Here is a 288,358-nt window from a genome sequence, read left to right as displayed (position 1 = left end):
AAAAAGTTCTTATGACAGAATCAGTAGTTTTCAGGTCTACTCGCTAGAGAGAGCTCTAATAGGTGTCCCTCGATATCTCGCTCAGTGTCGCGTATTGTCTCTACTGTATTTGCTAAAAGCCATACGCCATTTCATTTGCCGCGCAGTTACAGTCCTGTACCGAAACACCCCACCTCAAGCTCCTAATGTTCCGGAACAACTGACTGTTCCAGTCTGCACAACCCTACCTCAAACGGATCACGCCTTATATGTCAGCAAACATGTGTGATCACGATGTTCAGCGTTGAGCTTAACGCCTGAACACAGACATCACAAACCAATACTTTAAACAAACAACCGAGCGAGTGGCTGCGGTGTTTGAGTCACGTAGCTGCATTCGAGAAATAGTGGATTCGAATCCCACTGACGGCAGCCCTAAATATGATTTTCCATGGTTTCTCATTTTCCTATCCCATCGACAGCATAAGACCTACCTGTGTCGGGGCTACGTAAAGGACATTGTAAAATTTAGCCAGCCGTGCTGAGTGGCTCAGACGGTTGAGGCGCTAGCCTTCTGACCCAACATGACAGGTTCGATCCTGGCGCAGTCCGTGGTATTTGAAGGTTCTCAAATGCATCAGCCTCGTGTCGGTAGATTTACTGGCACGTAAATGAACTCCTGCGGGACAAAATTCCGGCACCTCGGTGTCTCTGAAAACCGTCAAAGAGTTGTAAGTGGGACATAAAAACATTATTATTATTATTATTATTATTATTATTATTATTATTATTAAAATGTAGCTACAAAATGAAAAATTACAAAATTCTCATGTTCTCAGATGAGGATACTGTTTAACAGCTGCAGAATATAGCCTAAGTTATACATCGGTACACGCACTAACAAACATCCTACCAGTATATTAGATGACAGTACATTGTTTTCCTATATTTATATATTTAGCTTGTGCGCGTCAATGTTATATTCATACGTCTTTTCCAAATTTACCTGAGAATAAATAACTAGTGTATTGTCCCACGGCCCCACCTGAATCTACTTTCTTAAGCCTCAATCATCTCCGTAAACTATTATTTTTTCCACCAGCATCCAACTATTTTTCGAGTAATACGATTTTCTGAACATTATATATCTCATTAAAAATTGATGCCCAAGCATAAGCTTATGGCATAATGGAAAGTCGGCGTTTGTTCGATTTTTTGTATTCTGAGAGTTGTTATTCCTACTGAGATCACGTGATGTTGGTAATAGCAGTAAATGGTACTCCACATAAAAGTGCACTCTAGTTATGGAATTTCTCCTTTATATTTCTCAGACAAGGATATTCGTTGTGAAAGCTTGTTAGCCTGCTTCTCTTCCCAGCTTGTATTCGGGGAGCGTGAATACAAAATGATATCGTAAATGTCTATCGCATTCTTTCTTTTCCCTCTAAGCCTCTAGATTTTTAAGTATCAGCCAATTTAACTTATATAAAAGCAATGTGAACATTCTTATCAAGTAACGAAGGAGAGCTTAACGACCCTGTCAGATCATATAACTATCCATCTAAGCGCTTATAATAAAGATTTCGCCGCACGTAAAAATTGCAGTGAGTTTTAAGAAAAAATAAGTGGTAAATATATCTCATATTACCAGTGGAATTGGCCGTGTTGCACAATAAGGAACTGCTGAACCACATCCATAGTATTTTCACCTTAAGCGCCAACATACATTTAGTAATATCTTTGTACACATTATATCTTCCCTACAGATTTATCTAACATTCTTATTGATACTCCGACTCATTGGCTGAATGGTCAGCGTACTGGCCTTCGATTCAGAGGGTCCCGGGTTCGATTCCCGGCCGGGTCTGGGATTTTAACCTTCATTGGTTAATTCCAGTGGCTCGGGGCTGGGTGTTTGTGCTGTCCCCAACATCCCTGCAACTCACACACCACACACCACACATAACACTATCCTCCACCACAATATCACGCAGTTACCTACACATGGCAGATGCCGCCCACCCTCATCGGAGGTTCTGCCTTACAAGGGCTGCAATCGGCTAGAAATAGCCACACTTTTTTTTAATTCATACAGTGTCACTTCACATGTCTCGTTCTCAAACACATAGTTCCAACGTACCTTGTACCATGTACCTAATTTATTTTAATTAATACTGCCATTTATTGATCCAGATAACACTTTCCAGTACAAACTATTTCCAGTCGTGGGGAAAAGTCCTCCTTTATGAAAAATTACTACCGTTTGCATCTTGAACATAGGATTGTAGTGTCTCAGATTGTCCCATACAGATGGTACATGATTTTACACTCACTGCATGTACTGTGACCGTTCATGACCTCGTCATACGTATATGGAGACATCCTGTAGAGAGAATATGCCGTTTTCCGCGCGATTCTACGTTAAATAGCCGCCGAACGGGGATAATCTTGACGGTTCCGGGATGCGAGCCGCCCCCCGTAGAGTCACGCGCCTCTCCTCTCATTGCGCGTAGTTGAGAAAACAGGGAGTACAGGCGCCCGTAAGTGGAATTCTTTCTCTCTCTGAGCGAGAGAGCTGGGGCAAGCGAGATGTCACATGACTGAGAGGTGAGGTCACGAAACAGCCTCAAAGAAGTCGTCCCAACATTCGAGACGATATCACCCCATGTATTCCCCTAAATATCTGATGGCACCAATGTATAGCTTTCAACTGTTTCGAGGCTATCAACATTAATAACTCGGAAATGCTTGATAGATAATTTCGAGTTACAGCTTCAATAAATGAGGGGATTTTATGTGGATTTATCATGTAGAGAACCATTCTACATAATAAGAATAATGGGAAGTGCGCAGGTAGCGAATATCTTGAAGTGAGAAAGACCAGATGCCCGGCCCTGACAGGACCAGGAAAACTAAAAAATCCCCGGAGTCAAGCTCCACCTACTTTAAATTGGTACTGACGCTTTGATAATTACAGGCGAGCCCGTGAAGGATTCGCAATGAAAATTGATCAACGGAAAGTGGAAGGTACAGGCTTTAATTTGATACTAAATTCAACGTGTAAATGTATCTGCTAGCGGATCGATGTATGACAAGAGGGCGTGGACTGATTCCCCCTCCAGAAATAATTCTTTCCACCATATAGGCGAGAGGCAAGAGACCAGTGTATCCCAGTATATTCTATGCCTTCGGGCTAATCAACAGGCCTATTCGTGAGTGAACAGTTAGTATGAATATTCAGTGTTTTACATTGTGGAAATTCCTCATCGAACAGTGATATAAAATAGTAAATGACAACATATAGTGAGTGACATAGCTATCATGTGTTTCAAAGTGTACTCGATAATTTCAACGACCCTCAATTAACATGATACGAATAAATTGAGCGATACAACTCGTGCCGTAAGAAGATATGCCCTTGTAAATAACATAGTGTAAAATGCTTAATATAATAAGATTTTCGTGTGTTAGATAATTCAAAGGGGACGCCCTTTTCAGTGTGTTTAATGATTTGAAGGTTATAAAATGACAAATGCCGGTCTGAGAAAAAGACAGAAAAGGACATTCAAGCTCAGACCTGATTATGAATTAGTGTAGTGTATTAATAAATATCTCGGCATATCTGTATGTAATGAAATTTCAAGTGTTTTCCTTACTTAATTAAAAGTGTTTGTACAAATGACGGCGTTCCTTCTCATTAGTAATGTGTTCGTATTCCTTTGATGTCCGAGACTCTTTCCCTCTACTTAGAATTGAATAGTTTAAGCCCCTTTCCGGACAGACCACGTACCCAAGCTCTGAGCAAGCCGAGGAAAAACTCAAGTAGGGGTGATGGGCTTCGATTCCATGGGTCCGTCCGAGGGTCTCGTCAAATAAATACTTACAGCCACTTCACAAGCCGATGAATGTAAATTGTTATGCACTGGAGCCCTGGACAGGTGCAGTACTGTAGTCCTAATTGAATCCTCTCACGGCAAGTCTTTTGCGTTTTACAATAAATAAAAATGCTAATAAGTATGACAAACTCGGGAGAGTGTCAGTCATCGCTAAACACCAAGGCTCAGATTTTGATGACCGAATAAATACAAAATATACAGCCTTTAGCATTTCAAACAGTTCTTAAAAACGATCTGTATGCTGTATTTATGACCGAAAATTATGTGCATCAGATATGAATATTTACTTCATTATACAATTGAATACGAGACGGTGATCATACGCACATTCTCAAATTCAAAATAATGTAGATAGTCTGTCAAAACTTTCTTATTCATTGAAACGTTCCCATCTGAGTACAGAAACTTCTGTTCTGATGCTCGATATCCACGTTTATTATGAGTTCCGACGATATTCAGGTAAGTTAATTATTTAAATCAAACGGTTGAGCATGACTATACAATAACGCGTAGCAGTGAAAATTGCTTATAAATAAAAAAAGAACCCCGTTTTCCTTTGCGAAAATCGAGTGATCATAAATATGTATCGCTGTCATGGCTATGCATTAAGGGTTGGTAATTACGGATGGCGACCAACCATAAGACATAGTCTGCATGATTGCTATGTAACATTATCCGACCATCCACCCATCACTACCTGCACGGTTGCTATGGTTACACTTCCCTCACACATTTCGTCGCGTCACGTTACAGAAATTTTCGGATGAACGACAGCCATAAGACATATTTATGTCAAAAATAACTAACTGAATAGCTGAAAGTTTTAAAATTATTACGCTAAATTGAAAATATGACCTAAAAATAAAAGCAACGAAATAACAGAAAACAGAGAGAGCCTTCTTTAGTTCACCTTAGATTTTTTGGGTCGCGGTGACCCTGCAGGTTTCCGCTGGAACTCGGGTTCGAAGTGATGACACCGTGTTTCGTCTGCAGCAACCACTCGTGAAAGGAACTCATCCCCTTCCTCGGCACAGCGCAGCAGATGTTCAAGAGAGAGATCTCTTCGGCATGCTTCATGTACTGGTTGAATACTGTAAGGCACCCATTAGGCGCACTTTTAGCGAAATTTCAATCTGTCCTTAATGATGACGTGGACACTTCCGACGCTCACTCCGGCCTCTGCGGCAATGGCTGCTACCGTAACTCGCCGGTCTTGCATAATGAGTGCATCACCTACTGGACAATGGCATTCACGGCCATCCAGACCGTGCATCATCGGGCAACGACATCCGTCCTTCCCTGAATCGCTTGTGCCACGCCTTGACACTTGCGACGGACATGCAGTGTCCTTCTGTGAGGAAACGCTCTACACCCCCTTTTTTCTTCTTTCGAAGCCTTCATTTCAATGTTGTCAGCAAGTTTGGGTGCAGTGTACGATCAACGGGTGCGCGTGCTCGTTCTGTCGTCACCCATGTGTCCCTCCTGCGACGAGTTTAGGACTTCAGCGCTATTATAGGGACCGTACCTTCTTCCGCAGACAATTGCATTACGATCCTTTCAGCGGTTTTCATTTTGTAGCCTCCAGCTTATTTCTTTTTGAACGGCCCTCACATATATTGCGTTTACGACGTAGTTTCTAATGTTTTATAACCAATACATCACTGGGATTATAAGATTGACGAAACTTGTTTCTTTTAAAATGACATTTCTTTAAGCATAACACAGGAAACATGGTCCCTAAGGAACGACATGGACATGATTGATATATTCGTATGCTTCTATTACATATTGTACTCGTACGATGACCTCTGGCATATGGTAAATACATTAATATATTTAAATTATTTCTGTATATATATGCAATGTAGTATCTTACGTAAGTACGACTAGAAAAGTCTCGAGAGCTCGCACTTCCGCAACAAGTACGCGTGAGCTCATCACTTTCGCTGCCAGTACCGCCGTGACCATCTCGGAGCGGAGATCTGCCGCGATCCTCTGAGGCATGGCGGAGACAATACATCTTCGTTGTAGTAAATAAGTTGCTACTGTAGCGACGAGCGTATACAGAGCTCTGTGTCTTTGATCAGTCGGGCAGAGAATTGTAGGGAATTAGACCTACTGAGAAAGTATTCACTATATGAATCAAATGTAGAATCATTACGAGCTTCGTAAAATTAAACGGATTGACAAAAGTTTTATTGTATACTTCTGCATATTTATGCATAGAAAGGTTAAGCTCCTTTGTAACTCATTCGGACCAAGCCTGGCTCACTTGATCCATGAATGGATATTAATTTGTTTTGGAGCACCCTTGTTCTCCTTGTGTAGTACGACTATTAGTGCTAGTTGGTATCAGAGATTTTATTGGATTTTAACGTCCCATTAACGCATGGAAGGCTCTCGGCGACTCATGGATGGGAAACGGCTAATACTTGGAAGGTAGCAGTTGTGACCTTAGTTAAGTTACAGTACAGCATTTTCCTGGTATGAAAATAAGAAACTACAGAAAACCACCTTCAAACCTGCCAACGGTGGGGTATGAACCCACGTACTGTGAATACAAGATCACTTTTAGGTGATCCGAACAGCGCGGCTGAATCACCCTTCTATTACTGTTTAAATTACGTTCCACCTTCATCATCTCCATCATCCGATTCACTGGCTGAATGGTCAGCGTACGGTACTGGCCTTCGGTTCAGAGGGTCCCGGGTTCGATTCCCGGCCGGGTCGGGGATTTTAACCTTCATTGGTTAATTCCAATGACCCGGGGACTATCCTCCACCACAATTACACGCAGTTACCTACACATGGCAGATGCCGCCCACCCTCATCGAAGGGTCTGCCTCACAAGGGCTGCACTCGGCTAGAAATAGCCACACGAAATGAAATTTGAATCAAATGTTGAATCTTTACGAGGTTCGTAAAATTAAACGGATCGATAAAAGTTTTATTGCATACTTCCGCATATTTATGCATAGAAAGATTAAGCTCCTTTGTAACTTATTCGGACCAAGCTTGGCTCGCTGAATCCATGAATGAATATTAATTTGTTTTGGACCATCCTTGCTCTCCTTGTGTAGTACGACTATCAGTGTTAGTTGGTATCAGTGTTTCTATAGGAGTGTTAACGTCCCATTAACGCATGGAAGGTTTTCGGCGACGAATGGATGGGAAACATCTGATACTTGGTAGCAGTAGCAGTAGTGGCCTTAGTTAAGTTACAGTACAGCATTTTTCTGGTATGAAAATGGGAAACTACAGAAAACCACCTTCAAACCTGCCAACGGTGGGTTTGAACCCACGTACTTTGAATACAAGATCACAGTTACGTGATCCGAACAGCTGGGCTGAATCACCTTTCTATTACTGTTTAAATTACGCTTCACCTTCATCACCATCATCACCTTCAGTCTACACTTTCCACTTAATTTTTAACATTATTTAGATTATCAAAACAACTCATATCATGCTCCTTTATAACCTGTTCAGACTAAGTTAGGTGTGTTGGATCCATGGATAAATAATAATATGTTTTGAAATACTGTATACTTGCTCCTCTTTAATACCACTAGCACCATTATGTTTACCGAGAGAGTGGCTGCGCGTATTGGATCACAAAGCTGTCAACTTGCATTCGGGAGATCGTGGGTTCGAGCCCCAATGTCTGCACCCCAAAGATGGTTTTCCGTGGTTTTCTATTTCACAATTAAGGTCACGGACGCTTCCTTCCCACTCCTAGCCCTTTCCTATTCCATCGTAGCCAGACGACGTATCCGTGTTCGTAATACTTAAAGCAAATTATTTTAAAAATGTAAAACTATTTTGATTACATTCTAAGTAACAAGTTAGATTTTCATTCGTTCATTCATCACTGATCTGCACTTAAGGCTGTCACCCAGGGAGCAGATATCAAGTGTTTACCTCGGTTTTTCCTTGAATGGTTTCAAGAAATTGGAAATTTATCGAACATCTCACTTGGTAAATTATTCCAATCCATCTTCTTTATAGCTGTCACCACCTACAGTTTGGTACTTTTACGAACTGCATTACTTACCCCCATAAACTAAAAATTACTCTACCTGAAAAATAGGATAACAGATAAGTGTCACATCATGTCAGTCAAAATACTTACAAGAAACCCATCGAACTTCGAGATCGGGTAGCAAAATTTTGAAAGCGCCCCAGAACTTACAGTACGAATCCACCATAGTAACTGCCATTGGAAAACTTTTACACTGGTCACCGTCATAACCCAGGTGAAATTTTCATTTGCATTGTGAGGAGCGAATAACACTAATCAAAAAAGTTTACTTCACCTAAAAGAACGTCGATATAGTAAATCATTCAGGCCGATTGTATTTTTGTATCGTGGTGATTGAATGTACGTTCTTCAAGAATAGTTACAGGCACGAGATGAACATCAGTTCTCCAATAAAATCAGTCAGCCTGTAGGAGGCTCACAGCCAATCCTCTAAGGCCCGGTTTCATCAACACATGTTAGTATTTAACAAGGTGTTAAATCATTTTAATATACGATTTAAGAAAATCTGCGTTTCATCAACAACTGTTAACGTTAAAAAATGTTAAACTGCGGATTAAAGTTAACATCAGCCATTTCCCATGTTAAATGGTTAACATTAGCATTTAGCAACCTGTTCCAAAATGGCTGCTGTGAATCTCCCTTTAGATGCGGAATTGCTCTATTTAGATTTTTTACACAATAATCCTGATTGAAGAAGAGTTCAGCGACGTAATGACTTTGAAAATTTGACGGATGCAGAATATATTTATAGATACAGGTTATCGAAAATAGTCGTTGCTAAGGTTGTTGACGAAATTCGAGTGAGGTTGAAATATCCTACGAAGAGAAACTTACCTCTTTCTCCAATGTTGCAGGTACTGGTGATATTACGATTTTTTGCTACTGGTTCTTTCCACAAAATCGTCGGAGACAATGCTGGAATTTCTCAAGCCACTGTTTGTAGAGTTGTTTGTCGAGTGGCTGCAGCAATAGCATCCATGAAAAGGAGGTATATAACATTCCCTTCAGTAGAAGAGCGTCAGCAAATTATCCGCGAATTCTATGAAATAAGCCGTTTTCCTTGTGTTTGTCCTAGGTGCAATAGATTGCACACATGTAAGAATCCAATCACCTGGAGGCAATTGGACCGAAAGATATCGTAATCGGAGGGGATATTTATCTGTTAATGTTCAGGTGATTAGTGATCCTAACCTCCAAATCAGGGATATAGTTGCTAGGTGGTATGGTTCTGCACACGACAATACAATATTTATAACTCCCATATCGGAGCACAGTTTGAAGTGGGGACAATTAACGAAGTGATTTCGTTAGGTGACAGTGGATACCCGCTAAGGAAGTATCTGTTAACCCCATTGAAACCCTCGCGGACTTCCTCCCACGCCTCGTCCTTTTCTTTTATCGTCAAGCCATCTGTGCGCTTGCACTCAATAACTTATATATATTTACTAATTCACTTAACAACTCTTTTTCGAAGGAGGAAAAATCAGAACTACGATTCCGTTTCACTTCACGCGCCATATTTTACAGCTGTACTCAAACAAAAGCGCATCGGAGCGCGCTGTAAAACAGCGTGTTCGTACCACTGCCTCCTTGATTCGCACCAGTTCGCAACATTGGGAGAGTTAACAGTCGATTAGTTAACATTTCACAAGAAAAGTTTGATGAAACGCAAGAAACGCAAGAAATTAGTAACTCCGTATTAACTAACTACTTGTTAGTATATATTTAACATGTGTTGATGAAACTGGGCCTAAAACTAGGATAGCTGCACACGAGGAACACATTCTCTTCTTCGAGGCATCGCACTTGCTTGTGCAATAATAATAATAATAATAATAATAATAATAATAATAATAATAATAATAATAATAATAATAATAATAATAATACAGTCCGTCTCCGTGGTATAGGTGTTAGTGTGATTAGCTGCCAACCCCTGAAGGTCCAGGTTCGATTCCCGGCTCTGCCACGAAATTTGAAAAGTGGTACGAAGGCTGGAAGGGGGCCCACTAGGCCTCGAGAGGTCGACCAAGTAGGGGGGGGGGGTCCATTCCCATCTCAGCCATCCCCGAAGTAGATTTCCGTGGTTTCCTACTCCTTCACCAGCTAAATCCCGGGATGGTACCTACGTTAGGCCACAGCCGCTTTCTTCACTCTTCCTTGTCTATCCATTCCAATCTTCCCATCACCCCACGAGGCCCCTGATCAGCATAGCAGATGAGACTGCCTGGGCGAGGTACTGATCATCCTCCCCAGTTGTATCCCAGACCCAAAGTCTCGCGCTCCAGGACACTGCATCTTGAGAGGGTAGAGGTGGAAACCCTCCCTATGTTCGAGGGAAAACCAAAACCGGAGGGTAAACAGATGAAGGAAGAATGAAAGGAAAAAGAAATAATAATAATAATAATAATAATAATAATAATAATAATAATAATAATAATCTACATATTTTTCGAAATACATCAGTTTACAATTTAGGCGATGACAACCGAAAATATTATTATTATTATTATTATTATTATTATTATTATTATTATTATTATTATTATTATTATTATTATTATTATTATTATTATTACGGAAATATCGTGGAACAGAGAGGCATAAGAAGCTGCCGGGGTGAATTGACGGACAAGGAAACGACCAGAGGATAAGTTAAAGCACTAAATTGTGAAATGTTATTCCTTTCCTTTTTTCAAATATTGATAGAAGATTTTGAACAAATAACAATAAAATGACAATTGAGTACGTCAGCTCTGATAAGAACAGCGGACTGTAAGTCCAAAAACCAGGTACAATAACTAGAGAGAATTATCAACAGGATAATATAAAATGGATGAGCATAATCGCATGTTTTCTCCACTCGCCTACAATCGTCTAGGAGTTTGAGCTCCAAAAGTTAACATAATCCAGCCTCTCAGAGAAACAAGTTTCTTACAGAATTATGTCTGACACTTCAAATAATAATGTTTACCGCTATTTCAGCTCAACAGTCTGTTACACACTCGTCTATAAACGATTATCAAACAAACAGGGGCAATGGTTGCCCGTTCTAAATGGCCGTAATGTAAAAATAAAAGGTTCGACACGATCGACTATTAAGAAAAGGCTAGGAGGCGAGACACTTGCACTACTTTTAGGAAAAACTCTTAAAACTACAAATGGGCTTACGGCCCGAAGTTGTAGAGGCTAAGCCTATACTACAGACGGGTGACTAAACCAGAAATATTAAATCCCGAAAGAGTGTTAAGAATTGAGAGGTTTAGGAAATTTTAGTCACCACATACCAAATTCAATGGGAATCAACAGAGGGTGATCACTCTTTGTTCCCTTAATTTACATGTTTCCCAGCAGAGCTATGAACAGAGTCCTCAGATTTGCCGAAAATCTGCATTTAAATCATGAAATTAGAACTTTATACGAATAAAAGTAATTTGAAATCTTCCCCTTAAGCTATCTGCCGGAGCTATCACATGTTTTGCCATTACCTTGATTTGCTGGGCCTTCCGAACGCCATCCCTAGCACCCTTAGGGGTGGGAGATAAGGGGGTTACTAAACGAAAATAGTGTCGAATACATAGTTTTCCGATTCGCTGAGATGAATAGTAACACTCCAGATTTTTTAAGTCCCAGTTAAGCCCCCTTCGGGATGGAAAGCGAGGGGGAGTAACATTTAAAATAATCGAAAATAGTGTCGAATCGATAGATTTCGGGTTGCTGAGATGAATAGTGACACTCCGGAATTTTTTTAAGTCCAACTTCAGCCCCCTTTGGGGTGGGGGCCGAGGGGTGAGTGATATATACAAATAATCGAAAATAGTGTCGAATCCATACTTTTCGGGGTTGCTGAGATATTTTTGAAGTAAAGGTTTGGTCCCCTTTGATGTGTGGGGGGTACAAATATTACCTACTATCTGAAAAAAATATTGTGGGGGCAAGAAGCCCCTAGAATCCCTAGGGAAGGGGGTGAAATATAATCTATATTAATAAATGAAAGTCAATTTTGAACTATCTATATATACTGTAAGTAGTATAATTGGACAGTTCTGCGGCACCTCCGCCGCCGCACGCCTCCGCCCGCCTCCTCCTCCGCCGCCGCCTCCGCCTCCGCCGCCGCCGCCCGCGGGAAATTTGAATTTTGGCGGGAAATTTGAATTTTGGCGCGAGATTTGAATTTGTAAACAAAGCCACGTGCTTTTTGACAGCTGTCATCGACAACAACGCATCGCTAACCTCACTGCTGCCATCTTGACGGGCCTAAACCTCACTAGTGCCAACTTAACCTAACTAGCGCGAGGTAAACAAAGCCACGTGTTTTTTGACAGCCACGTGCTTTTTGACAGACAACAACGCATCGCTAACCTCAGTACTGCCATCTTGACGGGCCTAAACCTCAGTAGTGCCAACTTAACCTAACTAGCGCGAGGTAAACAAAGCCACGTGCTTTTTGACAGCCACGTGCTTTTTGACAGATTTGTAAACAAAGCCACGTGCTTTTTGACAGACAACAACGCATCGCTAACCTCAGTACTGCCATCTTGACGGGCCTAAACCTTAGTGGTACCAACTTAACCTAACTAGCGCGTGGTAAACAAAGCCACGTGTTTTTTGACAGCCACGTGCTTTTTTGACAGCTGTCATCCGCCATCTTTGAGCACTGTGCTGCCCTCTATATCGCAGTAGCTGCAAAATTCGTCACCTGTCATCGGCAGTGCTGCCATCTTGACGGGTCTAAACCTTAGTGCTACCAACTTAACCTAACTAGCGCGAGGTAAACAAAGCCACGTGTTTTTTGACAGCTGCCATCCGCCATCTTTAATCTATTGAGCACAGTGCTGCCCTCTTTAGCTACTTACCTTTGAAATGTGGTGGCGGATAATTTGAAAAATGCTTTTTTGACAGCAGCCATCTTGCATCGCAAACCTCAGTGCTGCCCTCTTTAGCTAGATACCTGTGGTGGCAGACAATTCCACGTGACAGCAGCCATCTTTAATCAAGAGAGCACCGTGTTGCCCTCTATGTGGTGGCGGTAAATTGAAAAATTCCACGTGCTCTTGTTTGGAAACAAACTCACGTGCTTTTTTGACAGCTGTCATCTGCCATCTTTAATCAACAGAGCACAGTGCTACACTCTATGTGGTGGCGGCAATTTGAAAAATTCTATGTGCTCTTGTTGGGAAACAAAGCCACGTGCTTTTTTGACAGCTGTCATCCGCCATCTTTAACCAACAGAGCACTATGCTGCGGGCAATTTCGTCAGCTGTCATCCGCCATCTTTAATCCAGAGAGAACAGTGCTGCACTCTATGTGGTGGCGGTAAATTCTACGTGCTTTACAAACCTATGCGCTTTTCTGTCATCCACCATCTTTAATCCAGAGAGAACAGTGCCGCACTCTATGTGGTGGTGGCAAATTCTACGTGGAAACAAATTCTACTCGCTCTTCAGCTGTCATCCACCATCTTTAATCAAAAGAGCACCGTGCTGCCCTCTTTGTGGTGGCGGATAATTTGAAAAAAATACAGCAGCCATCTTTAATCCAGAGAGAACAGTGCTGCCCTCTTTAGCTACTTACCTTTGAGGCGGTTAATTTGAAAAATTCTTTTCGACAAGCAGCCATCTTTAATCCAGAGAGAACAGTGCTGCCCTCTTTAGCTACTTGCCTTTGAGGCGGTTAATTTGAAAAAAATTCAGCAGCCATCTTTAATCCAGAGAGAACAGTGCTGCCCTCTTTAGCTACTTACCTTCGAGGCGGTTAATTTGAAAAATTCTAGCTGCCATCTTTAATGAAAAGAGCATCGTGGTGCTATCTTGCGAGTAATATTTTACGTCACAGCTGTCATCCACCATCTTGCATTGCTAACCTTAGTGCTGCCCTCTTTAGCTACTTACCTTTGACAAGCTGTCACCCGCCATCTTGCATCGCAAACCTCAGTGCTGCACTCTATGTGGTGGCGGATAATTTAAAAAAATCTTTTTGACAAGCAGCCATCTTTAATCAACAGAGCACCGTGCTGCCATCTTTAGCTACTGCCATCTTACATCGCTTACCTCGCTGCTGCACTCTATGTGGTGGCGGCTAATTCGAACAAGTTTAATCACGCATCGGGCAAGCTAGAGTAAGCACGTGCTGTTGTGATGACGTCATTGTGCATGTTTAAACCAGTTCGTTGACTAAAAGCTTTAGTCTTCGAGAAACAGTGATAGAGTGTAGAGTGCAAACATGACGAAAACATTAATAGTTGATGTGCAAGGCTTTAAAGTAAACGGAAACAAATTTGTGTTTAAAGAGGTGGCTGTGTTAGATTGCAGTGTGTTGTGGGCTCCAAAACTTGTTAGTTTAGTATTTAGTCCACCGTTCCCTTACTGTTTGCAAACAGATGAAGATAAAAAGCAGACTCAGTGGATTGAAAACAATTTAGGTTTGAAGTGGGAAGAAAAAGGAATACCTTATCGTTTTCTACCTTTAATGATGAATACACATTTGTCAAGAGCAGATCTTGTTCTTTTAAAGGGTTGTGAAAAGAAAGAATGGTTGCGTGATTTTCTACCATCATCATGTGAAGTTATCGACATGCATGAATTGGGGTGCCCATCATTTAAAACTCTTCCGAAAGAGCATAGCAGAGAAACAAGTAAACAGTCTTTACAACATGTAGGTATGCTCTTTGATTGGTTGTGTCGCAGTGCATGCCGGGAAGTGAACAACATATGTAAAGTGCAGTGTCGAAATAACCTTAGTGTAAAAGAAACATTTGTAGAGTAAAGACATCATGTCATTTCTAACAGATACTAAGTGTAACGCAGTTGAAAAGGCGATCGTAAAGTTTTATGCATGCAAAAAGAAACTAAACACTTTTACTGAAGAAGAGTTAAATGCATTACCAAAGGCATTTTTGGTTAATGTAGCTGCAAATGCTGTAAAGAAGATTTGGGAAAATGTGCCCCGTGAGTGGACTCAAGATCCTGTTTTGTCAGAGCTTCAAACGTGTAGTTTACATCATAAACACGTGAGTTTAGCTAGAAGACCTTCTGTGAGACAGTGCCGTACATGTCAACTAATTAAACTGTATCACGGACCTAAAACTAACGAGTTGTCTTCGCTTATAAACACTTATCATGGCTGTGGAGAGAGTAAACAAGGAAAAGGTGAAGAAACGTGCTGGGAGAAAGATGAGGAAGCATGTTGGGCGTGGACTCATCAATAGAGTGATTGATCTTCTTTTCTTCGTGCTTCATCTCCCCTGCGGCCCTAGAACACATTCGCCTGATACGTAGTTACATGCTGCCTGCATAGAGTGTAGCTGTTAAAATCTGCTTCGTAAAGTTATGATGTGTGTGTGTGTGTGTTATTACCTAGTGCTTTAGCTGCTCAGAAGAATATAGCAGCACTTGTCGTTGTTGGTGCAATAAAACGAAAACTGAGTGTCAAAGACCGTAACATAAACAAAGGATAAAAATGTATGTATATATATTCTAAAATAAATATGAATTGTCAAAACATATTACAGGTGTTGTTTAATCCTACAGCATGTCCTAGTGACTTAGAAGAAAGGAAACGTAGAGGATTAAAAGAAAACACACATAAGATTTAAAGTACATCCTCTTTATTAATCCATGAATTAAAGCTGTTATTAAAACCAAGCCATTTAACATACAGTTTATTACCACGACGTCGAATAACACGTTCAACTAAATAGTGATCAGGATATTTTGTTTTCTGCAGTTCTTCGATGTAGAATCCTCCTTCAATAGGCTGTCCTCTGAGATCGCGAAGTAAATACGTAACTGGATTAGTAAGCTTAACACTTCTGATTTGAAAAATTTCAGTGCTCCAGTTAGGTGTGTATCCTTTTGCAAAGATAGACTTGTGTTTGCTGATGCGAACGAAATCACCTTCTTTAAAGCGATAGCGACGTGGATCAGCTGTTTTGATTACAAGATGAATAGCATCTAGACGAGGTGTATTCTTTGTAACAAGACGTGGCTTTGTTCCGATAGTGCGATGAGGTGTATCGTTGTAGGTAGATAAAAGTCTAGGTAGCAGATCAATCCAACGATATGAACCTTGCGCTGTAAATTCTCGCCACATCATTGTTTTGAGTGTACGATTAAAGCGTTCTACAACACTTGCCTTGAGATTACTGAACGTAGAGTAGTGTTGAATGCCAAGTAACTTGAGGTAAGAAGAAAAATCCTTGTTGTAAAACTCTTTACCTTGATCAGTTTGAAGAAGCCTTGGGCAGCGTTTCGATTCTTCAACAATATGTTTAAATGCTTCTTTAACTTGAGCTGCTGTTTTAGAACGCAGAGCGATATGAGGATCACTTAGCAGAGGTACATCAAATATCTACTCGCCCTCAGGTAGTAGTAGGGAAAAAGCGTGCAGCTACTGATGTAGCTGTAGAAAGTACTAGTAGTAAAAAACCTAGAAAAAATCATGAACAGATGCCCCCCTGCTGCGAGGAATGTAACGTAACGTTTGCAAGGCGTGATAACTTCATGCGCCATATGAAATCAAAACACCCTAGCATAACATCTGCTTTATGTAAAGTTTGTAGTGTGTATTTCGCTAACGTAGAGCGATATGAGGATCACTTAGCAGAGGTACATCAAATATCTACTTGCCCTCAGGTAGTAGTAGGGGAAAAGCGTGCAGCTACTGATGTAGCTATAGAAAGTACTAGTAGTAAAAAACCTAGAAAAAATCATGAACTTCAAACTATTCACTGCGAGCACTGTAACACTGATGTACCATCTTCGCATTTTCAGGGGCACTTACGGAGTAATGCGCATAAAAATAATGCGTGTAGAAGTGGTAGTAACGCAAACATCGAGGAAATTAATACAGCATTTAAAAGTAGGATTGCTAGTTACCGAATTCGCACCAGTCAAAAGTTTCAGAGCACTTCAAACTTTTTAAATTGCGTTCAACCGGATGTACAACAGCTTCTTGCTAAATCTTTGTCCAATCATAGTTTATTTAAAGTTAATTTTGAACTTTTCGCCTTGTACATTAAAAGCACGGATGAATCCTAAATAACGGACATTAAATCATTTAATACGAAGAATTTTGTCATAAGTCAGTCGACTAATTTTGGTGATGTACTTAGGGATGTCTCTAACATTATTTCAACTAAGAGCGAGGAATTTCAGGAAAAGGAATCAAGGTGGGCTTTAGTTGAGATAATGTATCTAGAAGTTAACATCAATAAGTACAATCCTATGCGTGGATCTTCGCACATTGAGCTGCCGACATGGATTCAGCGAAGAAAAGCTGTTGTAAACATCCGAAACAATGACGAAGCATGTTTTGCATGGGCGGTGATGTCGGCTTTAAATCCTGCGAAATCAGACGTAGCTAAGAGAACATCATCGTATCCACACTATTCAACGCAGCTAAATTTCGATAGTATAGAATTTCCCGTACAGTTAAAAGATATTAAGCGCTTTGAGGAACTAAATAACATTAGTATTAATGTATATGGTGTAGAGAAAAAGTCTGTAGTAGGTCCTCTGTATTATACATGTCATAAGAAGAGTACTCACGTTAATTTACTCTATATTGAAAACAGTGAGAATAGCCACTTTTGCTGGATTAAAAATCTGAGTAGACTTGTTGGCAGTCAGTTGTCAAAACGTAATGGTAAAAAGTGGCTATGTGATGGATGCTTGCAGTATTTTAAAACTTAAGATCAGTTAACGAAGCACTCCAAGAATGACTGCAATCATGTACGTACAGAGATACCTACTACAGGCAATAATGTTTTAAAATTTACAAATTTTCACAAGCAGATGTGGGTACCGTTCGTGATTTATGCAGACTTTGAAGCCATCCTCACGCCATGCAACACATGCTCACCTAATCCTGACAACTCTTTCACTAATACTACGCACATGCATGTCCCGTATAGCTTCGCGTATTACATCAAGTGTAGTTACGATAGTACGCTTAACAAGTTAGAGCTGTATCGAGGACATGATGCTGCTAAAGTATTTTTAGAAAGACTTGAAAGTGATGCAGTTCGTCTCGGTCGTATTCTGAATAGTAATATTCCTATGAAGCCACTCACCGACATTCAGTTAAATGATCATGAACGTGCTACAAAGTGTAGCATTTGTGATGGGGAATTTTCCGAAAATGACCCTAAAGTTTTTGATCATGATCATTTAACTGGTTTCTACAGATGTGCCGCTCATTATAGCTGTAATCTTAAGTATAGAGTTCCTAAATTCATCCCTGTAATTTTTCATAACTTATCTGGTTACGACTCTCATTTCATCATTTCACAATTTGGAGCTTCAGATGAAAAAGTAGATATAATCCCTCAGAATAAAGAGCGGTACATTGCGTTTGCAAAGTCTGTAAAAGTAGATGCTGAGCATTCTATAAAACTGAGATTCCTTGACTCGTTTCGCTTTATGGCGAGTAGCCTCGATAAACTTTCTAGTCATTTACAGCCTGACCAATTTACGGAAATTCGACGCGTTTTCCCCGAAGAAGCGCAGTTTAGTTTACTTCGGCGTAAGGGTGTTTTTGTTACGAATATCTCGACTGCTTAGACCGCCTCGAAGAACGTGCCTTACCATCGAAACAATCCTTTTACAGCTCGCTGAATTCAGCAGATATTAGTGATGATGACTATTTACATGCACAACATATCTGGGAGCAGTTCCACATTCAAACGCTGGGTGAATACTCCGATTTATATTTAAAGACAGATGTACTTTTGTTAACTGATGTTTTTGAAAATTTTCGCTGTGTTTGCATGAACACCTACAGCCTTGACCCATGTCAGTATTTTACTGCACCTGGGTTAAGTTGGGACGCGATGTTAAAATACACGCATGTGAATTTGGAACTGCTAACCGATATCGATATGGTGCACTTTATAAAAGCATCCATTCGAGGCGGTCTGAGTCAGTGCAGCGGACGATATTCGAGGGCTAATAATAAGTACATGCCGAGTTTCGATTCTAGTCAGGAATCTCAGTATATCGTTTATCTGGATGCTAATAATCAGTATGGGTGGGCGATGAGTCAGCATCTACCGGTGAGTGGTTTCCGCTGGCTGACGCAGTGCGAAATTGATGCTTTACAGCTACACGCCCTAGGCGATGAAGCTGATAAAGGTTATTTCCTCGAAGTTGACTTACAGTATCCTAAAGAGTTACACACTTCTCATAATGACCTACCGTTCTGCCCTGAAAATATGAAGTCCCCGTACATTGCATCAACGACGAAAATGCTCATTGCTAATTTATGCGATAAATCTAAGTATATCATTCATTACCGAAATTTAAAACAGTGTTTGCAGCATGGTTTGAAGTTATCCAAAATTCATCGTGTACTAGAATTTAATCAGTCACCGTGGCTAAAGCCATATATCGATCTGAACAATAATTTAAGAACGAATGCGGTTAACGAGTTTGAAAAAGATTTCTACAAGCTCATGAATAACAGTGTGTTTGGTAAGACTATGGAGAATGTTGACAAACGCGTTGATGTAAAATTGATTACAAACTGGGATAATATTAAGAAAAGGTATGGTGCTAACTATTTAATAAGTAAACCAAATTTCCACAGCTGCACCATCATACATGAGAATTTAGTTATTATACAGATGAATCGTGTCAAGGTTAAGTATGACAAACCTACCTACGTCGGCTTTGCAGTACTTGAATTGGCTAAAACACTCATGTATGAATTCCATTACGATTATATGATGAAGAAGTACGCGCATAATGCGCAATTGCTCTACACAGATACCGATTCGTTTATTTATCAAATCAAAACTGATGACTATTACAATGATATAAAGCCTGACTTGGGTAGGTTTGATACGAGTAACTATCCTGCAGATAATCAATATCATCTACCGCTAGTGAACAAAAAGGTTCTAGGTAAAATGAAAGATGAATGTGCTGGGAATATTATCGATTCATTTGTAGGTACTAAATCCAAGTCATATTGCATAAAACTCTTAAATGAATTACAAATAAAGAGATTGAAGGGGGTTAAAAAGAATGTCGTTCAGGATCAGCTAAGTTTTGAAAACTATAACAATTGCATTAAAAGTAATCCACCTGTTTTGCATAAGCAAATGTCTGTCATTAGAAGCAAGAAGCACCAGTTGTACACACATTTAATTAGTAAGGTAGCCCTTAATAGCGATGATTGTAAGCGGTTTGTCATTCCAAATTCTACCAACACGCTAGCCTGGGGGCATAGTAGTATTGATAAGTACTACTTTACATAAACATTATGCTAGAGGTGTGTGTGTACTTACGTTACGCTGTCTTACATCACAAAGAGGTACGCTGAGAGTGTAGTACGGCAAGTCTAAACTTGTACATTCAAGAATTGCATCGAGAAGTACGCAAAACATCACTAGGGTAAAATGATTCGAGATAAAACTTGTACATACAAGATGTAAATAAATAATGTAGAATTGGCATATTCTTTTATTTTAGGTTAGGTATTACCTTCCTCCCACTCCTTATTTGCAAGATAGAGTTTTTGTTTATTACTCATAGAAGAAGAAAGAAGGTGATGAGCAGTTTCGTAAGTATAGTATCGTCTTGTTCGGTAAGTATCTCGAGAGCAGAATTTTTTTTGTCAAAAAAGCACATAGCTTTGTAAAGCACGTGGAATTTGCCGCCACCGGGGCAGCACTGTTCTCTCTGGATTAAAAGCTATGTTTACCAAACAAGAGCACGTAGAATTTGCCGTCACCCGGCAGCACGGTGATTAAAGATGGCGGGTGACAGCTGTCAAAAAAGCACATGGCTTTGTTTCCAAACAAGAGCACGTGGAATTTGCCGTCACCCGGCAGCACGGTGATTAAAGATGGCGGATGACAGCTGTCAGAAAAGCACATAGGTTTGTAAAGCACTTGGAATTTGCCACCGCTACATAGAGGGCAGCACTGTTCTCAAAGATGGCGGATGACAGCTGTCAGAAAAGCGCATAGGTTTGTAAAGCACGTGGAATTTACCACCACCACATAGAGTGCAGCACTGTTCTCTCTGGATTAAAGATGGCGGATGACAGCTGACGAAATTGCCCGCAGCACAGTGCTCTGTTGGTTAAAGATGGCGGATGACAGCTGTCAAAAAAGCACGTGGCTTTGTTTCCCAACAAGAGCACATAGAATTTTTCAAATTGCCGCCACCACATAGAGTGCAGCACTGTGCTCTGTTGATTAAAGATGGCAGATGACAGCTGTCAAAAAAGCACGTGAGTTTGTTTCCAAACAAGAGCACGTGGAATTTTTCAATTTACCGCCACCACATAGAGGGCAGCACGGTGCTCTCTTGATTAAAGATGGCTGCTGTCACGTGGAATTGTCTGCCACCACAGGTATCTAGCTAAAGAGGGCAGCACTGAGGTTTGCGATGCAAGATGGCTGCTGTCAAAAAAGCATTTTTCAAATTATCCGCCACCACATTTCAAAGGTAAGTAGCTAAAGAGGGCAGCACTGTGCTCAATAGATTAAAGATGGCGGATGGCAGCTGTCAAAAAACACGTGGCTTTGTTTACCTCGCGCTAGTTAGGTTAAGTTGGTAGCACTAAGGTTTAGACCCGTCAAGATGGCAGCACTGCCGATGACAGGTGACGAATTTTGCAGCTACTGCGATATAGAGGGCAGCACAGTGCTCAAAGATGGCGGATGACAGCTGTCAAAAAAGCACGTGGCTGTCAAAAAACACGTGGCTTTGTTTACCACGCGCTAGTTAGGTTAAGTTGGTACCACTAAGGTTTAGGCCCGTCAAGATGGCAGTACTGAGGTTAGCGATGCGTTGTTGTCTGTCAAAAAGCACGTGGCTTTGTTTACAAATCTGTCAAAAAGCACGTGGCTGTCAAAAAGCACGTGGCTTTGTTTACCTCGCGCTAGTTAGGTTAAGTTGGCACTACTGAGGTTTAGGCCCGTCAAGATGGCAGTACTGAGGTTAACGATGCGTTGTTGTCTGTCAAAAAGCACGTGGCTGTCAAAAAACACGTGGCTTTGTTTACCTCACGCTAGTTAGGTTAAGTTGGCACTAGTGAGGTTTAGGCCCGTCAAGATGGCAGCAGCGAGCTTAGCGTTGCGTTGTTGTCGATGACAGCTGTCAAAAAGCACGTGGCTTTGTTTACAAATTCAAATCTCGCGCCAAAATTCAAATTTCCCGCCAAAATTCAAATTTCCCGCGGGCGGCGGCGGAGGAGGAAGCGTGCGGCGGCGGAGGTGCCGCAGAACTCTCCCATTATACTACTACTGTACATTATATATATATATATATAAATTACGGTATAAAAATGAAAATAGACGTGAATTAATGAGGGACTTCCAGACATCTTAAGTATCTTAAAACGTGGTACCAGAGACTTCAGGATCCCTAGAAAAACTGAAAATTCTCAAAATAGCCTGAGGGGTTCTGGCTTAGAGTCGCAAATTTGTAGCTCATCATAAGAACGCAGTCGGATATATTTATCCCAAACGATATAACTATAGGTTTCATGGGCTTAAAAAGTTTCCTGAAAGTCCTCATTATAACCCCCTCCTCCAAATCAAGAAGGCGGCACAATCTGCCAGACGAGCAAGAAAACTGAAATGTGGAAAAATTATAGCTTTTAGCCTGTAACCGACGGAAAAATTACGAGATATTTAGATTTTTCATTTTTACCTCCGAAAAATATCGACATATGGAGGCAATTTTAATGACGGTTCAGACCTTCCTTTCGAGGTATTTGGTCGCAAAACGGTAAGTCGTATCACAAAACGGATGGCACAATCTTAGTTCAATTTGTAGTGATCTACAACTTTAGTTCTGTTACTTTTTTTTCGTATCTATATTCCTTGCATGTTGTATGTTGGGTATTCAGCCGGAAGGCTGGTTTGATCCTCCACAGTTCCACCAAAGGCTATCATAGACAGCCTAGGCATCACTGAAGAGGCATACTAGGGAAATGAGGAGTGAGGTAGTTTCCCGTTGCATTCCTCACCGAGCCAGATGTTGCTATTGCATATCAGTCCGCCAAGCCCACTGAAATGCATGCACCAACCGACCCTATGGGCGACATTTTCACACCAATCATAACACGGACTGGCTGCATAAGGAATGGTATTACTAGCATCGCTCGTATCTCGGTCACTTTCATATTGTCAAATCCAAGGATGAGACTGAGACAGGTAAATGAAAGTAACAAATTGCTCTAGCCCACATCAGAAGACATAGCGCACTGTAAACACTACATCTCGCCAGCAAGGGCTCCTATATTCCTTATGCGCTAAATTAGACTCTATTCTGGATTGTACGTAAAATTTGCACCTTTTACACGTATAATGTATAGTTTGAATCACTTACAGGAGAGATAGGATCATCAAATTCTAGACGAATATTGGCCCATCCAGTAGCTATATGTGAGGCATATACTATCTTTGTAGCTGTCACATAAGTAACCAAAAAGAATGCGCTCTGAAAAAACCTACCCATATATCGCCCTAATCAAAGATTCTAACTCACTATTACCCATAAATACATGACATACGAGTAAATATCACAGGACAAGCCATTTAGACCGCTAAATGTGGTGTTTTATCCTACAATCCGGTTGTCGATATGATGTACCGTTTAGCAGCAGTTGAATTTTAAATGGAGGTAAACATGCATATACCAGGTGGCTCTCGAACGCCGTACTTTCTACTTATGAATCCCCGCATGCACAAATGATGAATGGGATGTCTACCAACTGATTTTCACAGGGGAACTACTGCCAACGGACAGGTTACGTCAGAATTTTTTTTTTTTTTTTTTTTTTTTTTTTTTGCTACTTGCTTTACGTCGCACCGACACAGACAGGTCTTATGGCGGCGATGGGATGGGAAAGGCCTAAGAGTTGGAAGGAAGCGGCCGTGGCCTTAATTAAGGTACAGCCCCAGCATTTGCCTGGTGTGAAAATAGGAAACCACGGAAAAGCGTCTTCAGGGCTACCGAAAGTGGGGCTCGAACCCACGATCTCCCGGATGTAAGCTCACAGCCGCGCGCCTCTACACGCACGGCCAACTCGCCCGGTGCGTCAGAATATGAAGAGATATGAAACAGAGTGTCGCTCGCAGCATCTTACTCAGCGCTACCGGTATAATGCGCCCCTTGCGTTAGTAAACATCGTTTTCGACCGCATAGTTCTCGACTGGTGTATGGTATAGCAGCACTATATTTGCTGTCTGCATATCAGCAATGGCTAGTGTGATCAGCAGCGACGAATACACAGACATTATTTTAATCTGGACAATCTGGTCGGAATGCAACAGAAGCTCAAAACAGACGTATGCCTTCTGCACACGTACTTCACCGAACAGTATTATTTTTGTTTCATAGAAGCAACTCTTCCATCGAGCGGAATGTCTACACGTGTATAAATTAATAAGTTATCAGATTTACTTTTCTGCATCTTTGGCGTGTCTACAAACAGTAGCGGCGATTAGGGGGTGGTTCGAGGAGGGACAGTCACTCCCCCTCCCCCCCACCCCACTTTGTGGAGTATTCATTACATTTTATTCCACTTTAGCCAGCTGGAACTAGGAATTATTTTTAAAAAGCTGTTTGTACAAACCTTGTTGTCTTACCTGCTAATTCCTTCGTTTATTTTCTTTAATTATTAACATAATTATTGACGGAAATACGCGCAAAATGCTGTTCGTCGCGGCTAACCAATTTGTATAGCACTACGGCAAGTAGTGGAGACTTTGCATGTGCTGTGAGGAAGAGTAGTAGGGGTACATATTTTTATGCCAAAGTCGTGGCCTCTGAGTTATAATTCACCCACTTGCCGCGCGCATTCATCAGTCTGGCAATCTCTTTAGTGTCTGTGAGTTTCTTAGTGAGTATTCAAATACAAAATTATTTTAATTGCATAATCATGCCGTACTTCTATTTAATTATACCGGGCGAGGTGGCCGCGGGGTTACGGGCGCGCAGCTCTGAGCCTGCACTCGGGAGATAGTAGTTTCGAATCCCACTGTCAGCAGCCCTGAATATGTTTTTCCGTGGTTTCCCATTTTCACACCAGGCAAGTGCTGGGGCTGTACCTTATTTAAGGCCACGGTCGCTTCCTTTCCACGCGTATCCCTTTCCTGCCCCAAGGTCGCCATAAATCCTATATATGTCGATGCGACGTAAAGCCAATTGTAGACAGAAAAAAAGCAGGTGTAATCGTATTTCAGCGGGAGCTAATACCAACGTTCCTAAATAATTTCTTTGTGTTATGTTATTTATTAAGTAAATGCCCCGTAGTATGTTTGTGAGACCTGGTGAAAAATTTATTATACAGCATTGAATCAAAAATCTCAAAACAAATATTATTACTAATAATCCACGGGACAGACAAATTACATTTACATATAAAATAACATAATACAAACGAAATAATTTAGTCCGGTGAATGTAAAGTTGGTGTCCGCCTCTGTGGTGTAGTGGTTAGTGTGATTAGCTGCCACCCCCGGAGGCCCGGGTTCGATTCCCGGCTCTGCCACGAAATTTCTGAGTAGAGGTGGGTTCGATTCCCACCTCAGTCATCCTGGAAGTGGTCTTCCGTGGTTTCCCACTTCTCCTCCAGGCAAATGCCGGGATGGTACCTAACTTAAGGCCACGGCCGCTTCCTTCCCTCTTCCTTGTCTATCCCTTCCAATCTCCCCATCCCCCACCAAGGCCCCTGTTCAGCATAGCACGTGATTCCGCCTGGGCGAAGCACTGGTCATTCTCCCCAGTTGTACCCCCGACCCAATGTCTCACACTCTAGGACACTGCCTTTGAGGTGGTAGAGGTGGGTCACTCGCTGAGTCCGAGCAAAAGTCAATCCTGAAGGGTAAACAGATTAAGGAAGAAGAAGAAGAAAGTAAAGTTGGTATTCTCTCGCGTTGAAATTAAAATTACAATTAAATATATCTTGTTTTATAATTGACTTTACGTCGCACCGACACAGATAGAACTTAAGGGAAGGAAGCGGCCGTGGCCTTAATTAAGGTACAGCCTCAGCATTTGCCTAGTATGAAAATGGGAAACCACGGAAAACCATCTTCAGTGCTTTCGACAGTGCGATTCGAAACCACAGTCTCCCGAGTGCAAGCTCACAGCTGCGCGCCTGTAACCCCACGGCCAGCTCGCCCGGTAAAATTACATAGATGTACAGCATGATTATGCAATTAAAAATCATTTAGTATTAGAACACATACTAAGAAACTAACAGACAATAAAGAGACTGCCAGATTGACGAATGCGCGCGGCAAGCGGGTGAATTATAACTCAGTATCCTCGACCTCGACCAAAAAATATGTACCAAAACTACCCTTCCTCACAGCACATGCAAAGTCTCCACTACTTGCCGTAGCGCTATACAATAAAGGGAAGATTTAGCAAATAAGACAACCAGGCTTGTACAAATAGCTTTTTTAAAATAATTCCAATTTCCAGCTGCCTTAAGTGGAATAAAATGTAATATTTACTCTACAAAGTGGGGGTGGGAGCGACTGTCCCTCCTCACCCCACCTCCTAACCGCCGCTACTGTTTGTAGACACGCCAAAGATGCAGTAAATGAAATCTAATAGCTTATTAATTTATACACGTGTAGACATTCAACTCGATAAAAGAGTTGATTGTATGGAACAAAAACTAAGACTGTTCGGCGAAATATGTGCGTGTAGAAGGCGTACGTCTGTTTGGAGCTTCTGTTGCACTCCGACCAGGTTGTCCAGCTTAAAATAATGTCTGTGTATTCTTCGCTGCTGATCACACTAGCCATTACAGATATGCAGACAGCAAATAAGTGTGGCTGTACCATACACCAGCCTAGAACTATGCGGTCAGAAACGATGTTTACTAATGCAATGGGTGCATTACACCAGAGGCACTGATTAACATGCTGCGAGCGATACTGCTTTTCTTATCTCTTCATATTGTGACGTAACCTGTCCGGTAGCAGTAGTTCCCATGTGAAAATCAGTTGGTAGATATCCCATTCATCATTTGTGCATACGGGGCATTTATAAGTAGAAAGTACGGCGTTCGAGAGCAACCTGGTACTTTCTTATGTCGATCTATATTTATTAATTGAATTCGATTTGTAGCGATCTAGAATGTGTGTGTATGCCATTGTAATTAATAATTTACAAATCGATAATGACTGTCGGTAGGAGGGCATCTGCTATTGTAACCAGTACTCGACACTGCTGTGTACCATTGTAATGAATAATTTCCTTCTCTATTTGACTTTCAGAATGTTAGGGACCATGGAATGTTTTTCAAAATTCTTTTATCCTAATATGTTTGGCAGTAGACAAGGATGCCCGCCATTCTAAACAATTTACCCATCTAAAATGTGAATGACGTTAGGCATACTGGCCTGCTATTATAATAGAAGCTCACCAACTCGGTGTGACTAGCATTAAGTTGACTGGAATTAGGAAATGGAGCCTTTGATTATAACGATAACAGCACAACGCAATTTTGACTGGCAGTAGGGAAGGTGCCTGCTATTATAATAAAAATTCCTCAACTGTTATTTTTCTGGAAGTAGAAAATGGGGCCTGCCATTGCAATGAAAACTTCCCAAATCGATTGTGAGCGCCCAGTAGGCAATGGGGCCTGCTATTATAATGAAAATATCCAATTCGATTGTGAATGGCAGTAGGCAAGTGGACCTGCCTTTACCACCACAACTCCACAACTCGCAATTTACATTGGAAACAACGTATGTGGACCTCCCTATGCTGTTTCTCGGATAACGCTAAGAGACATTGAATTTTTAAAAATCTTATTCGCTGCATGTACAGTAATTTGCTTTGATATACGTATATAATGTAGAATACCGTAGTGAAGCACGGGTACATTTCCCAGTTTTTTATACGAGAGTCGAGTCATAAGTCATGGCAACTTTTTTTTTCCCCGCGAACAGTATCATAGTCACATGGGCTGAGATCAGGCGAATAAGGCGGGTGTGGAAGAACCTCCCATCCCCACCGTTGTAAGCGACACTGAACGATGGCTGCTGTGTGAGCTGTCGCGTTATCGCGTAGTATTATGGCGTTGTCCGAAAGATTTGGACGTTTGGTTCGCATTGCACTATAGGGCATGGCATGCACACCTAATGCTCCCGCAGCTCTGCATGGCATTGGCGTGCATTTCTGCAGCGGAGAACTGCTATTTTAATATACGATCGTTGCTCCTGCTTGTTGACTTCCATTTTGTGACGCTCTCACTCAGACACTGAACTTGGGGTCATGCGTAGGCCCGCACTGTAGTTTACATACACCATATAGTGGCATCATACGCAAGTACATACCATACGTTTCCAAATGCATATCTTAGATTTTCCGTGTTGTCTCCAGTTCGCGAGAAAGAAAAATAGTTGCCATGACTTATGACTCGACCTACGCATATGAGTAGTAAGATTTACATTATTATTATTATTATTACTATTATTATTGTGCCTTTGCTGGCGGGACCTAGTGTTTACAGTGCACTATGTCTTCTGGTATTGGCTAGAGCAATTTTTTTACTTTCAATGACCTGTCTCAGCTTTATCCTTGGCTTTGACAAAATGAAAGTGAGTGAGGTATGAGTGATATTAGTAATGCCATTCCTTCTGGAGCCAGTCCCTGCAATGAATGGTGTGAAAATATTGCTCATAGGGTCGGTTGGTGCATGCATTTCAGTGGGCTTGGCCGACTGATACGTAATAGCAACTTCTGGACCGGTGAGGAAAGCAACGGGAAACTACCTCACTCCTCATTTCCCTAGTACGCCTCTTCAGTGATGCCTAGGCCATCTATGACAGCTGATGGCAGAGCTGTTGAGGATCCCACCAGCGGAATCGCTGACGGGCTGAACATACATACATACATACATACATACATACATACATACATACATACATACATACATACATACATACATACATATTATTATTATTATTATTATTATTATTATTATTATTATTATTATTATTATTATTATTATTATTACTATTATTATTATTATTATTATTATTATTATTATTATTATTAGTATTATTATTATTCCGTATGGCTACTGTTAGCCTGGTGTAGCTCTTGTAAGGCAGACCTTCCTACGAGTGTGGGCATCTGCCGAGCATGGGAAAATGCATGTTATTGTAGTGGAGGGTAGTATTGTGTGTGCTGTGCGAGTTTCAGAGATGTTGGGGGCAGAACGACTACACAGTGCCCGAGCGAGGGGAATTAACCATTCAAGCTTAAAATCTCCGACCCGGCCTGGAATCGAACCCGGGGCCCTTTGACGAAGGCGACTACGCTGACCATTCAGCCAACGAGCCGGATATTGATATTATTATTATTATTATTATTATTATTATTATTATTATTATTATTATTATTATTATTATTATTATTATTATTATTATTATTCATACGGAGTTATCCGTGGTAGTTAGAGGTGAAAGAAGGTGCGGGCAGGAATAGGTCTCAACTTACGAAATTAAAGTTAATTTAAAACTTTAACAAAGGTTATATTTTCTTTTCAAAATCAACAGATAACAACAACAGAGTAACAGGTACCAAGTAGCAGGAAAACAATTTAAGAAATTACAATTGTTGCAAGATTTGGGCTTCGAGCCCCAAGATTAATTTCTGAGCTCTCAGCTCACCACCACAATAGCTACAGGGCAGAAAACCCCTAAGTACAAGGAGCACTTGCTCCTAATTACAATGTTAAGAGGGAAAGAGCAGACCCGCTCTCAATTTTACAAGCCTATCAAAGGCTACAACAAACTTCTTTCCTAACTGCCCTTAAGGCACACATACAGTGAAACAGGGGTATCTTGTACCCAACCTACAGGGCCTTCACATGAAGAAAACAAACTCTGGGTTAATTAAATGGCCCAAAAAAACCAAATTGACTGGAGACGTAGCTTGCACTCCTACATGAAACTTCTTAAAACCTAGGTGGCACTGGGCCAGTTATACAGGGGCTAATCCCATACTAGGGAGGTGACTGGTTGGCAAATAAGTTTAAGACTTTAAGAAGGAAGAGAAAAACGGTCACGAAAACATAGTCACCTCAAATTCAAAATGAAGGGGAGTTCGAGAGGGTTAAGCACTCTCTATCCCAAATTGCGGCTAATTTACATGAATACAGTAAGGTTTACATTAAAAAGGATTCGAACCTTCCCCCGCGGGTTAAAACTGCTGAGCTAGCAAGAAATGAAGATGTTAACAGGCCATTACCTTGTAGATGAACTGCTGCTTTGAGAAAGAGGCGCTTCCCGCCCCCTGCTATATATGTTCACACACTGCGAAAGATGTTACTGAAGTGGCCCCGAGACCAGAAAATCAGCAGTTTTTATACCCTCGTGGAAAATTCGAGACCTTTCAAGAATGAAAAAGACACACCCCTTCAACTTTATTGGTAGACTAGGAATTACACATGGAAACCTGAGGAAGAAAGCTATGATTGGAGGAAAATTAATTACAGAAATTACTGATTGGTTAAATTCAAAACTGGCGGAAAGAGAAGGGTTATACTGCCAACCCAAAAAAAATGACTAAAAGAAACTTAACAAAGAACAAACTTATGAATACCTAATTTCTTCAAAAAACAGTTCCTTCACTTCGCACTAGGGTGCACAATTATAGTTCTTAAGTAGTGCCATCTAGAAGAGAGTGTCCACACTTCTTGCTACAGAGAAAACAAATACAAATCGAAATAGACATAATTCAGAACACTTCAAAATTTACAGTAGAGACATCTTCCGAGAAACCTTTGATTTAATACAGATTTTAAAGTTCAGAGTTTCTCCTGTAGAGAGGTTTCAACTGGCACAATATTTGAATTCGCGGCGTGGAGGTGTACCGCCCGGTACAGACCTCCCCCCCCCCCCCAAAGTCCTTCCAAGGGGTTACACAGGAGAAAACAAAAAATTAAAAAAAGTCCAAGTTTTTTTGCAGATTGGATGAAGAAAAATTTAGCAGAGAAAATACCAATTTTTTCAGTAGTCAGAGATCTCTTAATAGGTTTGATATTGGTGGGTGCGACTATATTAAGTCCAGTTTTTAAACTTTCTAGTAGATTTTGATGAAAAGGTCTCTATGGTTGTAGTAATTGAATTCCAAAGGAAAACTTTAATTCTTGGAAGAAGAAAAAAATTATTTCGAAGTCTACCAGATGTTGATGTTGAATCCAAAAACGCCATAATTGTGGATATGGACTGCCCATGTAGCTGAATAAGTACATAAGTTGTTGATTAAGTTTGACGGCCAGCCCAGCCGCCGTTGCTTGTGTTCAGAGGAGGCCGCTCGGACCCCTCAAGTACCCTGAGATACACCTCTCCCGCTAGTATGAGAGGGGTAGTGGTGGTGAAGCACGCCGCACACGCGACGATTGTTTACAGTCCGCAGGCAGTTAACAGGTGGTGCGCCGCACATCAGCCTTGGCCGGAAGGAGGACTCCGACTCGCCGTACACTGGTTGACCTCACTGGAGTAGAGCGGGCCCGTACTCCACCACAGTGGCGGTACGGCGCCGCACGGCTGCGGGGGCACTGAAACATTAAGATTTCGGCGGCAGAATTTTGTTGGACCATAATGATTTTAGGGTACAGTCTTTGTGGTGAGGCTGAGGGGACAGCGGCGTGGAAGTTTTTATTTCATTTTAATTAGCCACTGGTGTGTTTGAGCAGGAGACGGGAGCTTGGTAATGGCCTAGGTGGACAGGACAGCAGTTTAACTGACGGGCGAGGTTGTACAATGAATATTTAAATACAAAGAACATGATTCAAAGGGCAAAAGGCCTCAACATGAAACCCAAAATATAACCTTCAGATTTCTTTCAAAAGGTAAAAAAATAAAAACCAACTAAGTTAGCGCGGAAATTACACAGGTTTCACCTGCGACAGGTGAACCCTAAAGATCCTCTCGGTGGCTGGATTGCTTAATAATAAAGTAAAGGGTGTGAGGAAATCGAGAATAATACACGGCCCATGAAGTCCGGGGGCAAGCTCGCCCGCGGGAACAAATTTCTTGACCATTACTTGGTCGCCTACCTTCAAATTGGTGGGTCTCCGTCCACGATCATATCTTTCCCTAATCTTTTCATGAGACACTTTAAGATTGGCCTTAGCATTCTTCCAAAGATCTTTAATCTTCTCCGGGTCTATTGTCTCAGGTAGAATATCACTAAGAGACCAAAGGTTAGAGAGCGGCGTGTTGGGAACAAACTTGAACATCAAGGAAGCTGGAGTAAACTTATGAGATTCATGAACCGCCGAATTCAAAAAAAGCTAACCAATGCAGGGACGTGTCCCACCTAGAATGATCTTCATGATGATATGCAATCAGCGCCGACCTCAGATTACGATTGACCCGTTCGGCCAGAGATGGTTGAGGATAGTAAGCAGAAGTTGTTACATGTGAGATAGCTAGATCGAAACAAAATTTACGAAAGAGATTGGATGTGAAAGCTTTCGCATTATCGGGCACAATATATTGACACGGACCAAAAGAAGCAAAGATAGAATTTAAACAGGAAATGGTGGACTGAGCGGTAGCCAGCTTAGTCGGAAACAACCATGAGAATCTAGTGAAGCCATCTACACACACAAGGATGAACTTGTTGGCATTCCCCTTTGACTGGGGGAAGGGTCCGACGTAGTCAATATACAGACGTTCCATAGGGCGCGATGCTTGATGAGAAGACAATAGGCCTACCTTGGTGGACATGGTGGGTTTATTAAGCAAGCAAGATTTACAAGCTTTAACTAGTTCACGAATTTCACCGTCCATACCTTTCCAAATAAACAACTCCCGGATCTTTTCACGGGTTTTGAAGATCCCTAAATGCCCCCCTAATGGGGTCTCATGATAGTACATGAATATCATGGGCACAAGAACGGCTGGAACCACCACCTTCATCTTCTTATCATGCCTCGACGGACAACATAAAACACCATTCCTCAGCACATAAGGGACAACATGTTCTCCAGAAGAAAGGGTTTCCATTATAGGGGCCAGCGTCGGATATTCACGTTGATATTTCTCAAGAACCCTAAACAACATGGAAGCATCAGTTAAAATGGCATTAACCTCAGGTCGTATGGACTCGGGAGGTGAAGAACTATCGACCAGTTCATGGGTCTATACATCATTGGAAAACATACGGCTGAGTCCGTCTGCCACAACATTTTCTGTACCTCTGATATGCCTAACGTCAAATTGGAAGGCAGAAATTCGGATGGCCCACCGGACTATACGACCAGTACGACGCGGCCTACGTAAGACCCCGCTTAAGGCTTGGTTATCAGTCTCCAAGTCGAACTTGACATGTTCCAGATAAAGGCGGAACTTTTCTAGCGCAAAAAAGACAGCCAAACCCTCAAGTTCATAGATGGAATACTTGGCTTCTTGAGCCGAAAGTGTCCTAGATGCGTAGGCGATGGGTCGCCTCCCTAGTTCACACTCTTGAAGAAGGACTGCTGCCACCGCCGACGACGACGCGTCGGTTGGACGATGAATTTCTTAGAGAAATCGGTCATAGCGAGAACAGGGGCATTACAGAGAGCTAATTTGAGGTCTTCGAAAGGGCTTGTTGAGAAGGTCCCCACTCAAATTTGACGCCTTTCCTACGTAGTAAGTTCAAGGGGGCCGCTCTATTGGCGAAATTTGGAATAAATTTCCTGAAGAAATTCAACCATACCAATGAACCTAGCAATACCCTTGATGGGAGGCTTGAAATCACGGATGGTCTGTGTTCTAGAGTGATCAACTGCAACACCATCGGGCGACACAATATGCCCTAGGAATGACATGGAAAGCTTACCGAAGGCGACGTTGGACAACTTCACAGTTAACCCAGCCTTACGAAGGCGATTGAGAACTTCTCTCAGATGATCTAGGTGTTCTTCGAAGGTTTCCGAAAATACGACGACATCATCAAGATAGTAGTACAAGTACTCAAACTTGATGTCGGAGAAGACCCTGTCTAGCAGTCTAGTGAGTACAGCTGCTCCCGTGGGGAGCCCAAAAGGCACGCGGTTGTATTCGTACAAGTTCCAATCCGTGGCAAAAGCTGTCAGATGTTTGGATTCCTCTGCTAGCGGTATCTGGTTATAAGCCTGATTGAGGTCTAATATGGTGAAGAACTTAGCTTTACGAAACCATGAAAAACAAGAATGAAGGTCGGGAAGGGGCACAGATTGTAACACCACCTTCCGATTGAGAGCCCTATAATCAATCACAGGCCTGAAGCCACCTTGCGGTTTCGGAACAAGGAAAATACGCGATGAATACGCCGACTTAGAGGGCCGAATAATGCCATCCTTCAACATCTGATCAATGATCTCCTTCAGAGCCTTCATTTTAGGCGGAGATAGTCTATAAGGTGGAAACCTGACGGGGATGGAATCCGTAACCTCAATCTTGTATTCAATAAGGTCAGTAACACCAAGAGTATCCGAGAAAACCTCTGGAAACGACTGACACAGCTTACGAATACTATCAGCCTGCTCCTAAGGTAGATGTCTAAGATCTAACAACATCTCATCCTGGGTAGGCGAAACAGATGAACATGACACAGAACTACATTTAAGTAAAGGGATTTTACAATTAGAAGCAAATTTGAATGTGCACGACTTGCTTTGAAGATCGAGCACTAGACCAGTATGGGACACGAAGTCGGCTCCCAATATAATGGGGCAAGACAAGTGCTTTGCCACAAACAATTTAACTTTCCAAGTAAATTTAGAAATACGAATTTTGGCCTTTAAGGAACCTAAAATTTCTAATGGAGAAGAATTAGCCGAAACATATTGAACCGAAGACGAGCAAAGATCAGGAAGTTTACAAATAGATTTTAATTTGGAATACCACTCAGCCGAAATAATTGAACAAACACCGCCTGAATCTAAAAGAGCAGTTACGGGTTCATTATTCAATTCAATTTTGAGAAAAGGAACAGGTGCGGGGGTATCCGCTGCAATCCTAAGACATTCTTAAGGACCTTCAAAAGATAAATTTGAAGACAGAGTTTTCCCTGAAATTTCGACATGTTTACTTGGGGCTGAGCCTCGAGAAGAAGGGTTCGCCGACTCAGCCGAAGCCACTAGTCACTTATTATTATTGGCCTTGGTGGAAGTTGCACCAGAAGTTGAGCAGGAGGGGGTGCTGCTAGCATTAGGGCAGTTCTTGGCAATATGTGAAAACGCGCCGCATTTAAAGCAGCCTTGGGATGAACCTACTCCATTATTTGTCCTACTAGATTTGATCAATGGACATTTATTGCGAAGATGGTCAGGCGACCCGCAAGCGTAACATTTACGGGGTGTGATGGATCGACGAGGTGGAGGCCGAAAACTACTAGAGGATGGAGGGGGTTCTTTCGCGACACGCAAGGTATCGGCGTATCTAACTCCTTCGGCTGAGACAGCCATAGCCTCTAACTCAGCGAAAGTCTGCGGACGAGACGCAAAACACAAGTATGATCTGTAAGGTGGTGAAATTCCTTCCACAATAGCCTGTACAATTTGATCTTCAGGGAAATGTAGAGCAAATACCCTAGTGTAAAACTTAATGTCTTGGATGAAGTCTGCCAAATTTTCATCCAACCGTTGTACTCGGTAGTAGTACTTTTGAATGAGCGATGACCTAGCTCGAGCGGGGATAAAATTTGCCAACAGATGGGCATGGAAGTCTTCTATGGATGACTGTTCAGCAATTACCCTAACTATCTTGTCGGAGAGAACACCAATTGCATAGGGATAAATGGTCTGCAAAATTTGACACGGAGAAAAAGAAAAAACAAGGGCATGATCCTGAAACTCAACTAAAAACCTTAAGAATGAAATTACGTCACTAGTAGAGTTAACAGAAAACTTAGAAATACCTCTGAGCAACATTGCTAAAGGATGGGGCAAACTGCTGAAACCCGGGGACGTAGTAGGAAGGGGCCTAAGTGGCGGAGAAGCAGATTCAGAAAGAGGATTATTTAACACGAAGGGTGGAATGGACGTGCGACGATCGGACACAGTTTCTAATGGGGCAGATGTTCGTTGGGTAGCCTCCGCAGTACTACCTCCTTCCTCTTTAGAGGAATCCTCCCCACTTACGATATTTACTACCATAGGCTGGTCGGTTTTTGGAATAGCAGATCCAGATAACATATAGCTAACTTTACTAGACATTTTAGATAGGTTTTCAGCAACAGCAATAGCTTCCTTACCCTGAAGGTCATTTAACTTCAAGGACAATAGATCACATACCCTATTATAAAAGTGGTACAATCTGGCCTGTACTCTTTTGAGTTGATTAGGAGATGGATCACTTACTTAAAAAAAACTAACTACAGATGCTAGCTCAGTAGCATTATCAGTGATCGTGGAGAGAGCGTCATCGATCTCTTTTTCTCCCAAAGTCGGGATGGTAATAGGCAAATCAAGGGAATCTTTTAACTTATTGGTGTCTATCGCAACCGCGCCTCCAGATTGAACATTCCTGATCGTTAATTCATAGATCAATTCCTCTTGCGCAAATAGCCGGGATGGAGGACGTCGCGAAAGCCGGACATGATGACAGAAAACTTTCAGAAAAATAAAAAAAATTCCAGCAACTGAGAAAATTATTAGAGTTCGAAACGAAAACAATGTTTAGCCATCAAAAGGGGCCAAATTGGGACCCATTCAACCACGCTCTGCTACCACTTGATACGGAGTTATCCGTGGTAGTTAGAGGTGAAAGAAGGTGCGGGTGGGAATAGGTCTCAACTTACGAAATTAAAGTTAATTTAAAACTTTAACAAAGGTTATATTTTCTTTTCAAAATCAACAGATAACAACAACAGAGTAACAGGTACCAAGTAGCAGGAAAACAATTTAAGAAATTACAATTGTTGCAAGATTTGGGCTTCGAGCCCCAAGATTAATTTCCGAGCTCTCAGCTCACCACCACAATAGCTACAGGGCAGAAAACCCCTAAGTACAAGGAGCACTTGCTCCTAATTACAATGTTAAGAGGGAAAGAGCAGACCCGCTCTCAATTTTACAAGCCTATCAAAGGCTACAACAAACGTCTTTCCTAACTGCCCTTAAGGCACACATACAGTGAAACAGGGGTATCTTGTACCCAACCTACAGGGCCTTCACATGAAGAAAACAAACTCTGGGTTAATTAAATGGCCCAAAAAACCAAATTGACTGGAGGCGTAGCTTGCACTCCTACATGAAACTTCTTAAAACCTAGGTGGCACTGGGCCAGTTATACAGGGGCTAATCCCATACTAGGGAGGTGACTGGTTGGCAAATAAGTTCAAGACTTTAAGAAGGAAGAGAAAAACGGTTACGAAAACATAGTCACCTCAAATTCAAAATGAAGGGGAGTTCGAGAGGGTTAAGCACTCTCTATCCCAAATTGCGGCTAATTTACATGAATACAGTAAGGTTTACATTAAAAAGGATTCGAACCTTCCCCCGCGGGTTAAAACTGCTGAGCTAGCAAGAAATGAAGATGTTAACAGGCCATTACCTTGTAGATGAACTGCTGCTTTGAGAAAGAGGTGCTTCCCGACCCCTGCTATATATGTTCACACACTGCGAAAGATGTTACTGAAGTGGCCCCGAGACCAGAAAATCAGCAGTTTTTATACCCTCGTGGAAAATTCGAGACCTTTCAAGAATGAAAAAGACACACCCCTTCAACGTTATTGGTAGACTAGGAATCACACATGGAAACCTGAGGAAGAAAGCTATGATTGGAGGAAAATTAATTACAGAAATTACTGATTGGTTAAATTCAAAACTGGCGGAAAGAGAAGGGTTATACTGCCAACCCAAAAAATGACTAAAAGAAATTTAACAAAGAACAAACTTATGAATACCTAATTTCTTCAAAAAAACAGTTCCTTCACTTCGCACTAGGGTGCACAATTATAGTTCTTAAGTAGTGCCATCTAGAAGAGAGTGTCCACACTTCTTGCTACAGAGCAAACAAATACAAATCGAAATAGACATAATTCAGAACACTTCAAAATTTACAGTAGAGACATCTTCCGAGAAACCTTTGATTTAATACAGATTTTAAAGTTCAGAGTTTCTCCTGTAGAGAGGTTTCAACTGGCACAGAATTTGAATTCGCGGCGTGGAGGTGTACTGCCCGATACAATTATTATTATTATTATTATTATCATCATCATCATCGAGGTACAATAGTTGGGTACGCGGTTTGGGCCACGTAATTGTGAGTTTGCATTCGGGAAATTCTGTATTTGAACCCCACAGTTGGCAGCCCTGAAGATGTTTTTAACTGGTTTCTCATTGTCACTTTAATTAAGGTCACCGTCGCTTTCTCTTCATTCCTAGGCCGGTTCTATACCATGGTCACCACAAGACTTGTCTCGATGGGAGTGACACAAAAAATAGCAAAAGAAAATTATCATCAGTTTTGTTCAACAAGTAATTCTGAACTTGAAGAGAGGAGATAATAGGACTGTGAAGCTCAAGCGATCGTAGAATTGTTGAATGGAATTGATTTCAGATTGAGGGTAATTGATGCAAACAATATCGTTGGTTTTACGATAAGCAACAAGTTTATCAGCCAGAATAGGCTTGCGAATTTCAATGGAGTATGCAAATCAAAATAAATGTCACTTTAAACAGTCTAGGTGGAGCGACAGGTTAGCTACACCTTGCTTTATATTCACTTATTTAAATAGATGCTAATGAGTGTAATTGGAGCCAGGCCATCTACTGTCAGCTACCACAAATCCACTGACATTTTAATACCGATAGTGTGTAGGCAGTCCGGAGCGCTCGTTCATTGAAATTGGGTGTTGGCCCGGTTTATACATGGCTTAAATGCCATCAGCTTGCTAACTGAAATGGAATGTTCTTTGTGGTTCGACAAGGCCTTCTGATTAGTTCCGTTGCGCCAACCATCCATTGGGTAGGCCGTACGCTAGACGCGCATGAACCCTCAACAACATATACTGCACGGCGCTAACAATAACAACAACCGCAGACGTTCTCAAGTAAGTACTATTTGGGCGACCTGCGTGTCAATTCCGACATTTCGAATTCAGTGCCGTCTAGCAGTCAAAGTGGAGCTCTAAGGCTGAACAGTTCAATGTTTTCGGTCGTTACACTCCGTAGATCACTGGTGAAGTCTAATAATAATAATAATAATAATAATAATAATAATAATAATAATAATAATAATAATAATAATAATAATAATAATAATTTCGTGTGGCTAATTCTAACAGATGAGGGTGGGCGGCATCTGCCATGTGTAGGCAACTGCATGTTATTGTGGTGGAGGATAGTGTTATGTGTGGTGTGTGAGTTGCAGGAACGTTGGGGACAGTACAAATACCCAGCCCCCGGGGCATTGGAATTAACCAATGAAGATTAAAATCCGCGACCCGTCCGGGAATCGAAACCGGGACCCTCTGAACCGAAGGTCAGTACGCTGACCATTCAGCCAACAAGTCGGACACTGGTGAAGTGACAGCCTTTGAATCCAAAGACCATGGGTTCAAACCTGGCATAGCTCATCGGAATTTTGAAGGAAGGAAAAACGTCTATTCAGCCCTCCGTGTCGTGTGTTGCTGGCATATGTTACCGTACAAAAGTAATTAAATGCTTAGCCTTAAATGGCAAAACAGAGTACCGTTTTCTCTGTCATCTGGTGGAGCAAACTGGAAAGTCGAAATTGACACGCAGGCAGCCTAAATCGCGTAACATCAAAATATCAGGGGCATTATTATTATTATTATTATTATTATTATTATTATTATTATTATTATTATTTGCGTCATCAGCCCAAGGACTGGTTTGTTACAGCTGTCCATGCCACCCTACCTTGTGGTAATTACTACATCGTACAGCTACTCTATTATACTCATGCCTTGGTCTATCTCTATCGTTCTTACCGCCCATAATTCTCCATAATTATGCACATGAGTGTAAGAACTGCACTGAGTGAGCTGGCTACGCAGTCTGAGTCACGCAGATGTAAGCTTGCATACGGGAGAGAGCGAGTTCGAATCCCATTGTCAGCCGTCATGAAGATGGTTTCCCGTGGCATTCCTTTTCACACCAGTTAGATGCTGGGATTGTGCCTTAATTTAGGCGACAGTCACCTCCTTTCCAGTTCTAGCCCTGCTCTACCCCGTCGTCATCGTAAGACATTTCTGTGTCGGTACGACACAAAGCCTTCCAAAGAATGAAGAAATGAAAACTTCTTAGTTGCATGCTACCCAAATCATCTCTTCCTTAACTTTTTTCTCAGATCGATCAAGTAGTTCGGTTCTGTTCACAGGGAAATTAAATTGAGAAAAGTAAACTTCATTAAGGGTCCGTTCAGAAAATAAAAAGAGTTCACTAAGGCAAGTTGTATAGGAAAGATGAACGTGAGGAGCCCTGCACAAGCAGGTCCGTGAATTTTGAACTTCTAGTTTTTGTCAAAACAGTCCTGAAGCTAACACTTGACGGACTAACTGTCCTTAAATGGGTCTTTGACAACCATGGCCTCAGTGCCAAGTAATATGCTTATAATGTCATAGTGACACAAGCATTTGCCTATGGACGCGAAACACCTATAATGTCGGATAATATCAGGACAGTCGGGCAAACATCAGTATCTTGAAGACTGACGATTAATTATTATCAAACAATAACATCATTGGGCAGGCCACATCGCCAGCATACCCAACACGTGCTTTCCAGAGCATGTACAGTATTCTCAATAGAAGAATGGACGACGTGATTAGAGAGGAAAGCAAACAGCATGTAGCGACGTTTTATAAAAATGTTAAATAAATTGACATCGGCAACAGGACCTGTTGTTCACTAGGATCTACAAATATCTAAGCAACCAGGACAAAGAGATCATAGAGAGGATAAATAAAAACAAGCCAGGTTCTAAAACAACAATATGCTTTGGTAAATCTCATGATTCTGCATTGCGGCAGAGCTTGTGGTTCTACAACTGGTCTCTTCAACTACAATATGTAAGAACCCAGAATCGGCGACATTGATTTACTCGGAAGACATCATTATTCGCACCAGCGGAGAAATATCCATCGAGTACTGAACCCTTGAGCTTACCATTTCATCGTTGGTCGTCTGCCTTGGCAGCTTCAGTAGAGCAATATCGTACTCTTGGATCTTGGGGTCGTTACGAGGCTTTTTCTGTCATTACATCGACCAAACGATAGGGTTCAGAGGAGAGCATAACTACTTGAAATGAGGAGCAAAAATGTGATTACTCAAATATTTATTCAATTTAAATCACGATAATGCATTAATTAGATTGATAAGAAAAGTCCCTTAAAATTTTTACAACATATTTTAATGCAGTCACGTTGCATAACGTGAGTGGTAAAGTTTTATTGGAATTGTTCATTACTGTCTTTCAAAGAATGAAAACGTAGTGTAAAATTCGTGAACAGCAAAAACCAGAAAAAGAAAATAAAACCTGAAAATCGGGCACCATTGATCCAAACGATAACTAAGAGTTAATCTATACTAGTTGTGGAAAATCTGACCTTCAACAAGTAGAACTCCAGATTTACATTTATTTAAGGTTGTCCACCAGCCTACTATCCTATCGGATATTGGAACATCCCCCGAATCGAACATTATCGACTATCAGTTGTATTGGATAGGTTGCGTTACTAGAAAGCATGGTTTCCATTACAAGTTAACATCAATTGTCACTATCGAAAATAAAATTCCACTATGTATTGTCATCTCGTGACACCCTTAAGTTACATAGGAGTCCCGATGCTGAAACATGCATCACCCCAAAACGGATGTTCGGAAGGAACCAATAAACTTGATCCGAGGGGATCTTACGTTACGTCGTCCTGAAGGAAGAAAACTGCAAAATACAGGAAAACATTAATTCATTTTTGAAAACGTTTTTACTAAACTAACTTCCAGGTTATAAAACAATTATGTCGTTAAGTTTGTTAAATTAGAAGTCCACAGTTTAACACAAATAAATGGAAATCTTTCCAGATTTCTATAACTACGACTACCATTACAAATCTGTCTGCCTACACTTGTCCCATTAAACTAAACTACAAGTGATCGGTAAAGCAACATCTCACATAAATGATGTGAATAACGAAAAACGAAAATAAAATATATTAACAGCTGACGAATCGAAACCGAATTCGTAGTGTAAATCAATAAAAAAATTAACTAAGTATCAACACACGGCACTATCATAATATATCGGACACCCGAACAACAAATCTTAAAGTAAAGTAAATAGAAAACGAAAGTTCATCGAACTTGAACACACGCGGCTAAGCAGTAATGATTAGTCTCCATTAGCCCGGTTGCCACGTGAGACAACCCTTACATTCATGCCGCTACTGATGCAACGCAATAATGGGAGCACGTTCTGGCTAGTAAGAATTATGCCGAAACATGGCCTGAATGGTACCTGCTAATATCTTTCAAATTCGTATCCGCTACTGCAGACACTAACATCGTTCAAGTCGATTCGCAAAAATGGCTAACCTATGACTTGGCTATGTACAGACGACGCCCTAATCCTGTCGTTGAGCCTACGCTATTGTGTCTACTGATCCTAAATTTATATAACGCACGCGGAATCCTAAATCTAAAGCCAACGTTACACAATGTCCGGATATTTAAATCTGATCCTCGTTGAAACTTTAACACATGGAGTGAAATTCGCTGCAGGAATGAACTCCATCCTGGAAATATTACTGTCTATTTCCTACAACAAAGCATGAAATAGAAATTAAACATGTCCAAAACAAAACAATCTCGCTATATTTTTTTTGCTAGTTGCTTTACGTCGCACCAACACAGATAGGTCTTATGGCGACGATGGGACAGGAAAGACGTAGGAGTTGGAAGGAAACGGCCGTGGCCTTAAGGTACCGGTACATCCCCAGTATTTACCTGGCGTGAAAATGGGAAACCACGGAAAACCATCTTCAGAGCTGCCGACAGTGGGATTCGAACCCACTATCTCCCGGATGCAAGCTCACAGCCGCGCGCTCCTAACCGCACGGCCAACTCGGTAATCTCGCTAAATAAACTCTACTCTCGTTTGATATTACGTGATATCATTGAAAACAGCAATCACTACCATCTCAATATTCATGGCATAACTCTAGTGTAGGCTCCAACTGGCCTTCCATGTTAACATTCCAAATATGTATCACAATGAACTGTACAATGAAGTAACTTTGCATCAATCTATTCAAGCTAAACTATCATTCTAATAAAATTCATTTTTCACACCCGCAATGTTTCTAGTCAACTATAATTTCGTCTCGTAAAGACACAGATAGAATTCAATTTTCAATCATTATTATCTTGACCTGCGTTAGAATGTATTTTGTTCGTGAGGTTGGCTATCACAAAATGCACTTCGCTGGTGTCAAATAGAACCGTCACTTAGACTTAATTGACGTTACCTACGGTCTTATATAAAATAGTAATCATGGGAGAAACATCAACTTGTACTTAAAATAGGCGTTAAAACGCGCTTACTTAGATTTGACAACCTTTAAATTCATCAACCGTTCTGGATTGCTACAAGACATCGTTCATCTGATACAGCCTGTCTCAGAAATATTACAGCTCAACTTATACACCATGTCACAAAAATTCCTCTCCGTCGAAATACAGGACCTCTTATTCTCGGCGTCCTCCTCATGCTACATCACTCATAAAATACAGGCTCACTGTGCCTTGAACATCTTCCTAACTGTTCTCACTATATTTCATTTCCATTACAATCCACTTCCTCCTTGTTTGAAACTTTTAAATACAAGCGATCCCATGACCAACAAACTTTATAATTTTCTCACAATTTGCTTCTCTAAATTTTTCCTGACCATAGGAGCAAAATAGCATACCGTGATTTTCTGTATCACAAATATACGGTGTCATAAAATATAAGTTTTCCAAAAATGCTAACTTTATCATACTTCACTGGATTTTGACATAAACCGCAAATCCCGCTTGTAACTGCTGAACGCATAATTATCATCATCTCAATCTTATTCTGACGTGAATATTTTTATTATTAATTTTAGTATTATTCATTTTTGGATACATCGTTATTTGATTTTAACGCACTCATAACGGTTATTTTATCGTTCATTGTTGTAACTTTTACCGGTCCGAGCATTATTTCACTGATTTTTATTGCAATGTTAACCTCAATTTTACAGTTTTTTGAAGAAATTTAAACACATTTTAAAGTCTTGCGCGCTGACGTAAATAATAGACAATTCACCTCCACAGTAGAATAACGACAAAACACTTCCTCGTCATCGCAATATACTTGATTCACCCACCACATATATAACGCGATGTTATGATTTATTAATTAATTAATTTAAAGGGACAAGCACTTACATCCCTAACTACGAAACATAATATTTAAATTAGACAGACCTGTTTTATTGTAGTCGTTTGGCATGGCATTATCTCGGCTTCATCTTGTGCCAGCAACCTCCAATTTAGCCCTTCATAATTTTAGGATATATTCTTCGCTTAAATACAGATTTTACACCTGGCTTGGGGCAACACACGTTATTCTATACACATATAACAGTTAAACCTCCTCGCTTCATATCGAGAACTCAACTAATGCAGTTAGTGGAATCTTCCCAACTCCTTTATGACCAGATGTTCACAGGTGTGATTGACCGTGAGACACAAAGCTTATCTCCGCCAGACTATCGTCTTCCCTTACCGATTATTTAAAAAAATACATTGTCCGCAGTAATTCACAAAAACTATCTATGAATCTATGGTCTCCCTATGAGAAATTCAGGAATCCTACAATTATTAAACTTTTAATTCTCTTCCCCGATCGTGATAGGTGTCGTAACTACAATTTTTCAATAGCTAGTTTTGTCTTCGTTCACCATTTACCACGTGGTCAAATATTCATCCCTCAAACCGACTGGCTTTAGATATTCTACAAGTCTATTTTGCCGACATTAAGTCTTCTTCCTTAATGTTGCCTGACGTAGGGTCACACTCTTGAAACATAAAATTACGACTGACGCTCCTGCCTGAGGAGGGAGTATTTAAGCATTTTCTAGGGACGCTAGGCTTAGCGTTATGTACTGCGGTGCTATCATTCCGATTGAAGACCACTGGACCGATTTCTTTGAAACTCACTCGGATGATTCCACCTAATCTTCCAGTCATGATGGTGTTGTTCTCTGATTTTTTCTGTTACTTTTACGGGCGTAATTAATTAATTTCGTGCATTAGGGTTGCCGCGCATTTTTACTGTATGTCCTTGACACGTGTTTCCCTCCAGGCCTAATTAAATACACTTCCACCCTGTGGACATAAGCTTCATCAAATATTTCCTGAAAATTATTAAATACTTGTTTCTTTGTTAATGACAGTGCCTAAATCTCTCGCAGTGAGGGTTATTATCCAGAATTTCGTTATTAATTACCCGAAGTCTGGTGAAATGTTCCGACCTCGTTCGAATTTTTGGTGGCTCGTTCCCTATTGTGAGTTTCCTCGCCACAGAACGCGAGATTAGCTTGCAACAAAAAATATGGTTGCACTCCACCTTGTAGTTGCAAATTTTTTAGCAAGGTAGAATTATGGGTTCAGTACGTGGAAGTAATGTTAGTCTCAAAGTCACCAACTCAGGCTCTGAGGTTGAGTGCATCTGGGAGGTCATCCCCCTTAGTCACCTGTTGTCTAACAAGCAGGTGAAACCGCGGAAGTATTTTATCCCTCACGGCCAGTGGTTAAATACTTCTAAAATCTCTCGCTGCATGTCACCTAACCCACGTCTTTGTGACACAGGTACTAACTTTCTTCCTCACATCAAGCGAATGTTCCGTCCTCTTCACGGAGATTTTGAGTTTTCCACTTCAACTCGCGATGGTGACAGCAGCTTGCTCCGAATTCTTCTTCTCCTTATACGTTTCCTTCCTGTTCTCATTCTCGTCTTTAACTTGTAGGCTACTTTATCCTAATATTGTTTCCTTCAGTCTGCCCTTCTACACGAATATTTCATTTTGGACTGAAAAGCTATCACATGCAAACCATTCTATTCGATGGTTATGATAAAGAAAAGTATCATTTTAACTTTTGGACAGTAACTAAAGGAAGAGGTACTGGGAAATGTAGAGGAAAAGTAATCTAAGTGGAAGTGGGGTCAAAGTGAGTGCACAGGACAGACACTGCAACAGAGTTTGGTAACGACTATGACAGAAACAGAACTTGAAAGGAAGAATTACATAGGTCGACCAAACAAAGAATTATACGAAGTAGATCATTGAGGAATTAGAGTATCACTTTTATTATTAAAAGGCTGCCTTAGAATAAAAACCCTGGTTGCATGGCTCAGGCAATAGATCACTGGCTTTCTCAGTCCAAGATGGCATATTCAATTCGAGCTCATTCTGGTGTAATGTGAACGTGCTTAAATGGACCTGCCTCATGTCAGAAAATTTACCGACACGTAACAGAGCTATTGCGGGATACAACTTCGGTTCATTGGCGTAACAGGAAGTAGTTAATGGAACATAAAAACATTATTGTTATTATTATTATTATTATTATTATTATTATTATTATTATTATTATTATTTGAAATACACCATCGCAGTTTGTATTCAGCTATAGCAGAGCTGTAGAAAGAAGGAGAACCTGAAACGATTATCTGTTAGTACTTTGAAGTCACTTAAGAACAGACTAGGTAAAGAACTGATAGGGAATCTGCCACCTGGACGACAGCCCTAAACACAGATCAAAGGTGATTGATTGATTGATTGATTGATTGATTGATTGATTGATTGATTGATTGATTGATTGATTGATTGATTGATTGATTGATTGATTGATTGATTGATTGATTGATTGATTGATTGATTGATTGATTGATTGATTGATTGATTGATTGATTGATTGATTGATTGATTGATTGATTGATTGATTGATTGATTGATTGATTGATTGATTGATTGATTGATTGATTGATTGATTGATTGATTGATTGATTGATTGATTGATTGATTGATTGATTGATTGATTGATTGATTGATTGATTGATTGATTGATTGATTGATTGATTGATTGATTGATTGATTGATTGATTGATTGATTGATTGATTGATTGATTGATTGATTGATTGGCAGAGCAGTACAAGCAGTGCCAAAAAAGGAAGGGGACAATGGTTCAAACAATTAAAAATATTTCGTCTACTTCCCTATCTCCGGAATACTTCACTCTTTATAAAATTACCCGATCGTTAAACATGTACAGTATACCGTATTTTCTGTTTAATTAAAAGCTTAACAACTTCACCGTGATTTTCATATTAATTCCAGGAATTAATGAGTTTCGCAAAAGTGACTTCCAGAATTTTACTCTTGGAAGAATTAAAATAAGATTACGATCTTTAGGAAGAATGGTGATTCAGAGAAATGGATTCGGAAAAAGGTACAGCAACAGGGTTATGCAACCCCTCTTCTAAATTAAGCCCCCTAGGAATCGCTTTGCGGCATATCACATGGTAAGCACGCCTCATAGTTTCCTTTTCGCGTTGAACGGTAGATAATGGTCCTTCACCGAGCTAGTTGACTGAGAGATAAGAGCCATGTAACAGTAATCTTGCATTCGGAAGATGGTGGGTTCGAGCCCAACCATTGGTAGCCCTGAATATAGTATTTCATGGTTTTCCATTTTCACACCAGACAAATACTGAGGCGATTCATCAATTGAGGCCTTGGCCATGTCCTTCCCAGCACCATCCATTTCCTATTCCATCGTGGCAGAAAATTCCATCTGAGTTAACGAAACAAAGCCATCTCCGTACAGGCCATATACGCCTTTCGAGGACTAGATGGTAAAGGATTCCACTATCAGTAACCTCGGCACTAAATGGAATAGAGTGGTCAGCAATATGCCCGGCCACCTTTACCCCCAGGAATTACCCCCTGTGAGTGGGGGCAGTATAATAACACCCACGGTATCCCCTGCCTGTTGTAAGAGGCGCCTGAAAGGGGTGCCGGGGTCTCTGAACTTGGGAGCGTGGGTTGACAACCATAGGGCAATTATCTGAGTTCTGACATTACTTCCACTAACTTGTGCCAGGCTCCTCACTTTCATCTAATCTATCCGACCTCCCTTGGTCAACTCTTCTTCTTTTCCGACCCCGCCAGTATTAAGTATCGAGGCCTAAGGAGTCTTTCATTTTCACGCCCTTCGAGGCCCTTGTCTTTCTTTGGCTGATACCTTCATTTCCTGAAGTGTCGGATACCTTCCATTATTCTCTCTGATTAGTACCCCCTGCTTGGAGGTGGTAGAACAACCCCCACGGTATCCCCTGCCCGTCGTAAGAGTCGACTAAAAGAGGCCCAGGGGGCTTTCCACTTGGCAGCGTGGACTGGTGACCACGGGACCCTTAGCTGAGTCTTGACATTACTTCCACTAACTTGTGCCAGGCTCCTCACTTTCATCTAATCTATCCGACCTCCCTTGGTCAACTCTTCTTCTTTTCCGACCCCGCCAGTATTAAGTATCGAGGCCTAGGGAATCTTTCACTTTCACGCCCTTCGCGGCTCTTGTCTTCCTTTGGCCGATGTCTAAATTTTTCAAAGTGTCGGAACCCTTCAATTAGTGATTAATGTAAATAGAGGATGGTTGCCCAGTTGTATTTCCTCTTTAAACAGTAATCACCACCACCACCCCCAGGAATTAACTCATTTTGTGTCTAGGATGAGTGAACCTCGGGGCCATATTCCTCCCCAGAAATGGAAATCTAATTTCTTAAATTTTTCAACTTCCTGACAGGGAATCGAACCCACTTTCTTCACGTCTTTACCACCGTGGCTAGGCAACCCCTCAATCTGAGTTAGTGCGACGTTTAAATCACTAGCAAAAACGGTCCCTACGTCCTGTGACTGTTCTAGCTTGTGTGTTAGCCCCGGATGTAGGAAGTTAGTATTGAAAGTATAAATATTGCCCCTATCAATGCTGCCCCGTTTAATGAATGTGTAACTGAATTACCCGCTAAACTGATATGTGCGCGGCTCACCGAGCGCAATGAGCTTAACGTGAATTATAGATTGAAATGGACTGGAAGAGTTGGCAATTTCAATTTTAATCCATCATTTATTAAAACTGTGATTTCATGAAAACACAACGCGAGTAGATATCGGTACGCGGGGCGCAGCATGCCTTGACCAATCTGTTCCATAGATCATTGTCAAAAGATATATGGCAGAAATGAGACGAAGTCTACACTTGCCGACATTGTAACACGTAATGGAATTTCTGCGTTTAAACTATTCCAAATTGTGCCTCTCAGGATCCACCTTACGGAATGTTAAATTCACGTGTGCGGGTTGTCAGTGACTGATGCATTCATCCAACGGCTGTAGCTGTCGATGCAATTATATCCGCTTTCATATAAGTACTTTGCGGAAAGGGGCACTGTTCAGTGTAATGTACAAATGTTCTGAGTTAAACCTAAGAGTATAAAAGTACGGAGATCGTTTCATAAGCCTCAGCAACTGTGTTACATCTTCCGAACATGTAGCAGCACTGGAAGTCCAGTGTACTACGTAGGCCTACGTTTGGAAACCTGTGATACACACTACTGAATGTTGCTGACTGATAGTTGTCCGGGTGCACTGTTGATTAGTTAGCAGTTCACGAAAGGTTAGTAAGCCCTATGCTACGTACTCAGGGGCGTGACACATATCATTCGGGCCCGCCTACCAAATTAAAAATTCGGCCCCCGTCATATAAAATGTGCCGGCCCCGTGGTGTAGGGGTAGCGTGCCTGCCTCTTACCCGGAGGCCCCGGGTTCGATTCCCGGCCAGGTCAGGGATTTTTACCTGGACCTGAGGGCTGGTTCGAGGTTCACTCAGCCTACGTGATTGGAATTGAGGAGCTATCTGACAGTGAGATAGCGGCCCCGGTCTAGAAAGCCAAGAATAACGGCCGAGAGGATTCGTCGTGCTGATCACACGACACCTCGTAATCTGCAGGCCTTCGGGCTGAGCAGCGGTCGCTTGGTAGGCCAAGGCCCTTCAAGGGCTGTAGTGCCATGGGGTTTGGTTTGGTTTTTCATATAAAATGTAAAAACCATAAATAAGTAATGTGCATTTAATTACAGCAGATAGAAGTAATGCAATATGTTATCAAGTTATACAAGTTATTGTCAATCTTAACCACCCAATGTTTCGCCCTCACGGCCTCGAATCTTGGGCTTATACCACTTTCATTGGATTCATTTTTCAGTAAGTACGGAGCTGTACTCTGTAGCCGATACGGAAGTCTCAGTAATTATAGTTTATTCGATTACAACACCAAAATATATACGAACAACATTAAATCAAGAACGTTTCAAATACAGTTTGAAAAATATCAAACCGCACAACTATTATTAACTTCGTGCAGAGAGATCTCGTTTGCAAATGACTTGAGTGATTGCTACTACACCAACTTCTTATCGAAATTATACATTGTTGAAAATTGTGTGACAAAAGTTTAAGAAAATGTGTGCATAATAAGATCTTTGGTGCGCTACACATCAAGAAAGCATCATTTTAGAACAAAAATGTGTTATTTTAGTATGAGTTTTAATTACTATAATTATTTTAAATGATTTGGTGCAGATCTTTTGTGAGGAGCGTATCACGGTTTTGCGAGCTGTCCCGTTATTTTACGATCAACACAATTACAACGGCTGCTGCTAGATGCAACCAAAAGACAATTCCTCTGGGAACAAATTGTAAAAAAAAAATTCGACTGATTTTACAAAACCGTGCTGCAGAGTGACATTAGACAAGATATATGTTAGTTTGCTGCGGGGTCTGGTACAACTTATGACCGTTTTCTTTCAAAATATTTTATTTATTTATTTTATGCTTCTATCCTTAGGGAAAATTTTGGTGAAAAACATATTATGCGCCATAGTTTTTGAGTTATGATTTAAAAGGCAAAGCGCTGCACCCAATGCTCGCCTTGACATTGTGGAGTGCCACACTGCCACGCCCCCGCGTCCTCTTTCCATTTCATTTAATACACATAAGAGTACCTTACCACCTGCAGTAATGGAGGCAATCAAGCCTGTATTTAAAAGATTAGTTGCAACGAACTGCTGCCAAGATGTGTGGGATCAAACAATAAAAATGCAAATGAGTCCTTGAACCCAAAAATATGGAAAATTTGCCCTAAAACTAGTTTTTGTGGGAAGAAAATAGTGAAAATTGCTACAACTATCACATTCAATGATGGCATGAAGAGTAGGCTGCTTTTTCTGAAAGCGTTAGGGGTAGAACCTGGAACAATTTGTGAACTTGCTCTACGTGATGAAGATGAAACAAGAGTAGCGACGGCAGAGAAAAGGAAACGTCAAGCCACAAAAGAGGCAAGAAAAAGCAAGAAGAGGCTCAGATTGAAATAAACTGTACAGAAATCAGAAGTAGAAGGCACAACGGCACACCTTATGCTGCAGGGGCATTTTAACCTCAGTACCAAGGTTAGTGGTATGTAAGATATATGCACAAATTTTTATCGCTCATTTTCTAAGAGTTGTGTTTTTATAACCGTTTTAATGATAACTCAAAAAGTAATTGACATTCACTAATGAAATTTTTTGTGTGTATTTCTGCTTACTATATCTACAAAATGATATAAATTCATGCCTCTCTCTAAGATAGTTTCCTTTTTTAAATAAAATGTAGCAAACATATTGTAAAATTTTGACATTTTCTTGTCAATACAAAAGTAAAAATATTATTTCTTAAGATATGTTTCTGAAATTACTTACATTTCTAGAGGGATAGTTTTGCAAAAATATTAAATTAACAGAACTTAAAATGTTGAATTACAGAGTTATCACTAAAACGCTGCAACCTTTTATGATGAACAAACACCATTTTGAATTTTGAAAAATAAGCAAATTATTTTTTAACACGATGGTTAATGCTGTTTTGCATATAAAATAATGCCAATGTTTCATGTGTACAAAATTTCATTGCTGTAACTGTTGTGGTTTTGAAGAAAAAAATCTTTTTTTAAAATTTTACCATGGTAACCTGTACCAGACCCCTTAGAAAGCCCGGGCCCGCCTGCATTGCAGGCCCTGACGTTACGCCCCTGGTGCTACTGGTCGTGCTCCAACACGGATGTAAGGAAAGTTGAACAGTGATGATACGTGAAAATTGTAGCTCTCCGTGACAGAAATGTATGTCCGTGTCGTGCGGAGCTAAGACACAGCTCTGCCATATCTAACTGTTAACGTCTTCAAACGTAGACGTCTAGCAACTGATGACCTGTCGCAGAGTTTACATCCCATAGAGCTGACAATGAGCGTTATTGAAAAGTGCTTCATGCATTGGACTAGGCTGAAATTATCCACACACCCGGGTATTCGTGTCGATTGAGTTCTTTATCTTTCGATTGCTTCTGGCCATTAGCTCATTACCTCCTGTACTCGAACCCAATTTGGTGCTGGCAATGAGAAGTACATCCAGTGGCCTTCAAATACATATAGTGGATTTCCATTCTGGCAGCATTATCCGAAGATACAATGTACTGTATTTACCATGACTTATGAAACAAACATCGAAAAATATGGTAAAAACTATCGGAAATCGATAACATTTAAATGAAAGAAAAAATAAAATCAAGGAAAAAAGTCATACAAATCCAAACAAATTATGGACGTCCATGGAGAAGCGGAAGGTAAAAAGGAATGAAAAACTGTAACTTTGGCACTAATTATGGAGCGATCAACCATAAGTTATCTTCTTCTGTTTCTTCTTATTATTCTTCCGGGATGAGTGGTTCAGACGATTGAGGTGCTGGCCTTCTGACTCCAACTTGGCAGGTTCGATCTTAGCTCAGTCCGGTGGTATTTTAAGGTGGTGAAATATGTCAGCCTCGTGTCGGTAGATCTACTGGCACGAAAAAGAACACATGCGGGACTAAATTCCGGTACCTTGACGTCTTCTCAAACCGTAAAAGTAGTTATTGGGACATAAAGCAAATAAATTATTATTATTATTATTATTATTATTATTATTATTATTATTATTATTATTACGTTTTCTTCGCGTTTACTCATATGTATTGGATCCCACTTTCTGATCGCCATTGTATACGATCACATTCAACCTGAGTGGCCTTCATTTCTCTGACTGTCTTGCCACGGTTGTCTTGGTCTCCCACGAGGGAGCTTACCATTGACGGTAAAGTTGCAGGCATCATAAGTGACGATACCGGTTACTGCTCTTAGGACATGATCATACCACCTCAGGTACACCTCCCATATTTTCCTCCATCCGTCCTCTGCCGGATTGTGTTGTTGGCCAGGAGATATTACAGCACTTATAACTTTCCTCTCGACAAATCTCTCCATATATTTGCTACAGGTATAGATAGATTAGCTTGCCGGTCGTGCCTGGCAGAGCAAATCACTCCTAATGTGGAGAACATACTTCTTTCGTAACCATCCACACTGAATCAGATTCTATCGTTAGATGAAACTGATATCTGTCTCTGACGTAACACAGATTGTCTACATTTTACTTTTATTAATCCCAAGCGCTGGATTCTCTCTTCCGATACCTACGTTGCACCTAGCTTACAACAGGTAAAACCTGAAATCGATCATCTCTATGCTCAGGAATTAAATTAACATCCATTTCTGTGTAGTGATGGTAGTGGTGGGAATACTATGGGATGTACATCTTGTACAAGGGGAAGTGGCTCGGTACTTCGAAAGTACGAGCAAAGAAAAAGGGGAGGTCCATGGCAGACGTGCCCATCGGAGCATCTTAATCTCCAAGGCATGGAGGACCTGTTCGTGTCCCCTGGAGATCTGACGATATTGTGTCCCATAAGGTCCACCAGATGCACTAAGGTGTTATAAATCTTTGCACTGAAGTGGTAGTCAACCCTTCATCATAGATGACACCGGTGACTTGTCTCCACTTACCATGCTTCGGTGATTTTCATCCAGGTATGAGAGGTAGTGTCAACCATTCACCCAAAGTAATTTAAATGCTTGATCCTCAGCAGTACTGGACTATCCACGGTGATGATTCCGTTGATTTGGTGGTGATATTCGAGGTACTCAGTCTTCATAAGATTGAGGTGAATTCCGTTTTCAACCAGCTAGTTCGTCCAGATTTGTTTAAACTCTCCCTGGCTTCGATTTCCTCATAGTTTCTGTTGCCCACAGCATCATTCAAGATTTCTTCCACTGATTGATTTGGCTTCATTGTGAAGTTAGCCAGTATTATCAGATCACTCCTGTAGTCACTCCTCCACCCAGCTGATCCAGTTCGGTTTCAATTTTTTATGTTTTAGGCTGGATATTCATGCTTATTCAGATGTTCAGAACAAGCAGATGATGTTGCGGGGAAACTATCAAATTTTTCCTTAAGTTACACCGACACAGAGAGGTCTTATAGCGACGATGGGATAGGAAAGGGCTAGGAGTGGGAAGGTGTGAAAATGGTGTGAAAATGGAAAAAAAACGGAAAACGAAATTCAGAGCTTCCGACAGCGGGGTTCGAACCCATTGTCTTCCGAATGCAAGCTCACAGCTACGCGACGTTAACTTGGAGACTCTGTCGTACGGGATGACTTTACTGATAGTCACCATCTTTAGACCCAGACATCGAATCATCCAATAGTTAGGGCCTAATCTCTTCCAAAATACTTTAAAAAATTGTTTTCATAATATCTTGAAAAAGGGCTCCAAAGCCTCACTTCGTCTTTCAATCAGTGGATGTCCGGCTCCATGACTGAATGGTTAGCATGCTGGTCTTTGGTCCAAAAGTTCCCGAGTTCGATTTTCGGCTAAGTCGGGGATTTTAACTTTAACTAGTAAAATTCCTCTGGCTCGGGGCTTGGGTGTGTGCATCGTCTTCATTCATTAGAATTCACCTTCTGAAAAATTCTGAAAAGCATACATCGCATACAGGGCGTTAACTCGAAGGACCAGCACCAGGCCTCTACGGAGGCCAAACGCCATTATTAATCAATGGATGAATCCACACTCCCGAGCACGATACAATTTCCTCCTTCTATGAAAAAACATAGTGCTATTATACTACTACGATCCGTAGCTGACGATCCGTCAAGGACTGCTGAAGGCAGCATGGAATATACCGTCATACGCTCTACTTTCTAACGAGAAAAAACTTACAGCGGAAGCTAGTAGACTTCTTATCATTTTTACGAGCGGATTATATTTTTTAAACGCTCCCCAGTGATGACTTGCCAAAAGCACAGGCTCTTATAAATGATCACTGACAAGAGGCACCGGTACTGAAGATTACTTCGCTGTTTAATTTATTTAATTAGATGACTCGTCTAACAAACTGCAACACTCAAAATAATAATCAACTTGGGAAAAGAAAGATCAAACCAACAACCAGAAGACAAGTAGACATATGTGTAACAGAGTGTTCATAGATAGCGGGTTGAGGGATTGAGGAAGTTCATAAGGTCCTAAAAATGCCTTTCTGGTTGTGGAGCTCTATATTTCCAACGTTTAGATACTACGTACATCTTCTCCCTACACTACCATGTCGCGAAACTCAGCAGATGGAGTGAATCGTTGAGTGATGGAAGATAATCAGTAATCCCCACTATCTTCCTCACATAACATTGTTTATAACATTTTTGAAATTGAGGAAATTATAGAATTGATTTAACGGCCTGAAGGAAGTTGTGATCAAACTTTTACAAGAAACGATAATTAACTCCCTAAACCCAGGTGCGCAGGGGAACTCATACATATCATATTTATGCCAAATCGGTACGAATATTGGTGGATAAACAAACTAATTAACAGGTGCCTAAATTACTGGAGATTATTTAGGAGATATTATTAGAGGATTGGTGCTTAGCCATTTCATATTTCAATCACCCATTGCAATAATTAAATTTTTAATCTTTAGTGTATTTGCTTTATTAGCACAGACTGTATATAATGCACATCAATTATTCAATATTTAGCAGAATAGTAATGAGTGCCTTTAATTCGAAGTAATAATATGCTTAACACATAACAGAGTTCTCTCTATGTATGGAGGTAGTCTGCCAGTCGCAATAAGCAAAAGGGATAACCTCCATGGATTCCCTACTTTGTAGCGCAGAGTGATAACCACGAGAACTGAGCACGGTGTGCTTTGACTTACTTGTATCAGTCTTCCCACTTTCTTCCCTCCTATTTCATTTCTTCAACTCTTGATTTTTCCGCCCCGGTGGTATTCGTTTGCCAATACCTTCATTCTTCGAAGCGTCACCTTCTCTTTTCTCTTCTGATTAAAGAGGGGATAGTTATTTCGTATTAGTTGCCATTAAAACAATAATCACCGAGCTCGATAGCTGCAGTCGCTTAAGTGCGGCCAGTATCCAGTATTCGGGAGATAGTGGGTTCTAACCGCACTGTCGGCAGTCCTGAAGATGGTTTTCAGTGGTTTCCCATTTTCACACCAAGCAAATGCTGGGGCTATACCGTAATTAAGGCCACGGACGCTTCCTTCCCACTCCTAGCCCTTTCCTGCCCCATCGTCGCCGTAAGACCTATCTGTGTGGGTGCGACGTAAAGCAACTTGTAACAAAAAAATTGAAATAACCACTCATGACATCATAAGCCATCTTCTTCATTCCCATTTCTCCCGCCATGGTAACCCTGACTGAATTGTAGTTTACTTGATTTTTGAAGTGATTGTGAAAATCAGTTTATGACTCAAGACCAGTAGCGGTGAATGGGAATTAGAAGAGGCAAACTTTTTTGTTGATAACAAAACGTATCGGGGTTCAGGGAGATATAGTGGGGGATAGACAACAAAGTTGAGAGGAATAGCTACGGTATGGTAAGTTTTTGATGCTCTCTGAGCGAATTTCGACAGAGAAGTAAAGGTTGACAGTTTAACTTACCTGCAGTAATAATAGTTCTTTGAGATGTTGATTCAATACTATATAATAGCACAGATCATGCATACCTTACCATTTCCAGTCACAAGTCCTCAGCATATGGCATTTCCTTCACAGTTAGACGGATTATCAGTGTCCAAGAAATTTAAAAGTGCATGCGCAAAATATCTGATGGAAAGATACAAATAGCAAGGCAGCAGGATATAACCACTTCCTACTTCTTCGCCTCTTTGAAATCCTCTTCCTCCCGTCTTCTTTATCCTTCCCCTGTACCTTTCTCAACTTAGGTGGAAACTCGCAGGACAAGAGTGATATTTCACAGATAATTCTATTTTGTTTAGTGATTCTCATTTTGCTTTTATAACTTTATTTTTTATCTATATCTTAAAATATGTACTCTTTTTTCTGTATTATTGTTGTCTTCCCCCTTGACATTTGTAATTGTTATGTACAATGTAGTTACTGTTAGCTATAGTTCAATAGTTCTACATAGGTAGTTTAAGTTTATGACAGGTTACTTTTTAATAATATATAATTAGTTAGTTATCAACCTTATTTTTGATAGGCTTAAATGTAAGACAGGGACAGCCGTCTCTAACGTTGCCAGCATAAATAAATTATCTATCTATCTATCTATCTATCTATCTATCTATCTATCTATCTATCTATCTATCTATCTATCTATCTATCTATCTACCTATCTATCTACCTAGTTGTCTGTCTGTCTGTCTGTCTGTCTGTCTGTCTGTCTGTCTGTCTGTCTGTCTGTCTGTCTGTCTGTCTGTCTGTCTGTCTGTCTGTCTGTCTGTCTGTCTGTCTGTCTGTCTGTCTGTCTGTCTGTCTGTCTGTCTGTCTGTCTGTCTGTCTGTCTGTCTAATAAACTTTCACCAAAGGAACTATTAAACATAATATAAGTACTGTGTGATTATACAATAAAAATCCTTGTATTATTTGATTATACACTAACAGACACTAGATAGAACTGCTGAGACACATTAACTAACTGAGACTGCCAGACTGTCGAATGAGCGCTGCAAGTGAGTGAATCATATCTCATTGCCCATGACCTTCGCAAAAGTATACCCCCAGCGCTGAAGATGGTTTTCCGTGGTTTCCCATTTTCACACCAGGCAAATGCTGGGGCTGTACCTTAATTTTACGGCCGCTTCCTTCCCAGACCTAGCCCTTTCCTGTCCTATCGTCGCCATAAGACCTATCTGTGTCGGTGCGACGTAAAGCCAATAGCAAATATATCAGTCGAACCTCCCTTCTGCGGACACCGTCGGTTCCGAGGAAAATTGTCTGTTACGAGAGGTGTCCGCTAAAACAAGTTTGTAGAAATAATCGAACCTGAAATATAAGCATACATATCTTTAGTTTTATTATTCTAAGTCATTTCTGTGTTAGTATTTCATAGAGAGTTATTATAAGTGATTTTACATCATTTACAAACATTACAGCTTCGTGAAGTAATCCCTTGTTACTCATGCTTAACAGACAACTGAAATTTTACGTTATTTCTGTCTCACTAATTAGCGCCTGTACTGTCATTTCCTTCTCAAGTTGACTACCTGAGCTCGACTTTATCAGCGACAATCCGAGTTATGAACAGAATGATGCAAGAAGGGAAGAAAATCCCCAGGTAACTTGTGAGTCAACAGTCCCTGGCAGCAATTCTGGGCAATTAGAATTCTCGGTATAGGCCCATACACCACTAGGTAGAACTGCATTCCGATGTACCTTCTCTCCCCTTGTACTCGAAATAGTACAAACATTCAAAAGGGATTTCCTTACGTTTGAAGAATGGTTTTAAAAGAAAGGACGAAATGTGGTCCGGCGTAATAAGTTGTCCTGCAACGTGTAAAGTGTCCGCTTAAGTCAAGTGGACGGGAAAAATGGCGATGTCCGCTGTCCGGCGTTCGAGGTGTCCGCTTATATGAGGCCAATTTAACACTTGTCTTGTGTAAAATAAAATCGGTTCCGAGAAAAATTGTCCGTATAGGGAGGTGTCCGCGGAATAAGGGTGTACGTTAGGGCAGGTTCGACTGTATATACCCCTGCTTTCCTTCCTCACAGCAGATGCTAGAAGTGCGATTACTATCTGATGGTACAAACCTGCATGAAGCCTCGAGGTTGGAGGGGAAAGTAGGGGAAGGAAGGTTGTGGAGGGAGTAACTACTGCTGGGCTATTGGGAGTGAAATGAAGTCTTTGCAGCACATGTATAAAACTCATTTAGTGTGCCATTGTAATCGCGCTTCTACACGCTGCTGCGCGAGTCTCCACTACTTTCTGTGGCACTGTACGAATAGGTTTTCTTTTTTGTTTTTTGTTTTTTAGAATCTGCTTTACGTCGCACCAACACAGATAGGTTTTTGGCGACAATGAGATAGGAAAGGGCTAAGGAGTGGAAAGGAAGCGGCTGTGTCCCCAATTAAAGCCTGATGTGAAAATGGAAAACCACAGAAAAACCATTTTCAGGGCTGCGGACAGTGGGGTTCGAACCCATTATCTCCCGGATGCAATCTCACAGCTGCGCGCCCCTAACCGCACGGCCAACTTGCCTTGTTTGCGCCGAATGACATTTTGTGCGTATTTTCGCTAAGTATTTTATTAATATTCAAAAAATAAGAAATAATTACGTGATAAGACAACAGAGTTTGTATATTGCTCTTTTTATAATTCCTAGTTTTAGATGGCTAAAATGGAAAAAAATAATTTTTCTCCAAAAAGTAGGGGGCGACTTATCCTCCCCCCCTCCCCCTCCCCCCCCCCCGCACCTAATCACCGTTACTGCTCAAGATAAACAAATTTTACGAAGTACAGTATATCGTGCAGGACTTTTTACACAAATTTAAGTTACATATAAAAGCAGCGCGTTTGCTCGGTTCACTTAAAGTTAACAGGAAGTGTTAAGCAATCGTTTTTGAGACATTTCTTTACAACAATGCTCGGACTTTCATATAAAAGGACAAAAATTTATATCATTAGTTAGGTATTTCGGGAAAGATCAAAGGACCTTGAAGGACTACAACACCAGCGTTCCTATGATTTGAAGCAATTATTTTATAAGTTACTGTGATACAAAATTTTACATTACTTATTTCCGCAGAGCAGAGAGGGGAAAGAAGGACAAGGACTAATCAGAATTTAAGTATAGCTAACAAAATCACATTCGAAGTTTTTTTTCACTATTTTGAGCAAAATTAACAATAATTGCAGTTGGGAAGGTGTCTTCAGCCAGCCTGAGGGTGTCACTCACTCTAGAATTTACATAAATTAATCCGGAAAATTTACACATCAGAAGTTCGAAGGTTCAAAATATTTACAGTAGTACAATGCATCAAATGCAACTCGCTTTGAATAGTACAGTTAAAATGTTTGACCCGCAGGTCCTAAGATACTAGCAAGAAGGAGGTAATCTCTTTTGAAATGTATACAGTCAAAGGAAGGCGAAGCCTTAGCTTCCATAATATTTACAATGTAAGAGAGCATTTTACATTAAGCCCCTTTTGGGCTATGAATTTACACCCCTGACTACTACAGTGTAGTGGTAAGAAGCAAAATAATATGGCAAAGATGTAGAAGTATAGATGCATTCAGATCGAAGAGAAGAACACGGAGTACGTTGACACAGACCACTGCGCCCAAAGGTGGTAGGGTGATTATTGTTGTCTTAAGGAGAATTACAACAAAATAACCATCCTCCCCCTTATTATAAATAATTTCGTGCGGTCATTGCTAGTCTGGTGAGGCCGACGAAGGTGGGCTGCGTCTGTCGTGTTTAGGAAATTGTGTATTAGTGTGCTGCAGAATAGTTTTGTGTGAGTTGTGAATTACAGGGATTTTTGGAACAGTGTAAACACCCCGTTAAAGCCAATTGAATTAACCACTAAAGAATGAAATCCCCCGATCTTTCCTGGAATTGAACCAAGGGCTCCGAGGACCGAAAACCAGGATGCTTACCACTCCACAATGGAACCAGACTAAAGTAAATTCGAGTTCTTGTAGTCCTGGAGGTAATACATCTCTTAACAGGTACACCCCAAAGGAAATGAGCTGTATGTATATTTTAATCATATACCAGACTTCCTGCTAAACTTATATCTCTCGCAGTATCGGGAATCGAACCCGTGCCTCCGAGGGTGTCAGCTAATAGTGCCGACTGCTACGGTGCGGATGTAGGTACCTCTTAACTGCAATCACAAGAGAGAAAGGTACAAGCCTTCACCTTCGAAAAAAGCAGGCGTCTGTAAATGGAAGGGGAAGGTCACAAAGGGGGAGGAGGGCGGGAAGCTAGCTAGGACTCGCAAACCTGGAACTATTCGAGGTCGGAAGAGAAGTAGAGATGGCCAGGGAGAGGTCGGATACGAAATATGAAATTAAGGAGCTTGGTAAAAATAAATAGAAGCAATGCGAGATTCAGCTATGGACGGCGCGGTGTTGAGACCTTGCTCCCAAGTTGAGAGCCCCTTTTAGAACCCCCTTTCAGCCCCCTACTTCTATTACCAGAGTATACCGCGAATATATTCCATGCCCTCACCAACACGAAGAGGAAGAGATTCATCGAGCTAGCCTCGTGGTGATAATGATTATTGTTTTAAGAGGAAGAGATGCATCGAGCCAGGCTGTTGGCGGTAATGACGATTATTGTTTTAAGAGGCAGAGATGCAACGAGCCAGGCTGTTGGCGGTAATGATGATTATTGTTTTAAGAGGAAGAGATGCAAAGAATGGGGAAAAGAAAATAGCCCATGATGAGTAAGTACAAACAATATCAGACTCGTCTAGGTGCCCCGTGATATTCAAACCACGCTATTAAAACGAGAAACCCAATTACATCTTTTTAGTCGCCTCTTATAACGGACAGGGCGTACCGTGGTGGGGAACAGTCTATGAACTAACGACCTCAGCAACAACAGGTGATCTGAGTTGCTATAGCGCCTCTCAAAAGAATGAATATTTTAATACAAACTCGCTAACATTTCCATCGCATTAAATATTACTAAGATGAGATGCTTCATCTTCCCCTGTGCGCTATATCGCTACCCATTACTTGTACGGGAATCCTTTCACAAGATGCAAATTACCGTAGCTGTATCCTTCCATCTATTACTTAAACCACAAGTGAAAGAAAAGGAAAGTTCCTGAAATGTAAAAATTTAATTCCCAAGACACAACACAAGCTTTGAAAGTCTGCGTTAGTCGTAACGATACAAACAAGGGTCTAAAGTATTTTTATATTTGCCATAAAATTAGAGGTCATGATCTCATTGTTCGTCAAAGTGATCGTCTTCAGTGCTATTGTCCTCCGTCATTAGCCAAGCGACCGCTACTTTCACCTGACAACAAAGTACGCTACTTCAGGTTTATTTGCTTCATCTAATTGCACATCACTTTCCAAAGTCAATGTTATATTCCTGTGTGGTAACTGACCTTCACTTCTTTGGCATTAAAATCAAACTGTATTGTAACTGCTTCCGAGTGAATATGTTGTCGTGTCGTGTATGACAATCGACGATAGATATAGAGGTAGATAGGTATTGTTATTGATTTTACGGTTTTGGAGACTGCAAGGCGCCAGAATTTTACCTGAAAGAGGCTCTTTTATTTGGCAGTAAATCTACAGACACGAGGCTGGCGTATTTGAACACCTATAAATACCGCCGGACTGAGTGAGGATCGAACCCACCATCTTGGGCAGAGAAAGCCTGAACTCTACCGTCTAAGTCACTCAGATTGATAGAAAATGGATATAATTTTTAATTGATGTTTGCTCTGCGTCGCACCGATTCAGAGAGACCCTGTGGTGACGATGGGATAGGACAGGTCCTTCATTAAAGTACAACAGTGGCAAATACCAGATATGGAAAGGAGAAACTATGGAAAACCAACTTCAGGGTCTTAAGGGCTACCGACTGTCAGATTCGAAATCACCATTTCCTTTACAGCTGAACTGCGAACTCGGTAGTTAAATAGACAGACGATTTATTACATACATACATACATACTGAACCCTTTATTGGTAAGGTTATGGGTTCAATACATACAAACAGACATATAGACATCATTGTAGACTATTATACCTTTCAACGTTCGCTTGCGAGCCTCATTCAGTGAATCAAATGCCCCCATAATTCCCTATTTTCCAACTAGTGCTAAAGTGCACTTCACACTTTGAACCCTTAAATACCCACTTTTTGCATGGTCCTCTTAGATTCCTTACTTTTTTCATATTATCCATGGCCTAGTTTATTATTTTCCTAGCTAACATATATTTCTGCATTCGCACCTCTCAACTTTGCCACGAAAGTCGCTTCATACAATCACCTTCTTCCAGTGTGTTTATTCTGAGCTCAGCATTAAACTGTAATGGCTGAGATACCTACTTAGTGGACTTGAGAACCAGAATACCTGTTACTGTGAAGCAGGATCGGACATACTCTAATTTCTTGCTTCTGCATGATCCAATTGCCGATGATTCTGAATCTTATCAAGTAAGGTCAGACTTTAATTATTTTATACAAGTGACAGAGGGTGGATATGAATCTTGAACAGGCCAAGATAATGTTAATAGTATTTAATTATCTTAACTGGCTGGAAAATTACAGTAATTATAGAGAGGAGAAAACTGATAGCTAAGTGCCAAAATGGAAATAAAATTTGGTTCTGTCTGTCTGAGCAAGCTATGTGCCAAGAACAGTAGCCGGCTATTGAATCTATGTGCTTTCGACGTTCCAAATAGTTTGTATGGTCAGTAAAAATAGCGTTGGATGTACGTATCACTCCCTCTTGCAAAGCTAATGGAGCTATATGTCAGTTCCATTTTTGTTGCATCACTCTGTATCTCGGCCTACGTAAAATATTGACTGTATAGGTAAGAAATGGAAAATCTCGTCTCTTTACAAACTAAATTACCATGTCTTGGAAGATGTAAAGATGGTAATAACAACAGCGAACCTTCAAAGCCATTCAGTGTCTTGGATGTGGGTAGAAAGTTCCTTTATTTCAAAAATACAGCGAAAAGAATACCACAAACACTTCTAAGTTGAAGCATCAAGGCTGAGGGTAGCAAAATTCAATCTCCGTGTCATTATGATTAAACAAAACTTCAGTGAATTTGCCAAGAGAGAAACTTGTTTTTCAACAGTGGTATTACAATGAAATTTACTATATCAGCGGAATTAGAAGCCTATAAGATACCATTCTCCTTTCAGAGGTTAGAAAAAGACCTGTGGTCTATGGTTGACGATGAAAGTACTTTCATTGCAGAATTAGTGCTGACCCAAGTAAATGTAGTCAGCTCAATTAATAAGTTAGGGCATGTAGGTCCTTTTTCATATTTTACAATGTATGGTTATTCTCTCCTTAAACGTATTAAGATAACATATCGGACACGTACAGACAATCCCACTGCATGCACTAAAATTACAATGTATTTATTTTAAAATTAAACCGTTTGTGTCGAATATCTCCAAATTAACTTTTAAGCACCTAGTACCTTTAGTTTTTCTGCTCTACAGTTATTCTTTAGGTGGGTGAAATTTAATTAAATCAAACATAAAAATAATCTCTACACATGTTGAAAGTTATCAAACACTCCAAGTAGGCTTTTCCCAAAGTAATTCCTCGCGTTATTCTTACCACTTTATTGTTCCCATGACTTAACTTCTCAGTCGTTGCTTTAACTGCTATCATCACGGCAACAGGAATAGTGTTTGCGAAAGTGGTCCACGGTGTTTTGTCCCTCCCTTTACATACATTGCAGTACAATATGTTAATTGTTGACGATCCCAATAGTAGTGATGGGTAATGGAAGTTGGCACAGTTTTTATAGGAGGCCCGGATATCAAACAGAGTCGAAGGACTTTTCGACATTCAGGCACACCAAGGCATTGGTTATTTTGGGACGAAGGTAAGAGAAAAAGGAGGCTTAAATATGGAAGAATTGGTCTTGGGTGGCGTGATAGGTGCGGAAACCCATTTGAGATAAGTGTAGGAGTCCTGGGGATTTGAGGTAGGAGGACATTTTCCTACTCAAAATTCCTTCTAGGATTTTGAATAGAACACATAGAAGACTAATTGGCGATATTATCAAATGACAGAGGGTAGTTTGTTAGGTTATAGAATGAGAAAGATATAGGCCTTACCCCAAGGCTCGGGTTAAGCGCCAATGTATGGCGTAGAGGTATACATGATGTTGAGAATATCGAAAAAGATTGAGAAAGCTTCTGTTATCTATCGACATGGTATACGTTCGGAGCATTGAGATGTTTACTCTGTGTTTCAGGAACTGGAGAATTTCATGGGGTGTTATGGGTCAGTTTAGAGGATGGAGAAGTGGAGGAAGGAGGAATGGAGTCATGGAAGTTCGGGTGGGCGTAGTAATTGAGAATTGGTTCATTTGGGTGGAAGAAGTGAGGAGCAAGGGATGGTTAAAAGAAACTTTTTATAATGGTCGGCAAAAACACCTGTTTTTCTGTTATCATTTAAAGGAATGTTAGGAGGGTGGGTGTAGCATGGGGTAGGGAGTGGCTTGCTAGTTGTCGAGAGTCTGTAGGAAATCGTCCACAAACGTTTCCGTGTAACGGCTTTGATGTATGATCGTACGTGACATAATGTGCGTCAGTGGTTTTGTAAGGTGTTTGAATCGTTGGTTCTGGTATACGTATGGTAGTAGTCATGGGCTAGTTGGAGTAAACGTGAGGCTTAGAGGGGCATGGGTGGCTTTGGAGGGTGGTAAAAAAAGACGTGGAATGTGAAGGTTATTTGTTGCTATAATTGCCTGTTCAATTTTGATTATTAGGATGTAGAGATTAGGTATGGACGTGGGAGTGAGTAAGTCCTTAAGTAGTTCTGTTATCGTGCGTCTGTAGTTGTTTCAATTAATCTGTGGAAAACATCTAGTAGGTGAAGTTCGTGGGGGTGATTGATCATGGGTTGAGAGGATTCCTGGAATAGCTATAAGGGCGGGTGCGTGATCACTGTCTACCCGAAGTAGTTTTTGGATAGAGGGAAAGGAAGCTAGGAAAGATGATAAGAAGAGAATATCTGATGTAGTGTTGGATAGGGGGAGGTGTGGAAAGGGAAGGGAAAGCATTCGCCCCGAAGATAAGTACATAAAATATTAAATTCTGTATTTTGTGTTTAATTATAATGATTGGCATTAACATTCGCGAGAAGAACGTAGTTATAGTGAATTTATTATCAATTAATTTTATAAAGTCAGATGGGACTGGATTTCTTGAAGGGAGGTAAAAATTTGCTATTATTACTGGTTTTTGCGGTGTAAAAATTTATTTAAGTTAAATATTGCGGAAAATGGTTAACAAATTAATTTGCGTGTTGTTTAATTGTTAGATCCTTTCTGACACCCATAGCGACACCCACCCGAGCCTTATTGTGGCGGTCACCACGATATAGATTGAAGTAGTTAGGAATTTGCTTTAATGTCAGAATTGTTTCCTTTAGGACAAAAATATCCACGACATAACGGACAAGGGAAGTTTCAAATGGCCGCCTCTTTGATGTTAGAGATCTGATGTAGAATATCATATCAACGAATAAATGGAATAATACTCAGAGGAAAAATGCAAAATGCATCTTGTTCCCTGAGTACGCAATGTCTACATGGGTATTAAGTACCATTCCTGCCACTAATTGAATCTGGGGCAGGATGTGGGGGCGGTGGAAATGAAAGGCGTTGAGTAACAACATTGTCATAAATCGAATGATATTCTCAGAACTCTGGAATAAGAAGGGAGGATAAGGAAGCGGGAGTTGGGAGGTCCTGTGATGTTACAGGGATGGCATTCCCGGCTTAGTGGATTCGGTATTGGGTTTGAATTAACACGTGTGGCTACATGCCTGGTACGGGAGGTTACAATCAATGCATTTAAGCGGAATCTTATTTTGACATTGATTACTTGAATATTCCTGACTTGAGCAGATTGCACATACCTCAGTTTGCAAGCAGGCCTTACCACTCACAGTGGATCTGCTGAAGGGGTGGTGAGCGAGACGGTTCCACCCTGTGGCGCTTGACGTAGGTCATGGTGCCGTCCGTCAGCAGCGCGTCCAAAGTAGCTATGTCCGCGACAGGATCCTGACCAGGGAATTGGGCCCCTGGGCACTCCTGATTCGGACCAACCTGTAGAATTGGTGGTCTTTCATTTGGAGTTGGGCGACCACGTCATCATCGGCGTAGTCTCGGTCGACTGTAGTCTTTCAAGCAGCGTTTTCGGTTTTGTGATCCTACAGGTCTATTTTACGGGTATACCTTTTAAATCAGCTGCTGATAAAACAGATATACTGTACTACAACATTTCAAGAGTTATTTAATAACGGCATAATGCGTTTAACACTGGACACTGATATATTATATTATTTTCGCGGCACAGAACAAACCACGAGAGTGTGTTGAGTACTTAAATATTGGATTAGACCTATAGAATAGAAGTTATATATTACATCGAAAATAAGGGGAACGAACTCGCCAGAGTGTGTGCTAACATGAACGGTAAAAGTGCTGCTTCTGCAGATGTTTCCTCAGTTCACTGGCATGTAAAAGTGAGGAAATGTAGCTTTGCAGGCTACAGCGGGTCAATTGCATCACGGAAGACAGGGATCGGTAAGGATATTGTCAATGAACTCGCAGTGCAATGAAGGTTCACGATATTTTCTCAGATGATTTGAACCTTGAAGATGAAGAGATAGCTGTAGGTCGGGTGTATGTTCCAAGATTTTTAACAAACGCTTGAAGGCAATTGAGAATGCGATCATATTACTGATTTTGTGTCCCACAATCTTGTTCCGCAGGAGCTCTCTTACATGGCGGTATATCCACCAACTCGATGGTATGAGCACTTTCAAATACCACTGGACTAAGCCGGAATCGTGTCGGCCATTTTGGGTTATATAAACCAGAGTCTACGTTGGTATTGTGGAGATGAAAAACTCAACAAATGCATGAACACGAACTTGGTGGACATGGATCATGTATGACAACTTCAGACGGTCGCAACAGTGGCTTGATGTCAAAGAATTGCCTCGAGAGATGCCTAAACCTCCCTTACAACTAAAGAAGACCATGGTAACTGTCTAGTGAACTGTATGAAGTTACGTGGTTCAATCACAGTAGAATCGTACTGACGCGAAATTGATAACATGCACAAGATATTTACTAAACAGCGGTCATCATTACTGAACATAAAGGGGCCCATTCTGCTGCACGATAATGCCTGTCCATATGTAGCAAGGACGAGGCTTGCAAAGCTGAACCAAAATGAATACGAGGTTCTTCCTTATCCTCCCTATATATCAGACCTCAATTCAACAGGTTACCACTTTTACCGGATGCTGTCAACCTGGGAAGTATTTCGTCAATCAATACTATCAGGATTTTGCATGTTTCTTATCTTCCTCATGCATGGACACCATTCCTGAGGGAATTCTATAACTTCGTACTGTCACCTACGAGATTTTAAAGGCCGGAAAATAGAGCACACTAGACTCAGCCTCGAGAGACATCCGACTACCGTCACTCACGAGGGAACACATACATGCGTTACACTCGGATTCGGTTGAAATTTGGTAGGAATATTCGTGGGAGGCAGTAGAATGCTAAGGTGAAAACTGCATGTGCCCACCGTAAGTTTAAACGCCAAAATTGAACAAATAAATAGTCGTAAAATTGGAAGTGCCACGGGAGTATCGGGGTGTGGCGGAGAGGTAGGGAGGAGCGAAGCTGCGGATGTGAAGCAACCAGGCAGTAACGAGCTGCGGCAGCAGCCAGGCAGCGTATAGTTAGCACGTTCCCCTTAACTTCCCGATCAGATGTGCTAAACATAAGTATGAAAACAGCACATGAAACAAGTATACAAAGGACGATGTTTGAACAACGATGCCAATAAGGTTTGAAAAATTCACGCCCGAGTTCTAGTTACTCGTAATTTTTCAAACCTTATTGGCATTGTAGTTCAAACATCGTCCTTTGTACACTTGTTTCATGTGCTGTTTTATATTCACGTTTTGCACGTCTGATCTGGAAGTTAAGGGGAACGCGCTAACTATACGCTGCCTGGCTGCTGGCGCAGCTCGACGCAACCCGGTTGGTTCACGTCCGCTGCTTCGCTCCTCCCTACCTCTCCGCCACACCCCGATACTCCCGTGGCACTTCTAATTTTATGACTATTTATTTGTTCCATTTTGGCGTTTAAACTTGCGCTGGGCACATGCAGTTTTCACCTTAGCATTCTACTGCCTCCCACAAATATTCCTACCAAATTTCAACCGAATCCGAGTGTAACACATGTATGTGTTCCCTCGTCAGTTGTCTCGCCCGTCCATTGCAACACATTCGAATATGAAAAACTATAATAATGTATTAAAACTAGTAATTTCAGAAGGCACCAAAACAGATATGAGATAAAAGACAGACCAAGAGGAATTTTTTGACTTACTTTCTACAACGCATTTCTTACACTATGCTTAAACAGAAATAAGCAATTCACGAAAGAAGCAGAAACGTCTATTAGCAAGTTTGTTACTTCTCACTGATTCCTCTAATTGTGCCACAGAGTATCCGATAAATGGATCGAGATTGCGGTTATAAATAACTTTGGATTTTATTGCCATCTGATCAATTATCAGCGATCCTATCTTTTCCTCCACACATCTGATGTTATGGCATTCGTATTGAAGCCGCTGTTTTATGAGAGATGTTATGCCCGTTTCGCCATTATAAAATCTTATGTAATTTTTCAGCGTTTTCTGATGTGGTAGAGTGAGGCAGTACAAGAATCTCAGAAATCTGTAACCGGTAGGTGCTTTCCTTTGCCAGAGGACGCAATTTTTGGCGTCGTTTCACCGTATTTCACTTTTTTTCGTAAGATTCAATTTGTTCTAACAGGAATAACGCTCCTAAATGACCAGTTCTACCATTCTTTTCAATTTGGTTTACTTTTTGGTCAAGTTAGATACCTTGAAACGTTTTTCTGATTTCATTACCCGTATCCTACTTCTCAATTTAAAGATTGCTTTCCGTAATCTGGTATTTGATTTTCTCACCCATATGTACTTAGACATAGAAACGAGACTTGTACTCCTTTTTCGTTTGTGGCTGACGCAGAAGAGTTATTTGCTGAATATATGGTATGTTCATCGTTATCTGAAACGGAACTTTTTTACTAAATTTTTGATGGTGATACATCATTTCTGGGAGCTGGACTTTACTTGCGGTTGAGACTTTTCTGTTGGTGAAGAGGATTCACACTGAAAACAGAAGGAACTTCGATGGATGTGCTTACACTGAAATCTGATGTATGAAACTGCAAGCGACACACACTTGGGAAGAATTGCTCGGTACCCAAAGAGATCCTACTCTATCACCTTGCCTCGAAATAGCTTGCGTCCACTTCTCTCTTAAACCGCACTCGGAGGGGAAACTATGGAACGTCACATTGTCTTGCTATCTTAAGTGTTATCCGAAATACTTAGACGTAAAAAAACAGTGCACCATCTTCTCAACCTCACAGACACTCACCGACAGAAACATTACTCACAGTAAATTGCACAAAATCAACACAGCACCACAATTACTCTGCACAACACAATATTAAAAATCCGCCAAGAACAGAACAGAAACCTGACATCTAGCGACCAAACCATGAACACGGTCGGGCCGTCTTTTCAGCGACAAATTAGTAGCTATGTCCTGGCCTTGTTCGTACTCATTGAAAAAATAAAGGCATTAGTGCGCGTGGCGAATATTTGGATTAAAATATTTATGTGCTACTGTAGTGTCACCTTTTCACTTCAGAAGTACAAATTTGACTTTTCATATTACACAAACTACTACAATACTTTTCTCCGAATGACACACAGAATGCCAAACATCGGTCCTTTCACAGACTCTAAAATAAATTATAATTACCTTCTTCCTAAATAATGTGGAAGTAAGCAGAGGTCTGACCAAAATTGATTCGTGTAGAAACACGATTTATTTCTGAAAGTTGTTAGAGTAATTTGCACTGAGTTATGGCATTTGTGAAATGATGTGCGAATACTCTTCAAAAGTTTACATAAGGGGACTCCAGCCACGTTTTAACAGAACGTCATTTCTCTTATCAAAATGATGAAATGGACTGCATTGTATGTGACCATTTTCCACTCTTTAAGAATAGCGAAAGTTCTAAATGCTTTCCAGGTGATTCATCCACGCTTTCTTCGGTATTTTTATCATTATGTGTTGAAGCATTTCTCTCTAAAAAATTCAGATGGCGGAAAGGTCGGCAAAAGTAGCAAAAAATTTGAGCATGTAACGACAATAGGTCCAAACTAATACGTCATGTCCAATACTGCGTTTCCTATTGATTTAAGGTGAAGTAAAAATAGGCAACCATCCTCACTTAACGCCATTCAGAGGAACTTTACCACTCGATAAAACTAAATTCATTCAGCCATAGTATCCGTTCCAGTAGAATTCTGCCTTCGCTGCTAGATAGCAAGATAGCAACACAATCGTAATATTGACATTGGTAGGCAGGCTGCCTAGATGGCACCACTAAAGAAAGTATGCACCACGGTAACTTAGGGCATGCTATTATTATTATTATTGTTATTATTATTATTATTATTATTATTATTATTATTATCATTATTATTATTATTATTATTATTAAATGCGAAAAAGACCAGAAAACTGATCACGCAAAGCGCACTTAGAAGTTGTGCATTTCCTTCTTTGCCAGGCAGCCTTCAGTTTTTCTCTCATCGTGGTTCTTCGTTCTTCTGTCCACTTAGTTCCTGTCTTCTTGTGGTTTCTCTCTGACTCTACTTATTATTATTATTATTATTATTATTATTATTATTATTATTATTATTATTATATGTTTGTAATTTATTGTACTTCGAGTGCCGTCGTTATCTCCTGTGGGAATGAGAATGCTGCCTTTCCACAACACTTTATCGCGACATGAGCTATATGTACGACATTTCACACTATTATATACTGCATCTTCTTTGTCTGCTTTATAGTGAAGCTGTTTCACATTGCAGTATCCATATTTCACAGACTCCACGTCATGAGAACAAACCAAATTCAAAGTGTATCTGTTCATCCTGTTATGACATGAAAATTACGGGGCATATTTAAGACATCCTTCATTTGTAGCATTTGTAGAATTTAAGTAAATATATAATTTTTACTATCTATATAATTTCGCTTATTCTTCAAATTACGAAGAAAAATTACTATTTTCTACGGGTTTCATGTTCTGCGTCGAGTGACGGACATCCTCCCAGACTCCACGTCATGAGAACAAACCGCATTCAAAGTGAAACAACCGAAGAGCATTGCATGGTATGCTTTTTCTCTAGCCCTTACAGAACATACAGTGGGGGCAAATACATCCTCGGTATTCCCTGCCAGTCGTAGGTGGCAACTGAAAGAGCAACCCCGAAGGGTTCTTGTCTTAGGCTGCGGTTACGAAGCAACTAGCAGCTACTCAGTGCAAGCTAGCGCCAACTAGTACTACATTATTTTAACATTGCACAATGCTGAAGCGTTTGAAATTCTCATTTTATGAAGAGCGAGCTGGCGCTATCTAGCGCCAGTAAAACAAGTGAAACGGTCCGCTGTCGGTTTCTCGCGCCACTTGAAGCTTGTCAGCAGAGTGGTAATGATGGATTGCGAAAAATTAACAAACAAACACAATTTAATTGCATTCTATTCCACTCAGATTTTAACATTTTAAAAGAATTTGGTATAATATGAAAGAAAATAAGATATTATTCCAAAATATTTTAATTTCATCAATACCCTTATTTCAGTGTTACTGCAAGTTCCTCTTCTGCTGAAATGGATTTTTTTTTTCTGTGCCTTACAATACGGTCCTTTATATTATCTAATAAATAGTAAAATGTAATTGGTCTCATTCGATAATACTCAAGACATTTCTGTTCGTCGTCTTTGAGCACACCGTGCAAATAATGGAATTTACGTCGATTTTCTGTGTTAATATCTAAATTTCAGAAAACTATGTTCATATACAAATAACTCTTCACCTACAGAGAACTTCATCACTTTTAAAAAAAATCACTCTCAGACTGGCATCCAGTCAACCATCGAGAACAACCGCGAAAGCGTCCACGAGTTACAAGCATGTTAAAGCGATATGTTCCGTAACCGCAGTCTTAAGAGCACGAGTTGATGACCGTGGACACTTACTTGTGCAAGCCTCCTCGCTTTCATCCTTCCTATCCGACCTCTCTTCTTGTCTCCCCACCTCGATGGTATTATGTCTGCGAGGTGTCCGGCTCCATGGCTAAATGATTAGCATGCTGGCCTGTGGTCACAGGGGTCCCGGGTTCGATTCCTGGCAGGGTCACGAATTTTAACCATAACTGGTTAATTTCTCTGGCACGGAGCTGGGTGTATGTGTCGTCTTCATCATCATTCCATCCTCATCACGACGCGCAGGTCGCCTACGGGTGTGAAATCAAAAGACCTGCATCTGGCGAGCCGAACTTGTCCTCGGACATTCCCGGCACTAAAAGCCATACGCCATTTCATTTCATTTATGTCTGCGAGGTCTAAGGATTCTTTCATTTTGAATTCGCTTCATGACTTTTAATCAAAGTCCGCCCCAGCCCTGAGATCCGGACTAAAATCCTTCCACTGACTTCCGGCATGATACTTCTCTGAACCATGGCGCTGGCTATTCTACCTCCCATATCACTACATGAATCCTGTATGGTACAAGCAGACCGAACCCGGTTCAACTGGGAAGAAAATACTGTAACCTCTAAACCACGGAGATGGGCCTCTTAAGTGGCCAAGCTACCTCCTATGTAACTTTCCATATTTTCATGAGAGTGTAGAAAACTTTCCCTCAACAACTTTCTCACAAACACACACTAATACTCACGAATGATATTCGCTTTGTCTGCCGACAATGTCACTGCCAGACTAGCCCGTCCCCAAAATACTGACCTTGCTTAGCTAACGAAGTGTTATTGTCAGACAAGAACAAAGGAGGACTTTTCAGGCACATGTTCCAGTCAGTGAGCGGAACGAGGTAGTTAAATACTCCATTTCGACGAAGCTACAGAAATTTCTTTAGAATATCATAACAAATATATATCACGAGGATGGCATTGGCCTTAGTATATGAAAAAAGAAGAAGAAAACAACACGCGCCTGCAGTTTTACGTCACTGTTGATATGGTGATCATTCCAACGGGACATAGAATTCCAGCCACAGTGACTTGACTTTAAATTTCAATAATCCCACAAGTTATGAAATTCTTAAGGCCGTGCCTAATGTGTATGGCATGAAAATTACGGGGAAAATTTAGGCATCCTTCATTTGTAGCATTTGTAGAATTTAAGTAATAGGTTTCAGAGAGCCGGATGGCCACCACGATGGTTAAGGCGTCAAGTCTATATTGTCTGACACCGTGGATAGTCGGTTCGAGTCCCGTTGGTCGAAAAATTGTTTACTATCAGAATGTTGGCCGGTAGGATAGGAAAGGTGGTGACATACATTTCTAATCGCTAGATTGCGTGCCAAAAGCCTGGATTCAATTCCAAACCTCTCCGCAGTGTCCATATGGAATGAGAAAATATGACACATCTTAATGGTGATTCGCCCGCCGGTTGGGTACGAGTATGTTAAGCCTTGAGCAGAAGGTCGGTAGATGCAGAGTGGGTTCCGTCCCTTAAGTGGCCACGACTGGTTCGTGGTCCAACAACTCTGTACTCTGACCGGCCAACCGAGCAGAGGAGAGGTGGCCACGGCTCTACCGTGACTCTCCGCCTCTGCATTCGGGAGACGGAACAGGGCTGGACCTCGCGGCTGGCCCCAACCATCGACTGTCCTGAGAATGGTCTTCCGTGGTTTTCCATTTTCTTGCGCTAAGGCGAATGCCAAGACAGTTCGTAGTATAGGCCACAGCGCTCACCCCCTCACCTTCTCCGAACATCACCTTCACCGTAACAAATCTCCCGGCCTGAGAGACAGCGTAACCGTCTAAGAGGCCCGCCTCCCCCTTCAGGGGAGGAATGAAAGTGTTTATTAGCAGTAGTTGGGCAAAACCCTTGGTGTTATTCGACAGGAAATGTGCCGGCACCGAGTTTCGCCTTAACCCTTCCTACTGTCATGTATCACGTCACTAATTTCATCTCTAACTCCTCTGAATATGTTTACTTCACGTAGGGCATTCGGTCGTAAAAGTTCGCTACGAAGATTCACTTCACTTCATACCCGAGCCCGTAGACAAACAAGAGAAGAGTTCGACAAAGTATGGAGATTTGGTTGGCGCAATAGCTGTGTGTGTGGAGGGGCAGGTGCGTGTGTTTTCTTTCACAGAGAAGTGCCAATCGCCGCACCATTACAATAAACATATCCAAACATTGTGTTAATTCCGCCATAGGATCTCAGTTCTTAAGGATAACTCCGTCACATACCAATAACCAAGGTCTAGGACTGACAACGAAATCTCTTCCTTCCATCACAGCTATTGAAATATTTTCTTATTCACTGACATCTACAAAACTCAGAGCTGCCCTGTGGGAATAATTAGCATAAAATCTTGCGCATTGCAGGGTGGGCACAATTATATGACAGTAAAAAGTATCCCGGTATGATTTTATTCCCAGCCCTTTATCTGGAACGAAAATAACAAACAAAAGTAAAATGTCATAACACATGTTTAAGACTGAAACATTTAAGAATAATTCACCATTATTTTCTACATATCTATATAAATTAAAATTTAGGGGGTCCTCTGTCTGTAATTTCGTTTATTTTGTCAATTTTTTAGATATGTATCCGTTTTAGGTCAACTCAAAACCGTATCAGTAGTTTTCACCCTTCGTGTCTATTTGTCTGTGTGTTTGTTTGTCTGTTCCACCAACACGACTAAATGGCTGGATAGAACTCGACCAAACTTCATATTTAGAGTATACTCATCCAAAAGCAGGTTTTGATATGCGTACTATTTAAAAATAACGGAATAGACTGGGGGTTTATAGGGAGATCAAACGAGTTATTTGACATTTTCTCATATACTACTGATATGTTTGTAAAATCTGTAGAGTATATGTGAAATATCCCTTTATTTTTAGTAATTTTTGCTATCTATATCATTTCGCTAACTCTTTAAATTACGAAGAAAATTTATTTTCTATGGGTTTCATGCTCTGCGTCGAGTGACGGACATCCTTACAGACCGACTACGAGCCTACCGGTTACCATGGTAACGTCTCTGGCTGCTTGTAGCCTAATTACATTTTCGTCATCATTCCCGTAAACTCGTGGTTGTTCCTTGGGTAGAAGGCGAGAGAGACGTCGATGTTTGAAAATTCAGCTTTAAGTAAATACAAGTTACGGTTGAGTTAAGGTAAATTCTTGTAATTTATCTAGCCTATACCATTGAACTTCCAGCAAATCTTTTTCAAAGTCTGATTCATGAAAGTGATTAATTTATTTTTCTTTCGGAGATTTAACGTCACAGTAACACATGCAAACTTTCAATGGCAGGGGCACGACATGGAGCAGACATGACTTTAAGTTGCAGCTGCAGCATGCGTCCGATGTAGAGATGGACAACTGCAGAAAACCACATTCAAGCCAGCCGACGATGGGGCTTCAGCCCTTCATCTACTAACGCAGATAAGACCCGTACTTCGAAACCAATTCACATAATAGCGTGTTAGTGTATCAATAATTTATGATATAATAGATTTTTCGCACGGCTTTGCATACGTGGATTTTTTATTTTATTTTTTCTTTCTTTTTTTCTTTTTGCTTTACGTCGCACCGACACAGACAAGTCTTGTGGCGACGATGGGGCAGGAAATGGCGAGGAGTGCGAAGGATGCGGCCGTGACCTTAATTAAGGTACAGTCCCAGTATTTGCCTGGTGTGAAAATGAGAAACCACGGAAAACCATTTTCAGGGCTGCCGACAGTGGCGTTGCGTGGAAATTAATTTTGTGGTCATTTATAGAAATGATGAAAACTGGAAACTATCAAAATTCCTTCAATATATTTTACTAATGTTGCAACATGTTGGTTTCTGTTTTGGTTTTTGTTTAATATTTTCAGAAAGAAGAGCGTACGGATGTAAAGAAATCATCAACCCTTAGAAAATCGCTTAAAATGGACATATAACAACGCAGCCATCATGAAATACTAGTGCTGGCGCCTCCAAGGGACATATCACTAAAACGGAAGTCTCAAGACAAAATGCGTGGTGCTAGAATAGTGTACTTTGGATGGATTTCGATACCACGCAGCGAGTAAAAGTCCAGAAATTATCCAACACAACCGCTATTGTTGGCAAGAATCCAACAGCGGAACCGGGCGTGTTAACAGTAGCCCGTGAGGGAAGTTGCTGACTCAGTGTATGAATGGTGGTATTCTCCAAGTTAAAAATGGCATTCCTAAGCTACAATCAACGGATTTAAATAAAACCAAGTACGGGGAAATTCTGCATGTCTCTAATACAGACTAGTTTCATGAAAACTGCTTTATTCCTTGTGTTTATTCAATCCAAACTGAATGACGGACACACAAACAAAACTTCCAAAAAGTATGGGCATCGTTTCCGTATCGTGTATACAATCAACCTTCTCAAAAATGTGGAAAAACCGAGCCGGTTCTGCGGTGCAGGTGAACTGGGGAAATGCTTGCTTTGTTCCCGAGTGTCGTGGGTAGAGTGCGCGGTCAGCGAGCGTGGTTAGCGGGAAGAGTACGGAGTGAATGTTTAGTTTAATAATGGAGTTTTTATTGTGCGCACGTTATTAGCATAATTAGTGTTGTCTCTACTACTTCCGACTCATTGGCTGAATGGTCAGCGTTGAGGCCCTTGGTTCAGAGTGCCTCGGGTTCGATTCCCAGCCGGGTCGCCTCCGATTAATTCTTCTGACCCGGGGACTGGGTGTCTGTGTTTATCCCAAAACTTTCCTCTTCATATTCACACAGCATACTACACTACCAACCACCACAGAAACACGCAACACTGATTACATCCCTTCATGCAGGGTTGGCGTCAGGAAGGGCATCCGGCCATAAAACAGGGCCAAATCCCCCGTACTACGTGTGTGTGTGTGTGTGTGTGTGTGTATGTGTGTGTGTGTGTGTGTGTGTGTGTGTGTGTGTGTGCGATACAGTTCACACGCGCGACCCCACAGGTGTGGGAAAAGCGATAGAAAAAGAAGAAGAGTGTTGTCTCTACTACACTACTTGTTGATTGTTGAACGTTATTTGCGTCTGCTATCAGTATGGTGAGTATAATATATGTTCGATGGTCGAATAATTAGCCGTGGATTTGGCCCACCTCGTTTTCCCGTTTGAATTGTCTGTGATTTTTATTTATGCAGAACTTTAAAAGAGAAATTGAGCAAGAACAATCCACGTGCTCTTGAAGCCCTGGAAAATGAAATCAGATGACTGATACGTGAACTTCAAAGACGAAGATGAAATGAAATGGCGTATGGCTTTTAGCGCCGGGAGTGTCCGAGGACATGTTCGGCTCTCCAGGTGCAGGTCTTTCGAATTGACTCCCGTAGGCGACCTACGCGTCGAGATGAGGATGAAATGATGAAGACAACACATACACCCAGCTACGGTGCCAGCGAAATTAACCAATGATGGTTAAAATTCCCGACTCTGCCGGGAGTCGAACCCGGGACCCCTGTGGCCAAAGACTAGTACGCTAACCATTTAGCCATGGAGCCGAACAAAGACGAAGATGTACAGAGTATTTGTGATTTTTTTTTACACCGAAGCAACTTTTGTATAAAGAACGATGGACATCATTATCGACAGCTGTTTTGATGAAAAGTAAGATCTACATTAGTCTTCAACATTAATATTTAACTCTTTTCTAATAATATAGGCCTATTGTAATGACTCTGAACGCCCGCACGCGCTGTACAGTTTACCGGTGAGTCTAACAATGGATTGCGGGAAATCCGTTTCCCGACGTTCCCTGCATAGTGCGGCAACTTTTCGCTGACTCTCCCTGCATTAGTAAGATTAACAGGTAAAAAAAAAAATCTCCTAATTGTGATATTTCATCCAAAACATGTCTTTAACTTTGCGATCGTTTAAAATGTCATAAGTCATATAATCAGGGGTTATTGTTTTCGATTTGTTATAAGGATTAGGAATAAGTATCTTCATCAGCCCCTTGAACTTATGTCCATAAATGATAACGTTTGTGTAAATTATTGTTGTTGTATAGATGTAAATGTTATATCTTTGAAGCTGATGGTCTCTGCTTTCCTTGTGTTCTAAGAAACTATCCCAAGATGTTTCGATGTAAAAATACTGTATAGACTCGGTATCTTGCTGTCAATGCTAGAATTTTAACCTCAGATCTCTGACTACAGACTTCAGATTCAGCTCATTAGGCACATTATAAACTACTTAACAGCTGCCTAGCCGTGGTCGCTGAAGCGCGCTTGATGGACGGGTTCGATTCACTGTTAAAAAGTTCAGAAATTAGCAATGAGGACTCTACATATAAGTTACGGTTAGCTCAGTGAACATCAGAACTTAGCTCGAGGTTAGTTTGTAGTATAATACTAGCAAATGTGACCCACCAATTTCATTCATATTTGTGGCAGATGGCCCGGATGTTAGGTCTCTTAAAACAACAACCGTCATATCATCAGATTCAAACGTAGCGGGTATATTACAGCACTCTTTTTTAATTATGTCATTAAAGTACTTTACGCCACAATTCCCCGCATTCAGAGCACGCAGGAGGTACGGTAACATCTTGTTATTTATTGTATATCCTTTGTAACTTATGTTCCGAGTCGCACTGAAGATGTCCTGTTTTAAGTTTAGCAGTCTTTTCTAATTTATTTTGTTTATGTATTATTTTTGTTGCTTAATTTCCATTTACTTTATACTTGTTTGTATTATTTCGTTCAATTTAAACCAGTTTGTCCTAAACTGGACAGTTCATTATGAGGTATTTTCCACATTGCTGTACGTAGAGCTTATATTTGCATGATGATGACGATGGAGTCCATGTACTGTTAGTCTTCACTTGACGGGTCTTAAAGCATAATATGAAATTGTGTTCTATCTCTGCTGTTTGCTGATACCTCTTTCGTGTGACCCAGCGGAGATGGCCGGCGTTCTTTTGTGGTTGTGCTTAGTTATCATATGAGATCTCTGATGAGTTAGTCGGTTTTCACCAAGTGGTACACCAGGCGAGATGGTGTGATACAGATTTCTTTTCAGGAAAGTAGTTTTTAGACTCTTCAAATGTCTCAGGTGTGCGATAATAAATGTTTCCAAATATTCCTTAGAAACGTATGCAATTTCATAATACCACACACCTCCATGCGTGGTATAGACCCCTGTAGGCCTAACTTCTATTGTTCTATCTTGTACAGTTTTGAATTTGTAGAGATGTAAATGTTACATCTTTGTATGTATGAATCTATCCTAATCAGTTTTTCTTTTTTCTTTCTAAAGAGATTGAAATACCTCTTTCCTCTTGGGATCATATAGACTTTCTGGTGCTATTATTTTCTTGAAAGTAGCTGTAGAGCTGTGACAATTGAAAGTTTATGTATGGCAACGGGGCTTGATAGCCGAGTGGTATAATTAGTCAAAATACAGAAATACAGCAACCCATTCAGTCACCATTTTGTCAAGTCCAATTACACTCATTTTTGCCAGTAGCTTCCCATGATCCACCCTATCAAATGCCTTAGACAGGTCAATCGCGATACAGTCCATTTGACCTCCTGATCCATGATATCTGCTATATCTTGCTGGAATCCTACAAGTTGAGCTTCAATGGAATAACCTTTCCTAAACCCGAATTGCCTTCTATCGAACCAGTTATACACTGACTGACATTGCAAATGCAACACCAAGAAGGAGTGGTTCGAAAGGGATGAAAGTTGGGGAAAAAACAGAGACGGCACGGACGAATAATTGATGTTTATTTCAAACCGATATGCAGGTTACACAATGCGCACGGCATCGACTCAGTAGGATGTAGGACCACCGCGAGCGGCGATACACGCAGAAACACGTCGAGGTACAGAGTCAATAAGAGTGCGGATGGTGTCCTGAGGGATGGTTCTCCATTCTCTGTCAACCATTTGCCACAGTTGGTCGTCCGTACGAGGCTGGGGCAGAGTTTGCAAACGGCGTCCAATGAGATCCCACACGTGTTCGATTGGTGAGAGATCCGGAGAGTACGCTGGCCACGGAAGCATCTGTACACCTCGTAGAGCCTGTTGGGAGATGCGAGCAGTGTGTGGGCGGGCATTATCCTGCTGAAACAGAGCATTGGGCAGCCCCTGAAGGTACGGGAGTGCCACCGGCCGCAGCACATGCTGCACGTAGCGGTGGGCATTTAACGTGCCTTGAATACGCACTAGAGGTGACGTGGAATCATACGCAATAGCGCCCCAAACCATGATGCCGCGTTGTCTAGCGGTAGGGCGCTCCACAGTTACTGCCGGATTTGACCTTTCTCCACGCCGACGCCACACTCGTCTGCGGTGACTATCACTGACAGAACAGAAGCGTGACTCATCGGAGAACACGACGTTCCGCCATTCCCTCATCCAAGTCGCTCTAGCCATGCCAGGCGTGCACGTCTATGCTGTGGAGTCAATGGTAGTCTTCTGAGCGGACGCCGGGAGTGCAGGCCTCCTTCAGCCAATCGACGGGAAATTGTTCTGGTCGATATTGGAACAGCCAGGGTGTCTTGCACATGCTGAAGAATGGCGGTTGACGTGGCGTGCGGGGCTGCCACCGCTTGGCGGCGGATGCGCCGATCCTCGCGTGCTGACGTCACTCGGGCTGCGCCTGGACCCCTCGCACGTGCCACATGTCCCTGCGCCAACCATCTTCGCCACAGGCGCTGCACCGTGGACACATCCCTATGGGTATCGGCTGCGATTTGACGAAGCGACCAACCTGCCCTTCTCAGCTCGATCACCATGCCCCTCGTAAAGTCGTCTGTCTGCTGGAAATGCCTCCGTTGACGGCGGCCTGGCATTCTTAGCTATACACGTGTCCTGTGGCACACGACAACACGTTCTACAATGACTGTCGGCTGAGAAATCACGGTACGAAGTGGGCCATTCGCCAACGCCGTGTCCCATTTATCGTTCGCTACGTGCGCAGCACAGCGGCGCATTTCACATCATGAGCATACCTCAGTGACGTCAGTCTACCCTGCAATTGGCATAAAGTTCTGACCACTCCTTCTTGGTGTTGCATTTGCTCTGTCAGTCACTGTACATTTTGCAAACATGCCTAATATAATTAGAAAGATTGCTTTCCCAACGCTTACATGCAATTCATGTCAAACTGACTGGCCTGTAATTTTCAGCTTTATGTCTAAAACCCTTTCGTTTGTACACAGTGTCTACTATAGCAACTCCCCATTCATTTGGCATAGCTCCTTCATGCAAACAATAATCAAATAATTACTTTTTTTGCTATTTGCTTTACGTCGCACTGTCACAGATAGGTCTTATGGCGACGATGGGACAAGAAAGGCCTAGGAATTGGAAGGAAGCGGCCGTGGCCTTAATTAAGGTACAGCCCCGGCATTTGCCTGGTGTGAAAATGAGAAACCACGGAAAACCATCTTCAGGGCTGCCGACAGTGGGGCTCGAACCCACTATCTCCCGATTACTGGATACTGGCCGCACTTAAGCGACTGCAGCTATCGAGCTCGGTCAAATAATTACTTCAGATATGGTACTATACCCAACGTAATTTCTTTCGTATATCCCCAGAAATCTTGTCAATTCCAGCCGCTTTTCTAGTTTTCAAATTTACCGAGCTCGATAGCTGGAGTCACTTAATTGCAGTCAGTGTCCAGTATTTTGGAGATAGTGGGTTTGGACCCCACTGTCGGCAGTCGTGAAAATGGTTTTCCGTGGGTTCCCATTTTCACACCAGGCAAAGGCTGGGGCTGTACCTTAATTAAGGCCACGGCCGCTTCCTTCCCACTCCTAGCTCCTTCCTGCCCCATCATCACCATAAGACCTGTGTGTGTCGGTGCGACGTAAAGCAACTTACAAAAAATATCAAATTTTTTATCTTATTGTAAATGTCGTTATCATAGGTAAATTTTAATACTTATTTAACATTAGTCACCTCCTCTTTCTGGAGATTATCCCGGTAACCTCCAATCTTTACATACTGATGACTTCTGCGTTTTGAAGATCCTCACATACACACTCCCCTTGTTAATAAATGATTCCTGGAATGTCCTTCTTGCAACCTGTTTCTGCCTTAACCCTTTCGCACTCAGCGCGCCGATCTATCGGCGCGAGAGGTTATGGCGAGAAAGCTCACGGCGCCGATACATCGGCTCTGTCCTATTTAGGGATTTTGATCATTTGCGTGGCTGTTAAATCGTAACAGTTAATCGTGACGGTATCTTAAAACGTTGAATTTGCGTTTTACTTTACAGATATATCCACCAGCCATACAAAATATTTTTATTTTCGACAAATGAAATCTGTTGACCGTGAATGTCCATGTTGTGGTCATTTGAAGTTGTTATTGCGTGGATCTGTTAAGGTTGGCTTATGAATACAACAATTTGATCTTGATATGCTAGTTGTTTTACGTCGCACCGACACAGATAGGTCTTACGGCGACGATGGGACAGGAAAGGGCTATTAGTGGGAAGGAAGCGGCCGTGGCCTTAATTAAGGTACAGCCCCAGCATTTGCCTGGTGTGAAAATGGGAAACCACGGAAAACCATTTTCAGGGCTGCCGACAGTGGGGTTCGAACCTACTATCTCCCGAATACTGGATACTGGCCGCACTTAAGCGACTACAGCTATCGAGCTCGGTGATCTTGATATGAGTTTAGGTTAGAGTATATTTCGTTTCTTTGATATATCGTGTGTTCGCTGCACTTCGCAAACTATAATTTTACTCCTTTTCATAACTCCGTTGTTGCACGTGCTTGCGTCATCCTTTTATCGTAATTGCTATGCCATATTCAAGGCCGAATGAGGCCGATATCTTTGAATTTTCAGATGATTTAGACAGTAATAATGACCTTCTTTTGCCGAAAGTGATTCGCATTATGTGGGAAATGACACAGTCACAGCTGCTCACCGGGCATCGGACCGCAAGGACCTGACATCGATGACCGTTACATGTGCACTGAATAACTTTTTTCCCATGCTTCATGAGTGAATTGCAGCATACACATAATACTGATATCAAATTATACAGAATTAAATGTTCTTTCACGTCTAAGAGTAAAGAAAGAAGACGCAATAATGTCTGATTTTTCAGTCATTGAAAACCAAAAGTTATATTCTTAATTTATTTTCAAAATTGAATATTTTGTTTGGGTTTACCAATAACAATACGTCCTAGGTATATTAATTTCTGAAATGCTCATAGTTTCCTGTATTAGTGTGATTTATTTTATTTTAATGTGTGTTAAACTGTTTGCGTGTTGATATTTGTAATTTGGTTCGGAAAATGGCAGAAATTAGTCTGAGCGTCTTCGAGCAAACCCCTGCATATAGGCTGTGTGCCAAAGGGTTGCCTTAAAGTACCTATACATACCCTTCCATTTTTCACCAAAATTTGTTTGACTGCCAATTATGCTTGTCATCATTTTTTTTTGCTAGTGGCTTTACGTCGCACCGACACAGATAGGTCTTATGGCAACAATGGGATAGGAAAGGCCTCGGAGTTGGAAGAAAGGGGCCGTGGCCTTAATTAAGGTACAATCCCAGCATTTGCCTGGTGTGAAAATGGGAAAACACGGAAAACCATATTCAGGGCTGCCGACAGTGGGATTCGAACCCACTATCTCCCGGATCCAAGCTCACAGCCGCGCGCTGCTAACCGCACGGCCAACTCGCCCGGTCATGTTATTCTTAGCTGTCTTCTTTTTTATATTCAATTTCCCAGTAAGTTCCTTCAATTTCTCCTTATTTCCACCGTAATTTCTAACTCGATTTCTTTCCAGTCTGCACCTCCTTCTTAGACTCTTTATTTCTCTATTATAATAAAGTGGGTCTGTACCATTCCTTACCACCTTTAAAGGTACAAACCTGTTTTCACATTCCTCAACAATTGCTTTAAACTCATCCCAGAGTCTGTTTACATTTTTATTTATCGTTTTCCACCGATCATAGTTACTTTTTGAAAACTCCCTCATGGCTGCTTAAAAGCTACGTGGTACTGTCTTATAGTCCAACTTTTAGACCCTCTTTTCTATTTTATTTTTAACTACGACAAAAACAGTTTTGTCATCATTAATACCATCTATAACTTCGGTTTCTCTATAGAGTTCATCTGGTTTTACCAGCACCACGTCCAGTATATTCTACCCTCTAGTTTGTTCCATCACTTTCTGAATCAGCTGTCCTTCCCATATTAACTTATCTGTCATTTGTTGGCCATGATTCCTGTCGCTCGCATTATTGTGTAAATTGAGATCTCCCGCTACAATCACATTCCTTTTCATGTCTTATCAAATAATTCTGAATCACCGTCAGGGCTACCCTTTCCCAGTCTGTACACTCCAAAGAAATGAATTTTCACCTAGAATTTCATATTTGTCAACTTTAACTTTTTCGTAGCTTACAAATTCTTATTTCACCAGAATGAGTACTCTCCCTCCTACCATTCCTGTCCTATCTTTACGATACATACTCCAGTTCCGTGAGAAAGTTTCTGCATCCATTATATCATCTCTTAGCCATGATTCAACTCGTATTACAATATCTGGTAAGTATATATCTATTAAATTACTCAAATCTGTTCCTTTATTCCTATTTATATTAGTTAAATGCGAAAGATAGAAGGAAAACCTCCGGTACAACTGAAACCACGAGTAATAAAGGATTTGAATTTATAGATCAGCACATTGTCGACTTCGGTCACGCGGGCTAGACTGCATTTTTTTTCTTACTTTGCAGAACACATCATTCACGCGTCGCATGAAATTGGTTCTCACTGGGATACAATAGCACTCTAGACAGTAATAGTTTGACATAATTAGAAAGGATAATAGTATGCTGAATATCTGTAACGTTTCAATCGAGATTCTGGATGAGATATCCTGACAAAAAATTCGTAAGCAATCAAACCCGGATTCACCATCTAACCATAGTACTATTACCAACATATTAGGCGATAGTTGTCAGTCGTATTTCGCTGTAAAAAATTAATCGTCATCACCCCAGAACACTTCAAACTCACAATTCCCCCTAAACTACCCCACAGTCCAAAAGTACATAAAGCTGGGGATAAAATACTATGCATATTTCTGAGCTCAACACTGCGATTATATCTGAAAGCGTAGAATGATGTAAAACGCCTTTTAGTGCTTCAGCATCCATTGGAACTGACATGCTACTCAAGCATAGCCATTACGAAATACTCCATATTACAAAATCATAACTACGCGTTTATTGTACTCTACTATCCTGGTACTGCTTGAATTTCTTCTTCTCAACCTTAAGAAGCCATACTGTGTCTTGGAGAAATCATATTTACTACATAATAAAGTAAGTTCATTTCCGAGCGGCAGTAAGTGACGCGCGACGAAGTAGTCATAATAAGTATTGTCTGATTCATCTGTCACTGCTTTCACGCTACACTGAGTGGAGAACCGTTGTTTATCACCGCTACATTGAGTTCACTGCCCTGGGGGCTACAGATGTCAATCCAAGATGAAGAGTGAAGAAGATTCCACTGTTATCTCCCATTATCGACTCCATCTACGAGTACTTTCACAATCCTCTTACTATTCGTTAATTACGTCTCTTGCCACGGGCGGAATTCACTGAATGGCGTCTGTGTTCTGCAAGTCAGCACGTTCTCAGCCCTGACCGCAGTGCGGTCCTCACTTTGGGTCACTCTTGTGCTTTCGGAGGAGAGCAATTATCCTTACCACCACACACCAAGCCAAAAAATAAGAAAGTGCGGGCCCTAACCTGTATCCTACGCTACATCATCCATGCCTCCAGAACTCTCTCAATTAGGCTATGAACTGGGATACAGCGTACTTGCCTAAGCCTCGGCAAAGAAAATAGAAGGTCTTGACAGAACGAAGGAACCGTTACGAAAAATGAGAGAAGATTAAGAATTAGCAACAACATGAGAATCGGTTATTCCACTTGATGATGTAGTCGTTGGCTCGAACTACGGCCCAAGATATCTTTGGTCATCAGTCCAATGTACTTGTATGGTAAGCCGTGTGTTATTGTAGAATATGAGGCAATATAGCTGTAGGTATTTAGATGGGCGAAGGAAGTGAATAGGTTTCGTGGAATTTGTTATAGAGCACTATTCCACCATTTGACAGCAATTAGAAATGATCATTTCGAGAATGGCCGATGTTCGGTTAAAACCCACTTGCCTTTCTTAATCGATTCCTCGAGGTTCCCATCCCAAGATATAAGGCATTGAAAAGTATAATTAGGTTTCGTTGCATTTTTGTCTCTCTTTCGTATGTTTATCTATTACAACATTACGAGTAAATAATCTGAACAGAATTTTACGAAGCCCAGCATCTCATTCGAGGAAATAGGGATTGTTACCATGAGCTATAAAATACAGTACAGGGTGTCAGTGTAGAGTAAGGTCTAAATATGGATTGACTGAGCGAGTTGGCTACGTGGTTCGAGTCACGTAGCTGTGAGTTTTCCTTTGGGAGATGCTGAGTTTGAATCCCACTGTCCGTAGCCCTGAGGATGGTTTTCTGTGCTTTCCTATTTTTACAGCACGCACATACTAGGGCTGCACCTTAATAATTGGGGCCATGGTCGCTTCCTTCCCAGTTCTAACCCTACCCTGTGTGATCGTCGTCATAAGAGCTGTTTGAGTCAGTGCAACTTAAAACTAAGAGTAAAAAATATGGATTCTCAAATGTATTCGTTAATATTACTCCAATAGAAAATTTCTGAATAACAAAAGCAAACGAAAAGTAAATATTCAATTTGTTAAATCTTATTCCATTTTTTCGTACAATGAATCATAGTGGATGCATCTACGATTATAAACATTTTCTTTGCTAATGGTTAACGTTACAGTAACACTGAAAAACACCGAGCTCGATAGCTGCAGTCGCTAAAGTACGCCAGTATCCAGTATTCGGGAGATAGTGGATTCGAACCTAACTGACGACAGCCCTGAAGATGGCTTTCCGTGGTTTCCCATTTTCACACCAGGCAAATGCTAAGACTGTGCCTTAATTAAGGCCTCGGCTACTTTCTTCTCACCACTAACCCTTTTCTGTCCCATCGTCGCCATAATACCCATCTGTGTCGGTGCGACGTAAAATAACTTATAAAAAAATTAACTGAAACGTTTACGTGTTAATGGGATGGAGAAAGACTAGGACTGGGAAGAAGGCGGCTGTGGTCCTATCTACACCACAGCATTTGGTGTGAAAATGGGAAATATTGCAGGCCATGTGCCTAGAGAGCAGTCATCTTGAAAGGCTTAAGGGTCTCACACATTGTCTAGTTTTTCTTTTAACGCCCCTTCAATATATTTAGATTTTAAGAGACGATTGAGTGCTGGTACACCCACGGTATCCCCTGCCTGTCGTAAGATGTGACTACAACGGGCCCAGGATCTCTGAACTTTGGGGCGTGGGTTGGCGACCAAGAGGCCCTTAACTGAGGCCTGGCATTGCTTGCACTTGTGCCAGGTTCCTCACTTTCATCTATCCTATCCGACCTCTCTTGAACAACTCTTGTTCTTTTCCGACCCCGATGGTATTAGGTTCCCGAGGCCTAGGGAGTCTTTCATTTTCACGCCCTTCGTGGCCCTTGTCTTTCTTTGGCCGATACCTTCATTTTTCGAAGTGTCGGATCCCTTCCCTTTTTTCTCTCTGATTAGTTTTATATAGAGGATGGTTGCCTAGTTGTACTTCCTCTTATAAACAATAATAAACCCCACTGTCGGCACCCCTGAAGATGGTTTTCCGTGGTTTCCCATTTTTACATCAGGCAAATGCTAGGGCTGTGCCTTAAGGCCACGGCCGCTTCCTTCCCACTCCTAGACCCTTCCTGCCTCATCGTCGCCATAAGACCTATCTGTGTCGGTGCGACGTAAAGCAAATAACAAAAAATAAAAAAACAATCATCACCACCGCCAATAAGTGCTGGTATTTTGTCTTAAAATAGGGTTCCTTAATGCGCCATAATTTTACTAACACAAGCACTCTTAAATGCCAACGAAGTGCACTGAGTTTCGACCCCGTGACCTTATAAAAAGCGAATGCCTAAGAGACTACCCTATACAGCCGTACAGCAATACTGAGAAAATTCTTCCTAGTATTTTCTCACTTTCTTTGGATCAACACCACACATGGATTTGGTCCACTTTTACGGCCGGATGCCCCTGCTGACGCTAACGCTATATGAGAGATCTATTCACTATTGCGTGTCTCTGTCCGAAGTTTGGTGTTTTGTGTGTATGTGAAGAAGTTCGTATTAAGAGAAACATAAACACCCAGTCCCTGAGACAGAGGAAATAACCAGTCACGCATAAAAACCCAGCCTGGCCACGAATCGAACCCATAACTCTCTGAAATAAAGGCTTCTATGTTGAGCATTGAATCTTGCTCTGAACACAGCGGGTAATCATGTGATCTATTTGGAGTTATATAACTGTTAGTAGTGTCCTCCAAATCATCCACACCAGGTGTACGGCGCTAAACGTTGCACAAGAGACGTGCAGTCATTAAAAGAGCAGAACCGTGGTCACACTGCTTGGAGCAGAGGGAGAGAAAGTGCACCACTGTAGAGGGGGGCCTTCATGTGGAGGAGGCGGGCTTTATGCTGCTTTCAGTTTTCGTTTTCATTATCCAAGATAAGCTCCGTACGCAGTGCAGTGTTGTGTCAGTGTCCGTGAGGAGTATCCACCGTCAGCGGAGTGGTGTGTACTTGTGAGCAGTATCCACATTCAGCGGAGTGGTGTGTACTTGTGTATTTCAATGTTAGCAAATTATCTACCATCGAAGTGTAAATGGGGTTAATTTAGTGTTGCATGGATCTAATTTTCTAGCTTCCCACACTGAAATTATGCACTACGAGAGTTTGTTTTTTGCCCGTCGTATCTTTTCTAACTGTGAGAGGGTCAATTCAAATAATTTAGATAAGTAGAGTAAAAACGTCGCCGCCATCCGTCAAGGGCAAAGGATTGAAGATGAAATGTTACTTCCAGTCACCATGTGGCTATTTCAATCCCTGATTGGAAGAATAACACGGGTTTTCGGATAGTTTCTGTACATAATTTCGTGTAAATCCTAAATGTTATTAAAATTAACTTTAAAATTAACTCTTAGAGAAGAAGTGTTTTTTTTTTTTTCACTGCTCAACATTGGGCAAACAGCGGTAGGTTTTGGGGATCGCTAGAGTAGAATAAGCGGTCGATAGATGCAGAGAGGGTCTCGGCCCATAAGTGGCCACGACTCTACCGTATCTCTACGCCTCTGTATTCGGGAGACGGGATAGGGCTCGACCTCATGGCTGGCTCCAACCGTGGGCTGTCCTGAGAATGGTTTTCCGTGGTTTTTCACTCTCCTGCACTAAGGCAAATTCCGGGACAGTTCCTAGTAAAGGCCACGGCCGCCTTCCCCCTCACAGGGGAGGAATGAAAATATTTCAGTAGTATAGTCGTAGAATAGGTCTGGAACTAGGAAAAGAGCGGGCATGGCTTTGATTAAGGTCCAGCCTCGGGATTTACCTAGTGTGAAATATCAGTAACAACCATAAATAATATTTAAGGCTGTTATTCGTGAGGTTGAAATCTATCATCTTCCAAATGTAGGCTTACGGCTTTATGATCGCTTGTACCATGCAGTCAGTTCGCTCCTTTGGGTCCAGTTTGAAATCATTCAACGTAAAGTATCTGTGCTCTTAGTAGTTCGGGTATATATCAGTTGTGCTCGGATCATTTCGTTGTAAACATATCAGCTGCGCTCGGAGCATTTCGTTGTAAACATATCAGCTGCGCTCGGAGCATTTCGTTGTAAACATATCAGCTGCGCTCAGAGCATTTCGTTGTAAACATATCAGCTGCGCTCAGAGCATTTCGTTGTAAACATATCAGCTGCACTCAGAGCATTTCGTTGTAAACATATCAGCTGCGCTCGGAGCATTTCGTTGTAAACATATCAGCTGCGCTCGGAGCATTTCGTTGTAAACATATCAGCTGCGCTCAGAGCATTTCGTTGTAAACATATCAGCTGCGCTCGGAGCATTTCGTTGTAAACATATCAGCTGCGCTCGGAGCATTTCGTTGTAAACATATCAGCTGCGCTCGGATCATTTCGTTGTAAACATATCAGCTGCGCTCGGAGCATTTCGTTGTAAACATATCAGCTGCGCTCGGACCATTTCGTTGTAAACATATCAGCTGCGCTCGGAGCATTTCGTTGTAAACATATCAGCTGCGCTCGGAGCATTTCGTTGTAAACATATCAGCTGCGCTCAGAGCATTTCGTTGTAAACATATCAGCTGCGCTCGGAGCATTTCGTTGTAAATACATCAGCAGCGAACGGACCTTATTCCTCCCCACTAACTGACAACACTAATTACTGATAATGTTTACTACTGTGGTAGTATATAGTGCGCTTGTTACTTGTCACTTGTCGCTATCCATTGAGAATGTTTACTATGCTGCCAGTATATAGCGTGCCTCTTGTCAATGAAGCTTTTGACTATTGCTTTTGTACAGATCTTTTACTATATGTTCCATTAACATTCTTCCCCTTCTCGAAAAATCAATGAATACAATAATAATAATAATACGATATTCGCTTTACGTCCCACTGACGTAGTGTCGGAATTTTGTCCTGCAGGAGTTCTTTTACGTGCCAGTAAATGTACCGACATGAGGCTGACGTACTTGACATCTTCAAATACCACCGAACCGAACCAGGATCGAACCTGCCAAGTTGGGGTCAGAAGACCAGCGCCTCAACCGTCTGAGCCATTGATGCTCTGTGAAGTGGTCGGAATATTTTTGAGGGTATAATTCAAAATTAGCCTTCCTTTTTCGTGGGCTTTCTCCCAACTAACTGGGAACGACACTAATATGGATTTGGGCCAAGTTTCACGACCATATGCCCTTGCTAGTGCCAACACTATTCCGAGGGATTTAATTACTATTGCTTACTTCTGTGATAGCTTGTAGTGTGATGTGTTGTGTGTAAAAGGAGATGTGTATTACGACGAACATAAACACCCAGTTCCCGAGCTAGAGGAATTAACCATTCGCCGTTAAAATCCCCGATCTGGCCTGAAATTGAACTTGGAGCCCACTGAGCCAAAGGCTAGTGTGTTAACCATTCAGCCAAGGAGCCGGACGAATTTCAAAATTCAACCGAAATATGTTTCAACACATTTCGAAATAGCCATGAAATGAAATGGCGTATGGCTTTTAGTGCCGGGAAATCTCAGGACGGGTTCGGCTCGCTAGGTGCAGGTCTTTTGATTTGACGCCCGTAGGCGACCGGCTCGTCGTGATGAGGATGAAATGATGATGAAGACAGCACATTCACCCAGCCCCCGTGCCAGGGAAATTAACCAGTGTTGGTTAAAATTCCCGACCCTGCCGGGAATCGAACCCGCGACCCCTGTGACCAAAGGCCAGCACGCTAACTATTTAGCCACGGAGCCGTTCGAAATAGCCATATAGCCTAGGTACAAAGCTGTGAATAACGTGTGGCGTTCGTCATCAGTCGTAGAGTGTAGATTTCCTTTAACTCAGGAGAAAGTTTAAATCTCTGGATCTTTCTTTTGAATATAAGGAGCAGGCCTAAACCGAAATAGGAAAGTGGTCACAGTGGACGTTAGGAGTGAAAATTTTCGATTCTGAAGAAGTTGGGGGTGTTTATGATGAACGGATTAGCACCCAAGCAAACTTATCCACAGAGATTCTTAATCCTCTATAAAATTGGAAGGGAAATGTTGTCGCACGGAAATAGAACACTGGGCGCAACTGATGTGCACTCAAATCTAACCATCGAACACAACTGATACCTTCCAATTAGGGAAAAATTTATCCAGAGAGGTCCTAATGTTACTGCTTGTATTCCTCGTGCAAATAGTTCTAATTAAGAACTACATTGCTAAGAAGGAGGAGGAGAAGAGGAAGAAGACTGAAATTGCGTATGGCTTTCAGTGCCGGCAATGCCCGAGAACAAGTTCGGCACGCCAGATCCAGGTCTTTTACTTTGACGCCCGTAGGCGAAATGCGCGTCGTGATGACGATGAAATACTGATGAAGACGACACATACACCCAGCTCCCGTGACAGCGGAATTAACCAATTATGGTTGAAAATCCCGAACCTGCCGGAAATCGAACCCGGGGTCCCTGTGACCAAACGCCAGCACGCTAACCATTTAGCCATGGAGACGGACATAATAATAATAATAATAATAATAATAATAATAATAATAATAATAATAATAATAATTTCGTGTGACATTTTTATTTTTACAATTTTCCTTACGACCCACCGACACAGATAAGTCTTATTGCAACGATGGGGTAGGGAAGAGCTAGGAGTGGGAAGGAGGCGATAGTATCCTGGTGTGAAAATGGGAAACAACGGAAAACCATCTCCAGGGCTGCCGACATTTGGGCTCGAACCCCGTGTGGCTATTGCCAGCCTCGCACAGCCCTTGTGAGGCAAACCAGCCGACGAGGGTGGGTGGCATCTGCCATGTATAGGAAACTGCATGTTATTGGAGTGGAGGATAATGTTGTGTATGATGTGCGAGTTGCAGGGATATTGGAAACATTACAAATACCCAGTCCCCGAGCCAGGGGAATTAACCATTCAAGCTTAAAATCTCTGAGTCAGCCGGAAATCAAATCCAGGGCCCTCTGGACCGAAGACGACTACGCTGACCATTCAGCCAAGGATCCGAGCACTAACTTGCTGATGAATTGTCGCTAGAACACATCTTCCTCTGAAATTGCTGCTAGTTATACAAATAGAACAAATCCAAGGCATATAGAGCTCACTAATGCCCTTGGGCCTCCAAGACAACTGTTGTATTGCGGAGCTGGGTAGCTCAGGCGGTATAATACTGCGCTCATGTCGGTGGATTCGATTTCAGATCAGCCGTTGGTGTGCTCAAATTCGATAACCTCGTAACGGTAGATTTACCGACAGGTAAAATAACTCTTGCGGGACAACATTCCAACGCCTCGGCTTCCCTAGTAACCAGACATAAAAACAGTTGCTGAGATGAAAATCCAATAACATTATTATGAGCCTATCGAGCCAGATGGTCTGCAGATATTGGAGTGCACCTCGACAACGTGACGACATCCTTAGTCTAATGTTTTGTTTCATGATGGGGCTACTGCAAAACAGAGTATGAAAATACGAGCACAACTAAACGTCAGAGTATTATAGAAGATTAGGTATGACTTGCGCAACTTACACTGTACCTTCCATAAAAACAATTCTCCAATAATATTATGTCCTGAGATAGTTGCCAAGCGCATTCCACCAACTTAGCAATATCGTCATCTCTACGTATCATCTAAATATTGTGCGGTTCCGAGTTGGCCGTGCGTGTAGAGGCGCGCGGCTGTGAGCTTGCATCCGGGAGATAGTAGGTTCGAATCCCACTATCGGCAGCCCTGAAAATGGTTTTCCGTGGTTTCCCATTTTCACACCAGGCAAATGCTGGGGCTGTACCTTAATTAAGGCCACGGCCGCTTCCTTCCAACTCCTAGGCCTTTTCTATCCCATCGTCGCCATAAGACCTATCTGTGTCGGTGCGACGTAAAGCCCCTAGCAAAAAAAAATTGTCCGGTTCCTGGTTGAATGCTCAGCGTAGTGGCCTTCGGTTCAAAGAGTCCCGGATTCGATTCCCGGTCAGGGACTGGGTGGTTGCACTGTCCCCAATATCCCTGCAACTTACACATCACACAGTACTATCTTCCACTACAATAATACGCAGTTTCTCGCCCACCCTCGTCGGAGGGCCTGACTTACAAGGGGCTGCACCAGGCTATAAATAGCCGCACGAAATTTTTATGATTATTATTATTATTATTATTGTTATTATTATTATCCATATACTGTATGCTGCTATTGGCTTTACTGTATGCTGGCCCCGTGATGTAGGGGTAGCGTGCCTGCCTCTTACCTGGAGGCCCCGAGTTCGATTCCTGGCCAGGTGAGAGATTTTTACCTGGATCTGGGGGCTGTTTCGAGGTCCATTCAGCCTATATGATTACAATTGCGTAGCTATCTGACGGTGAGATGGCGGCCCTGATCTAGAAAGCCAAGAATAACGACCGAGAGGATTCGTCGTCCTGACCACACGACACCTCACAATATGCAGGTCTTCTGGCTGAGCAGCGGTCGCTTGGTAGGCCAAATCCTTTCGGAGCTGTTGCGCTATGGTGTTTGGTTTTATATGTTGTATATATCACAGTTTCTCCCTTTAATTTGTGAATCAATTAACATTTGGCGTTTTTACTGTTTGAAGGCCGATGAGCAAAAGGTTTATTTTTGTCTCTGTGTGTGTGTGTGTGTGTGTGTGTGTGTGTGTGTGTGTGTGTGTGTTTGAACGCTTATAATTGTCAAAATTACTGGAGGTATTTCAAACATTCATTATACTGTATACTGAATGTAAAAACTCAAGGACACATTTAAGGTAAAGCATATTTTCAAAATTAAAGATACTGTGGTATGCAGGAATCTAGCTATTTGCTTTACGCCGCACCGACACAGATAGGTCTTATGGCGACGATAGGATAGGAAAGGCCTAGGAATTGGAAGGAAGCGGCCGTGGCCTTAATTAAGATACAACCCCGGCATTTGCCTGGTGTGAAAATGGAAAACCACGGAAAACCATCTTCAGGGCTGCCGACAGTGGGGCTCGAACCCACTATCTCCCGATTACTGGATACTGGCCGCACTTAAGCGACTGAAGCTATCGAGCTCGGTAAATATGCGGGAATCATGAGAAAAACAAATCCAAATATCTCCGTTGATAGGAAATGTTAAAGAATAAAAATGGTTTGAACGTGATTTAAACCAATTTTCGTTCAGGTAAAACTTTTGGTAGGAATGAAATTTTTGTATTTTTAATCACCCCGGAAGCACCAAGTCTATCTCTGTAACTCTTGTTGTATATTATAAGCAACCAGTCCAATGGTCTAGTGGTAGGAAGCCCCTTCTCATCCAGGTTCGATTATCGTTCAAGTCATGGATTTCACCGGGCTGGTCCGAGGTCCATTCAGCCTACGTTAGAACAATGGAGGAGCTACCTGACAGCGAGATAGCGGCCATGGTCTAGAAGGCCAAGAATAACGGCCGAGAAGGTTCGTCACACTGACCACGCGCCATCTCGTAATCTGCAGGCCTTCGGAGTCAGCAGCGCTCGCTTGGTAGCCCAAAGCTCTTCAGCTATGTAATGGCATCGGGGACGGGGGTAGGTACATTGTAAACTTGAAATAATCCAGCATTGGCTTATTTTTAGTCCCTCGTGAATGACCTCTCCCTGTTATGGAAGACCTTTAAACAAAACTGCCGAGCACTGACTCGAGATTAAGCTCGTCAAGTGCTGAGATGTAAGTCAGTGCAGTGATATCGTCCCTTCAATGATGAGCACATCCTACTAGTTAAATACACTGACTGACAGAGCAAATGCAACACCAAGAAGGAGTGGTCAGAACTTTATGCCAATTGCAGGGTAGACTGACGTCACTGAGGTATGCTCATGATGTGAAATGCGCCGCTGTGCTGCGCACGTAGCGAACGATAAATGGGACACGGCGTTGGCGAATGGCCCACTTCGTACCGTGATTTCTCAGCCGACAGTCATTGTAGAACGTGTTGTCGTGTGCCACAGGACACGTGTATAGCTAAGAATGCCAGGCCGCCGTCAACGGAGGCATTTTCAGCAGACAGACGACTTTACGAGGGGTATGGTGATCGGGCTGAGAAGGGCAGGTTGGTCACTTCGTCAAATCGCAGCCGATATCCATAGGGATGTGTCCACGGTGCAGCGCCTGTGGCGAAGATGGTTGGCGCAGGGACATTTGGCACGTGCGAGGGGTCCAGGCGCAGCCCGAGTGACGTCAGCACGCGAGGATCGGCGCATCCGCCGCCAAGCGGTGGCAGCCCCGCACGCCACGTCAACCGCCATTCTTCAGCATGTGCAAGACACCCTGGCTGTTCCAATATCGACCAGAACAATTTCCCGTCGATTGGTTGAAGGAGGCCTGCACTCCCGGCGTCCGCTCAGAAGACTACCATTGACTCCACAGCATAGACGTGCACGCCTGGCATGGTGCCGGGCTAGAGCGACTTGAATGAGGGAATGGCGGAACGTCGTGTTCTCCGATGAGTCACGCTTCTGTTCTGTCAGTGATAGTCACCGCAGACGAGTGTGGCGTCGGCGTGGAGAAAGGTCAAATCCGGCAGTAACTGTGGAGCGCCCTACCGCTAGACAACGCGGCATCATGGTTTGGGGCGCTATTGCGTATGATTCCACGTCACCTCTAGTGCGTATTCAAGGCACGTTAAATGCCCACCGCTACGTGCAGCATGTGCTGCGGCCGGTGGCACTCCCGTACCTTCAGGGGCTGCCCAATGCTCTGTTTCAGCAGGATAATGCCCGCTCACACACTGCTCGCATCTCCCAACAGGCTCTACGAGGTGTACAGATGCTTCCGTGGCCAGCGTACTCTCCGGATCTCTCACCAATCGAACACGTGTGGGATCTCATTGGACGCCGTTTGCAAACTCTGCCCCAGCCTCGTACGGACGACCAACTGTGGTAAATGGTTGACAGAGAATGGAGAACCATCCCTTAGGACACCATCCGCACTCTTATTGACTCTGTACCTCGACGTGTTTCTGCGTGCATCGCCGCTCGCGGTGGTCCTACATCCTACTGAGTCGATGCCGTGCGCATTGTGTAACCTGCATATCGGTTTGAAATAAACATCAATTATTCGTCCGTGCCGTCTCTGTTTTTTCCCCATCTTTCATCCCTTTCGAACCACTCCTTCTTGCTGTTGCATTTGCTCTGTCAGTCAGTGTATAACAATAATGAAAGACAGGATACACATGTGCACGTCAGCATAAACAAAACAGAAATATTGTAATGACTTCATGTTTGTAAGATAATTTGAATAATTGACCAGCTATGACGTGCAGACATTAAGATCCGACACCATTTGGACTGTTTGCATGTCAGTTGTGATATTCCGATTTATTCTATCAGATGGTGTAGAAACCGGAGCCTTATTGAGCGACGTATTAAAACTCCATTTCTTCACAGGCCAGGAAGACCTTTGAAGACCATGAAGGCTTCCCTATCGGTAACCTCGGCACTAAGCAGATAGTGGTTAGCTCCATGGCCTTTGCCCTCCGGAATTAACGTGGTACTCATTTTGTTATACAGGCTGAGTGAATCGCATGACCACGTACCTCTCCAGAAGTGTAAATATCGTTTGTAAATGTTCACCTTTCTTACAGGGAATCGAACCCATGTCTTTCTGGGTTAATAAAGAACGACTTTACCACCTCACCTAAGCAGCCCCTAGGTGACCTGTTGTTGAGATATAATTAGTTTTGTCGAGTGACTACAGATTAAGTCACCAGAGGTCCTTTCAATGCCGACATCGTAAAACGTGAAGGGCGAATGAACTTGTATCTAGCCGGGTAGAGTAGCTCAGGCGCACAGCGCTGGCCTTCTGCAAGTTAGGTCCCGGTTTAGTTCGGTGGCATTTGAACGTGATAAATACGTCAGCCTCGTGTCGGTAGATTTACTGGAACGTCATAAATTTGGTTTTTCTACAGAAATTCTTAGACCTGCTCTGTTGGCTGTTTCTTCCAAGCATTTGTCAGGTTTCCTGAAAGTATGGCGAAATCATCTGCAAAAGCTAGACAGTTTATTTTAACATCTCTGTTCTTTCTTCCCAGTGTTATTGGTGGTAGATTATTATTATTATTATTATTATTATTATTATTAGTATTATTATTATTACCTGTGTTTTTGTGGATCACAGAGGTGAAAGAAGGTGCGGGCATGAATGGGTCATGAAAGGGCAATTAGAAGATTGATTTATGACTTTAAAGTTATGGTTATATTCCATTCTAAGGTCTCTTTTTCTTAACTAAGACTTTAAAAAATTCAGGTACACAAGATCATGAGATTGGATAACAATTTTAGAAAGTCGAATAACAATTAATTAAACAATTGATTAACAACCTTGAGCTTGACGCTCTCTACTCATACATTTTCCATGAGTGCTGCGACTCCTTTCAAAGAACAGTCAAGAAGACGAACCTCCCAATTTCTTTTACAGTGTTTCAAGAGCACCTGTTGCTCCATACAACTATCTAGGAGTCTAGGACAGGGCCTCTCAGGGTGCATGCGCGTGGTGCATGCACTGTGCACGGTGCAAAAGACGACTTGGCTTGGTTGACCAGAGTGCAGACTCCCCACTCCTCGATTTGGAGCAATAGCGCTAACTCTCTCTTTCCTTACGCCTCTCTCGCTCGCTCCGCCTGTCTCCCTCCCGTATCTTCAATGTCTTTAACCTTCACCGTTTCGCAAATGACAGGAACTGCACCCAACTAAAGCAGTCCTTAACATCTATCTTCCTGGAGGAGTACGCAAGGGGCTGAGATCAGGTATTCTTGTGTCCAATAATAAGAAATATGTATATTTCTAAGAAAATTGTTTCTGTTTTTTATATTCCTGAGATTCTTGTAGCCTAAAATATTAAAAAATCGAATGATATGCTTTTCTACTTATATGATTTATGTTTTAACTTTATTGGAATTGGTATCTGTATTTTAATTTTAAGTTTAATTTTAAGTTTAATGTTTAATTTGATATTTTAATATTCTAAAATGTAGTTAGTATATTCATAAACTTGTATTGTGTTATAAGTAGACGCTACATAAAGGGGCTTTTCAGCCTCAGTGGCACGTATATCATCATTATCAATAAATTCAATTCAATTCAATTCTCCCCCACTTGCGCCGTAGCGCTCCAAATCCGGGCTGAGTTGAGCCGAGTAGAGCCGAGTATAGCCGAGTAGCCCAGAGACGAAGCGTTGATCCGAGCCATACCGAGCGGCACCGAGCGGCACCGATGCACAGTGCACGGAGCCCTTGCGCCTCGCTCTGCACGCGTGAGATTTTGGGCGTTTGAGTGGCCCTGGTCTAGGAGACTATTCTCCGAACATTCCACCGTTACAGCCTTCCAAAGGCATCCTTCAATGTTTACTTTAACACCCATCTTCGCTCTATAAGATTTACAATTTCAACACAATGTCCGGGCCTATGAAAGGCACAACTTACATTTTACGATTCTAACAATATTTACTGTCTTAGACACTCAAAAGTCTGTCCTCTTAACATACAAGGATGAAATTGAGTTTCATAGGGGTATCGAATACCCATTCTACCGAGCTTTTGTGGGAAACATAAACACAGGTTAAAGTTACTGGCCCAAAATCAAAATGATGTAGAGACGGACACTTGCACTCCTTGAAATTGGCACTAAAAGATTAAAACCCTATTTGGGCTTCAGGCCCGAAATTACTTCTAAGGTGACTAGATGGAGGAAATTTAAGTTACAGACAGAAAACGGTTACAAAGTCATAGTCACTTCAAATTCAAGTTGATTGGTAACTCGAGAGGGTGTCACACCCTTTATTCCCGAAATACAGCTGAGTTTCTTAGGCTAGTTTTGAAATGTACATTAGAAAATGAATTTTACATTATTGAAGATAGGAAATTTAAGGTTACATTATTAAATACAGGAAACCTTCCCCTCCAGCTAGCTTTCAGACTCTATCACATAGTTATTAAATGGCTGTCATTACCTTAATCTGCTGGAAACTTGATGAAGGGCGAGACACCCCCGCCTCCTCTATTAGCACACACTCAGTAAACTGGACAATAAATAAGACAAGGTGGCTCGAAAAAGTGCCAGCTTTTATACCCGAGAGGAAGGTTCTAGAGAGCTCTGGGAAGCCCAACACACCCCCAATTTTATTGGATAATTAAATAGGTAGAAGATGAATATCATTAGTGGAAAAATACATCTACAAATGTCCTATTGGTCAATTTTGAAGTTGGTGGAAAGTGATCGAAGTATTGACCACATTAACACACCAAAAAACAAAAACAAAAAAAATCAACTCAGTGTAGTAAACCTTAAAATAAAAATTTTCTTTAGGATGTTAACAGTTAATAGCATATGTTTTATTTTGCTAAAGACATCTGTGAGGAAAAGTCCAAATTTCTTTCACTAGTTGTTACAAATTTTATATGGAAGATGGAATTATTTCAGGCGCTTCATTTTAATGAAAGGGGCTGGTGTACTTCGCGGTATTATTATTATTATTATTATTATTATTATTATTATTATTATTATTATTATTATTATTATTATTATTATTCCGCATCCTGGTGGTGTCACAGGTCCGAACTGTGTAGCTCAGGTAGACTTATGCGGAGGGAAGTAGGCTGTTTTCTGCTCTGTTGAGTGGTTCTGTGGTGGTTGGCAGCGTGGCGTTTTTTTGTATATAACATAGAGTATTCTGGGACAACTACCTAGTCATCGAGTCAAAAGAATTAACAAGACGTGGTTAAAAATATCCAAACCATCCGGAAATCGAAGCCAGGGCCGTTTGAACCGAGGCTACGACGCTGATCGTTCAGCCAAGAAGCCAGACATGATTTTCAGACTATCTTCCAATATGGACGACGTGGATCTATCGTTTATCGATGTACTTACATCGTGGTAATGAAATATGTACTCTAATAACGTGACGTGAAATCTGTACAATACTATGTGTTACTAGGTTGTCTGCATTCTATGAAAGTATTCGAATGTATTTAAAGTTTGTAGATGAAGAATACAGAGTCGGATTTTAAGATCATCATCATTAGAACCTGATCAGTCCTCTTTCGGAGCAAACCCTCTCTGATATCCGTCCAGGTTCCTCTCTCTTTGGCAGTTCTCGTCCACAACAGCCCCACAGTTTGCCTCACTATATCTGACCACCTAGAAAAATGACGTCGTCCTTTTCGTTATCCATCTCTCGGAAACTACTCCGTTACTGTTTTTATACATTTTTGGGGATCAAATATTTCTGCATGCCTAGTCTAGCTCCACTTCTTGGAACATACCTCCATTTGTACGTCCTTTTGTCCAGTGTTATGCCTTGTGATAATGTTACGGAGACGATCCTTCAGAGAAACATCAAGTTAGCTTATTTTCATCCCTCGTTAACAGGCTAGTAGTTGGTTCCTTAGTTGGGTATCATGTCTCAACACCCTGTGTGAGAACATTGAAAACAAAAGTATCCATGTATGTATGTATGTATGTATGTATGTATGTATGTATGTATGTATGTATGTATGTATGTATGTATGTATGTATAAATGTATGTATGTATGTATGTATGCATTGAACCCATAACCTTACCGATAAAAGGTTCAGTATGTATGTATGTACGTTTAATGGGTTCGAACTCCACTGTGGGCTTTCTATGAATGGTTCTCTGTGGTTTCCAATTTTCACCTCCAGACAAATGCCGAAACAGCTCCTATTCATAATCCACAGCCGATTCCTTCCACCTCCTTGCCCGATTTTATTCACCATTAAAATCTCAATTGAGGTTGGCGACAAGAAGGGCATTCGGCCGTAAAAACACGTCATATAATTTCGTCTCGTCTCATCCCCGACCCCGTGACTAAGGGATAGACATACAATCACTGTTCTCCTGGCCTCATTATCCAGCTTGCTCAAAAGGAAATCGTCTGCCCTAAATGGAGTATTCTTGAACGTATTCTGTTGCCTCTACGATCACTTTTATCGCTTCCTCGGCGTTATTTGTCATTAAGTTGCTCCTTACTTAATTCAACCGACTCGTTTATACTGCAAGATGAAATAGGTTATATAATATCAGTGCTGTATAGAGAATGGTGTCAGTAAAACTACTTGACATTATAAGAGGGATATAGAATATGACATTTAAATATGAGGAACAGGAGGATGATGCATACTATGTTGATAGAGAGATTTATGAAATTGTATCCTAGACAGGAGTTATTTTTGGGGAGATATTTTGCTCGCATTTTGTATATGAGAACGAGTTTAATACCGTGCTTCTCTTAAAAGCCATGGATATAATTGCGTATTGGAAACAGCCGCTAGGCCATACAACTGTCATAATTCGTTGAAGGGTAATGTTATCTGCATTTTATATTCCCACGGCAGTTTTTTACTGAACTTTTTGTACGTAGGCTGCCCGAATAAACAAAAATGGTTACATATCTGCTTCTATCTACCCTAATGGAAATCACAATTTACAGTTAGTAATTTCATCGTGAGGTGAAGAATGAAAATAATCATACCATTTAAATTGAAATAATTGTAATGGCATCGTGCTCGGTAATATCCTTTTCTAAATAGCGGTATAATGATGTACAATTGTGCCATCATATGACTGAACTGAGTAAAATCATTATTTCGACAAGCAAGCTATGTCGACGTCGAATTATTTGAAATAAACTAGTCATGAGAGTTCTCTGTGATCGCAAAATACCGTCTCTTTGACGACCATGTTCCCTTACGCCCTTTTCACACTAATCTCCCGAAAAAGAGCCCTTGTGTGACGTGGTGGGTGTCGGGTAAGATAGATCTGGGTATACAAATGAGAACTTCTTCGAACTTCCTTTGACTCGGGCCACGTGGCCTAGAGGCAACATGTGCCGCTCACCGGCTCTCTTCTTTGTGTATAATAAAATTCTTCCGGGCTGTTATGCCGTGGTCCACTCCTCTCGCTTCTCCCAGACGTTTCGACTACTGCTGCGGTAGTCGAAACGTCTGGGAGAAGCGAGAGGAGTGGACCACGGCATAACAGCCCGGAAGAATTTTATTATATTGACACCGGCCGTGAAAGCCTTCATACTTTAATCTCTTCTTTGTGCTTCGTCAGCAAGTCTGGGTGTTCCCATTAGTCACTTAGACCATCGGTACAACGATGAAAATAGTGTATGTTTTAGATTCTGAAGGATTAATCTCGATGCTGTTCGAAAAAACTTCCTTTTATGGGTGTATGAGCAATTTCGAAAACGGTTTTTTAAGAGCTCTTGTTTGAGGATTCCGCATTACAGAATGAACCCATACTCGCTTTCTTCCGTTTCCTTCTTCTGTGCAAGAATTGTAATCAACCGCCGGACTGAATAGCTCGGACGGTAGAGCGCTGGCCTCCTGTGCCCAAATTGGCAGGCTCGATCCTGGCCCATGCCGGTGGTATTTGAATATTTGAAGGTGCTTAAATATGTCATGTTGGGGTCAAAAGGCCAGCGCCTGAACCGTCTGAGCCATTTCAGATGTAGAAAATAAAATAAATATAAAAACGTAAATATTTCCGTTATTATTCGTAGAATGATCAATTTTTACTGCGTTTAAGATTGGATATTTTATTTTCCATAAATTTGTCATGCAGCATTTATCAATAAGATAACGGAGATATTTGAGAATTAATTTTTAACCTAACCCTGCGGGAATAAAATTATGACCTAGATTGACATGCCTTCTCCCCTGATCTTAAATACCGATTTCCATTCAATTCTGTTCTGGTCGTTTTCTCGTGATGCGCTTAAGTTCATACATACATACATACATGCATGCATGCATGCATACAGACAGACAGACAGACAGACAGACAGACAGACAGACAGACAGACAGACAGACAGACGCCGGGTTGAGTGGCTCAGACAGATGAGGCGCTGTCCTTCTGAACCCAACTTGGCAGGTTCGATCTGGCTCAGTCCGGTGGTATTTGAAGGTGCTCAAATGCGTCAGCCTCGTGTCGGTAGATTTACTGGCACGTAAAAGAACTCCTGTGGGGCAAAATTCCGGCACCTCGGCGTCTCCGGAAACCGTAAAAAATGTAGTTAGTGGGACGTAAAGCAAATAACATTATTATTATTATTATTATTATTATTATTATTATTATTATTATTATTATTATTATTATTATTATTATTATTATTATTAGACAGACACACATGACGGAAGTTTAAAAATTGCATTCTGTTCTTATTTTCTACATGACCGAAACCCAAACACCAATTTTTAAGAATTATTTCTAAACTACAGACAAAACTCTTATTTGTATAGACTTAGAAATACATAGGTATGTTTTTAAACATGGTCTAGCTATTAGTATACCTTCTCTTGTTTCAGTGTTCCTGCGTGCGTCGAGCTTTACAGTCATCGAGAGGAGCAAGTTTCTCCACTTAAAAACTCAGTGTCGCTACCCAGTGTAACGTCAACAGAGTGGAAATAAATAGGCCAAATGCAAGTACTTATGTAAGTGGTTAGTGACTGTAATTGAAGCCATGGCCCTCTGCGAGCCTACAGCAATGGTGTGAGGACGCTGAACGAACATGGCGGCTCGGCCTTGACCTGCGCAGTCATGTTGTGGTTCCTGTTGATCAGCATGACTTGCGCTTCGCTGCTCGCCTTCACGCAAGGTAAGGCATGGCACTTTTTCAGCATTATGGAAATAGTGATCGGGAAGATGAGTTCAGAACGTAATTGGTTGTTTCTGGACCTTGATATGGGAATGATAATGATGTAGGATGTCAACAGAATCAAATTAGGCGCCCATAACAACTAAATTATTGAATATCTTAAGATTTGTAAGTAGCAAGGTATGTTTACAGAAAAGAGACAGATCTCTGTGCCAGTTCTAGCAACCGGAGGAATATAAAATGTTCGGAGATCTGGAAACCTGCAGGACTGTCAATGACCAAACTCCCCGGCAAGAAAGACAACAAAAAGCTCGAAATAATTACAATCCTTACAAAATTCCCCTATGTCCCGCTCCGAAAATGTAAATTACTTAGAACAAACAGCATATTTCACTAGGGACATGTAGTAGAGTGGCTAAATTTTGCTGTAAGGAGCACCCGTTCTAATTCTGTAGATATACTGTATAAAGCAACAAAATAACAATGTAGATAATTTGTGTATTAAAATGTTTATCTCAATTTTATTCAAACTATATCTGGAAAGGAAGAAGTATTATGTAAGAAATTAGTATTATTGTATAGAAATGCAATTAATCCTAAGACGAAAGAGATCAAAATACCACCATCAGGTTTAGAACTAGAATCTTCGACCTCCAAGATGGGTGTATTAATTGATTCTCCTAGCTCGGTTGACACATAAGGAAGCATAAATTCCTGTTTACAAAGTTTTTGTCTCATCTCTCCATTGCGTATAGTGGAACAGTCGTAAGAGTATACACTAGTTAATCATCATTTCGCAGAAATCACCACCTTGAAGTGTGTACGAGAACTTTCAGCAACCTCTTACAACAGGAATGCATTCTAGCCAACAGCCACAACCTCGACCAGGCGACATACATTATAATACTGTCTTAATACGTTCTGCGCGCTGGAAAAAAAAAAAAAGCGGTCAAATATTGAGATTTGTAGTTCACTTCGATTTCTGCCTCCAAAATGTAGAATTACCTGAGTTGCAGTGAACAGTTCATACGATAACACTAGGCCAAACTCAGCTGACTCCACGTGTGAGTGAGGTATTGGATCACTCAACCCAGACCTGGCTCCGATTTATAGATCTACCAATTAGATTGGACCACGAAAGTAGCATGATGGAAGTGAATTTCAGATCTGTCTTGACGACAAGCACATCGATTTCATCTATGCCGAGATTTATACCTTACAACAACATTTGTGAAAACACATATGTCCTATGAAACGTTCATGTAGGAGGTACGTAAATTTGCACCAAAAGCGATGCTGTAACTTTTGTTATTGAACCAGTCGTACAAACGTACTTCCAGGGAGGGCGGCTCCTTTTCTTCCTCACCAAGGGGGAACGGCACGGCCGGTCAGTAAGGTAGTCATAAGGGTGGCGCTCACATGTGGATAGTTTCCCGCCCATGTGAGCGTCCACATTATAGACTTAGTTTTTTTTTTTTGTTTTGTTTTTTTTTTTTGTTTTGCGTCCACGTGGTAGATTTAGTTCATATTTTCTATCTTTTTTATGTTTGTAACGAGAACATGTATTTGAGCCGAAAGCCTGTAATGTTCTTCAATAAATACTAAAATACAAATGTACAAATGTAATGTAGCACAAATGACATTTTTACGTATTTACTCACAGTAATTAGATCAAATCATTCACTGCTTTAAGTAGAGGAAGCAGTGCATTACACAAACGGTTTGTTAACCTTACGTCCCCGGGCGAGTTGGCCGTGAGGATAGGGGCGTGCAGCTGTGAGCTTGCATCCGGGAAATAGTGGGTTCGAACCCCACTGTCGGCAGCTCTGAAGATGGTGTCCCGTGGTTTTCCAGTTTCACACCAGGCAAATTCTGAGGCTGTACCAACCTAATCGTCGTCATAAGACCTACCTATGTCGATGAGACGTAAGGCAGATTGTAACAAAATAAATGAAAACCCTTACGTCATTACTGTAGTGAATGACTTCATTTAAGTGGCGCAACCACCCCAGAACGATTGAAGAATGTCCAAACCCGTTTTAGCTATAAGGAAATAATTATATCATTCACACCCAGATATAACTACAAACTCATCAACAAATCTCAGAGTCTTGATTTGCTCTACTTGAACTGTGATTCCTCTTCCATATTCATCTTTACTGTCTGTTCTACATAAACACTGGAAAGGAAGATGGAAAACAACAGCCCTGCCCCCACACCTTTCTGCATAGTTGCTTCTCTTTCATATCCTGCGATTCTTAACACAACCGTTTTACTTTCGTATAGCTTGCGTAGAACATTCTTAGTATTTGAACCCTATCACTTCTAGAATCTCAAAACTTTTCCACTATAAATAATGTTCGGACTTCCTTACTCCCTTGCGCAACAGCCCATGTAGGACATTGGTCTGCCGAATAGTTTTCTCTCTGTATTTCTTTACTCCTCCATTGTTCAACACCCATTCTCCTTATATCGCCTTTCAAAACAAATTGGTCCCTTCCCCCACCATTCCCTGACAAGAATGGCGACTCTTGGTTTTCTTTTAAATACCTTCCTAAAATATCCTGTTCTTCGGCATCCTCTCCATGTACCCAAGTCATTTGTCTACCTTTTTAATTTCACATACGACAGCTGTAGTTTATATAAATCCTTAAGTTTTCGGTTATGTTTCCTTCTCAACTACCTATTATTTTCCACTCGACTATGGATTCTCCTGAGTATTTTACTCTTTCCCTTCACAGTACTTCCTCTTCAGGGCTTGTCGTTGTCAGGCTTCAGAACCGCAGATTACTACTGGTCTCACTACTGCATGATAGTACGTTAATTCTAGCTTTCTGCTGAGACTATATGAGAATAACTTCATTACCTGCTCATATTATTATCCCTTGTTACAAACAACCCAAGATATTTGAAATTCTGACAACGTTCATATTCCACTCCATTCTGAAGTACATCTCTCTTTCCTGTAAATTGCCCTTTCCTAGCTGACAAAATGAATTAAGTTTTTGTTCGATAAAGTTTCATAACTCTCTCCTCTCTACTTCTCTCCAGCCTCCTGAGATTATCTTCAAGTCCTTTCTGCCGTCGGAATAACATCACGATATAATACGCATAAGCAAGTTCTGTGTAATTCAATCGAACAATGTTCCATGAGCTTTACTTTCATCTTCATTTCTCATAACTTTGTTTAAAGCAACGATCTATAACAGCCTTATCTCAGTTCCTGGCTAACTTCAAACTATCTGACACTTTCCCCTTTACCTTTCAATTTCCATGTTGTCTTTTTAACGGTCATGTCAACCAATTGTATTTCTTAGTTCTTTCATTGCTGTAGATCCTGCCTTTCGATAGTACCCAAGTTATTATATTAATCCTAAAATGAACGGTACGAACTCTAGAACAGGGTTTCACAAAGAGAATGTTGTAATATTGCCATATTTGCATGCATTCGTATAATTTAGGACTAATACTTGCTTTCCTTTAAATATAAATTTACATTTACATAAAGATGTCTTATATATGTATAGAAATTATAAAACAATTGGACACTTACTTGGACCTTGATCTGAAAAGTTACTTGAAAAAATTAAATAGTTATAGTTGTTGAACCAATGGGAGGGATGGTGATCTTTTTCCAAAGACCAAGTGTTTTACAAGCGTAGTCACTCGAACCGAAGATCATCCTCTACATTAGCTCTGTTTCTGTACTTCGTCTTCAATTGCGTGAGAGTAGTAAAGGTACACTTCCACAGGTATGTTGTCATGAAAGGCATTAAGCGTAGCGTTTCCTTTTTAGAAATTGTAGGGCATGGGGGATGTCATGGAACCAAAAGCATATACTGCATGTAAGTTATACTTTTTTTGCTAGTTGTTTTACGTCGCACCGGCACAGATAGGTCTTATGGCGACGATGGGACAGGGAAGGGCTAGGAGTGGGAAGGAAGCGGCCGTGGCCTTAATTAAGGTAAAGCCCCAGCATTTGCCTGGTGAGAAAATGGGAAACCACGGAAAACCATTTTCAGGGCTGCCGACAGTGGGGTTCGAACCTACTATCTCCCGAATACTGGATACTGGCCGCACTTAAGCGACTGCAGCTATCGAGCTCGGTGTGTAAGTTATACAACAGTGAAGACATTCTTTTTCTTCTTTCTTTTTAAAAATGCTATTTGGTCGGGCCGTCGACCTAGAAAGATCTGATGCCCCTACTTGCACCATATGTTAGGAACCTGCGAGTATTTGGACATTGCGGAAGTGTAAAGTGTTGAATGTGAGGAAAGGAACGTTAAGGACGACACAAACACCCAGTCCCCAGGCCAGGGATATTAATCATTTACACTTAAAAATCCCTGATCCGACCGGGAATCGAACCCGGGGCCAGGCGGATGCGTTCCCCCTACACCGCGGGGCCGGACACAGTGAAGACATAGTTCCTAAATTTAGAATAATAATCTCTGAATTGTATGTGTACAATAAAATATCACTCTTTAAATACCTACAACTTACATTATTATTACGGACCCCTTGGATTATCGTCGCGGTCCCCCAAGGGTGCGCAGACCACAGTTTGGGAATGTCTGCTCTAGAAAAACCTCCTCCATTGAGACACTTTTCCTAAGCACTCCACCTCATGCTGAACTTCATCAAGTGATTTGAAACGGATGTCACGAAAATAACTGAATATGATGTCCTTGAGATGTCATATCCAGCTCCAAGGTAGGTGCTACAAAATTCCCCAGTCCCAACGGATGCTATTGTATTCCCAATCTCATGTTCACACATGCTCCGCGGCGATGACATTTGGGCCTTAAACATCTTGAAGTTCCTGATGAATCTAAATTGAAGCTACCTGTCTTTTGCCATAAAAGCCGAATAGTTAATATCTTTCATTGAAACAATAGCCAAACGCTTTTCCTTCTTCATCTGGAAATCTCTCTTCGCCTCTAGAGCAGGGCCTCTCAGAGTGCATGCTCCCGGTGCATGCACTGTGCACGGTGCAAAAGACGACTTTGCTTGGTTGACCAGAGTGCAGACCCCCACTCCTCGATCTGGAGCAATAGCGCTGTCTCTCCCTTTCCCCACGCCTGTCCCGCTCGCTCCCCATGTCTCCCTCTTCCTCACTTGCTCCGTAGCGCTCCATATCCGAACCGAGTTGAGCCGAGCTTAGCCAAGTAGCCCAGAGACGAAGCGTTGGTCCGAGCCGAGCCGAGTGGAACCGATTCACAGTGCACGGAGCTCTTGCGCCTCGATTTGCACGCGTAAGATTTTGGGCGTTTGAGAGGCCCTGCTCTAGAGGGTGTTTCTATATTCCCATTACAGACTTTAAGGGCTTGCAGTGGGGACCAAGTCGGTTAAGTTTAGCATAGGAACTTGTGTCCGGAAACGTAGCGTCTTCCCGCTACCCGTAAAAGACCCACCACAGCACATGTTCAAATCTCCTGCATTGTACGCGCCACTGACTAGAATACGTACGTCATTTAACGATCACGTGATGTCTCATACCCGTACAGGTTTGGTGACATTCTATGTCATTCAGTTGAGTGTGTGATCCGCACGGAGACGTGTGGTACCTGCTGTTGTACTTGTGATTTTCGTTCATACTACAGTGCAGCAGTAATTCTTTACTACGTACACATCAGTAAGCTGTACGTACCATAATTCATCAGCACCAAAAAATTTGGGCAATTGTGGATAGGTGGTGGTGACCCGATTACTTGGCCTGCACGTTCACCCGACTTGACACCGTTAGACTTCTACCTGTGGGGTCACATGAAAACTTGATTTACGAGACACCTGTGGAATCCGAGGAAGATCTAATGGTACGGGTTATGGCTGCGACGGATGTTGGAGGATAACGGATTGGTGATCGTGTGTATGAGAACATGGTACAGAGGTTGACGTCGGTGCTCGTCTCATCGAGCCTCACCTGTAATTGGACCCAGACGACAAGCAATAGGAGTCGGACAGAACGCCGAAAATGGGGGGAGCTGTGAACGTGTGCTGTGGTGGTTTTTGCGGATAGCGCGAAGACGGTACGTTTCCGGACACAAGTTCCTATGATAAATTTAACCGTCTTGGTCCCCACTGCAAGCCCTCAAAGTATGTAACGGAAATTTAGAAACACCCAGTATACATACTGATCCTTTCCACTGCTTATCTCTCGCATACCGTTCTGCTTAGAGAAGAGCCCTTCATCCTTACCTCTACCTTCCAGAATGGCTTACATTGGCACTCCATAAATCTATGAAACTTGCTGTCAGGGAAAACTGAACTAAATTGGACTTTTTTAAAATATGTAAGGAAGCAGGCGCATGTACAGTATCCGTGAATGTGAGAGAATGAGTGACTGACAGACTAGTAGAGTGAAAGGAATTATGTGAGCACTTGAATGAGTGAATAAATCCTTGTTTGAAATTGATTAGTCAAGTAACTGGGATAATGGATGAACAACGAGAAATTATTCACAATATTAATACCACGTCTGGTTTGGAATGAAGTCATCCCGGGATGGCACAGATGCCAGGAGTTTTCAAGTATCAATAAATGACCACACAAATCGGTTGTATCGGAGTACAAACTGATCAGTATGAATGAAGGACGCGATTTAACTAGACATTCAACTAGACATGATCTCGGGGACGGTGGGTGATCCCGAAAACAGCTCATCTTATGGGTTTATAGAGAACCTCGGTAGTGATTAAATGCCGATAATGGACTCCTGGCCCAGTGGGAGCCTCACAACGGCATCACAGAGGTCCCCAATAGGTCCCAAGTAAACGACGACTCCGGCAAACAGCAAAGAACTATCGTGGACCATTTAACCTCCATAATGAACCCAGGATCGCAGAGGAAAGTAGCAGACACCACCATGGAACACACTACTACAAGGACCTACGGAAGAGACAGATGGTTAAAACACTACTGTTAATCGTCATTCATAGTCGAGGTCATCTCAGTTTGCTCGGTACCGTTATTGAGCATTGGAGGAGCGGAAGAACATTGCTTTCTCGGATGAACAGTGATTCACCGAGCTCGACAGCTGCAGTCGCTTAAGTGCGGCCAGTATCCAGTATTCGGGAGATAGTAGGTTCGAACCCCATTGTCGGCAGCCCTGAAAATGGTTTTCCGTGGTTTCCCATTTTCACACCAGGCAAATGCTGGGGCTGTACCTTAATTAAGGCCACGGCCGCTTCCTTCCCACTCCTAGCCCTTTCTTGTCCCATCGTCGCCGTAAGACCTATCTGTGTCGGCGCGACGTAAAACAACTAGCAAAAAAAAAAAAAAAAAACAGTGATTCGCGCTGGATAATATACGGCGACACATACGTCGCCTAACACATGAGAATCGCTTCCAACGGACTGCTGTGGGTCAAATGCAGGGTAGTTTCTATAATGAACTTGTGCGAGGGATGTTCTCCCGGCTTGATCATAGAGCTGAAATATGAGAACCGCTTCCAACGGACTGCTGTGGGTCAAATGCAGGGTAGTTTCTGCAATGTACTTGTGCGAGCGATGTTCTCCCAGCTTGATCATAGAGCTGAAATAGTCTTTGAACATCGAAAATATCGATGGGTATTTGGAAATCCTTGGAGACCATGTATGTATGTTGGGTAGTCAGCCCGAAGGCTGGTTGGATCCTCAACAGGTTCACCATTAGCTGTCATAGATGGCCTAGGTGTCACTGAAGAGGCGTACTAGGGAAATGAAGAGTGAGGTAGTTTCCCGTTGCTTTCCTCACTGGGCCAGAAGTTGCTATTGCATATCAGTCTGCCAAGCCCACTGAAATGCCTGCACCAACCGACCCTATGAGCGACATTTTCACACCATTCATAGCAGGGACTGGCTGCATAAGGAATGGTATTACTAGCATCACTCATACCTCAGCCACTTTCATATTGTCAAGGCCAAGGAAGAGACTGAGACAGATCAGTGAAAGTAACAATTTTATTCTTGCTTGCTTGTTGTTTTAAGGGGCCTAACATCGAAGGTCATCGGCCCCAATTTTATTCTAGCCCATACCAGAAGACATAGCGCACTGTAAACACTACATCTTGCCAGCAAAGGCATTTGGAGACCATATGTACCCACATACACGACAATGACTTAAGTGGCTTCCAATGTGAATCCATTGGAGTACATTTGGGAACACTTCAATCGCCAAGTTTGCTGTGCAGTAATTCAACTAGACACGATCTCAGAAGCAGCTATTTTGTACCGTGCTCGTGAATCTGAATGCAGATGTTCAAGAGGTGCACTTACAGCGACGGGCATAATCATCATCATCATCATCTGTTTACCCTCCAGGTTCGGCTTTTCCCTCGGACTTAGCGAGGGATCCCACCTCTACCGCCTCAAGGGCAGTGTCCTGGAGCCTCAGACTCTTGGTCGGGGGATACAACTGGGGAGAATGACCAGTACCTCGCCCAGGCGGCCTCACCTGCTATGCTGAACAGGGGCCTTGTGGAGGGATGGGAAGATTGGAAGGGATAGACAAGGAAGAGGGAAGGAAGCGGCCGTGGCCTTAAGTTAGGTACCATCCCGGCATTCGCCTGGAGGAGAAGTGGGAAACCACGGAAAACCACTTCGAGGATGGCTGAGGTGGGAATCGAACCCACCGCTACTCATTTGACCTCACGAGGCTGAGTGGACCCCGTTCCAGCCCTCGTACCACTTTTCAAATTTTCGTGGCAGAGCCGGGAATCGAACCCGGACCTCCGGGGGTGGCAGCTAATTACGCTAACCACTACACCACAGAGGCGGACGACGGGCATAATACAAAGGAATATGTACCACAGTACACTGCTGCAGATGGAATAAGCACAAATATTTATTTATTTATTTATTTATTTATTTATTTATTTATTTATTTATTTATTTCATCATCATCATCATCATCTGTTTACCCTCCAGGTTCGGTTTTTCCCTCGGACTTAGCGAGGGATCCCACCTCTACCGCCTCAGGGGCAGTGTCCTGGAGCTTCAGACTCTTGGTCGGGGATACAACTGGGGAGTATGACCAGTACCTCGCCCAGGCGGCCTCACCTGCTGTGCTGAACAGGGGCCTTGTGGAGGGATGGGAAGATTGGAAGGGATAGGCAAGGAAGAGGGAAGGAAGCGGCCGTGGCCTTAAGTTAGGTACCATCCCGGCATTTGCCTGGAGGAGAAGTGGGAAACCACGGAAAACCACTTCCAGGATGGCTGAGGTGGGAATCGAACCCACCTCTACTCAGTTGACCTCCCGAGGCTGAGTGGACCCCGTTCCAGCCCTCGTACCACTTTTCAAATTTCGTGGCAGAGCCGGGAATCGAACCCGGACCTCCGGGGGTGGCAGCTAATCACGCTAACCACTACACCACAGAGGCGGCTATTTATTTATTTATTTATTTATTTATTTATTTATTTATTTATTTATTTATTTATTTATTTATTTAAACATTGCTTTAAGTGTTTTCTAGGAAATATATATTTGATACTCACACCTTAACACTTGACCTTACATTTTTCTGTTGTCGGAATTGTGGTAAATAAATTATATTAATACCAATTTCCTCTAGTGTTCACATAGAATGTTGAGTAATAAGTTTTGTTTCAATAATGTAAAAGTGACTCAGGTCTGGAGGGGCTGCCTGGCCGATGCGGTAAAGGCGTGCTCGGCTCGCCCGGAAGGACGTGGGTTCGAATCCCCGTCAGGAAGTCGTAAAATTTAAGAAATGAGATTTCCACTTCCGGAGGTGCATATGGCCCTGAGGTTCACTCAGCCTACACCAAAAATGAGTACCAGGGTAATTCCTGGGGGCAAAGGCGGCCGGGCGTAGAGCTAACCACTCTACCCCATCAAGTGCCGAGGTTACGGATAGTGGAAGCCTTTACCTTCCACCTCTCCAAGGGCCTTTATGGCCTGTAGGGAGATGACTTTGCTTTGCTTTGCTTTGACTCAGGTCTGGACAATGCGAGAAAGCATGGCCTGTATGGTCGTTTATTTTATGCGTTTTAGTGAACTTGGCAGACTATACGTGAGGGAACATTCAAGCTCACTGAGGAGAAACTCACTCCCAGTTCCCTAGTATGCCTCTTCAGTGACACCTGGGCTTTTCATAACATCTGATGATAAAACTGTTCGGGATTCAACTAACCTTCTGGCTGACAATTTACGAAGGGTGAGAAAAAAGTAAGGTTACAAAGCCTTTAGTGAAAAGTGCATATTTTATTTCATACAACCAACACAGCCAACTAATAATACATACATAAAGTTATTTTTCGACATAATTTCCATACCGGTTTAGGCACTTGTCGCTTCGTGGGATGAGTTTGCACATGCCCTTCTAGTAAAAATCCTGTCCTTGCGTGTTCAGCAAAGTTGTCGCGAAGTGTTTCACCTCTTCGTCTGAAGCTAATTGTCAGCCTCCTAGGTGCTACTTCAAGTGATTCTTCTGTTGTCCTGAATCAGCTCTCCGTGCAAGCTGTGATCAAATCTGTCGATGCCGTGCTGGTTCGGCCACTGTGATCCTCGTCGGCGACCTTCTCTCTACTTTAGACACCATTACTCGACATGCTTACGAGACATTACAGTCTCTCCGTAAACTTCTACCAGCTTCCGGTGAATTTCAGCCACAGAAATCGAATAACTGAGCGGATTTCTTTGTGAGACCACTCTTCCAAACGAGTCGCCACTTGTGTTTATTTACAACTAGCGCTGTAGGTGGCAAGTGGACGAAACTCTGCACTGTTGCCAACCGCATGTATTAGAATTACCACACACTACTAATTTCTCTCTAACAGATAAAACTCCAGGAATACCGGCCCTGTAACCTTAATTTTTGATCATCCTTCATATCATATCACCTCCACATTAAGTGCTATAAAGAGGTTAGTTCTTTATCTTGCCTTTGCTGGCAGGACCTAGTGTTTACAGTACACTATGTCTTCTGGTATGGGCTAGAGTAATTTTGTTACTTTCATTGATCTGTCTCTGTCATATAGTTGGCTTTGATAATATGAAAGTGACTGAGGTATGAGTGATGCTAGTAATGCCATTCCTTCTGCAGCCAGTCCCTGCTATGAATGGTGTGAAAATGTTACTCATAGGGTCGGTTGGTGAATGCATTTCAGTGGGCTTGGCAGACTGATATGTAATAGCAACTTCTGGCTTGGTGAGGAAAGCAACGGGAAACTACCTCACTCTTCATTTCCCTAGTACGCCTCTTCAGTGATGCCTAGGCCATCTATGACAGCTGATGGCGGAGCTGTTGAGGATCCAACCAGCCTTAGGGCTGAAGACGGAACATACATACACATACAGTTCTTTATCCACTCGCTCTTATTTCCACGAGTGAACCTAGAACTAAATGTATTCTAGACTGAGTAAAACCTATGGATATATACCTCGTTTTTAAATTTCTAAATTTTCTGACGAGGAATCGAATCCACGTGCTCCCATTCCGGCGAGAAAGTCCTTACTTCCTGGATGCCCTCGATAATAAACACCGTAAAGTATATTTTGATTTGAGAAGGAGCACGTCCCGAGTGTATTTCACAGCTTCGTACCGTGCTGAGGTATCTGAATGCAGATGTTGAGGAGGTGTGCTCACAGTAATGAGCATAATCCAGTGTGTGAAGTCTATCATTAGAAGACAATTAGTCTGGGCGTGGAACTAGTTAATCGCTCCTCTGCATAACATGATCTCAAATAGTTCCGCCGCCAACTGCCAAGACTCACAGTTCATGAAATATAACGCATATATTTTAATAAAAGTGCTGCTAAGTTTCCTCTTCCGCCAAGTCACTATGCATCCCCCACTTCTTTGTTGACAGTAAGGAATTGTGCACTGTGGGATTGTAAAGAATAGCATCTGTTTGGTCGTATCCCGTTGACTTATTATGGTCCCAGTACTTTAATTAACCTATGTCCTCTCTGCCATTCCAACATTTCAGCTAAATTGAGTGCGTACCCCCAGGCAGCTAAACCCGAGAGGGGACTCGTGTCGTAATGAATAAGCTGTTTCTGCACATCAGCGGTAATTTCTCAGCGTCTTATTTGCGTGGGAGTATGAGGTGCTAAGAACTATTAATAATACCGATTTCTTGGAAACTCCTAAGTCTCAAGGTGAATATATTCACTTCGAATCATTTACACTTGGAAGTTTGTGATCACAGCCAGGAATAAATGAATACAAGGTGTAATAGTTTAAAGTCTTGACTACATATAACTTGAATTTCCTGACTGCTATAAGTTAAAAATTTTGATTTGACTATACAAAAGTTTGAAATTATAGGCATAAAATCGGAATCAAATTGAATTTTCCTCTTTCAGGTTGATCTCAAATTCCTGATCAGATTAAATCGAGTTTCTGATCGCGGTTGGGAAAAGTTTGCAACCTGTAGCTCTATACTGGAGCAATTTAAACGACTGTGATTACGAACACCATACACGCATAGCTGGTTAGTTTTGATTACAGACAGGGGAAGTTTTCAGTCCGTGATTCCCATGAAAAACAGTTTCAATTTTGTCACTCCATATACGTTTCTAATTTTACCCAAGGACAGTTTCCTGTTTGAGATATGATACAATGTTGCGTTTTTTTTATAACAGGATTAGTTTCAAAGTTCGGCCCGTGTTACAATTATATGTAAGCAGAAGTACACACTCATAGCCCCATTACGTTGAGATGGTCTTAAACAACTTTACTATTGCACCTCCTGTTAGCCAAGCATCTAATCTTTATTTCAATCACTTCATCTTTCCGTTTCGTCTTCCATATGAATATCAATTTTGAATAGCGTAGTCACTATCACTATTGTAGTTGATCATCATCCCCTACATATAATACCTAATTATGAAAAATAACGATGTCAAAAAGTGTCCAGAGGTAAAACCGGGTTAAGTAAACGTTAAATGTCACTTTACGCGCAAACAGCCAGCTGCTGATGTGGAAGATGTGATTCTGAAAAATGATAAAAAATAAATTCAATGTTTCCAACAACGTGCCTCGATTGGTTATTACCACAATTCGAAATTAATGTGAAGCTAACCCTCCTACAGCCATTTGGAGAGCTTTCGGAATCGACCGGAAGGAGCCGGAAAATAATTGCTCAGTACTTACCATTTCAATAATAATGTTATTGGTTTTGCCTCTCACTAACTACATTTTTATGTTTTCGGAGACACCGAGGTGCCGGAATTTTGTTCCGCGGGAGTTCTTTTACGTTCCATTAAATCTGCTGACACGAGACTGGCTTATTTGAGCACTTACAAATAACCCGGACTAAGCCAGTATCGAATCACCTCCGCACCTGGCGCCTTGGTTCGATGGTCAGTGACTCAACGTAGTGGCCCTCGGTTCAAAGGGTCCCACGTTCAATTCCCGACTGGGCTGGGATTTGAACTTATCTGGTTAATTAATTTAGCCTGTAGACTGGATGTCTGTGATTATCTTCATGCACGTACACACAATGAACCACATTACTAAACCCCACAGGTAGACGAAATAATTTCATATACATCCCTCCAAAAAGGGTTGATGTCAGGGTCGGCATCCAGCTCTAAAAGTGGGTCGCACATTCAGCACAGATCGCACCCGTGAACTCAACAGAATATGAGAAATGGAGAGAAAATGAGACGTCTCTTTCACATGTACTAGATAAACTTCACGCGACCTAACAAGCTAAATGTGCAACTACCTGTATCCATGTCCGTACAGCACTCTGATTAACTCTTACATGCCACGCAACTTCCTTCGTTGATAGTCCTGCTTGGAGGGATAATGAACCAACTGATAATATTCCTTTTCCAAACTTCCTATTTCTTTTGAGGAGAAAGGCTGTGAACAGGTCTGTTTACCTTTAGAACCAGTTTAAGAATCTAATAGGTTCTTTCCAACACCCAGTTTGCTGTCAGTACATGGACGCATCCATATACCGCTCTATACGCATGCGCTGACTTCGTATCAGTTCCGGGATGGATACACGATTGGGTTGTGTTGGAATGGATTCTCGTCCATGAACTCCAAGGAATAGGAGTAACGCAATTACTATACTAAACTGGTGTAATGCCGATATTTTCCCATATTGCCCGTAATGTCTTTTATGATGCTCACTTCTTTCATATCGATTTGTAATATCTTGAGCAACTCCTCGGCTAATGCGGAAATGCTCGAAAAACTCATTTTCATTTTACTGAGAAACAGTTTCTTCTGAAAAATACATTGTATTTCAATTAATTTTTTTTCACCTGGTAGCTTTTGTGCCTTCATAAACTTTAGGCCTAACGTAACACAATACATAAATAACTAAAGAAAGATGATTAATTACCGTCACCTAAATAATTTTAATATATTTTTTCTTTTTTGCGAAAAATAGTACCTCCCCTTCTTCACTGGATGAAGAGTAAAAAATCGTCGTCACTATCCATCCTAACCTTAGTAACCAAACAGCTGATTAATTTATTAATGGGAGAAGAGCGCGCAATGTGCATAAAAACAGCTGATTAAGGAACTCCAAAGAAAACAGCGTACAGCAGGAGGCAACGATACACTGCTTCTGCGCATGTCACAGAAATGTACGGCTCAGTACATGCTTTAGACTGCGGACTAGTTCCGACCGCCAGGGATCGATGCGAAAAGTTAGTTGGAACGCCTGACTGCAGTACACGGACGAATACATGAACGCAATTTTGACTGTGTTGGAAAGGATTTTTCGTATTGCCCATGCGCAAGGAGACCATGTACTGGTACAGGGACTGTGTTGGAAAGAACCCATAATGTACTGTTCCTTCCCCTGCGAACCATGTGACCTTGCCGCGGTGGGGAGGCTTGCGTGTCCCAATGAAGCAGATAGCCGAGCCGAAGTGCAACCATATCGGATATGTATCTGTTGAGAGACCAGACTAACGAATGGTTCATCGAAAGGGGAGTAGCAACCTTTCGGAAGTTACAAGGGCGGCAGTCTAGATGATTGACTTACAAGGCCCTGTAGAAATAATACTCAACATGGCTTAGCTGTATTTATACTGCTACACGGCTGAAAGCAACAGGAAACTGTAGCCGTAACTAACTCCCGAGGACATGCAGCTCTATCTGTATGAATGATGTACTGATGATGGCTTCCTCCCGGGTAAAATATTCCGGAGCTAAACTAGTCCCCCATTCGGATCTCCGGGTTGGGACTACACGAGAGGGGGCGATCATCAGGAAGATAGATACTGACATTCTGCGAGTCGGAGAGTGGAATGTTAGAAGTTTGAATCGTTGTGGTAGTTTAGAGAATCTGAAAAAGGAGATGGATATACTAAAGTTAGATGTAGTTGGTATACGTGAAGTACGTTGGCAGGAAGAACAGGATATTTGGTCAGGAGACTATAGAATTATCAACACAAAATCAAACAGGGGAAATACAGGAGTTGGTTTAACAATAAATAAGAAAATAGGACAGCGGGTAAGCTACCACGACCGGCATAATGAAAGGATTATTGTCGTCAAGATAGACACCAAACCAATGCCCACCGCAATAGTGCAGGCCTATACGCCTAATAGTTCTGCGGATGATTAAGAAATCGAAAGAATATATGAATAGATAGAAAATTTAATACAATATGTAAAATTTGACGAGAATCTAATTGTGATGGGAGACTGGAATGCAGTGGTAGGACAAGGAAGAGAAGGTAATAGAGTAGGAGAATTCGGATTGGGACAAAGGAATGTAAAAGGAAGTCAGCTGGTTGAATTTTGCACTGATCATAATTTAGTCCTTGCCAATACTTGCTTCAAACCCCACAAACGACGGCTGTATACGTGGATGAGACCTGGAGACACTGGAAGGTATCAAATAGACTTCATTATGATTAGGCTGAGATTCAGAAACCAGGTGTTGGATTGCAAGACATTCCCAGGAGCAGACGTGGACTCTGACCACAACTTGTTGGTCATGGAATGCCATCGGAATTTGAAGAAGTTGAAGAAAGGAAGGAGTGCAAGGAGGGGATCTAGACAAGTTTTAAGAAAATAGTGCGAGGGATTGTTTCAAGGAACATGTTGCACAAGGACTAAATGAAAAGCCTGAGGGAAACACCATAGAGGAAGAATGGACAGACGTGAAAAATTATGTCAGTAGGGCTACTGAAGAAATATTAGGAAGGAAGGAAAGATCAACTAAGAATCAATGAATGACTCAGGAGATACTAGACCTGATTGATGAACGACGAATATACAGGAATGCAAGAAATGGAGAGTGCAGAAAAGAATACAGGTGATTAAAGAATGAAGTGGATCGAAAGGGCAAGATAGCTAAGGAAAACTGGCTGAAGGAGAAGTGCAAGGATGTCGAAGGTTGTGTGGTCCTAGGAAAGGTAGATGCTGCATACAGGAAAATCAAGTAAACCTCTGGAGAAAGAAAATCTAGGTGTATGAATATTAAGAGCTCAGATAGAAAACCACTTCTAGAGAATGGAGACAAAGCAGAAAGATGGCAGGAACATATCCAACAGTTGTAGCAAGGTAAAGACATAGATGATTTGATTCTGGAACAAGAAGTGGCTGTTGACGCTGATGAAATGGGAGACCCAATTTTGAGGTCAGAATTCAACGGAGCTGTGAGAGACCTAAATAAGAACAAGGCACCTGGAATTGATGACATTCCCTTTGAAATACTCATTGCCTTAGGTGAAACCAGAATGGAAAGGTTATTCCATTTAGTGTGTAAGATGTATGAGACAGGAGAAGTGCCATCGTATTTTCGGCAGAACGTTATTATACCTATTCCCAAGAAAGCCGGTGCGGACAAGTGTGAAAACTACCGCACCATTAGTTTAGTGTCTCATGCTTGCAAAATGTTAACACGTATTATTTACAGACGAATGGAAAGACTAGTTGAAGCTGAGTTGGGAGAAGAACAGTTTGGCTTCAGAAGAAAGGCAGGAACTCGTGAAGCAATCCTGACTTTACGTCTGATCTTAGAGGATCGAATTAAGAAGGACAAACCCACGTACATGGCGTTCGTAGATCTAGAAAAGACATTCGATAATATTGATTGGACCAAGCTATTTGAGATTCTGAAGGTGATCGGGATCAGATCCCGAGAAAGGAGAATGATCTACAATCTGTATAAAAATAAGTCTGCAGAGATAAGAATCGAGGGCGTTGAAAAAGAAGCAGCAATCCAGAAGGGAGTGAGGTAAGGCTGCAGTTTGTCCCTCCTCCTTTTCAATGTGGTTATGTTTTTGCTATTTGTTTTACGTCGCATCGACATAATGTAGACAGGCCTTATGGCGACGATGAGATAGGAAAGGATTGGGATTGGGAAGGAAGCGACCATGGCCTTAATTGAGGTACAGCCTGCCAGGTTCGGCAACCCAACATACTGCGGAGTATGTACCTGAAATCGACCTTCAGGGCTGACTATAGTGGGGTTCAACCCCACCATCTTCCGAATGCAAGTTCACAACTTCGTGACCCAAACCGCTTGGCCAACTTGCACGGTTCAAACATTCAGTCTAATCAAATGCATAGCAATGTAACGACCACGTTTTACGGTGTTGAACTTGTGGATATGTTGTTTATTCTGAATGATTTTACCACAATGAAAGACAAGCATCTGAGCTTGTTGTACAGCAATATCCAGACAGACGACATTCAGACCTCAGTATGTTCCGGAATGTTCCACGATAGTATAAGGGTAGCATTGTGTGTGTAACAAGTTGTAATGAAACTTTAATCAGCACCCATACAAATTGTATTTTGCTGTTCCTTTCTAAACGAATACGCCTGCCAAGTCTGGCAACCGAACACACCGTAGAGTATGCGCCTGCCAGGTTCGTTAACCCAACATTCTGCGGAGTATGTACCAGAAGCACCCGGTGCAAAAACTAAATCTACATGGATACTGTCTAAATATCTATTCTAGAATAACTAAGGTGCCACGCACCCAGAATGCTTTGTCTGATGAAAATTACGTCCATACACAGAAAAAATGTGGCTAAATATTTTGTCACTAACGAATACCATTCATGACTTCTGCAGAACGTTTTGTGTGCAGCCTTAAGTATGGAAGAAATTCTTCCGTTTGAGTACGTGACGAAACACATATTAATATCCGCATCTGCCCAACGACCGACATATTTTCTCTCATGTCCCATATTGCTAATCAAATGATACCTCAAAAATTCAGATAAATTCTGGAGCAATAATCCAGAGTGTAATAATAATAATAATAATAATAATAATAATAATAATAATAATAATAATAATAATAATAATAATAATAATAATGGCTTTACGTCCCACTAACTACATATGCGGTTTTCGGAAACGCCGAGGTACCCGAATTTAGTCCCGTATGAGTTCATTTGCCGGCCCCGTGGTGTAGGGGTAGCGTGCCTGCCTCTTACCCGGAGGCCCCGGGTTCGATTCCCGGCCAGGTCAGGGAATTTTACCTGGACCTGAGGGCTGGTTCGAGGTCCACTCAGCCTACGTGATTAGAATTGAGGAGCTATCTGACGGTGAGATAGCGGCCCCGGTCTAGAAAACCAAGAATAACAGCCGAGAGGATTCGTCGTGCTAACCACACGACACCTCGTAATCTGCAGGCCTTCGGGCTGAGCAGCGGTCGCTTGGTAGGCCAAGGCCCTTCAAGGGCTGTAGTGCCATGGGGTTTGGTTTGGTTTGGTTTGGTTTGGTTTGGTTTTTTTTAGGAGTTCATTTACGTGCCAGTAAATCTACCGACACGAGACTGACGTATTTTAGCAAATACCGCCTGACTGAGCCAGAAATGAACCTGCCAAGGTGGGGTCAGAAGGCCCGCGCGTCAACCATCTGAGCTGCTCAGCCCGGCAATCCGGTGTGTGAGCTCATGATTACGTCACTTTAAGGTTCGAATGTACAGTATGTAACCCGATTTTGTAGACGTAATCACGTCAAAATATAAGTCACCGCTTTGAAGAAAAAGATGTTTACTGGGTGAAATATGCTTCCGTATTTGTGTTGTTTTTCTCTGGTCCCTAATTTTGAATCCCCCTTCCCTCCCTCAGCTAGGCCTCGCGGGGTGTTGTGGGAGTTTTCGATTTTTCTACGAATCTATGGGATATAAGGTTCTCACACACCATGTTTCGGCTTCCAAGGTTCCTGAAAGAGCCTCATTAATTCTTGTTCATTTTCATAATCCATCTCTGTTGCGATACAGTGTGCAGACTGCATTGTGTCTCCTGGACTCCTCAGGGGGGGAAGGGGAGGGGTAGATCAAGAATGTTACTTTTATTTTTCTCTCTCAGTTTCATCCATGGCATCGACAATATGACAGTGACTGAAGTATAAGCAAAGTAATGTCATTCCTTAAGCAGCCGGTCCCTGCGATGAATGGTGTGAAAGTGTAGTGCATAGGATCGGTTGGTGTATGCATTTCAGAGAGCTGGGCAGTATCTTCTGGCTCGGGCAGGAAAGCAACGGGGAACTACCTCACTCCTTATTTCCCTATTACGCCTCTTCAGTGAACCTGATGGTGGGTCTGTTGAGGTTCCAACCAGCTTTCACAGGCTGAGGACTAACTTACAACTAATTGAAAGGAAAGGGCTTAGACCGGGAAGGTAGTGGCCGTGCCGTAAGGTACAACCTCAGCATTTGCCTTGTGGGGATGGTAAACCATGGGAAACCATCTTCTGGATTCTAAATGATACCTCCTTTGTTCATCGCTACACTTCGACTTCTATTTTCAGTATGAACATACAAACTGCTGCCCTCTCCTACATGCTCTTAACTTGCCTGGCTGCTCATCGAGACAATTCTCTCATTGCTCCCCAACAGCTAATTTACAAGTCATGGCGCACACCATGGTGAACAGTTCAGTATAGCAAGGCAACCAAATGAACATGTACAGAATCCATCACCTGCTGGCCCAGCGGATAGAAGTAGTGATGGTAAGAAAGCGTGTCGTGAGATCTTCAGGACAATAGTTACTTACAAAGAAACAATAGAGTGAAAATTGTAAATATTTTACTGAAAGTTCTATAATGTCGATAAAACGCATTGCATTCCAGTTAACATTTATCTTTCACGCAGTAACGGGGGAAATACTTATAATATGCGGGTACCACTTGACATGAAGTAATCTCTTATCGCTAGAGCGCTCCAGAAACAGAATTATCTTTAGGTATAATGCAAATTAAGAACACGTAGTTGCTTTTCTAAGGGATTTGAACGGGGCGAGTTGGCCGTGCGGTAAGGGGCACGCTGCTGTGAGCTTGCATCCAGGAGATAGTGGGTTCGAATCCCACTGTCGGCAACCCTGAAAATGGTTTCCGTGGTTTTCCATTTTTACACCAGGCAAATGCTGGGGCTGAACCTTAATTAAGGCCATGGCCGCTTCCTTCCAACTCCCAGGCCTTTTCTATCCCGTCGTCGCCATAAGACCATTCCGTGTCGGTGCGACGTAAAGCCACTAGCAAAAAAAAGAGAGGTTTGATATTCAAATCTTTACGAAACTACTCATCAGACGGCTCTACCTCTGATTTTTCCGCTTTCAGTCCTGGAGAATAAAATACTACTTCCTTTTAAGGAATAGGCCTCTTCTTATTCCCAGCATGAATACAATCATAGGAGCACATACTACCACATGCTACTATTAGAAGACAGCAAGTAATCCGGGAAAGAACAAAAATCCCGACCGCTATTTAAATACACATATAAAAATATGAAACACCCCAAAGTCCTCCTCTGTGGTGTAGTGGTTAGTGTGATTAGCTGCCACCCCCCGAGGCCCAGGTTCGATTCCCGACTCTGCCACGAAATTTGAAAAGTGGTACGAGGGCTGGAACGGGATCCTGGAAGTGGTTTTCCGTGGTTTCCCACTTCTCCTCTAGGCAAATGCCGGGATGGTACCTAACTTAAGGCTACGGCCGCTTCCTTCCCTCTTCCTTGTCTATCCCTTCCAAACTTCCCATCCCCCCGCAAGGCCCCTGTTCAGCATAGCAAGTGAGGCCGCCTGGGCGAGGTACTGGTCATCCTCCCCAGTTGTATCCTCCGACTCAGAGCCTGAAACTCCAGGAAATGCCTCGAGGCAGTAGAGGTGGGATTCCTTGCTGAGTCCGAGGGAAAATACAACCCTAGAGGGTAAACAGATTAAGATAGAAGATAGAAACACCCCAAAACATCGTGGAACGAGGAATATTAAATATCTCCACAATAACATATATCGAACGTCCCATTCGTTGGCACTCTCCATTACGCTCCGAAGAACTTGGTTAATCATGACATGTTGCTATGAGCAGGCTCACTAATGCTCAGACTGAATGACACGATCACTATATTACAGTTCGGCTCCATGTACGACTCGTTGGCTGAATGGTCAGCGTACTGGCCTTCGGCTCAGAGGGTCCCGGGTTGGATTCCCGGCCGGGTCGGGGATTTTAACCTTCATTGGTTAACTCCAGTGGCCCGGGGGCTGGGTGTTTGTGCTGTCCCCAACATTCCTGCAACTCACACACCACACATAACACTATCCTCCACCACAATAACACGCAATTACCTACAAATGGCAGACGCCGCCCACCCTCATCGGAGGGTCTGCCTTATAAGGGCTGCACTCGGCTAGATATAGCCACACGAAATTATTATTATTATTATTATTATTATTATTATTATTATTATTATTATTATTATTATTATTATTATTATTATTATTATAGTTCGGCTCCATGGCTAAATTGTTAGCGTACTGGCCTTTGGTCAGAGGGGTGCCGGGTTCGATTACCGGCAGAGTGGAGAATTTTAACCATAATTGTTTAATTCCGCTGGCACAGTGGCTGGGTGTCTGTGTCGTCTTCATCATCATTTCATCATCACCACGACGCGCAGGTAGTCTACGGGCGTCAGCTCAAAAGACCTACACCAGGCGAGCTGAACATGTCCTGAAACACTCCCGGCACTAAAAGCTATGCGCCATTTCACTACCATAACACAACCGAAAGCGGTTTGCGCAGTCCATTGCGTGACGGTGCCATGCAAGTTGCGTACTGCTTCTCATGCCTTTTGAAATCACATGTTTTTTGCCTTGTCAGTGTATGTGTTAATAATCATTTTTAATGTTATTTGCTTTACGTCCCACTAACTATTTTACGGTTTTCGGAGACGCCAAGGTGCCGCAATTTAGTCCCGCAGGAGTCCTTATACGTGCCAGTAAATCTACCGACACGAGGCTGACGTATTTTACCACCTTCAAATACCACCGGACTGAGCCAGGATCGAACCTGCCAAGTTGGGGTCAGAAGGCCAGCGCGTCAACTGTCTGAGCCACTCAGCCCGGCAGTGTATGTTTTAATGTGTCTGCTTTTCTATGTGGTCAGAGTCGTGACATTCTGTTCAGAGGATCCTGAACTCGTTTCCTGGGAATTTAGCCATGTCTGGATAAGTCATCTGGATGGGTGTCCGGCTCCATGGCTAAATGGTTAGCGTGCTGGCCTTTGGCCACAGGTGTCCCGGGTTCGATTCCCGGTAGGGTAGGGAATTTTAACCTTAATTGGTAAATTTCGCTGGCATGGGGGCTGGGTGTATGTGTCGTCTTCATCATCATTTCATCCTCATCATGACGCGCAGGTCGCCTACCGGCGTCAAATCGAAGGACCTGCATTTGGCGAGCCGAACTTGTCCTCGGGCACTCCCGGCACTAAAAGCCATACGCCATTTCATTTCATCTGGATGGGTGTTTGTCTCAATGCATACTTCTTCATATAGACAAAGCACACTGTCATCCACAGATACACGTAATTGTCTCCTTCAGGCGTCAGGAGAAGTATACGGCCATAAAACACAAATTTCACTCCCGCTATGCCACCAAGGTGTGGGAAAAGCGGATGAAGCAGAGTTATTGTATAGTTTAACGGTAGCGTACTTCCGTATAGCAGACTGCAAACGAAGCCGCGTGAAATCACGCTTAACCATTTGGTAACGCAAAACTAAACTATCAACAATTTAACAATACATTCAGTGAGAGTTGAGTACCATTATAACAGCACGAATGTTATGATAATAATCTTTGAAAATCGAGGCTAAGCTAGGTAGAACTCCCACTGATGTGGAAACTGTCTATTTAGTAAATACTAGAGGACCCGTGCGAGAAATCTCGCGTGTTCATGAAGTATGTGGTACCGGGCGAGTTGGCCGTGCGCGTAGAGGCGCGCGGCTGTGAGCTTGCATCCGGGAGATAGAAGGTTCGAATCCCACTATCGGCAGCCCTGAAAATGGTTTTCCGTGGTTTCCCATTTTCACACCAGGCAAATGCTGGGGCTGTACCTTAATTAAGGCCACGGCCGCTTCCTTCCAACTCCTAGGCATTTCCTATCCCATCGTCGCCATAAGACCTATCTGTGTCGGTGCGACGTAAAGCCCCTAGCAAAAAAAAAGTATGTGGTGGAGTAGCCTCCTGGTGATCTACTGGTGAACTAAGGAATACACTAAGCAGTACATTATTAGACAGTCTTACTTACCACTTAACGTAATCATCGATTTTTTAACATTTACAGTAGGTATCCACTTGAACAAAAGCAAATGCAACTGCATTATTATACTGACGAATGTTCCGGAAGTAATTTTTGGTTTGACTATCATTCTTTTCTTCACTGATGAGTACAGCATATTATAATGACATAAAACAGGCGTCCCAACGGATAAAATGTGAAGTGGGCAGCATTAATGGCGCGTATTTTCCTACAGCAACAGCATTTACAAATCGCACACTTCGTACAATTTATCTAAACTCATTTTTAAATAATTTATCGATACTTATGAAATGAGAGTGCAATTCGTCACTGATAATGCCTATTTTCTTTCTTTTGAATGCTCATTTGTCACGATTGATTACTTGTGAAAGCCGCAAATGGGATCTATACTACTGAAATAATATATATGATAATTGTTGAATAGATAGCTTCAGTGAGTGTTTGCCTCTCCGCTAAATTCCCCGAAATTATGAAGCAACTTATCAACTAGCCTTGAAAGACTACACACACAGAGAGAGAGAGATAGGTCTTGCAAATACTGTCAAATTCTTCGCAGAGTCAAGTAAAAAACTCACAATCTGTGACGTTTGGTCAGAAGATTATTACTATAAACATTGCATCAGAGAATTGCCCTATAGGGATTAATGCGTAGCATTCTCGCAATTCAGTAAGGTAATTGGGGAAATTTTCAGAAAAATAGAGTACCCAGGATTTTAAGATTGAAATAAGTTACGTCTGGTACAACCGCCCAAACCTAAAAATCTGATAAAAAGTCTTGATCAACTCCTTAAGTACAGTAAATCACAGTAAGGTAAAACAGAAGATAACTATTAATCTTAAAAACATAGGCTTGCATGATTTATGTTTTAATTTATAGTTAATACAAAAATTACCTGACGACTATTTTTTTTAAATTTGTACATTTTCTTTTTTCTCGCAGTATATATTTTGCTTCACTCTAAACACTGGCCAGTAATAACGCATCTTCCCCCATTAACCGCAAAATCCCTGGCGAATGTTCTGAAAACCAATAGAGTTGCCAGTCCCACGGTCTAGGGGTAGCTAGCCTGCCTCTTATAAGTAGTCCCCGGTTTTGATTACCGCCTAGGCCATGGCTTTTTACCGAGATCAGAGGACTGGATCGAGATCCACTCATCCTATGTGAGGAAGAGCTATCTGACCCAGATATAGAAAGCAAGAACAACGTTCGAGAGAACCACGCGTCACTCGGCTTCGAGCTGAGCAGTGGTCGCTTGGGAAGTCAAGGCTCGTCAGAGCTGTAGCGCCATGGATTGTGTTTGCATGTTTGTTTGTTTGTTTGTAGGTAACTGTGCAGTACCCTGTAAGTCAAAACAAAATAGCTTATAATCATTTTTCTAGCATACAAAATATAGCATCTTTGATGTCAGAAAGATACAGCACCCAGATCTATCAAATGATTCTACCTGTATATTAACACGATGTCATGACAGATATTTCCCGAATGTAAATTTAGCAACAGTGCACACATATCTTAGGAAATATACTGCCATAACTGTAGACTTGAAAGACTGTACAGTGAAGTGATAATTTCATATGCACAAAGCATCCCCCTCAATACACGTGGTAAGTGTCGACAGGTGAAGGTAAAAGTGCGCATCTCAACTAAGTACTAAATCACTTACTGAAGAATAGCGATGACTTTCTCATTCTGCTCGTTGTTGGCTCCATAATGAATGGAAGAAGGCTCCTGGTACAGGAAGTTAATAAAATGTGGCGTGAAAAGAACTTAATTAAAGTCTTCTAATTAAGAAACAGGAGTACTCGACCGCGAAGGAATGTTATCGTGTTCTATCAGCGTGCAATACAAGACCATTCACACTATTGTCTCGTGATAAACGTCTCTGCAACTGCTGCGTAACGTTTATGATAGACACTGCCTATTACCGGCCCAGCGCGCTAAATGTGTCGGGAGTTAATTCACTGTCAATCATTCTAGAAGTAAGTGATATTAGTGCTTCGTACTGCAAGTAAATGAGGAGATAGTGCCTTAATAAGGAATATATCACCGTCCTACTTAATCTTAGTCCCTTTATCACTGTTTGTCTTATTGAAGTTACTGTCAAGTCAGTCCGCCTCATTTGCTGAATGGTCAACGTAGTGGCCTTCGATTAGGGATCCCCGGGTTCAATTCCCGATAAGGCGGGGGATTTTATCCTTGTCTGATTAATTTCTCTAGCTCGAGATCTGGATGTTTATGTTCTTGTGAATAGCTGTCTTCATTTACGTACATCCGACTCGTTGGCTGAATGGTCAGCGGGTCAGAGGGTCCCGGGTTCGATTCCCGGCCGGGTCGGGGATTTTAACCTTCATTGGTTAATTCCATTGGCCCGGGGGTTGGGTGTTTGTGCTGTCCCCAACATCCCTGCAACTCACACACCACACATAACACTATCCTCCACCACAATAACACGCAGTTACCTACACATGGCACACGTCGCCCACCCTCATCGGAGGGTCTGCCTTACAAGGGCTGCACTCGCCACACGAAATTATTATTTTCGTACAACACATCACCCTAAAAAGCACCACAGAAACACTCAAAAGGGAGTACATCCCTCCTCACTGGGTTGGCGTTCGTCATCCGGCCGTATAACTAGGCTATATCCATACAGATTGCAAATGATATATAATTGGTAAAAGGACAGAAAGGGAAAGAAATTACTATCAAGTCAGGGAAAAGGTGTTTCCCCTGTGGGAGTGGGTAGAATACACGGGATGAAACTATTATGGATTCTCAACAAGTTAGCGCGTTTCAGTGATCACGGTGTCCTTACTAAGTCCAGCATTGTTTCCACTTACTTGTAGTAGGCTCCTCGCTTTCGTCTTCCTACCCGACCTTCCCCTGCTTACTCTTGTTCTCTTCCGATCCCGTCGATATTTGGTTTGTAGCGAGACTCTCATTTCCACGCCCTACGTGATTCTTCCGTTTCCTTTGCCGATATCTTCACTCTTCAAACGATCAGCTATATTCCTTTTTTATGTCTGATTAGAGTTATAACAATAATCATAACAATAATAACAATAATCTGTATGTTTAAAATACTAGGCTGATATTTGTTACATCGATTTAGAGAGAACGGCTCAACCGATTGATATCGTAAAGCATTCTGACGAAAGCTCTTGGCCTGTAGATGTGCAGAGTGTCTTTAAAAGCGTAAAAATTTCCTGCCGTATATTTTAAATAATTAAAAAATACAGCATTCCGATTTACCCAAACGCTCGCCAGTACTTCAAGGCAACCTGGACTGTGGTAGCGCTGAGGCATACGAAGCGTGAGGGGAGGTGGAAGAGGGCCATCACGCATGCGTTGTCTTCCTGGTCAGCTGATCCAGTCTGTGTTGTATTGCAGTTGCAGATAGTCGGTTAGTCGAGAAGAAGGTACTCAGCGCAATGTTATTGTCTCTTTGTAGCTCTCTCTATATTTACTAGCTTGTAATGACGTCGGAAAAATGTAACAGTCTTTCTTCTCCGGGTCGTAATTTGAACACTAAGGCCGGAACTTCTTCCACTCCGATAGTTAGGCAAGTGAGTCGATCCTCCGTGTCATAATGTACTGGAAACCCAAAGGGATTGTACCTTTGCTACGAGCAAACTGTATTGTGTCAATTTTCAAATCTTATTTGACTGACATTGTGCTCATAGCAAACCAGAAGCAACTTTCAATTATATTGATGAAATCCCTGACGTACCCCAACAAATCAATAAAAATGTCAAGAATGCATTTTTCATCGATAGTCCCGTACGCACTGGAAAAACGTATTTTCTTAATTCATAAGTGCTTCAATTTATGTCTTCGTGTTTTATTAGTAGCGTGGACAGGAATAGCCACCATTTTGCTTCCCAACGGTCGATCAGTGCACTGTATTTTCAAAATAGGCTGAGATCTATAATCTCTCGAGATGATTTAACTCCTTCAAATAAAACACTTCCACTTTATTGTAAGTGGCACCAATTTCCAGTTCGCGTGACATTTTTCATCACGATCAATAAAGCTCAAGGGGAAACACTAGAACGTACTGGTTTAAGCCATAGCATATGTTGCAATGTCAAGAGTGCGAAATTGTGACGTCCTTAAAGTTGCAACACTGCCAAAACGTAATTGTACAAAGAATGTCTTATATATAGACTATATAACCCTTCACTAAATATTTACCCCATTGACCGTCATGTTTTGACGGGTTTCGGCTAGTATTAAGAAGAAGAAGAAGAAGAAGATTGATTGATTGATTGATTGATTGATTGATTGATTGATTGATTGATTGATTGATTGATTGATTGATTGATTGATTGATTGATTGATTGATTGATTGATTGATTGATTGATTGATTGATTGATTGATTGATTGATTGATTGATTGATTGATTGATTGATTGATTGATTGATTGATTGATTGATTGATTGATTGATTGATTGATTGATTGATTGATTGATTGATTGATTGATTGATTGATTGATTGATTGATTGATTGATTGATTGATTGATTGATTGATTGAGCGTGGTTCGGGCCGTTTAGCTGTTAGTTTACATTCACGAGATTGTGGGTTCAAGCCCAACTGCCGGTAGCCTTGAAAGTGGATTTCCGTGGTTTCCCATATTCACACCAGGTGACTTAATTAAAGCAACGGTTGCTCCCTTCTGCGGCCCTTGGGGGGTATATAAGTGAAGGCTTCCACTATTTATGACCTCGGTACTAAATGAGATAGAAAGGCTAGCTCTATGTATGAATGCCTTATCGAAAAAGACAGAGTCCATTTGAATTGGTTCCTGAAAAGCCAACTGGGGCACGTGTCTTTTTCAGGCCTTCTCCCCACAGCCGGTCTTTCTAACCCAGCCTAGGTCTTGCAGTTCCTCCTCGGAAGCAAGATTTCGAAGCACGACTCTCATAGTTATTAAAAATGTTCACAGAAACATGGCTGAACATATTGTTTCCTCTTAGGTAAGAATTGAAAGTAAAAATTCAGAACAAGTATGTTGATCGAAATTGGCCAAAAGGTAGATCTTTTTCTAATCCCTGTATTTTTCTCTGTCTCCTGTCACAGCGGGTCGAGACGTTATTTCATTTAAAAACTCTTTGTACTTGCCTGGGATTTACGGGCCAGCTTCTTCACTCGTCTTAATAGGAACCTTTCCTGCTGGATATGCGGGGCTTTGGAAATGTCGGTCTGTAACTTGTGGTATTACGAAGGCTGAAGGTGTTTTAGAACAGGCTAACCTTTTCACGGTTTTTCGGAGACGCCGAGGTGCCGAAATTTAGTCCCACCGGAGTTCGTTTACATGCCAGTAAATCTACCGACACGAGGCTGATGTATTTGAGCACCTTCAAATACCACCTGACTGAGCCAGGATCGAAACTGCCAAGCTGGGGTCAGAAGGCCAGCGCCTTAACCGTCTGAGCCACTCAGCCCGGCTTTCATCAGTCTGTCGATGGACATCTTAGTTTAATAAGATACAAAATTATGACTTGTATGACAGTTGGAAAAATGAATTAATGTTAAAATAGATTTTATGATAAAATTAAAAGATATCATCATCAAGATAGTTTTATGAAAACATGAATGATAGCTGCCAACGCTCTCTGCTGTTATTTCTTAATGTATACAGTACTTTTGCATCCATCTCTTGGCACAGACGTAAGAAAAGTGTAGTTCCCACTGAAGTTCCAGTCTCATCCATGGTTGTGACACTGTGGAAGCTGCTAGAGTTTTGGTGATGCTGAGTAATGACATTCAGAGCAATACCAGTGCGTCTGAGTGTTATCAGAGGTGTTGCTCATAGGGTTAGTCTTGCTGCAATAGCACTTTCTCGCCCAGTGGAGAAAGCAATGGCAAACTACCTCACTCCTCATTTTGTCTAGTACGCCTAGTTTTTGAGCTGCCATTGGTTTTTGCGCTTTCCTTATAACCGCATAACCTTTTGTGGTGCTATTTGAGGATCCAACCAGGATCTGAGCTGATGATTTAACAGACAGCTGTCAACGAAGCTTCTGGGGAACAACAGGCAAACAAATGCGTCACTCATAATGAAATATGATATGTTAATAAGCTCAAGTGAACGCACATCGAAAGAATGTAAACATAGAAATAATAACATGAGTGCGGAAATGGAGGAACATCTAGCTCTCCTATCGAAGTTTCATAAAAGAAGGGCGTCAGTTCAGGTTGATACCCTTTCTCTATACAGCACTCCCATCAGGATCACAGTAGCGCTATGAACGAGCACACAATTGGTTTCTTATCTTCACAAAACGGTGCAATTAATGGTCTATACACGAGCTTTAATTTCATCTCAATTTTGGCAAAAATGTATTGAAGCCCATTCTTTAGGAAGCGTTCATTTAAAATAATATTACAACAGTAAAAATAAACCCATTCTAACAAACAGATGTCATTTTAACTTCACACACTGTCATTGTTGTAAATAGAACTACAATAAGACGCTATGGTGTCTTTGTGAGTATTTCAGTAGTATTGTCAACTCTGAAAATGACTAAAGGTAATTGCTTTATGCTACAAATGTGTTTAATGATGCAATGGAGGAGAGCATTAAACATTGCTTTTACTAAACTTTCCGACAATGCAGCTTGCCTCAATATACATTGATAGTACATTGATAGTAAGCAGAGTGACATCCAGGTAAATTCGATGCTGAGAGCCAAAGAAGTTGAAAGATTGAACACGTTACACATTATAAATATCTTTGATTTTTCTTGAATGAGGAATGGGAATACAGTCAAGGGATCAAGATCGGAATCGACCAGCCACGAAGCACCTTCATCAAAATGAAGAAACTCATAAGTGACCACCATCTAAACTTGGATCTGAGGCTTCGTATGAACAGTAGCCACGTGGTACCAACGCTGATATACGGGATAACAGAATGGACTTTGTTGCAGACCCTGTAAAAACCTTCTTTACGTACAATGACCATTACTTTTGTACCTTTTTGAAGGCAAATGCGTTTTTCTTAAGTGAAGCGATTGTCTCATATTCGCCATGATGACGTACACTGCTATGTCTATCAGCATGTGTTTGAACTACATACATCCTGACGAATGATGCCTTTCACAGATATAGTATATTGAGAAAACAGGAACGTTTGACAGACTGTAACTGCTACTAGATACAGGTTACAAGAACAATGTAATGATGACCATCACACTTGAACGGTTAAGTGAATGATTTTTTGTTTCCATTCCGGCGTATGAAAACACATTATTAACTCCATTGATAAGCATGAGACAGAACACCTTCCGCTGAGTTTGAGGAATGACATCTTAACAAATGTTGATCGTGGATGCTTCGTTGTGGATGTTTCAATTGTCCTCATCCCGAGGTGGTGCTGCTCTCTTCTGGCACACCCCCAATGGAGGTGAGCTGCATGTAACATTTTAACTATATACCAGGCCTCCTGCCATTCTTAAATTTTTGGCAGTACCGGGAATCGAATCCGGGCCTCCGAGGACGACAGCTAAAAATACTAAAAGTTGCTCTACGGAAGTGAAGATACAAATCCGGTGGGATAGAAATTCGTATGCTTGGTTCTTTCTCGATAAAATGCCCTTCATTCAACAAGGTGAGATTGTCTTGTAATAATATTAATGTCCGCCTCTGTGGTGTAGTGGTTAGTGTGATTAGCTGCCATCCCCGGAGGCCCGGGTTCGATTCCCGGTTCTGCCACGAAATTTGAAAAGTGGTACGAGTGCTGGAACGGGGTCCACTCAGCCTCGGGAGGTCAAATGAGTAGAGGTGGTTTCGATTCCCACCTCAGCCATCCTCGAAGTGGTTTTCCGTGGTTTCCCACTTCTCCTCCAGGAAAATGCCGGGATGATACCTAACTTAAGGCCACGGCCGCTTCCTTCTCTCTTCCTTGTCTATCCCTTCCAATCTTCACATCCCCCCACAAGGCCCCCTGTTCTGCATAGCAGGTGAGGCCGCCTGGGCGAGGTACTGGTCATTCTCCCCAGTTGTATCCCCCGACCCAAAGTCTTACACTTCAGGACACTGTCCTTGAGGCGCTAGAGGTGGAATCCCTCGCTGAGTTCGAGGGAAAAACCAAACCCGGAGGGTAAACAGATTAAGAAAAAAAGAAAGAATAACATTAACGTCATCTTTTGTCATAACATTGAACCAAGTCCTACTGTCTGCGTTGACGTTTTCGCGTAGTGAAAGCGAGTTAATGCTTCTTTTTCATTGCACTGAGGTTGTCATTTTGGAGCAAGTAGCAACCTTAACATCGTTTACTGGCATCATAACCAATTCGTACTTCCTGGTTTGATGTGTTCGTATTACAGACAGCGATATTAACAAGTGGCAATAATTAAATATTGAATATATTTGTGTTCTATGCATTTAAGTGTCTGGGTATTAGACATCGTCTCTATTTGTTCGCTCTATAATGACAGATTTAATAAGTGAATTAGAATCTGGTGATAATTTATCGGGAGATTATGTTAATATTGTTTAGTCCGACTCCTTGGCTTCATTGTCTCGGGTTCAGTTCGATTCAACTCCAGTCTTCAATTACACTCAATATGGTTTGTAAGAAAATAATACATGTTCTCAGTAAAAAACCAGGCAAGTTTAAAATTTACAGTCACTTCTTGGATGCCGGCCCCGTGGTGTAGGGGCAGCGTGCGCGCCTCTTGCCCGGATGCCCCGGGTTCGATTCCCGGTCAAATCAGGGACTTTCACTTGGATCTGAGGGCTGGTTCGAGGTCCACTCAGCCTACGTGATTACAATTGAGGAGGATCCATCGTGTTGACCACATGACACCTCGTAATCTGCAAGCCTCCGGGCTGAGCAGCGGTCGCTTGGTAGGCCATGGCCCTTCGGGGCTGCTGCGCCATGGGGTTTTGGTTTCTTATATAGTAATTTCGGCTGTCGAAGACAGGCTTACGTACTAGTTAATTATAATTCCAGAGCCGAACTCATTTACTCGGACAGTAGAGCGCTGGCCTTCGATCCCGGCTCGGTAGGGTGGTTTTTGGAGGTGCTCAAAGAAGCCAGTCTCGTGTTGGTAGATTTACTGGCACGTAAATGAACTTCTGTGGGGCAAAATTCCGAAACCTTGGCGAACCTGAAAACCGTAAATGTAGTTCGTGCTACGTAAAGCCATTATTATTATTATTATTATTATTATTATTATTATTATTATTATTATTATTATTATTATTATTATTATTATTATTATTATTATTATTATTGGATGTTGTGAACAATGAGCTATTATACGTTTTGTTCATTTCTTTATGAATTATACACTCTTAAGGCAAATAATGCCATCAGAATAAGATAGTAATAGTAGCAGTAATTACAACCTATGCAAATGTTTATGCAATATGAATACAACCTGTGGCAATAAAGTTCGGTGAATAAAGTCAGAACGGTCGATCCGGCAACAATGGCGACACACAACGCTGCACCTGCGTAGCAGCAGGTTTTGACCACCTGCTCCCAACGTTGTTCAGTTGAGCATTGTGTGTGTGCCATGTAAGACCTGTTGACACTGTGCGTGTTTAGTGCGTTGGTTCTGAACTGCGAACAGGAATATGAACGACCAAAAGATCAATATACATTTTTGTTTTAAGCTTGGCAAGACACCGCAAGAAACGCATGTGATGCTGGTACGTGTTTATGAAGATCAACCACTGTCCTTGAAGTGTGTGTACGAGTGGTTCGCACGTTCTTGAGGAGGCCGGGAAAGTGTATCTGACAACCCCCGTAGCGGAAGACCGGCGACCGCCGTCAGTGACGAAAACATTGAAAAGGTGAGGACATTAATCATGAACGATCGGCGATTAACTGTGCGCATGATAGCGGATGAACTACAGATTAACCGTGAATCCGTGCGACCAATCGTTACCCAGAAATTAGGGAAAAGGAAAACGTGTTCTCATCTTGTGCCACATCACTTGACTGACGATCAGAAGCAGGCACGTTTGGAGGCTTAACAGGATTGTGTCGAAACGGCGGATGCGACACCAAATTTCTTGAACTGTACTGTTACTGAGGATGAAACCTTGTGTCTCAGGTACGACCCTGAAACGGAACGGCAAAGCATGGAATGGCGTTCTCCGGGTTCCCCTCGTCGGGAAAGGTCAGAGCCGAAACAATGCATTGACCCACATTAGTGCTCATAGTGGTGCTTAAGTGAAACAATGCATTGACTCACATTAGCGCTCATAGTAGTGCTTAAGTGAAACAATGCACTGAATCACATTAGCGCTCATAGTAGTGCTTAAGTGAAACAATGCATTGACCCACATTAGCGCTCATAGTAGTGCTTAAGTGAATCAATGCACTGACTCACATTAGCGCTTGTAGTGGTGCTTAAGTGAAACAATGCACTGAATCACATTAGCGCTCATAGTAGTGCTTAAGTGAAACAATGCATTGACTCATATTAGCGCTCGTAGTGGTGCATTGACTCATATTAGCGCTCTAGTGCAGTGAATTGTACCGTAGATGAAACAGAGTGAAACAAATAGTTGTTGAATTCAAAAGGAAGTCTTGGGAAGATTTGGTGATAAGCAGCAGTGAAACCTTTCTGAACAGTAATAAAAAATCTTGGGAAGGGAGGAGAAAAGAAATGAACGGTGTTTTGGGTAATTCAGGTTAACTCATAATATATCCCAGGAATCACTGGACAGGTGGAGGGAATATTTTGAAAATCTTCTCAACGTAAAAGAAAATCTTCATGGTGGTGTCGCGAACAACCGAGATCATGAGGAGGAGGAAAATTATATTGGTGAAATTACCCTTGAGGAAGTGGAAAGGGTGGTAAATAAACTCCATTGTCATAAAGCAGCAAGAATAGATAAAATTAGAATGAAATTGTGAAGTATAATGGGGGGGAAGGGATTAAATGGCTTCATAGAGTAGTAAGATTAGCATGGAGTGGTGGTAATGTACCTTCAGATTGGACAAAAGCAGTAATTGCACCTATCTATAAGCAAGGGATCAGGAAGTATTACAACGATTATCGAGGTATCACATTGATTAGTATACCAGGCAAAGTATTCACTGGCATCTTGGAAGGGAGGGTGCGATCAGTGGTTGAACGATAGTTGGATGAAATCCAGTGTGGTTACAGACCACAGAGGGGCTGTCAGGATCAGATATTCAGTATGTTCCAGGTATCTATTGTTTATCAGTCTTTTCTTAAATGATTTCGAAGAAGTTGCAAGTTTATCGAACATCTCCCTTGGACAATGTTCACAGTCTCTAATTACTCTTCCTATAAACGGATATATTTCTTCTTGAATTCCAATTTTATCTTCATTACATGATCTTTCTTACTTTTGAAACTCAATTTAAGTGTAGGGCTTATTCATCTACTAACGTAATTCCAAGACATCTTTCCAGTGAAAGTTCGGAATATACCACCGAGTCGAGGAGTTCGTCTCCTTGCTCCCAAGTCTCCCCAGCCCGAAGTTTGTAACATTTTCGTAACACTGCGCTTTTGTTGGAAATCATCCAGAACAAGTCATACTGCTTTCCTTTGGATCTTTTCAAGTTCTCGAACCAAATTACCCTGGTGAAGGACCCATTACTGGAACCATATTCTAACTGGAGTCTTTCCAGTGCCTTATACGCCCTCTCTTTTACACTCTCACTACAACCCCTACAAACCCTATATATATCCTTCATTTACAACCTTGATAGTGTGATGACACCAATCAAAATCTTCCCTTATATTAACACCTAGGTAAGTACAGTGATCGCAACGAGGTACTTTCAGCTCCATCAATACGGTAACTAATTCCAATTTTCATCAATGTCTTAAAACAATAATAAAAATCCACTGAACCGAAATCATGGTAAAAGTTTTCTCATACTTTAAATTTTAGCGTCATATAAAAAGTATTTTCTTCAAATATGGTTTTAAACTCAATTAAATCACAAATATTAATCGAACCATAATTACCGGAGAAGCAAGAAACAGCTCTGAAAAGAAACCCTTTCCCTTTGCGAAAATCAAATGATCGCACATACAGTACGTCTCTCGGTCACGGTCGTCCATCTACGGCTGCTAATTTCAGATGATCAGCAGCCATAACATATAGCCTGCACGGTTGCTAGGTAACAGCTATCTATCTATAGTAGATCACAACCTGCACGGTTGCTAGGTAACAGCTATCTATCTACACCTTACATCACAACCTGCACGGTTGCTAGGTAACAGCTGTCTATCTAGAGTAGATCACAACCTACACGGTTGCTAGGTAACAGCTATCTATCTACACCTTACATCACTACCTGCACGGTTGCTAGGTAACAGCTATCTACAGTAGATCACAACCTGCACGGTTGCTAGGTAACAGCTATCTATCTACACCTTACATCACAACCTGCACGGTTGCTAGGTAACAGCTGTCTATCTAGAGTAGATCACAACCTACACGGTTGCTAGGTAACAGCTATCTATCTACACCTTACATCACAAGCTGCACGGTTGCTAGGTAACAGCTATCTATCTACATCTTACATCACAACCTGCACGGTTGCCAGGGTTACACTTCCATCACACATTTTTGCGAAGCTAACTTCCATAACGAAAATTTTCAGATGAACCCCAGCCATAACACATACTTATGTCAAAATAAAAAGTATAGGTGCAAAGATTTTAGGAATACGCGGCTCAGGTCATTTTAACATTGACGAGATAGGAAAATCCAACACATTTTAAACAGTTTACACCGAGCGAGTGGCTACGCGGCTTGGGTCCCGTAGCTGTCAGCTTGCATTCGGGAGTTAATGGGTTCGAACCCCACTCCCCAGCAGCCCTGAAGGTGGTTTTCCACGGTTTCCTATACCTGTACCTTAATTAAGACAACGACCGCTTTCTTCCCACTCCATGCACTTTCCTATCCCACCGTGTATATGTCGGTGTCGACGTAAAGCAAATTGTTTTTAAAAAAACCTCATTTACAACTTCTGCATATTGCCTCGGTTTCAAACTTATCGAATAACCTGTAGTATGATTCTTCGTTTTGAGAGAAGCTTTGGGGAACATCATAAATTTCCAAAAAAAAAAAAAAAGCAAAGTCATCTCCGTAACCTCGGCACTCACTTTTGGTATAGGCTGTGTGAACCTCAAGACCATATGCACCTCCGTAAGTCGAAATCTCATTTTTTTCCTATTTCCTGGCGGGAACTCGAACCCACGTCCCTCCGTGTGGACCAAGCACGGCTTTACCGCCTTGTCCAGACAGTTCCTCATAAATTTCCAAGCATCAGTTTTATGTTCTTCAATATTATTATAGTATTATTGTCACAATCACCTTTGGGGTACGAGGACTTTGGAAACGTTGAACTAAATAACCACGTGCACGACTTTCGTTGGTTCATGGACTATAACGTAGATAACGCCAATAAGAGCAATGCCAAACGCTTGTATCTAACGCTGCTGTCCAGAGGACAGGAAAATGTCTGAAATAGCGCGTCAACCAACGCGAGTGGGAGGAGTAATCGCTCGCAGTATTCTTAGGGGATCATGCCACTGCCATGATGGGGTCTGCAAGATGAGGCCAATTCACTTTTATTTTCTTCATCATACCTGGGGCAATTTGCGGAGCTCTACACAGGGTGACTAAACACCTTGATCTCCTTTCTTGCAGCCAGGAACGTTACCACGAGAACGTTCTACTTCCTCTTATTCGAAACGTGAGAACAAATACCTCCTTCACAGGAAAAACATTATTCTCTCCATGTTCCAAGGACTAACCAACAGAACACAAAGACGTTAGCGACTTTGACTGTGAGCTAGAGACAGTCACTACTGTATGTATGTATTGCTTTTAACGTCCCACTAACTACGTTTAAGGTTTCCGGAAACGCCGAGGTGCCGGAATGTAGTACATTTCATGAAAATTGGTTTAAAACAGCCAAACATAAATACCAATCGATAGCAAACTACGTTTGTAAGAAATCTGAAGCGGAAGAGAAATAAAGAGTATCACGTAGCGCAGGCGAGGAGAGGGTTGAAAGGCTCAGTTAATTACTGAGTTCAGGCGATTTGTATTCATCTCATGTGGCTATTACGAGCGTGGAGCAGTCCTTGTAAGACAGACCCTCCGACGAGGGAAGACTGCGTCTATCGTGTTTGGGAAGCTATGTGTTACTGTGGTGGAGGATTGTGTTGTGTGTGGTGTGTCACTTGCAAGAATGTTGTTGACAGCACGAACACCCAATCCCCGAGCCAACAGAATTAATCGTTTTAAGATTAAAATCCCCCGACCTGGCCCAGAATCATACCTGCGGCTCTAAGGACTGAACATAAAGTCGCTAACCACTCATCCATTGAGTCGGACTTTTGAAAAAGAAGCCACTTGCATTTATTCATATTTAATTTAATCGGATAAAATATTGTATGAGTAGCTGTTGGAATTTCTTGATAACAATGAGATTTTACCTGTATTTATTGTATGTTGAGTTCTTCTGAAGTAGCATTCCAACTTCTGTGTATGGGAATTTCTCCCCTTTCTGTAATGCCCAGTTCCGCCTCATGTACTTCCCTGTCTTTAATTCTTTCTAGGATATCCTTAAGGATGTCAAAATTGAAACAGGCCCAAGTGTGAAACCTGTATCTCAGCCATGCTCACACAAATCCCAGTTCAGTCACTCCAGTAGTTTTTACTAATGCGCCGCAACGTTACAGACAGGAAGCAGACAAACATAAAATTGCCACAGTGTTATTAAAATTAATTTCGAAATTTTATTTAAATCTAATGTACCGGTAGTTCGTGAAAGAGTATATTTATGTAGGTATATCACACTTTCTCCTTTAAATTAGAAGGCATGTTTTTCAATGTTATCTAACTGAATTTTTGGTTTAGTGTGACAGCCTGGCTTCTAGGCTTCTAGTTTGGAGGGTCCGGCATTCGATTTCTGTCCAGGTCGGGAATTTTGACCGCATCTGGTTAATTCCTCTTATGGTAATTATTGAGATAACCATAAGAGGAACAAAAAAATATGAACTGTGCTTTGTCGCTGTCGGGTTGAAATATAATCAATCTGATCCTACATAACAGTTTGAAATATCCATACAAACAAAACACTTATATTCTTGAGGTTCAATCGCAGGCTAGCGTGCGTGGTGTCATTACTATGCAATACTCCCTCTGCATCAGTATGATCAGCCCTCGAACAAGCCTACACCCAGTTCATGTTGTTACCGAACATCATGTTAGAGGATTGGTCATACTGATAAATAATTTGAAAACCAAGAACTTTCTGGACAATGTGTATATAATTTGTCATTAGGTTTCATTTCGACTGGTTTTCAAGTTGATTGCAACAAGATTCTACGAACACACGCCAGTATACTTTTAACCCAGATCCAAGATCTATCTTTTGTCATTTTGTACATAATTTGTCATATGTTTTAGGACAACTTATTGATAAGTATTTTAGGCAATTGCCATTGTGTGTATAATTTTGTCATGACTTTTGTCAACCTATGGAGATGTATGTAGGCAATCCCCATGATTAATGTTATCAGATTTCCATTGATTTAATTATCTACAAGAACTGATGATGACTCCAAGTGAGTCGAAACCGGTCTTCACTTCATAAAATTCCAATATTTTACATTGTGTTGAATGGTGAAACATCCCTCCAACTCTATTGTATTTGAGAACATAATTCAATATTCTCACTTTATCAGCTGCTGAAGTTAGCCAATCACATCGCTTGGCGGGTGAATTCAAATGGACTTTGCGAGACGGTATTGTTAAGTCTACACGTGACTTAAGACCAGCTAGAGAACACCATACGAAGAAAAAAAACTCCACCAGGGGGAGGATTTGAACACCAAGCTCCGAGCTGACAGAATCGCTCGATGGCAAGTACGCTATGGTGACAATGCCTGACATCCACGATGTGTTTGTGTTTGCTGCTGATTTCTCGGCATCGGTAGCTGCTAGGCGATAGGTGGAAATGTGCCATGGGTTATGTAGACCAAATGTATCCACGAAATGTCACAGTAGTATTTGTCCCAAATGGAACATAACAATTGGTTTTACACCAATAAAGTGAAAAATCCGCGGTAAATTAAGAAATACCGTCGTTACTAGAGAAATATGTATATGTACTTACGGGCCGTAGACAGGACTCCTTTATGGTGTATTCCGCTGCTCGTGCCGTCTTTTGTTTCTTTCTTGAGGTCCAGGGCTTGCACCGACGAATGGGAGTGCTATGTCTGAATTGTCATTATCTTTGTCCATATGGCTGGCGCGGGCAGTTCAAACAGCAAAATAGCATTATCCCTGGACCAGTAAATATATAATTTAATGAATGAGTTAGGGCACAAAACGAATGAGCAACATGAAGAAAACGACACCTAATTAATTCAAACAACTTCAGAGAGCAAAGACATCACACACGAAAGTGTTAGACAAACAAAACGCATACGGAAGCGCTGCGATGTAGAAGAAAATAATTGTAAGGTAGGAACGTATGCATCCATATTATTCCCTGCAAGTAAAATATTTTGTACTATTTCTTAATTTAGCGCAGATTTTACTAATTATTATGTTCCATTTGGGACAAATATTATAGTGACAAACCACGTACAGATTAGCAACACCGCCTCGCAAAGCCCATTTGAATTCGCGCGCCAAGCGATCTGATTGGCTAATTTCAGCAGCTGATGGAATGACAACGACGTGAGATACTGAATTATATCTTTCAAATTATTTATCATTATGACCAACTCTGTAACGCTCATTTACCCGGTCCACATTGTGTACACACAACATATCATACAACTATTCACCATAGAATACGTAATAGTAAATACATCCCTCCGCATAGGGTTGGCATCAAAAATAGCGTCCAGCCTTAAAAGAGGCTCAAGTCCACATGTGCGATTCAGTTCGCATCCGTGAACCCGTGGGAAAAACAGTAACAGAAGATTGTTTTGTACCGAGCCAGTTGGCCATGCGGTTAAGTCGCGCAGCTGTGAGCTTGCATTCAGGAGATAGTGGGTTCGAACCCCGCTATCAGCAGCCCTGAAGATGGCTTTCCGTGGTTTTCCATTTTCACACCAGGAAAATGCTTCGGCTATACCTTAACTAAGGCCACGGCCGCTTCCTTTCCACTCCTAGCCTCCTCCTATCCCATCGTCACCATAAAACCTATCTGTGTCGATGCGACGTAAAGCAACTTGTAAAAAAAATTAAAAAACGAGATTGCTTTAGTATCAGACTCTATATGATAAGGATGACCATCGCTTATAATAATACCCCACTTCTTATATCTACTTACAATTCACCTTCATTCAAGAGTCAAAAAAAATCTCATACATACAACAGCCAGTTTATCTGTTACCTTTGCAGACAAAATTGAGACTAGGTCTTCGAAGCTGTAAGTTTGCATTCAGGTAACCTCTACTCCCGTAAGATTACAGAAATAAAATTTTTACAGAGGTTCCAAAAAGAGTGAGATTTCCGAATAAAATGTCGTAAGAAGTTTGAATCAAAGTTTGGCATAAGTAAGAAGAAGTAATGCCCGACTTACATGGCTGCTAGCTCTGTAAGTTTTCATCAAATCTCCAGCGAGCTCTGTTTGGCTTGTTCTTGCAAGGTGAATGCACCGAGAGTGTTTTTCTTTTTTCTTTTTCACCGTTGTTAATCTATTAATTAATAGCTTACACTCGTCCTGAATTTTGTTAATGACTGAACATTAATAATATAAATTCAGTGATTTTTAAAGGTCATTTATATTACTATTTTTATATTAGTCCTACTCTTTCTTTTGTCTAAGTACTCCTACTCCCACAGGGCACGTTGCCTCTGTTAGTATCAGCCTTCTATATATCAGTTTTACAGCAAACAAAAAAAAAACATGAACTTTGCTTTGTCGCTCTCGGGGTGGAATAGCATCCATCTGGTCCTACACAAACAATTTAAAATATTCATACAAACGAAACGCTTATATTCTTGGAGGTTCATTCGCAAGCTAGCGTGGGTGGTGTCATTACTATGCAATACTCCTTCTGGTGCAGACAACGTCAATTTATTTCCACTGTCGGACGTTTCACCCATGCTATAATGTGGCATTTTCAATTCCAATAAACCGAAAGAGGCATTAGTAAGTAACCTTGAGGGTGTTATAAAAACAAAAGTTACCCCCATGTTGCTTCCCCTACTGAGAATTCACTAAATAATAAGAATCTTAGGATTTTTTTTTTTTTTGCTAGTGCCTTTACGTCGCACCGACACAGATAGGTCTTATGGCGACGATGGCACAGGAAAGGGCTAGAAGTGGGAAGGAAATGGCCGTGGCCTTAATTAAGGTGAAAATGGGGCAACCACGGAAAACTATCTTCAGGGCTGCCGACAGTGGGATTCGAACCCACCATCTCCCGGATGCAAGCTCACAGCCGCGTGCTCCTAACCGCAAGGCCAACTCGCCCGGTAGGATTTGCCTTCTTTTTTTTTGCTAGTTGCTTTACGTCACACCGACACAGATAGGTCTTATGGCGACGATGGGACAGGAGAGGACTAGGAGTGGGAAGGAAGCGGCCGTGGCCTTAATTAAGGTACAGCCCCAGCATTTGCCTGGTGTAAAAATGGGGGGAAACCATTTTCAGAGCTGTCGACAGTGGGGTTCGAACCTACTATCTCCCGAATACTGGATATTGGCCGCATTTAAGCGACTGTAGCTATCGAGCTCGGTAGGATTTGCTTTGGAAGACGGCTACTTATATACATATAGGGTGGATCAGGACTATACCGATACAAATATCAGGGATGCTCTTCGTGTTATGTTAAGAACGACGATGCAATCGGATTGGCGGAGAAAATGTTTGTTTTCGAGAAAATTAGGTTAATTTGTTACTTCCGGGCGCGCGATTCAAATTGACGAACTCGCCGTATTTGCTATGCCAGAGCACAAGCCTCCGCCGTGCTTCAGGAAAGAGAAGGGGAGGGAGGGGAAATTGAGTGTATGATGGAGACAGAGATAATGCTCCGCGCGTGCGCACAAGATTGTCCTTGTCTCTTACAGGCAATATCCACTGTTCGTTTATTGAACAGCCGTAACTGCACACACAGCACAAGAATACACTGTAATTAAGACACACTTGTTAGACAAGGAATGCACAAGATCGTTTCTCCTCTCGTCTGTTGGTAGCAGTAACGTTCTTTATTATTTAACATGCAACGCTGCCGACCCACAATTCCTTCACTCAAAATATTGTAAATGGAGTGAAATACTGAACGAAGGAAACAATACGCCCAATGGTTTGTGTGCAGTAGATGGTCAATATCCCCCCCACCCACCCACTTTGATGCACAGTTCACAACGGTGTAGCTATGACCTTTGAACTCTGTTCAGGATGTGTGGTGTGTCGCGAATAATCTGTAAAGATGCCTGTATTCTTGGTACAAGATCATCTCCTCTTTCTACGAGGTTCGCATAGTAGCCAATTTGTGCAGAAAAGAACTGTACACTGCGTACTGGGGCTGGGAAGCGACTATGCGAAACGAACGAGAAACTTTTGCATTATCTGTGTCTCCCACTTCCCCTCCCTTCCTTTCCCTTCTCTGACGCACAGCAACAGTCAGTGGCTGGCTCTCTGGCATGGCAATACGGCAAGTTCGTCAATTTGAATCGCGCGTCCGCAAGTAACAAAGTAGCCACATTATCTCGAAAAGGAAAATTTTGTCCACCAATCCGATTGCATCATCGTTCTTAGCATGAGCATCCCTGATTTTTCTCGGTATAGTTCAGATAAACCCTATAAAGTAGTCGTTAGTGGTCGAGTTCAGATCTCAAGGGCGGTAATATTTCAATCTCTCCAACAATATATGACGCAATTTAGAATGCACCTTAACCTGTGTCACGTTTTAGCATGTTTTATCAGAAACAAATTTCAAATTTCAATGCTATTTAATCAATTTTATTATTCTTCTCATTGGAAAATATTATTAATATTCAATGCATAGGTTTAAAAAAGCATATGTGTGCTAATCATTTAGAAATGAACGAACCATATTATTGATGGAAACCGTTTCCCAAGTATATTATGTAACCGAAAATGTTGATAATTATTGCAATTTTTTATAAATAGTGCATTTTAAATTATTCATTACATTGCATATTGAATCGTCAGCCCGAAGGCTAGTTGGATCCTCAACACCTCGGCTATCAGCTTAGTTCCCCGTTACTTTCATATCAATCTGCCAAGCGCACTGAAATGCACCAACCGACCCTGCAAGCGATATTTTCACACCTTTCATAATAAGAACTATGCCACTGATAATCAAGAAAGCGCTATCTAACTAAATGCCTAAATATCGACAAATAGCACAACAGAAAATATCGACCCTTTCAGTACTGACTGGGTTAACGAAAACAAGGAATTCTGGACCTATATTTCATAACAAGAATAAAAGTATTGAGAACAGAAGGATAAGACATGGTTCTGATGAAATAAAGAAAGAAACATGAGAATGATTTTAAATGTAAAAGGGTCAGGACTGAATACAGAGATACACTAAGTAGCAGGAAATAAGAATTCATTAAGTAGTAACCACATAGCAGATAGGATCTCTCCAGCATCCTCTCCATTCATTGTATTTCTAACAACTAAAGTTTATGTGTCGGTATCACGTTTGCAGACTATTAAACAGTTTCGAAGCCTTCGTTGCTAAAGATGTGGTTTGCAGCTCTTGCAAGTGGCAGCGTGATTTGGGTCACGTAGCTGTCCGCTTGCATTCGGGACATATATTGGGTTCGAACCCCCACTATCGGCAGCCCTGAATATGGTTTTCTATGGTTTACCATTTTCACACCAGGCAAATGCTGGGGTTGTAGCTTAATAAAGTCCACGATCGCTTCCTTCCCGCTTCTAGCCCTTTCCTATCCCATCGTCGCCATATGATGCATCTGTGTCGGTGCGACGCAAAGCAAACTGTAAAGAGAAAAAACAACTTGCAAGATTTTCAGGGTATTACTAATGGATATGTAGTTTTTTTACTATCAAGTACCACCGTAAGAGTTTGAAACTTCGTGTTGCCTCTTGAAGTCCTAAGTAGGTCCAATCATCTAAATCTAAATAGTTCAACAGATGTGTTTATACCATGTATTCAAATTCATATATTTCCGAGAAACATAGCTATGTATACTACATACACGAAGGCACTATTGACAGGCACAAAACGTACAGCGCAAGCTGCCTGTTGAAGATCAGTTCGGTAGTACTTACAGGTGCTCAAGTAAGTTAGCCTCGAGTCAGTAGATTTATCAGCTCGCAAAATAACTTTTGCGGGACAAAATTTCGGCAACTCTGCGTCTCTGAAAACCGTTAAAGCGGTTATAGGGACATAAAACCAACAGCATTATTATTAAAGTATTCAAGTTCTTTGCACTTTTTATTTTGGCTTTCTGAACCCAAAGTAGCGGGTCCGATACCGACTTGGTCCGGTGGTATTTGAAGATGCTTAAATACACCAGCACCGTATTGGTAGGTTTACCAGCATGTTAAAATACTCTTATGGAACAAAACCATTATTATTATTATTATTATTATTATTATTATTATTATTATTATTATTATTATTATTATTATTATTATTATTATTATTATTATTATTATTATTATTACGAAATTGCCGTGATTTCCGTGGAGCAGAGAGGGAAAGAAGCGTTAGGGGTAAATGTACAAAGCATTAATCCAAAATTTAAGATTTTGCAACACTATCTACAGAAAAAAAAATTATTTTCTTATGACTTGAGTTATTCATCAGTAACAAACGTTTAACAAGTGAGAAGTATCACAAAGGAGCTTAGAAGCTCAGAAATGTATACTGGGAGAGCTTGTAAGCTCAAAAAATTCACAGTATGGTGAGAACATTTGCCATCTCAAATAAATTAGTCAGGGTTTTCGGACCCGTAGGTCATATAAATTATACGTTACAAAGGTAGTCTAGCCTATACATAACCGAGAGGAAATACAGTTCAGAGAAAGAAGCCATAGCTTCTGGTACAACATTACATGGGACAGGGTCGAACCATGGAACTCAATTTACAATTATAAGTTACGACCGCCCCTTATTGTGACAGGTGATTACATAAATGTTAAATGTTTAATACCACTGACACTCGAAGCAGAAAAAGCATTCTGATATAAAATTAAGAAGGTAATACCTTCGCTACCCTTATCATATGGGGGAGCCACTCCCGAAAAAGGATCAAAATATCCAGAAGTTAACAGACGCCAAAGCCCACACTGCACGGCCATGAAAAGAGAAAAGAAAGATATAAAGGCACACCAGAAAGGTCGAGAAAAAATATGAAAAATGGAGGCTGAAACACTTAAGCACTCCAAAATTAAAGTTTAAAGAAAACACCTAACAGGAAATAAGGCCCGATGAAACAGCGGCAAAGTCATTCTAGTAGGTGACTAAGGGAAATAAATGTTAAGGTCCGAAAAAGGTAGATGTATTTAGAAAAGTCACTCAAAAATAAAATTTGAAATAAGGAAGTGAGGGTATACACTAGTGCGTCCTTACATTTTATAAAATCTCCATTAGGGGAGATATTTTGCAGTCCTAAGACTGTTCATAAAAACCTACATTTAAATTAAAGTCAAAAAAAAAGCCCTCCATTAAAATTAATCGTTACATGCTAAGGGAGAACGCTGAAATCTTCCCTATCTCCACACTTAGATAAAGTTCACATAGTTAAAATTCTGCCTTTACCTTGTTATGTCGCCTTCTCACGCCAGCTCCCGGCCCAGAATCTTCTCAGTCACGTAGAACACACAATGATACTCTGCAGCAAGACCAGTCAGCTCAAACAACTCAAAATAATGTTGTTGGTTGAACGGAATTAATTAAGGATTAATTTGATTCGCAAATAAATTCTATATCAGTGATGACTCCAAAATCGCAAGTAAATAATTGAAGGGTGATTAGGTTAACAAACCTCCAAACACAAACATTCTCAACAATTAGTTACAGCCTCCCAATATAAAGTATTAAAAAATTGCTGCTAGGGGCATCTGGTCCCCAAAGGTAAAACTTCTAGAATATACTAAGTTTGATCCGTCTTCGGAAATTACACCACAGTTATATGGAATAGCGGGGGTTCAAACTCAAAAATGTATCTAACAATTGTTATTATTATTATTATTATTATTATTATTATTATTATTATTATTATTATTATTATTATTATTAAATGCCTACGCTGGTATTGTTCTGGCGTCTTATAATGCAACATAAAAGTAGAATTAGCATGTTTCCATACAAAAATACATTTATACCTTTCCTCCAACATAGAAAAAGCCTCAGATCGAAAATGATTACAGGATAAAACGAACTCAGTCCTCTGTAGATTCTGAGAGCAATCTTATTTACACTTTTCCTTGCCTTTCTCTAGAAAAATTCGTATATTTGTATTTTAATCACTTTCAGGCCAATCAAATACTTCATAGTAATTTCAACACTATTCTTTATTAGATTGAAACGTGCCTTTCACTGTTCCACTTTAATTAAATAGTAAATAATATGGAATTAAATACACATACCAGAGATTTAAAGTCGGTCATCAAAAATGTTTAACCATAATTTTCTATGAAGAATCAAATTTCTAACTATTGAGTAACTATAAAGTATTTTCAAATACACAAAACCTGTCAAAATTAAATTCCATGAACACTTCAGTTAATTTGAAAACAGGATCAATATCTTAAAACTCAGAAAACTATCATAATAATGACATATGAGATTTTTTGGGGCCCTAAATAACACAACCCTTCCTTCTCAACGGGAAATTTCACATACCACGGGACATTTTGGCAGTCCATTTTCACTGAGGAATGTTAAAATATGGGTTGTGTATACAGTTTTACCTAGTACTCTCTCCAAATTAAACACTTATTTCGGAAAAAAGGACTTTAGAACACTTTCGATGAAATCGTCAATGATTCAAGCAAGCACACTTGTATTTTTTCGTAATTGTTCATATCATTACTTCTAAAATAAACATACATTTGTAAGAAATTTGATCAAACCTTTCACGATGTCATCCGTAGAAACTGAGACCATTCAAACAGCATTCCTTTATAATCACAAGGTGTGGAAAATAACAAGTGCAGAAGTATTGTAGCTCTTGTAAAAGCAGTTAATATAGATTACCTGTGTCTGAACATTATATGAATGGAAGTCGTGCAACACTCATCTTTCTTTCTTACCAGAAGCACATGAAACACTTACTGAGAACCAAAAAAATGATAACACACTAAGAGACTGCTAAAAACATGTTAAAAAACAAATTTAAAAATAATGTCGCATTATCAGTCACACTGTTACGGGTAAAATAAATACAATAAATGTCAGGAAGTTCAGTAAATCAAGAAAAACGTTGGAAAAAATGCACTGAGCAACAGAAATACATTTCAGACCTTGAAATTGTAATGGTACAGAAAGTCGTTCGGGGTCCCTGGGGACGATGTTTGAAGGGTAATTAGCTTTTGAAAAACCGTTTCTCCATCAACGATCATGCTCAATTGGAAGGTCAGCATTTCTAGCTATAGCCCAACTACGTAATTTCCACTGCAGTGGACTTTTTCGCAGAGCTAGCATGTCTATCTTATTCCACTCCTCCTCACACGCTTTCCAGAGGCCACTGATAGTACGTGGACGTCTATTTCCTAAGGTCCCTTTTAGGAGTCCAAATGCACAGACGCCCATGGGTGATCCATCGGGTGCCTTCACTGGAATGTCAGTAAAAGGAATTGCACGGATTCCAGTTTCCATCTCCATTCTCTCTAAAAACAGACGAGTCAAACGAGAGGTGTGGCTGGATGCTTTATCTTGATGTGGCCATACCTGATTTTTCGCCCTCCCATACAGTGCTGGGATTTCTGTGTTGTAAATGGGTGTTAAAACCTCTTGCTGATAGTACGTAGAGTACATTTTCACATTATTAGGGACACGGAGAATGGTTAACTGGCCGTTGTACTAGTAGCCAGCGATGATCATGAAACCCCTTGGAAAACTTTACTGGTACTCTTTATAGGCCTACGTTTGATAATTTATTTTGTCTCTAGGGCGGTAGTAAATCGAGCGGGATTTCTTACAGTCGCTAACGTGATGCTTCGTCTAATGTCACCACATTTTTCCATCTGTTCCCTGCCAGATAGCCCTCATGCAGCTTTCATGCGTTAGTGCGACGTTTCGAAATGTGACGAGGCAACAGCTTGTAAACTCCGCGCTTATTCCGCTTTTCGATTTGGAGGTCCTTGTTCCCATTTGAAAGATGCATCGCCGGCACGAGGACCGTGCGATCAGCCCAAAGTTATTCAGAGTCGCCAAGGCAAACGGACCGGACGAGCCGACCGATTGATTTTGATCTAATAAAAGCGTCCCTTCCACTTCTGGTCGGGACTCTGTTTGCATGTATTAGCTCTAGAATTACCTCAGTTATCCAAGTAAAGTGGTACGATCTAAGGAACCATAACTGATTTAATGAGCCATTCGCGGTTTCACCTTAATTTGGCTTGCACTGAGACATGCATGGCTTAATCTTTGAGACAAGCATATGACTACTGGCAGTATCAACCAGGGAGCTGGCTGGCTCGAGAGCCGAAACCGAATGTCGTAGCCCGCCGCCGACGAATGTGGCCTGCGGTACACAGACTTGCTTTACTCCGTTGGCCGGCCAAGTGGCCGCCAACTAAAATTTTATAGGCCGCCGAGCACGGGCTCTCACCCGGCCGGCTTGCCTTCCATAGGGATCGGGTCCCTTTACCATCCATCGTCACATCTCCACTTCGCCCGCCGCGAGAGGCGTACGACACAACATTCTCACGCCCGAGAAAGGGCGAGCGGTTACCAACATTACTGAGCGCCGCATATGAGCATGAACACTGGGTGTGCAGAGGCTCGCAGCACTGCAGTCGTGGGGAAACAGACATCACCAACTTACGTGCGACAGTCCTTTGGGTGGGGGACATGGTTACCATCTGAGACAAGGGCTTTAACTTTCCTCACCATTTCTGGTGTACTGTATGGCTGATGACTGGTCGTGGATTTGCCTGTTTTCCCCTCTGGAATTAAACCCAGCCGGCCTTAGCCTTTTATATTGAATACAGCACTGATCCCATTCTTTGATATCAAGAAATCACGCTTCTTGCACATTCCTTGGAGAGCAGAATAGTTACATTTAGCATCGGAAAGGGTTGTTATGTAGTCATCCCAATAAGGGTCAATCCGCTTCGGCATCGTTGCAGCTAATGTCCCGAAACTCTTCAGACACACATTCTCAGTACTGATGTGAATCATCACTCCCCGTTTTGATGTGCTCAAGTTGATAACAGCGCTGCCAGTGGCCTTCAAACTCGTCACCAGAGATCCCGACCTTCTGTATATCCACGAATACGAACTACGACAAGAAGTGAAATATTTAAAGGGAAATTAGGATGAAAAGAAGATTAATTAGGTATAACAGCTGTCTAGGTAGGGAGTATCATTTGTCACCAACTTCTAATACTTGCGATATTTTATGTGATCATAATACAAAATGTTCGCTTTGTTCCCATTACACGGGGCCAGTTTTATTTAAATTAATGCGTTTAAATAATTTCAAGCAAAACAAGACATTTTTCCCGAACGTGAAGAATCTTGTCAAAGTAGCTCCCTTTAAAATGATAAAACTAGTTACCGTACATTCCTCAATGACGTTCTGTCAGTAAAAAAAATATGTCGTATGGCTTTTAGTGCCGGGAGTGTCCGAGGACAAGTTGGGCTCGCCAGATGCAAGTCTTTTGATTTGACTCCCGTAGGCGACCTGCGCGTCGTGATGAGGATGAAATGATGATGAAGACGACACACACACGCAGCCCCCGTGTAAGTGGAATTAACCAATTATGGTTAAAATTCCCGACCCTGCCGGGAATCGAACCCGGGACCCCTGTGACCAAAGGCCAGCACGCTAACCATTTAGCCATGGAGCCGGACATTCTGTCATTAAACAGTACCAAATAATGTTTTAAGCGCACTCCGATACCATTGCTCCTTGATTAAAGCAAACAAAAGGATTTGTCCGAAATGTTCGTTAATTTCCACTTGGCAGTCACGTTACCTACCCCATACAGTATACAACACTAAGAAAATTAAATATTCAAGGACCGTTCTCTAGCACTAGCCCCGTGCCAGCCTCTTAACCGGAGTCCGCGAGTTTAATTCTGAGCTAAGGTGTGGAACTAGCTTGTCTCAGTTTCGTGAGACCAAATGAGGAGCTATTTGATCTAAGAAGTAGCGAATCCGGTCAAGAAAGCCAAGCAATGTGGCTGAAAATGTCATCATGCTGACTACGTTGCACTCCAATATCTGTAAACCATATGGTTGGGCAGAAGTCGCCTTGGCAAACCAAGGTCTTTAAGTGCTGCTCCGCCAGGAGGTTTATTATTGTGTTGTTCTTTAGCACAACATTAGATCATCAGAGAGGCATTGCAATCTCCACTACAAGTGTCTTAGCCACTTTTGGCCCGATAAACAAAATGGTTCCTATGCCTCAGCCTAGAAATCATGTTGTAAATATGTTATGTTCCTCATTAAAATTTGAAGAGAAACGTTTTGTAGTGAATGGACGTTCCTAGAAACATGCATGTTTATTGTTATAATAATAATAATAATAATAATAATAATAATAATAATAATAATAATAATAATAATAATAATAATATCGTTTTCATGTCCCGCTAACTACTTTTTGATCGTTTTCGGAGATGCCGAGGTGCCGAATTTTGTACATCAGTCGTTCTTTTACGTGCCGGTAAATCTACCTACACGAGGCTGACGTATTTGAGTAGGCCTACTTTTAAATACCACCGGACTGAACCAGGATCGAATATGTCAAGTTGGGGTCAGAAGGTCAGCGCCTCAACCGTCTGAGCTACTCAGACCGGCTATGAATATTGTATTTTTGTAGTCATCATCATCTGTTTACCCTCCAGGTTCGGCTTTTCCCTCGGACTCAGCGAGGGATCCCACCTCTACCGCCTCAAGGGCAGTGTCCTGGAGCTTCAGACTCTTGGTCGGGGTATACAACTGGGGAGTATGACCAGTACCTCGCCCAGGCGGCCTCACCTGCTATGGTGAACAGGAGCCTTGTAGGGGGATGGGAAGATTGGAAGGGATAGGCAAGGATGAGGGAAGGAAGCTGCCGTAGCCTTAAGTTAGGTACCATCCCGGCATTCGCCTGGAGGTGAAGTGGGAAACCACGGAAAACCACTTCGAGGACGGCTGAGGTGGGAATCGAACCCACCTCTACTCAGTTGACCTCCCGAGGCTGAATGGACCCGTTCCAGCCCTCGTACCACTTTTCAAACTCCGTGGCAGAGCCGGGAATCGAACCCGGACCTCCGGGAGTAGCAGCTAATCACGCTAACCACTACACCACAGAGGCGGACGTATTTTTGTAGTAATATTTAAAAATTGAATCAATCTCGTGTACTTAAAATGTTCTTGAAATATGTGGTAAATATATCATCCTGCTTATTAGTATAACTGAAAAAATGGTACTGATAATATTCTAATATAAAACAAGGGTAGTAATAACAAAAGAATGGACACGTTTTCCAATAAATGAGTGGGAAAAGAAAACGTGTGGTATCCTCAGAAATGGAGCTGGAAGCTATAAAGTGGTTGGACCGAAGAGAAACAATTAAAAAAGTGGCCTGTGACTGTTAGCGATGAGATGCTGCGAGAAACTTGGAGGAGTAAAAAGTAGAAATCGAAAAGTGGATTTCCGCTCTCTTTCCCTTCCTCTGTTACAAGGGATATTTTAAGTGAATATAACACGACATATTAAAATACGAGAGCATAAGAAAGAATCACTTTGAAAATATACAAGTGTCTCATTGTTCTTATTCTTCCTATGGGAGAGAAAGAGACCTATGGCGTATTTGATTCCCATGTCTTTCATGTTGTTTTTTCATTCTTTACCCGATACCATCATTCCTCGAGGGATTGGACCTCTTTCACTTCTCCTATAATATTATGATGAAAGAGAATGGTTATCTCGTATTTCCCTATAAAACAATAAGCACAACTACCATCAGTTCTACAGGCCCTTAGGGATCGAATTAACAACTGATAAAGATTTTAAGACAGGTGTGTAAATAGAATAACAACAGTGGTAAATACAAGCGAGAAACTTTTGAGTGAATGTAGATTTCGTTATCATAACCATGGGACCTCCAGTTCTATGTAGAATCTGAATCTCAGGGACGTGAGTTTTCATTTCAAGAATCCGAAAAATATTGGGTGGGATTCGAAATGCAGTCGCTTCTGAGAGAAGGCAGATGACTAATGCCACTCAGCTATCATGTGCCTAACGGTAATAATAATAATAATAATAATAATAATAATAATAATACTCCCTCTATGATGTAATGGACAGTGTGATTGGCTGCCACCCCCGGAGGCCCGGGTTCGATTCCCGGCTCTTCCACGAAATTCGAAGCGTGGTACGAGGACTGGAACGCAGTCCACTCAGCCTCTGGAAGTCAACCCAATAGGGGGGGGGGGGTCGACTCCAACCTCAACAATCCTGGAAGTGGGTTTCCGTGGTTTCCCACTTCTCCTCCAGGCAAATGCTGGGATAGTACCTAACTTCAGGCCACGGGCGCTTCCTCCCCCCTTCCTTGTCTATCCACTCCAATCTTCCCGTCCCCCCATAAGGCTCAAATTCAGCATAGCAGGTGAGGCCGCACGGACGAGGTACTGGTCCTCCTCCTCAGTTGTATACCCGATCAGGATACTGCCCTTGAGGTGATAGAGGTAGGATCCCCCGCTGAGTCCGATGGAAAAGCCAACCCTGGACGGTAAATGGATTAAGAAAGAAAGAAAGAAAGAAAGAAAGAAAGAAATAATAATAATAATAATAATAATCGTATTTCCCGTGTGGGGATTTACCGGTTACCTGCATCGGGCGCGTCCCATTGGAATTGGGGAAGCTCGCTGGCTCTGCCGCCAGCAGAGTCAGAGGGTAGTAGGGAAATAAAATACCACCGTGAAAAAAAAACTGGTCCCTTGCCAGGGTTACGGCGAAGACTGGTAAATGACCAGAAGCCAGGAAACATCTTGAGGCAACTTCTAGGGCTAACAACCCTAGTTCTAAAGGATGGGTACCCGTCCAAAGCAAAGTCAAGTCAAAAAGCATGATGGCACAACATTTCAAGAAACATACCCCAGGGGGTAAATCTTCGGATAAATCCCTCGTCGTGAACGCCACGGCGCACGAGTCTCGTTCGGATTCTGGGGGAGACTCGACATCATGCAAGAGACGAGTCGGAGCGTCTCGGTGTACCCCGAAGAGTCAAAAACTCAGGCCAAAATCTAAAACCTTTCTAGCAACGTTCAACATAAATTCACTTACACAAACTGGCAAGCTGAAAACCCTCACCAAAGCTCTTCACGAAAATCAGATATCCATAATGGCCCTACAGGAAACAAGGTACCCAGATGAAGAGATTTTTGAATCCGAAGGCTACCGATTTTTCAAGAGCAAAGCGCAAAGAGGAATCCTCAATGGAGCTGTGATGCTTGGAACCACGTTTGCTGTTAGAACCAAGATCTTTAAACCGGTTGCAAATTTCGAACCTGTGAATGACAGATTGTCTATACTCACAATTAAATGCGCGAACAAAACCTACGCCCTAGTTAACGCACATGCTCCTACAAACGATAAGAACAAGTCTGATCCAGACGAAGTTGATAATTTCTGGGACCTACTGGATGAAAAATTAAACAAAATCCCCAAACACCATGTCAAGCTTCTTTTGGGTGACTTCAATGCCCAACTAGGTCGTGAACAGAAGTAAAAGAGAGTTATAGGAAATTACCCTGCTCACAAAAGAACCAATCCCAACGGCATTAGACTGGTGTCCATTTGTGAAAATCACAACCTGCAGGTCATGTCGACCCACTTTCGCCATCTACCCAGAAAGCAAATGACTTGGCGTTCTCCCGTCCAAGCTCTCGGAGAGTTCAAAATTGATCATGTTGCAATCTCCAGGAGAAACAGTCCTGAGATTATGAATGTCAAGGTAAAGAAAGGCACCAATGTGGCCTCAGATCATTATATGTCTCTTATCAAATTCAAACCAATTCCCGCAAACACAAGGAAGACAACCAAACAGATCACACGCTTCGACAATGATAAACTTCGGCAAAGGGTCGAGGAGTTCCAGGAGAAGGCTAGACCAAATGACACTGACTTTAACAACGCCAAAAGTCTCCTTGTTGAGGCCGCCAAAGACGTTGCAGAAATCAAGAGAGGCAAAAAGCATGCCTGGTGGAATGGTACCTGCGAATCAGTCCTCCAAGAAAGACTCAATGCGTGGAAACAGTACTACTCTACGAAATCAGAAAATGATTGGGAAACCTACAAAAACCAACGTGCCCAAGCAGCTAGGGTGTTCAGAACTGAGAAACGTAAATACGAAAAATCTCTCATTGAAAAGATAGAACAAAACATTTGGAAGAATGAATGCAGAGAGTACTACAGAGCCTTCAAACGCAAACTCACTGGCTATAAACCACCATCTCTATGCTTTGAGCGAAAGGACGGCACACTGGCGACATCAAATGAAAAAAATTGCAGCATTCTGGCAGATTACTTCAAGAATTTGCTTAATTGCTCTAAACCTCAAAGCGTCATTGAGACCAAGGAACCCTTACTCAGGTACCCAGATTCCAGACCCCCCGACAGAGATGAAATCAAGCGCCACATTGCCTGTCTCAAAAATAACAAAGCGCCGGGGGAAGACTCAGTAGTAGCAGAACTATGGAAATATGCCCCAGAGGAATCACTTGATATCTTGCAAAAGCAAATAGAAGAAATTTGGAACAAGGAGACCCTACCCGAAGATTGGAAAATAGCTTTGATCCATCCATTACACAAAAAAGGCAGCATGAAGAACATCAACAACTACAGAGGAATATCTTTGCTACCCGTGACTTAAAAAATTCTATCACTTGCCATCCTGGAGCGTTTGGAAGCACAAGTCGAACATCAAATAGGTGAATACCAAGGAGGGTTCAGAAAAGGTCCCTCAACAGCTGAACAGATCCAAAATCTCAAAACGATCATCAGATATTGTACGCTAAGGTCCAAGCAGTATGTGTCTGTCTTTGTGGACTTTAAGAAAGCGTACGACTCCATTGACCGGGAAGTCCTGCTAAACATCTTAAATGAATTTGGAGTTGATTTGAATCTGCTGGCATTAATTAGAGCCACCCTGACCGATACAAAATCCAAGGTGAAGTTCCACGGATGTCTCTCGCATTCCTTTGACATCAAAACAGGAGTCCGACAAGGTGATTGGCTATCCCCGATACTCTTCAACTGTGTTCTTGAAAAGATCATCAGAACCTGGCGGGTGAGATTACAGGAAACTAACTACAGTCCATTGAGAATAGGAACCAAATCCAAGGGGATCGCAACAGACTGCTTAGCATTTGCCGATGATATTGCTGTTCTCTCAAACGACATAGAAACCGCTAGAGCTCAAGTTGAAATTTTAAAGGAAATTGCGGAACAAACTGGTTTGCAGATATCGTTTGAGAAAACAGAAGTAATGACTAGCATCAAAGAGGCTCCACCAAAACTCCATACAAAATACTGGGACATCACCCGAGTAGACATATTCAAATACCTGGGTGAGATCATCATGAAAAATGGACTGGACAAAGAAGCACTTCAGGAGCGAGTACGCAAACTGGAAATAGCCTACCAAACATCCCGCACAATCTACAACAAAACATGCCTTTCCCAAAACACCAAGATACGTCACTATGAAACAGTTCTGAAGCCTGTAGTTCTATATGCAGCCGAAACCCTGTCTCTAAATGCCAACAAAGGACTCCTTGAAGAACTGGAGAAAAGAGAACGCAAAATTTTGAGAGGAATCTTGGGATCAAAGTACAAAAATGGAATCCATCAAAAGAGATCCAACAAGGAAGTCTACAGCAAAATAGAGAAAATTACCGACACAATCAGAAAAAGACGGGCACGATTTTACGGTCACCTGAAAAGAATGGACGGAAGAAAGTTAACTAAAGATATCTTTCACTTTTTTTATTCAAACCCCAAAACCACAATTCCCTGGTTTAGAAATACCAAAGAAGACCTGCATATGCTACATATCTCATCTGAAGACGCCCTTATCAGAGATCTCTTCCGCAAGAAAATATTGACGAACGGGCTAAACCGAGACGAGCAGCCGAAGAGAAGACACGGTGCCCCTTTGACAGAGGAGCGTAAGCAGGCCCACTCACAAAGAATGAGGAAAATTTGGGCTCTAAAGAAGGCCAAGTACAGTGTCAAATGCAACAAGACAACGTGGTCCTTGATGGCCCCAGCGAATTATATATATTGAACCCTTTGGTCCATTTTGAGGGATACCTACCTTTCTTACCTATGAACAAAGTTCATGAGATCTGTCTCTTGGGTCGTATCGGGTTCTTCGTCACTTGCTGAGGTAAAGGTAGGGTTCAGTAATTCTAATCTATCTACTGGAATGAAAGGTCTATTTAAAAGATTCCTATTTATTCAGGAAAATTCTGAAGCAATCTGATATGTCAACGGCATCATAGTCAATTGTGTCCACTGGGCACCACATTCATTTTTACATAAACGTCAGAACACTGGTGTGAGACTTTAACGTAACTGCCTGACGGGCATTCATACTAGAAACCATTGTCTCAATTATTAATCGTTTAAGAAAGGAAAGTCTGGAAATCCTTAAATTCGGCTTCCATGTGAGACCACATGTACCATCATAGTGATTCGTTATGGTCCAGCCCTCGTAACACGAACTCTGGACTCTGGGTATAATTAAGGCCGTCCAATCGGTGTGTGCCACATAGTGGTTCTACGGCATGGACCCTTAATTGAATCGATGTGACCTGCGTCTATGTCATGGACCGACATCTAACCTTCTAAGTTACTTTAAAGTCATTGTGGATGATGACCGCAAGGAAAATGATGCTACAATGGCATATGGCCCTAATCTAAGTCACTGAGGTTGATGACCCCCTGACCATCCAAGTTTCTAGGCTGAAGGCTAAACACAATTAAGTTACATCGGTTGATGACCATCCACTTTACTATCCCAGCACATTCACTGCTCAATCAATCAAAGTTCAATAATTACAACAATAGCAATGCTCACAAACTTTGTGGCAGTAAAATCCATCTCCTTCGGATATGTCCCCTTAATCGTTACTTTATTTTTTAATATTCCCCAGAAAACAAACTAAAATTTCCAGAATGCATCTCCAAGTTATTCGCTTGATTAAAGTTATTTCAAAATGCGGTTTCACTGAATTTAATAATTAAATAAATTTAAATGATTTGACGAAATGTTAACGAACAACAAATTTTATCTCCGCGGACTCTGGTTTCTTCACAAATTCCTACGCAGCTGTGATGTGAATTCAATCTAGTGATGTTTGTCTGGCTGGAAAAGAATTGTTACATAATTCATGTCCAGTTATATATCTTGTCTCATGATTTCACACTTTAAAATCTAATCTAGTCCTAACCGTTATTAACACTTGGATATCGTATGAATCTACGTACAAACCAAACAACTCGCCATATAATTACGATGTCATCTCTCGTCATACCATTATGAATTTTGCACACCCCTCACAGACAAACCGATCATCACAACCATCGCTCTATATTTTGGACAACCCTGAATTTGGTTACTCTGTTCCTTATACTCAAAGTTCGTGATTTCAAATGTTCATTACGTCCCCAATTACAGTATTTCACAATACTCAGATCATTACCGGCTATGCATTTCAACTAAATCCAGCATTTTAACGTTTTCCCCGGCCGAGAATACAGTACAATCTTAATTCCACGCCTGTCCCGTTATATCCCCGCTGTTTCCCCCTATCAGCTGAGGCCTCTCACCCCCAAGTTCGCTTGACAGTGATGTGAAACACCCGGTTCGTTCTACCTGACTGACTTCTCAAAATGCTCCCTTTTAAACTCCGCCGACATAATTAAACAAATACGATATTCTAACCAACAAAATGCACAGATTATGCTTCAAGATGCCCACACTAATTATACGCGTCGCCAATTAATACCGCTATGGATTTCTATGAATTTCTTTCCATTCCCAACATTATAAAATATACCTCGGGCTATCGTGTCCCGGCTTCAATGACAGGACTCTAACCTGATTCGCACATCTCATCTCAACTCATATAAAACATTCCTCGGGCTTCCATGTCCCGGCTTCAATGACAGGTCCAACCTGATTCACAAATCTCATATCAACAAAACTAACCTCTGTTTCCCAGCTCCACAATTATCATCGACAAAGAACTGGAATAAAATCCTCACTAGAAATCTCGACGTCTAACATCGCACAATGCATTAATCATGAATAACTTCGCATAAAGGATATCGTATTTAATAACTTGATTTTTACGAGAAAATGACTGAAACATTCTACTAGATCTTTTATTGTCAGTCAGACACAGTTTAAAATGGGCCTAGAAAAACGTTTCTCTCCGTGACCAAATTCATCACCCTAGGTTCTCACCCGACAGCGCGCTTCCACTCGATTGAAAATGAGTGACCATGGATTATTATTATTAACGTCAAATTGCAGACAGAAACATTTTACGTCGAATGAACATCTTAATTTGACATCACTAAATATAGGCAGTACACTTACACGGATGACGATCTACATTCGACGTGATATCACTTCGAAACCCTATTCAATAACTTTTACAACATTATACGGCACTCGCAAGACTTCAAATTTTTTATCCAAGTGGAAAATAAAACAAATGACTCTTTTAGTCGTATTCTCACATTTACAAACTTAGTAGGGGTGACCACTGCGTCGTATATCCCCATTCAAATACACTTTTAGAGATCATGATACAAGATATAAGAGGTAGTAAGATGGAAAGTCACCTACCTATTGTCGTCACGCCATTGTTCGTCATAGGGCTCACCTGTGACCCTGGCATTTTATTTAGCCATTTTTACATTCATGGCTTTACAAACCATTTTTATATATCTTCAGGTTTCCTGTAATAAAGCATCAAAAAAAGGAAATACCCTTCACTTGTTTGCTGAGCGCACACGATGGACTATAATTATTTCCGCACACGAATTACTTAATCACATTAGAATTTATTCAGTACTTTGACCGTCCTATCTGGTACAATTATTTCATTCAAGAAAACTATCTCCTCATGGAGACAAGACCTAGCCACAATGGCTAAAATCTGCAGTTGAACTCAGTCTACTTTCGTTGATTTGATTTCGCAGAGCAGCTCAACAATTTTTCGTCCGCTTTGTATCACAAATGCCGGAGAAGGAGACTTCGTCATGGCGTCCCTTCATATTTATAGCAGTTACCCCCTCTCTTCGGATATCTCCCTTTACCGCCAAGAAAATTTCTATAAATTTTCTGACTTACCTAAACTGTAATTTCAAGAGTTTCGAAAGTGACTACATGCTTGCTACATTTTTGGCGGTAGTGTTCATGGACATTTAAAATGTATACGGGTTCGATTTGTGGGATGATTGACCTCCTTTGATAGGCACTATATTTTTTTGACTTGGCTTGGATCACGCCATGTACACGCGCTTTGAAATAGTTCACAAAAATGACTTGAGATTCTTCCGCCATCGACACGTGTGGCTGACGTCACGTACCCCAGAGCGTGGGACCGAAGGTAATCACCCCCTCGCCACGTGTCAAATCCATGCTATCAAGAATCCAACTTTTAGTTTAATTGTTACATTATGCATAATGTTCTTAGGGCACAAAGGTCATGGGTTCAATATATATATATAATCGTATTTTCTCAGCTACCGTAAACAGTTTTTTATCTGGCGCCATCGAGGCTGCCTGCGGATCCATTTTGATGTTCCTTTTTACTCTGCCAGATGGCAGAGCAAACCGAATTTCTGATGGGCGATCTATGGCTGAGTTTTAATTAATTTTATCGGGTAAAGACCCAGTGAGTCACCAGACATCTTTTACATGCCGACATCGTACGCCATGGACGTTCTTCGCCCTTCAAACATCCGACTACTTCTTCTGGTTTAAACCTGCGATATTGAAATCAGGAGGTCGACTCACTACCACTCATAACATGGAATACTAGATCGTTATCAGGCTTGATACTAAAAGAAAACACTCTGCAATGATATCTCATCACGAGCCATGTCCTCATCCACTTTTTAGTCAGCGTGGAGGTGTCATTCCGATGCTCATGTCAATTTCACGAGCTGGTCGTGGATGTGTAACAACTTTCTCACGCGAAGCCACTCTTTTTTTAAATGCGCTTTAATTTGCCCAGGAGACATCGAGGTAACAGTTACAATGTCGTAAGCTCATCTGGCCATGACGAGACAACAGACAGGCGTTCAGAAGTCTTTCGCCACTTCAAACAAGTACTTGTCGTGTCTAAACAGAATGAGTCTGCATGTTTCCGAAGTACGAATGTAGGCAAGTGGTATCATTCCTAACAAAGCCGAAGAAAATAGAACTCGGCCCTTGCTAAAAGTCATCTAAGATTCAAGGACTTAAAATGTTACTGAAAGCAAAATCAATCGAAGGCCTTTGCAGGAATGAAAGGTAAAAGTCTTCTGCTATCCGTAACCTCGGTACAGAGTGTGATAGAGTGGTTAGCTCTATTCCCTGCCGTCTTCGTTCCCAGGAATTAACCTCTTAATCTCAGAGCCACGTGTCTATCCAGATGTGGAAATCTCGTTCCTAGAGTTTTCAGTTTCCGACGGGGAATCGAACCTACGTCCTTCCCGTGAACCGAATATATTTTTATCATCTTAGCCAAGCAGCCCCTTCTAGGATAGACAATAAGAGAAAGAAACACAAGAATAATGATATTATTGATTAGAACTACATTTCCGTTTATATGTGGAGGATCGGTTGAGACCCCCTCTCGTTTTAAATCTACGCTGGGAGTTTATGGACGCATATCCCCTAGCCAGAAGTCCAATTGAATATCCCATCCGATACACCCGTATTCGAAATCAGGACACTCGAGTTCAGAGCCAAGTTATTTCCTATTGCTCCAGAGGCCTTAATAATAATAATAATAATAATAATAATAATAATAATAATAATACCGGGCAAGTTGACCGTGCGGTTAGGGCCGAACCCCACTGCCGGCAGCCCTGAAGATGTTTTTCCGTGGTTTCCCACTTTCACACCAAGCAAATGTTGGGGCTGTACCTTAATTAAGGCCAGAGCCGCTTCCTTCCCACTCCTAGGCCTTTCCTATCCTATCGTCGCCATAAGACCTATAAGTGTCCGTGCGACGTAAAATAATAATAAGAAGACGAAGAAGAAGAACAACAAGGAAAGGGTGATAGGCATAAAGCTGAAAATTACAGGCCAGTCAGTTTGACATGCATTGCATGTAAGCATTGGGAAACATACAGAATTCCAGCAAGATATAGCAGATATCTTGGATTCAGGAGGTCAAATGGACTGTATCGCGATTGACCTGTCTAAAGCATTTGATAGGGTGGGCCATGGGAGACTACTGGCAAAAATGAGTGCAATTGGACTAGACAAAAGAGTGACTAAATGGGTTGCTATATTTCTAGAAAATAGATCTATGAGAATTAGAGTAAGCGGAGCTTTATCTGACCCTGTAGTAATTCAGAGGGGAATTCCTCAAGCTAGTATTATTCGAACTGTATGTTTACTTATGTATACAAATGCTATGAGTAAAGAACTGAAATCAGAGGTAAGGCTTTCCTTTTTGCGGGTAATGTTATTCTGTATAGAGTAATCTTCCATTAAGACCAAGTCGTCAGCATAGGTCAGACTGCTTACTACATTTCCAGGTAACTGAATCCCTCCCTGCCACTTTATACCTATCAGTAGATGATCCATGTAAACTACGAACAGCAAAGCTGGACTAATTCTTGTAAGTACGCTGAACAAGTAACGCTTCTACCATCAATCCTCACTATAGTCCAATTGTCAACATAAATGCCTTGGATTGATTTTAATAATCTACCCACCGAGCTCGATAGCTGCAGTCGCTTAAGTGCGCCCAGTATCCAGTATTCGGGAGATAGTGGGTTCGAACCCCACTGTCGGCAGCCCTGAAGATGGTTTAGCGTGGTTTCCCATTTTCACACCAGGCAAATGCTGGGGCTGTACCTTAATTGGGGATACGGCCGCTTCCTTCCCACTCTTAGCCCCTTCCTGTCCCATCGTCGCCAAAAGACATATCTGTGTCGGTGCGACGAAAAGCAACTAGCAAAAAAAAAAAAAAAAAATCTACCCTTAATCCCATACTCGCTCAGAATAGTGAACATATTTTCCCTCGGTACCCTGTCATACGCCCTCTCTAGATCTATGAAACATGAACACAACTGTCTATTCCTCTCGTAGCATTTTTCAATTACCTGGCGCATACTGAAAATCTGACTCTGACGTACCCTCTGTGGTCTGAAACCACATTAGTTTTCATCCAACTTCCTCTCAACCACTGATCGCACCCTCCCTTCCAAGATGCCAGTGAATACTTTGCCGGTATACTAATCTATCGATAATTGTTGCAATCCTTCCTGTTCCCTTGCTTATAGACAGGTGCAATTACTGCTTTTGTCCAATCTGAAGGTAACTTACCAACACTCCACGCTAATCTTACTACTGTGTGAACCCATTTCATCGCTGCCTTATGACAATGGAGTTTATTTACCATCTTTGCCACTTCCTCAAGCGTAATTTCTCTATCATCATCTCCCTACTCCTCATGAGCTCGGTTGTTCGGTACACCACCAGGAAGATTTCTTTTTATGTTGAGATTTTCTAAATATTCCCTCCATCTGTCCAGTGATTCCTTGGGATCTATTATGAATTCACCTGAATTACCCAAAACACTGTTCATTTCCTTTTTCCTTCCCTTCCTAAGATTTTTTTATTACTGTCCAGAAAGTGTTCCCTGCTGCTTGACCTAGCCTTTCCAGGTTATACCAAAATTTTCCCACGACTTCTTTTTGTATTCAACAACTATTCGTTTCGCTCTGTTTCTTTCATCTACGTACAACTCCCTGTCCGCCTCGGCCCTTGTTTGGAGCCATTTCTGATAAGCCTTCTTTTTACGTTTATAAGCTGCTCTCGCTTCATCATTCCACCAGGATGTCCGCTTTTTCCCATCTTTACACACAGTTATTCCTAGGAATTCCCTTGCTGTTTCTGCATCATCCCTGTATACCACCCATTTTCGCTATATATCCTGAACCTGCTTACTTTCCACTGTTCGGAACTTCTCACTAATCATATCCATGTACTTCTCTCTAATTTCCTCGTCCTGGAGATTTTCTACCCTTATTCGTTTGCAAACAGATTTCACTTTCTCCATTCTAGGCCTAGAGATACGTAGTTCACTACTGATCAGATAGTAGTCTATATCATTGAAAAATCCCCGAAAACACCGTACGTTTGAAGTCGGTTAAGATATAATCTCTTATGGATCTGGTACTCTACCCTCCCATGTGTAGCGGTGAATAGCCTTATGCTTGAAGAATGTATTCGTAACTGCGAAACCCATACTAGCACAGAAGTCCAGCAAACGCTTCCCATTCCTATTAGCTTCCATATCTTCTGCATATTTACCAATCACCCATTCGTATCCTTCAGTTCTATTCCCAACTCTCGCATTGAAATCGCCCATTAGCACTATCCTATCCTCGCTGTTGCTTTTTTTTTTTTTTTTTGCTTTACGTCGCACCGACACAGGTAGGTCTTATGGCGACGATGGGACAGGAAAGGGCTAGGAGTGGGAAGGAAGCGACCGTGGCCTTAATTAAGGTACAGCCCCAGCATTTGCTTGGTGTGAAAATGGGAAACCACGGAAAACCATTTTCAGGGCTGCCGACAGTTGGGTTCGAACCTACTATCTCCCGAATACTGGATACTGGCCGCACTTAAGCGACTGCAGCTATCAAGCTCGGTCCTCGCTGTTGACCCTGACTACGATGTCACTCGATGCTTCATAAAACTTGTCAATTTCATCCTCATCTGCACCCTCACATGGTGAATACACTGAGACAATTATCGTCCTAATTCCTCCCACTGCCAAATCTACCCACATCAATCGCTCATTTACGTGCCTAACAGAAACTATGTTGCCTGCAATAGTATTCCTGATAAACAGCCCTACCCCAGACTCTGACCTTCCCTTTCTAACACCCGTCAAGTACACTTTATAATCTCCTAGCTCTTCCTCGTTATCTCTCCTTACCCGAATATCACTTACTCCTAGAACATCCGGATGCATCATCTTTGCTGACTGAGCCAGTTCTACTTTCTTCCTTCCATAAGCCCCATTAATATTGATAGCTCCCTATCGAATTCCATTTCGTTCGCCAAATTGTTTCCAAGGAGTCCCTCGCCTGTCAAATGGGAGTGAGACTCCGTAACTCCCATAGGTCTGAGGCTTGTTTAAAATGTTCTGAGGTCGGGAAATTCATGTAGCAGGATGCTACCCTACTTACACATAGTCCAAGTGACGATCACTCCTCTAACGGGTTAGCGACCACCGGTGGAATTTATAGTCCTAGCCGCCCGAGCACAAGAATGGCCATGACTTAGAATATGTCCGAGATGCCCACTCCCATTCCATAGCAACTGGTATCCCGACTCTCAGGACCACTTACTAAGCCATTCAGCCATTGCCCATGGTTCACGAACTAGGACGTGACTACAATAACCCACACCATGAAGCATTATTTATTATTATTTATTATTATTATTATTATTATTACGCAAGGAAATTGTAATTTATCCTTCATTGACACAATGGTAAATAGGTCTCGTATACCGCTAATTATTAAGACAAATACGCATTTGACGCTGATTTTTGTATCTTAACAGCTCTCGCATTCTTCTTCTTCTTATTTTGCTACCTACCACATTTTCCCACACCTGCCAGGTCGCTGGTGCGAACTACGTCGCACATGTGGATGTGGTCGTGTTTTACGGCCGGATGCCCTTCCGGACGCCAAACCTATATGGAGGGATATAATCACTATTGCGTGTTTCTGTGGTGGTCGGTAGTGTAGTGTGTTTTCTGAATATGATGAGGAGAGTGTTGGAACGGACACATACACCCAGTCCCCGAGCCAGCAGAATTAAACAGAAGGGATTAAAATCTCCGACCCGGCCGGGAATCGAACCTGGGATCCTCTGAACCGAAGCTCAGTACGCTGACCATTCATCCAACGAGTCTGACTTAATAGCTCTCGCATTATGACAGATAAAATCAATCAAATGTCGGCAGAATTAAATTCAATGTCTTAAATTCTCACATAGAATATTATTATCATCAGGTACGTGAACTTCATCTTGTCCCTCTCATAACTGAACATTTAATCCTCCGCATGGGGGATTCTACATTATCTTAACCTACATTCGGGCAACACTTCGATCATCCTATAACATCAATTACAGAAAATAAATTCAACATTTCCTTTACCTGATCCCGATAATAATAATAATTTCGTGTGGCTATTTCTAGCCGGGTGCAGCCCTTGTAAGACAGACCCTCCGACGAGGGCGGGCGGCATTTGCCATATGTAGGTAACTGCGTGTTATTGTGATAGAGGATAGTGTTAAGTGTGGTGTGTGAGTTGAAGGGATGTTGGGGACAGCACAAACACCCAGCCTCCGAGCCATTGGAATTAAGCAATGAAGGTTAAAATCCCCGACCCGGCCGAAAATCGAACCCGGGACCCTCTGAACCGAAGGCCAGTACGCTGACCATTCAGCCAACGTGTCTGGTGCCGATTATCGGCTGATCACTGTATTCAGTCGGCCTTCGTATCCATGTCGAAGTTATCTCACAATTAAGGTCGTAACCATGGTGTTGGAACCGTAGTATACTCTCATTCATATGACACATTTTTATTCACTGGTCACACGCACAAATTTTATTCTATAACTACACCAATTTTACGATGTTATTATAATTCGTGTTTGACTCTGGAATGAACAATCCCTATCACTGTGATGGTTTTTCCCTGGTCATCTGCGCAGGCATTGTCTAAGGCTTCGGCCACAGTGCAGGCGGCGAGCGGAGCGTTGCCGCTGTCGAAAAGTTGAAGAGTGGGGAGGAGAGAGCGCCTGTGTGGACATCTAGCGAGAGTCAGTAAGCGGCGCGGCGTCTCCCCTGCACGAGGTGATTAGATAATGGCAGTTTCAAAGGTTTCTCGTTTGTCTCTGCTTGTAGAATATTTTTTTATCTAAACTGAAGAATTCGACGCAGGGCTACGAGAGAATTTCGTGATCATCCAGTAAATAAATTACGTGAAATGCATGGGGGAATTTCATCATTTATATGGAGAACTGAATTGATTTCCTGCTAAGATGTTTCAAATAAACTTCTATGTCCATTCAAACTTTTGACTTCTTTCTAAAACTTAAGGCGCGACTGCAAAAGCAAGTCACCAACTTCCAGAGACCCATAAAAGTCAGATGTAATGACGAACATAAGTTTTCATATCGGCAATATATGACAAAGGATAATAATATTAATTAAACAATAATAATAATAGGGTGTAAAAATAATAATAATAATAATAATAATAATAATAATAATAATAATAATAATAATAATAATAATAATAATAATATGTTGCATTAAATACACTATTGTTTATGCCCATAACCGTGATTGATTTTTAACTGAATTTATCTCGTATATTTAAGATCGTTTCAATCTCTTTCCAGGCTTCCCTTGTCACATATAGGTTTTCGAAATTTCTCTCTGTCGTTCCATAGGAAAGTTCAGATTTAAACTTCAGACATTAGCACTTTCATCTCCTCCCTTATTAATTCACTAACAGTCATTGCGAGCGGCGCAGCTGAAATCTCAAACAGTAGTGAGCGGCTAGCGGCATGCAGCGTTGTCCTTGAGCCAACTTCCCCTCCAAAATGACGCGCCGCTGGCACTATGGCCACATGCAAGTTTGAGTCTCATCTTTGCCGCCACACAACGCAACGCTCCGCTCGCCGCCTGCACTGTGGCCGAAGCCTAACTCTGCATCTCTAGTCAGGCTCCAGTTAACTGTTTGTAAACAAACTTTCATGGCCGTTGCCCTTGCTCTTAAAGTGGACTGGCATCTTGACATCTACCCTTAGCTACCTGTATTCCTGGCTAACAACTTCCCTTCTGATTGTAAGAAAATGTTTCTCTAATAAGTATTTCCTACTGCAATGCAGTGGCGGCTTGTGGCAAAATTTTCATGGGGTTCACAACAAAATGTGTGTCCACGTCTCAAATTTACCAAAATAAGATGCAAATCAGTACAAAATAAATCATTTCACTAAAGGTTCCTTGTACCGTTGCTTCTCAACTCATAATTTGGTAGAACCCCTCTAACCGAGGATGCATTTTTCCGAGAATAATCAGTGAGTGTACAACAAAACTAAAATTACACTGCCGGGCTGAGTGGCTCAGACGGATTTCTGACCCCAAGTTGTCAGGTTCAATACTTAGGAAAATTCGCAGGAACTTTGCTACAATGCTGTATTTTTGGATTTACATAGCACGAAATTCACCTAAGTATGATAACAAGCATAACAATAGTGCGTGCTATCACCACATTGACCAGTACTCAAATTGAAACGATTCTCCACCCATAATGTAAAGTAAACTTCTTACCACGTGTTCAGAATTACCTACTAGCGAAATCTTCCGGTGATGTAATGCAATAGTAACTTCTGGGAGCTGTGGCCAACAGTAACAGGGGAGGTGGCGGACCTTTGTGGTCAACTGTAATGTTATCACTTGTTTGAGGGTTTGTAGACTGAAAGGCACATACCTTACCGTGCTCCTCGCTTATGGAGATATCTTGCATAAACCATGACGTCATCTCCATACGCATGCGTATAGCCTTCAGGCTCGTAGCAAAATCTCCAGTGTGCTCCCTGCATTGTCAGTCGAAACGAACAGCTGTCAGTGTAACGGAGCTTCGATATAAGTCGAATACTTTCGATCGATTGATGAAATCAGGCAGAAACAAAGGAAACATTTTTTAATTATCCATGAATGCGCGCATATGCATTAGAACTGAGTGTTCGCGTGCTCATGTGCTCCTGGGAGTCCCCCGCCCCTGCTGCAATGTCTTTAAATCTGCTCCGTACAACATAACGTAATATTCATTCTCTATCTATTTTCTGAGACTGCTGGAGTTTTATTAGTAACTTCCCTGGCAATGAGCTGCCTTCACTGTTCAGCGTTAGAGTTTAATAATTAACCTACCTAGTGGACCCGTTCTGTTCCGCAGCATTCAACACTTCTTTCCATACAATATTCAGTACGACGTATTCAGTCGCATCTGGATCTTAATATTTTCAAACGATTTTGCCCGAGATAGTGCAACATACTATTGGCCGTAGCTGAATACTGCTGACGTAAAACCGCACTGGCCCGCGCCATTTTTAGGCATATTACAACTTCTTCTTCATGGCACACAAAGGTTTTTGTAATAGATGGCTCGACTTACATGAAGTGTAACAGAATGACGGTCGAAATCAACAGACTGTGAAAAATAAGCATCCTCTGATCTATTTTGTAGTTTGCTAGGCCACGCGCCGGAAATACTTCTGGGCACTAGGGAAGCGGATTAATCGTAATAGTATCTTCTATGTCCATGGCTTAATTAATTAAATTAATACTGTCCAGAATTACTAACATTGAAGTCACTTCACTGATCAAAAGTGTTTCCAGAATCGATCCTTTAGTTTTAAATAAAATGATATGCGTTGGTTGAGTAATTTACCATCGCGAAAGACTAAAGATTCACTGTACTTGAGCAGTTTCCTTCGGACGAATCAATTTCACACTGTGTGATGACGCAGTTAACTAATCCGGTTTAAATTTGACAAAAATTGTCGCAAATATTTTCCTAATTATTCGAAGTGTGGAGCTCTGGCTTTCGCGTTTGATTTAGCTTAGACATGCGAAATAGACTGTATTTTCCCTCTCATATTGGCGCTACAGAATTTCTCAATTCCTACTGATTGGCCATATTTTCGATGCTCATATATTTCGGATAAACTATTCTTGTGAAGGGATGGCTGGTATTTTCTATCTTCATGTTCAGTCTCTTTTCCTTGTCTTTCCATTTCAACCGTCGCTTTGTTTTCGAAATATCCGTTCTCGTGGGAAACCTGGTAAAATCTGGTCCTCGGCGGTACATTAAGTTTTATTGGAGGGAGTTTACAATATAATTGTCAAAATGGAACTTGACTGCTGCTAGCTAAGGATTGCTACTGGGAGGTCTTTGGGAAATTCTAAGTGAAATGTTATTTCTGAAACGGCTAACTGAATTTTATATGCAAAATGTAATAGACTTTATCCCTTTGCCATTAGGGCCTTAATGTTATGGGTGCAGTGTGTAATCGTCATCTTTCATAAAAACATCCTTACTTTCTGAACAAGTAATTATTTTTTAAATGTTAAATTACATATATCAAAGAAAGGAATTGTTCGCAGAAATAAAATGCACTGCCATACAAAACTGCATGCAAATATCTTCAGTATAGTCTTAATTAGTCGTGCATGGAACTTTGTTCCGCATTTAAATACTATCTTTCAGTTTTCCTTGCCTCCTATTGGAGAGACTTCATCTCTCGAATAGCTGCATCTCTATCTCTCCTTGTTGATCTCGATCTGGTTAAGAGAATTTGTTGCTTCATTTGTAAGTTTAATTGGCACGAAGAATAATAATTCCGCAGGCGATGAAGTGAGTTACCACTGTTCGTAGAACTAGAACTAGTCAATTTATTTTTATTTGACGGGCCGAATAGCTCGGGCGTCAGAGCGCTGGCTTTCTGATCCCAACTTGGCAGGTTCGATCCTGGCTCAGTACGGTGGTATTTGAAGGTGTTCAAATACGTCAGTCTCGTATTCGTAGATTTACCAGGCACATAATAGAACTTCTGCGGGACAAAATGTCGGCACCAGGGCGTCTCAGAAAACCATCAAAAGTAGTTAGTGAGACGTAAAAACAATAGAACCGAGCTCGATAGCTGCAGTCGCTTAAGTGCGGCCAGTATCCAGTATTCGGGAGACAGTAGGTTCGAACCCCACTGTCGGCAGCCCTGAAGATGGTTTTCCGTGGTTTCCCATTTTCACACCAGGCAAATGCTGGGGCTGTACCTTAATTAAGGCCACGGCCGCTTCCTTCCCACTCCCGGCCCTTCCCTACCCCATCGTCGCCGTAAGACCTATCTGTGTCGGTGCGACGTAAAGCAACTAGCAAAAAAAACAAAAAAAAAACAATAGCATTATTACATTATTATTAAATATTATACACACATCAAAATGTTATGCATCACCTGTGTATGCTATGAACACAATCCTCTTCGACCTACGTTGACATGGTGCGAAACACCTTTGAACTGTCCAAACATGTAAACAAACTTACGTATAGTACCATCTATCGCAGGCATACCCATTTCGTTGAGATTCGGTGAGACTGTTACATGTGTACCTTCGTTCAGACAACAGTGTAGTGCTTTTATAATCAGTGTATGGACATTCTGTGATGTGGTACGGACCTGGATGCGTTTTCAAAACACATGTAGTAGGTATTCAGTATTTGCCCCGTACTGGTTGCCCTAGGACTACAGCTGCGGTAGATGAGCGGTATCTGCGACTTCTAGCCCACAGAAACCCCGACCACACTGCCACCATGATTAACAACAACGTTGTGGGAGCCACCGGAAGGCATGTGTTTAACCAAACTGTACGAAACAGATTCCACAACGCCTCTCTGTATTCCAGACAGCTACGGAGAGGCCCTGCCCTTAAATTCAGACACCATGCTGAACGATAACTTACAGGTGGACTATGGAGAATTGGTGCTAAGTTCTCATCACAGATGAATGCCGCATATGTCTGATACCTGATGACCGTCAACAACGTGTGTGGAGAGGGCTTGGTAATGCTCCACGCCAGAAACTTCCCGTCCATCGAGTACAAGGTAGCAGATCAGTGATGTTCTGGAGTGGCATCATGTGGGGGTGTCGGACGCCATTGTTGTCCATCCAGGGCACACTCAACGCTCCCCACTACAGGGATAAAATTCCCCAACCCGTGTTTGAACCGTTTGATCAGCACTTAGGGGAATAATTCAAGTTTATATTTAACAACTCCCGCGTCCATCGCGCAGGTATCGTCAATGATTTCATCAATCGTACTGGTATTGTCCAACTGGACTGGTCTTCATGTCTCCGGATAGGAATCCCATGGGACATGTTCGGGACGGATAGAAAAGAGCTGTGCGAACACGTCCTTCCCCACCACGAAATCTACGGGAGTTACGCAGGATTGCCACTGAAGAATGGGATAAATTAGACCAGCAGTGGTTAAATGTACTCGTGGGCAGCATGCCACGTAGGGTGCAGGTTTGCATTCATGCCAGGAGACACGTTACTTTGTATTTAATGAGGTTGATACACAATGGGTTGACCTCAAGAAAAATGACTTGTGTTTCTGTTAGCTTGCTGTCGAAGTGATTTGTTTGGCTTTGGTTGTAAATAAACTGGAAGATACATTACTTTTGAAGTACTAGTTCCTTCCCAGTCCTAGCCTTTCCTATACCATCGTCGCCATAAGACCTATCTGTGTCGGTGCGACGTAAAGCAAGTAGCACTCACTCATTCATAATGCGTTAAAACTTTTTGTTTGGCGGGTGATGCATAACTTTGTTATGTGCGTAATATATCCCTTTAAGTATATCAATTATTTTAACTTTCAAATTCGCGTAAGTTTAACAACGGTTATGCTTAATGATTACTTGTAGAAGAAAATCCCGCGTAGGACAAAACCTGCTATTTAATGTACCATGTATAAGTTAAACCGACGGAAAATCAGTAACAGGCATATGACTGGGAGACACAACAGATGACATACATGGGCATTTTTCAGGACATCCTTTGAAATAGTGGAGATATTTATTGTTTCGCAATATTAAAGATTTCAAAAAATACAGTAACATACATTTTTTTTTTTTTTTTTTGCTAGTTGCTTTACGTCGCACCGACACAGATAGGTCTTATGGCGACGGTGGGACAGAAAAGGGCTAGGAGTGGGAAGGAAGCGGCCGTGGCCTTAATTAAGGTACAGCCCCAGCATTTTCCTGGTGTGAAAATGGAAACCACGGAAAACCATTTTCAGGGCTGCCGACAGTGGAGTTCGAACCTATCTCCCGAATACTGGATACCGGCCGCACTTAAGCAACTGCAGCTATCGAGCTCGGTAATATACATTTTTGATCCTTGAAAGTGCACCTCCCTCCTTAGAGCAAAAACCCAAAGGTTGGTTGGATTATTAAACAGTACTACCGAAGATTACACGGTCATAGGGAATCCCCAATAACCGGTGGCGGCTTCCTAATGAGACGTACTGGCAAAGATAACGAGTGACGTAGTTTTCTATAGCTCTCCTCACCGAGCCAGAAAGGGTTATTCTAGCATAACCTTTCATAGCAGCCAGATGCACTTCTCGTGCTCGTGATGTCATTACTCCCCACCATTCATATCTCGGCAACTTCTGTACTGTCACAGCCATGAAATGGAAATTTCAGTGGGAGCTACTTCTCTGGCCTGACAGTTAAAAACTACCGCATCCATCAAGAAACAGCAACAGGCGGAAGGAACATGCTAAAAGGAAGATAAATCATATACAGACGTTTGACTGCAGCAGGTACTCTCGTTATGCAAGAGTCATATTTCATTAAACAAACTGATAGGATAACAGCTGTGCCTCGTGAGCTGTCAAAGAGGGTCAGCTGCAGTGACGAGAGATTTCCTCATTGCTGTAATGCACTTCAGTTTCACCGGACTGTTGTTACCTCAGCGTGGTTTCGCTGTTCGATATTTCGTGTCCGGCCTGAGTCAGTTTCGTGACTTAGTCAACAAGCTTCACTATTACACAAGCAGCTCACCTTTACCAATTCCTCGACGGTTGTGCTGAGCAATCGCATGAGATTTTGATCGGTTTTCTTTCGTTCTTGTAATGAGCTTGTGTAACTGACTCCAATGTCTTGGTTTTGAAATTCTGTGAGAATCTTTTCCTTCAGGAAATACACGAGAACTCTTCCGCTAGAGGTTCACATGTTGTTTAACATCGGACTAATGGATATAGATTTCTTAAAAGACAAAGAAAACAGTGAATTCCAAGCTGGGAATAGCTGTACACTTAATTAAGGTAAACTTCGAAATTTGTCTGGTGTGAAATGGGAAACCGTGGAAGATATCTTCTAGGACTGACGAGAGAAGAATTTTAATCCGATCATCTTCTAAATTACGTTACTAACGGTTGATTAACTCGTTCCCGTCCTTGAAACTAGTCATATACCGTGTTAGAGCTAGAAATCGAACTCAGGTTAGCCGAGCAAGGAGGCTACTGTATTATCGGACAGTTTCCATACACATACACGAGTGCACCAATTTAAATGACCAGAGATGCTTCTAAGCCACAAGAGTTTCATCATTCCTATCACAAATTCGTAGGTTACCCTATGTTCTCTTCCAACCAAAAAAACTAGCAAGTAGAGCAAACAAGCTTGTAGGTGTACGTGACTGTTGATTTTGTACTCATACAGGTACAGGCCGAGTAGCTCAGGCAGTAGAACGCTGGCATGCTGAGCCCAGTTTGGTAGGTTCGATCCTGGCTCAGACTGCTGCTATTTGAAGGTACTCAGATACATCACCCTCTTGTCGGGAGATTTACTGGCACATAAAAAAACTCCTATAGGACGAAATTCGGGTACCTCGGCGTCTCCGAAAGCTATCAAAATGTAGTTACTCGGACGTAAAACCATTATTATTATTATTATTATTATTTTACCATTTGTTCTACGTCGCACCGACACAGATAGGTCTTATGGCGACGATGGGACAGGAAAATTGGAAACCACGGAAAACCATCTTCAGGGCTGCCGACAGTGGGGCTCGAACCCACTATCTCTCGGATGCAAGCTCACAGCCGTGCGCCACTAACCGCACGGCCAACTCGCCCGGTTTATTATTATTATTATTATTATTATTATTATTATTATTATTATTATTATTATTATTATTATTATTATTATTATTATTATTTCCGAAGAGGCCAGCTAAGGACCACGTGCCAATTTCAATTCAGCTCTTCCTACTGTGTTGTTTTCTCCTTCGCACCTTCCAATATTCTTTCATCCTTTCACTATGCTGTTTCCTTCTGTCCTCGGACCACACTTCGCACCAGGCTTCTTGTTCAATCTTCCTTGGAATCCTTCCATACTTACTACCCCTCTTTCTAAAAATTTATCTGTTCATAGTTTCTTCTTCTCTTATATTATTTCTTTCTAAATCTTTCCTTACTTCTTGAATCCAGCTAGTTGTTGCCTTTTTATTCCAAAGGTACTTGAAAATCCTTTTTGTTAATCTGGAATCATCCATTCTGTAAATATGTCCGAAAAATTGCAATCTCCTCTTTCTTGTGGTTTCTGTTATGTTTTCTATGTTCCTGTATATTTCATCATTAGATCTTAAGTTCCATACTTCTGTTGTTTTCACAGGGCCTAAGATTTTTCTCATGATTCTCCTTTCTAGTACGTCAAGTTTATCTAATCTATGGTTTAGTACCAGGCATTCACTTGCATATAAGCATTCCGGTTTCACCACTGTAGTGTAGTGCCTTATTTTCAGATTTTTAGATAACACTTTTTGTTTTTGTTTTTATTTTTATTATTATTATTATTATTATTATTATTATTATTATTATTATTATTATTATTATTATTATTATTATTATTATTATTATTATTATTATTATTCATACGGGTAAACGTAATTGCCAAACGGATAGCTTAAATAAAGTTCAAGAAAATCGTAAAATTACCAGTGTTCCGCCCCAGTGTGGCATGGGCTCATCAGTTGGAGGCCGCGCCTTTCCAAGACACTGGTCGATTATCACGCCGGTAGCGACACCACGGCCTGCTATCATGTGATCAGCATAATGCAGTGCTGACATACTAGGGGAGAAATATATCTCCACTGTATATATCTTACAAGGATTGAGTTTCCTGAATTTTATTTAGTTACCTCAATCGGAAACCATACTTTTGGTCAAACGCATAGCTTATTACACCCACAAGCGTTTAGGCTATTCGTGTATACGGAAAATCATGAGCTCTAATCATAAATCATCCTGGATGAGGTTTCCAAGCGTCGATCCAGATGACTAACCCAAGAGACACGTGAGGAAGACCGATTCATGAAATCACCACGTCCTTTCGAGGAGGGAGAGGAGTTTCGTATTATATTATATTATATTATATTATATTATATTATATTATATTATATTATATTATATTATATTATATTATATTATATTATATTATATTATTCTTCTTTTCCTGCCGCTTTTTCCCCACATCCGTGTGGTCGCGTCGCACATGTGGATTTCGCCCTGTTTTACGGCCGGATGCCCTTCCTGACGCGAACCCTCTATGGAGGGATGTAAGCACTATTGCGTGTTTCTGTGGTGGTTGGTAGTGTAGTATGTTGTCTGAATATGATGAGGAGAGTGTTGGGACGGACATATACACCCAGTCCCCAAGCTAGAAGAATTAATCAGAAGCGATTAAAATCCCCGACCCCGCCGGGAATCGAACCCGGGACCCTCTGAACCGAAGGCCAGTACGCTATATTATATTATATTATATTATATTATATTATATTATATTATATTATATTATATTATATTATATTATATTATATTATATTATATTATATTATGGTGCTTCATGGTGTGGGTTACTGTAGTCACGTCCTAGTTCGTGAACCATGGGCAACGGCTGAGTGGCCTAGTAAGTGGTCCTAAGAGTCGGATACCAGTTGCTATGGAATGGGAGTGGGCATCTCGGACATATTCTGAGACATTACCCTCCTTGTGCTCAGGCGGCTAGGATTATACAATCTATGGTGGTCCCTAACCCGTTAGAGCAGAGATCCTCACTTGGACTATGTGTAAGTAGGGTGGCATCCTGCTTCATGAATTTGCCGAGCTCAGAACATTTTAAGCAAGTCTCGGACCTGTGGGAGTAACGGAGTCCCACTCCCATTTGACAAGCGAGGGATCCTTGGAAACAACTTGGTGAACGAAATGGAATTCGAAGGGGAGCTATCAATATTAATGGTGATTATGGAAGAAAGAAAGTAGAAATGACTGAATCAGCAAAAAGGATGCATCTGGAAGAGTTAGGTGTAAATGATATTCGGGTAAGGGAAGATAATGAGGAAGAGATATGAGATTATAAAGTGTACTGGAAGGGTGTTAAAAAGGAAAGAGCAGAGTCTGGGGTAGGGCTGTTTATGCACGCAACATAGTTTCTGTTAGGCACGTAAATGAGCGAATGACGTGGGTAGATTTGGCAGTTGGAGGAATTACGACTAGAATTGTCTCAGTGTATTCACCCTATGAGGGCGCAGATGAGGTTGAAGTTGACAAGTTTTATGAAGCATTGAGTAACATAGTAGTCAGAGTCAACAGCAAGGATATGATAGTGCTAATGGGTGATTTCAATGCGAGGGTTGGAAGGAGAACTGAAGGATACGAAAGGGTGATTGGTAAATGTGGGGAAGATATGGAAGCTAATGACAATGGGAAGCGTTTGCTGGACTTCTGTGCTAGTATGGGTTTAGCTATTACGAATACATTCTTCAAGCATAAGGCTATTCACCGCTACACATGGGAGGCTAGGGGTGCCAGATCCATAATAGACTATATCTAAACTGACTTCCAAGTCAGGAAGTCTGTTAGGAATGTATAGGTTTTTCGGGGATTTTTAGATGATACAGACCATAATCTGATCTGTAGTGAACTAATTATCTCTAGGCATAGGGCAGAGAAAGTGGCAAGCGAATAAGGGGAGAAAATCTCCAGGACGAGGAAATTAGAAGAAGTACATGGATATGATTAGTGAGAAGTGTCGAACAGTGGACAGTAAGCAGGTTCAGGATATAGGAAGAGAATGGGTGGCATACAGGGATGCTGTAGTAGAAACGGCAAGGGAATGCCTAGGAACAACTGTGTGTAAAGATGGGAAAAAGCAAATATCATGTAAACGTAAGAAGAAGGCTTATCAGAAATGGCTCCAAACAAGGGCCGATGCAGACGAGGAATCGTACGTAGATAAAATAAACCGAGCGAAACAAATAGTTGTTGAATCCAAAAAGAAGTCGTGAGAAGATGTTGGTAATAACCTGGAAAGGCTAGGTCAAGCAGCAGGGAAAACTTTCTGGACAGCAATAATCTTAGGAAGGGAGTGAAAAAGGAAATGAACACTGTTTTGGGTGGTCAGGTAAACTTATAATAGATCCCAGGGAATCACTGGACAGGTGGAGGGAATGTTTTGAAAATCTTCTCAACGTAAAAGGAAATCTTCCTGGCGGTGTCGCGAACAACCGAGCTCATGGGGAGGAGGAAAATAATGAAGAAATTACGCTTGAGGAAGTGGAAAAGATGGTAAATTACCTCCATTGTTATAAACCAGCAGAAATAGATGAAAATAGACCTGAAATGGTGAAGTATAGTGGGAAGGCAGCTTCGTAGAGCAGTATGGAGTTGCATGGAGTAATGGTAAGGCACCTTCATATTGGACAAAAGCAGTAATTGCACCTATCAATAAGCAAGGGAACAGGAAGGATTGCAAGAACTATCGACGTATCTCATTAATCAGTATACCAGGCAAAATATTCACTGGCATCCTTGAAGGGAGGGTGCGATCAGTATTTGAGAGGAAGTTAGATGAAAACCAGTGTGGTTTCAGACCACAAAGGGACTGTCAGGATCAGATTTTCAGTATGCGCCAGGTAATTGAAAAATGTTACGAGAGGAATAGGCAGCTGTGTTTATGTTTCGTAGATCTACAAAAAGCATACGACAGGGTACCGAAGGAAAAGATATTCACTATACTGGGGGACTATGGAATTAAAGGTAGATTATTAAAATCAATCAAAGGGATTTATGTTGACAATTGGGCTGCAGTGACAATTGATGGTAGAATGAGTTCCTGTTTCAGGGTACTTACGGGAGTAAGACAAGGCTGTAATCTTTCACTTTTGCTGTTCGTAGTTTACATGGATCATCTACTGGTAGGTATTAAGTGGCAGGGAGGGATTTAGATGGAAATATAATAAGCAGTCTGGCCTATGCTAACGACTTGGTCTTAATGGCAGATTGTGCCGAAAGCCTGCAGTCTAACATCTTGGAACTTGAAAATAGGTGCAATGAGTATGGTATGAAAATCAGCCCTTCGAAGACTAAATTGATGTCAGTAGGTAAGAAATTCAACAGAAATGAATGTCAGATTGGTGATACAAAGCTGTAACAGGTAGATAATTTTAAGTATTTAGGTTGTGTGTTCTCCCAGGATGGTAATATAGTGAGATTGAATCAAGGTGTAGTAAAGCTAATGCAGTGAGCTCGCAGTTGCGATCAGCAGTATTCTGTAAGAAGGAAGTCAGCTCCCAGACGAAACTATCTTTACATCGGTCTGTTTTTAGACCAACTTTGCTTTATGGGAGCGAAAGCTGGGTGGACTCAGGATATCTTATCCATAAGTTAGAAGTAACAGACATGAAAGTAGCGAGAATGATTGCTGGTACAAACAGGTGGAAACAATGGCAGGAGGGTACTCGGAATGAGGAAATAAAGGATAAGGTAGGAATTATATAAATGGATGAATCTGTACTCATAGACCGGCTTCGCTGGTGTGGTCATGTGAGGCGAATGGATGAGGATAGGTTACCTAGGAGAAAAATTGACTCTGTTATGGAGGGTAAGAGAAGTAAAGGGAGGCCAAGTCTACGATGGTTAGACTCGGTTTCTAACGATTTAAAGGTAAGAGATATAGAACTAAAGGAGGCCACAGCACTAGTTGCAGATAGAGGATTGTGTCGACGTTTAGTAAATTCACAGAGGCTTGCAGACTGAACGCTGAAAGGTATGACTGTCTATAATGATGATGTATGTATGGGTATTACATTATGAAAAACATGTTGTACATAAATGTCCGTATGTATGCAGGAGTGAAAGAATAAACAACAGACAGATCAATTAATTGGAGGGAAATTAAATTTGTGGCAGGATGTAAATGAACGAATGAATAATGAATGAATTAATCAATGTTTATAATTTATTCATAAATAGGAAATGGGTCAACGGATTAATTGAGATAATATTGAGTGGTGATAATTTCTTATTTTGTTAGCAGTTCAACATTATAATAACCCTAGTTGATACAGATATTCAGTGAAAAGTCTTCATCGAGATGTAGCACCAGTATTTACAAGATGCAAAAATGGGAAACACTAAAACCATCTTCAGACCGGGTGTTAGTCGGATACGAACCCACTATCTTTCGAATGTAACCTTGCAGCTACACGACTTGCAGTATGTAGTTAACTTGCTTGCTTATTTATTTATTTATTTACCGGATGAGTTGGCCGTGCGATTAGGGGCGCGCAGCTGTGAGCTTGCATGCGGATGATAGTGGGTTCGAACCCCAGTGTCGGCAGCCCTGAAGGTGGTTTTCCACGATTTTCCTTTTTCACTCCAGACAAATGCTGGGGCTGTACCTTAATTAAGGCCACGGCCACTTCCTTCCCACTCGTAAGCCTTTCCTATCCCATCGTCGCCATAAGACCTATCTATGCCAGTATGACGTAAAACATTTTTACTGCGTTCTCATTTTGAAATGATTATACAAAAGCAAACCGCTAGCGCGTGTAGACCATTAAGGCCTTTAGTCTAGATGGCGACTACCCTGCGATTCGGATTCCACGTAGAACTGTAGTTCCCGTGGCTGCAATCACGATATCAACAGCCACGCAAAACTACAAGCTTTCTTTTTCAGTTATGGTTGGAGTAATACTAAACCGCAACACAAAAAACCTTGGTTAGAGCACTTACATTTTTAAAAATTTGTTTTACGTCGCACCGACACAGATAGGTCTTATGGCGACGAATAGGATAGGAAAGGGCTAGGATTGGGAAGGAATCGGCCGTGGCCTTAATTAAGGTACAATTTGCCTGGTGTGAAAATGGGAAACCACGGAAAACGATATTCACTTACCCGCATGACTTGCATCTTCAGCCTAGAAGGATACGTCTTACAGATCGGTTCTTGCTTGTGTCGTGGGCGCTAAATGACTCCTGTTCCAAATGTAATATTGTATATTATTTCGTGTGGATACGTAAAAAATAAAAACTGGATAGTGACTGACGAATTGTTTCTCTACTTCAAGTTAACAATGTAAAATCAAGGAGAAGGTTAACTAACATGTATGATGATGTTTCTGATGTACGTTTTATTTATGAGTCACCCTCATACTTTTCTCCTTCCTACCGAGCTAATTTGGTGTAAACGTTCAGAGGTGGTTTATACGTGGCACTTACTGGTAGTTTCCCAGATTTGAAGAAGCAGTATTTGATAAATGTCTGTACTGGCCCTTTGTCGGAATCATCCCGTTAAGTTAATGTCCAATGTCACTCCCAAATATTAGGTCTAAGTCACGTCTATAATATTCTTTCCTCCCCAGTCCCTCTCATAATTCTCCTTGACAAACAACACTGCAATGTAATCGAAATGTCGGCAGCCTGTACGTAATGTACATTACGGTTCAACCCGAAAGAATCAAATATCATACTTGTATTCATAAGAACAGTAGCAACAGTAAATTAGCGGCATGCAAAAATGAACATCACAGTAAAATTAACTTTTGCCAGAAAACAAATAACCCAAACCCCATGGTGCAACAGCCAATAAGATCCATGACCTACCAAGCGATTTCTGCCCAGCTGGGAGGCCTGCAAATTACGAGATGTCGTGTGGTCGGCACGACAAATCCTCTTGACCGTTCTTCCTGGCTTTCTGTGTCACGGCCGCTCTCTCACCATCAGATAACTCCCTCAACTGTAGCCTAATCACGTAGGCTGAGTGGACCTCGAACCAGCCCTCATATCCAGGTAAAAATATTTCACCTGGCCGGGAATTGAACCCGTGGCTTCCGGGTAAGAAGCAGAAGGAGGTACGCTAACCCTTTACCGTAGGGCCGGAGAAACAAATAAGCACTGTAGTAAATTTGGACCTTTAGTACAGATAATGTTGGCGCAATTAACGTCACGATGCTTGTCAGTAGAATTCCTGTGTACAATTTGTTTTATGTCGCACCGACACAGATAGGTCTTATGGCGACGATGGCATAGGAAAGGGCTAGAAGTGGGAAGGAAATGGCCATGGCCTTAATTAAGGTACAGCCCCAGCATTTGGCTGGTGTGAAAATGGGAAACCACGGAAAACTAACTTCGGGGCTGCCGACAGTGGGGTTCGAACCCACTATCTCCCGGCTGCAAGCTCATAGCTGCGCGCCCCGAACCGCACGGCCAACTCGCCCGGCCCTGTGTACTTCTTGGCCGATCAAAAACAATCCAATAATCATGAATTACTTCGTTCTTTCCTTCCTAGACTTTTCTCTAATTCCTCTACAGTGTGCCGATAGTGCCATGTACATGATCTGTAACTGATATCTTTGGGAGATCAGCAAATAGAAGGTTAATATTATAAGAATATCGAAAGAGATATTTCAACATCTGTCACATGTCAAAATAAATCCAGTGCGTGAATTACAGTCTCTCTTCTCCTCCTTTCGTCACAATATAGTATAGGATTAGTCAGCTAATGGAACAGCATGTCAGAAGAGGGAGGAAACTATGCTAAATTTTACACTTCAGTTGTGGTAATCGTTGTTCTACGGAACACAACAATTGAAACAGATACAAGTCTCAACATCAATCGTATGACAAATGGGATAAGTTAAGAATGACAATTCAAGGAATGAAGGTACTGGACCGAGCTCGATAGCTGCAGTCGCTTAAGTGCGGCCAGTATCCAGTATTCGGGAGATAGTAGGTTCGAACCCCACTGTCGGCAGCCCTGAATATGGGTTTGTACCTTAATTAAGGCCACGGTCGCTTCCTTCCCATTCCTAGCCCTTCCCTGTCCCATCGTCGCCATAAGACCTATCTGTGTCGGTGCGACGTAAAGCAACTAACAAAAGAGACGAAGGTATTGGACAAAATAGGAAAAGCAATGAAATATATGGGAAGGAAAGACACTCTTAAGCTTCACAAACATAATACCATCCAAACCGGAAGAGAATGACAACTGACCAAGTAAATTCAATGGGAAAGGCCGGGCTGAGTGTCTCAGACGGTTGAGGCGCTGGTCTTCTAACCGCAACTTGGCAGTTTCGACCCTGGCTCAGTCCGATGGTATTTGAAGGTACTCAAATACGTTAGCCTCGTGTTGGTACATTTACTGGCACATAAAAGAACTCCTGCAGGACTAAATTCCGGAACCTCGGCGTCTCCGAAACCCATAAAAGTAGTTAGGGGAACGTAACGCCAGTAACATTATGAATGCGAGGATCCTGGAACAAATATGTAAACACAATGTCAGACTCAGCTAAGCCTTCCTAGTCACCAGTCTGCATCCATGAGACGTGTCTGCGAGACACTTCAAGATTTTTAAAACCAGTAGACTGTACAAGTAAAAGTGGCAGAATCTTCCCATGTTGCAGCTCGTAGCCTACATTTTTCGACATTTTTACAACAGAAATACTGGATTTCTCCCAGGCTTCGTCCTTGACACACCCCAGGATATATTTGAAATGGCCTCACTTCGGTGAGGTACGGTGTTCCGGACAATGCACCTTGAAGAAGGAAACATGCTCTCAAACAGGAGTCACGGCTCTGAGACAACGCTCGATGCAGAAAATACACTATAATGTTCTAACATAAAAAAAGAAACAACAAAAACTTCGAAGTATAATTTAGCAATACCAGGAAATGCGTAATTACTGGGGAAATTTAAAATTCAGGCTGTTCTTCTCCCAAAGTCCGGATGTCCGGTGATGGATACCTGATTAATAATAAACTACTCCGAGTAATAATAATAATAATAATAATAATAATAATAATAATAATAATAATAATAACTGACAAGGGAGTATTGGAACATTATCGGCATCCGGATCTCGAGATCCCGTGGTGGTCTGATTTTTGAAAGGCGGGAAAAAGTCCATGTTACATTCTTTGCCATACAATGTTGGCATGTAAAAGATCTCTGATCAAATTAGGCGTTTTCCCGATAAAATTAATTAAAACGCAGCCATCCATTGTTCTATCATCGGGTAGAGTAAAATGGAACGGACGAAATTGACACTCTGGCAGCCTAAATTGCGTCGAATAATAAATAAATAAATAAATAAATAAATAAATAAATAAATAAATGCAACACAGTAGCTGAGGTCATGCTATTATTATTATTATTATTATTATTATTATTATTATTATTATTATTATTATTATTATTATTATTATTATTATTATTATTCGAGCCGAACCTCTGTGGCCTGCGTATTAACAATGAATTTCATGTTCAATGTCTAGATCTCGTCTACCTGCAGGCTTTTATATCCTTCCATTATCTCTTAAGGATATGGATCAGCACCGTCTTCCGCTATTCTGTCTGAAGCTCCCTTCGTCTTCTGTGCTTTGGTTACACTTTTAACTCCGGACAGCTTTGGACCAACTGTCTAATTCATCCCTATTATTGATCTTATTTTCTGGGATACTTATCTTCCTAAGATCTTTCTCACATTATACGAAATTCCAACTTTGTCGCCTGTATTCTTACGAATTTCCAGATCATCTTAGTCGGTCATCAACATCACTAACTCAGAAGAAAAAGTGCCCGTAAACGGCATTTTTTTCAGTTAACGATGTTACGGGTCCGTTCTATCTTGGTATATAATTCCTCATCAGATCTAAATCGTACCTGTCCGTTAACCCATCTGTTGCCTAAAAATGTTATTATTATTATTATTATTATTATTATTATTATTATTATTATTATTATTATTATTATTATTATTATTATTATTACGGGCTGAGTAGCTCGGACGGTTGAGGCGGTAGCCTTCTACCCCATCTTGGCAGGGTTCTGTCCTGGCTCAGTCCGGTGGTATTTGAAGGTGCTCAAATACGTCAGCCTCGTGTCGGTAGATTTACTGGTCCGTAAAAGAATTTCTGAGGTGCAAAATTTCGGCACCTCGATGTCTCCGAAAACCGTCAAAAAGTAGTTAGTGGGACGTAAATACAATATTATTATTATTATTATTATTATTATTATTATTATTATTATTATTATTTAAGCTTTCTGAGCTTGGTGAATCATTCCAAGCATTTGTAATGTTTAATCTCCCAGATGGTCCGACTCTTGGGCTGAGTGGTCAGCGTCGAGGCCTTCGGTTCAGAGGGGTCACGGCTTCTATTTCCGGCTGGGTCAGGGATTTTAGTCGCGTCTGATTAATTTCTCTGACTCAAGGATTGGGTGTTTGTGTTTATCTTAATACATACACTGAACACCACACTACCAACCACCGCAAAATCACGCAATACTGATTTCATCCCTCCACATAGGTCTGACGCCAGCAAGGACATCCGGCAGTGAAAATGAGCCAAGTCTACGTGTGTGACAGTTTGCACCATGGACCCCGCCGGGTGTGGGTAAAGCAGCAGAAGAAAAAGTCTCCCAGGATGGTCCTATAAAATGAAATCGAATCAAGGTATAACAGAGCTAATACAATGAGCGTGAATTTGCGAGAATGACTGCTGGTGAAAGGAGGTGGAAACATGTATTCTAAATGAGGTTATAATAAAGTCTAAGTTAGTAATAAAATGGATGGATGAAGTTGTGCGTATAAACCGGTGAAGTAATGTGTGTCGAATGGTGGAGGATGGGTTACATGGGAGATAAATGGACTGGGCCATGGAGGGTAAGAGAAGTAGAGAGAGACCAAGGCGCCGATGGTTAGACTCAATATTTAACTATTTAAAGATAGGCGCTTTGGAACTAACCGAAGCCACCGAGCTAAATGCAAGCAGAGGGTTGTGGAGATAAGTTAATTTACGGGAGCTTGTATACTATACGCCGAAGGGCATAACAGGGTGATTTTTCCTTCGCGGGACCAGTCCACCGGTAACGGTCGGTCAGTTCTAGCAGGTAACCGCGTTGAACCAAGTCAACGCAGCTGTGATTGTCATGCAAGTTACTACTACTACTACTACTACTACTACTACTACTACTACTACTACTACTACTACTACTCTGACTCTATGAAAAGGTAAATTTATTCACCCTCTTTAAGCAAGAAGATGATGGAGCTGCCTCCCTTCATTTTCCATACATTTCTGGCCTCTGCTTATGAAATTAACCATATGCCTCTACAGTTCCCATTGAGGAATGGAAGAAATTACTTCACGAATGTTATTTTTCAGTTCATCTGAAATGTATGAATTTGCCTTGTGCACATTTTCCTTTAATGCTCCCGAGAGATATAAAAATCTAAGGGTGTTAAATCGGGGAGCCGAGGAGACCATAATATGTTGTTAGTTATGACTCTATCGTCGAATATTTCATAAACTTCATGCAAGGAGTCTTAGGCTGTATGTGCCGTTGCAGAGTCCTGTTGTAAAGTCGCGACACTATCGCTTTGTAGTTAATTCACGGGAAAAGGGTTGCAAAATATTCAGCAGATACCAATCACTAATGAGTGCTTCTTCAGAAAACAGAAGGACCTGTTGTTCTCTTGTAGCTAATGACGCACCATACTCCTCTCTTTTGATGATGCAGGAGTTCTTCGCGAAGCAGGTGAAGCTTCTGAACTCCAGTATCGGTTGTTTTGTGAATTAATATACCTATTCAGGTGGAATCAAGATTCGACCGTAAAGAAAATTAGATTAAGGTGGATTTCTCCGCCATGCACACTATTCAAAATCCATTCACAAAATCTACATCTGGATGCAGGGTCACCCAGTTTGCTGAGAAAAACGTCGAAGTGATTTTGTAGGGGAACGTTGCAGAGCAAGTCCAATGTTATTTACAGTTTATTTACAGTCCCTTCCGTGAGTACTGTACGTTTCTTATCACGAATACTTCTCGTCTCACGAAATTTATTTACCAATCTGTGAATCGAACTTCGACTTGGAAGCTGAATATCAGGGAATCTCCGTAAACACGAGCTGATTCTATAGCACGTACGAATCCCAAATACTCTTTGGAGAAATAGAATACTTAATTAACAAACTTTATTTCCCTCTTCCAGATTCTCAACGTTGGCAGAGTCCGGCTCCATGGATAAATGGTCACAGGGGTTCCGGGTTCGATTCCCGGTAGGGTCGGGATTTTGACCAAAATTGGTTAATTCTATTGGCACCGGGACTGGGTGTATGTGTCGTCTTCATCATCATTTCATCCTCGTTCCGACGCGCAGGTCGCCTACAGGTGTCAAATCAAAAGACCTGCACCTGGCGAGCCGAAGTCCTCGGACACATCCCGGCACTAAAAGCCATACACCATTTCATTTTTTTCAACGTTGACAGATTTGCGCCGTGATTCTCTTTCTCTCTCAGTTGATATCTTCTTTTCCCCTCTTCCATTTCCATTTTCGCCACTTCATCTTCTTCTATAGAAGGAAGCTGTTGGATAGTAGATCAACGGCCTCTAACGCCAGTAGCATCACGTTGTATAATACTACGTTCCCTTATCATATACAGGATGGTCGAAAACAACGTGAACCAGAGCCCCAGTCGAAGAATAAAACTTCGCCAGTGAAAGGATTTGAATACAGACCTCCAAGCTGACAGCATCGCGCTACGGTGACACTGGCTGAAACTAACGGTGTGTTTGAATCTGATTTCCCGTCATGGCTCTTATGCCGTTCTTAAGCCACGTGCATATATAGCAACACAGCCTCGCAAAGCACATTTGAACTCGTCCGCGAAGCGATCTGATCGGCTAACTTCAGCAGCTGATAACAGGACAACGTGCGAGATATCGAATTATTTCTACATTATTTACCAGCATGACCAACCTTCTAACGCTCATACACCCAGTTCACGTTGTTTACGAGCACCCTATATATAGGCCTATCCATTTATTGCATATTTCTTCATCGTTCGTGGTGGTCAGAAAATTGGTTCTTGTTTCGCTGTCTACTTCCTCTTGCAACAACAGAGCGAGCAAAGCACAGTTAGGAACTCTTGAGAACACTGACAGATGAACTCTTGTCTACAAAACATGGAGAGTTTTAATTGCCCTATTTATATTAACTTATGTTGCGGAAAATTAAGTGAGTACTGCGTGTTCTATGGCATTACCATACGTCACTGACACAAAAGGTTCTACAATGCTCGAGGAATCACAGACGCACATGGAACTGGCAGTTTGAGCTGTCACCTGGCGGTATTTCACACGGCTAAGATATACACTTCCTGTGAAAAAATGTAAGTGAAATATAAGCAACAAGCAAACTTGTGGTTACTGTCGATATCATGGTCATAGTCATGGGACCTCAAGTTTGACGTAGAGTCCGAACCACAGGGTTATGCCTTTTCATTTCGAAAATCTCTCACACACACATTGACTGGGAAAGGAACTAGGGAAGGAACAACAGTAGCCTTGTTGAGAAACACTACCACTCGAGAGCGCATATCACAATTGTTGGCATGTTTCAAGACCTCTGATAGCGTACTTTGTGCACACTTCTCTATTCGCCTCGCATAGAGGTGACTCGTACGTGCAGCTTTATCCAACGAGTTTAATTTTTAACTTACAAGTGGACTTTGCCAACGTCTCCCCACCGATTTGATCCATTTTCAAAACATGTTCAGGCCATCGCGAGAACTTTCACCCGTTCATATTCCAAGGCGTAATTCCTAGACTATGGAATGTGAATATTTCAGAAGTGCTTCAGAAGACCTGCACGCGACAGGTTCCTGTGACGAATGCACAGCTCAAGAATCAAGCTCTCCGCTCCACACTCTCGTGACTCACTGATCGAATCGCACCTCCGTTGTGTTTTTGTTTGCTGTTTATACAGGCTCCCGGTATTCACCATTCGTGCTATAAATGACAATGACTATATCGATGAAGTCGTATGATGAAGAGTTTGCTAATGCCTCGGTTACAATCCTTTACGCAAACATTAAACAAAACAAAGAAGGCTGAAATGCTAGATATTCTATTGCGGTATCTAAATCGTAATCATCAGTTATAACTAGGGCTCGGAATTTGAGGAAACATATTTTTTCCCCGAGTGTCCGAAGACGAGGCCCAACATAATATATGTTCATTCTGAGTCATTGTAGGCCAGAAAATGGTGGGTTTTATTTGTCCTTTTTTGCCCTTTTTGGCGTTTTTTTGGCTTATTGGTTTTTAGCCCTTGATAGGTCTTAACGGCTTTGTTTGCAACGTCACCTTCCTTTCACTACATTTTCACAGCCCATTTTCAGTTCGAATCATCATGAATTCATTCATCACCTTTTTAATATTTCTCTAGTAAATGCATGTATTTGAACCATATCTGAAAAGAGAGAAAATGCCCTAAATGCAGATCAGTAGTGTCTGATTGAAATCAAAAATGAAACTTGTGCTTCTTTCTTTATTCGTGTCAGAAGTATCAACTTTACTTACAGATATTTAACAAAAAGCAACAAGTTATCTACATTCCTACTATACAAATATACAAGTCTATTATACAATCACAGATAGAGCAACAATATTCAAGAGCTAGATGATGCTTGCCCAGTATTGGGCGACGTCAATAGCGTTGGGGGAGGCTGCAGTCAAGTCTTTCATAGTGCACATTGAAGGACATAAAACACACTGACATAGATGTTGGATCGTCTGCTGCTCTCCGCAATCACAAAGTGATGAATCACTTGAGAAGCCCCGCTTCCGCAAATTTACTTTTGTTCTGCAAACTTGTGCTAAAAAAGAGGGGTATCAAATCATGTACAAGATCAGTGAAACAATGTATGGAAAACATTTTGATGTGAGTGTTTTTGCTTCACGAATGAACCCTTAACATAAGTTCCTCGATGTTTCGTAACGTGCTGCCTGAAAATCGACGATCCTTTAATCCTAAGAACCTTACTTTAAGACCAACTGAGGTAAGGTTTCTGAATTCCAATTTCTATAACCCTAGTGTGATTAAGCCAAATGTGATTCAAGTTGTACTAATTTCCTTCTCCAGGATGTCCATTCCGGGTTCACTGAATTCATTCTAGGTTTTAAAAAAAATCATTCTAAATTCTGCAAGTACTTTCTTTAACAAGCATGGAATTCCTGCTTAAATTATGGTCATCTAAAAAATGTCGGCCTACAATGTCTGAGAGAAGAAGTATACATATTTGCACTGTATGATGCATACCACCAAATTTTACATTTTAAAATATTATATTCCTTCATTAATTATATCACTAAAACTGACGTTATGAATGAATTTGGATCGCACTTTTACGTCCTTTTTGCCAGATTTTAGGTCCTTTTCGAATATTTTTAGGTATTTTTATAGATCCTTCATTGGCCATTTATAGCTTTTCAACTTCCGAGCCCTAATTATAAATACCTACATAGTTCTTGAAATATTCAACGTTTAACTATAAGGTACTCATATTTCCAACACATAACACAGATTTCCCAAAGAGAGGCCCACATTAATCAGCCAGTTTTGGCAAATACATATTACCTTGCTATCCTCAATGTGCTGATAATGCAAATAACGTACAAACTGAATGTTAAAACAAACTCACAAAGTCACTACAGGGCGAGATTCTGTCCATGGTCCACGAGCTCGTCAAGCAGAGAGTTTGCTCGTTGCTCTGTGCGTTCGTTGCGGTAATGTGTCGTGGTGGTGGTGGTGATTGTTTTAAGAGGAAGTACAACTAGGCAACCGTCCCCTATATAGCATTAATCAGAGAAAAAAGATGGGAGGAATCCGACACTTGGGAAAAATGAATCTATCAGCCACATAAACACAAGGACCACGAAGGGCGTGAACATGAAAGACTCCCTGGGCCGCACCCACTGTGGGTGGAGGCGGTAGAAGTACACGCACGGTATCCCCTGCCTATCGTAAGAGGCGACTAATAGGGGCCCCAAGGACTCTGAAGTTTGGAGCGTGGGTTGGAGACCACGGGACCCCCAGCTGAGTCCTTGCATTGCTTCCACTTACTTGTGTCAGACTCCTCTCTTTCATCTGTCCTATTCAACCTCCCTTGGTCAACTCTCGTTCTTTTCGACCCCGAATCCTAGGGAGTCTTTCATTTTCATTTTCGTGGTCCTTGTATTCCTTTGGCCGATACCTTCATTTCTCGAAGTGCCGGATCCCTTCCAATTTTTCCCTCTGATTAATGTTATATAGAGGATGGTTGCCTAGTTGTACTTCCTCTTTAAACAATAATCACCACCACCACCACCATCACCACTCCCTGGGCCTCGAATATGCTCTAATACCTTCAGGGTCGGAAAAGAACAAGACTTAAACAAGGGAGGTCGGATAGAATAGATGAAAGTGAGGAGCCTGACACAAGTAAGTGGAAGCAATGCCATGACTCAGCTCAGGGCCCCGTGGTCACCAACCCACGCTTCCAAATTAGTCGCCTCTTACGGCAGACAGGGGATACCACCCCCACTCACAGATGGGGCAATGTGTCGCATGTTGGTCCCGTCAAGCTCTCTCGAAATATTCAAATTCAATTTTCTCGGAATTTGGCGGGAGTTGCTCCTTGCAGCCAGAACCAGTGAAAGCTCTCGCTGTGGCCTGCATGTACTATATATTGAAAATGAATCAAATCGATCGGGACACATGGGAGAGGCCCCCTTGTTAGCCTTTATCTCTTAATTTCGTGTGTTCCTCGGACATGTTTCCCATCAGTTTGTATCAACAATCATTCTCGCAAAGTTTCATGTCTACTGTTTAGTCTCCAGCGTCGCCTGTGCCTCCAGCCTCCACTCCCACACTGTACAGACGGACTAAATGCAGAGAGCAATGTAAGGATATCAATCAATCAATCAATATCAATCAATCAATACTGATCTGCATTTAGGGCAGTCACCCAGGTGGCAGATTCCCTATCTGTTGCTTTCCTAGCCTTTTCCTAAATGATTTCAAAGAAATTGGAAATTTATTGAACATCTCCCTTGGTAAGTTATTCCAATCCCTAACTCCCCTTCCTATAAATGAATATTTGCCCCAGTTTGTCCTCTTGAATTCCAACTTTATCTTCATATTGTGATCTTTCCTACTTTTATAAACGCAATTCAAAGTTATTCGTCTACTAATGTCATTCCACGCCATCTCTCCGCTGACAGCTCGGAACATACCACTTAGTCGAGCAGCTCTTCTTCTTTCTCTCAATTCTTCCCAACCCAAACATTGCAACATTTTTGTAACGCTACTCTTTCGTCGGAAATAACCCAGAACAAATCGAGCTGCTTTTCTTTGGATTTTTTCCAGTTCTTGAATCAGGTAATCCTGGTGAGGGTCCCATACACTGGAACCATACTCTAGTTGGGGTCTTACCAGAGACTTATATGCCCTCTCCTTTACATCCTTACTACAACCCCTAAACACCCTCATAACGATGTGCAGAGATCTGCACCCTGTATTTACAATCACATTTATGTGATTACCCCAATGAAGATCTTTCCCTCCCAGATACTTACAATGATCCCCAAAAGGAACTTTCACCCCATCAACGCAGTAATTAAAACTGAGAGGACTTTTCCTATTTGTGAAACTCACAACCTGACTTTTAACCCCGTTTATCAACATACCATTGCCTGCTGTCCATCTCACAACATTTTCGAGGTCACGTTGCAGTTGCTCACAATCTTGTAACTTATTGATCACTCTATAGAGAATAACATCATCCGCAAAAAGCCTTACCTCCGATTCCACTCCTTTACTCATATCATTTATATATATAAGAAAACATAAAGGTCCGATAATACTGCCTTGAGGAATTCCCCTCTTAATTATTACAGGGTCAGATAAAGCTTCACCTACTCTAATTCTCTGAGATCTATTTTCTAGAAATATAGCAACCCATTCAGTCACTCTTTTGTCTAGTCCAATTGCACTCATTTTTGCCAGTAGTCTCCCATGATCCACCCTATCAAATGCTTTAGACAGGTCAATCGCGATACAGTCCATTCGACCTCCAGAATCCAAGATATCTGCAATATCTTGCTGGAATTCTACAAGTTGAGCTTCAGTGGAATAACCTTTCCTAAAACCGAATTGCCTTCTATCAAACCAGTAATTTCACAAACATGTCTAATATAATCAGAAAGAATGCCTTCCCAAAGCTTACATACAATGCATGTCAAACTTACTGGCCTGTAATTTTCAGCTTTATGTCTATCACCCTTTCCTTTATACACAGGGGCTACTATAGCAACTCTCCATTCATCTGGTATAGCTCCTCCGACCAAACAACAATCCAGTTACTTCAGATATGGTACTATATCCCAACAGGCTTCGCCTGTGACCTAACTTCTAGCCAGCCCCCTAATGTATGGGTAGTATGCCTGCCGGGTCTCATTCCTAGCCATTCCAAGTTTTTTAACACTGGACTGAAGATTGAAACGAGTCTCGTGAGGCCAACTGAGAGGCTGTCTGATGAGAGTGGCAACGGTCTTAGAAGTGATCTTGGCAGATGAATGTCCTTTATAGGCTTTTTAGGTCGCGCGATTGATTTATTTTTGGATCATTTCAGTAACATAGGATGTAGTGAAAGAAATTTAGCGAAGCAAACACTTTCACTTCATGGTTGCGGTCAACGATGTTTTGTAACGAGGAAGCGAATTCAAACAAACAAACAAACAAACAAACAAACAAAACAAACCCATTGCGCATACAACCCATTAAGGACTTAAATATAATAATAATAATAATAATAATAATAATAATAATAATAATAATAATAATAATAATAATAATAATAATAATAATAATAATTTGCTTTATGTCCCACTAACTATAACGATTTTCGAAGACGCCGAGGTTCAGAAATTTTGTCCCGCAGGAGTTGTTTTACATACCAGTAAATCTACCTGGCTCACACCGGTGCTATTTGAAGGTGCCTCATGTAAGCCTCATGTCAGTAGATTTACTGGCACGTAAAAGAACTCCTGAGGTACTAAATTCCGGTATCTCGGCGTCTCCGAAAGGTATAAAAATGTAGTTAGTTGGACGTAAAGCCAAGAATATTATTAATATTATTAGCTTCATCTCACGAGAATTTATCAAACGTGGTTAAGAATATTCGAAATGAACTTATCTCCTTTGTATTCAAACAGTGAGTAGGCGAGTTAGAACACGATTAATGTGTCCTCACATTGAACGCCGCGTGCTTTATTTCTTGTGTAGGACAGTTTTATATATAAGTGTTTTAACCCAGATACCGAGACACCTGCTGACAAGCACTATTTCCTGTAACTACCAGCCAGAACTAAGTGAAGTTTCACTTCGATTACAGGAGACTCGTAGCAACTGCCGTCACTAATAAGTATTTAAAACTTACACCAACACTGGAAATTGTAATGAATGTGTGATGCCAGGCCATTCTGCCCATTCAGCAGGAACTGGCCGATCTAGAGGGCGCCACATTCCCCTGACCTGATGACATAAAAATCCACAGCCTGTTTCCAGTCATCCGACCGGGTCAGGAATGGAATGAATGAAGCTCCCATCTAGGATAGGAATTGTGCCGGCTGTCGTCGCACTCCTCTGGTGCAATGATAGATGACTGACAGATGAATGAAATGTTAATGGAGAGCGTTGCTGGAATGAAAGATGACAGGGAAAACCAGAGTGCCCGGAGAAAAACCTGTCCTGCCTCCGCTTTGCCCAGCACAAATCTCATATGGAGTGACCGGGATTTGAACCACGGTATCCAGCGGTGAGAGGCCGGCGTGCTGCCGCCTGAGCCACGGAGGCTTCCCCCTGGCCTGATAACAACCCCATTAATTCGAGTTAAGGGGTCACTCTTTGCAGCAAGGACGTGATATTATATTTGAAACTATGTTTAGGTTTTGTCTGCAGTCAAACAAACAGACTATTCTGAACTGACAAAACGTATTATGGTTCACAGGATGACCCAGCTGAGATGTTCACCTCATAAATGTACTGTAAAAATCAACAACAGTAGTGAGAAAAGACCGCTTCTGGCCCAGGGGCTAATGGGCAAGATGGCCGCCGCGCGCAATCTACCTCTAGGGCTACTGCGCAAGATGGCCATCTTGCCCATTAGCCCCTGGGCCAGAAGCGGTCTTTTCTCACTAACAACAAAATTCGCTTTTAGTCAAGGGGCTCATAACGGAACTTACAGTACTTTACCAGAGTGTCAGTATCTGATGAGATAATGCTATTAAATTCATTCCTTGAAAGAGAACTACACTGTTTTCTAAACCTAACATTAGAATAATGGAGCATTTACGTACAAATTCGGGCAAGTAGTTCTCGAGAAAATGGTATGTCTTCAAACATTCTTCATTCGCCATACAACGAACCAGGTGGCCAAGGCACATACTTCGTGTTGCCATACAGAGTTTCTTCGCCCTCTTCTGACAGCTATTTTTAAAATTTCGTTTCATTATTGGCTTTAAGTTCCAAATAGCCATGCAGACAGTAACTTGCAATCATACAGAATTACACATTTTAAAAAAATTGAAAAACACTGAAATACACACAAAAGAAAACAATAAGTTTGGAAAAACGATTTGTCATCCACTGATTAAATCAAAGTCTTGTGTTCAAAAATAGCCCTTGCGAGGTTTTGACAACACCAAGTTAAAAAGTAAAAATTTCGTACAAAATTGATTTTAAAATGTAAATTAAAGCACAATCGTATACAATTACACACTATAACAGACTTTATTATTATTATTATTATTATTATTATTATTATTATTATTATTATTATTATTATTATTATTATTATTATTATTATTATTATTATTATTATTATTATTATTATTATTTACAATTTGATGTACGTCGCACCGACACAGATAGGTCTTATGGCGACGATTGGATAGGAAAGGCCTATCTGTGGGAAGGAAGCGACCGTGGCCTTAATTAAGGTACAACCCCAACATTTGCCTAGTCTGAAAATGGGAAATCACAGAAAATCATCTTCAGGGCTGCCGACAGTGGGATTCGAAACTATATCTCCCGGGTGCAAGCTTTTGCGCGCCCCTAACCGCACGGCCAACTCACTCGGTATTATTATTATTATTATTATCATTATTATTATTATTATTATTATTATTATTATTATTATTATTATTATTATTATTATTATTATTATTATTATTTAATCAGTTTACTGTCTAGGGTTGTTTTCTCCCCCGGAATCACAGAGGGATCCCCCCCTCTACCGCCTCAAGGGCAGTTTCCTGTAGCGTGAGACATTTGGTTGGGGATATAACTGGAGAGGAGGACCAGTACCTCACCCAGACTGCCTCATCTGCTGTGCTGAACAGGAGTTTGATGGAGGATCGGAAGATTGAAAGGGATAGGCAAGGAAGAGGGAAGGAATTGGCCGAGGCCTTAAGTTAGGTACTGTCCCGTCGTTTGCCTGGATAATAAGTGGGAAACCACAGACAACCACTTCGAGGATGGCTAAGGTGGGAATCGAACTCCCCTCTACTCAGTTGACCTCCCGAGGCTGAGTGGACACCGTTCCAGTCCTCGTACCACTTTTCAAATTTCGTGGTAAAGCCGGAAATCGAACACGGGCCTCCGGGGCTGGCAGCTAATCACATTAACCACCACACCACACAGGCGGACCAGACCTAACAGTACTGAGCGAAATTGATTTTACAAATGTAAACTGGACTGTCTTAGGAGAGAAGCAATGGGATTATAAACCTGAAGGTGGTTTGAGGAAAGTAAGTACTGAATGTTAACTGGGAACTGGAATCCCAGCACACCCAAACTGTGCGATTGCCGTTATTCTCGACAGAGGTTAGACGCAAATTAAATGTGTTGCAAGTCTTGAATTGACTGGTTATCACATAAACAGTAGAGAGAGTCAGTAACTCCAATGCTACATAAATGGCTTCTGAAACGTCCATGATTGAGTCACATGTACTATAGATATGTACCGTATCTTCCATTGGCGTTCTATTTGGAGAACCAAGGTTTTGTTGGCAGATCTGGTTGATGCTAAGCTTAAAACTCTGACAGCTATTTATTCGCTTTAAAGTGCACGTAAAATACACTGTGATAACACTGTATCATTTAAAAAGTGACATTTATTGAATGTCACTCAATGTTTGAAGAGAAAGAAAAGTTGTATTTATTCGGTAATAATATAACGTGAATAAACCGAACAGGTTAGCTCACTGCACTGCGGCACGGCCAGTTATGGCTACTAGCTCTGTACTCGGGAGACAGGTGGGTTCGAATCCCCTGTCGGCCATCCTCGAAATGGTTTTCCCTGGTTTACTATTTAGGTAGGTAAGGGTTATTCTGCCCGAAGGCAGGTCCGAACCTCCGCAGAGGTGCTCCTGAGCCGGAGTTTACGTGCGGTAGGGTGGCCAGTTCCTTTCCGCTCCTACATTCCCTTACCCTCCACCAACAGCGCGTGGCAACCCATCCAACTCCTGACCACGCCCAATGTTGCTTAACTTCGGAGATCTAACGGGTTCCGGTGTTTCACCACGGCTACGGCCGTTGGCTTGGTTTACTATTTAAATTCCAGGAAAATGCCGAGATGGTATCTTTATCAAAGCCTGGTGCAGGTCTTTCAAGCTGACGTCCATGGATGACATATGTGTCTGTAGGAACGGATGTTTATCTAGAGAGAGTTATAATGTTGAAAACAACAAACACACACACAGCCCCCGACCCAGAGAAAATGAAGGTTAAAATCACCGACTCTGCCGGGAATCGAACCCAGGCCCTCTTGGACGAAAGGCCAGAGTGCCAAACAGTTAGCCACGGGGCCATACTCACCAGATATTGATACTCTGGAAATACACTGCAAGTTCGACTATGAGCCCCTAGGTCACATTACGAAAAGTTAAAAGAGAATCTAATAGCTGACTAATCCTATATATTGTCACGAAAGGAGGATAAGAGAGACTGTAATTCACGCACTGGATTTACTTTGACATGTAACAGATTTTGAAATATCTCTTCCGATATTTTTATATGATTTTGATACAGATGATGCCGTAATGTATAAGGTTAAACGTTGGCTGCGAAAGCAACCAAAGGACTTCTTTGCTGCTGGCTTTCAAGGAGTTGTAAAGAGATGGGATAAGTGCCTGAATGTACAGGGTGAATACGTGGAAAAGTGAAATAAATGTCAGAAAGTTACTTTGATTATTTTTGCCTCAATTCAGTTTTTCGACTTATTTATTGACTCACCCTCGTACCTTCTATTTGCTGATTTCCCAAAGATATCAGTTACAGATCATATAAATGCCATTGTCGGCACACTGTAGGGGAATTACGAGAAAAAGTATAGGAAGGGAAGAATGGAGTAACTCGCGGTTTTGGATTGCTTTTGGAAGTGCAAGAAATTCCGAGTTCCGAAGTACACTTGATGAGCATCGTGACGTTAATTGCGCCAACAGTATTGTCTGTAGTAAAGGCCAAAATGTACTATGTCTTTTTTTTCTAACTCTATTGAGTGTTTACTCACATAAACGTGAAAACCACCATTTCATTGAGCCATGTATGATCCATAGTGCTTGGATTTTATTTCTCGTGTATTTGCCACTTTTCCACATTACTGATCACTCAGTAATACAAAAGGAACATTCCGGAATGGATATAATTATTTTCAAGAAATGGTCCCAAGCATGTAGTCTTTGGGAAGTGATGTATAAAACCTGTTTTGAGGTCACAGGAAGACAGAGTTTTTAAATTAATTCCAGTTAGAATAAAATTATAACGTATTACTTTTATTATCCCGTTGAAATAGAGACGAATTGTCAATAGGCCTATAGGTATGTCCCAGTGCTTTGGAAGCTATTTTGAACGCAGCCATGTCGGTAAACGTCAAACTGAATAATGGGGTCCAAAACGACCCATGCTATGAATACTACTCAATCTCAATTATTTTTCAATTCCTTTTTATTTGAAATAAGTTACTCATAAAACAATGGATAGTAACAAAAATACACAGGTCTTTTGCAGTTACTTCTCACCATGGCCTAAAATGGGTCAATTCTATCATACGGTAGGTGAAAGAAGTCCGACCTTTTGATGAAGGAAGGTTCGTCAAAAGGTGACTATAAAATGTGTAAGATTCACAGGGTTCGATAACCAAATATCGTCGAGATCAAAAGAGAATGACAATCGACCTAGGAATATTAGATAGAAAATATGAAAGTGAGGAGACTATAATAAATGAAAGTGCTCCGAAATTGACAGACACTCGAGGGAGAAGGGGTTCCATTTGGTTGTACTTCGCAAATAGAGGATACCGTAGACGGCAGCACCCGTCGACGAAGAAACAAAAGGTTGTACATAATCGACCCAGTCATCAGATTCGCTATTTGCTTTACGTCGCACCGACACAGATACTCGTAGGTCTTATGACGACGATGGGACAGGAAAGGACTAGGAATAGGAAGGAAGCGGTTGTGGCAGAACTGTTCTCTTTTTCAGTAACAGAAAGTATGGCAATGCAGAGTTTCTGAATGTGAATTATTTGACAAGACAAGGGTATATTTAAAAGTATGTGGCTATAACTTCAACAAGTCTGGTATAGAAAATTTTTATCATGATAATCTCTCACTTACCAGCAAAGCATCAGCCAGTCCAGTCAGTCAGTAATCTTCTCTTGTCCCGTGTACTTGCTCCCTTCAAAATACTAAAAGAAGCTAGATCAACAATCGTCAAATGTAAAATATACCGCGTTATTCTCTTGCGCCTACTAATTTTGTTTTATTCAGCCCAACTAAGCGGCGGTTTTATATTCTTTCTTTCTTAATCAGTTTACCCTCCAGGGTCGGCTATTTCCCTCAAACTCAGCGAGGGATCCCCCCTCTACCGCCTCAAGGGCTGTGTTATTGAGCGTGAGACCTTGGGTCGGGGATACAACCGGGGAGGAGGAACAGTACCTCACCCAGACGACCTCACCTGCTAAGCTGAACGGGGGCCTTTTGGAGGGATGGAAAGATTGGAAGTGATAGACAAGGAAGAGGGAAGGAAGCGGCCGTGGCATTACTTTAGGTACCATCCCGGCATTTTCCTTAAGGAAAAATGGGAAACCACAAGAAACCAGTTCAAGGATGGCTGAGGTGGGAATCAAACCCCTCTACTCAGTTGACCTTCCGAAGCTGAGTGGACCCATTTAAATTTCATGGTAGAGCCGGGAATCAAACCCGGGCCTCCAGTGTTGCAGCTAATCACACTAACCACTACACGACAGAGGCGGACTGCGGTTTAATATCTGTCATGAAAACACCGGCCTTTCTGGTAAGAACAACAAAAATAGATATCTTTGTATTTACCGCCATACCACAACAGGAAGACGATATGCTGTAACATTATTAAACAATGGCAATCACGAGTGCGCTCTGTAAATTATATGAATATGAAACGTCCGCGAAACACGAAGCGGGCATTGTGACCGCGTTAAAACAAATAAATGAGCTATAATCTGCACACATTGTGCCGCAGTTCACTACAGCGCAGGTGATAAGGGCAAGGGAAGTTGGCAGGTCTTGTGTGGGAGATCCGAATCTCGGCCGAGGCTACTTCATTTCATTTCCGTTTTTGTAGATTTTACCTGAATGTACGGTAAAATATCCTCTTTCATGCATTTTCAGTAATAATAATAATAATTTCGTGTGGCTATTACTAGCCGGGTACAGCCCTTGTAAGGCAGACCCTCCGATGAGGGTGGGCGGCATCTGCCATTTGTAGGTAACTGCGTGTTATTGTGGTGGAGGATAGAGTTATGTGTGGTGTGTGAGTTGCAGGAATGCTGGGGACAACACAAACACCCAGTCCCCGAGCCATTGGAATTAACCAATTAAGGTTAAAATCCCCGACCCGGCCGGGAATCGAACCCGGGACCCTCTGAACCGAAGGCCACTACGCTGACCATTCAGCCAACGAGTCGGACAATATTTTCAGTGAATAACAATGTATATGGCCGTACGAAGGAAGGATTTGACATCAGGACTGGATAAATACGGAATAGGAAGTAGAGGCAAACAAACTTATGCTGGCAATGTTTAGCTACGGTATCAAATGATCAAGGTGATGACCTGCTTGGTTTATGCACATCTGCGCCCGCTACTGAATAGATCTTCTAGCATTCCGAAGCATGACCGGTCTTACTGAGCTGCAAATTTCGGTGATGAGTTACCGGAGTTGCTCGAGACTTTCTGGCGCTTGAGTATAAACTATTTGTTTTAAATTCCTCCACAGGAAGAAGTCCAATGTCGTTAAATCCTGTGACCTGGCCGGTCAAGCAACAGGTCCTCCTCTTTTTATCCATGTTCCTGGAAGTGTGTCATTCAGACGGCGATGGACGGCTAACGACGTATGCAGTGGATCTCTACCTTATTGAAACCACATCATTAAACGATCTCCAAGTGGTACATCCTCCAGCGGAAGTGGGAGCTCATAGCAGGGAAAGTGCAGGTAGCTTGTGCCTATTGTAGCGGTTGACAGTTGTATTATTGTGGAATCGCGATTCGTCCGAGAACAAGATTTTCAATAGGAATGCTGCACCGTTTTCCAATTTTGTTAATAGCCACTGACAGAAATTCATTCGAGCTTCGAAATCTCGCCCGTGGAGCTCTTGGTATAGCAGTAGATGGTAAGGGTGATATGTATATGCATGCACTATTCGCCATACGGTCGGCTAGCTGATGTTCAACGGTTGTGCAATTGCCCGTGTACTCGTGGTTACGTGCCAGATGCGACCGTGCCGGATGCGGCTCGGCCATTATCGTGCCAATAGCGACCGAGCGGATAAGCATCGTGCCGCATGCGACCCATCAATCACTTACAATTGATAGGCATTAAGGGCTGTCACCAAGTGGCAGATTGCTTATAAGTGGCTAACTTGGTCTTTTCTAAAATAAAGGTCTGACACCATTGTTAGCAGGTTCGAGTGCCGTTGGTCGAAGGAAAAATATAATAATGTTGCTGGCTTTACGTCCCAGTAACTACTTTTATGGTTTAAGGAGACGCCGAGGTGCCGGAATTTAGTCCCGCCCCGCAGGAGTTATTTTACGTGCCAGTAAATCCACCGACACAAAGCTGACGTATTTGAGCACGTTCAAATACCACCGGACTGAGCCAGGATCGAACCTGCCAAGTTGGAGTCGGAAGACCAGCATCTCAACCGTCTGAGCCACTTAGCCTGGATGAAAAAAAAAATCACCATCAGAATGTCGGCCGTCAGGGTAGGAAAGTTGGTGGTAGACAGTTTCTAATCACTAGATTGCATGCCAAAAGCCGGGATTCAAATCCAAACCTTTTCACAGTGTTCAAATGGAGTGGGGGGATATGATGATGTTGATTTGTGATTCGGTCGTCGGATGGCGACGTAAAGCATTGAGCAGGCCCCTTGGTATTATTCGAGAGGAGTAGACTACGTGCCGAAACCGGGTTTCATATCTCCCTACTTCATTATCATAATCCCACATCCAGACGCGCAGGCCAGCCAAGGGCGTCAGGTAGAAAAACCTGCACCAGGCAAGGAATGGCAATGGGAAGGAAGCGGCCCTGGTCTTAATTAAAGTACAGCCCCAGCATTTGCCTGGTGTGAAAATGGGAAACCACGGAAAACCATCTTCAGGGCTACCGACAGTAGGTTTCGAACCCACTATCTCCCGGATGCAAGCTCAGGGCCGCGCGCCTCTAACCGCATGGCCAACTCTCCCGGTGGGAAAAGACGTAAACGCATCACCATGTTTCGTGTTGTAAAACGAGCAGAAGTGTTATATAAAGTAGGAGCAGTAGCTGCTTATAGGACTTATTGAAATGGCATTGTACTTCGTTCAGCTTTCCTTATCTTGGGTGATGACACAACTTATCAAATGATAATTTGCTTGTCAACGCCGGTCGCATCCGGCACGGTTACAGATTATGCGGTCGCTAGTGGCACGGGTCGCATGCGGCACGGTCGCATCTGGCACGCCACCGTACTGGTGTGTGGATTATTGCGAGCTGTGTCCAGGACTGCCTCCTCATTCTCAATAGATATTACAGTACAGTTTCCTCTCGGATAAGTGGTATCACGCCTGTTGTCCGAACATGTCTTTCAGTACAGTCGGTTGTCGCCTGTCTGTATACCTTTTCTGGTACAGACGTAGTGCCTGGCACGCAATCTTCCTTGCTTTCCCATAGATAAGGAGCATGTTCACGAATTCAGCCGCTGAAAACATGACGAATGACTGGAGTGACTGATTCAAGCCGTATAGCAGTGCAGCGCACAATATAGATAACAGCGGCGTTCTACTGTTGCATGTGGCACACACTGGCATGTGCCTAAGTAATAAAACATATGAATGCAAACATTTTTGAATGATGTAGGATTAGAACCATCAGTGATATGTTCCGTTAATTGCCAGGCTAGCATCTAAAGACATACGCTACTGTAGTACGGTGAGCGTGTGTTTGTATTAAGAATAGATTAGAGTATATTACTCCGTCAGTTCACTACTTCATACGATCTTCACGTCATTGCAACCTCGTTTTGCGCTTTGTTACACCCGGTCACTAGGCACGATATGTTAACATAGTAACATGGTAGACTGACGTAGATAAATTATTTAAATGATGTAATGTTTTTTGAATGGACTGTAGCAACTGTCGGGTGTGGTCATAATCGATTGCATGCTAAGCTCATGGGACATTAGTATCGCAAAGGATGCCAGTATAGAAACATCGACCTTACGACGTTTTCATACGTTTGTTCTGCATTAAACAAAATTAATAGACGCAAGAAAATCACTCGGTTATGAAGGTCTTGCAACAGATGGGAAAGTGTTATACCACAATTTTATATACGCATTAATCACCTCATATAATGTAGAGTGTAGCCAAACAGAGTATAAATAATTTTTAAGGGATAGCAGAAGCTTTACATTTGATGATACACTGACTGACAGTGACAATGCAACACCAAGGAGGAGTGGTTCGAAAGGGATGAAAGTTGGGAAAAAAACAGAGACGGCACGGACGAATAATTGATGTTTATTTCAAACCGATATGCAGGTTACACAATGCGCACGGCATCGACTCAGTAGGATGTAGGACCACCGCGAGCGGCGATGCACGCAGAAACACGTCGAGGTACAGAGTCAATAAGAGTGCGGATGGTGTCCTGAGGGATGGTTCTCCATTCTCTGTCAACCATTTGCCACAGTTGGTCGTCCGTACGAAGCTGGGGCAGAGTTTGCAAACGGCGTCCAATGAGATCCCACACGTGTTCGATTGGTGAGAGATCCGGAGAGTACGCTGGCCACGGAAGCATCTGTACACCTCGTAGAGCCTGTTGGGAGATGCGAGCCGTGTGTGGGCGGGCATTATCCTGCTGAAACAGAGCATTGGGCAGCCCCTGAAGGTACGGGAGTGCCACCGGCCGCAGCACATGCTGCACGTAGCGGTGGGCATTTAACGTGCCTTGAATACGCACTAGAGGTGACGTGGAATCATACGCAATAGCGCCCCAAACCATGATGCCGCGTTGTCTAGCGGTAGGGCGCTCCACAGTTACTGCCGGATTTGACCTTTCTCCACGCCGACGCCACACTCGTCTGCGGTGACTATCACTGACAGAACAGAAGCGTGACTCATCGGAGAACACGACGTTCCGCCATTCCCTCATCCAAGTCGCTCTAGCCCGGCACCATGCCAGGCGTGCACGTCTATGCTGTGGAGCCAATGGTAGTCTTCTGAGCGGACGCCGGGAGTGCAGGCCTCCTTCAACCAATCGACGGGAAATTGTTCTGGTCGATATTGAAACAGCCAGGGTGTCTTGCACATGCTGAAGAATGGCGGTTGACGTGGCGTGCGGGGCTGCCACCGCTTGGCGGCGGATGCGCCGATCCTCGCGTGCTGACGTCACTCGGGCTGCGCCTGGACCCCTCGCACGTGCCACATGTCCCTGCGCCAACCATCTTCGCCACAGGCGCTGCACCGTGGACACATCCCTATGGGTATCGGCTGCGATTTGACGAAGCGACCAACCTGCCCTTCTCAGCCCGATCACCATACCCCTCGTAAAGTCGTCTGTCTGCTGGAAATGCCTCCGTTGACGGCGGCCTGGCATTCTTAGCTATACACGTGTCCTGTGGCACACGACAACACGTTCTACAATGACTGTCGGCTGAGAAATCACGGTACGAAGTGGGCCATTCGCCAACGCCGTGTCCCATTTATCGTTCGCTACGTGCGCAGCACAACGGCGCATTTCACATCATGAGCATACCTCAGTGACGTCAGTCTACCCTGCAATTGGCATAAAGTTCTGACCACTCCTTCTTGGTGTTGCATTTGCTCTGTCAGTCAGTGTATAAACAGTATTTCGTGGCATGCTGTTGCAGTACCAGACTGAATTAAGGACTGGGAGTAAATTAGAGTGAAATAAAAAATCAGCATTAATGAATAAAATCACCAGTTTGATACATTTCTGTAAATGCTAAAAAGTCATTGCGGTTAAAATTTCCGACCAAAGGCCAGCACGCTAACCATTTAGCCATGGAGCCAGACATTAAAAGCAGTATTTGGTGGCTCAACATATATTATAATACTTTCAAATGTTCCCGTGCTTCGCTACGGTATTCTTCCTTCTATACGGATTTCTACGTAAATTAATGTACACGCAGTGAGTAAGATTATATTAAATTGCATGTCTCTTGGCACTATCCGAGAAACAAAACAGGGAGGCCGTCATACGTTGTATCCGATGTAAAGCGCACATTGGGGAAGTTTTGATGATAACGGCAGGCCACATTTCCTACTGCCATTAACAATCGAGTCCGGGAGTTTCTACTATAATGGCAGGCTCATTTGGCAACTACCATTCACAGTATAGATGAAGAGTTTTCATTATAAAGACAGAAACCTCTTCCTAATGCCAGTCACAATCGAGTTGTAGAGATTATAATCGAGGAATTCAACGCTATCTAACGTATAAAGAATCGAGACACGACAATAAGTCATAGGACCAAACTTGAAGATCTCTCCAATTTGAACGCCGATTATGTAATCTGTTTTGTGATATGACTTACCGTTTAGCCAGCAGTTGAACTGCAACGAAGGTCATTAAAATTGGCTCAATATTTCGATTTCTTCCATGACCAAAATGTTATATATTTGAACAGCTTGGAAGTTTTCCTCAAAGGGAAGAGTGTCCAGGATTCGAAATTAGCACTCTCAGACATATGGAAAAAGTATGGAAGAAAGTTGAAATTAATAGAAAATAGGATTATAACGGAGTACAACCGGATAGGACAAATATGTAAATAATCGTACCAAATGGATGTAATGGAAAACGAAGTGTCCCTCCCTAAATTGTGGCGATATGAGTTACGGATATAACAAGGCGGTATTTAGGCGCAGAAATTCTTAGGTAAACAGACAAGAAGATTACGGTGTTATTATTTAAGCCTAAAGAGGCAAGGCAGAGGCAAGAAATTAAAGCGGAAAACAGAGATAGAAGATAAATACAGTAAAAATTATACGAGTAGCACATGCCAGAAAACACCTTACGGTGTGAAATAATGGGCTACACTTCGCGCTACTATTCAAATATTAATAGCCATAGCCCTCCCCTCCCCCCTCAGTGCTATTCTTTTTTTTTTGCTGGGGCTTTACGTCGCACCGACACAGATAAGTCTTATGGCGACGATGGGATAGGAAAGGCCTAGGAGTTGGAAGGAAGCGGCCGTGGCCTTAATTAAGGTACAGCCCCAGCATTTGCCTGGTGTGAAAATGGGAAACCACGGAAAACCATCTTCAGGGCTGCCGATAGTGAGATTCGAACCTACTATCTCCCGGATGCAAGCTCACAGCCGCGCGCCTCAGTGCTATTCGAGGACGATTGTAACCTCCAACGATATTGCGCAAATATCCCGAAGAATGGCAGCGTGACGTCTCTCTCGCTTTCTACATAAGGAACAACCACGAGTTTAGAGGAATGATGACTAAAATGGCGTTACGTTACTTCCCTGCAGGCAAGCAGCCAGAGACGTTGCCATGGTAACCGTTAGGTTCGTTGTCGGTCTGTCGGTCTGTCGGTCACTCAATGAGGAGCACAAAACCCGCAGAAAATTATACATTTCTCCGTCATTCGAAGAGTAAGAGAAACTATGTACATAACAAAAGTTATTTAAAATGAACGGACGATTCACATATAGTTCACGGATTTGACAGAAAATCAATAGTATATGAAAAAATGGAAGAAAACTGTTCGGATTTTCCTAAAAAAACCAGTCTGTTCGGTGATATTTAAATTATATTGTTGTATCCACAAAGATGCACACAAAATGCTGTCAATTGGGAACATGCATCATTTTCAAAAATATTTTTTTTGAAAAGTACACCAATGAAATAGTACGTAAACGTATTACATTGTGGTATGTTGCCTTGTTTTCTACCATTAAAAAGATATTTAATAGTGCCTTTCCGCAAGGCGAGTGAAACGGCCTCTGACGTAAGCGGCGCGCTGTGACGTCACGATCCAGTACCGCATGGAGCTCTACCAGCCGTTGTGCATCAGCCGTTGCTAAAAGCCGATTGTTTATTATTCATGATCGCGAATAATTTCGAAATGACAGAAGAAACGTTCAAAACAGCACAGTCAGACAATCTACCATGTGTAGATGTCATCATTCTTGAAAAATGTGACTTTTGTGGCCGCAGAAATTCGCGGATAACAAGCAAGTTTGTAAGTGGCGTCTTTTATATACATGCAATGTACTGTAACCCATAGTATTAGGATAACAACGAACCTGGACAGATATCACATCACTTTCAACATTTCCTTCTAGACTGATTCCCCTATTAAAGAATAACATTACATTTTCGGGCTTTCAGCATTAGTAAAGTAAGAAATCGGATTTCAGCACTAACATAAACATATAGGTAGCATTATAGTACTAGTCCGCTTCTGTGGTGTAGTGGTTAATGTGTGTCACTCCCGGAGGCCTGGTTTCGATTCCCGGCTCTGCCACGAAAGTTGAAAAATAGTGCGATGGCTGGAACGGGCTCTACTCAGCCTCGGGAGGTCAACTGAGTAGAACGGTTTCGAATCCCACCTCAGCATCCTCGAAGTGGTTTTTCGTATTTTCCTACTTCTCCTCCAGGCACCTAAGGCCACGGCCGTTTCCTTTCCTCTTCCTTGTCTATCCCTTCCGATCCTCCCATCCTCCAACAAGGCCCCTGTTGAGCATAACAGGTGAGGCCGCCTGGGCGAGGTAATGGCCCTCCTCATCAGTTTCATCACCATACTCAAAGTCTCACGTTCCAGGACACTGTCCTTGAAGTGGTAGAGGTGAAATCCCTCGCTGAGTCCGAGAGAAAACCAACCCTGAAGTATAAACTGATTAAGAAAGAAAGAAAGAAGGAAAGAAAGAAAGATCATAGTACTATAGGGCTATAATCTATCATTCCCCCCCCCCCAAAAAAATATTTATGGTTGGGACAACTGGCCTAACCACTTCCGGGGCCCATGAAAGAGAATTAAATATCTTTGTGGAGGGAAAAAATTAAACATGATAAAGATAAATATGGCTTCATCTAGTTTTCACAAGTCGGGCTGAGTGGTTCAGACGGTTGAGGTGCTGGCCTTCTGACCCCAACTTGGCAGGTTCGATCCTGGTTCAGTCCGGTGGTAGTTGAAGGTGCTCAAATACGTCAGCCTTGTGTCGGTAGATTTACTGGCACGTAAAAGAATTCCTGCAGGACTAAATTCCTGCACATCGGCGTCTCCCAAAAATCGTAGAAGTAGTTAGCGGGGCGTGAAGACAATAACATTAATTACATTTGGCTTTTAACAAGCTGAGCATATCAGGAAAGAAAAGTGTCCTGGTGACATTTTAGTCGCTCAATACAGGAATGTCTTTGGGTGCTGTGACTGACTTTTATTTATTTATTTATTTATTTTTTTTTTTTTGCTGTTTGCTTTACGTCACACCGTCACATATAGGTCTTATGGCGACGATGGGACAGGAAAGGCCTAGGAATGGGAACAAAGCGGCCGTGGCCTTAGGTACAGCCTCAGCATTTGCCTGGTGTGAAAATGTGAAACCACGCAAAACCATCTTCAGGGCTGCCGGCAGTGGGGTTCAAAACCCACTATCTCCCGGATGCGAGCTCACAGCTGCGCGCTCCTAACCGCACGGCCAACTCGCGCGGTATTTTTACCCTTCGGTTTATTGACTTGGCTTGTATAACCTAAAACTTTGGCTAAGTACGATAATATTTTAAACACCTACATCACTATTTTCACCTGTGTGCAATTATGTTATTTATTTCATTAATATTATGATAATTATTATAACTGAGCATTGTTAACTTATAAGACCCCCAACAGACAAGCATTGGTTTTGTGTAGAGTTATACGTTTGTTAAATTCACGTTGTTTCCTTTCATGATGTACACGCCTATTCTTTGTTACATTATAGAGTATTTAGATATAGCCTAAATTTCTTTACCAATTAAGCTCTTGAATAAAGACATACATAACTGTCCCATGCCAAGATATATTGGTAGAATTAGAGCTGTCAAAAATGGTTCATAACCCCTTTGATTTATTATCTTGACATGGATCACCCAAAATATAGGTTAGGTTTGGAGGATACTTTAATAATCAGCATTATTTAATGCACTGTTTATTCCTTTCATATTCCAAGATGTAATTGAAGCATTTAAATAAAGCATAATACATTAAAATTTAAAGTTTTACCACTAAAACAGCTGACATGGAAAAGTGATTTGAAAATTCAAACAAATTCATCTTACGTTAAAATCTTCAAAAAAAATTAACTGTAGACTTTTCCGATATATCACCAGCATTTCTCCGGCTCGCCAAAATCCATTTCTGCCTAGTTTTAGCGTCTTTGGAACATTTATAAACAATTTGTTTAGTATGGTATGCGATGTGCAATTCGGAACTCTACACCATTTATAAGTTTTCTGCCTCACTGTCTGCGCAGGATTCATTTTAAGTCTAAAATATACCACTCAGATTATTATCCAATGTATAGACCTCGAATTTAACCATACCAGACACTAACATAAAGTAGAAATAGGCGAAGTGTATCCTGCTTCTCACAGCACACTATGTGTTATTTCGTCTGCTAATTCAGTCAACCTGTACGATGACGTCAGACCAATGAGATCGCGTACTTGCGTGACGTGACATTTTCGTAGATTTTTATCATGTTTGGAGTTACTATTTGTACATTCTGATCACATTTTTGAATTCTGCATGAAATTTTGAATCAGATTAGCATATTTTTAATTAAAACCCCGGATCATGCATGTTCCCTAGTACACTGTTTTATTTACAAATTATATACACGGCATTATATACACACATTAATGAACCGGCATCTTGACAAACATTTGACTGCTACAGTAGCATGTCAACAGAATCACAACACGAGTTCACGACTTACACACAAGTCGCATTAAAACAACTCAACTCTACCCTCAAGATTGCCTCTTTATATACGTTACCTGGCCAGGCTTCTAGAAGAATATTACACAACATGTTTTCTCGTAACTTCAAGAACTCCAGTAGCATATTTACAATGTAAGGAATTACCTGCAAAATTCTAGTCGTACATTGCGTTGCTCTAGACTATTACGGTGTGTTGCACATATTGCAGTGGATTTATTACATAATATATACAGGTAATAATAAATGATACACTATCAATTACGTGTTCTTACATTAAATAAACTCATACTAATATACATACAGCAAATGTTTTACGACATAACCTCACAAATAATAAGACCACGATTTATATCAAATAAAGTTCGTACCCAACTACGTAAATAAATAATAATAATAATAATAATAATAATAATAATAATAATAATAATAATAATAATAATAATAATAATAATAATAATAATAAAATATATCGATATTTCCATTTACTCATGGGTTAGATAATATTGTTTCCAAGTTATACTAGTCCATTACACTTGCATCAATATGCATATCAAAACCTTCCCCTGGGTGAGTATAAATATGAAAAAAATGAAATGTCGTATGGCTTTCAGTGCCGGGATATCCCAGAACGGGTTCGGCTCGCCAGGTGCAGGTCTTTCTATTTGACTCCCTTAGGCGACCTGCGCGTCGTGATGAGGATGAAATGATGATGAAGGCAACACACACACCCAGCCCCCGTGCCTTTGGAATTAACCAACTAAGGTTAAAATCCCCGACCCGGCCGGGAATCGAACCCGGGACCCTCTGAACCGAAGGCCACTACGCTGACCGTTCAGCCAACGAGTCGGACTTTAAATATGAAGATTGGTCGACATATATCCAACCGTTTCGCCGTGATGGTGGAACAAACAGACAAACAGCTAAAAACCACTGAAACGGACTTGAGTTAGCCTAAAGCGGATAATTATCTGAAAAATTGGCAGAACAAACGAATTACAGACAGTGCACCCCCTACAACTTTATTTATATTCATGCATATTTGACCACACTTGAGAGAATTAAAATACATACTTTTTTTTACTATCTTTAATATATATGTAATTATTTTGAACATTTTAAGTTCATATACATCCTAGGCCTGGTTATAATACTGAGTATACTAGCATATAACTGGATATAAAGTAATTTTAAACATTTTGAACAAGCGCCACCAATGTTCTGTCCAATCATAGAGCATCTATACTTGTTTTCCACTGGTATAAAAATTAGAGTCCGCCTCTGTGGTGTAGTGGTTAGCGTGATTAGCTGCCACCCCCCGGAGGCCCGGGTTCGATTCCCGGCTCTGCCACGAAATTTGAAAAATGGTACGAAAGAAGAGAGTACTGCCCGGGAGGGGGCGTCAGCCGGATTCTCGTGGGAGTCGACCCGCAGCCACGAAAGGCGAATGCCTTTCCGTGCACATTTATTTAAGACATATATATACAGAGGTAACAAAATTGTATAAGCATATAACATGGGACCTCTACCTGTCCGTAGGGTATACAATGCTACATTGGAGTCTGTAAATACATTTATACAATCACATAAAAGGTTTCGTTCACATACTTCTTTGAGAACGGCTGCTACCGCGTACAAGGCAGCAGCCGTCTCTGCACAATTAATCCTGGTGTAGGCCTGAAAGGCCTGGGCCCAAGCAGTGTTCAATTGGGGGCACACATATGCTATGCTATGCGGAGTGGCATCTATATACACTGTTAGCTGATGTCGCTCTCCTCCAATACGTCGTGGTGCTCGCAAAACCACATCTGTAAGTACACGTCGTGGCCAATAGGCTTCCCTGGTTAATATATGTCGTACAATAAACATGGGCAACCGCAACACATATGCTGCCCAGGATACATAACCCGCAATTCTTGGTAGATCGTCAGAGTGAACTCGAGGTATCAACTGTACGTATTGTTTGATGCGACGTTGAACGTCTGTTGTAAGGGTAACCTGCTGTTTGTCAGTGTCAATGACTGTCCGCAGGTAAACCAGGGTAGTGGTTGGTTTCAGTACAGATTTTGCTAAGTTGACTGTGATCCCAAACACTAACTCCAAGTATAACAGGATATCTTCTACTGGCAGCTCCTGTCCATAAATTAGCCAGTCATCGAGATAGCAAATAGTCCCCACACGAAATTGGTCCTCAATAACCTGAAGAACCGCAGTAGCCCATCTTTGCATAATGGAAGGGGCCAGCGTGTGCCCCATCGGAAGACGGGTGAAGGCATATTGGCGTCCTTTGTAATAGACCCCGTAGAAACGGCGATGTTGAGTCTTAATGGGTAGTTGAAAGAACCCAGATTTTAAATCGATCTTTATCATTTTTGCAAATGGTGGTATGCGGGACAAGGCCTCAGCCGGAGCCGCAAGTGAAAAATGCGGAATGTTATAATAGTTAGTCCACTTGCTAAGGTCGTGAATGAGCCGAGCCGAATCGTCCGGTTTGGGAACCAGGAACAGCGGATGAGCATGCGAGATATCCCAATCTGTCAAAATACCCGCACTACACAAATCTTGCACCACTTCATCCATAAGAGGAGACACTCGAGTAGGTATGAACACCGGAGGAGCTAAAGTAGGCTTTGGTAAACTGGCACCATATCGAGCGACGGTTTCTGCAAAGCGCCCAAGGGGGGTGTCCGCATAAGGCACTGGTAGGATTGCCGGAACGGCCACCGAACGATAGGAGGTTGGTCGACGACGAACAGCTGCGAAGTCTGGCAGTGGAGGCATTCCCGGGATGTCTGGATCCGGTGGAACCAAAGGATGACGGAAGGGTCGGTCGAAGCTGCCGTAGTCCCCATCAAACTGGTCCCAGTCAGCCTCGGGAGGTCAACTGAGTAGAGGTGGGTTCGATTCCCACCTCAGCCATCCTGGAAGTGGTTTTCCGTGGTTTCCCACTTCTCCTCCAGGCGAATGCCGGGATGGTACCTAACTTAAGGCCACGGCCGCTTCCTTCCCTCTTCCTTGCCTATCCCTTCCAATCTTCCCATCCCTCCACAAGGCCCCTGTTCAGCATAGCAGGTGAGGCCGCCTGGGCAAGGTACTGGTCATAGTCCCCAGTTGTATCCCTCGACCAAGAGTCTGAAGCTCCAGGACACTGCCCTTGAGGCGGTAGAGGTGGGATCCCTCGCTAAGTCCGAGGGAAAAACCGAACCTGGAGGGTAAACAGATGATGATGATGATGATGATAAAAATTAGAGAAGTGATGTGACTAATACAAGATATATAAAGGATTATTCAATGGCTTGCGCAAAAGCTGAAGTAGCCTATCGAGGAGTCGAAATACAACACGTTTCGAATAAAACATAGTCTGTGACGAAATCCTGCTTCAGGGCAAGCCTGGCAATGTCGGATAGACGAGAGTTTGAACAACTTTTGTAAACAACATTCACTGTCCAGCGACTAACTTCACGGTGACCATCACTTCATTGATTGTCAGTTCTGCATTGTTTAGGAATGTGCAGCATTTTGGGATAATTAATCAAATAAATTGTTCTTTCTGACATTCCCAGGCTTGTCCTGACACAGGGTTTTGTCTCCGACTATACGTTCCTATTCGACAGTTGTATTACTTCGACCCCTCTATGGATCACTTCACTTTCAGCTTGCTAGATCAGTGAAAACTTATTTACCGTATATCCCTTTGTATGCTATAACTGTCTTTCGCATACATTAAACTACTGTAAAATATTTTCAAAATATATATTTATGAAAAATAAAAGCCTAATCATTCGCTTTGTATATGAAAATTTACTGGTAAAACAATAGTAAACGAATAGGACAAAATGGTCATTTAATGGTGTTCAAGCAAGCAGTAAGTTTGCTATCAAATTCTTTCTGTTACGGGGACACCCGTGGAGTAGAAAGAGGTTAAAGAAGGTGCCGGGGTGAATGGGTCTATCTCCAATATCAAAATTAATTTAAAACTTGAACTGAAGGTTATATTTCTTTTAGAACTTCAAACTTAACAATTTTTCATAACAATGAAACATCAGGTACAGTGTTTACAGAGCACTGTGTCTTCTAGTAAGGGCTAGAGCAATTTTGTTACTTTCGTTGTTCTGTCTCTGCCTTCTCCTTGGCTCTGACAATATGAAAGTGACTGAGGTATGAGCGATGCTAGTAATGCCATTCCTTATGCAGCCAGTCTCTGCTATGAATGGTGTGAAAATATTGCTCATAGTGTCGGTTGGTGCATGCATTTCAGCGGGCTTGGCAGACTGATATGTAATAGCAACTTCTGGCTCGGTGAGGAAAGCAACGGGAAAACTAACTCACTCCTCATTTCCCTAGTACGCCTCTTCAGTGATACCTAGGCCATCAGTGACAGCTAATAGTGGAGCTGTTGAGGATCCAACCAGCCCTAGGGTTGAGGACTGAACATACATCCGAAGATATGTGCAGGTGTGCTACGGCAGTCCGATCTTCCGAACTGCCGCCTCAGTCGGAAAAACAACTAAACACCCCTCAGGGTAGAGACTGTTTTGCTATGGTAACAGTTTGCCTTTGCTGGCAGGACCTAGACATAGTACAGTGCACTATGTCTTCTCGTATGGGCTAGAGTAATTTTGTTACTTTCACTGATCTGTCTCTGTCTTATCCTTGGCTTTGACAATATGAAAGTGACTGAGGTATGAGCGATGCTAGTAATGCCACTCCTTCTGCAGCCAGTCCCTGCTATGAATGGTATGAAAATGTTGCTCATAGGGTCGGTTGGTGCATGCATTTCAGTGAGCTTGGCAGACTGATATGTAATAGCAACTTCTGGCTCGGTGAGGAAAGCAACGGGAAACTACCTCACTCCTCATTTCCCTAGTACACCTCTTCAGTGATGCCTATTTTTTGTTGGTTTTTTTTTGCTATTGGCTTTACGTCGCACCGACACAGATATGTCTTATGGCGACGATGGGACAAGAAAGGGCTAGGAGTGGGAAGGAAGCGGCCGTGGCCTTAATTAAGGTACAGCCCCAGCATTTGCCTGGTGTGAAAATGGGAAACCACGGAAAACCATCTTCAGGGTTGCCGACAGTGGGATTCGAACTACTATCTCCCGAATACTGGATACTGGCCGCACTTAAGTGACTGCAGCTATCGAGCTCGGTCAGTGATGCCTAGGCCATCTATGACAGGTGATGGTGGAGCTGTTGAGGATCCAACCAGCCTTAGGGCTGAAGACTGAACAACATGGTAACAGTGACCACGTTATCAACGTTAGAAGCGCTGCTTCACCTCGCGATAAATGCGTCCAATCGTTTGCTCGTCAGCCGCTGTATAGTTTGTGGTAACTCTGTTTCATTCTTTGTTCTTCTTTCTCGAGTAATCCACATTTGCTCCATTACACTTACGAAGAATTTTTACCTCACTTCGAGATAGAGAAAGCACAATATTGTTGGTATTGTTACATTTTGCAAAATCGTTATCGCTCAAGTTCACGAAATTTTCACCTTGACCAGAGAATGAAGAATGACGCAATGCACTGAGTTCGCTCTAACTAAATTAAGATCAAACTTGTTCGGTGTGCTAAAACATTCATTACGATCAGATGTGCACCCACTCTTGAAAAACACACGTTGAATCACCGCGCTATACTGCTACGGGTGTGATCGACCTGAATAGTCACCTCCAGATTTAGAAGTCTCGTTCCTAAATCGAACACATCGAAGCTTGGGCTGGGGAGACTTGGAAGAACGGAAACGAGCTGCTCGACTAACTGGTATGTTCCGAACTGTCAGTTGAGAGAAGACGTGGAATGACATCAGTAGACGAGTAAGTTTGAGTGAGGTCTTTAAAAGTAGGAAGGATCACAATATGAAGATAAAGTTGGAATTCAAGAGGACCAATTGGAGCAAATATTCGTTTATAGGAAGGGGAGTTAGGGATTGGAATAACTTACCAAGGGAGATGTTCAATAAATTTCCAATTTCTCTGCGATCATTTAAGAAAAGGCTACAAAAACAACAGATAGGGAATCTGCTACCTGGCCAACTGTCGTAAATGCAGGTCAGGATTGATTGATTGATTGATTGATTGATTGATTGATTGATTGATTGATTGATTGATTGATTGATTGATTGATTGATTGATTGATTGATTGATTGATTGATTGATTGATTGATTGATTGATTGATTGATTGATTGATTGATTGATTGATTGATTGATTGATTGATTGATTGATTGATTGATTGATTGATTGATTGATTGATTGATTGATTGATTGATTGATTGATTGAACTCCGTCGTTCTAAGTGAACCAATCACGCCCTTGGCGCCTCGGTTAGGCAGCCTGTCAATTTACAAATATTAAGGCTTAGGTTATTTCCCTTGATTCTTCCATCGTTTCTATAGAAACAAAGAAATTACGTATCACCTATAAGCTACATATTCCATCGACATGCAGCAATGAAAGGAAGCAAAATTTGCTATCAGTTTGCGTAACTCCCCGCGTTTGAGAAGATGTGATATATTATATTCGTGATAGGTCAAGCTTCAGACTCTGATCTCTAACCTCTCTGCGACTTATAGTCCTCCACCTACTTACGACGTGCTGTAGAAATTATTCTCCAGCGAGGTATTGTATTCAAACGCTGGCCATGGCAAACAGAAAGGCTACATTCGCACTTCAGCGCGCCCTCATTGTAGCAACAACTGCACCTGACCCTGCGTCCTCAGCTGCTTCAGAGATATTTACCAACTTTCTATTATGACGCACCCGTGATGGACCCGCATTAAGTACAACCAAAAAATCCCTCCGGGTATACCCACGCACAACACATTCACTTCTGCTTCTAGACTGGAGAAGGTCAAGTATTTCATCTCTGATCTCTGGATTGATTTATTAGAGGTAGTAGGCCCTCTCCCACCACATACCTGCCCCCGCCTTTCTATGCCGCCACCAGTAGACCAACTATGAAGAACATGGAATTAATTTTTTTTTTTTTTTGTTTTGCTAGTGGCTTTACGTCAGGGGCTCCCTGGCGGAGGCGGTAAAGGCGTGCTCGGTTCACCCGGAAGGACGTGGGTTCGAATCCCCGTCAGAAGTCGTAAAATTTAGGAAACGAGATTTCCACTTCTGGAGGTGCATATGACCCTGAGGTTCACTCAGCCTACACCAAAAATGAGTACCAGGTTAATTCCTGAGGGCAAAGGCGGCCGGGCGTAGAGCTAACCACTCTACCCTATCACGCGCCGAGGTTAACAATGGTGGAAGCCTTTACCTTCCACTCCTCCAAGGGATTTCATGGCCTGTACGGAGGTGACTTTGTTTTGCTAGTGGCTTTACGTCGCACCGACACAGATAGGACTTATGGCGACGATGGAATAGGAAAGGCCTGGGAGTTGGAAGGAAGCGGCCGTGGCCTTAATTAAGGTACAGCCCAGCATTTGCCTGGTGTGAAAATGGGAAACTACGGAAAACCATCTTCAGGGCTGCCGACAGTGGGATTCGAACCCATTATCTCCCGGATGCAAGCTCACAGCCGCGCGCCCCTAACCGCACGGCCAACTCGCCCGGTGAATTAATAATTAACAATAGTAAATATAATAGTATGGTCTCAGCTGCCATGTACAGGCATGTTAGATTTGACAATATTCATGTTGTCTGCGTTTCAATGTCAACGTTGCAGTTTACTCTACCAGGTGGCAGAGAAACGGATCAGTTGGGCGATCTATGGCTGAGTTTTAATATTGTCGGATAACACTGAATGTGCTACCAGATATTTTTCACATACCGATATGGTACATGGAGTTGCAAATTGACTTTTTTGTTTCCACCCTTAAAAAATCCGACTACCCCTGTTGAGTTCGAACCCACAATCTTGGGAGTCAGAGGCCGATAGTCTATCGCTAATCTATAGCTATGGATGACAATAATAATAATAATAATAATAATAATAATAATAATAATAATAATAATAATAATAATAATAATAATAATAATAATAATAATAATAGTTTACAATTTGTTTACTTCACACAGACAAGGATAGGTCTCATGGTGTCGACGATATAAGAAAGCCCTAGGAGTGGGAAGGAAGTGGACATGGCCTTAATTAAGGTACACACCCAGAATTTGCACGGTGTGAAAATGGGAAACCACGGAAAACCATGTTCAGGACTGCCGACAGTGGGGTTCAACCCACTGTCTCCCGGATGCAAGCTATTATTATTATTATTATTATTATTATTATTATTATTATTATTATTATTATTATTATTATTATTATTATTATTATTATTATTATTATTATTATTATTATTATTATTATTATTATTATTATTATTCGTGCGGTTATGTGCCCACAGCTACGAGCATGTATTCGGGATATAGTGGTTTCGAAGCCCACTGTCGGCAGCCCTGAAAATGGTTTTCCACTGTTTCCCATTTTCACACAAGACTGCCATGGCCTACGAAGCGACTGCTGCTCAGCTCGAAATCCTGAAGATTACGAGGTATTGTGTGATCAGCACGGTAAATCCTCACGGCCGGTATTCTTGGCTCTCTAGACATGAATACCTAGTGCAGTCAATTACTCACAAATCAGAAAATGCTCTTTGATGACATTAATGATTATTTAAATTTGTGTAACTTCTAGATCTTCGATCCAAATTATCATTGAAATGTGTGTAAAAGAACCGGCACTGTTTCATGAAGACAGATGTAGTAGTGTGACAGCTTCACTGTAGTATTTCCCGAGCACAGAAGGCATTAAAATATGGTAAATGAAAATTGGTTAGGTAATTAACAGAAATTGCATTACACGAATAATAAAAAGGGGGAAGAATTCATATTTCAATTAACAGTGATTAGAATTAGAGAAGCAAACTCGATCACCTGGATCTCGGTTAATATAAGTGATTTTAGCGTTACGAATGACGAAGGGAGCTTTTTAATCTCATAATGTGAGCGGATATCAATCAGCGATTAAAAACACACATCGATGCAAAAATAGTAACAGGATCACTTAGCTCAGCGTAAGAGAAAACTTCCCTACAGAGCAGTGCGATTTAAAATAGATTGAAAATGGAAAACGAGCTAAGTGTCCAATTTGTTTATCAAATCCGTCTAAAACATAAAACAATTAGTACAAATTTTAAAAGTAATTATCATCATCATCATCCGTTTACCCTCCAGGTTCTGTTTTTCCCTCGGTCACAGCGAGGGATCCCACCTCTACCGCCCCAAGGGCAGTGTCCTGGAGCTTCAGACTCTTGGTCGGGGGATACAACTGGGGAGAACGACCAGTACCTCGCCCAGGCGGCCTCACCTGCTATGCTGAACAGGGGCCTTGCGGGGGATGGGGAAGATTGGAAGGGATAGACAAGGAAGAGGGAAGGAAGCAGCCGTGGCCTTAAGTTAGGTACCATCCCGGCATTTGCCTGGAGGAGAAGTGGGAAACCACGGAAAAGCACTTCTAGGATGGCTGTGGTGGGAATCGAACCCACCTCTACTCAGTTGACCTCCCGAGGCTCAGTGGACCCCGTTCCAGCCCTCGTACCACTTTTCAAATTTCGTGGCAGAGCCGGGAATCGAACCCGGACCTCCGGGGGTGGCAGCTAATCACGCTAACCACTACACCACAGAGGTGGACAAAAGTAATTATGACATTTAAAATATTTTTTCAGTTTAATTTTTCCTCTTACAGATAAATTCAAAAATATTGGAAAAAATGGTATATCATCCCTCAAACTAAAATAAAGATGTAATTTCCGTGTGAAGAGTTGCCATACATCCCGAAAAATCTGGATTGTCCCGATTTTGTGAGCTGAGAAAATCGTCCGCCAGAAATGTATAAAAATAGTAAAATTACGATTTTAGTTCACTGTGAATAATCAAGACAAGCACGATATTAAATTGGCCAATTTACCAATAATTACATCAAAAATACAACTGAAAAGTGCGTCGAATGTATTTGTAATAAAAGAGATCATGTTAACTGTCTGAGCAGCCAGTACGCTTGAAACTATAAATGCAGAAAGAGTTAGATGGGGAGGAAGTTGAGAGTTAAAAAAAAAAAAAAAGTTGATACAAATTGGGTGCTGTTTCTTCAATCATGCAAATCTCCCTAGCAATTTTCAGAACTACTGAAATTTAACCCCCCCCCCAATGGCACTACAGCCCTTGAAGGGCCTTGGCCTACCAAGCGATCGCTGCTCAGCCCGAAGGCATGCAGTTTACGAGGTGTCGTGTGGTCAGCACGAAGAATCCTCTCGGCCGTTATTCTTGGCTTTCTAGACAGGGGCCGCTATCTCACCGTCAGATAGCTCCTCAATTCTAATCACGTAGGCTGAGTGGACCTCGAACCAGCCCTCAGGTCAAGGTAAAAATCCCTGACCTGGCCGGGAATTGAACCCGGGGCCTCCGGGTAAGAGGCAGGTACGCTACTCCTACACCACGGGGCCGGCACACTACTGAAATTTGCTTGAGTTTAATGTGTGTCGTAATGCTTAGTGTAGAGAGGATATTTTGCAATTTTCAGAACTACTGAAATTTGCTGAGTTTTATTTGTGTCGTAATGTTAGCGTAAAGAGGATATTTTCCCACATAAAAATGACAGTACAATGCCAAATAGCGAACTGGATTTGAAGTATATTTGAATAAAGCAATCTTGTTATTACAGTATAACAAGAAAAATGTCAATTTTAGTGTATCTTTTGGATATTTGAAAAGTAAGAACCTGCAGGGAGGTACGACTAAGTCAGAAAAGTTTGACTGGTATGCTAAATCATATTTTAATAAAGTGAGTTTCACAAATAGGAAAAATCCTCTCAGTTTTAATTACTGCGTTGATTGGGTGAAAGTTCCCTTTGGGGATCATTGTAAATACCTAGGTATTAATATAAGGAAAGATCTTCATTGGGGTTATCACATAAATATGATTGTAAATAAAGGGTACAGATCTCTGCACATAGTTATGAGAGTATTTAGGGGTTGTAGTAAGGATGTAAAGGAGAGAGCATATTTGTCTCTGGTGAGACCTCAACTTGAGTATGGTTCCAGTGTATGGGACCCTTACCAGGATTACTTGATTCAGGAACTGGAAAAAGTCCAAAGAAAAGCAGCTCGATTTGTTCTGAACGATTTCCGACAAAAGAGTAGCGTTACAAAAATGTTGCAAAGTTTGGGCTGGGAAGACTTGGGAGAAAAAAGACGAGCTGCTCGACTAAGTGGTATGTTCCGAGCTGTCAGTGGAGAGATGGCGTGGGAGGACATCAGTAGACGAATAAGTTTGGATGGTGTATTTAAAAGTAGGAAAGATCACAATATGAAGAATAAGTTGGAATTCAAGAGGACAAATTGGGGCAAATATTCGTTTATAGGAAGGGGAGTTAGGGATTGGAATAACTTACCAAGGGAGATGTTCAATAAATTTCCAATTTTTTTGCAATCATTTGAGAAAAGGCTAGGAAAACAACAGATAGGGAATCTGCCACCTGGGCGACTGCCCTAAATGCAGATCAGTAGTGACTGATTTAATAAGCTTCTTAATATGTGCACGTAGGTATGTTGTTTATCCCTCCCAACTGTACTCAACACCAACCACTTGTATATATGGCAACCCTAATTCTGCGGCCGTTACTTTGCATGGTGATACGGTGAACACTTCGGACTTCCGGGCAGAACTTAGGTAATGAAACTTTTTGTCCCCTGGTGAGATCCACCTTTACACTCTTTAGTGTCGATAACACAACACGGGGCATGCAGCTAATATAACCTCATTCGTGGTGATTTTCTCATTGTTTGGCGGTCACTGGGTGGTACATCCCCCCTTCCTCATGTTAAAAGTGTTGGGAACATACTCTGTATACATTCTTTTGAACAGTTTATAAACTTGAAATTGACTTTTAGTTTATTAGGATGTGTCGAGTACTTATGGCACATGCCGAAGAAATGTTAAGTACAGTACAGAGATGATGTACCGAACACCGGTGGAAACCGAACCCATAACCTCCGGATTTAGCGTCCAATGCTCTTCTCGTTGATTTACGGTGCCCTTGGTCATTCTTGTTCTATTGGCAGGGTTCTGCCAGATCTTCTACACTTATAGCTGATATTTTCCACACTTATGGTTTTTTAAACAGAAAATATAGTTTTCTTGCGGAAATGATCACTTTATATATCAATTGCACAAAAAATATCTTATTGTACCTCTCTGTAAATTCAAGTTGTAATAGTTATTGTCAGCCAGCCCCTTGGGGTACAGTTAGCATGTCTATCTCTTACCCGGAGGCTCCAGGTTCGATTCCTTTTCAGTCTAAGGACCTGCATTCTGGAGTGGAGAGCACTCATTCTAGTGAGTTCAAATGAAGAGCAATCCGATCGAGAAAGCCAAGCAAAACTGTTTAGTATGCCGTCACGCTGGCCACGTGGAACTCCAGTATCTGTTGGCCGGCCATTGGGCTGGGCAGTAGTCCTCTTGCTGGTGATGGTGATGGTGATGGTGATGGTGATGGTGATGGTGATGGTGATGGTGATGGTGATGGTGATGGTGGTAATTATTATTTTAAGAGAAAGTAGAACTAGGCAACCATCCTTTATATAACACTAATCAGAGACAAACAAATGGAAGAGGTCCGACACTTCGAAAAATGAAGATATCAGCCAAAGAAAGACAAGGGCCACGAAGGGCGTGAAAATCAAAGACTCCCTAGGCCTCGAATGCTCTAATAGCGTCGAGGTCGGAAAATAACAAGATTTGACCAAGGTAGGTCGGTTGGGATAGATGAAAGTGAGGAGCCTGGCAAAGAAAGTGGAAGCAATGCCAAGAGTCAGCTAAGAAGCCCGTGGTCGCCAACTCACGCTCCAAAGTTCAGATCCCCTGGGCCCCTTTAAGTCGCCTCTTACGACAGGCAGGGGATACCGTGGATTTTACTCTACCACCCCCACCCACAAGGGGAGTAGTCCTCTTGGCAGACCATAGTCCTTATTGGATTGTATTCCCACGCTGGCACGCTAACTAGTTGCTTTTGCCAGGCCAACCGGACTGCAATGACTGTGTGGGTCTCGTAGAGTGTAAATTTTATTTTTTCTGTAGATGTGATCATCCATCAGGTGCCAGACCAGTTTCCGCGGTACAAAAGTGGAATCAAAGGTCGTAAAGTTTCAAACATGTGTGTAATGTTGATAAATGGCCTGCTAGAAACAGATTTTAGGGATTTTAGTCATTAAAGTTGTTCCAGTTAAGTATAACATGTCATTATTCTGTATTCTTCGCGAACAATTAGTCACGAGCTATTTCAGATATTTCGGTTCTGTATCATTATTTTGTGTTACATAATGGAAATACTTGCTCAAAAAACACCTAACCAGTACGATTGAGCTGATACCTTTCCAAAACACGTATGGTAGAAATATATTTTTATTACTTTTTCTTTTCCAGAGCTTGACCCATTCTAAAAATGCATTTTTAAAGAAAATATTCAAAAACGTTGTCAGTGGGAAAGGGATATGACACAGTTTTGTGTGTTTTATTTGTAAGTGCCACTTTATAAAATCCTCTAGCTTCGACTGTGGGAGATATTTCAATTGAAAAGGAGAATGGAACTAAACGTTACGCAGGAATCCACCCCTCCAATCAATAATACCGTACCTGATCCGATACGGTATATTCAATCGTTCCGTGAACTGCAATATCTGTCATATTACTGACATCCACGGCATTGCCACATACACTGTTACACATTCGTAGAACCATTAAAGATTTCAATCGTAGAGAAGAGTTTAAAAAAATTACCTAGGTAATCTTAAATAGGGGCAATAAACTAAAGTCTACACGAATGTAATTTGTTCGCGGAATGTGAACAAAAGTTGATGACAATGAAAAAAGTGTGAGCATGAACGTACGAAAAGGAAATCAAATGTTTCAGTGCCTCTCTTGCGTATTGCGAGAAGCATCACATCACCTCATATGTACGTCACCAACCATTGCGTTCTGATTATTTTTAATCTGTAGTAATGCTGATGTATCACCTTCAATGCGTACAGATATTAGTCCGTAATGGCCGATCCCTGTTCCCAAGATAGCTGGTAGAATCCCAGCTTAGATCGGTGGTATTTGATGCTATTTAAATGCGTTGACATACAGCTCATTAAAGAATTCGTGCGGAATAATATTCTGGCACACTGGCGTTCTTTGAAATCTATGTCAACTGAGGTAACATATTATTATTATTATTATTATTATTATTATTATTATTATTATTATTATTATTATTATTATTATTATTATTATTATTATTATTATTATTATTATTATTATTGCTCCGGGAAGAAAAGCCTTCATGGCTCAGGTGGCAGCGTGCCGGCCTCTCACCGCTGGATACCGTGATTCAAATCCCGGTCACTCCATGTGAGATTTGTGCTGGACAAAGAGGAAGCGGGACAGGTTTTTCTCCGGTTACTCCGGTTTTTCCTGCCATATTCTATTCCAGCAACACTCTCCATTAACATTGCATTTACCGGGCGAGTTGGGCGTGCGGTTAGGAGCGTGCAGCTGTGAGCTCGCATCCGGGAGATAGTGGGTTCGAACCCCACTGTCGGCAGCTCTGAAGATGGTTTTCCGTGGTTTCCCATTTTCACACCAGGCAAATGCTGTGGCTGTACATTCCTTTCCATTCCTAGGCCTTTCCTGTCCCATCGTCACCATAAGACCTATCTGTGTCGGTCCGACGTAAAGCAACTAGCAAAAAAAAAAAAAAAAAGTAACATTTCATTTCATCTATCAGTCATTTACCATTGCCCCAGAGGAGTTAGCTTTCTGAGACTATTACATAATTAAAAGATATCTGCCAATACCTTGAGCTGGAAGGCCTTTCGGAGATGGGCGAGGCGTGGCCCTGCCTCCTCTATAAACACACTCTACAGGTACAATAAAGAGGTGACTTAGATGGCTCAAAAGTTACACAATTACCAAGAGTACTACTGCTCCAATCAATTACAAGAAAGGAGAGGGGGCTCCAAAATTTGCAACATTAGAAGGAGCGTCTTTGCTCCACACGATCACCTAGGAGACTACTCTCCAAAATTTACAAGATTCAAGCCTCTCAAAGGCACAGTTTAACTTTTACATTAGGTAAAAATACAACCAGATTCCACTGTCTTACTCGCTCGACAGTCTACATTACAAAATAGGAAGTTAAATAATAGTTAACAGAGGCAATAAGTACCCGCTATACTGGCCTTAGAGAAAAAGAAAAGATTAAAGTTATTGGCCGGAAATCAAAATGTCAGGAGGCGAACTCTTGCACTCCTTTGAAATTCGCTAGAAAATACTTAAAACCCTATATAGGCTTATGGCCCGAAGTTACAGAGGCTAAGCCTATATTACGGAGGTGACTAGAAGGAGAGAAAATTTTAAATTGCAAAAGCAAAATGTTAAGGTTTGCGAAATCATAGCCACCTCAATACCAAGTTGAAGGGGAATAAAAGAGGGCTCACACTCTTTATTCCCTAAGTTAGACTAAGGTCTTTAGACCTGGTTGAAAATTTATATTAATTTGACATTAAGAAAGGATTTTGAAACCTTCCCCTCGAGTTAGCTTTCTGAGACTATTACATAATTAAAAGATATCTGCCAATACCTTGAGCTGGAAGGCCTTTCGGAGATGGGCGAGGCGTGGCCCTGCCTCCTCTATAAACACACTCTAAACCTCTTGACTGGAGCGATCGAAAGACAACATGGCCCCAAAGATCCCAGATTTTATAGCGGAGAGGAAGGTTCCAGGGCCTAAGCCCTGTACACACCCACAGTTTCTATTGGTTGATTCAATAAAACTCAAAAATTTCCTAATTGGCTAAAATTTTAAGCAGGCGGGAAGAGATGGGAATGCTAGTAACCTTAGAACACCAAAATCAATCTACAAAAAGTTCAGTTTTGAAAACGTTGACACAACAAAATTAATTTGAAAATTCGTTGTTCATCCTCGCACCAGACATCTGACGATAAACGTTCAAACTTCTTCCACTAGAAGGTTCACTGTTCGTATTACAGATGGCGTTCTAAAAGGCGCTTAGTTTGAATGTACGGAGTTGGTGTACCTCCGGTACAATTATTATTATTATTATTATTATTATTATTATTATTATTATTATTATTATTATTATTATTATTATTATTATTATTATTGTACCGGAGGTACACCTGCCCCGTGCATTTAAAACTAGCGCTTTGTAGAAGGCCATCTAGAAGAGGAAATCTGAAACTCATTTCGGAAATAGTTTGAACGTTGCTCGACAGACTATAAGCTTATGTTGTTTTGCCGGGCTGAGTGGCTCAGACGGTTAAGGCGCTGGCCTTCTAACCCCAACTTGGCAGGTTCGATCCTGGCTCTGTCCGGTGGTATTTGAAGGTGCTCAAATACGACAGCCCCGTGTCGGTAGATTTACTGGCACGTAAAAGAACTCCTGCGGGACTAAATTCCGGCACCTCGGCGTCTCTGAAGACCTTAAAAAGTAGTTAGTGGGACGTAAAGCAAATAACATTATTATTATTAAACTTATGTTGCGCCCTCTGGGGTGAAGAGAACTATTAAATATCGAAGTAAGTTTGTGTATCGAGGTTTCCTAAACTGAAATGTTTATAGTTTGTTTTTGGTGTTCTAAAATTTTCAACACTCTATCTCTTCCCGCCGACTTAATATGTTAGCCAATTAGAAATGTTGTACATTCATTTAAGTAACCAATCAAAAACAACTGATATTTATTAAATTAACCAATACGAATTGTGGGTGTGTGAGGGTTTCGACCCAGAGAAATCTGGAACCTTCCTCTCCGCTGTAAAAGCTGGGACATTTGAGGACGTGCTGTCCTTGTGATCGCTCCAGTGTAGACTGTGTTCTTAATGGAGGCAGGGGGAAGGGCTCCCTTGTCCATCTTCGGGAGGTCCGCCAGCTAAAGGTAATGGAAGATTCTGCTTAACAACGTAATAGTCTTTGAAAGCTATCTCGAGGGGAAGGTTTCAAGTTTCTTTCGCAATGTAACTTTTATTTCTTAATGTGAATTCTCACTCAAGTCTAAAGAACTTACCCGAACCTAGAGAATGAAAGAGTGAGGTACCCTCTTGTATTCCCTCTCAACTTGATATTGAGGCGAACCTTTAAATCTGTCTCTTAATTTGGTAAACTTCCTCTCCATCTAGTCACCTCCGTAGGATAGGCTTAGCCTCTGTAACGTCGGGCCATAAGCCCACATAGGGTTTTAAGTATTTGCATGTGAATGTCAAAGAGTGCAAGTGTTCGCCTCCTAACATTTTGATTTACTGCCAATCAATTTAACCGTCCGACTCGTTGGCTGAACGGTCAGCGTACTGGCCTTCGGTTCAGAGGGTCCCGGGTTCGATTCCCGGCCGGGTCGGGGATTTTAACCTTAATTGGTTAATTCTAATGGCACGGGGGCTGGGTGTATGTGTTGTCTTCATCATCATTTCATCCTCATCACGACGCGCAGGTCACCTACGGGTGTCAAATTGAAAGACCTGCACCTGGCGAGCCGAACCCTTCCTGGGATATCCCGGCACTAAAAGCCATACGACATTTCATTTCAATTTAACCTTTCGTTTTTAGCAAAGGCCACTTAGTATGGGTACTTGTTTCCCCTGTTGAAGTCAATTTCATTCATTTACTTTTAAGGTGAATCAGACTGTTGAGCATATAAGACAGTGTTTACTGTTTGGATTTGTTAAATGCAGGTATGTGCCTTAATAGGCCTGTAACTTGTAATTTTGGATAATAGACTCCTAGGAAGTAATTGCGTAGTGTAAAAATTGGGAGATCCATCTGCTTGACTGTTGGTTGAAAGGAGCAGCAGTGCTCATGTAAATTTTGTAATTACGGAGCTTCATATTGTTCAATTATTGTTATCTGATTATTCTAGACCTCTCTAAAATTGATATTCAAGCTTTCGAGCTAAACTCTTGTACCTGATTAATTGTTATTTTCTAATCCTGTTTAAATTTTGAAAAAACAAAACAAAAGATATATCAGGAAGAAATAGAAATTTTAAAGTTTTAAATTAATCTTCAGTCCTTTATATATCCACCCGATCATGCCCGCACCTTCTTTCACCTCTGCGTTCCACGATATCCCCGGAACAATTATTATTATTAATACAGTTACAATCTCATGTCGGAGTTGTGCTAGTGTGTGCGTGGCTTCATACCGTACACTCCATTCTTGAGATTCTCCCACAAGTAAAAATCAAAGTGGCTTTAATCAGGTGAGCAAGGAGATTACTCAATCGGCTCCTTTATCCTATCCAAATAATAATCTTAACGTAGTTATTTTATGAGTACCTAGTCTACTTGGCTAAAAGTGGCACACAGACTGTGTTACAAACAACCGCATAGAGCATGCGCGTACTCCGCCGTGTTCGTGGTTACACATAAACCACTGTTATGAAACCTTCAGTGTAAAAAATACGCCTATGTACTGTATATACATTACATGTTTCGTTCATCTGTTTGTGAATTTTTAACATTGTTAAGGCAAATAGTAATTGTTTAATAGAATAGTAATAGCTAGACCTCGGAATTTTAGGTGGTAATAGGTTAGAATGCAAAGTAATATGGTTTGTAGGATGTGTCATGCAACCCGTTGTACCATAATGTAGGAAGAGTAGCATCAATTCAAGGAGTTCTATAGGCTGTACTCCTAATATCTATGCAAATCTCGTAGCATAACCGTAGTACAGTGTAGGGTATACTTGTTACTGGCTAAAGTATGTTTGCATTCTAACCTATCAGATCCTAATAATCCGGACTCTAGAATAGCAGTACGCTGTAAGTAGTTATGCAATACTAATAAATAAAAAACGTCCAAGTATAATCCCTCGGTAGTTTTAATGTGTTACTGTTTTACGTTCCACTATCTACTTTCATGATCCGGGGACGACGAGGGGCCGGAACTTTGTCCCGCAGGAGTTCCTTTACGGGCTGACAAATCTATCGAAACGGAGCTGACATATTTGAGCAGGATCGAACCTGCCAAATTGGGCTCAGAAAGCCAGCGCCTTACCTTCTGAGCCACTCAGTCCGGCAATCCCTCGGTAGTTGATACTTGTGATAAGTGAAAGTTCCTCCAAAAACAATAAGTGAGTGAAGTCGAATAGAAAAATATTAGACCTATGTATTAAAAAATGAATTTACATGTTTGTGTCATTTCATTATTTTGAGAAAACATGCTATACGCATTATATTTTCATAAAAAATGTTTTAAAAGTAACGTATTATTATTATTATTATTATTATTATTATTATTATTATTATTATTATTATTATTATTATTATTATTATTATTATTACTCCGTTAGGGTCTTCTAGAGACCACGTAGCAATTTCAATGCTTCATCCCTTGTTGTTCCTTCTTCTTCTTCCAATACTCTTTCATCTGTCCACTATGCCTCCTCTTCCTCCCCCCGGGCCATTTTGAGCCTGTTTTATTTCCCTCCCGACCTTGGAATCCTTCCATTTTTAACACTTTCTTTCTAAAAATCTCTCTCTCTCTCTCTCTCTCTCTCTCTCTCTCTCTCTCTCTCTGTTGCTTCTTCTTCCCTGAAGTTCTTTCCAAATCTTTCTTGACGTCATGAATCCAGATTGTTGTTGTTGACTTCTTGTTCCAGAGATATTTGAAGATCTATTGGGTTAACCTGTTGTCATCCGTTCTATATAAATGTCAAAAAATATCAATCGCCCATTCCGCATTGTATCTGTAATGTTTCCTATGTTACGGTATATTTAATCACTACTTCTTGATTTCCGAGTTCTTTTGTTCTTTTTTTGCTAGTTGCTTTACGTCGCACCGACACAGATAGGTCTTATGGCGACGATGGGACAGGGAGGGGCTAGGAGTGGGAAGGAAGCGGCCGTGGCCTTAATTAAGGTACAGCCCCAGCATTTGCCTGGTGTGAAAATGGGAAACCACGGAAAACCATCTTCAGGGCTGCCGACAGTGGGATTCGAACCTACTATCTCCCCAATACTGGATACTGGACGCACTTACGCGACTGCAGCTATCGAGCTCGGTGCTTTTTTCTTAGCGGACCGAGTATTTTCCGTATAATTTTTCTTTCCGGTACTTCTAATTTATTGAGCCTGTAATTCAGTTGTAGAAAATCACTCGCGTACAGGCATTCCGGTATGACTACTGTGTTGCAGTGTGATATTTTGAGGTTTCAGATAAATACTTTTTGTTGTAGATATTACTAGTTATACCGTATGCTCTTTCCATCTTGTGAATCCTTTCATCTACAGCGGATTATTATTATTATTATTATTATTATTATTATTATTATTATTATTATTATTATTATTATTATTATTATTATTATTATCCTTACCCTCCACGTTCGGTTTTCCCCTCGGACTCAGAAAGGGATCCTACCTCTACCTCCTCAAGGGCAGTGCCCCGGAGCGCGATACTTTGGGTCGGGGATACAACTGGGGAGGAGGACCAGTACCTCGCCAGGCAGTCTCACCTGCTATGCTGACCTAGGGCCTATTGGAAGGATGGGAAGATTGGAAGGGACAGGCAAGGATGAGGGAAGGAAGCGGCCGTGGCCTTAAGTTAGGTACCATCCCGGCATTTGCCTGGAGGGGAAGTGGGAAACAACGGAAAACCACTTCGAGGATGGCTGAGGTGGGAATCGGACCCACCTCTACTGAGATGAGCTTCCGAGGCTGAGGGGACGCCGTTCCATCCCTCGTACCACTTTTCAAATATCGTGGCAGAGCCGGGAATCGAACCCGGGCCTTCGGAGGTGGCAGCCAAACACGCTAACCACTACACCACAGAGGCGTATATTATTATTACTGCATTAATCCTAAATACAAATTTATTCACTGTTCAAAATCATCTTCACTTGACCGAAGTATCAATGTTCGCGGTAAGCACTGTGGTTCATTATTTGTATGCAACGCAGGCGGTGTGATGGCCATTTTTCTTCAATCAATCAATAGTGATCTGCATTTAGGGCGGTAGATCAGGTAGCAGATTCCCTATCTGTTGTTTTCCTAGCCTTTTCTTAAATGATTTCAAAGAAATTGGAAACTTATTGAACATATCCCTTGGTGACTTATTCCAATCCCTAACTCCCCTTCCTATAAATTAATATTTGCCCCAATTTGTCCTCTTGAATTCCAATTTTATTTTCATATTGTGATCTTTCCTACTTTTAAAGACGCCACTCAAACTTATTCGTCTACTAATGTCATTCCACGGCATGTCTCCGCTGACAGCTCGGAACACCATCTATATCAACATACCACTTAGTCGAGCAGCTCGTCTTCTTTCTCCGAATTCTTCGCAGCCCAAACTTTGCAACATTTTTGTAACCCTACTCTTTTGTCGGAAATCATCCAGAACAAATCGAGCTGCTTTTCTTTGGATTTTTTTTTTCAGTTCTTGAATCAAGTAATCCTGGTGAGGGTCCCATACACTGGAACCATACTTTAGTTGGGGTCTTACCAGAGACTTATATGCCTTCTCCTTTACATCCTTAATACAACCCCTAAACACCCCCATAACCATGTGCAGAGATCTGTTCCCTTTATTTACAATCCCATTTATCTGATTACCCCCAATGAAGATATTTCCTTATATTAACACCTAGATACGGTACTTACAATGATCCCCAAAAGGAACTTTCACCCCATCAACGCAGCAATTAAAACTGAGAGGACTTTTCCTATTTTGTGAAACTCACAACCTGACTTTTAGCCCCGTTTATCGTCATACCATTGCCTGCTGTCCATCTCACAACATTTTCGAGGTCATGTTGCAGTTGCTCACAATCTTGTAACTTATTTATTACTCTATACAGAATAACATCATCCACAAAAAGCCTTACTTCCGATTCCACTTCCTTACTCATATCATTTATATATATATAAGTATAATGGTCCAATAATACTGCCTTGTGGAATTCCCCTCTTAATTATTACAGGATCAGATAAAGCTTCGCCTACTCTAATTCTCTGAGATCTATTTTCTAGAAATATAGCAACCCATTCACTCACTCTTTTGTCTAGTCCAATTGCACTCATTTTTGCCAGTACTGTAGTCTCCCATGATCTACTCTATCAAATGCTTTAGACAGGTCAATCGCGATACAGTCTATTCGACCTCCTGAATCCAAGATATCTGCTATATCTTGCTGGAATTCTACAAGCTGAGCTTCAGTGGAATAACCTTTCCTAAAACCGAACTGCCTTCTATCGAACCAGTTATTAATTTCGCAAGCATGTTTAATATAATCAGAAAGAATGCATTCACAAAGCTTACATACAATGCACATCAAACTTACTGGCCTGTAAATTTCAGCTTTATGTCTATCACCCTTTCCTTTATACACAGGGGCTACTATAGCAACTCTCCATTCATCTGGTATAGCTCCTTCGACCAAACAATAATAAAATAAGTATTTCAGATATGGTACTATATCCCAACCCATTGTCTTTAGCATATCCCCAGAAATCTTATCATTTCCATCCGCTTTTCTAATTTTCAATTTTTGTATCTTGTTGTAAATGACATTGTTATCATATGTAAATTTTATTACTTCATTAGCATTAGTCACCTCCTCTATCTGGACATTATCCTTGTAACCAACAATCTTTACATACTGCTGACTTGCCTTTTCAAAACTCTTCACATTCACACTCCCCTTGTTCATTAATTATACTTGGAATGTCCTTCTTGGAACCTGTTCCTGCCTTAAAGTACCTATACATACCCTTCCATTTTTCACTAAAATTGGTATGACTGCCAGTTATGCTTGCCATCATGTTATCCCCAGCTGCCTTCTTAGCTAGATTCAATTTCCTAATAAGTTCTTTCAATTTCTCCTTTTTTTAATGCTATTTGTTCGGGGCGTCGACCTATAGAGATATTTTGCCTCTTCAATTTCTCCTTACTTCCACAGCCTTTTCTAACTATTTCTTTCCAATCTGCACCTCCTTCTTAGTCTCTTTATTTCTCTATCATAATAAGGTGGGTCTTTACCATTTTTTACCACCTTTAAAGGCACTAACCTCTTTTCACATTCCTCAACAATTGTTTTAAACCCATCCCAGAGTCTGTTTACATTTTTATTTGCCGTTTTCCACCTATCATAGTTACTTTCTTGAATGTAAAAATTTGATTTCCATTAAAAATATTTGAAGCAGAGCATATTTTACTATACCTTGCAGGGCTACATATTTCAGTGATGTTATATAGTCTGTTGTGGAAGTTCCTGAAGCTAATAGAGGTACCAGAAATGTCTAAGTAAATGTCATTGATGGGAAACTCAAATCCTTTTAGCTGGAAGCGTATGTCCTGCAGAATTAAGCCACTAGGTTACAAGTCGATTGCCTAAGTCGTAGGTGGCTCTCGTGGATGTTGAAGATGCGTACGACTTCGACCCAAAATTAATGGATACCGAACTGACGAACTAAAGATAAACTAGGAGATTGTTGAGAAGTACTAACGAGAGCATTGAAGTCTTGGAGTCTTCTAATTAGGATGAAATGGCCAGAAGAATTCAAGAAGGATTCATGTTGGAACGGCAATTTTTTGAAGTACTGTAGTCCTGCAGAAACGGTGTTCTAGCCAGAAAATTTTCGACGACTTCAAGAAACGAAGGGAACTCGCGGCGGAAAAATCCTTCGTAATACGGAGAGAAGGTACGAAAAATAACAGCTGCTCCACGTAAAGGAAAACTGCAAGAAAACAACGAGAGATTTCTACCGAATGTTCAAGAACAAATCAAAGGATTCACCCACGAAAATATTTGTTTCAAAAATTGTCATGAGAAATTCATCCTTGGTGACAGCAAAAACTGAGAACACTTGGCTGACTATACCTTGAAACTTCTGAACGGTGGAGCTCCGGAGGAGGGATTTTTAAATTAAGGGATCGCTCCCGCCGAGTAAAGAAGAAACTAAAGATATCAGGAAAGAATTCAAAATCAGCAAAGCTCCGTGGAAGGACTCGAGTACTGTAGAGCTATTCAAATATGCCGGTGAGAATGTGCTGAATAAACTAGAGGAACTATTTGCCCATATCTAGGAGGCAGAAGAAATCCCAGGTCATTGGAAGACCTACATTGTACGGACATCCATCGCGTTTATAAATTTAAATACTTGGGAGAAATCCTACTCCTAATGGAAATGAAAAGGAGGCATTAAAATATAAGGTTAAGAGGATGGGGGGATGGAGATGGCCTTCAAAGTCTGCCATGACACCATTCTCATTCAAGCCAAATGAAAACATTACTGCCTAGTGGTCAGAGTGCCATAATGGAGCGGGAACACTGACAAGGATGACTGATTCAGTGCTTGAAAGAATAGAAAAGACTCCTTCGAAAAATCTTGGGTCCAAAAAAGTCGCAAATGGACCAAAATACTTTCCGTTTGAGATGAACCAGAAACTCTAAAAATGAATTTAAAAAATTACAACGGCAATGAGGAAAATGAGGCAATCCAAATTAAATGGATGAATCAAGAGAAGTTAGCCAACAGAATACTACTTCTGCAAAAAAATGGAACAAACAACCTAGGTAACTTACACAGGCAAACAAGGACCTAGCAAAAGTAGGTGTCAAGGAGGAAGAGATACAGGACAGAACAACATTTAGGAATGAGGGATGCACCCGAAGAGCCACTGACCAAGCACCCATACATAATGGCGGAAGAGCGAGAAAGGAGAAGCCAAAGACTTACGGATTTTTAGCGAAGAGTGAAAAAGGGTGGGGGGGGATTAGTCTGCGCGACAGAAGGGCAGTAGATAGTGTAAATGTGGCCCGAAGGAGGTCGCACCGATGAATGAATGAATGAATTAATTAATTAATTAATTAATAATAATTGTATGGCATCAGCTACCGTGTGCAGGCAGGGAGTGTCAGTTCCTGCATTCCTAAAACTTATCTCTCTTGGGCTGTTTTAATTAATTTCGTCGTGTAAACACCAAATGTGCCGGCAGAGATATTTTACACGCCTACATTGTACGGCATGGAGTGTCGAATGGATTTTTATTATTATTATTATTATTATTATTATTATTATTATTATTATTATTAAATATACATTTATAGCCCTGAAAACTTCCAATCGTTATTTCTATATTAGGGTTCTATAATCATGTATCTCATCATAATATAATGCTCAAATTTCTAAGCACATACGCTAGACGCTAGACTCGTAAACCTGATCATTCCTTACACAGAAGAGTACGAGATTTCTTGGAGTGTCGGAGAAATTTAGTTAAATCTCTACTGTATTTTATTAAATCCAATGTTGCAATGCAGTATTCGTACATTTAAGAAAATAATAACATACAAATAGTCCTAGAGTTGTCCGGCTCCATGGCTAAATGGTTAGCGTGCTGGCGAGCCGAACATATCCTCGGACACTCCCGGCCCTGAAAGCCATACGGCATTTCATTTACTTTCCTTCGCGACGTGCAAGGAACTCAACAGCTCATTCTGAACTGATGGGCACAGTGAACTGCTAGGACAGGCAGGAAGCCTAAATGGCGTCAAATCTAAGCGACTGTCCTCGATAGGCGAGGTTATAGATGATGAATGATGATGCTGATGCTGCTGATTATTATTATTAGCTAGTAGTAAATTCGTTTGTTGTGGATGTAGGATATAATTTGGCAAGACTTCATGTTAGTAGAAGACATTACAATGAATTAACTCGTAAAATATTACACTTTCACCGAAACATACGCTTACGGCCTTAAAGCGATGCGTGCGGCGCATGCTTTCGAATAACTTACGAGATGCATCGTTTAAGGGGAGGTATGACTGAAGTTTCAAACTTCCACAGTTTTCAAGCTATTGTTATGAAATTTATGTCATGTACATAGACTCTTACTAGTAAGCTGCTCACTAAATTTCATTCATTTAGGTCATTTGGTTTTGAAGTTATTCTTTTTATACACCTTTTTGATGCGAAATATAAAACGCTCCTCGTGACACAATTTTGTGTGAAATGAAACCAATATACCTTATGGATGTACAAATAAAGTTTGCTATACATTTTATAGTTTTGTAAAGATCACTTCAGTCAATAGATGTTTTAATTCTTAAGATTTGAATTTTATCATTTTGAAGGGCATGGCCCTAATTAAATGTGAAGAATACGGCTGTTATACATACTGGATAAAAAATCAATAGCAAGTGTTAATCCTGATATATGACACAGTTCGTAAATAGATTTTGTACAGGTTATGAGGAAAACTCTGTCACGAGGAGCATTTTGTACACAGCAACAACCACTAAAATATGAAACTGAGAAAACAACACTTAAAAAGGGACCACCATGTTCTCACCTCACAACTGTCTTGTTATGGCTGTTATTAGCATTATCGATCAATCAATCAATCAATCAATACTGATCTGCATTTAGGGTAGTCACCCAGGTGGCAAATTTCCTATCTGTTGTTTTCCTAGCCTTTTCTTAAATGATTTCAAAGAAATTGGAAATTTATTGAACATCTCCCTTGGTAAGTTATTCCAATCCCTAACTCCCCTTCCTAAAAACGAATATTTGCCCAAATTTGCCCTCTTGAATTCCAACTTTATCTTCATATTGTGATCTTTCCTACTTTTAAAGACACCACTCAAAGTTATTCGTCTACTAATGTGGTTTCACGCCATCTCTCCGCTGACAGCTAGGAACATGCCACTTAGTCGAGCAGCTCCTCTTCTTTCTCCCACTTTGTAACGCTACTCTTTTAAATCACCCAGAACAAATCGAGCTGATTTTCTTTGGATTTTTTCCAGTTCTCGAATCAAATAATCCTGGTGAGGGTCCCATATACCGGAACCTTATTCTAGTTGGGGTCTTACCAGAGACTTATATGCCCTATCCTTTACATCCTTACTACAACCCCTAAACACCCTCATAACATGTGCAGAGATCTGTACCCTTTATTTACAATCCCCACAGTGAATTTATTTTAAACAGTTAATATTATGAATAATAGATCATTCTAACAAACTCGCTTTGTCCACAACCGGGTTGGAAGCTGCGTACCGCACTGAGTTTGTGTGTGCTGCCTGGAACCCGCACTCAACTTCAATGTTCTTTGTGATGGGAGTGGTGGGGAGAGAGACAATGAGCGAGTGGTGGGGATGCCGTGAAATACCGCCGCCTTGCGTGCGGTTTCACTGCTGCACAGGTCTCTATAGCAATAATGCACATTTTATTTCTTTGTTTAACTGGTCAGGAGCAGTGTCAATCGAACTATGGTGATTTTAATGTTTTATCGGCATGTTTATATGTCTTTTTTTTTGCTATTGGCTTTACGTCGCACCGACACAGATAGGTCTTATGGCGACGATGGGACAGGAAAGGGCTAGGACTGGAAAGGAAGCTGTCGTGGCCTTAATTAAGGTACAGCCCCATCATTTGCCTGGTGTGAAAATGGGAAACCACGGAAAACCATCTTCAGGGCTGCCGACAGTGGGGTTCGAACCCACTATCTCCCGAATATTGGATACTGGCCGCACTCAGCGATTGCAGCTATCGAGCTCGGTGCCTATATGCATTTTGGCAACAATTTGGAGTATCATAAATGTATAAGATCAATCCTAATAGAATGCATGGTTAATTAAATGACATGTTCTGGGTAATAAAATAATAATGAATGGTGAAACTTGATGAAGGAATATAATACAAAATAATATTGAATTAATAAAATAATAATAGATGATAAAACAGGGCGATTTGGCCGTGCAGTTAGGGGCGCGCAGCTGTGAGCTTGCATCCGGGAGATAGTGGGTTCGAACCCCACTATCAGCAGCCCAACATCGTAAGCTCAAAACCGGTAAAGGTATTTTTGGAGGGTGAGAAAGAGTTTATTCGACACTCCATGTCGTACGATTGTGGCATGTAAGAGATCCGTGGCAACACGTTTAGTGTTTACATACGAAAATTAAAACCTCAGCCACAGAACATCCAACATAATTCTGGTTCCTCTACAAACTGGCAAAGTAAAGCGGAACGTCGAAAGTGACACGTAGGCAGGAACCCCACAGTCCGCAGCCCTGAAGATGGTTTTCCGTGATTTCCCATTTTCACACCAGGCAAATGCTGGGGATGCACCTACATTAAGGCCACGACCGCTTCCTTCCCACACCTAGGCCTTTCCTATCCATCGTCGCCATAAGACCTATCTGTGTCGGTGCGACATAAAACACATTGTAAAAAAAAAAAAGATGATAAAGAATGCTTGTAACTGAGTCGAACATTTACCATGTATCCGTATACACTATTTGAAATTAATACGTGAACTAATTAATAATTCAATTCTAGTAAAATGATGGAAAATTTAAATTTTCTGAAGGCCACTAGCAGCACACCTCAATATTAGGGTTAGGATATGCCACTGCACCGAAGGTTACTCAGTTATGTAGAAACGGACATTTACACTGTAATAAGGCTTGCTATACATAATGAGGAGTGAAGTAGATTACCAACGTTGTTGTTTCCGTGAACCACAAAGTGCTATAGCAGCTTGACTGACCTCATGAGTTATACCGTTGATAGCATCCAGAATAATTAAAAGGTGCGCCGGGAATGAACTGCCGCCTTTTAGCAATCGAATGTCGTTACTCAGCTCCACTTGTACCTCAGCAACTCCGTACTGTGACAGTTTTTATTAAAGAGTGAGACTTTGGTAGGAGCTACAATCTGCTCTGTCCTGTGTCGGGAGAAGGATGTAAAAATTCTGCATCCATCAAGAAGTAGCAACAGGTATGTTTATTCATTTTGAAATGGTCTGGGATGTGAGTTCCTATTGTCACGTACTAATTGATGGCGATGATCGTTGTTTTAAAGGGACTAACGTCTAGGTTATCGGTTTAAGTCACGTAGCTGTCAGCTTGTATTCGGGAGATGGTGGGCTCGAATCCCACTGTTGGCAGCCATGAAGATGGTTTCCCCATTTTAACACCGGGAAAATGCTGGGCCTGTACCTTAATTAAAGTCACGGTCGCTTTCTATCCCATCGTTGTCATTAGACCTGTCTGTGTCCGAGTGACTTAAAACAAATTGTAAAAAATAATAAAAAGTATTTTTCTCAATGTCAATAAAATGAAAATTGTATGTGTTTAATAACGGAAATTTTAATTGTTATGTATTAACTTCTCGTCTGTACTATACACTGTGTAGTCGTCCGACTTGTAGGCTGAATGGTCAGCTTACTGGCTTTTGGTTCAGAGTGTCCCGGGTTCGATTCCCGGCCGGGTCGGGGATTTTAACCTTCATTGGTTAATTCCAGTGGCCGGGTGGCTGGGTGTTTTTGCTGGCCCTAACATCCCTGCAACTCACACATCACACATAACACTATCCTCCACCACAATAACACGCAGTTACCTACACATGGCCGAAGCCGCCCACCGTCATCGGAGGGTCTGCCTTACAAGGGCTGCACTCGGCTAGAAATACCCACACGAAATTATTACTGCATAGCCTACACTGTGTACGACTGACTGGATAACATATTTTCTTGCTAAGAACACAAAACTTACGCTTTGTTGTCCAAGTATACATGAATCACGGTTTGTAGCCTCTTGAGTACGCTATTACAACTCAATGAAAACTATCCTATAATAATAATAATAATAATAATAATAATAATAATAATAATAATAATAATAATAATAATAATAATAATAATAATAATAATAATAATGTATTATTAGCGATGATTACTTATAACTATCGCTCCAACTGTCGTTTTCCAGATTTTTGATTTGACGCCATTTGGACTTCGGATTATTGAGATTGTGCCGCACTCTTATAACAATATTACGACTGTCAGGGTTACGATTGCTAAATTTCTCCATAGAGAACGAAGAACATTAAGAACACTAATTGGTTTACAGGTGGTCTTTATTGTAGCGGCTCCAGCGGTGCGTGGTGATGCATTCCGCGTGTCCTCCGCACAATGAGAGTGAAAGGAATCAAAATAAACAAAGAACTTTCACTGTTTACATCACAGGTTCAGTCGTTCGGGTTTTTACTGTGTCCAGCAGAAAATGTAGTAGGTGGTGTTGGTCTCATTTCGTTGCCAATGCGTGAATTTGTTTCAAGAAGCCTAATCACCAGACATGATTGCTGAGTGAATTTGTGTTCAGCTTCTTTCTAGGGCGACCAAGTTTAAATACCGGTTAATGCAAGAGCTCGAAATGTAAATGCGAATAGTAAACCCATAGATTTCCGTGACTTATGACAATGCTAACAGTCAAGTAAAATTACAAGGTTCTTTTTTCTAAATCTTGTTGGTACTCTATAGCCACGATATTTATTAAGATAAGCTTGAGTAGACGTGGTCATGACTTGCATGGGTGTCCCTGTGTTGTTGACTGGAAAACAATTGATTAGTCAACGAGTAAATTATGGGTTAAAAGTACACTAGTTTCTTTCTAATACGACCTTCAATAGTCCGGTGAGATTTGATAAATAGACATGAGCTTCTATGCTGTTACGGATCACTATCAACAGCTGTGTGCTACAGCTATTTTACTGAGTGCCAAAAATGTGTCATTAATTTTAAAGTGTGGCTGCAGATTAAGTACGGTATCTTGACCGGGCGAGTTGGGCGTACGGTTAGGGGCACGCAGCTGTGAGTTTGCATCCGAGAGATAGTTGGTTCGAACACCATTCTCGGCAACCCTGAAGATGGTTTCCCGTGGTATCCCATTTTCACACCAGGCAAATGCCGGAGCTGTACCTTAATTAAGATCACAGCCGCTTCCTTCCAACTCCTAGCCCTCAGCCCGTCGCCATAAGACCTATCTTTGTCGGAGCTGCGTAAAGCAAACTGTGTATAGTATTATGGCTTCAAATGAAAGCACTTTCGTTTAGATGTCATGCAGAAACTGGAAATTTTAGACAAGCTGGATCGATGTTCTTTGCAGAAAGCCATTGCTGCTGAATGCAATACTGGACATGCAACCACGTGCGGTAAACTCTAGGACAGAAATGAAATAGCGAATGGCTTTTAGTGCCGGGAGTGTCCGAGGACAAGTTCGGCTCGCCAGATGCAAGTCTTTTGATTTGACACCCGTAGGCGACCTGCGCGTCGTGATGAGAATGAAAGAATGATGAACACGACACATACACCCAGCCGCCGTGCCAGCGAAATTAACCAATTATGGTTAAAATTCCCGATCCTACCTGGAATCGACCCGGGACCCCTGTGACCAAAGGCCAGCACGCTAGTAATTTAGCCATGGAGCCGGACGCGAAGGAAAGTGCAGGAAGCGCTTCACTGGTGCTATGCAGAGTAGTTGAGGTAACCAGAGCGTGACCCTCTTGCGACCTTGTGCATCTGAATATTCTGCAGGGAAAACAGCTGGGGTATGATGAACCTGACCGTGCTATTACCAACTTAGTAAGTGCATGTTATTGTTTAACAAGCATCGAAGCGTTTCATGGCCGTCTAGAAAGTAGCGGGATGTGCTTCAGAAGGCCTTGCTTGCAGTTCCTTCAGAGGGCAGGACACCTGTTCCATAAGTATTTCGTAAAAGTCTCGTTTTCATACATTCAAATCACAACTTTCACGGGTATGGTTTTTGGGGGGATTCGTTCCGCCCAATTTTTCAAACGTATGTGATTTCGGATAGATTTTAGAAATCGTCGCCATAAGACCTAACTGTGTCAGTGCGACGTTAAGCAACTAGAAAAAAATTAGAAAGCACTGGATTCAGATCGGAGTAATTAGTTGAACTACTTAGCTCATGAATTTGTCACCAATCCAGTATATGAAGATTAGGAATTTCAACCAGTCACAGCTCCCTATCATGTGTTTATCATTTCCATTTTATCGCAGTGAAGTGCATATTTTTTATGTAAATTGATCAGAACAGCGCACCGATACATCTTAATAGCGTACATTTGACCACAGAGCGCGCAATCAACAGAACTTAACTGTGTTAATCTGATGAAGCTGACAGCCGACTGGCAGGCTGCGGCCCAAAGAGTTTACGTGAATAATAAGACAGTTTTGTTCTCTTAATAGGTTACGAACACCTATGTATTTGATTCGTTTTACATTTGTTCACTTTTGTTATCAGTATTTAAATTTTGTAGTTACTCGCTAAATAGTCAAAAACTAATACAACTCGAGCTCCAGATTCTCCAAAAATAAAATGCGGAGTTCTCGTTATGTTACTACATTGCCTGTTCCTTCTGAGGAACGGTGACAGAGTATCGGCTTCTGTCTCCTAAGATCATGGGCTCAAAACCGGTAAAGGTACTTGCATTTTTGGAGGGCAAAGAAGAGGTTTTGTTTTTTTTTTTTTTGTTTTTTTGCGATTTGTTTTTACGTCGCACCGACACAGATAGGTCTTATGGCGACGAAGGGATAGGAAAGGCCTAGGAGTGGGAAGGAAGCGGCCGTGCCTTAATTAAGGTACAGCCCAAGCATTTGCCTGGTGCGAAAATGGGAAACCACGGGAAACCATTTTCAGGGCTGCCGACAGTGGGGTTCGAACCCACTATCTCCCGGATGCAAGCTCACAGCCGCGCGCCCCTAATCACACGACCACCTCGCCCAGTAAAAAAGAGTTTATTCGACACTCCATGTCGCGCGATTGTGACATGTAAGAGATCCCTGGCGACACGTTTAGTGTTTACCCACCCAAATTAAAAACTCAGCCATAGAACATCCAACATAATTCTGGTTCCTCTATAAACTGGTAAAGTAAAGCGGAACGTCGAAATTGACACGTAGGCAGTCCAAATGGCATCAAATAAAAAATCTGGAAAACGGTAGTTGAAGCGATAGTTATAAATAATCATTGCTAATAATAATAATAATAATAATAATAATAATAATAATAATAATAATAATAATAATAATAATAATAGGGAAACGATCTTCATGGCTGCCAACAGTGGGGTTCGATCCCACCATCTCCCGAATACAAGCTGACAGCTACGTGACTTAAACCGCGCAGTCACTCGCCCGTTAAGAATATTGTTATCTCTATACTTAAGAAAGCAGGTGCTAACAAATATGAAAACCACCACACCGTCATGTAAGAATCTCACGTCTATAAAATTGATCGGGAATTATTTACATAAGGACAGGAACACAGTGTAAAACGGAACTTTGAGACCAGTTTCACACTTGAAGAAATATAAGACCAGGCAAAACAATACAGATTCAGCGTCTGATCTTAGAAGACGTGATAAATAAGAGGAAGCCCCCGTGCGTGTCATTGGTAGATCCGTTGTTTGATGACGTTAGCTATCCAAGTTCTTTTGATGTCTATCTATCTATCTATCTATCTATCTATCTATCTATCTATCTATCTATCTATCTAAAATGTAGAAGGTAAAAGGCGGTTGTAAATAAGTCCCGTGAGTGAAGGACTATATACGCAAATCATAGGGTTGTTATCAGATCGGGCATTCGGTAGTAAAACTGGGTGTTGTTTGTTTGTTTGTTTGTTTGTTTGTTTGTTTGTTTGTTTGTTTGTTTGTTTGTTTGTTTGTTTGTTTACTAGCTGCAGTGTACCCGTCATTGACTGTTTAGTCTTTGCGATTGCAGCAGCAATGCCATCTACCGGAGATACAGAGCACACCCGAACTAACAACAGTAGTCGATCGGAGTCAGAACAACACCATTCCTGATAAGTTTTAGGGACTTACGGCATTGTGGACCAAATACCGACATATTAGTGGTCGCCAGTTTTCAGTGGTTAATTATTGAAAAATCATAAGGCCTGTGTTTGAACTGAATATCTGGGATATCCATATCAAATTAAAGACCAATTAATCCAGTAGTTTTAGTATGACTGTGCGAGAAAGAAATTGGCACCATCGCCTTTTAAGCTTCATATTATTCGTAAATAATATATCCAGATCAATGTTTTGAAATAAACATAGTCATGTGATAGTTTCCCCTGAGATGGTTTATACAAAATTTCATGAAATTCCGCCCAACTGTTTAGACATGATGGCGTTTCGGAAGATAGACAGGAGCCATTTGATTTTTATGTAGATTTATTTATTTATTTATTTATTTATTTATTTATTTATTTATTTATTTATTTATTTATTTATTTATTTATTTATTTCCGATTGCGCAACAGCCCTGAAGGGCCATGGCCATGGCCTACCAAGCAACCGCTGCTCAGCCCGAAGGCCTGCAGATTACGAGGTGTCGTATGGTCACCACGACGAATCCTTTCGGCCGTTATTCTTGGCTTTCTAGACCGGGGCCGCTGTCTCTCTGTTACATAGCTCCTCGACTGTAATCACGTAGGGTGAATGGACCTCGAAAAAGCCCTCAAATCCAGGTTTTTTAAAAACCTGGCTTGATCGGGAATCGAGGCAGGAACCCTACCCCTACACTGCGGGGCCATTTATTTATTTATTTATTTATTTATTTATTTATTTATTTATTTATTTATTTATTTGAGTCTATGTTGGTAGTTGAACCCCTTTATGAAACTACGGTCGTTCACCCGCTACGAGTAAGACCCAGTTGACTCAGAACAAGTAGTGTACATGGTGGGAACAAGAAGCATTGTGTTACTCAAGACAAACATGCATTGTTGTTAAGGAAACTGCTATGGCGTGTTTAGACATCACTCCTCAGTGATGCAACACGCTTCGCAAATAGTGACCGACAACGAAACAGAAGCGCAATATTTTGATGAAGGAAATAGAGAGGCTATTGCAACTCTCAGTGGCACAACAGTAGACTAGTAAGGTTTGAGGACACTGGCACTGTAGTTGGCATGACATTCAGCGCGAAGGGAAGAACTACCTACACAGCACGGTAGGCCTATATAGATATTCTTTCACCACTTGAATACAGGACTCGGAGAACAACTGCTGGGCTTGGTTACTCTCTCGCCTCGCCAGCTGTCCATAACATTAATATCAATACTACTTCAGGTAAAGAGAGCCTCCGTGGCTCAGGCGGCAGCGCGCCGGCCTCTCCCCGCTGGATACCGTGGTTCAAATCCCGGTCACTCCATGTGAGATTTGTGCTGGACAAAGCGGAGGCGGGGCAGGTTTTTCTCCGGGTACTCAGGTTTTCCCTGTCATATTTCATTCCAGCAACAATCTACATCAACATTTCATTTTATCTCTCAGTCATTTATCATTAACCCAGAGGAGTGCGACAGGCTTCGGCAGTCGGCACATTTTCTATCCTCGCCGCTAGATAGGAGCTTCATTCATTTCATTCCTGGCCCGGTCGAATGACTGGAAACAAGCTGCGGATTTTCACTACTTCAGGTAACTTCGTAAATGTTGACTAAAAAGCTAAGACGATTTGCGCTAGCCTTCTGAGCCTACAGTAAGTGGTAGATTCGATCCCAGCCCAGTCAGGTAGTATCTGAAGATGCTCAAATATGCCAGCCCCGTCTCTGTAGACTTGTGGCCCTGAGGTTCACTCAGCCTACACCAAAAATGAGTACCAGATTAATTCCTGGGGGGCAAAGGCGGCCGGGCGTAGAGCTAACCACTCTACCCCATCACGTGCCGCAGTTATCAATGGTGGAAGCCTTTACCTTCCACTCCTCCAAGGACCTTCATGGCCTGTACGGAGGTGACTTTGTCTTTGTCTTCTCTGTAGATTTACAGGTACATAAAATAACTCCAGTAGGACAAAATTCCATCCCCTAAGCAACTCCGAAACCCGTAAAAAGTAGTTAGATATAAAATTATTAGTAGCATAGCAAAGCTACGGTAGCTTACATACTTTAAAAAAATTCTGAATCACGTATGAAGCATGTATCTCATGGAGTCATGACACTTAACACAACAATGGACTGATTCATGCAAGGATAGTTTAAAATGCCAGTCAAGCAAAGCCAACTCCGTACAGGTCATGAAGGCCCTTGGAGGAGTGAAAGGTAGCCTCAGCACTAACAAGGGACACCCTTGACCTCGAACGCTCTGAACTGCACGAAAACATGCTTAGAAAAGAGATCGTTCGTCAGATACAAGAAAGCTTTACTTTTGTTCCTTCGTAACCAACACTATTTTATTTCTCTTAGAAGCATAAATCTCCCTCTCCTGTCTTTATTTCTCCTGTCATAAAAACGTTGCAAACCCAAGGGATATTTCACACTGCATTTACGAGACATGCTTGTATTGCACATACATACATTACCAGTGGTGTGGATCGTATCACAAGGGAGCAGCTTGTGTGTCATTATGAACTTAAGGTCTGATACGGCAAGACCAGCACCCCCTCTCAGCCTTAAACTCTCAAGTTGAAGTATTATCGATATTTCAAAAAGTAATTGCACGATGTATGAACTTTGTAACAGTTAAAACATTTTTTTCCTGGGGGCAGAAATTACTAGAATTCCATTTCTTTAAACAAATTTGGTGTCTATATCCCTGTTATTAATAAATTTTAGGAAAAACGTAGTATAACATTTTAATAGCCCCTTAATCCCATTTAAGAATATGAAAAAATCGTAGATGTGAATATTCTACGGTATGTAGAATTATTTAGTTCTTCCGGGTTGAACCGTGTTGTTTTTTGTACATTCCGTACAGTTCACAGACGTTTCGAATACATTACAGTATTCTTTGTCAAGGCGACTGAAATACCCCTATTCTGTCCGAGGTAATCAATCTCCCAGGCGCTAATCGTACCGTACCGCATTCTAGGACCGTATGCTTGCATGACTTACTTACGCACCCTACAGTACAATGTCTAATGTATTTAAGGTTCATTTCCTTTACACCTTTGCATACGAAAATGAACGAAAATTGTTCTGATGGACTGCATATCCATATGTGGCTAGGAGGCGTGACAAGTCTTAAGGAAAATAATGGATAGGAAGAGGATATAATCGTGCATGCTGTTAATAAAATGTTTTGTTAGCTCAAACGAGGAAACTGGCGAATCACTCGTTTTGGCATGCTGTGGAAAGCCTATGTAACAACTGCAGGCGTACAGCGATATTCTAATGTCTTAATTGCAATCGGTATGATCCGACCCAAACTGTGACCCTTGCAAGTGGATGGTAGCGCTTGTGAACTTCCCGCGTTTTCCGCACAACGGAGAAGGCAGTCGTAAGAATTAAGAACGTTAGTGTTGCAGGTAGAGTTTTGTGTATTAAGAGGAATTGAGGTGCCCTAACTCGCCAATGCTAAATTCCTCGAATTTATGTCCCTGTACAGGCCCCGTAATTTAGGGATAGCGTGTTTGCCTGTGACCTGGAGGCTCTGGGTTAGATTCCCAGCCGGAATTTTTCGAGGTTCACTCAGTCTACGTGTGTGTATATGATTGTCTGTCTGAACGCTCATACTGGGAAGAAATACTGGAGGTTTTACAACCAAACATTTTATTTACAGTATACCAACCCAAAGATACTTTTAGGTACAGTTCATGATTCACAATTCTTTAAATGCAATGAATGAAATATAAACTTTGTATAAACCATCAAACATTCCAATTCTTCTTTCTTTGGAAGATGTCTCATTCTGCAACGAACTAATCATTGTATTTTAGAAATGTGATAGATCAAAGAAGAGGTGGATGGACTTCATGCGAGAAGATTTCGCGGAAAAGAATCTAAATATTGAAGTATCCCAGGACAGAGAACGGTGGAAGAGACTCATTAACCTAACTAACCAAACTCACCCCATGGCACTGCAGCCCTGAAGGGCCTTGGCCTACCAAGCGACCACTGCTCAGCCCGAAGGCCTGCAGATTACGAGGTGTCGTGTGGCCAGCACGACAAATCCTCTCTGCCGTTATTCTTGGCTTTCTAGACCGGGACCGCTATCTCACCGTCAGATAGCTCCTCCATTCTAATCACGTAAGCTGAGTGGACCTCAAACCAGCCCTCAGACCCAGGTAAAAATACCTCACCTGGCCGGGAATCGAACCCGGGGCCTCCGGGTAAGAGGCAGGCACGTTACCCGTACACCACGGGGCCGGCGGACGAGGCTCATTAGATACGCGATACAGCAGAGTGCGGGATAAACTGCGGAGGAAGAAGAGTTTACTAGATTAAGGACTCGGTATCAATTGATCATGCGGCGCTGTTCCTTATTCTAATTGTGTATGATCAAAATCAAGTCTACAGGAAGTTCTTTTATAAAGCAATTCTTGAAGGATCAAAATCTCCATACAATATATCTAGTTAACTCATTTTCCCAGAACATACCATAATGGTTGATATCTTAATGAACCAAGAAAGTTTCGCATTGAAGACATAGGTAATTGTGTGTTTTGACTCTAGTGATGGTGGTTTGGTTATGGTAACCATGGTTTTTCCAGTTCTAATGGATGAAAACTAGTTTATAACTTTAACAGAAGGAGGATAAAGAATCCAAACTAGTGTTATTTTACACATCTGAGCTTAATCATCTTAATCACTGACAAGTTACAATACTTCTACACAACACTACTGGTGAATAGCTCAAAAAATAATTGTTCTATGTTTTCATGGAACCTTGCACCGCTCAGGGTCGCATTTTTCTTTCATTTTTTGTTTCAGAGAGGGTGATAAACAGTTTCCATAATGCAGAGCAAAATACAATTCAAATGTTGCTTCTTTTGGTTATAAACTATGTAGGAATTGCTTTCCTACGAATTTTGGAACTACATTACCCGCCCAACTATTCTGAAGTTATCATGTGTCAACAACTGAAAAGTTCAAGTGATTGTATTAACGTTGAATTGTGCATACAGTAATCAACTAGTATTTAAATTTTAGTCAGCGCTTGAACAGCTATTCTTATGTACAGGAGATGAAAAATCGATCTTGGACTCCAACGAAATTGACGTGGACGGCAGCAACGACGTTGGAGGGGATGAGCAGGTGTACCTGGGCTACAGCAGCAACCCGTGGGGTCCGTCGCGACGGCTGGACAAGGAGAACAACACCGGCAGTGGTGGGGTAGCAGGGCGCTCCAAGAGAGGCGTCATCCATCTCTACAACATGGTACTGTGTGCTACAGGATGCAATCCACTCGCCTACAAAGGTTACGGCTGCTACTGCGGCTTTCTTGGATCGGGGTACACTGTGGACCCCATAGACAGGTGTGTATCGGCCCTTCCTAGCCTATCTTCCTGGTGGTTATTGATCTAAGAACTAGGGATGCAGTGTCGACCCCCATAGGTGGATGTGTATCAGCTCTTCCAAGTAGTGGTTGTTGATAAGGAACTGGAGGTACATTCTCAACCCTATAGACAGGTGTGCATGAACCCTTAGTTTATATTCATGGTGGTTGCCTTGATCTAGGAGCTAGGGGTACACTCTCGACCTCATAAACAGGTGTGTTTGAGCCCTCCCTAGTTTATATGCATGGTGGTTGCCTTGATCTAGGAGCTAGGGGTACACTCTCGACCTCATAGACATGTGTGTATGAGCCCTCGCTAGTTTATATTCATGGTGGTTGCCTTGATCTAGGAGCTAGGGGTACACTCTCGACCTCATAGACATGTGTGTATGAGCCCTCCCTAGTTTATATTCATGGTGGTTGCCTTGATCTAGGAGCTAGGGGTACACTGTAGACCCCATAGACAGGTATCAGCCCTCTCTAGTCTATATCCATTGCGTTTATTTATCTAAGAGCTAGTGTTACACTCTCGACCCCAGAGCCAGATGTGTATCCAAACCAAACCCCATGGCATAAGAGCCCCGAAGGGCCTTAGCCTACCAAGCAACCGCTGTTCAGCGCGGAGGCCTGCAGATTATGAGGTGTCGTATGGTCAGCATGACGAATCCTCCTGACCGTTATTCTTGGCTTTCTAGACCGGGGCTGCCATCTCACCGTCAGATAGCTACTCAATTGTAAACACTCAGGCTGAGTGGACCTCGAACCAGCCCTCAGATCCAGGTAAGAATCCCTGACCTGGCCGGGAATCGAACCCGGGGCCTCCGGGTAGGAGGTAGGCACGCTACCCTACACCGCGGAGATGTTCATCAGACCTTAATAATTCCTTAATGCCTTTGTTGACAGCGCTCGGAACACTCCGCAACATTTGAGAAATGTTACGCTTTGTTGGTGCATGCTTCAATCATATAAAAATGACTCGGTTAAGTTGGAAATAATTAAAAGGTCAAAGTGCCAAAGTGTCAAATTAAGCCTACTACCAAATTTGCCGAGTTTCCCCTATTGTCAGAATGAACGAGTACGATTGCTACGTTATCCCTGGGACTTGGCAATTTACGCGAGTGTGTTGTAATTAATCTATGAAGTATTTCTTATATTTAGCTTTTTTTTAAATTTAGATTCTTATGAGAATATGTCTGAATGCAAGTACAGTACCTAATGTATAAGATTATGTAAATATATTTTGTAAGTGTAAAACCAAGCACACCTGTTAAAATTACTTCCGAATGTGCTGAGTCTCTAGTAGTAGTAGTAGTAGTTGGTGGTGGTGTATGTTTATCAGGGGCGGTGCGTGGTATTGTTGCAGGGTTGCACAACTCCCAATCATTTTACACATCATTTATCGTCTTTTCTTCTATTGTTTGAGTTTAATAAACCTAACATATAACCGAAAACATGTTGAAATCAACCATCTTTGGTTTCTCGCTGTACTAATGCTTCGTAACGGACCAAAAAACGCTGCTGGCTTCGAATCAAACTCAGGGGGTTTGCTTTCTTACGGCAACTCCCTAGCGGACAGCGCGGCGCAATGTACCTCAGCAGGGACGAGCCTAAGCCTGTATAGCATCAGGTAGCATGCTCGCCGGTGTCAGTCTCAGGGAGTTGCACGAGACTAGCGAGTCCCCGACCGAGAAACAGTTCCAAATGTCCCCGTTAGATTGCGCCACTCTGCAGAGATTACTTCATTCCTACTTTCACTCCTCTCGCAAAGGTAATTTCATTTCCACTTTTTAATGTACAATTTTTGCTTTACGTTCACCGACGCAGATAGGTCTCACAGCGACGATGGGATAGAAAAGGGCTAGGAGTTGGAAGGAAGCGACCGTGGCTTTAATTAAGGCACAGCCACAGCATTTGCCTTGTGTGAAAATGGGAAACCGCGGAACACCATCTTGAGGGCTTCCGATAGTGGTGTTCGAACCTACTATCCCATGAATGCAAGCTCATAGCTACGCAACGCTAAACGCGCGACTAACTTGCTGGGTAATTACTTTTCCACGCCATACCAGACCACCCACAATATTACCAACATCTCGCTTCAATGAAAAACAGGAGGGCAAACTTTCAATTCAAGTTAGGCAAAAGTAACTGCGCCAGGCTAAGTGGCTCAGATGGTTGAGGCGCTGGCCTTCTGACCCGAACGTGGCAGGTTCGATCCTGGCCCAGCCCGGTGGTTTTTGAAGGTGGTACGTCAGCCTCGTGTCAGTAGATTTACTGGCATGTAAAAGAACTTCTGCGGGACTACATTCCGGCACCTCGGCGTCTCTGAAAACCGTAAAAATGTCGTTACTGGGACGTAAAGCCAAAAACATGAATATTGCGAATAACTGTAGTTATAGTATTCAGTCAGCAGTATGTAAAGGTTGTTAATTGACTAATGCTAAAGAAGTATTAAAATTTACCTATGACAACAATGACATTTACAGTAAGCTACAAAAGTTGAAAACTAGAAAAGCAGCTGGAATTGATAAGGTTTCGGGGATATACTAAAGTCAATGGGTTGGGATATAGTACCTTATCTGAAGTACTTAATTGATTATTGTTTGCATGAAGGAGCAATACCAAATGAAAGGAGAGTTGCTATAGTAGCCCCTGTGTATAAAGGAAAGGGTGATAGACATAAAGCTGAAAATTACAGGCCAGTCACTTTGACATGCATTGCATGTAAGCTTTGGGAAAGCATTCTTTCTGATTATATTAGACATGTTTGCGAAATTAATAACTGTTTGATAGAAGGCAGTTTGGGTTTAGGAAAGGTTATTCCACTGAAACTCAACTTGTAGGATTCCAGCAAGATATAGCAGATATCCTGGATTAAGGAGGTCAAATTGACTGTATCGCGATTGACCTATCTAAGGCATTTGACAGGGTAGATCATGGGAGACTACTGGCAAAAATGAATGCAATTGGATTTGACAAAAGAGTGGCTGAATGGGTGGCTAAGTTTCTAGAAAATAGAACTCAGAGAATTAAAGTAGGCGAAGCTTTTTCCGTCCCTGTCAAAATTAAGAGGGGAATTCCTCAAGGCAGTATTATTGGACCTTTATGTTTTCTTGATATCAATGACATGTGTAAAGAAGTCGAATCAGAGATAAGGCTTTTTGCAGATGATGTTATTCTGTACAGAGTAATAAATAAGTTACAGTATTGTGAGCAACTGCAAAATGACCTTGATAATGTTGTGAGATGGACAGCAGGTAATGGTATAATGATAAACGGGGTTAAAAGTCAAGTTGTGAGTTTCACAAATAGGAAAAGTCCTCTCAGTTTTAATTACTGCATTGATGGGGTGAAAATTCGCTTTGGGGATCATTGTAAGTACCTAGGTCTTAATATAAGGAAAGATCTTAATTGGGATAATGACATAAATATGATTGTAAATAAAGGGTACAGGTCTCTGCACATGGTTATGATGGTATTTAGGGGTTGTAGTAAGGATGTAAAGGAGAGGGCATATAAGTCTCTGGTAAGACCCCAACTAGAATATGGTTCCAGTGTATGGGACCCTCACCAGGATTTCTTGATTCAAGAACTGGAAAAAATTCCAAAGAAAAGCAGCTCGATTTGTTCTGGGTGATTTCCGACAAAAGAGTAGCATTACAAAAATGTTGCAAAGTTTGGGCTGGGAAGACTTGGGAGTAAGGAGACGAGCTGCTCGACTAAGTGATATGTTCTGTTCTGTCTGTGGAGAGATGGCGTGGAATGACATCAGCAGACGAATAAAGTGTCTTTAAAAGTAGGAAAGATCACAATATGAAGATAAAGTTGGAATTCAAGAGGACAAATCGGGGCAAATATTCGTTTATAGGAAGGAGAGTTAGGGATTGGAATAACTTACCAAGGGAGATGTTCAATAAATTTCCATTTTCTTTGCAATCATTCAAGAAAAGGCTAGGAAAACAACAGATAGGGAATCTACCACCTGGGCGACTGCCCTAAATGCAGATCAATAGTGATTGATTGATAGTGTTTAATTAGCTCTGATTTCCTGGGTTGAAATTGCCAGATATATTTCAGTTTTAGTAGGAATGTAGTTCATTACGTAACGGTAATAGAGTCTCTTGTTATTTCTGTAAGCTATAAAATGTGACACTGAAAATGTTGGTGCAACACCCAGCTTGAGATACTACCAGCCGCCACTGATGTTTATATTCCGTCACAAGTGATTTTAATTGCCTCATATTACTATGATTTCATAGTTCACCTTCATGACTGTTTCAGGTGCTGCAAAATGCATGACTGGTGCTACAATACTGCCAACTGCCCCATGTACCTGGAGTACTTCGTGCCCTACACATGGAAATGTTACAGGAGACGACCTCTCTGTGGTAAGACTTATCACTTTAGTGAACAGTCCACAGGTATTCAATAAATAAACTACAAAGTCGTAGCCAGTGATGGGGAAAGTACAAGAATAAAGTAATTGGGCTGAATTACAGTTACCTGAGAAATATTTCACTCAATTACAATTTCAAATTGTCAACAAGTAATCTGTAAAATTACAATTACTTCTCAGAACGCCAGTCTTCAGGAAATCGTTGACTTTTATTTCGCAGGGGGCTGAAATGATATCAAAGGAAAATATATTACTTCATTTCTTGATATTTTTTTAGCATGGAAACATGATACCTACCCTGGAACTTTCAAAACGATTTTTCCTATATTTTTTATTTTGTGGCTTTTCATATTTCACGCAATTTGCCATTTACTTGACAAGATACTTCTTTATTAACATTCTCATCGCTAAACCTCGACCTCTTGGAGGAAAGTGCATCTTGGCATTTGCTCAAAAGACGCTCTACAGGACACTTGAAGGAATACCTTTGTTTAATTTTAAGAACAATTCAGCAGTGATGGATATTGTAGGATACGGTTGATGTCTTTGGAAGTACATTTGTTGTGTGGGGGTACGAAAGTATTTCATCCAGCACTGGTGAAGCTATTGGTTTTGTTGCAGTAGGACTAAAATTTAAATCAACTTCCCACCCATACGATGTATATCGATTACTGGAACGTGATAATCACAATTCTATTTCAAGAAGTAAATTAAAGAGTAACAATTATATTTTGTAAAAAGTAACTATTACAGTAAAAATTACTAAAATATTATGCGTTACAAGTTACCTATAGCAATACAGTCCGGCTCATTGCCTAAAATGTCAGTGTAGTGCCTTCGACTCAAAGGGTCCTTGGTTCGATTCCTGGCGGGCCGGGGATTTTAACCATGTTTGGTTAACTCCTCTAGCTCGGGGGCTGAGTGTTTGTGATCGTCGTAATACGCGTCTTCATTTACATACAACATATCACACTACCTACCACCGCAAAAGTACGCAATAATGAATGCATCCCTCTACAAAGGGTTGGCGACAGAAAGGGTATGGTATCCGGCCGTAAAAACAGGGTTAATTCACATTATTGTCGACCAAAAATAGCTGGAATAAATGCCAGGAATGAAGAAAGGGAAACCCATAGGAATTTAGAGTACCGTACCTAAAAGCCAATTTGCAAATATTGATCAGGTTTCTTTGAACCTCGTCTTTCTAGATTTTAAAGTATACGCGATAATAATAATAATAATAATAATAATAATAATAATAATAATAATAATAATGACTGCTTTTGTGGTCTCGAGGTACATACTTCCACTCGTCCTCGGAAGTCCTGGATTCGATTTCTGGCTCTGCTCGAAATTCAAAATCTGGCGAGAGTGTAGCGAAGGGCGCAAGACAGGACAATTGCGCGTAATTGGTTTGAAATTATCTGACATCCTCAGTCTTTTTCCTGTAATCTCCCACTTCAACTTTAGGCAAATTTCAGGATAATAACAAACTTACGGCCTCAGCTATCTCTTTCGAAATCCAAGCTTTTCCCATCCTACTTATCCCCAGAAAAACTCCGTTTGATACAGTAGGTTTGATCGTGACCTTATGTTATGAAGAAGTAGTATTTACAGTATAGGCTTCCTAGGAAAAATTGCATTTGTAACACCATGAAGCGGTGCACGGCCCAAAGTGTGCATGGTGGTCGGATCTGAAGCAGTAATGAGATGATAACACGTTCAGGTGTCTTTGTGTGTGGACACAGGTCATACAGAGTGCCCCACACCGAGCTGTAATACCTTGCTGCATCCTGCGCGGGATGGAATTAGTAAGGCTCTGAGTCACGTCCTAGGGAATTGCGGCCCATGCTTGCTGCACCGCGAGGGTCACTTCGTCCACAGTTCGAGATGGCTGAGGGGAGTTGTACAAGCGTGTACCCGTCCTGTCTCATGCATGTTCAATACAGATTAGGTGCGGGAACCTGGCGGGCCACTAGGCAATTTCCTTGGAAATGCCAGCAGTGTGAGGGCGGGGCGAGGATTGTTCTGTTGAAACACTCATTTGCAACCGGCACGATCAGAGGGACACCCACTGGATTGGCAGCCATGTCCACGTACTATCGAGTATTCAATGTGCTTTCAACAATTACTAAAGGCGATTTCACATGAAAGTTTCCCGGACTAATGTATTCGAAACGTCGGTAAACTGTACGGAATGTACACAAAACATCAACACGGTTAAACCCAGAAGAACTAAATAACAGAATTTTATTGTTCACGTAAAACCATACAAATAATGAATGTTGAAAATCCGAGGATTTCTGGTGAAGAGTAATCAAATCTGGGGATATTTCCAGGAACAAAAAGCGAAATTTGGGGTCTATCCCAGAAAAACGGGGTCGTTAAGGCAAAAGAACTTAATGGTACCGTAAGAATCATCCCGCCGTAGAACAATACTTCCTCTGTCCCAAAAATAAGTCACATTTCTTTAGAGTCATTTATTGTCAATGCACAATACAGAAAGGAATATACTTAGAGCACTAATTTTTTTTTTCTATTTGTTTTACGTCGCACCGACACAGATAGGTCTTATGGCGACGATGGGATAGGAAAGGCCTAGGAATGGGAAGGAAGCGGCCGTGGCCTTATTTTAAGGTACAGCCCCAGCTTTTGTCTGGTGTGAAAATGGGAAACCACAGGAAACCATCTTCAGGGCTGCCGACAGTGGGGTTCGAATCTACTATCTCCCGGATGCGAGCTTACAGCTGCGCGCTCCTAACCGCACGACCAACTCGCCCGGTGAGCACTAATAAAACACAGCTAGGTGATGCTATTGACAGTACTCACAACAGCACCTGGTCAATCAATGCTGTCCAAGGCAGCACAAGCAGAAATTAAATGTTGGAGTTACATAGTAGAAAAAATTAAAACCTACAACCTGTTTTCCAGTCATTGACCGGGTCAGGGATGTAGTCTAATGAATGAAACATATATAGGCTGTTATTACAATGGGGTCGCCACTCCCAAGGTGATTTATTAATGAGTGATAAATGCTATGAAATGATAATGGAGAGTGTTGCTGGAATGAAAGATGACAGGGAAAACCGGAGTACCCGGAGAAAAACCTGTCCCGCCTCCGCTTTGTCCAGCACAAATCTCACATGGAGTCACCGGGATTTGAACCACGGTATCCAGCGGTGAGAGGCCGACGCGCTGCCGTCTGAGCCACAGAGGCTCTTTACATAGTAGAACTAGAGGTAAATACCCGCTGTGATTGCCTTCTCTGTTTCCCCATGTGGGGCAGTTTGTAGCAATTCTTTCCATGAACCTTTATGCATTTGATCATGACTTGTTACAGGATCGGGGAAATACAGTTCAGTGTCTCAGCAGGAAGGTCCTCGAAGTCTTTTAAAACAGTAGTAACAAGTTAATTTACTGTGGGTGGGTCCTTTTGATGTTGGAGAGACTGTATGGCATTGAAGAAGCCGAGATTGACTACATTCTGATCTGGGCTATTTGGTAGCTGACAATACAAACATATGATTAGACCAGTAGGTTAGTAGTGGCAGGTATAAGCTCAGGATCAGAAGGATCAATAGCGGCTTTGCATTATCCTGTTGCATGTAGATTGGTTTTAATAATAATAATAATGTTACTGGCTTTACGTCCCACAATTTTTACGGTTTTCTGAGACGCTGAGGTGCTGCAATTTTACCCTACAGGAGTTCTTTTATGTGCCAGTAAGTCTACCGACACGAGGCTGACATATCCTATTTGAGCACCTTCAAATACCACCAAACTGAGCCAGAATCGAACCTGCCAAGTTGGGGTCAGAAGGCCAGTGGCTCAACCGTCTGAGCCACTCAGCCCGGCTAGATGTTTATTTATGATGTCCATGAAGGCTATTTTGACCCGATAACAGGAAGAACTTTCTCGATGAGCATTTTGCTGTGTTCATGTTGTGTAACAGATTGAATAAGTTTTGTAAACATTGTCCCCCTAGGCCTATTTTGCCTACTCCATTTCGCTGGCTCCTAGACGATGAATGGAAATAGCCCAATTTTGCCATCAAAGTAGGCTACTGGTTACGCAATGAATCAAGACGGGAACGTGCCACTGCTGTTAGAAATCACTTCCATAATGAAGTATTTATTCTGACAAATTCAATGTGGATTAGATTCTTCTGTTGCAAGGTAAAACTTGCCTGTTTCTTCTCTGCTGAGAAATTGAAACATTCCACTTTGAGAAGCCCGTCTCATTAAACCTACGTCTTCCCAACCCAACATTTGCAATATTTTCATAATACTACCTCTTTTTTCTTTTTTTCTTTTTCGGAACTCACCCACAACAAATCGTGCTGCTTTCCTTTGGATTTCCCCCCCCCGGTCCTCGAAGCAAGTAATCTTTGCAGGGCTTCCATACACTGGAACTATACTCTAATTGAGGTCTTACTTCTATGCTCTCTCCTTTGCATTCTTACTATAACTCCTAAATACCCTCATAACTATATGAAAAGGTCTGCAATGTTTATTTACAACCTTGTTAATGTGATTACCCCAATACAGATATTTCCTTACACTAACACTAAGATACTAACAGTGATTCCCATGAGCTAACTTCACCCCATCAATACAGTAATTAAAACTGAAAAGGCTTTTCCTCTTGGTGAAAATTGCAACCTGACTTTTCACCCCATTTATCAGCACACAGTACTATTGTTTGCTTTCCATCACACAACACTGTTGAGGTCTTTTTCGCAGTCACTCATAATCCTGTAGTTTATTTATTACTCTATACAGAATAATCGTCTGCAAAAAGCCTGTTTGTGATTCCAGTTCTTTACTCATATCATATACCATTATACCTAATATATAAGAAAACATGTCCAATAATACTGCTTAGTAGAATCCCCCTCTTCATCACTACAGAATCACCCACACTAATTCTCTGAGTCCATTTCTAGAAATAGAGCCACCCATTCAATCACTCTTGTCTAGTCCAATATACCTTATTTTCATCCGTAATACCCCTATTAAGAGCTTTTGATAGGTATGGCAAAAGTGATACAGTCCATTTGACCGCTTCCCTCTAAAATATCAGATGTACCTTGCTGGAAACCTGCTATTTGAGCCTCACTGGAATAACCATTACCCGAACTCATTTGCATCAAACCAGTCAGTCATTTCACAAATGTACCTATCTAATACAGTCAGAAAGAATGCTTTTTGAGAGTTTATATAGAACACATGTCAAGTTGACAGACCTGTAACAATCTGCTTATGCCATGTCAAGAAAACAAGGTGAAACAAGGTTTCTATTAATTTCTTCTAAAACATTTGTCGCTGATTTGTCTGATGACCCCTCACACACACACACACACACACACATACACACACACGCACACATGCACACGCACACAAGCACACACGCACACAGTGTGATAGAACATCTTTTGGAGCTTAATGTTGTCGTCAGCTCCCACGTGGTGCACTGTGCATGCATACAGCGAGCCACCTGGTGAGGACTGAGCGTACCACTACAGCTCCAACGGTAAAGCCAAGACCAAGCTGGTCTTGGTAAAGCATTCTTAAGCTCAAACCCTCATTATTGTAGAAGTCTTCCTCGATAACAGTTGATAACAGAGACAGGGAGCAAAGGTCTCTGCGAAACATAAAGAGTTTCACCTTGTTTTCTTGACACAGCATAAGCCCAAGTCATATCTACAAGTACGAGGTTTGAAAGTATCAATGGTCACATCTGCTTTATATTTAACACCCTTTCCTTTGTACACTGGGGCTACTATAGCAACTCTCCATTTATTTGGTATAACTCTTTCATACAAACAGGAATCAAATAAGTACTTCTGGCATGAAATTACATTAGTAGACGAATAAGCTTGAATGGAGTTTTTAAAAGCAGGAAAGATCATAATTTATACTAATATATAAAGAGAGACTGTGAGTTTATTTCTATGCAACGAGTGATCTGAGAAACTATTGGGTCGATATAGAAATGTATTTCACCATTTGAAAGGTAATTTATTGCTTCTGCGTCTGTCAAAACGGTGATTTGGAGGAGGTATGTTGACGACACATTTGTGGTCTGGACAGAAGGTCCCGAGAAACTTCACCTCTAAACCATCTAAATCAGCATCATCCTTCAATTAAATTCACTATGGAGATGGAGTCGGGTGGATGCCTTCCTTTCTTGGATGTTCAAGTTAGAAAGAAACCGGGCGGCTCTATCATAAACCTACCCACACAAATTGCTATCTCTATGCAGATTCTCATCACCATCCAGCACAAAAACAGGGCATTCTCATGACACTCACGAGAACGAAACAAATTTGTGAGCCATCAAATATCCAGGAGGAGATCAACACACTCAAAGTCACATTCAAGGGTAATGGTTGCAACAATGTACAGATTCATAGAGCCCTGCATCCCAGAGGGTCTACTAAGAAAAACTCACAGAACGAAGACGTGAATGGAACTGCCTCTACCTTCCTTTCATCTACAATAGGTCTACCATGGATCGAATTGCCAAGGTCCTCCGCAAGCACAATATAAAAACCATGTTTGGCACAGTCACAAAAATTGCTCATAGTTTATGTGAAAGTATAGATAAATTGAATGGTGTTATGCAGAAGACATCCAAGCCACAGAAGTTAAAATGGCTGTAAAGTAGATCTGTAGGTTCTTAGGTATTATAAAATTTGAAGCAACAATAATGTAACATTAAAGGAAAAATAAGTATGTGGAGCGCACTTAATCAGTTCTTGATAGAAATGGATAGATAGATAGATAGATAGATAGATAGATAGATAGATAGATAGATAGATAGATACATAGATAGATTTTAAGTTACTAAAATGGTGACCCTAGCCTAAACAGTGAAATCTCCTTGAAACATTTTCTCTATGTTCTTGTTAGAATGGGTTTGTGATTAGGGAACCACGCCTAAAGCCAGAAATATGTATTTAAGTTTCTCTTTTCTTTTGGCAGAAATCAACTGAACATAGTTTTCTGAATGGTTTGAAAAAGAATTCAGTGTTGCAATCCAAAAAATGTTTCTATTATGAATATTGAAGTTTAGGCATATGAAAAAGGCCCAGTTTCTATGCAGTGGTCTTTTCAACAGTGGCGAAGCTATTAGTTAATTAATGGGTAGGCAGGAAATCTTACCTTAAAGTTTATTGTAGAGTAGTTGCAAACGTCGAGTTTTCTTGGTTGCAAAATGGTCAATCACACGGTCTTTTAATACTTGATCACTCATCAATTCCTTCCCAAGCATTTTCTCGATAGAAATTCATTGTTCATTGAATTACGTAAGTATGTTTTTATCCTCTTCAGAGTGTTCATACTCCTTTCAGAGGAAGCCATGGTTACAGGAAATGTTAATATTAAACGAATCATTTTTGACACTTCCACATACACTGGTTCGAGGTCATTGAGGACAATATAATGCAAAGGTTTTTGAGGGGGCAAATGATTTTCTATATTGGAATAAATGTTAATCAATTAATTTTCCAACCAAGCTCGATAGCTGCAGTCGCTTAAGTGCGGCCGGTATCCAGAAATTCGGAAGGTAGTGGGTTTGAGCCCCACTGTCGGCAGCCCTGAAGATGATTTTCCATGTTTTCCCATTTTCACACCAGGCAAATGCTGGGGCTGTGCCTTAAATAAGGCCACGGCCGCTTCCTTTCCACTTCCAGCCCTTTCCTGTCCCATCATCACCATAAGACCTATCTGTGTCAGTGCGACGTAAAGCAACATGCAAAAAAATTCATTTTCCAATCTTTCCATATTAAAAAAGGAGTAAATGTTCATAAGACAGTTCAGGAAAGCTCTCTTTGTAAACTATGAACTGAGTTGGATCCAACAACTCAACAAACTGGATGCTTTCAAAATCTAGATATTTTGTTTTTACACCACACCAACACAGATAGGTCTTATGGCGATGATAGGATAGGCCTAGGAATGGGAAGTAAGCGACCGTGGCCTTAATTAATGTACAGCCCCAGCATTTGCCTGGTGTGAAAATGGGAAGCCACGGAAAACAATCTTCAGGGCTGCTGACAGTGGGATTCGAACCCACTATCTCCCGGATACAAGCTCACAGCTGTGCGTTCCTAACCGCACGGACAACTTGCCCGGTGTTTTCAAAATTGCCAAACCGTATTGCCATTTGCATAATTAAGGTGTCAAGAACTTCATATGTTAACATTTTGAGCATTTGGAATGTCCTGTCATCTACATTTATCTTGTTATTTATTTTGCAACATTTTACAATGCAAGAGGATATTGTATTTTCTGATCACAGGTCCTTGAGGATACCGGTTTTTCTAATTTCAGTATTGCACAGTATTACATCAGATGTGCTTTTATGTTGCAGTAGAGCAAGGAGATGGTCTGTATAAATAAAAATGTCTCTATAGAGACAGAGCAAATAAATTAATTGGGCCTTCATAAGTATGGCAAGCAACCCAACAGCTGAATTTTACGACTCACTATTCCAACCCTCATCATTCTCTGCAATGTCTTCAAAAACCGGTCTCAGATTATCATAGTGTGAAATTGTGGACTGCTCTGGAATGAAAGCTCCAACGGGTAGCGCATGCTTGTGGAAGTCTGAATCTTTTGGATTCCAGAAGATGAGCTCTTTTTGAGGATCTACTAAAAAATGAATGAAACACTGTCAGATTATGAATGAAGAGCCTGACTGATTTTATTGTTTTGGAGCAATGGAGCAGAACAAGTTTAACTTGTGGGAATAACAGTGTAGAAATATTGCCCTTGGGCAAACTTGCTTGACATAATGCTGAACAGCCTCATGCCTTCCTGCCAGGGCTGGATTAAAGGGGGGGCTAAAGGGGCTGCAGCCCCGGGCCCTGCGCGCCAAGGGGCCCCGGCCCTTGGCCGAACCTAAAATTGTATAAAAAGGCCTGCTGCTCCACCTCCGTGCATGTATATGAATATTTACGCTCGCAAAATATCGAACACGCACTCTTCCTTCCTTCCTTCCTTCCTTCCTTCCTTCCTTCCTTCCTTCCTTCCTTCCTTCCTTCCTTCGTATCAGCTGTCCGCGTTAGTATTTCATCACTGCTAGAATCAATTACCACCCGGAGACATGAATCCTCGCTACTTACGCACTGTAATTATTGTAAAGGTTATTGTTGACGAAAATTTAAATCTGGCAGCTTGCGAGTACGGGCAGAGGGAAAAGAGGTCTAGGAAGTGAGTGGGAGGGGACAGGGGAAGCACGGTGGAATGCGCATGCTATACTATATCTTTGCATCAGCAAGAGAACTTCCAGTTCACCTCTGATTATTGAACCATTCGTAAGTTAAATCTGTAATGTTCTTGTAAGGTAAGGTAAGGTAAGGTAAGGGTTATTCTGCCCGAAGGCAGGTCCGAACCTCCGCAGAGGTGTTCCTGAGCCGGAGTTTACGTGCTGTTCTTGTAAAATGTATAGAAAATATCCTAATGGTGCCAAAAAACGTAAGTTCTGTTTTGTATGTCGATTTGATAGTGATGATGAGACAAATGTAAAATATGTTTCGGCATTATGAAATATTAACATGAAAAATAGATAAAAATTGTAGCCTATTTCAACACTTCCTTATTCATCAATTTAAGTGGAAGTAGCTCTATAACGACTTCAGTATGCTAGTCTTACGTGATGTTACGAAGAAGGGGGGCGCCACATTTTTAAATAGCCCAGGGCCCCCAAACACCTTAATCCGGCACTGCTTCCTGCCATTGTGGAGCACCCGCCATATGTTTGACATGAGACTTTATCAATCACTCCCCACTTTCACAGAATATCGACAATTAATTCTGATAATCCTGATGCAGTCTATCAATCGAAACATCATAAAAGCCTATGAATCTTTCTGTGGGACCCTGTTTTGAGCAGAACCAGAATATTACACTAACTTGAGATCTGTTTGATACATCTAAGGTCTCATATGCCTGAATACCAATGAAATCACAAGAATCTAACTCTGGTTTGATTGTCTTCTGAATTATGACAGTTACGGACTCAATGAATTAATTCTGTATTTCGCTTCATGTGCATTTAAAGCCCGGTGTGGACTGGAGATAATCTCAAATGTACCGTTCCTGCTTTGAAAGAAGATCTGACAACTCTAGGTAATTGCCCCTGTTGATCAAGTATTCCCCTTCAAAATGACCTCGAAATCCAAGCTCCTGTTTTCCAAGAAAACACACAATGTCAATAAGTCTCTCAACAACAAGCCTATTTTGTTTCATGGCTTCGTTATGTTTAATGGCTTGAATTCTTGCACCATCAGATAACGAATGTTCTTTCCTCCCGTGCTCCAGTAAACAGAATCTCTCTTCATTCTGAATATGTTTATTTGAATTTTGATGCTTCTCTGCTTTTCTAAGAAAGTTTTTTGTATCAATTACCCATTTAAAGTCCATTCCTTTTCACCACCAAACAAGACACACATATAACAAAAAAGCTTCTTGCTTTCAGAACAGGCTGTGGACCATGAATACCGTGTATACCAAGAAAATTGAAATTTTCTCGCTACTTTACTGTCAAAATACTCCATATCAAATTAGACATACATCTTTTGTTTTTGGCTTCACACTTCTCTTCGTAAGTCCAAGATGAGAACAGTTTACGTTTTAAAGAGTTCAGAAGACTCATTAAGTTCTTGAAGGGATCTACTTCACACATTATTTCAACGCGATTTTCAACTGGACGATGTCAGTCTCGTTTTACACAACTAACAGTCCACGTCTGAATTGTCACAAATAAGGACAATAATGCACGGGATTGCCTACTAATTCAAAAGAAAAACACACACTTAACAATAGGGTACTTCATTGTCACCTTCATGCGGGGAGTTACTACGCTCTCAAATAGCACAGGAGACCTGCCTCTCTGGGGTCTAGACCCTGCTGAGAGAGGAGTGCGGGTGGTAAACCTATCTTTCCTCCACCACCCCGCGCCATTCACTAAGCTGACGGAAGGGAAACAAAACAAAAAGTCCTGGGTGAAACAAGTTACGGACTGCCTCCCTGTCAGAACAAGTAGTCTGCTGTCGCCATCTAGCGGGGCGATCAGCGAAGCACGTCATCTGCTGTCATCATTTAGCACATATCATTATCGTTGATTTAACACAATAACAACAGCAGATACATTTGTTAAGATATTTATGTTTAATCGTATTTCTTAGGATAGGCATTGCCTCATGACTCCAAGTAGTTTTGCCGCTACTTTTCAACAAAACTTCCTGTCTGTTTACTGTCAACACTGCTGTCACATTTATGTTATCCTTCAAGGATAGAGGAAGGTTGCAAGTTGTATTTCCCCTTAAAACAACTACCATCCTCACCACTACCAATTCAATGAAGGAAACAAACAGTAATATAAAAAAATGATAATTCCCACCCAACACTTGTTTTCCTTTATAAATCCTGTAAATTCAAGTATCACTAGTCTCTTTTCTCATGGATTATTATTATTGTTTTATTATTATTTATTATAATTATTCTCACTGTGTTCTTCAGCTATCGATCATGGCAGCTGGGGAGGAGTGGGATCGTGTGCTCAGCGACTCTGTGAATGTGATCGGCAGCTAGCAGAGTGCCTGCGAAGATATCCCTGCCCACGAAGTAAGGCTGTCTGTACATCCTCTCCCTGGAGGTTTCTACAGAACGTCTTCATGCTGTGACATTCATATTTGGTGGATATGCACTCAGGAGGTGATACAGTCCTGAGATGGAACTTATTTACCAATTTTGTACCATTCAGGGTGAATTTGTTTCCATTTCTGCTGAATAAATAAAAAATTATTTGCCACACCATTACTTGTATAACAAGAAAAGGAATATGACACCTTTTCGAGGTGTCTATTTTACCTTGTTAATAAGTTGGTGCCCAGGTACTTCCCCTTTCAGCAGCTAACTTCTAGTCAGAACACCAATTCACCTGATCAATCTCTACAGTACAGTACAGACCTGATGAGACTTTAATTTTAATGAGGTTCCCCAGGTAATGGATTAGGGAGAAATAAATAGTGAATGATTTTGACTCATGAACCAAGTTTATAGCAATGGGATGACTGAGTTGCCATGGTGTTTACCATGCTCGAAACCATATCTGAACTCTAGTTTCTCTCTTTTAACCAGTGTATTTAAACTCAAATCAGTGACCTTGCCAAATTATATGTTGAATAACATGAGAATCATTTCTGGATAGTTGTAATAACTCAAAGTATCCTATTAGTAGTTTCTTAGGAAGTGTACTATTGTGCAGCTACATATGTATAAAAACATTGTTTTGTTATTGCAAATTAAATCCAATATATGCATTGTTTTAACTGTAGGATCTTCACTTCCAGAACTTACCTAGAACCTTACTGTCTAAGCTTTGTCCTTTAAATGCCTCGATATGGAAAGCATACCAGTATTGTTTTTCAAGCAATCTATCAAACTTTCTCATCAAGAAATTTAATGAAAATCTGAGAATGATCCAAAATGTGTCATTAGTTATTGACAAAGATATTTTTAAATTTCCTGAAGAGAAAATCTTCATATTTGAACAAAATAGAATCATAGTAAAAAACTACAGCATTTAAAGTTCAGACCACTTATTTGAATATCTATGTAGGGCATGAATATACAGTACTAATAATGCCTTATATTGGACACACATTTAACTTACTACATCTACCTTTCACAACAGCTTTTGTGAAAAAATATATATCATTACTAGACCTGGGATTTTAAGGCAAATGCCTATTTTGTTCCTTACAAAATAACATGATTTTTTAAAAATATGTTGACATTTCATGATAAATCCCTTACATTAATAGAGCTTTATAGTGCCCTAAAATGCCTATTTGGACCTTTAGAGCCTATTTTACTATTTGAGTGCCTAAAATGCCTATTTTCTACATTTAAAATAAAATTTAACTTCTGTAATTTTTACAATCACACAATGGATATCCCTGGAATGAGCAAAACAGCAGAGGGTGGGTTTTTCACAGAAATGTGCTCTTCCCAGACAACTGTCACCAAAGGAATGCTGAGTGAAGGGTGGAGGGGGAGGATTATCTAGGAAGAACAAGGAGCAGGTAGTATGAAGGGACATACTGTGTCAAGTTGCCAGTGAAAGAACATCTGTTTAAGTGAATATAGTTCATCATGCCTAAAACGAAATCATCTAAGATTACAATGACTTGTACAATTTCTAGGGAGACTTTTGATGGCAAGATTATTTTCTACCAGTAGTGCAATCAACAGGTATGTGCATATATCTTAAATTTCATGTTAATCTAAAACTAAGGTTTTGATATTGGCTCCTCTAATTAATTGTAGAGACCTAGTCCAGGCGACCTGGGTTCGATTTCCAGTACTGGCAGTAATTCAGAAATCTATGAGGTCTGGAACGGTGTTGACCCAGCGTCGTGAGGAGATTTGAGAAGCTACAGTGGTCAGGGGTCACGGAGGCAAGGCAATACGGCTGAGGGATGTATCGTGCTGACCACATGCCACCCAATGTCTGCAGGCCATGAGCTGGGCAGCAACCGTTATTGAAAGCCGACGCCCTTCGGGGACTGTAGTGTTCTTGTTCTTAATTAACTTTAGAGTATTAATGGCTTAATTTAAATAGTTCAAAATTACAAATTTTATTCAATAGCTCATCTTTTCTATTCCTCATCTTGGTCTCTAATTGGCATCACTTTATTGTGGTTTAGATTTCACGTGAGAAAAAATGCCACCTTAAGCAGCATGCAGATACTGCCAGTCACAAAGCGAAAGCAGCCATGAAAAGTAACATTAGACAGACTCTGCTCACACAAACTATACCGTATCTTCTATAACCCATAATGGTTTCTATGCTGATATGTGTAGAGCCCTAGTTGCAGCAAATATCCCCTGAAATGCTATGCATAATCTGGTTTTCAGAGATTTTTTACAGAAATACACCAAGCAGCACATCCCATCAGCATCTACATTAAATAAAAACTACTTAGATATTTGTTACAATGAGGTAATTTTGTCAATCAGGGAGGATATTGGGGAGTCTTGCATATGGTTGTGTGTGGACGAAACCACTGACTCTGTGGGCAGGTACATTGCTAACCTTATAGTAAAGAAACTGGAACCCAATCAGGCATCTACCGCTCACCTTCTTTGCTCTAAACAGCTTGAGAAAGTCAATAGTCAAAGCATTACATACTTCATCAACAAGGGGTTGTAATTGTTGTATCCTGGGAGTGCTGATGATTCTAAAGTCCTTCTCCTTGTCTCCGATGCTGCTCCCTACATGATTGCCACTGCACCTCTCCTCAAAACTTTCTATCCTTCTTTAATTCATGTTACTTGCATGGCCCATGCCTTTCATAGAGTCGCAGAAACAGTTAGGGCCGAGTTTCCTGCAGTAAGTACTCTCATTTCAACAATAAAGAAAGTGTTCTGTAAGGCTCCATCAAGAATAGCCATCTTTAGAGGGAAACTTCCCTCTATTCCCCTTCCACTACAGCCAATCATCACCCGTTGGGGTTCCTGGATGGAAGCTTATTATGCAGAACATCTTGAAGAAATCATGACTGTGATAGACAATTTGCCTTTAACGGACAACTCTGCATGTTTGTCGTCTGTTAAATGATTGTTCCAGTGTTCAGAGAGACATTGCCTATATTGAGGCAAATTTTTCATTTCCTCCAGTCACCATTACAAAAATGGAGGAAAACGGAAACCGTCTCAAACAGCAATTTTCTGTAATTGAGGAAGCTGAGAATAACATAAAGTGCTAGGAGCAAGGTAGGGGATAAAATAAGAGACAAGTGGTCTAGTGTACTGCAGAAGAACCTAGGTTTTTCAGTGCTGAAAAGGGTACATCAGGTAATGGATGGGGAAAAGGTAGACTTACCAAGTGAAATTGAATTGAAAAATGTGGGTAAATTTTCCTATGCCCCTCTAACATCTTTGAGCGCTCTTTTTCTGCTTTCAAAATGATTTTAACAGACAAAAGACACAGCCTGACTGTGGAAAATTTGGATAACATTATTGTTATGTACTGTAAAGCAAACTACGAATGAAAGTACTGTAGGAATGTTCCTCACAAATAATAAACACATACTCCATTCGCGTTTACACCGTTATTGGATGCCTACAGTGCTGTAATTGTGTACAGTGATTTTAGTATTAAGGTTTTAGATCAGTACTGATAATGATATATCACATAATCCATAACTCTTTTTTACACATGACTTTTTTATATTGTTTAAATGTCTTTTTTATTCTGTCTTAATTTTGCAGTTATTCGGTTAAGAATAGGGATACTACACTTGTTAAAGTAAATAAAGTATCACGTTACAGTTTAAGTGTATATTGTAATATTTTAAAGTCTATTTCCTGCCCATCCACACATTTTTAAAACATATTTTAAGTGCCTATTTTCTCTTTTAAATGCCTATTTACTTGCTTTAAAAGCCTATTTTAGGTGCCTAAAACTTATTTTTTTAGAGCCTAAAATCCCAGGTCTAATCATTACACATTATTTCGAACATTTAAGCAAGGCTATGGATTGCAAGCTTCAGTACAACTATTATCTGCAAGAGTAAGATGCAATAAGTAGGCTAAGTTGCAGTGAATGTGTTCAATTTCCCTACAAAATTGTAATACCATACTTCCTTTGTAATTATAAACTGTTCAGAATCTCTAAACATTATGTAGTTTTAATTACTGTAATATCCTCTGATATCACAACAATCTCAGAAAACTACTGTGTCAAAACACTAAATCAAGAAGAGTCTAAAGAGATGATCCTAACGTGAAAGTTGCTGAAAGATATTTTTTGTGGTAAATTGAACATTTTATTATTAGCTATGGTTTTATTTCTCTAATATAAATGAAATTTGACAAGTGTCAGGAGTTTTTCTGGACTAAAAAAAGAACTTGTAAAATCATTTTGAAATTTTCATAAGGTCATTCCAATACCAACATTTCGGGGAAAGAATATAATCTGTTGAAACTACCATAAGTTACTATATTTATTTATTCACTGAAGAATGGTTCAAAGAACACATTCAGCACAAAATTTTGATTACCAAGTTCTTGGAGATAGCTGGTTTTGTAAATAGATTACTCAATTAACAAGAATACAGAACAAAATATCAATGAGTTACTTTCAGGCATTATCAAAGACTCATTAAGCATTTTGCATCACCACCTTTATATTTCATGACTGTTAATTTAGACCACCCTATGAAATTGTTGCATTTTTCTTCTTTGGAGTAGGATCACAAGCAGCTCTTTATTTGTGCATACAAATAATTTATTTATATTTTCCAAACTGTAACATTAAGTCTACTTCCGTTTTTGTAAAATTCAGGATCCTTGAGGTCACACACAGTATGTATGCTGATGTACTTATAAATATACATATATATATATATTATTAGTGCCGAGTCAGCTTGTTGCATAACAAGACATGTTTTAATACCAAGTTTTATTATTTCAATATATTTTTATGTACAAAATATTAACTGAAACTAGTATAAAACAAATAAGGTTTGAGTATGTTTTTCTCTACCTTAGCTTGTAAAGGGATACTAGTATTTAAAACTGAAATTGCCTACCAGTCTGCATCTTCAGAAAGGAAGAAAAATAGTTTGTCAAAGCTAGTTTCCTAAAAATATGATTCTAGAACCTGTATTGTACTGTTATAATGGATAGTTTCATAATTATCAGTTTCAGAACAAGCCAGTTATTATTGTCAAAATGTTGTATGTATTTAGTATATAAGTTAAAAATAATTAGCAGCAGTAAGTAGAACACCAATGGCAAAGTACAGTATGAAGAATTTGCTATTTGAAATGTTCAAATGTGAATGACAGACACCTGTTAATGATACACAAAATGTTTATTGCAAGCACCAAAATAAAGAGATCAATAGCTCATTTCAAATATTACTCTTTACCTCTTCTGGTTCCCAATTTTCACAAAAATTTGGCCTAAGAATGCATTCAGAACAAAAACCAAAATCATTAGCAGAAACCAACCCAGAAACAACGTCCACCTCCATGGGCATTCACGGGAATTTTCTCAGGAGTGGGGGCAATATAGTATTAAGAACCCTTATAGCCTGTTAAAATATTCTTCCCCATGTTACGGTTTTATCACCTTTAAAAACTCTTTGATTAAGAATGCCATTTATTAACAAATACAAGTCCACGCAAAAAACAGTTAAAAAGAATATCATCTCCGAGTTCAAACTGCCCATAAGGTAGCAGGTAGAAGGGATCGAGGAGGAGGCTGAAGACTGAAACTTATTTACTATTGCTTTCCAAACAACACTAGCTATAGTATGTGGAAACTTAGGCCTCACTTCACATTAGTGATTTATAATCACTTGGTATAGAGATTTACATATCAGGGAAACTTTCCACAAGGTGGGCAGGGAGGTTTGGCAGCAGTGACAGCCCTAACCTTCCCCTTCCCCACTTCCACATGCCCATGTCCACCTCACAGACATTTATAACACAATGTACTGGGTCTGCAAACTTTTTTTCTTTTTTTCTTAGCTAGTGGATTAACATTGCACTAGAACATACAGATTGTTTGGAAAAGGGCCACAACTGGGAAGATTGTTTGGTTATGCTACAATCCCATAATTTCCCTGATGTGAAAATGAAAAACCAGAAAAAACCATCTCAAGGCTGCCAACAGTGGGGTTCAAACCGAGCTTCTAAACACAAATTTACACCTACATGAGTCATACCAAGTTGTAAACTCATTCTGCGTTTACACACTCAAATGCATGAATACCCCTGATTGTACATTGGAGAAAATGGTTAGTATTTCAAAACAAGATTCACAGAATACACTCATGTGCAACTGAATCAGAGAGAACTGGTTAGTAGCAATGATGACAGCAATGATGTGGCATGGCATGAATTCCACAAGAGACCGGAAGCATATGGGGAGCCATACTGATCCATGATCATTGCACAGCCTCCCATAATCCACGAAGATTGGTTGGAGCAGGGACTAAGGCATGCACCTCCCACTCGACAGCATCCCAGATCTGATCAATGGGATTGAGATTAGGGTTCCTTAGGGGACAGCCAAGTACCTTCACACTCTTTGAGTACTCATCGAACCAGTCAGCCACAATTCAGGAGCGATGGGGTGGAGGTAGAGGTACAGGTTGCCTGCAGAGTGCTGAAGGCGAACAAAGGGGTGAACGTGATCGGCCAGCAGATTCCTGTAACATTCACCGGTGAAAGATAGATGTACCAGGGAGTACCATTTCATCCCACATGAAGTCCCTATACAAGGATACCACCATCAATGGCCTGAACTATACCTGGATGGCAAGAGGGATCCATTGTCTCATGTTATTGACAATGCACTTGTACTCAAACATTGGCGTGTACTAACTAGTATCCCAACTTCTCTGTCCAGGCGACCTTTATCCATGCTTCGAGCATCGAATGGTGGTGGTCTTTTGCTCTGTCAGTCACTGTGCCTTGTGACAGGTATTGAGCAGAGGTACCCCTCGTGAGATGATTGCTTCTGTACCCCATGGCAATGAGTCATCATTGTCCAGCATTCAATTAATACCAATATAAATGGTCCGTTATGGGATATTATAAATTTTCCAGCTAACTCATTCCTGGTTGCCAGCGTTTCACCCCAGTGTGCTAAGTCGGGCTCATCAGTTGGTAAAAAGCATACCCACCAAGACGCATGGCTAGTGCATACCGTGGAGGCTACTGCATACGCTATTTGGAGTCACCGGCAGTGCCAATGCACTATGAGAGACTTTGTCTCATTACAAAAAATTCATGGGAATTTTCTCACATGTCAATTCATTGTTCGTGAGATGTTGGCAGAGCTACGAGAACTTCCGTGCTGTTTCCATACCAACACATAGCCTAAATGATGCAAACAACGTGCTTCTTGTGAAGTAGGATTATAGTTACAACACTCCGCAACAATCATTCTCTACAAATACAGGAAGATGCTTTGAAAAGTCTGTGCAAAGTCCGAGAGATGGCACCACCAGCGCGTATCGAGGTCATGTTTAGTTGGTAGCATCTCTTGAATGAACGCACACCAAGTTTCAGCCATATTGGTCTATTTCTTTGTGTTTGGCATTCGTGTGAATCAAGGAAGTCGAGTGATTTTCAAGAAATGGACGAAAAAGAATTTTGTGTGGTGATTAAACATTACTTTATGAAAGGCAAAATGCCTCAGGAGACTAAAGAGAAGCTTGATAAACATTATGGTGACTCTGCACCTTTGATTAGAACAGTTTATAAGTGGTTTCAAAATTTTTGGACTGGCCATATGGGCACAAGTGACGCTGAACATTCTGGACGCCTGTGGAGGTTACGAATCCAGAAATCATTGATCAAATCCATGATATGGTGATGGATGACAGAAGAGTTAAGGTGCGTGAGATTGCTAGTGTTGTGGGCATCTCGACTGAATGGGTACATAATATTTTTCATAAACATTTGGACATGAGAAAGCTATCCACAAGATGGGTGCCGCGATTGCTCACGCTTGACCAAAAACGGAATCGTGTGAAGTGTTGCTAGGATGGTTTGCAGCTGTTCCAGAAGGATCCGGAGGACTTTAAGCGTCGTTTCATCACTGTGGATGAAACCTGGATACATTACTATACTCCTGAGACCAAACAATCTAAACAATGGATTACCAAGGGGGAATCTGCACCAAAAAAGACGAAGACTGTTCCTTCGGCCGGAAAGATTATGGCGACTGTCTTTTGGGATTCGCAAGAGATAATCCTCATTGACTATCTGGAAAAGGGTAAATCTATTACAGGTGCATACTGTCCATCGTTACTGGACCGTTTGAAAACCAAGCTGCAAGAAAAACGCCTGCGTTTGACCCACAAGAAAGTCCTTTTCAATCATGACAACACACCAACACACACCTCAGCAGTTGTGGTCGCAAAATTAATGGAAATAGGATTCCACCTCATTTCACATCCCCCCTATTCTCCAGACTTGGCTCCCTCGGACTACTATTTGTTCCCTAATTTGAAGATATGGCTGGCAGGACAAAGATTTTATTCAAACGAGGAGGTGATTGCAAACACTAATGGATATTTTGCAGACTTGGACAAATCCTATCATTCGGAAGGTATCAACAAACTAAAACATCGTTGGAAGAAGTGTATAAGCCTAAAAGGAGACTGTGTCAAAAAATAAAAAAGGTTTACCCCAAACACGTAAGTAGTTTTTATTTTTGCATGGACTTTTCAAACATCCCTCATAATAGAAAGGCCTTGTTTGTGGGATGTCTCATCAAAAGAATATAGTGATAAAGCGAAGAAAGCCGACAGTTTCCAGGAACTGAAAATTATCTATATATGTTCCCATGAACGTATCGAAAAAGGAGAACTAGCGTCCCTCCGCTCCCAGTACAGTCGAGAATTGCAAAAAGTTCAGAAATATCAGAAGTCGGGAGCGGGAGCGGGCGAAGTTTATACTTCAAAGTGGTTTGCTTTTGAAGTAATGAGCAGGATGAAGGGAGGAAATATGCCTAATAAAAGTGCATTTCTAAATCGTAACAAGAAGCAACAGTGGCAATAACAAAGGCCATATCCTCTTCATCTCTTTTCTTTTTGCTAGTGGCTTTACGTCGCACTGACACAGATAGGTCTTACGGCAATGATGAGATAGGAAATCCCTAGGATTTGGAAGGAAGCAACCGTAGCCTTAATTAAGGTACAGCCCCAGCATTTGCCTGGTGTGAAAATGGGAAACCACAGAAAACCATCTTCAGCGTTTCCTACAGGGGGATTCGAACCCACTATCTCCTGGATGCAAGCTCACAGCTGCGCACCCCTAACCGCACAGCCAACTCGCCCGATAATCCTCTTCATCTCAGTCCATTGTCCTTGTTTGAATTTGTTATAATGAACTACCTGTATATAGACAAAGGAAGTCAAGTTTAACATGTTTACTAAGTGTGGACACAATGTTAAATGAAACAGTATTTAACATTTAACATGTTGATGGTGTCACCAGTTAACATTTAACACTTTTAACATTTAACATGTTGTTATTAAATGTTTATCAGTGGAGACCGGCCTTTATGGCGATGATCAAGAGGAAGTATAACCAGGCAACCATCCTCTATATAACACGAATCAGAGAGAAAAAAAGGAAGGGATCCAACGCTTTGAAAAACAAAGATATCGACCAAAAAATGACAAGGACCACAAAGGACCTTGAATGCTCTAATAGTGTCTGGGTTGGAAAAGAACAAGAGTTGTCCCATGGAAGTCGGATAGGATAGATGAAAGTGAAGAGCCTGTCACAAGTAAGTGGAAGCAATGCTATGACACAGCTAAGGACCCCATGATTGCCAACTCACGTTCCCAAGTTTAGAGCCCCTGGGGGCACTTTTTGTCACCTCTTGTGACAGCCAGAAAGTGCTCCAAGAAGAGAACTCATTTACTATTATATGATTGTAATATATGAACTGAAATACGGAAAAGGAAGCAGCCTTGACTGATCTATAAGCTGGAAACACATACTATGGGTCAACATCACTCATCTAAAACAACATTCTATTACCACACACTTAAAACAACAGATTTGCCTTTTCCTTTCTTTGGGGTTGCCACTTGTCATGGATTTCCTGGACAATCCACTATTTTACACAGTAAGAAAAATGTCCAGGCCGAAAAGACAAAAGACCGCAATGTTTTAGTTATTTAGAAACTTTCTAAGTCAACTTTGGGTAATTTAAATTTGCCACATATATCTAAGTCATCATGAACAAAGGTACATCTTTGGTTATGAAGGTATGCATTACTCTTCATCATCACTGCAGCAATATTACAATGATTGTATTTCTGGGAAAGAGTATTGTGAACTGCTCAAAATTGTAGGGTATTATTTCAACATTCTTGGGCAAATGCAAATGCAGAGATGGTGTTTTCTTTTATGTTTGCCCAGATGACAAAAGAAAGGGACTGGATAATACTAAAATATCTAAATGCAATGCTGCAAGTACGATACAACATGAGACATGTTAGTTGTTGTGAGTTTCATGGGATTATTCAAAATCAAACCAAGTTCCCTTCTTCTGTTTTTGACTCTGAGAAGTATGAGAGGTGTACAAATGCATACTGTAATATAAATACACATTTCTATAGCAACACATGTTCTCATCATTAGATAAAGAACATACAAAGGTTTTTTTAATGATAAATGCTTTCTTATGTTGACCATACTAAAAGATAAATGATGACCAGGTTTTTCACTCTTAAAATACAACAATGTCCTGGTTTTGGACTTTTAGATAAAATACAACTATGTCCTAGTTTTGGACTTTTAGATTATAGCAACACTACCTTTGTCGTATACACCCTATTCCCTTACCTATTTCCTTCTAATTTATTTTTGTGTGTGTATTCTTTTTCTGTGTTTGTCTAGATTCCTACTTATTCCACACTTCCTACATCAAGACTGAAGATCTTGCTCAGAAATGGACCCTTTCTGAAAAGAATAAAAAGGTTCATTGGACACTCCATGTCATAAATGCCAGCATGTAAAATATCTTTGACGATACGTTTCGTGTTCACCCAATAAAATTCATTAAAGCTCAGCCATAGATTGCTCAAAAAGAGATGCGAGTTATTATTCCATCTGATAGAATGAAACAAATGGCATCAAATTAAAACAATCATGCCCATAGAAGGCAACTTGCACCGAGCGCTGTTTACAGTGTGAGGGCAGCACATAAGGCATAATGCTTCGATTGCACAGTACATTTATGTGTTGTTGCACAGGTTGAAGTGAAGTGATGGAGTCAAGTTCCTTCAAAATTGTAATACATACATGGACACAGCTGACCACTGCCATGAGAGAAGCTCAAGAAGTTTAACTCCAGAAATAGATTGGAAAGAAAAGGATTGAAATTATTATTATTATTATTTTATTTTTTTTTTGCTAGGGACTTTACCTCACACCGACACAGATAGGTCTTATGGCGACGATGGGATAGGAAAAGCCTAGGAGTAGGAAGGAAGCAGCCATGGCCTTAATTAAGGTACAGCCCCAGCATTTGCCTGGTGTAAAAATGGGAAACCACGGAAAACCATCTTCAAGACTGCCAACAGTGGGATTCGAACCCACTATCTCTCAGATGCAAGCTCACAGCCGCGTGCCTCTACGCACATGGCCAACTCGTCCGGTTTGAAACGAAATGAAATGGCGTATGGCTTTTAGTGCCGGGAGTGTCCAAGGACATGTTCGGCTTGCCAGATGCAGGTCTTTGTATTTGACTCCCGTAGGCGACCTGCACGTCATGATAAGGATGAAATGATGATGAAGACGACACATACACCCAGCCCCCATGCCAGCGGAATGAACCAATTATGGTTAAAATTCCCAACCCTGCCGGGAATCGAACCCGGGACCGCTGTGACCAAAGGCCAACACGCTAACCATTTAGCCATGGAGCCGGACAGAAAAGTATTCATCTCAATACATGGGTGGAAGTTCAAGGTTTGATAAATGGTACTGTCTTCATCAAAAATGAAATATAATGTAGAGTGAAACAATAAAATTAAACATTTTTGATATGCATGTTTCAATAGAAGGAGAGGTTCATGCAAATATGGTTGAGGATGTGAAAAAACATTATTAAGAGAGGTAATTCGGCTGCATTCAAGTCGATCGATTTGTCCAGATATTTCACACCTCAAACAGACATAAATAATAGATATATTCGCTGTACATAATCCTGACAAGAGAAGTACCCCTTTTATGATACTTAGTTTCACAAAGATACAATTAGGCTAAATTTAATTATTCTTTGTAATAGGATTTGTTTATATTTTGTTACAAGCATACGATTATTTCTTATTATACCTTCATAATAAGTTAATGTGAAAACCAACTTTTCAGGTCATTCTTGGAATAATTTATTCAAAAACATTAAAATACTACAAACAAATTTCATTTAATGAATCCGTCACTTCATTCAGTCATGCCGCACTCCCAACCATGCCCTCTCTTTGCATCCATGCCCTGAGCCAAGCTTGAAGGTAACTTCCAACACTGCTGAATTAAAATTCCAGCATATGGTAGCAGAGTCCATTATTTATTGTTATTGTTATTATTATTATTATTATTATTATTATTATTATTATTATTATTATTATTATTATTATTATTATTATTATTGTTCTTCTTATTATTATCATCATCATCATCATCATCATCATCGTCATCGTCATGAAACATTCAATCGAATATGTAATGCAATCTAATATCTAAAAGAAGTCAAAGGAGGGGGTTTCATGATGATTTTTAAAGGAAAATAACCGATGACACACTAGACAGTAGAAAATAATAGCCACAACCGTAATTGACACACTAGTCGGAAAAGGTTTGCCATCCCTGGCATATACTATATAGCTTGAATGAAGGAATCATAGTAAATCATAGTTTACTAGTAGCTATAATCTGCTTTATCACCAACCTTTGATCCATCCATGCATATGAGCCCACTGAGCAATTTGACTACGTGGTACAGATCATGTAGCTGCAAGCTTGAATACAGATGATGATGATGATGATTTCAAACTCAACCATCAGTAGCCTTGAAGATGGTTCCTACTTTCACACCAAGTAAGTGACAGGATCATATCTTAATTAAAGCCATGGGCACTACCATTCTAGTCCTTTTCCACTGTAACTGGATATCTCTATGTATTGGTGAGATGTTAACTCATTAGCAAAAGAAAATACAAGTTCTGAACCTGGATGCTGGTACCGTGGTATCTCTTTGAGGGATACTAGCTTTCATGTTCATCTTAGTATCAAATTGTAGATGATAGGATCCCAGTTCAGAGTAACAGTATTCTATTACACTCAAGCATCATCATCATAATTTCCCAATTCCAGTTTCCCGGGTGTGGTGTACAAGCACTCGCCATCTCCTTCTGTCTTCATACTTCTGTTCCAGTAAATCCTCTCATTTGTGTCCTCTCTCCTCCACATCTGATCTTACAGTCTCTATCCAGTGTTTTCTTGGTCTTCCCTGTGGTCTTCTTCGTATGAGATTAAGATCAAAATATTTTCTGGCTGGTCTTTTGCTGTTCATTCTCATTATGTGCCCATACCACTGAAGCCTGTGTTTCTTTGACACTGGTAATAGGAACCTCGATACCAGCTACTTTCCTATTCACTATAAAAGGTGCCCTAAACATAGGCAGTCTAACTTCTCACCTGACTGGATTACCCCATTCAGTGGGTACACCAATTCGCGGTAGAAACAAAAGAAAGATTTGCAACATGAATATAGCTACCTGGAATATTCGTACTCTGATGGACACTGATGTAGATAACCATCCAGAGCGATGTACAGCAGTAATAAGTCGTGAGTTGAAGAAATACAACACTGATATCGCTGCTCTTAGTGAAACTAGGCGTGCTGGAGAAGGACAGCTCAAGGAACATGGCGGTGGCTATACATTTTTCTGGAAAGGAAAAGATGAAAACGAATTAAGAATTCATGGAGTAGGCTTTGCAATAAAGAATGAGCTCATTCACAATCTTGATGAGTTCCCATCTGGAATTAATGAAAAACTCATGACACTCCATCTGAAACTCAAGAACAACCAAAGAGCTACGATAATTAGTGCATATGCCCCAACACTGAAGTCAGAAGATGATCAAAAAGAAGCATTCTATAACCAACTTGATGAACTCCTGTCGAATGTACCCAAGTCAGATAAGCTTATTCTGCTGGGAGACTTTAATGCTCGGGTTGGCAGAGAATCATCACTTTGGCCTGGAACTATTGGTAAAGAGGGTGTAGGCAAAATCAATGCCAATGGAACCCTTCTACTCACGAAGTGTTCTGAATATGATCTTGTCATTGCAAATACACTCTTCCGCCAGAAGGATAGATTTAAAACAACATGGCAACATCCCAGATCAAAGCACTGGCACTTAATCGACTACATTATTGTCCACGCCAGAGATAAGCGCCATGTTCATATAACCAAAGTTATGACCGGTGCTGATGATTGCTCGACCGACCACCACTTAGTTCGATCTGTGATGGCTATACAGGTTCCTCCAAAATGGTAGATTCAGGGGAAGGTGATAAAACACAAACTAAATACTGAACAACTTAGGAACAACAGTATCAAATCTGCCTATCAAGAACTATTGGCTGATAAACTTCCAAATGAATACCCAGAAGATATTGAACAGCACTAGTCGTTATTAAAATCAGCTATTATAGCAGCTGGCAAAGAAGCAGTTGGTGTTAATAAGAGGAAACATCAGGATTGGTTTGATGAGAATGACAAAGAAATATGTGACCTAATTGATGAAAAGCGGAAAGCCTACAACGCGTGGCAAAATGATCCAAATTCATTTCCCAAGAAACATAGATATCAACAACTCAAAACGGAAGTGCAGAAGAGATGCAGGATGATCAAGAATGAATGGTGGATAGGTAAATCAAAGGAAATGGAGAATTTAATTGCCTCCAACAACACTAGTGCCTTCTTCAGTGCTACCAAAGCAATTTATGGTCCCTCTACCAAAGGTCTTAATTGTCTAAAATCCAAAGACGGTACTGAAGTTCTTAAAGACCCTGATTCGATAGCTTCCCGTTGGAGAGAACATTTTCAAGACCTCCTGAACAGAAACGCACAGTCGAGGAAGATATGTTTGCTGATATTCCACAACAGCCAATTCAAGATCACTTAGGTGAAGAACCTTCTATTCAAGAAATTGAGAAGGCCATTCACCAGCTGAAGAATAAAAAGGCACCCGGACAAGATGAAATTCCAGCCGAGCTCTTCAAGGAGGGTGGTCCTTTGCTGATTCAGCATACACACATGTTGATTGTGAAAATATGGAACATGGGAACAATCCCTGCTGATCTACGGGATGCTTCCATCATCACTATCTTCAAGAAAGGGGATAAGACTCTGTGTAACAATTATAGAGGAATATCATTACTCTCTGTTGCAGGAAAAATTCTTGCTAGAGTATTGTCTAATCATCTACTGCCATTGACTGAAATGTGCCTACCAGAAACTCAGTGTGGTTTCAGGCCAAACAGAAGTACAATTGATATGATTTTCAGTGCAAAGCAAGTGCAGGAAAAGTCTACAGAGCAAAACCAACCCTTCTACATGGCTTTTATCGATCTTGTCAAGGCGTTTGATTCTGTTAATCAAGAAGCTCTATGGAGAATTCTAGCTCTGATCGGATGTCCAAACAAATACATACAGATACTCAGACTGCTACACGACGGCATGTTTGCTACTGTTCTTTCTAATACAAAACCAGGAGACCCTTTCCGTATTTCTACTAGAGTCAAGCAAGGTTGTGTAATTGCTCCAACATTGTTCTCACTATTTGTTGGAGCTATACTACACCTTGTAGATGATAAACTGCCATCAGGAGTAGAACTTCTGTATAGAACTGATGGAAATCTGTTTAATATTAACAGACTGCGAGCTAAGACCAAGGTGTCCTCAGTGTCAGTTATAGAGCTTCAGTACGCAGATGACAATATTATCTTAGCCAACACAGAGGAAGATCTGCAATCAATCCTCAATGCTTTTAATCAAGCATATGAAAGTATCGGACTGGAAATTAATATTGATAAGACTAAGATCCTTTACCAGCCAGCACCTAATTCCAATAAGAGAACTCCGACTATTACAGTACAATCAATGGCCAGCCTCTGCAAAACATAAATCATTTTCCTTACCTTGGAAGCCATCTCTCAACATGTGCAAACATTGATGCAGAAATCCAATACCATTTAAGATGCGCTAGTGCGGCTTTCGGTCGTCTCCTAAGAAGAGTGTTTGACAATCATGATATCAGTGTGAGAACCAAACTGTACGTTTACAATGCTGTTGTAATTCCTACTCTTATCTATGGTTGCAAGACCTGGACAACCTACAGGAGAAACCTAAAATGCCTGGAAAAATACCATCAACGATGCTTGTGGAGAATACTGAAAGTTAAATAGCAAGATCGTCGAACGAACATTAGCATCCTCGAGGAAGCCAACACTACAAGCAAAGAGGCAAAGATAGTCAGGCATCAGCTATGCTGGGCAGGTCATATCGTCCGCATGCCAGATACACGCCTCCTAAAGAAAATCTTCTACTTCCAACTAAAGAATGGCCAGCTTAACCATGGAGGGCAGCTTAAACGATATAAGGATGTTCTAAAATATAATCTTAAAAGATGTCATATTGATACGCTCAACTGGGAAACTACAGCCGAGGATAGGCCTAAATGGCATAGCATTGTATACAATGGAGTTGAACATCTAGAAAAAGATAGGAGAAGATTAGAAGCTGAAAGGAGGAACCGCAGGAAAGAACAAGCGAATGCGAGGGATGGTATTCTTGCACAACCATCTACTGCAACTACTAGTGTGTGCTGTCACTGCAATAAAATCTGTGCATCCAGAATAGGACTGTTCAGCCATCTGAGACGACACAATTAATATGTCCAAATGACATTGTATTTATATACTACCTATTCGTTGACGAATAAATGCCTATGATGATGATGATTTCTGATCTTGTCCTTTCTAGTAGTCTGGTTCATGGTTCTAATGAATCTCATTTCAGTTGCTTGGATTCTACTGAAGTTTTCGTTTAGTAGGGTACATGTCCCCAAACTGTACGTGAGGATTGGTACGAAGTAGTGTGGTACATGATTGATTTTGCTTTTTGTGGTATTTTGCAGTCCCAGAGAATATTTCTGATTTGACTGTAGAAGTTTGATGCTTTCTGTGTCCTGCTGAGTATTTCCTGCTTAACACCGTTGTCTTTCGAGATTGAGCTTCCAAGGTACTTGAAGTGGGAAGCTGATTCGATTTTCACTCCTTCCAGAAATATGTTTGAGCTTGTTCCTTCCCTGTTGATGGTCATTTCCACTGTGTTTTGCTCATCTTCAGTCCAAATTTTTCAATGTATTGTTCCATTCATTAAGTTTTTTCTGAACTTCAGCTTCTGTCTCTCCCCATAAAAGTACATCATCAGCAAATACCAGGGCGTTTGGTTCACTGTCCATTTTCTTGATAGATTTTATTACCTTGTCCATTACTATTACGAACAGGAGTGGTGATCGGGCACTTCCTTGTTGGACACCTTTCTTATTTTCAAACCATTTTGATTGTCCGTTGCCTATCTGGATACAACTGTAGCACTTCTGGTATAGCATCTTGACTTTGTCAATTAAGTACTTTGGCACCTTTAGGTCTTCCAGACATTCTCATATCT

General features: G+C 41.4%; 1 protein-coding gene across 1 annotated transcript; it reads left to right on the top strand.

Moving 5' to 3' along the window:
* The first annotated feature begins 89,772 nt into the window (after positions 1-89,772).
* Positions 89,773-270,839, top strand: LOC136864218 (phospholipase A2). The gene is made up of 5 exons (XM_067140938.2): positions 89,773-89,800; positions 105,136-105,425; positions 254,350-254,644; positions 258,943-259,049; positions 270,586-270,839. Exons 2-5 carry the CDS (start codon positions 105,368-105,370, stop codon positions 270,747-270,749), a joined length of 624 nt encoding a protein of 207 aa, XP_066997039.1. The 5' UTR covers positions 89,773-89,800; positions 105,136-105,367; the 3' UTR covers positions 270,750-270,839.
* The last annotated feature ends 17,519 nt before the right edge of the window (positions 270,840-288,358 follow it).

Source organism: Anabrus simplex, chromosome 1 (assembly GCF_040414725.1).
Source record: "Anabrus simplex isolate iqAnaSimp1 chromosome 1, ASM4041472v1, whole genome shotgun sequence".
NCBI classification, from domain to species: Eukaryota; Metazoa; Arthropoda; class Insecta; order Orthoptera; family Tettigoniidae; genus Anabrus; species Anabrus simplex.
The sequence above is the reverse complement of the archived record's forward strand: the minus strand, read 5'-3'. Positions and strand labels throughout refer to the sequence as shown.

Bases quoted from the DNA above. Each gene is read 5' to 3' on its own strand.
- LOC136864218 (XM_067140938.2), top strand. From the start codon at position 105,368: ATGTTGTGGTTCCTGTTGATCAGCATGACTTGCGCTTCGCTGCTCGCC. The intron at 254,645-258,942 runs GTGTGTATCGGC...TGACTGTTTCAG, and splicing joins ACTGTGGACCCCATAGACAG to GTGCTGCAAAATGCATGACT. The intron at 259,050-270,585 runs GTAAGACTTATC...TGTGTTCTTCAG, and splicing joins CAGGAGACGACCTCTCTGTG to CTATCGATCATGGCAGCTGG.